Source organism: Astatotilapia calliptera, chromosome 23 (assembly GCF_900246225.1).
Source record: "Astatotilapia calliptera chromosome 23, fAstCal1.2, whole genome shotgun sequence".
Taxonomy (NCBI): domain Eukaryota; kingdom Metazoa; phylum Chordata; class Actinopteri; order Cichliformes; family Cichlidae; genus Astatotilapia; species Astatotilapia calliptera.
In genome coordinates this window covers 10880773-11102394 of record NC_039323.1, presented here as the reverse complement: position 1 = coordinate 11102394, position 221622 = coordinate 10880773, and the positions used below count along the sequence as shown (strand labels likewise).

Below are 221622 nucleotides of genomic sequence, written 5' to 3'. Positions count from 1 at the left end.
ATTATGATCATTATTAATGTCAGACACTTTATGCAGGTGTGCTTCAGGGGGTGTTTTTCAACCCACGACATGGGCAATGATGAAAACGCTAAACTCAAAGCTTCATAACTCGAAGCTATCCAGTTGGTGATACCGCCACTTTTTAAACATCAATGGAAAGAACAAATGTGATGCTTTGATTTTCAATAACGGCACAAAGAGTGTTGTGCTCTGGTCTAATAATGAGAAAACCAACAGAAATGCTTAGCTGTCTATTACTACTGCCCGTCACCCCTCCCAGGGTAAGAGCCGCTCAAGTTGGATCTCCAGAGATAGCCGTCTGGTGTTATAGAAATACGGTGTAAGTATGTTTTTAGAATAACTCTAGCAATCTCCTTCAGTGGATTATGTTTCGGAGTTAAATCTACCCCTCCATCTGAACCCGTTTAGCCCGATTAGCCCCTTCAGCACCATCATTTCCTCCTTTGCACGCTGGTCGTGAAGTTGCAGAGGAACAGAGGCACACCACGCACGTCGGCCTCTTGTGCACGCAGTAAAAATGAGACTTAATTTACTTAATGAACCTGAACTTGTGTGGAGGTTGGAGGTGTGGATTTGACTTTCCTTCAGTTTATCTTCCATTATAAATTCAATTCCAATTTAATTTCATATCAACTTTCATGCACACATGAAGCTCACAGTAGTTGAAGTAGTTAAAAATAGACGACAGGAAACAGAATTTAGTAAATTTGTACAACAGTGAATTTTTAGTTACCTAAAGCATACACTACATGGTCCAGTGTGCTGGGTCGCCTACACGTCACACCTACAGGGGCTGATCATCCGTGAAGCTCCTGGTGTACGGTTTCCATGATGATGGTAATCCCGCTGGAGGTTTGGAGCTCAGCTGATCTTCTCAGCACTCAGTGAAAGGGTTAGGGATAAGGGAGACTCTGGCATGCCAGAAGCACAATGCACAACCAGCTGGGCATAGTGTAAATATGCACTGCACGTGAAACTGCAGGTAACGGTCAATATTTAAGGTAGAATAAGGGACGAAACAATTTTTTTCATCATGCGTGATGTCCCAACTAAAACGGGACAGTTGGCAACCCTACTGTAACTCCTTGTGGTCTCCCAGTTTGTGGCTGAGTTGCTATGGTTGCTAAACACTTGCACTTTGCAATAATAGGGCAGTCGTGGAAATAAGGTGGAAATAAGAAAACCTATTGCAGCACCACTCTCTTTAGAACAATGAAGCATATTCTCACAAATGTTTCTAAGGGACATCTGAGAACACCTGAAAATTTAAAGGTGTGGTCCAGAACTTTTATCGATATCTCCACGTGCAGATATCGCAGAAGCTGATCCTCTAATGCTGATGTTCTTGTCTTGTGATAAAATTCACTGCAAACTGTAAAGTTTACAGCTCTACTTCACTGTAACTCTAGATAAAAGTCATATGTGCCCTGAGTGTTCCTGATCTATGACTGAGTTATTGCATATTTTCAGTTTTTTTGTGATAGAAGCAACTAAACTTAAACTTCACCCTTACCCTATGTGTCTGCATGATAGCATTTGTGCTTTTTGTTTATTTGCACCAGGCTACCTCTGAACATCTTTAGATTAAAGTCGTGAACAGTGTTGGTCAAGTTACTTGAAAAAAGTAATCAGTAACAAAAATGCAATCCCATTACTTTACTGATTGCTTATTTTCAAAAGTAATTAATTACTTAGTTACTTTTTAAAAACACGATTTACAACCTGAAGAGGTGATAAAGCGATAGATCTTTCAGCCCAATTCTACTTTTTCTGCATAACCCATCATACAAAATGTAATCAAATGGAAAAGTCTCTTTTTAAAACTTGTTTTATTAGTTTTAACCTTTTAACTTTATGCATCAAGCAAAAATTAAATTATATGCAACATTCTCTGACTGGAAGAAATTTGTTTAACATTTAAACCTATTTTCTGCACATTCCAGCACATAAAATAAAATATTTTTTTGTGCTTACACTCAGTCTTTCAAATAGATGCAAGTAAAACACAGCAGAAAATAAATAAAATCAAAGACTAGCGGTCCTGTTGCTCTATTTTCACCTGTAATGCAGGAGTGGGGTAGGCGGAGGTTTACCCTGGTGCAGGTGTGCCACAGCCGTCAGTGGAAGAATCCACGAGTTTCTCTGTGAATTTCCCATTACGTGGTAGCGCACTCGGTGCTTGCTCAGAAGTTTAGGGTTTTTTTCGCTGTAAAAAGAAGTTTTCTTCCCACACACAACGGACGCTAATGTTTTTGTCACTTTTTATGGAATCAAACTCAAAGTAAGGTCAGTACTTCCACGCTTTAAACGCTGCACGCTCATACTCTCTCCCGCACTCGATATATTATCCATTGTTGATCTGCACACGGCTGTTGTCACGAACGTCGCAGTCGCTTATGTCACTGTCATGAGACATTCTCGCAAAAAAAATCACGGTTTTAGTAACGCAGTAACGCAGCGTTCCTACGGGAAAGTAACAGTAATCTAATTACCGTTTTTGCAATAAACGGTAATTATTTGTTTATTAGTTTATTTACTTTACTCGTTACTTGAAAAAAGTAATCGGATTACAGTACTGCCCGTCTCTGGTCGTGAACATAGTGTGACATTTTTAACTCATTCTGTGTTTGTGACTTTGATCACAGTGAAATAAACTTTGCTATAATGCACTTTCTGACACAAAGACAGAGAAAGTACCAGGCTCAGTGCAGTAAACACTGCTTGCACTGGTATGTTGTGAGTCGTGCTTCGTATTTGTGTGCGTCCCATGGCATCTTTCCATTATTTCTGCACAGTCATGTTCAGGTTACTTTATTGTTACATACACCACACACAAATGTTTCCAGAGATTCAACCATGTTTCAGGACAATAAATCAGAAGGAGGAGACTAAAAGGGAGCGAGTCATCGGGTAATAAAACCTCTGTGCACAAGTGTTTGCAAAAAGGCAACAATCTGCTAGCTAACAAAGCAGCCAGAAGGAGGCTTTTGCATCAGCGCCCTCTTTGTGAGCACTTTGACCCGGTGACAGCCAGCAACCATTCACCAACATCCATTTTCAGGGTTGCTGGCTGATTCTAGGTCTGCATGAGTGAGGGCTTATAGACATGCTATGCACAATAAATAAGATAAAATAAGGCCCCTGTGGATTTGTCAGTGAGGAAATGTTGCCACCTAGCTTGTTTTCTATGATCTGTTATGGAAATGAACTCTGTGAGCGTCACCAGGGTCTTTCAGGCACAGAGTGCGCGTTGGCCGAGGGTCAGGTAGCACAACAGCGGTCAGCACATTATTACCTGTCCTGTTAAACCTTGTCATCACATGAGTCAGACCCTGATGTTGTTGAAGGTCATCTGAACATGTCATTAAAAAAGACTCTTTTTCACCAACTATCGATCTACGCTGAATTAACAAGAGGCCGAACCTTGAAACTGCTTGAACTGTGTTTACAGCATCCATCACTGGTTCGCACTGTCACAGAGAGGCAGAGCGCCGGGCATATTTTCTTCTTACTGATTGTATTTCTACTTGTATTTTCCTCATAATCTTCCGAGTTCTTAACTCATGCACCTCTTTATTCACAGTTCTGACAAATTTGACTCCGAATGAGAAGCATTGTTGCCGTCTTGTCAGAGCAGATGTTACAAACAGCTCTGAGGTTTGCGTCACTGAATCTGGTTTCTCAGCAGCAAAAGATCTTTTGTCGTTCAGATAATTAAAGAATAAATAATGAAGGGTTTGTGTTTGGTTCGAGAAGCTGTGAGTTAATCAAGGGCGTTCTTGGTTATCACAAGGGAGACTTCAGCAGCGGCGTCCTGTGCCAAGTCACACTCGCTGCTCTGCACGGAGAGCAATCATCTTGCAGTCGGATCAAAGCTTCTACTGTATTTCACGTCTCGCACAAGGCCGCCGTCTCATGGCGAAATCTTTGGCTGGTTTCTTGTTAGCGAAAGCGGGATGGATTATTATTACTCTTTCCAAATCTGCCACCTCAGTGACCCAAGGGTAACCCCCTTCTTTCTCTGGGACTTACATATCTGACTCCAATTACAAAGCAGCTGTAGGGAGGTAGCATGTTATTCCGTATCACTGAGTGTGATCAGCTCAGTATAACAGCTCCTGTGATTAGCTGCTAGATCCTTTAAGTAAGTCACATTTGTGGCGTTTGTTACCCAAGCGTAAAGGAAGGATGTACTTTTGATCTTTTATATCCTGTAACATGCTCACCTATCATGCTGGCTCACTGCACAAGGTGATCTGTGCATTATACCATAAACAGGAAAAAGTTTTCCCGTTTTCACAGGATGGAAAGTAAATAAATGAATGAAATTAGTGGGCTGAGCGTTTAATTTAAATTTGTAAAACTGTAATTTGAAATTATATCAACATAAAAGTAGCATGTCGTGTGTTTTACCTTAAATAAAACCAAGTGTACAACTAACAAAGATACAAACTGTTTGTGCCTCGTGTCGCGCCATATTAAATAGAGAGGAACGTACTTTTCCTTTTATTTTCTGTCTCTATTTTTGTTTTGGTTGGGCTTATCCTCATTCAGATAAACAGTGTAGTTGCACAGCCTTGAACACGAGCTATTTCTAACCACAGTGGTCTTCTCTTCCTTGAAATGAGTGTTAAATTCTCGTTTCCCCGCTCCAGTCTGCAGAGTGCACTCTTTCCATTCATGTTATGCAACAGCTTCGCGAGTAAGGGTCCGCAATAGATGTGCAGGCATCTAGTACCCCTGTTAGGTCTCGGCTCTGCCCTGACGTCGGCCTCCACAGGAAGGAAAAACACAATAAGCTGCGATCCAGACCAACAGAGGAATTCCCCCAGTCCCTGCCTTAGTGAGGCCAAATTATAATTAATCACAGGTTGAATAATTCAGCGCCAAAACGAATGGAAGCCTTTTTCAGCCCATTTCTCGGCACCTGCCTCCAGTGTTGTTCCCAGAGCCTGTGTGAGTGTGTGCATGTGTGTGTATAGGTCATGTTTGTATATATGTTTGTGTGGCGACGGTGAAGTGGGGTGGGGGTTCTGGAGAGCCAGTAGAAAGAGAAGAATGCAACCTCAAAACAGCCAAACACAAGACAGCCGTGAACCCTCCGCCCTGCAGTCCATATGAGTCAGCCCTGACTCGGAGTGGCCCCTTGATCTGCTTCTTCTCTTCTCCTTCACTCGAGGTCCATCTTTCCTCCCCTTTTCAGCTTGACTTACAGAAGAAAAACTGCCCCTTCAGACTGTCACTTTTTATGTCACTGTGCATGCAGCTGGGGTTGGAGTGAACACGGGACCACTCTCATGTGGAAAAATTATCACTGATTATCATACCTTCCATGTAAGTGTGAAGCTAAACAGCATCAGTCACTACATCACCGAGCCATTGTTAATATAAAACACACTGCCTATTCAACTCTTGGCTGTCAGTGCATCACTGGATTGAAACCAGCGTCTCCAAATCCCGCCTTCATAAACAAACGGGCTGTGTTTTGTTGCTAGGTTTGAATAATGCACGGTGTAAGCTATTATATACTATTTAACTGGAAAAACTACACGTTTCAGCAAAGACCACAGAAAATAACGAGCTTGCAGGAAAATGCAACAGTGAGAAAATAAAAATCCATCTGCACTGCCTTGGTACACATCTACTGCCACTGAAAGATTTTTGAAACTGTAAGCCTTTGCTTATATAACTTCAAACCGGCTGTTATCCTAACTCTGAACCTGTCTGTCTGTTATTATGTCAGTCTGTCTGCTGTTATGTCTGCATGCCTACCTACCTGCTGTTATATCTAGCTGCCTGCCTTCCTGTCTATTTGTCTGTTTTGATTTACGTCACTCCTCTTGGTCACCAAGTTCTTCTGTGCCATTCCCAAATGGTCGGCACCCTCCCCACCCCGCTTCATCCGTCTGACACCCAGCGGCTACTGTGGGCCTCTGCTGTGGCGAAGAAAAGCTGCGTGCACTTCAGCGCTGCCATAATTAGAGACAAAGACAGAAAGAAGAACGACAGACGTCTCTCATTGCTGCTGTGCACCGCTGTTGCAGGCACACGTGAAAGAAATCAAAATCAGCTCCATCGCAAATCTTTGCCATGCAACCTTATAAAACCGTTTAAAGTCATTGCAAACTTTAAAAACACAGTTTATCATATTGCATTTGACAACACAAAAAGCCGTACATGCTAAAACACATCTGTGGTGCATTGTAGCTCTTTTGCCTTTTAATCTGAACATGCCACTGCTTTCAGATTTATCGCGATCTAATGCCACTTTATTTATTATTGGAACCCCAAAACACAGGACAGGTGAAGCGTTCACGGGCGTTTAAATAGAAAACACTGCCATGTTTAAAACAGCACAGGTGCCTTCACTGGTTGGTGTTTTTTACGCCACTTACGATGAGGAAATATGATCCGGGGGGATCGTATGAATAACAGATCCATGTGTTGAAGCCTTATCATAGGACTTCATAAAACACACCAGGTAACAGTACCAGAAGTAATTTAATACCTCTTGACTGGAGTAGCTGCAATGTGGCTCAGGAGGTAGAGTCAGTCCATCAACTGTCCATCAATCAGAGGGTTTATAGTTCAATATCGAACTCCTGCTGTCCTTATGTGGAGTGCGGCGAGCTGCTCAAGCCTAAATTGCTCAATTAGATCGAGAAAATGCGCAGAACGAACTGTGGAAACGCAGGTTTTAGTGCTGTGTGTTCCTTTGTGCTGAAGATAAGTGATGTGATGAACCAAAGCTTGTTAAGCCACAGTTTCCCCCACCTGTCTTCACCTGCTGGAGTTTACTTCCTAAAAGAAACCAACTTGAAACCAGTAAATATCTAAAACAGGTGTAATACAGGTTTGGGGGACTCCGAGTTATTTATTTATTTGCATATTTGAGTGACATCTGTTGGAGAGGTTAGTTGCAGTGAGGTGTGAGTGTGGGTTATATAGTATTCACGTCTCTGGGGACGATCGTTTCTGGGAATCTGCACTTTTGTCTGACTGGAACATCCATTGTGTCCCCCTGATAGGTGGTAGCAGCAATTATTTCATAAGGACAAATTGCTGACTTTTGTTTTCAAGCCTGTTAGTTATTTTTGTGCGTCTGTGTGGTTAGAAGATTTTAGCTCCAGCACACCCTGAAGAACTGGGTGTTTTTCCTCACCAACACAGCGAGTTTGCAGGTGCGGAAGAATGCACTGCTGGGGGGATATTGTGTATATTGTGTTGTTCAGACTGTCTTGCTTTGCTTTTTGAATGGGTTTTTTTTGGTATTTCCTTCTATTCCTAGTTATTGTTGATGTGCTGATCTGAGTTTAAGGCCTAGCTCCAATGCTTTCACTCAGTTTCAAAGAGCAGATATGGTTGATTTGGCAGCAGAGTTGGGCTGGTCAAAAACTGGAAAAGGGTCAGAAAGGGCTGAATTAAGAAGCACTGCTGAAGAACTAACTATGACTGCCAAACCTCTGGCGGTAGTCCAGGCTCCACTGACTACATCACTTTCACAGTGATTTGGTGGAACTTTATCATTCGATCAGAATCTGCAACTGGAGAAAGAAAAGGCAAAAACTAAGAAGAAGGGATTAGTCTGAATTCAAGCATTACAGGGAGACATGAGGTAGTGATGGAAAGGGAGAGCAAAAGTGGAACAAAAGCTGGGGCTGATAAAGACAAGCAAAAGATGCGTATCCTGGCTGGAACTGTAAGGGTAAACTTGCATCTTCTGTTTAAATTTGATACGAAAGAACACAATAGAAAAACGTGTTGTGTTTGAACATGTAGTTGCCATAAAACCTCTGTAGTTGCCATAAATGCTCTTCCATGTCTGTTTGCCTCATCTGAAAAAAGATGTAACAGTATAATGTCAAAGTTGCAGTAGCTTTCAACTAAATTGTAATTTCAACCAACAGATAATACCAGCTCCACTGTACCCCATTTCAGAGGCTATTTGAAGATCTGATGTGGTTTGTGTGGGCTGCTGCCAAAGAGTACAGCTGGAATTGACTTCTTGTTGACTGTGATGTGTAAAAAGCATTCACCCGTTTAAGACCAGTGATGGGAATAACGGCGTTACATGTAACGGCGTTACTAACGTTACTAGCGTTACTAAACTTTGTCAAGATGACAAAGCAACAAGGTGATATATATACCAGTTTTTAAATTGTGTTGATAGGCTACGTAAAACCAGAGTCATGATAAACAATATATACGTGTTTTTTCCTCAATAGTTTCATTCATGTTTACTGTCTAAGGACAGCGCTAGCAAGCACTCTCTGCTCATTGTTTAGTTTAGTTTTTTTTATTTTTTGACCATGAGCAGAATCAGAATCAGAATCAATAAAGTATTCTGATTCTGCTCATGGTCAAAAAATAAAAAAACAAAACAAAAAAATCCCGCCCTTTTGTGTTGGTGGAAAAATGCACCATGTCAACCAAGCAAAAATGACATGGCAACATGATGTTTGGTTGTTTAGGAAGAGGGGGATGTTTTAGGAGTAACAGCAAGAGAGAGAGAGAGAGAGAGAGAAAGAAAGAGCGAGTTTTGAGATGTGAGCAATTTGTGACTTTTAGCGTGTTTTTAGTGTGTAGTTAATGTGTTGTCTTGTGTAGTTAGTGTGTAGTGTTGTGGATAGTTTTGTATTGTGTTTCAGAACAATGAGGCGACTGCTGTCTCCAGGTAAAAAAACAGGAGGAGTGATACACCTGCTGTCAGACCTGCAGGTATCAGGCTGTGATGTTCTCCTTTATAGTGGACAGAAATATTTGGAGTGGCATCGTATTGAATGCAGAACAGCTGATTGTTATCTAAATAGTTTAAAGTGGTTATAAAAAAAGGTTAAAAGGTAAATGGATGCAAATAACTTTGTTGTTCGCAAAACTTGTGCATCTAATTTAAAATTTTACAATTTACATTTGCATTTAAAGTTATGAAATATGATTCATTAAACACGTTTGTGGTTATTACAGTAAAAAATATAACTTTTTCTACTCGGATTTTATGTTTTTTGTCTGATTTTAGATCAGTTGTGTTAATACAATATGTCAAAATGAAAACATAACTGTAAATTCAGACACGTGAGGTTGTGCTGAAAAGAATGATACCAAACAAGGCAAAGTAAATCGTTTTTAAAGGTGAAATGTAGAGGAAACATCAAAAGTAGTTAAAAATGGGCAATTATACCCTGGACCCCAGAGGGTTAAAACTTTTTTTTAAAAGTAAGGCAAAAGTTATTTTTCAAGTAATTAATTACTTGTAGAATCTTGTAACTCAGTTACTAACTCAGTTAATTTTTGGAGGAAGTAACTAGTAACTATAATTAATTACTTTTTCAAAGTAACTTGCCTAACACTGTTTAAGACTGAAGGCTTTTACTTGTTTCATGTCCTTTGGTGTCTAAAAAGTTGTGCAAACAGACCAGGAGAGTCATTTCATTTTGCATGTGTGCAAAAGATGTAAAATGAGCCATCATGTGCATGCGAACCTGAAGGAACACAGAAATCTATCGTGCACTTCTTCTGAAGTGGACTTTCTTGGGACTGTGAAGCGGGCCCGCCTTATGGAGATGCTTCAAAACAGCAGAGGTTCCAATCATATCAAACTTTTCTTTGGACACACAGTAGGGAGTCCACTAGCTCTGTGCTTAGTGGTAAGTTGAAAAATAGCGAGCCTGATTCCAAGCTAGATCTATAGATCTAGCTTGGAAGCACCTTTCCACTTAATCACCTTTCCACTTATCACTTAATCAAACAAAATCTGCCTTGGCTATTGTTAAAGAAACAGTGGCATATTTTGTATGCCAGGATATTAATCTCTACACATATTACACATATTAATTCCTATGCAGATGATGCTGTGTTATATTTAACTGTGAACCCAGGAGGCACAAATTAGTTACTTAATGTATAGAGTTAAAGATATAAACGCCTGGATCAAATGTCATTTTCTACTTAAAAATTTGGTCAAAAGTGAGATTTGTGCATGTTGCTGTAAAAAAATGAAAAAAATAAACTAGTTGGCTAACCAGACAATGACTCTGAAATGCATTATCATGGGCTTTAGTAAAAACGTAATTTTAATTCCCTCCTACTGTATTTGAATTATAATTAAATGAATATGCAGGACTGTTTTGTTTCACTTATGCACTATTTCTGACTATCTCACTGTCTCAGAGTGATGCTGAAAAACTGGTTCGTTATTTCTTCAAGGGCGCACTTGCTGCAATTCGTGATTTTTAGTCTCCGCTAAAAGCTCCTTGAAAAGCCTTTAGTTAAAACATTTCAAAGAGGGTATTAACGGGGACTAGGAAGAGACCATAATTCTCCTTCTCCTTGTTAGCTAGTTAAGTTCTCAGAATAATCAGACCCTGTCAAAAGACCACATTATCCCAATAGAGTACTGAGCTCTCTCAGACTGCTGGCTTGCTTTTGGTTCCTAGAGCTCCCCATCCCTGGTCTCTTCTTGTTCAAAAGAAGTTCTTACTTCCCACTGTTGCCAAGTGCTTGCTTATAAGGAATTGTCAATTGTTGAGGGTTTCTCTATAATACAGTAGGATCTTTACCCACTTTAAATTTATTGGATGAGCTAGTATGGTGGTTTTTGTTGCAATAGCTCTACTGTGGTTGTGTCTTTCACCAACATTTTTAGAAAAGAATGTCCTTCCTGCTTCTTTTTCAGTACGTTCAGTCATGGCCAGCTAAATTACTCCGTGTCTGAAAAGGAGATAATGCACTAACTTAGGCTCTAATGTTTTTTGAATTTCACATTGGCCCATCATTGCAGTGATTGTGTACATATTAATTTTCTATCCAGGGTGCAGATTGATATCCATTTATGCACAGGTTGAGTTTACTATCATCACGTGGCCTATTATTTTTAATAGTTTTCATCAAGTTTTTCTTTTCTGTTTTTAACCAGATGATGTCTCATTTGTTGGTTGATAAATGCTGACAAAGTGTTTGGAATGACATGAAGATAAAACAGCTTAATTGACCCACTCCTGGATCCTGAGTGCACAGACCTTATCGATCTTATTGGTCAAGGAGACAAACTAAATAAAGTGCTTAAGCGACTTCAATCACCCACAGGGAACACTGGTGCAATGCAGAATAAACAGCACTGATAAGGGCAAAGAAAGTTTGTAGTTAAATTCCTGCTGTTGCAGGACCAGTGAGTGTCTATTTAAAAATAAACAGCTGACAGCAGGAATTGAATTGAATGCTTGAATTGGACTCTCTGTGACGGCTATGGCAACATAATGAAACAGCAGTATATGTGCAGGAGGACCGAATTCTGATCTAGCATACGTATCTTCCTTTGGAGAGCTAAGACCAGTCTGTTTATGGGCTAAAACTATTTTCTTTTACCTTTTTCTATTTAGTTTTTTTCTGTATTGTTCAAGGCGTTCCCAATGGCTTTCCCAACATCATTTTTCAAAGTAAATTCCTTTTTTCTTTAGTTTAAAACATGTCATTTAACAGGTAAGGCTGCACGTCAGCCTTTTTATATAATCGCATGATTCTAATTCACATTTTTCTAGCACTACATCATTTTAATTTATAGACTTTGCTTTATTTGGTGCCTATAGAGAGAACTGAAAATGTATTATTATGATTGAAGGTTTGAAGTTGCTCCACTCACACAGGCCACGAGACCAGCTGACATACGCCTGGAAACCACCATTGTGAGGAAACATGGTAATATTCCCTGCCTATTAGATGCAGTAGTTCATTAGGTCAAACTGATTGCAAAGAAGTGTGAAAACCTCCTTGTGTTTGCTTGGGCCTCTAGCAGATTGCTGTGGTTGCATGCACTTTGTGTAGGTTAGTTAGTAAGTGCTTGCAGATAAGATGCCATCTTCCATGCAAAGTTTGGGTAACCATTGAAATCTGCTTGTGATCAAAGCAATCATAATGACGTTTTTAGTGTTGCAACCTGTTTGCAAGAGACAACAACTTCCAGCAACCACTCACCAACTGGTGGTAGTGTACGCATTTTTCCCAGTGATCGGAGGTTGCCGGGGGTCGGTGACTGATCTCTCCCAATGCATTTGTTAATGTTAAAGCCCTTTTTAAGTACATGATTAAATACTCAGCAATGCATGGAGATGCAGGATGAGAGGACCAAAGACCTGCGAGAGAAAACTATGGAAAGAAGAAAGTAAAACAACAAAATAATGTTACAGAGGTAACGGGTATAAAACTCTTAATCGTGCTGGAAAATTTGCAACTCATCAACCAAAATTAATCAAACCTTACCTAGTTAATACCTTTTCTTAAGCTCATATGTGAGCTTAACGAGGGTAGGGCAATTAAATACACAATTAAACACAGTGCATTGAAATAAAACAAAAAGAAAATATAAATTGGGAACAAGCTACGTACAAGTTCCTGTTTTAGGGTAGCACATTCTGATGGATGCATCACGGGCAACTCGGAGTATCTTGCCCAAAGATCCTGTGGCATGTGGAATGGAGGAACCAGGGATCAATCCACTGACGGTCCAACTGGAAGATGACGCGCTCCATCACCTGACCCTGGCCACCTTCTGAAATGACACAGAAGGTGAACATGAAGAAAAGAGGTCACTGCTGTTAGGCTTGTTGCTTCCACTGTGTTTCGCTCTGTGGTTTTCTCGACATGCTGTATTGTACTTCAGAATGACACAGAACATATGTACTGTTACAACATATTTACAGATGGCCCTACAAGAACATAAATGAATAAACATATCCCACAATAAATGAGGCTATGGGAACACATCCCACCATTTTCATTTTTTAAAGGTAGACTGGACTTATCCAAAACTGACAAACAAACCCAGGCACAGTCTTTACCAAGACATGAAAGGCTGTGGCACCTATGACGGGTGAGATCCCACTGCGACACCTTGTCCAACCACAAGTGCTTTGACATCACTGTGAGTAGTTACAGGAATGAAAATGATGAAATAAAGATGAAAAAAAAAGTATGGATGGCTGGTTTGACTATGATGGAGTAAAAACATTGCAACAACCTGCAAAGACAAGGGCAGCCATGAATGCTTGGACTTGCTGCTGCTGTGAGCAGCGTGCAACACGCAATGCCTCGTGCTCGTTTTAAGGGTCACATGACTTTTTTGCTCTGGTTGGGTCAGGCCCAACCTACGCTGAGAGTGGTGCGAGACTACAAGCCTCTGGCAAGGCGAAAAAATTCCCACCACACTATATCTGAATTGAGGCCCTGAATTTGTAATCATATCTGGATCCAGACTAGAATTTCTTTAGAACATAAAAAAATCTCTTAAGGTTTATCTATGAAAATATGCTATGCAATGTCAAATTTGGCCCTTTCTTACAAAGTTAAGGAGAACTTCCGGGTCCAGATCAACATCGGGAGTGATGTCAAATGTTAATTGCTTACAAAATGAGCCATATCCAAGCTCTGTTCAAATTTCCATGCAAATCACCTTTTTGAGTAATCCTGCAAGCAGACAAGAAACAAACAGATAACCATGACTCATTTCATAACCTTCCTTACAGAGATAAAAAGTAGTGACAAGAAAAAAAAAGACAAAGCTGAAACTAACTTTGCTACCACATAGCCAGCCATCATTAAAGGGCGGCTTAAGTTATTGATTTGCTCTGTTTTTCTCTCACACACTGAAAAACTGAGCTGATGATTTATGATACTTCTTTTTGTTTCTGAAGAAAAACACAGCTCTTGTCTGAAAGTGTGTTTAGTTCTCTCGAGTTCAACTTTTCTGTTGGTTGCTTTTCTGTTTTTGTCCACGGCAGTGCCATGGTCTCGTCGCTGTGAACCGAGGTGCTGTTTTAAATCATAAGAAAGAAGGGTTTCTGAATTTGAAGACCATACATTCCCTGTTTGGGTTATTAAACAAAAACTCAGAATCAGGAAAGAAAGCTGGGGTAATCTTATCCATGGCAGACACAAGCAGCTGAATTGGGTTTCCTTCGAAGGGTGGCTTTGTTCTCTCCCAGAGACAGGGTGAGGAGCTTGGACATTTAGGGGGGCTCACAGTTCAGCTGCTGTTCCTCCACATTGAAAGGAGGCAGTTGAGGTGTTTTGGGCATGTTGTACCAGGAGGAGGCCCTGAGGCAGACCCACAACTCAACAAAAAAACAACATACCTCAGCTGGCTTGAGAACAACTGGTTATAAACGCGATGAGCAGGAAAGAGTAGCCCGGCTGTGGGAAGTCTGGGCTTGTCTGCTGGATGGATGGATGGATGGTATTAAACCGAGGTAAATTAAGAGCGAGCAGCGGTTAAAAACAGATGGATACAAACCTATCTTTGTGTTTGAAAGGACCTACATGTCTGAAATAAAATAATGATAATAAATAAACACTACAACAGAAAATTAAGCTGAATGCAATGTGTTTTGAGTCTCAGACATGCCTCCAAATGGATACACCTACACAGATTTGACAGTTTATCAGATCAGTCTAATACATTCTTACATGCAGGTAACATTTTTCACAATGTTTAAGGATATATTTAAAAATATACAATATGATCCAATTAGATGATGCGTTCAGAGTACTTATAATTCTTATTTTCTACCTGTGCCTTTAAGAAGGAGAAGAGAAGGGAGGGTGAGAGAGAAGCAGGGGGAGAGTGACAGAACGAGAGAGAGGAGGTGGTGGTAATGCTCTCATATGTTTTCTTTCTGTGGGAAGTGGTACAGCCCCTCCACAGTACGAACATGCACATGCATGAACACACACCTATGTTCACCCCAACCACGTACACACACACACACACACACACACAGACACCAGAGAGAGGGAAGAGAGAGGGAAGAGAAAGTCGTGGTGATGAGCTTATTCCACAACTGAGACAGAAAGAAAGACTTGAATGGTAGCTGATGAACCACAGGTGCTACCACAGAGAAAGTAATGGCATTGCTCCCACCGGAGGAAGTCGCGATGTCCCCGCTACGTCCCGTCTGATACAATACAGGAAAACATGGCTGCAGCGTAACCACCAGTACATCCCCATTACTGCTGGGTGATAACTGAGGAAGCATTGCTCTGGATTTTTCCAGTGTGGCTTCCTGCTTCGTTTTAGATGGAAACCACTGACAACCAGGCCCAACCCGACAAAGCCACACTGAAACGTGTGGTCACATCCTGCATCTGCTCGCTCCCTTTCCATTATCCATTATCCAGCGTGCTCCACGCTGCCATCCTCCACCTCCCCTCCACCACACCATATAGGCTCTGAATTCTTCAGATGGAGAGTCAAATTACCATGACAGTGCTGAGGAGGATGGCAGGCCGCAGTCGGATGGGAGCAAGTGAGAAGTGAGAGTGGCAGCTAGCTGTTTCTGTAACAGGCTTTGTGGTACCCTGATCCCCTAAGCTGAACCTGGAGGGCCGCGGAAAACTGCAGTCACACTCTGATAAGGATGAGCGCAGCGGCGATGGTGAAACACGCGCCGCCTGTGACTGGCGAGGAGGCAGGCAAATTGCATCATCAGCGTGAAGGCAGCCACCACGCCAAAAACACGCCTGAGTGGAACTTGAAAAAAAGAGGCTGTGCCAAGTCCCTCTTCTTCCTCCTCCTCTAACAGAGCGCCCAGCTCCATCCCTGCCCTCCCACCCCGCCTGGCTCTGTCACATCTTTTAATTCTGTCTCAGAACATGCACATGAGCACACTTGCCAGCGTGCATGCCCACACTAGCGCGTGCATTTTCTGCATCGGTTTGTTTCTGCTGCATGTCTCCCACGTGCCCTCCGATACCACTGCCAGCCAGCACAGAGCACTGTGACCTCCCCCTGCCCTCAAGCTTTGTGTGTGTGTTCACGCACACATGTGTGTTTATGCATGCGTGCAGAAGTGGGGGATGGGGTTTAAGCAGACGGGTAATGGGGGTTGTAACACCAGGGAGTCAGGCATTGACGCTCATCTGCTCCTATGTGCCCTACAAGAGAAAACTGGTGCTGTTATGAACATCAGTGGCTCCCGTAGCTTCACAACACGAGCTTCCAAAGGTGAAAATACATAAGAAAATGACACCTTCCAACTTTTGCTGCCATTAAACATTAAGCTCTGTTCTTTTCATCGCATTTTCCAGATCTTTTTAGTCTGAGCAACAGAAATCATTTACAGTCCCATGGAAGTAGCACTGTACATAACGAAAGTGGAATGACTGGTATTTAAGACAAAAACGCCGTGACTGGTTTATGGAGACAATGGAGTGAGACGAATGTGTTGTCAGCTGCTTGTACATTTGTCTATCTCGACTTAACTGAGTGAGATGTAAAGGCAGGGTCAACGAGGGGACAGTAGCTGACAGGATCGCTGGAGGTGGGTGTTATGCGAAGGGTGTGGAGGGTGTAGGAGTGGGCAGGGAGACTGGATTGGGATCCTGTCAGTTTATAAAGGAAGGGCGGGGGTGGTGCTGGGCTTGGTGATATGAATAATACCACACAGAAAGTAAACAGCCATTCTTAACTCCTACACCAGCTGACTGGCAGATAGAGAGGGTGGGGGGGCAGACAGGGACAAACACAGAGAAGAGGATCTGGAGACACTTCTATATGAAGTATTCCTAATTTTTAAGCTCCCAAAATAGCCTCGGTGGGATGATGAATTTAGAGCTGCCTGCAGTGTCAGGAGAGGAGGATGGAGGTATTGTTTAGTTCTTCCCCCCCCCATCTCAGTTTAAACGTCTCGATAGACGGACCCATGGGAGGCTGTCTTTCGAGTGAACCCTGCTCCTGCTTTAAACTTCATTGCAAAGATCTTGAAGAAAGAAATAAAAGAAGGTAGGGGACGGCGCGCGGAGGCTTTTGTTTCAGTTTGTAGAGTAAAATCAAAAGTGAGCTAACACTATGGGACGCCAGGGGAACGCCACCGCAGGCTCTATATTGTGATGGAGGCCTTTTTGGGGGGTACATAAGAAGAGTGTGTGTACATGTGTATATTTATACAAGTGTGTTTGAGGGATGTAAAATCATCCCCTCTGCCTCTTTTGATCTCAACTTTACATTCACTTAAAGTGGCTCAAACCTAAAACGGGTGTTAAGAAGTGGGTGGGGGTGGGTGGGAGCAGCATTTACTGGGGCTGTTTTGCTGCGTTTTTCCCTGTGTGTGCGTGCTTTAGTACACGTGTGTGTGCGTGAGACATGGAAACGGGGTGTAAGTCTTGCAGAAAATAGGTTGATGTGACCTACATATCCACGTGGCTTCTAATTAGCATACACCCAGTCTTAAAACATGGGAACACACACACACACACACACACATGCACACACAAAGGCCAGTTACAGTGACGTGTTACAGAGACAGCCAAGAAGAGGGCTATTTACATTATTTGCACTGTGTTCTTTGTTTGCTATTTAACCGTCTCAACACCAGAGCAGATGGCACTCTCCTCACACACACACACACCTGCACGTGCACTCCCCCCCCACACACACACACACACACACAAACAAATCTGTAAACATTCACGTTGCTAAAAAAATGACATTTTAATGATTGCATGACAAGCAATTTTATGATGATGCTCAAACTCTGCTGAATGCACTATGTAGAGCTGGGCGATATGAGATTTTTTCATATCACGATATGTTTTTTTCATTTCAGGCGATAACGATATCTATCACGATATAAGCCAAATAACTATATTTGTAAGATTTAAATGTGCCGTTGCTCACAAGTAAAATGTGAAATAATCAGCAGCTTGTTTTTATTTAAATATTCATTTCCCATAATAAGTTCAACAGGGTAGATGTACTTAAGGAACATGAAACTTTTTCAGATAAATAAAGGCAAATATTGCAAACTACACAAAAGGCAGCCGCTAAAGCGTTTAAGTTTCAAAATAGAACAAACGAAACAGACTAAATTGTCAATTCCACTTAGAAATAAAGTATTAATTCTAAAAATAAATCTTAGTTTGTTTTACAGAAGAACAGACAAAACTGACTAACTTTTGTCAATATCAAATAAACTGAGAACTAAAAGGAAATTCTCAATCTCTCCTTGTTGTATAGCTTAGCTTTTCAAACAGTTTTAACAGTTACTTTAGTCTGACAAAAGCCGAATGACGAATTAGCGCTTCCAGTCAGAGACTGAGGCTACGTCCACACGTACACGGGTATTTTTGAAAACGGAGATTTTCCGTTTTCGTTTTAAAAAATAATCCCGTCCACACATAAAGGCAGAAATGAAGGAAAACGCTGCTATGAACATGCCAAAGCAGCAGGTGGCGCTAGATTCCTAACCGTGCAGAAATGTTGGCCAATCAGAAGTCTAGAAGCCTCGGTGGGAAAAAGTAAACAAAGCTGCGGCATAGAAGCAGAACCGAGTCGTATGTGTGGACGGACAGTAACTGTGTGTATATGTAAGCATTTAAACACTGCAGAGAGTAGAATTAACAGTATTGTAGAAATTCATTTCACCGAAACAATAACGTGGCGCACAGTGTGACGCATGCAGCAGTTTATTGTATTTCCAGACTTGCTTTCGGCACAATTTACAGTGCACGCTACTCTGTTTTTTGTCAGACTTGAAATAGCCGAAATACCGTCACACTACGGAACTTCTATGGCTCTTCCGTTCGACAATCTCTCCGGCATTGGAACCATCATCGGTTTTCTCTTCGGTCACGCTCGGTTGATTTTTTTAGTCGGCACACTCATTTCCTCCATTATGCGCTGGCTCCATTACCCGCTGGCTGCTTCCCAAACAAACACACGTGCGGCTTGTCACTTGTGCTGTACGTAACAAGTCACGCGACGTGACGCTGCGGCTGTGATTGGTTCGGCTCTGCGCTACTGAATTTGGATCAGCTGACTTTTTTTTTTTTTTTTTTAAGAGGACAAGAGCGGCGAGGTCTATCGCGATAGCTTAATTTCTCTATCGAGTAAAAGTTATATCGCGATACATATCGTTATCGTTCTATCGCCCAGCTCTAGCACTATGGATCAATGTACAACAGCAGTTTAAGCTAGGTAATTAGAGTTCTCATTAAATCCTAAACTCTAACAGGTAGTCTCTTTGTGACGATGGCATGAAAAAGGCAGATGACTAAAGACCGTCTAAGTGTTGGCATCATATCGTTTGTCTACCAGAGAGCACTCTGTAACTATCCTGCTCCCAACACAACCATGTGAGCAGAGCGTATATAAGTTAATAGATAACTACACATGACAAATGTGACCAAGTATCAGTATCCGTCTTATATATCAGGCTGAGGCTTTTTCCTGTTGTTTACACCTGCATGCTTCATAAGGCGAAAATAGAGTTTATACTACTCTAACAGTCTGAGCTCTCTGAGCAGCTCTGTCATCTCTGTGAGGATATTCAGGAATAGCTCTCCAGGCTTCTTGAAGGATATTCAAAGCTCTTCTTTGTTCTGTTCTCTGTCAGAATGATCCCACACTGCTTCAGTAATGCTGAGGTCCGAGCTCTGGGGAGGCCCATCCATGACTGATGGTGTTGCCCTGGGTGTTTTTATGTCTGGTATGATTCCTAATTCCATCAATATTTCCAATATTTAATCAGCTTCCTCAATAATAATAATGAACATATTTCTGATATAATACATACACCACATCATAAAATTTCATTTACTTTTATAGTTATTGCCCCAGACCTCTGCACAATAGCTTATGTAAGGTGCAACCAGTGAACAGTAGAGAATATGAAGTTGTCCAGTCTAATACCTGCTTTGCCTTGTTTAGGATTGCAGTGCGTCTTGATGCTTTTTACTTTGAAGGTGAACCTTCTCCATTTCCGGTTTGCGTCACACTTTTTCAAGTTCTGAAGCAACCAGAGCAATCACTAGGAGATTTTTAAAAGCTTCTTTGCATCCAGTCACACCCAGCAAGTGCCAGCACCATCCAGTAACCACTGCCAAACCAGTTGAGGGATCCACATTTTTTTCCTCCGGCTGGTAGTTTTATCACGTCCAGTACAGATTGTAACAGATTGTTAGTTACTTTTAGCCAAGTCGAGGGTTTTTTGTTTGTTTTAACAGAAAAGCTTTTTTTTTTTTTTTTTATTTGAATTTTTGTTCAATTTTATATTTGTCTTTAAACCCACCAAACATTAACCACAGAAGTGGCAGGTCCGAAAACTGTTTGTGACATAATTTGTAGCTCTTTGAAAGGCACCAACAAACTGTGTCCTGTCAACAGCGACATCAAATCAGAACGAATCGCTTTGAACGACGATGACAAAACAACAGCTTAGCCCTTTCATTGCTGAGGACTCGTAAATATGGAGCAATCCTGTGGCCAGCTGGATCCATGTGGAGTGCAACATGACAAACAGTGCAGTAAACACAATCACCACCATAACACTACTGTATGGTAAAGGATTAATGTAGAACAACACAGAACGTCGAAGGGTAAACAATTAAGTGGATATTTATAGGGACCGAGGGGGAAAGGTGGATTCAATTCACTATGGTAGGTGAGTCACCATTTTACCAACAATGACAGGGGCCTTTTGTCAGGATTTATTCATAAAGCCTTTTAACACACAGTTTAAACACATCAGGAGACATTCAGAAATCTCCGAGCTTGTTTCTCTGCTCAACTGTTTCCGACCCCTGAGCGGGAGGAGCTCTTTCCTCATTCTCTCTCCTCTGCTGTTTGTCTGCTTTTTCTTTCCTCTCCCTCCTCCTGTCATCCTGCACTTCATCTCCTCCTCCCTCCCCCCTCTCTCTCTTTGCAGAACAGCCATCCCCAGGACAACTATTAATCAGAGCCAGAAATGATAGATGTTTTGCTCACCAGCAATACCATCTATTTTGCCTAAGTACAAACAGTATATGTGCTGTGCATATTTATTTCAGGAGAGAAACAGTGGCTCAAAAACAACACACATATTTGCAGATTTACAAACGCTCACACACAGACACACATTATTCTTGTATTCTGTAAACAGGCTCTGCCACAGTGACGCAGAATCCAGACTTAAATATAACAGATTCAGCTCTCTGTATTTCAGGCTCTGCTTGAGTGTCTTGGCATTACTCTGTGTCATGGCACCTTGCAGCTTCTCCTGCGCACTGATGATTAAGCAGCACAATGAACACAGTGGTCACTGCCGCCATAAGACCTCTTAAAAAGACTCAAACTAAAGGCGCTGGTGAGTCAGAGCGCTATAATGCTAGTTTATAAATAGTGTGCTCCCCGAGACCTGAATATATTGATATGAATCATTGGCTGTCTGAAGCAGCATTGAAATTAACTGATTTGGTCTTTTTGTTCCACAGTGAGCTCAAAAAAATGAAGCGAGCTCTCAGAAATGGCGGTGCAACCGTTGCCTTGCCTCGCTCGCTTGTGCTCATAAGTCATTTATGCTTCTTTAGTTCCTTCCAACAACAGTCAGCATCTTCAGCACTGCTGAAAAAGCTGCGGCAAAATTACATTTCTGAGATTTTTAGCAGCCTGGGTTGAAGCTAAGCTTGGAAAAATAGCGAGGTCCGCTTTTTGAGTGGCAGCCAAATAAAAGTCCTGTAAGTACACCTTGAAGATGAGGTAAAAGAGATGTACAGCTGTGAAAAAACACATGTGAGAATGGCGTTTTCATCTGAAAACGCTCCGCGTCCACACAAGCGTTTTCAGTCGTTTTCACAGAGTTGTGTGTCCACACTGAAACAGCCGAAAACGCTTACGTTCCAGTACTGCGCATGCGTGAAATGCAAGAAGATTCGGCCTGCCTCATTTCTGCCTGCTGCTTATTTACTTTCGCTTTGAAACGTCGGCAAAATGTCGAGGAAAAGCACCGCGTTTTTTAAAAGGACCAACAATGAGGGGAGTTGTTGTTGCGAGTAACACAAAAGTACAAAGTTGCAAAAGCGAGTGAAAATTAAAGAATTTGAAGAAAAGCTATCTGGAGCATGTACAGACTGATATTAATCTTTAATAGGGCTGTCAAAATTGAGAACAAACAAACAAACAACATAGCTGCTGTATAATCCCCTCCGCTATCTTAGTTTAATTGGTCACATGACTGCATCATATGACTAACATGCATCATCTTTTTCGAAAGTCTCCGTTTTCACTGTCCACACTGCGATGCAAAAACACCGTCTTCAAATGTATTCGTTTTCGAGAGCGTTTTCGAAATGTTGCGTTTTCCTTCGGGGAAAATGCCGTCTAAGTGTGGATGGGAGGCCAAAACGGAGAGAAAACGATTGAGTTTTCAAACGAACACACACTAGTGTGGATGTAGCCTAAGACGCACGTGCCCACTGCCAGTAAAACTGAGGTTCACGTGTTTGGTCCTGACAGTTTCTCTAAGGATGTCAGTCAGTACATCTGCCCCTCACCAGCAACATCAAATCATCTCCTAAAACCCTTTTAAATAATTATTATTATTGACTTTTTTTTCATTAATTTTCCTAAATCATGGTCTGTTTGTCTCTATCTGCTTTACTTTGTTGTGTAAGTTAGTTTAAGCTCATATGCTAGGTATTTGTTTTGTAAAGCATGCTAGCATTTAGCTAGATGTCAGCGGGTTATGTTGATATGGGGGACAAGTGTTCACCAGCTAGCTTTTCCTGATTCATAAAATGTTCGTTTTGAAGTTTCAAGTTTAGCATTTCTGCTGTCTGCATGGAGAGTAATCAAGTAACACTGTTGAATGATCAGCAGGGTGCTAACTATGAAGTGTGATGTTAAATGGAAAACGAAACTCTTTAGGTTGTCTTTTGGTACAAGTTTCTTGTGCGTTTCTGATGCTTTGACGGATAATCTCGACTTAAAATGCTGCATACGGCTAATGTTTGATTTTAATGTTGTCGTGAATAAGGTTCATATAAGGAAAACATTTTCCTCTGCATGTAAAGACTTCACTCTACACTGAGCTCTCAGCACAAGCGTATAGGAGATTGGTTTGTTTCGTGCCACATAGCGATCGTGTCATTGTTCTATAGTAACTGAATCGTATGAGGTGGGATGCTGGAAAGGTTAGAACAGTCAGTGTGTACGTGTGTGTCAGTTTGGCATGACTAATGAGGATTTAGTTGGAACAAAGAGGCATATCAGAGCCACAGTGCTGGCTAGGACAGAGATGCAGTCATAGCTACGAGATACGTTTACCAGCGATTGGCCAAGGCAACATGGTACACCACTGAAAAATGCTTCCTCCCTGGCTGCCGGCCTCACTGGCTGGATGACTAGATGCTTGCTTGGGAATTAACTGAATAGGCTGTTCCGTGTACAGTGAATATGACACATGCTGTAAGTGTTGAGCTGTGCCAGTTTAGTGTTGGGTTGGGCGGTTGGCTGAGTACAGGAATAGCAGGAAAAAGAAGCAGGAATACGGTTTAAGGTGAGTAATGAGAAATGGTTCACAGAGTTGGGTGATCACTGTTTTACAATACAAACTTTAAAAGGCCTGGTGAAAGACACTGGTCATGCAGTTTACAGTGCAGAATTCAGCTGGGAAACCTGGAATTCATAGTGATGTTAATTCAACATGTGCAACCCTCCTAAATGCTGTTGCAGACAAAGGGAATTCCCAGTGGCTTCCCCCAGCAGCATAATCTTCCCACCACACTGCAAAAAGGGTTCAGGAATGCCTCCAGCAAGACAAACAAAGAGCCTTCCAAGATCAAAAGGGTGTTTTCGCACTTACAGTTCGTTTAATCAGTTGACAAGTTTGAATACTTGCAGCTTTTTTCTACGGTTTCCAGTAAACCAAAAGCTTCACTGCAAACATGAGAGCTTGTCCACTTCTTGGTCAGATACAGGAAGGTGCCCCCTGGACTAGTGGATAATATGGAGAATTTTACATTTGTTTTACAGCTAGTTATCACTGTTTGTATCTACAGTTGTCTATCAGGCTATGGGAAGATGTATGGCTCAAATTTGCATCATATGCCTGGTAGATCAGTCGGATCATGGTTGGATCGCATTGTCACCATAAATGAGACCACCTCCTCCAAATGGTCTGGCTGCTTTTGTTGTGGGGTGCACCTGAGTGTGGTTATTGTGTTCACATCAGCACAAACAAAGTGCACCAAGGGGGAAACGGTTTAATTTCGACCTGACTAAACAATACAGGTGTGAAAACACTCCGAGTTCAGCTGAATAGCCACAGAATGTGCTGCAACAAAGCCCAGTCCAACAAAAAAAGCACCAGAACATCTTCTCCATCCATGTCCTGATGGATCAAAACTATCTCAGAGGAACGAGGGGACCCACGCAATACAGCATCGAGCGGGTGGTGTTATGGCAGGTAAGGTATATTCAGCGCAGTCCAAGCTCAGCTGAGCTACTGTACATGCATCAAGTGACCCGAAAAAAGAATAATGTTGACAATTTATGTGTGCAAAACACTGCGCACATAAGTCTGTGAAGGTTCTCAGTCATCCAGGTCATAGAGGTCGTAGAACAAAACCCGATAGAGATGGTTTGAAAGAGGATACGTATTTAAAATGCAAAATATGAGTAACTATATTCCGTTACAGTTACCGTTTAAAAGGGTGGTATTCAGAATACAGTTACTTTGTTGAAATAAATGGATTACACAGCGGTCTTTTCCTGTTTCATATGTTAGGCTATGCCCTCTGTATTTTTGGTAATTCCACGCCAGTGGAAACCCAAACAAAACACGCATTAAGAAGCTCAAATGCCTGTGTCTCAGTCTCGAGGCCCATGTCACCTCTACTTGCGGCCCGCATAATGACATGAAGAAATTTTTTTTTCAAATATTCAAAAAATTATTTAATATGAAGGCAATAGGCAGAGTGTTACAGACACAGCCCTAACGAATGTATGTAGTCCGTGTTGCAGGGAGAATGGACTGCCATACCCGTTATGTGTCTGTGAGCGAGAGGGAGGGCGAAAAAGGAAAGTCGGAAAGTACGAGCTGTCACCAACCAGAAACGGGAGATGGAAGCATGTAAATATTCGGAGCAACGGACCTATACGCGCAGAATAGTTTTCCACACGAGATCGCTGCAAAAAGTGCAGCCTTACCTAATGTCCACCCTACTGTTACTCTGTTACTACTTTTATATTAAGATTTAAAAATTTAGTTGGTATTGGTATAGCGAATAACCTTCAGTAATAGTAATAAATTACACAGCAATAGTACATTCATGTAGTTGCAAAAAGCATGATAATACATTAAGTAATCCAAAGTATTCCGTTACGTTACTCTAATTGAGTAACACTCCCACAGAGCTTAAAATCTGGGATTCTCCACCAGCTGCTCTTAGAACTGAAGAAGCTTCTCGGATAAAACGTCTTCAAGAAACCTAAAGATGTCCAGACGCTTTTCTTACCGAGCTCCTTAGATAACACTGTTACATATACTACACGAGTGTGGTGAAAATCCTGGGTTTACATACTCATTTAATGCATATACCACATGCATCATTATCAGTGGTAATGAAATAATAAACAGTCCGAAGAGATGCAGAAAGCCGTAAGAGACAGCAGCACAAGCAGGAGATGTCTTTATATTTTAAAAAGGAAGTAAAGTCCTGCATAAGATCTAATATTAAATCTCATCGAATCACACATTTAATGGCTGGTCAATAACTCGATATTTCACAGTGTTATGCTTCCTTATCCCTTCTAGGATTGACAGTTATGTTTAATTTAAAGGCAAAATCAGTCCGGCTTCTTCTCCTTTAATGACCTGCTCACCCACGAACTAATTTACATGACTTAAAATCATGCTTCTCGAAATCAGTCATGCACTATAGACCCCAATTCTAAACCGGACCTCTTGGCAAGGCTTGAAGTTAGCCAACAGTATGGAAAGTATCAATAATGAGGACACAAACCTCAACTAAACTCTGGAGCCCTGCTCAGTATGCCAGGATTTGTCCAAGTAGATAAATCAGAAATAATTGCCCAGTTCCCCTACATGTCTTGGCCACACTGAAGGGAGATGAGGGGGCCATAACACAATACAATCAGACATCAGTCATTTCCCAGGCTTCACGGGTCAGCGGCTGAAACAATGGGGAACATAGGGTAATTGTTTACCATGTTTCTTCGGACAAAGACGGTGTCTTTCAGTTTCTTTTTCTCAAAATCAAAAGTTTGGTTTGAAGCAAGGCGCCTCGCCCTACTTTTTTTTTGGGCTAATCCTTAATCACCTATCAGCAACCTCATAGATGTGTGATAATGACATATACAAAACTTTCGAAGCCACTGGGCTCTCCCTCCTCATCAATAATGCGATGTCAGTCGATGGTTGCAAACAAGGCACAGTGAGCCTGTTAGCACTCTACAGCTGTTTAAGCTGTCAAATATTTCAACATGTCATAAAAGTTACAGCAAAGTCTCTCAGAAAGCAAACCAAAATAAACTAGTTTAAGTGACAGTTGCATAAAAGAGGAAAATAGATTGGATTACCTATGAGCGAAGATTTTTTGTTAATTAAAGACTGGATAAAATTAGATTAGCCATGCTAAAACCTACCCTTTCATCTTCGCTCTTTGAATGTCATGCGGCACTGTTAGGTCGACAATGGCTGGCCGAGGGGAATCACAGAGGGAGAAATGGTGTATAGAAGGCTGAAATGGAGTGAATCACCTTTACAGGGTCCTGCCTCAGTGCTCCTGGGTGATTGAACAGATCAGCTGGGTTCAGCGGCAGAGTGAAAGAGATGGAAAGCGAGAGGAAGACTGGAAGAGAGAGATTTATCCGTATATAGGAAGGTGATCCTCCTACTGAATGTTGCCAAAGTAGTAAATCATAGTGTGAACACCTGCAGGGTAAAAGGTTAGGTTTGCACGCACAGCCAAGGTGACAGTAAAACCTCCACCAGCCTGCCATTACCTCTTTCAGCACAGCAAGGTCAAGGGTTAATTCCTTTTTGGCGTATAAACAAAAAGCACACGTTTAAAACAATCTTAAACACGTCCAACATTTTTATAACATGTCATTTGTTACTTTGTTGCTTTCCTTGATGATCTGTGTAAGTACAAAGCTGGAAGCCTTGGTAAAGAGATGGTGAATTTGAAACAGAATTTTGGTAATGGTTGACCTTTCTCCATTCAAAGGGTTGCTTCTGAGGCATCTAGTTGTGAAAACACAACATCTTTTTTTTCTCTTTATTCTTCATTACAGATCTATTCAGGTGGCTCATTGTTGGAGCGATTAGCACTGCGGCATCAAAGCGAGGAGGTCCTGGGCTTAAATCTGCTGTCTGGGCCTTTTCTGTATGGAGTTTTGCATGTTATCCCTGGTATTTCTTTAGGAACTCCAGCTTCCTCCTAAAGGCGATTCTGAATCAACCGTGGGTGTGAATGGTTCTCTGTCTCTCTGTCTTAGCCATGTGACACACCGGTGACCTGACTATGCTCCACTATACTCCCTATAACGGCTGGGATACGCTCTAGCCTCCCCATTACCCCAAACTGTGTAAGTGGAAGAAGCTGCATGGATAGACTTAAATCTATTTGGATTTTGCCTAAATTTTCCCTTTAACTGGAAAAGACAATCAGGATTTTTACCCAGAAGTTCATGTGAAAAAGCTTCTGCGAGGGGAAGAAGAGTATCTTTTCTGGCAACCAGAGCAGAAGAGTTGGGTGTTTAGCATGAAAGGCACTGCTGAACGTGACTCAACAATGGCTGCGTTCAGGTCTAATACCTCGTGTTTAGATATATCTAGATTCTGTCTGGATCCATCTCAAACGTGTCTCCAGAGATCAATTCTGATCAAGCTTTGCTTTTCTGCTCATTTGTGATTTTATCTGCAGGGACTCTGCTGCAAAGCATCATCAGTGAACGTGGTTGCATTGACTGCCTGTCTGTATCAAAGGAAGATCAGCTGTTTTACACCTTTGTTATGCGTGCTGGACCACAAATTTGAACATTTGACAATACAGAGAAAGTATCGTGTGCATGAAAACCCCTGACTTACCAGGATTAATGACAAAAGCGATTTGCCGGGGCTCGACACATTATTACAGAAGAGCGTATGAGTCATCACGAACAGAAGCAATCAAACAGGTTTGAAACAATCCCAGTTTAACTCTGCACAAAGATCGATGTTGGTGGTGAAAAGTGGAGGTAAAATTTAATAAACTGTTGAATAAACCAACATTTTCATTCACCTTATGATTGTGTGTGTTCCTGTGGTTAGCTGGGTTGTTAATCGACTGCATCCTTGCTCTTTATGTCCACCTGTTGTGGAAAGTGACCGAACTTTAAGAACGTCACACAGATCATCTTCCTGCGACATGATCTTAAATCACTTTTCACTGACACAGGATAACATTTTGGCACTAAAACAGATGCTTTATTAGCATTCAAATAGCAAACCATTTTAATAATTTCTTATGAAATTCATACAGTTCCATAGATCATGCAGATTTCTACATCTGCCATTTGAATAAAAAAATATTACCCCCACACTTCTGATATGGGATTATATGAACAGTAAATAAATAGACCGCTAAGATTTTTCTGGCAATCCCATTACTTAACTTTCATAATCTTGCCAAAGTATTCAATTATTTCATGGCACTGTTCTTTAGGCTACATCACTCACAAGAAAAAATTCAACTACTTCAAGTCAGTAAGTTTCAGAATAAATGCATTGTTTATACTTTTGGAATATTTAGGAGAATGTGCACATAATAAATTAATTATGGCTTTCAGTCAGACGGGAATGAGCTGGACCCGTAAATACAGTACAGAAACTCATAACTACACATGTGCAAGCTGAGAAACCTTCCTTTTATTCCCTTCACTTGAACCCCTTTGACAATAAATCACGTTACCATGACGATTCTTTTAATTCTTATGAAAATATTACTCAGCGCGCTGTACGACCGGGTAAACCGGGTAAACTCCCACTTTGCCCTATTCATGCATGCTCGCGGCTCAGTGGGTACTGCTGCAAACATGCAATTAACACTCGTGACTAACGTTTTAGTGAAGGCCCGTCGAGTTTTTTAGGAACAGTAAATCATTCTCATTAGATGTAAAGTGGAAATCAGTTCTATTTGCTTCACCTGGGATGGTTTACAAGTCCAACCTGTTCTTTGTACAGCTCCACAATGTCTGCGACTGTATGTGAGTCGTGTGTGTGTGTGTGTGTGTGTGTGTGTGTGTGTGTGTGTGTGTGTGTGTGTGTGTGTGTGTGTGTGTGTGTTGATTCTGCAACAACTCATCAAAACCCCAAAAGGTTGATTCTGTTAATCTGGACGTAACGTTTTCAGCATTTACAATCTATCCCTGGGGTTTAAATCGTCATCCCGACGATTGAGGCTCACTGCCAGGGTCTAAACAGGGCAGACGTTTTAGGCACAGCTACCTGGGAGTTTACGGCCCCTATTGCTCTACTTCCTGCTGCCTGGGGTAGATGATGCCGATTTGAGTGCATCCCAGCATTAGCACTGAAAACGCTACATCCAGATGAACAGAATCAACCTTTTGGGATTTACTTACCTGGATGACTTAGCATGCATCAAGATAACGCATAAAAACTGCAGCAGATATCACTGCAGATGCTTTCTTCAAAAACAGATGAGTTAATTTATACTTCTGTCATACCTTTCCTTCATATATGGTAAATAAATACCTACCACAGAGGGACAAAGCCTCCATCACTTTGCCTACTGGTTTGTTAGGTTAGAGAATTCTCTAAGCAGGAAGAACAAGACAGATTTTGATTTTGATTTTTTTCTGAAACTCACAGCGCCTCTGACCTCATACACTGCATTGCTTGATGTACTGCCCAATCACACACCCATAGCGTCACTGTTATTGGTACGCCTGGATGAAGCTGAGAGGAACATTAATGTCAAAATGACTCAGATGTCATCATTTTAATAGATTTATGGTGATATTATGTCTGAAAAAGGCTTCCACCGAGCTCCTAGTGGTATACATCTAATTCTTAACAAAGAAGATTTCTGAAAATTACCAGAATTTCTTTCCCCACAGTGATCCTCAAAATTTTGTTTTCTGTAAAAACCAAAAAAACACAAAAAAACTAGTAATTTAAAAAAAAAAAAGAGTTCACCATTGCCCTTCCATTTATGTTGATAAGAGACTGAGATGATGTTTGCTTTTGTCAGTTAAAAATGTTGGTTTCTTACAGCTGTCATTACTGAGGATGGAGGAGCAGACACAGATTTATACCATTGTTCAAGAAATGTTTTCAGATTGTTACACGCGTTGAAGCAGCTGAGATGAACTATTGCTCCCTCTGGCAACTCGTTAGTGCTAAGCTAATTACTGGTGCTTTGGTGAGGAAAGGTAGGGGTGTTACGATTTGAGGGGTGGGGCCATGCTAATGGAGGATTACACAGAGGTTGTTATACTGTTTCCTTTTGATGTGATTACCGAGCTGAAGGCTACATGTTGGCTGGTTTTTAATGATGGTCCTTCTGGTGTCACTGGAAACAACAGCAACCATAAAAGTCACCTAGAGAGGGAAGGGAAAGGAAAGGAAAGGACACTGGGAGGCTAAGTTAATTAAGCCCTGTTATGCACCTTGGCTGCTCTCGGCTATCACCTTTCTCTGTGAGACACAAAAGGCATTAAAGCAATGTTTCTGTGAAAATACTGCTGTAAGACAACATTTCACATTCTACCTGTTCAGAGTTTGTGTAAAACGCTGATGTGTTCCCCACCAAGGAAGTGTGAAAATCAAATGAATAGAAAGGTATACATGTTGTGAGAAATATTCATATCACTGGGAGTTGTCTTAGTGGCTCGGTTCTCATTGATATGCATACCAGCTTATAATGTCAGCTCTGGTGATTTTCAGAACAGGATGAGTCACACCTAGCTGGCTTCACCCTCTATTACTCGTCTTTCTCAGAGCTCGCTTGTGAGAACTTCATACTGAGTTAATCTACATCTGGAAGACAAACTATTTACCTACAGAAAATTGATGCACCGCTAATTCCAATTCTGCCACATTTCACTTTAAACCCACGTTTGTCCAGACATAAACTTTGTGAATAAAATAATAAGAGATCATTAATGGTTTTTTATGGTAACAGTGGATCTGTGAAAGGTTTCACTAGCAGTAGTGATAAACCTGCAGAACATGATGATGGTCTGACTCTGAAGTCCTCCTCAGCTGCAGTCACGTAGGTCTAGAGACTGGCCAGCGAACACTCGCCAATGACTTGTGAGGGATAAACGAAGCATTAAAATGTTCGCCTTCAAACTAGAAGTTGCACCTATCCGAAGGTGCAGTTTCTGCTGTCCTTGTCTGGTCTTTCTGCCCTCACCCCCAACAGATCTCTCAGCTGGTTGCACCTCCCTGAGCCTAGTTCTACCAGAGATTTCTTCCTGTTAAAAAGGAGTTTTTCCTTTCCACTGTCACCAAGTGCTTGCTTACAGGGAGTCCTCAGATTCTTGGTTTCTTTACCTGATTTGGTGCTATATGACTAAAACTGAAATGAAGTCAGGATCTTCCATGGAAACTACAGGTGACCACAGCAATCAGCTAGCAAAAAAAAAAGGCAACGGCAAGGAGGTTTTTGGTGCACCCCCCTCTTTGTGATAGCCAACAACCTCCAGTAAATGCTTACCAACCAGCTGGGGAGTGAACACTTTTCCCTAGCAACCAGAGGTTTTTGGTGTATGCTTCTTTCTGGCCAATTACACACGTCGACTGCCAGCTGTAGCACAGGTACTTATCCGTCCATCCATCTATAGAGTTTACACTCCCATACCTTATAAAAGCATCATATCGTTTTAATTTAAATCAATTAATTAAATTTCAATCAAATAATCACAAACTTTCGCTTTTTGGTGATGTCATCATGTTGCCTAGCAACCACCTAACAATGACTAAAATCACAGTGCAAACAATAGCGTAGCACGAGCATGCACCAGCATGTTAAATAAGAATAATTTTATGTATTTTATTGAATTATTTTTGCTTGATTTGTTTATTTAAACATCCGCGTTTCAAACCTGCATGTAGACTAATGGAGTGAACAAGGTCATATTTAAAGAGCAGATTTCTACTCATTTCCAGCAGGAGCTTATATTATCTGCTTTTTTTGTAGCAGGCTCAAAGAATTTATAGTTTCCAGCTGGGTATTTGTCTGTGGTTTGTTTCCAAATAAAGAAATGAATGAATTTATTCAATTTATGTTTGGTGTATAGACATGTGGTTCAAGCCCAAATGAAAATGTTTTGCATGAAATCCGGATGCGTGAGGTCAGATTAACGGCACAGAGCATTATTTGGCAGGACAGCGGTCGGGTAACACTCCTCCTCTTCCGGGCTTCCTGCAATCGGTGCTTGATCCAAACTGACTCATCAACATGACAGACATCACTTGTCGATATTTGTATTACAGATGTTGCTGGAAGCTTTGTATGTATACCAACGCTCTTTCTCTCAGTGTCTCTGTGTCGTGTGCATCAGTGACAGACTCGTCCAGGGACTAAATTTGCCCTCTTTGTTTTGTTTTGGGGGCTTTAATTTTGCTGCTGTTGGAAAATTATCCATAATTGCAGCCTGCAAATGCTTATCCCCCTCTTTCTCCTCTCCAACTACTCTCTTGTGTACACTAGCTGTACACACACACACACACACACACACACACACACACACACACACAGTCTGCTACCCTCAGTAGATAAAATGGTTTCTGCTGAAGGATAGATCCACATTTTCTCACTGTCACACTTGGACACATTGCCACATTGAGACACACATACACATATTTGCATGTAGACTCACACACGCTCATGCTCTCTCTCACACACACACTAACACATCCACCCTGAGGTTGATAATGAGGCTGGGGAAACATGATTTATGTTTCATAGTGCAATCTAATTGATTTGATTAATCACATTCTTTCTTAGCTAATTAAATTACCACAACAGATTACAGAATATTTGGCCACAAACGTGCCCAGTGGCCATGCTGTTTGTTTTCAGTTGAGTTACATTACGTGTTTCTGAAAAGCTGTGATCAATGAATTTTATGGTCTATAAATCATTCAAGATCCATTCCTAAAGCAAGAGTTTCTGTGTTACCAAACATACATATAAAAGTTGTGCAACACGTTTTTCCCAGCAGGAAGATATATGCCAGTGTAGTCACACTGTTGAAATTGTGAAATTTCACATATGTTCGTAATAATTCATCATACACACTGCATACATGCTTCTCTATATGCTCAGCAGCCACTTCATCAGTTACCCCTTGTTAGTAACGGCTTTTGCCTTCAGAACTGCCTCAGTTCTTCATGGCCCAGATTCAACAAGGTGCTGGAAACAAACTCAGGTCTGTACTGACATTCAGCGTTTCCTGCTGGAAGCAGCCATCACGAAAGGATGGCTGTCAGCAACAACACTCGGGTAGGCTGTGGTGGTTAAATGATGCTCATTTGGTACGAAGGGCAGTCTGATTTTACCTGTTATCCTTTTAGCCCAGGTTTAGATAAGTTGACTCTTCAGTCTGGTGTACCGAGGCTATATGGTTTTATTCCTGTGGTTCTATCTCTCATTCGCTCACAGGGAAACTGGGTGGGTGTTATCAGTACAGTCGAGCTGGTTCACTGAGCGCCTGGTATTACAAAATGTTTGATTGGACTTGTTTTTACATTTCTTGGAAAATAAACAAAGAGAATCTCATTAATTTGAGTTGGATTGCTCTGGGATGAACTGTTGTTTTAGACTCTGGAAGGACTGAAAGAAAATAACGAGAAAAGAAATTTCTTCATAAATGTTTTCAAAAATCTAATCACAAATCATGTTTAGAGCTTATTAAAGGATCGACTTATCTTAAAACCAAATGTCAGAGCCTAATTTTACAACTATGTTTTTCCAGGAGTAATGCAGTGTTTGAGTTGGGCTGAGAGGGATCACAAGAATACAAAATAAAGGTAACCATTAAAAGAATACTTAAGTATTAAGTAAGTAGACTGGCAGAAAGTCGAGGGACTTATGAGAAACAGATGAAATTGAAAAGGCAGCGAGTGCTTCATCAAACGTGTACGCTGGATGGTCAAACTTATTCAGAACCTCCTCCCCCGACACTTTCCAACATCAACTGTTTCTGTAACTTTCCAGAGCCAGTAATCCGCCGTCCACACCCACATAAAGATTTTTTTCCTCCATTATTAGGTTTTCATTAGTGTATGATTGTTTGAAAGTATGACTAATTTTTGTCTTTGTTACCTTAGAAAGAGGCCTTTGTATCTTCAGAAGGAGTGGATCTCTTCCATCATGGTGTGCTGTCCTGTTTCTACAGTAGCCTGGAACAGCCAAACCAAACAGTGGCTCTAGCATGGGACTTTTTAACAGCCACCATAGGTTTTTCTAAGCATTTCAAAGCAAAGGCTGATAAGGCAAATACGAAAGAGGCAAAAATGTACACATCATTCTTAGCACCATGCTCAGGGGTTAAAGCAGGCCAGAGGGTGCAGATGTAAATAAGTTGTTTTCATGGTACTTAAGCATCTAGCTAGTGCTACAGAAGGTAATTTCAAATGCAAAATTTCTAACAGCTCATCAAACATCAGCAAACTGTTTGTGTGCATTTTATCATAATCTGTCTGCTAGCTACTGCCTTATTTACCAGAATGAAGCTAACTTCACTATGAGATGCGAAAGTTGTAAAACAGAGAGACGAGGGAGGAAGGAGAGGTTATTTTCAAAGGAATAGATATACCGGAAATTTAAAGCTTAATCTTTTTAACACGTTGAATCTATATGTTCTTTTTTCATATTATGAAACATCCTGCAAAAAAAATACAAAATAAAAATAAATTCAAGTACAGCAACTTTGTGTTAATGATAAGTTGGATAAAGAAGTCTTGGTTTGCTGCAGACTTAGTTTGCAGTACTGCTCTGAGGTTTGCAGCGGTTCGGTGGTGCAGAGCAGCTGTGGTGTTCATGGTCAGTGATCGGCTACATCAGGGTAGCAAACTAAATGTAATCTAAACCAAATCACAAGTAAGGTGATCACGCTGATTACATTTACTTACTGAATTCCACCTTTAATCTCCTAGGACCTGGCGTCCACATATGTGGACATCACAGTTTGGGTTATTTATTCTAAAATAATCAATTTTGCTCTACAAGGGACTGATATCCACTTACAAGGACATTATACTGCTGCTCTTCTATCGAAATTTTAAACGAATATCCTCATATGTGGCTCTCATTTTTCTTAGAAACAAAAATCAGGTAAAAAATAAATAAATCTGGTAATTCTTTGTTTTTACATTCATTGGGTCCGAATATGCCCAAATATCAAAGAGAAATTAAAAATGCATGCCTTGGAAGAGTTCGAGTCTTAGGAGGTTAAACCAGCTTTATGCTGTCTACAAGTGGACAATCTGCCACGATGGCTCATGTAACATCTGATAACTTGTTGAATTCACACGATGAAGTCCACAAAGAGCAGCAGCACAGGTCAGCTGATCACAACTTATACACAAAATCACAACAGGAATTATCGTAACTTTTCTATTGTAATGTAACTGCAACCGATCTCATAGTTTCCCCTGCTACCAAACTCAACTTTAACCTCTGACTTTATTCATTTGATCTCTTTAGCTGTGGAGGAAAACTCACCCGACGACAGTGCAGGCAACAGCAAACAGAGTTTAGCTTTTTAATTCCTTTGTCTTTTCTCTGTTTGTGTTCTACATAACAGAAGCTCAAGCTGAGTACACACATTAGAGTTAAAAATTGGAAGTTGAAATGAAGTTTGCATTCCCTTGTATTAATATTATATTAATACATTATATAAGTGAGCTTTATGAGCTGATTGAAACGTCTTCCAAAGCACCACTTTTTACTTTTTAAACATTGCAGAGCCTCTACTTTTTTCACTTTAACTTGAGTAATTAAGTCAAATTAGTTCTTCTACCAGAGTATTTTTGAAACAAATGTCTGTAGTTCTACCTAAGTGATGAATGACTGGAGGTGACTGGTGACTAGAACCTAACCCAGATGGAGCATTCCCAGTGGTAAGTGCACGCTACAGTAGGTGTGAAGGTTCGGATAGCGGCGCGACCTTCTTCTCTCAGGTGTGACAGTCAGGTTTTCACACCAAACTGCCAAATATGGCCAGACAAATAACGCGCAGTGTAGTTCTTTAACAGAATAATCTGGCCTTAACATATTTTAAGACCAGATTGTCCGATTTCCTACTTTATAACTTTCATTAGACCCATCTTGCAATGTCATTTTTCAAACTTCATTTGAAACATAGTTTTCTGCCAGGAATACGTAACATCTAAACTGAAGCTGAGACATTATCAGGGTTATTTTATCAGAAGACATTATAATGGTTTTTCACAGGCTGTGCAGTACTTCTCATTACGAGTTTATAGATCTTCATATGTAAAACTGATGGAGGGCCTGTTAAGGTTCTTTTGTAGTATTGATTAAAAACTAGTCTTTGTCAGAAAAATACATTTCTAAAGAACGTGAAAGCTGCATCTCTGCGAGCTGTGAAAAAACACAGACAGACATCTGTTAGATTTGTGAGTAGTTTTAGAAACGGAACAAATTAAAATCAAAGTTTAAAACAACAAAGAACATAAAACACCCAAAAACTATGAACGTGTTTGATTTACAGGAAAAATAACTCTTCGGGTGCATTTCATTTCAGATCTATAGATTTGCTGCACGTGCTGTAATAAAACATGTTTCTGTCGTGTTGAGACATCAGGTTGCTGAGAGCTGGTTACTAAGATGGCTGCAGAGAAAAAGAAAAAGAAACTCTGTGTGAGCAGGAGGACAAAAAAATAAAAAGAAAAGACCGAGAAAAGGAGAAAAAAAGCAAAAGGAAAATACAAGGAGTGAGGGACTTGTGAAGTTTAGAGGTACAGCGGGACCTTATAAAGTGGGCCAAAGAGTGTGAAGATAGAGCACATAAAAAGCGAGCCGGGGATAGGGAAGATTGGAAAAGAGAGCAAAGCCAAATAGAAGACAGATTGGTCTGCAGAAAGTGGAGAGCTGAGAGATGAGAAGGAGAGGCTGCAGGAAGGAAAGAGCGAGCAATGAGAAGGACGGGAAAGAGAAAAGAGGAAGAGCGGCAGAAAGGGAAAGAAAAACATATAAGAGGGAGAGTAAGAGGTCATGAAGTGGTTATGAAACCAACTCTGACCTAATCTGGCGTGTTTATGACTCGATGTTTTCCTTTTTTCCGCGCTCTGAGACGCAAGCTGGAATTAGACTGGGCGGTGGCTTAGGATGAGCTCAAAGAAAGGCGAGAGACAGAAAGATGGGAGCCTTTTGTACTGTGGTTTTTACTTTGTTAGTGTGAGTGTGGCACTGGGTGCAAGTGTGAAGGTCAGGGTGAATCACAAACACTTTCATTCAGATGCACACAGCAGCACCTGAGGCTGACTCACCTGAACACCTGAGCATCTAGCAATCATTAACCAGTAAAGTCAGTACAAACAATATAAAGATGTGAAGGTCATTTTCCATTGTGTGAGCACGCGCTGTCGATGTTCAGCCATAGTTAGTCACTCTCTGACTTTATTACAGAGTAACTTGTCACATGTTGTGATTATTGTACATATTGTTTATTATTATAAGTGAAAATAGGATCACAACTTCTAAAACTATTAATAAAATGTCTGTGATAACTTAATTTCTTTGAATTTTAACTTCAATGTGTTAACTTAACCCTGCTGCCAACACTCAGCTGTCTTAATAAAAATTGTAAATATAATACTATAGACTCCACGCGTCAAACAAGGTACAAACTGGTGAGATGTTTCCACACTTTTGAGCAGTTTTAGTTAAAGAGCCCCTCTTCTCACTATCAGGGGTCAGTAGTGTGCAACACGAATGATCCGTCAGCTTTTACAGAGTTAAAAAGGAAGAGAATCTGTTTGTTTGAGCACTTACACCCAAATTTGCTGATCTCACCACAGTTCATCAGTCTTGGAGGACAGAAAGCCGTTACATCTCTGGAAAATCACCCTGGCTTCCAGTCACAGTTGGCCAAGAAGCAGGTGATGGACCAGCTTCAAAAAGTGTTTCTAGATAACATCACAGACTACAGGCCACACAGCCTCTCCTGTTAGTAATTAGGTTGTAGAACAAGACTGGAGTAAACTGGAAAGCATGCTACTGAAACTCTGTAAATATGATAATGCCATGATTGCAAAGTCATCATAGCGGCATGTTATGTGGGTTATTATAATAGTGTCATATTTTGGAGAGGCACCAAATGTTCTCTGTTCATGTGTCATCACAACCCCTCATCACGTTGTGATTATATCAGCTGAGGGATCATGCCAAGCCGGTGTAATATAAACCCTGCGTTGTGCCTCATTTGAGAGCGGCAGTTCATTACTGAACTTGATAGTAGGCGTGTGTGCGCGTGCGCGCGTGTTTGTGTGTCCGTGTAACAAAAACAGAGAGACGGTTTTGTCTGCATGTCCATCACACGTGCGGCATGACAGACTCCGACACAAATTCACATGTGCGTCGGCATGGATGCGTGTTACTGCAAGCGCGCGAAGCAGTTTCTGGGAAATAGTTGAGAGGCTCACCGAGTCCGCTTACTGTCTGAGAAAAGGCATAAACAATGGTGTTTTAATGCCTTCCTCCAGCCTCCTCTGGCTGCATGTGACTGTGAAACACCAGTACTCACAGGCTTGCGTGTCTTTTTTGCTTCCCGTTTAACAAAAATACAACAGACAGCATTTCATCTGAGACAGCAGATTGCCCATGAAGCCTGCACCCCGATGGAAAATTCAGATTTGCATTAAATTTGTCACCGTTTTTTGAGATTGAATATTATCCTTCGCACAATTAAAGTCTGGCCAAGCTATCGTCGGCACAGTTTAAAAATTAAAATGTTTATCATGCTTATATGATGAAAAACCACTTTAAAAAGCCTGGTTTAAATCTATGTATATCATGCTGTTTACTGCAGGGAAAAGGCCATCTAACTACCATCAGGTTTTCTGTCTTCTCCCTTACAGGGCCTCTTCAACCCCCACCCCTTGTTCTTACACACAAACACCAAATCTCTCCCTCCCTGCACACACACACACACACACACACACACACACACACACACAAACACACAGATGTGAGCACAAAGAGCGAGATGCACACAGTCTGGAAGTTTAGGTGCACACACTCTCACACAACTACACACAGGAACACACAGAAATGCTTACTCTTACACCCCCTCACACACACACACACGCACACACATTCCTACCCGCTCTGCTGAGACGGTATGTGAACAAACCACAGGCAGGGAGAGGTAGAGAAGGCCAGGGCTCCACTTTTACTGATTACTGCAGGAGAGAAGAGGAGCGAGGAGGCTTCTGCCAGTTCTTCGCACAACGACCTGCGCGCGCACGTGCACGCACGTGCACGAGAACTACACGAGGAATAATAAATCTCTCTGTGGCCGGATACACTGCTTCATGTACAAATGCACACAATAAAAAAATGTATGCCAGTAAGATGTTTGCTCAAAATGATAAAATCAGCAGGACTCCCCATACATCCTGCAGAGACAACATGCACACACACAGACACACACACCTGTGCCCTGTGTGACATGTATATTAATCCTTTTACAGCTCCAGACATTTAAACGGGCTCCTCTTTCTCCGCTCTCTAAAACTCCTGTGTATTTATGAAGCTCACACACACTCCAGGTGTGATGCTAACAGCTTTCATACACTGTCACACATTGCACCTGTAAATGCAGGATAGCCCTTTTTCCATAATTCACATTTCTGTTTGTTAAAAGTGGCCCTTTTGTTTCATTGATCGCTGCCGTATGTTTAGCTTGCTAATTCCTTGAACACTTGTGAGGTGCGATCATCTCCATAAACATCCAGAGCCGTGTCTGACTTAAATATTCCCATCCTCACCTTCAAGGTCATCTTCACAGGCATCTCCAGACAGCATCCCTATTTCAGAATCTCTACCTCAAATATAGTCTGATCACTCTAAGATTTTACCAGACTTTATGTTGAAGAGCAAATTTCAGCTTCTTTTCCAAACAGTTTTCATCAGTTTTTCAGCTTAGGAGTCCACAGTTTCCACTCCTGAACGCATAGGAGGGCGTAAATTTTTCCTTACGTCAACATTTGTGCTTTCGGAGGTGACTAAGGAGGAACTTAAAGGGGAGACGATCTGAATAGTTATGTGTGCTGCTGTGCATCCTTATGACAACAAGGAACACTCTTTGCTCACCACTTTGAACATTTGCCAGATTTGACTCACTGCAAATTCATCCACAAAGAAGCAAATCTCACTGGTACATATGTAATGTGACGGCCAGAGATGGGCAGTAACGCGTTACTGTAATCCGATTACTTTTTTCAAGTAACGAGTAAAGTAAGGGATTACTATTGCAAAAACGGTAATTAGATTACCGTTACTTTCCCGTAGGAACACTGCGTTACTAAAACCGTGATTTTTTGCGAGAATGTTTCATGACGGTGAGGTAAGCGAGTGCGCCGTTAGTGACAACAGTTGTGTGCAGATCAACAGTGGATCATATATCCATTGTGGGAGAGAGTATGAGCGTGCAGCATTTAAAGCATGGAAGTACTGACCTTACTTTGAGTTTGATTCCATAAAAAGTGACAAAAACATTAGTGTCCATCATGCGTGGGAAGAAAACTTCTTTTTACAGCGAAAAAAACCCCTAAACTTCCGAGCAAGCACCGAGTGCGCTATGACGTAATGGGAAACTCACAGAGAAACTCGCGGATTCTTCAACTGACCGCGGCACACCTGCACCAGGGTAAACCTCCGCCTACCCCAGTCCTGCTTTACAGGTGAAAATAGAGCAACAGGACTGCTGAGTCTTTGACTTTATTTATTTTCTCCTGTGTTTTACTTGCATCTATTTGAAAGAGTGAGTGTAAACACAAAAAATATTTTATTTTATGTGCTGGAATGTGCAGAAAATAGGTTTAAATGTTAAACTAATTTATTCAAGTCAGAGAATGTTGCATATAATTACATTTTTGCTTGATGCATAAAGTTAAAAGATTAAAACTGATAAAACAAGTTTAAAAAAAAGAGACTTTTCCATTTGATTACATTTTGTATGATGGATTATGTAGAAAAAGTAGAATTGGGCTGAAAGATCTATCGCTTTATCACCTCTTCAGGTTGTAAATCGTGTTTTTAAAAAGTAACTAAGTAACTAAGTAATTAATTACTTTTGAAAATAAGTAATCAGTAAAGTAACGGGATTACTTTTTGCGGGAAGTAATCAGTAATTAGTTACTGATTACTTTTTTCAAGTAACTTGACCAACACTGGTGACGGCTGTCCTGACACGGATTCCCAACGATAGCTGCCCCTGTAAAAATCACTTCGTCAAGTAATCTAAAATATGTGAGTGCGTCACTACCTCCCAGTTAAACCGCAAAATGTATGAAATCACGATAATGCTTCCTCAAAGCAAGAGAGATGTGTGATGTGTACTTATGCGTGGATCGTCATGGGTCAAAATTTTGTAATTTTTTGCCAAATTTGAACTTAAAGTTTTTAACTTAATGAATACATTTGTTTGGTCAATTTCAAGTTATTTTTCCACCAACAGTTAGTCCTAACTAGGGGTAGGTTTTGATTATCGATTTTCCGATTAAAATCTATTCTAGCTTGAATATAATAACATCAATTCATTAAAATCCTGAATCGATTTTCAAAAATACATTTATTTTTCTCGAAAGGCCAGAATCTCAGGGTAAACCTCCAGAAATTTCGACAAACTCCAAACAGCTAAAACAGTAAGCAGGTACACAGATTCTGCACAAAGACGTGAACACAAAGCGCGGACCCCCTGACACACCAGAATCAGTGAGATGTCGGCTTTCTCACCCGACAGCACGTACACGGACACGCCGTCTGGGCTGAAAGCCGACGGCTCACAGATTCTGATGCGTGGGGGGTCCGCGCTTTGTGTTTACGTCTTTTCTTGCACTGGATTCTGAAGCTGCAGAGTTTGTCTCTCTCCAACCAAAATTGATTGAAACAGCAGCAAAAGAAGATGCAAACCATGCTTCACATTTCGCTTCACATAAACATCGTAATGAATTCCCTCTTACTTTCCACCACCTCTTACTTTCCACCACGATAAAATCACACTTCATGCACAGCTCTCTCTCCGTGTACTTCAAGAACAGTTTCCCGTCTAAAAATCTCTGTTTTCTGCATTATTCGCTTGCTTATTACCCACCAGTTGTTTGGTGCTGTTGGCCGCTGTCTTTTTTTAAATTTAACTGACTTCCGACAAGAAAGCCTAATTTCTGCTGTTCAATACTGAAGAAATTTAAACTTTATAAAATTATGCGAAATTGCAACCTGCTTAGTTGTGTCTCTAATTAAACCTCTTTAACTTTGCTCTGCTTCACTTCAGCAGCATCAGGTAATGTTTATATGTTGATTCATGGTTTTCTTCAGTTTTTGTTCTACTGCAGTATATTTTTAAGGCGGTTATCTGCTATAAAAAGCCAGGCCAGGAAAATCTCCTTCGTGTTGTTCTGTCTTTTATCCCCAGTTACTTTGACACAAAGGCACCTGCTGGGATGCTTACACCTTTGATAAAGTCTCACAAGTGTCAGCTTTCTTTTTAAAGCTATAAAAATATGGACATGTACTGATAAATGATCAGAATTATAATATTTCTGACTGTCTGAGGCAACATTTTCCTGATTCAAATTGAATGTAATCGTGGATCGAATTGAATCGGGACCTTGTGAATTGGAATAGAATCGATTCTAGAAACCAGCCCTAGTCCTAACCCTAAGCCTACTTCCAGGTCAGTACATCAGAATCTTTGAGATAGTAAGCTGACTTACAGACAGGAACAAAAACATTCAGTGACAGAAATAAACATGGCTGTGCAAACTGTAGATCGTGTGGCTGTTTATTGTCACTAGGGGGCAGTGTCACAAACAAGCCTATGGGCTGCTCTTGCTTGTGCTGTCAGTGCTTGTTGGTTCTTCGGGGAGCCGCAGAAAAGACTGAATAAGCATGCATGCATAGGTAAACCTTCACCCTGCAAATACCAACTCGATCATACAGAAACGCTTTACCATGACTCCTGCATTGAGACTAAGGATGAGATGATACTCGCTTGTGGATGTAAACATCATTAGTCAATGCCTTTGTAGTTTAGTGCCTGGGCAAATTCATTCAAGTGTAGCAAAGACAAAATTTAGAAAGCCAAGCAGACCTTTGCATCGCTCTCTCCTTTACATCGCTGTGGAATACGTGTACTGATATAAAAGCAGACCTGCGAGGCGGTCTGTTGAGCTAAATACTGAACACTGCATCAGTTTAAACGTGTTGCTAAATAATTATCACTGTGAACAAAGTACAGCAGAGGTTTATAAGCTTTGCAGACATTAAGTGATTAACCAAGGTTAAATGGAAAAATCGAAAATTTGACCTAGCAGTTTCGTTAGATCAAAAGTCAGTATGACCAATAATTATTTGGATTATAGGCATCATGTACATCTCTACTATAATTTAATGCAATGCTTTGGAAAACATCATATTGGCCTTATGATAGCAGAAGGATTTCTCTCCTGAAGGACCAAAAATGTCTCTAGATTGACCAATTTCCATTAAACATTTGTAGAGATATTAGTTTTGACCAAAGTGATGCACTGGACTGTCTACATTACAAACCCTACACTGGGCATTTACCCTCCATTATTGGGGATAACCCTAACCCAGCACTTTGGCAAACAGTTGAGTAGAGTTGGACTGTTCACCAGTGATGATTTAAGTATAATTTAAGCCTGCAAATGTGTCTGCGTACACATTTGTGTTCAGACAATGAGCAAAGAGGGATTTTCACCCAATGCATCAAAATCCCAACTGCAACTGACATCTGCCCAGTGCTGATTGGTTGACAACTGGTCCAGAATAAGGACGAGAGCGACGGTGGACAGACAGTGGATGCAGTGGACATTTCTCGTGGTTTTTAACCGTGAAGATTCACTTCAGATCTTTGTATGTTAGAGTTTTGCTCTTCTTCGCCGTTGCCTTATGGACCACATCCTTTATACACTGCCTCCATCGACCCCAAACACTCTTGCAAGTAGACGGCAGATAGTAGACTCCGAACACATTACTTCTGCTTGACCATAAATTCTTCTTCATATGGGACAGGGTGGATTTTATACTTGATGGATTATGTGTGAAGACTAGTGGTTTGCATATATGGGTCATGCCAAAACTTTGGATCGTTACATCTGCCAAAGTGTACATACATGCCTCTATTTGTGAGGACGTATATAAGAAAATGCATTATTCAGGCCTAAAAGCAAGCCTCGACCCTCTAACACGTTCCAAAAAACATTCTGTCTCATATTAATGATATGAAATCTGGTCCTCTGACAGACTTGAGCACAAACCCACCCACATGTTGTATGCAGAACTGTTGCTGGCTATCGAGTTCTTTCATGTAAAATCGACAGTATGATATCCTCTCAAGAATCCACATGCACCAATAAATTCTGCTGCAGACAGGACTCCCTTCATCCGGCAGCCAAACACGGAGCTCCTTCCTCGGAGCTTTATGTCTTCCTGGCTTTTCTATGCTCGATTTCCTTTGTAACTGTATGTGCTGTGCATGTGCCAAAATCAAAGCCAGATTCTTCTTCCTACAGGGAGATGTCTGTCCTTCTGCTGTTCTATCTTTCTTCCGAAACTGTCATTTATAAAAAAAATTTAAAAAAAAAATCTAATTGAAAGTTAAAAACTCTTGAAACACAAGCTACGACTTCAGCTTTAGCAGTCATGAATACAAATTGGGGTTTGCAAAGATCGAAGATTGTTGGGGAGTTTCATTTTTGTGCCTCGGGAGAAGACCGATAGAGGAAAATTGCTAAATTAAAGACTTAAATGTCCAGCATCATCTGCAGCCCCGTGAGCTCTGTGTGTGAGTTAGGCAGGAGCCTGGCATCATTCAGGGTAATGCGGCTGAAAAACTAGCTATGCTCATTGCTTTCATATCACTCATGCATGCCACCATTTGCATGTATATTGCAGACACAGAAATGCATATGGCTGAGAGGTTTCTAAACTCCCAAACCCCTCTCTCGTTCATCTTTCTCTCTTTCGCTCAGCTCCACACCACCTCGCTCCAGCCATCTCAAAATCTTTGCAAAATCTCTGCGTCGTCATTTCATCTGATATCTTTTTCCTTTTGTCTGAAATATATTAACATACTGGTCTCTCCTCCTCCTCCTTTTTCCTTCTTGCTTGCTTAATTTCTCTTTCTTTTGCTCCTCTAATGCAGCTTTTATCGTGAGTCCTGTTCTTTTTTTATTAGCAGTCCAAGAAGCGTGACATTTACGTGAACTGCTCTCGGAGGTTCTTTTCCCCATTGTCTATCAGTGGAGCCGCAAAGTCCCGAGTACCGTGGCTCCACACAGGGTCAGCTCTTGCCCTCTGTCACCATTCATAATTCTCATATCAGCCAGCAATGAAACTTCATATCTTCATATCTTCAAATCAACGATCCCTGCCTTTTAATAATACGGGAAATTGCTGGTCTAGGTAGCTGCTTGCAATGAATATTCTGGATCTCCATCAGTCAGATTCATTAAATCAGAAGACATAAAGTCGGAAAATATCTTGTTAAATGTTGTTTTATGAAAATATTAAATTTGTCATTTAGGAGTGACAGTGACGTTCATTTTTTTTGCCAGGTGTGCTTAGCCTGCAGCAAAAGCGCCATCATATTGTCTCTAGATGTCTCGCTCGCTTTCGAACGTGTTCAACAAAGTGATGAAGAGCGCACTGGAGCCTCTAATGACCGCAGAACATTTTCCCTCCCACTGCTCAGTCCTCCCCTGAGAGCAACCTGGAAACTGAACCTGTATGTATGCACAGATCCAGCGTCTGACTGATCTGTTTAAAGACACACCAGCCACACTGATTACTGTCTCCATAGCCAGCCATAAATAATGAGATTTAGCTCAATTAGGATCCTCTTGAGGTGTAAAACAAGTGGAGAGGCTGCAGTTAGTCTCCAATAATCCACACAGCTCCTGCTCAGCCTTCTAGTGGATTACAACCCCAGGGTCACTGTTTATCCTTTACGTAAACTGGCTGCCGTGTGCAGCGCTCAGGCTGCAGAGCAGACACCTCCTACCCCGATAGCATCTGATCTCTCAACTACTTGACGAACAACAGGACACCGGCAGCAGTACCATCATTGCCGATGCTCCATCCGTCTTCCAGCTCTTACTCTGGATCGCTATCTCCACTGCTCAGACACGGGGACTAGAAGGGCAATTCAATCTCCGTCGTATCTGCTGAGAAATGGAAATGCTGCTGCCCCTGCCTTATACAGTGGGTGGTAGGCCACAAACCGTGTGCATGCAACACCACAAGGAGAAGACCTTTAAAATCCTTGGTTACTGAGAATAAGTCCATCGCATACAATTATGTATGTCCAGTGAAGCAAATGTAGTCTCTCGGGAGCTATTGTCATCTGAAAGTGTGGATCAGGTATTCAGAATTGATGGAAGTGATACTGAGCCCGATTTGCAGAGACGTAAACAAGTTCAACCTCAACTGGAATTCAGCTGAATGCCATCCCAAATATGGCGAGAAATGCCCCTGGCCTTGAGCTGCTGAGAGGTTTTAAATGTATATACTGTAATTGTGAACACTCACTTGGGAGAATAGATAGGTTACACTAAAAGTCTGCCCTGCCTTTTTTTTTTCGAATCAGCGTCCATGAAGCTGAAAATCAATCGTCATGAACAAATCAAGGTGATATTAAAATACCTAAGTGGTATGGCTATGCTCATGCTTTGGCACCAACTTGAAGAAAAGATGAGTAAATTTCAAAAGTCAGCTAAGTACACTTGGATAAGAAGCTCTTTGTGCAGGACGGTAATGCAATCAGATGACAAATGAGAATGCCAAAAGCATGACCAAACTGCAGAGACAGTAGCCGACACGCTTCTTGGCCTGCGGATCCAAATCGCATCCCATCCAGATCGGTGTGCGTCTCACTCTTTTGGCAGTGATTGACAGTTACAAGCTTTTGCAGGTGAAAAGGCCTGCAAACCTCACTCTGACATTTGAGAACGCACAAACCAATATTACAGAAAGTGTAGTTTTGATGGAGGGAGAAAGGAATGTCTCCCAGGGAGGTGTGGTCCGTCTGTCTATATGTCTGTTGGTCTTCTGGGCTCCCATTTTACGGTGTGTTGGTGAGGCCGACACAGATACGGTTTCACCCCGCTTGGCAGAGCCAGGCCCTGCTGCTGACAGCAGGTTTTATTTGATGTGGACGTCCCGTGTTGGGTTTCAGCGCTGGCTTCAACATATGATCTCAATTATGACCAGAGGAGGAACGCATGCTGGTGGATGACTGGTGACTCTGGGCAGACAGGAGAAGGGAGGGGGTGGAAGAAGAGATGGAGGAAGGCCAACAGATGGAAAGTCTGTGGAGGGAGGGAGAAGTGTAGATAGAGAGACAAATGGATCAGGTGGATGACGAGAGAAGATGAAATGGATCAGTTGATAAAAGAAATGGATTAAAAAAAGAAGATCTCATATAATATCTCTTTGAAAGCGTTCAGACTTCTTTATATTTATCTTTAGGCAATTAAACTCGGGTAACACTGTATGAAAGACTATTCTACAAGCCTTGGTCCGGATACACAAAGTGAGAACTTGTGTCCATGATTTTGGAGTTTTATATTTAACAGAAAGCAGTTTACATCTGGTCACATGGACATGTCAAATGGTCAGATTACGATCTGTTCATTTATTACATAAAGACCGTATAATTAGTGTCCTTAGTGTTATTGTTGTTTTGTATGAATACTGTGTAAAAGTGTTAAGTCACCCCTAATTTCTTTACATTTTGCTAGGAAAATGGAAAATAAGTGTAAAGATTTATGAATACGTGTGCAAACATATATGGGAAATAAGGTAAAAACAAAGTTTATACAATTCTACCAAGTTTGAAAGTCGATGTTTCGTGTGTCCACCTTCATCCTTCCATCTGAGCTCTGAGCAGCTCTCTGTCATCTCTGTGAGGATATTCAGGAATAGCTCTCCAGGCTTTTTAAAGGACAGTGAAATCTTCATCTTTAGATGTTTCTGTCTTTTGTTTTGTTCTCTGTCAGGATGTTCCCACACTGCTTCAGTAATGCTGAGGTCCGGGCTCTGGGGAGGCAGATCCATGACTGATGGTGTTCCATTGTGTTTTCCTATGCAGGTATAATTTTACTCCACTGGCAGTATGTTTGGGATCATTGTCATACTGAAAAATGAAGCTGCTGCCAATCAGATGGTCTTCAGGTGGTACTCCATGGTGGATAAAATCTGATGGGGGATTTCTGTGTTCATAAATCCATTAGTTTTAATAAGATCTCCAACACCACTGACTGAAATGCAGTCCAAACCATGACAGCACCTCCACCGTGTCTTACAGATGACTCTAGACTCTCACTGCTGTAACTCTCTCATGACCTCGTACATACTGATGATGTTATGAACAAAACTTTCCATAAGCGTGGCTTCTTGACAGCCACCCCTCAACTAAAGTCATTTCTGATCAGGCTTTAGTGAACAGTAGATGGATCAGCTGGAAGTCCAGATCAGGACCTCTTTCGGGTCTTTGCTGGATTTTTCCCATTTCTTATGAATAGGATTTTCAGATTCTGCTGTAGATAGTTTTGTACGTCTTCTTCTGTCCTCATCTTGCCCAATTTCATCCCTGTTTTGAAGGACACAATGCACACCATCCTGAGATACGCAAAGTTTTCAGATAATAGCTCTTTGAGAATAACAGTTTTATGTCTGTCAAACTGTTATTGTTGGCAAGGTTGGGACTGAAAATGAGTGAAAAGCAGCCAGTATCCAAAGAAAGATTTTTAAAGAGTTTCAAAGACCACTTCAAAAATTCACAAGGAAGTCAGGCTCCTTTATATGCCACCCTACATATAAAGAAATGATGTACTGATGGACAGTGAAGGAAATGTAATCACAAATTTCAAAGTAATACACACCAGGAGGAGTTTATTCTGATGAAAATTTAGTTTTCTGTACAATTAATCACATTCGGCCTCTCTTTACAAACAAAATAGTTCCTAAATGACGTTTCAGCATGGCAGACTTGATGGCAGCATTAAGAATTAGCTCCTCTGTACTGATAACGAGCTACACGTAATATACTTTCTTCCATACCAAAATGACACGAATCTATGGGCTAATCTGATACAGCATGTGGTTCATGAAACTTAATTATGTTGGCACAATACTTGGGATGTTACTTAACCAAGTGCCTCTCAGCACAGCTCTTTAAAACCTGGAATATGTTCAACTAATAGAATCAAGGTGTTAGATGGCATTTGTTTTAAAGGGAGAAGAATTAATTACACGGTAACTCTTACATCGTACCTGCTCTGAAAGGTCAAAACGATAAGTGACTTAAAGGTGGCAAACAGGCATTATGTTCAGCAAATGTTTTAATGCTGCGTAAAGATATATATAAAAAGGCAGAGTGGAGCAAAAACAACTTCACGAGTCTATATTCAGGTAAACTACAAAGACCATAATTATTATAATGCATCTCTCCCATACATTACATTATTGTCAAACTCTAAGTGGAGTGATAATTGAGGCAAATGGAGCTCGTTAAGACGGTATTATCATCAGTGACACTGGCAATCAGTTTTGACAATTAGGAATCAAAACTAATCAGGATTGCATTCAACATGATCTAATTTGACCTTCGGGAGCCTAAAATTTCATTCAAACGCCAAACATTAATTTCATGTCATTATTTACATCACATCATTCCCTCTACCTCAAACCAGCAGTTATTATAAAGCCGAGCCCCACAGAACTGCCCCGCAAATGTAATTCTTCAGTAAGTTGCTTATGATACGGGCCCCCATCCATCCCCTGTGTTGATAATAAGTTGGTGTAACTCTAGCACCAATGTGTTAAATAATTTCATGGAGGAGGGGAGGGGTCGTATTTATTGGATTCAACTGTTTTGGGGTGGGGGCTCTCTCTCTACATTAAATTGAGCCTGCACACCATTCTATAATTCCTCCTTATCGGCCAGAGGCTTTAGTTATTTACTTTAAAATGATCTAATTTCTTATTCCAGCGGAGGGGGGACAGGCCGCTGACTTGAACAGCTGCTTCATGACCCAAAAAACTGTCAGTCTTTCCCTGGAATAAATTGTGGACGATTCCATCTGGCAGCGCGGGGGTGGCGCGCGCGTAGAGACTCGTCCAGCTCACTCTTTAAAAAGCTGTTTTTGTGCTTTTTGCGAAAAAACAAATGTCACGGACACGTGTCAAAATACGCGTTGTGATATTTTAAGGATCACGCAAGGTTTTAACCCGGCCAGGGGCTAACGTTCTTCGCGGCTTCCCCCCCTCCCCTGCCGCTGAGAGCAGAGTGCGGGCAGGCTCATAGTAGAATCAATTCACAGAGAGGGCAGCTTGAAACCGCCTCTCATGCCTGCGCGCTTAGTTTGGAGAGAGTGGCGTGTCGGGCAGCTTGGAGTTTAATAGTCCGGGTAGCATCCGTGCTGTATGTACATGTCTGTCTCCCCATGTGTACGTGCACGGCTGCTTCGGCTGTGAACGACCGGGGGGTGGGGGGTGCTCGGAATTCAGATCTGACGCGCTGTTAAAGCTCTGATTGAATCTTTGTTTTAGGCGCAGGCGAGCTTTGTGACAGATGTGGTGAAATAAAGTTAGTCCGCGTGGATGTGTGTGTGTATGTATGTATGCGTGTGGGGGGGATTTTTCACCCCCTCCACAAAAACACAAAAGTTTCCAGCATGTCGGAGCTTATCTGACACACAATCACATCCACCCTGACACTTGTCACACACAGTTGGTGTGACTCAGACGGCTGCAGAGCTGACAGGTTTCATCACACACACACACACACACACACACACACACACACACACACACACACACACACACACACACACACACACACACACCATAGCTCCATTCAAGACTTTAATTTTAAAATGCGTCCACCCCCAAGTAGTCAGAATATTGCGTGGCTGGGGAAAACGTGGACCCTTTTGCGTGGGTGCCAAATAAACCCACCTGCAAAGGCGTAAGTTTCAGCTGTGTCATGTATAATATTAATATTTTAAAAAGCCTATTTGCACCCATTTGCCTATTAATACCATTACTCGCGCTATTAGCGCAGCTTTATTTAACTTCTCATCTCCAGGTCACTTCCGTGCGAGCGCGTGAACACATTACATGTTCATCATTTTCTCTGAGTGTAATATTTGAGATAAATTATTCACAAATATACACGACAATGGAGCATCCAATCAATCCCCCTGATGAACTCTCCTTCTCCTTCCCTTAACTGTCTCTGGCTGTCGCTCCTCTCTCATTATTCTGTTCATTTTCACAGTCTCTCACACACACGCGGCTCTGTGTAGACCCCGTGTTTGTGTGTGTTTGTGTGTGTGTGTGTGTGTGTGTGTGGTGGCTTGTTTAATGCACTGCAGGTTGGTTCCTGCAGCAGGTCTGGCCAGATAAGAGCAGCACACAGCTTTCTGCTGGGAGGGAGAGCGAGAGAGGAACATTACCTCTTCACTCACATAAACCATTAAATTGTAATAATGGGGCCACCAGCGCTCAAACCTGGTTCCATAGCGCCCCCTAAGGGCGCTTAGCTGAGGGACACCTGACTGTCGGGGTCTCAGATGCGCCCCAAGGCTGAATGACACGCTGATGACAATGACTTGGTGATCAGAGAGGAAACAGAGAATAATTTGGAGCTTTGGATTCACAGTTGCTGTTCTCTTTGTTGTGCTGTGGGGCAAAGCGGAAGACTTGCACACACACAAATAACAAATTACATTTACATTAAGCCTTTTTTTTTCATTGACCGACTCCACCAGAAGCATCTGTGAGAGCAAAGAGGCAGCTCTGAAGCTGCGCTCAGATCATCGTATAGAGAGAGCAGATTCAGTTTCCTTGACCTCAGCCTTGATGTATGAAATTCAAATTCAAATTCAAATTCAATGACATCCATGTGCTTTGAGCCAAATACCTCCTGGTCCCTGATGCTGCAGGGAAGCAGCGCCGAGACCCTCAGTTACTAAATGGTCGTCCACACGCTGTGTTCAAAGTACAGACAGAGCTCTCGTCAGGTCATAAATGTCAGCTCGTGCGACGTGTGTTGTCCGAGCCCGAGGCAGCAAGGACCATAAGGTCTCAGTTTATCTTTCCCTGCGTCCACACGGAAGGCCTGATTGTGGCGTGCAGAGCGAGAGTGAGACAGCAGTGCCCATTTGCATTAAATGAGTCAGCGCGTCTGTGTGAAAAGAACAATCCGTTACTTTATTTTTCGTCAACAGACAGAAAAATAAATAAAAATGTATTTTTAACCAGACCTGATAGTCTCACTCACAGAAAACCTCTCTCCCCCACTCTCTCCAGTTTGTTATCAGTGAGATCCCACCGCTGCCAAATCATTCAGTGCACACAGAGCGAAGGCCAGCTCGGTCAAGTTCCTGGAGTGGTGCTACAGCAGGCAATTTTTCTCTCTTTACCTAAAGTGTCTGAATGTATGGCCGACAGATCTGAGCTTTAATCCGTCTCCTGGATGGCTGAGTGTGAAGTTAAAGACACAGATTTGCACCTTGCACCTTGAGGAGTTGAGCTCATATGACAAAACAAAAGAAAACTCCCAGAATATTCCATCCTCACCTTCCCGGCCCCTGCCTTTGTCTTCATCTTAACTCACTCTGATTCCCTTCACTTACGGGCCTGTTTTACCTGTCGTCACTTGTTGGCACACACAAGCACGGCAGTGTTAATAGAGAGCGCTGCCTTCACAGACACACCATGCATGGTGACCAGTGACAGCAGCACCACCACCCACTTCAAACTGTATCCTGCCAAAACATCACTGGGTGGTGTAATATCACACCCTCGTGTAGAGAAGCTTCTTCCCTTTGATTATGTGTCACAGCTGAGGCATGTTTTGATATTTCCTTCCGTCTGTCTGTCTTTCACACAGCCATCCAGCATGTTATGCTAATTGGACACATGCACTGGAAGCTCTGTTGTGTTGCCCTTGTTTTGTGGTGTTTGATTATGAATTCAATGTATCTCGTCTGTTTTTGATGCTGTGACAGAGACACATAAGAAAATGTCCTCTTCTCTTCTCTTCTCTTCTCTTCTCTTCTCTTCTCTTCTCTTCTGACTGAGCTGAAGAACTTCATTGCATGTGTTTGTCTCCTGCAGGTGAATGCAGGTAGATGCATCCTTTCTTCTCTCAGCACTTTGTCCCAGTAGCTTTATTTTGAAATACTCGGTTACCCCTGGGAGTCCTCTCGTAATGGCACAGTTATATAGAGTTGTCTTCACATACAGGAGTATTCTCTAAGGAAGAGTGTCTGATGTGAAAAGAACTAAATACAACCTCTTTTCTCTGTAGCATTAAGAATCTTAAAAATAATCCCACTCACGTTTAGATGAATGAGCTTGAGCAGGATTCAGGATTTTAAAAATAGCAGAAAGTCCTATAATCACCCTCCCACCAAACCTCTGCTGCCACCAAGTGGACTGAAATAGTTATTACACAATGAAGAGAGCCTGTCAGTGGAAATTCTATCTATCTATCTATCTATCTATCTATCTATCTATCTATCTATCTATCTATCTATCTATCTATCTATCTATCTATCTATCTATCTATCTATCTATCTATCTATCTACAATAGGATGCTTTACAATGACAATAATTAATAAAGTAGTCCAACTTTGTATTCTTTAACAGCAAATAAGGAAATGACTGATTATAAAAACTATGAATGAACAGTGTCTGGTGGCTTAAAATTGCAACATATTTTCATAAAGTGTTGCAGATGATTAATAAAAAGGTTAATGGTGTAAACATCGTTTCGAAGGCTATTATAGAGCTGAAATGAATGTTTATTTAAGAGAAGTTGTGTGAGTGAGTATGAGCCAGGTGGGGTGTCCTGGTTCATTGTTGTCACTTTTATTAGCAGAATAACATTACGACCGGTGACGGGTAAAGTGGATAACATGGATTATCTCTTCATCTGTGAGTGGGCGGGGCACATCAGGGAGCAAGTGAACATTTTGTCTTCAGAGCTGATGTTCGAAGCAGGGAAAATAGGCGAGTGTGAGGATTTGAGTGCGTTTGACAGTATGGTGTCTTGTGGGGTGTTCTCGGTCTGCAGCGGTCAGTGTCTATTAAAAGGTCCAAGGAAAGAACAGCGGCGACCCAGAGACAGGGTCATGGGCGGCCAAGGCTCACTGGAGCGAAGGCCGGCCCGGGTGGTCCTACCTGGTAGATGAGCTGCTATCGCTCAAACGTTCATGGAAACGGTGCTCCCCGATGGCTGTGGTCTCTTTTGGCAGGATAATGCACTGAAAGCAAAAATGGTTCCGGATTGATTGAGGAGCACAAAATCGACTTTGAGGTGTTGACATCCTTCACATTCAGTCCAGTCGAGCATCTGTGGGATGTGCTGGACAAACAAGTTGGATCCACGGAGGCTTCACCTCACAGCTGACACCACAGCACCACAGCTGGAGACTAGTGGAGGCAGCAATATTAGGCAGGTGGAAATAATGACTGCTGTATGGTGAGTGTGGTTTTTACACACTGGGGCTGAGAATGGGCTCACTGATCAGTAAAAATATATATTATAAAACAACTCTAACATAAAAATAAATAATACACGAAAAGTTAAAAGTCATAATTTAATTAACATAGTTGTTATCGACTCTTATGATATTATACACTATTAAAAATATATACATTTCAAAAATAATTATTTGATATTAAACAAACTAATGACAAAATAGCAAAATGATTAGTCAATTAATTTTCCTGTTTGTTGGAAACTGAAAACAAATTATTTACTAGATTAATTTAGCTTATAAGCTAAATAAGCTTTAAGCATTTTAAAGCTTATTTAAAAATGTTATTAGTGTGACTGAATAATGAATTCAGGTGGGCTGCCTGTCTTGGCCGTATAAAAGTGAATAACAACATTTCAGCCTGATGACCTTTTCGCCCGCACCATGGGACCCGCTCTGTTCAGGCTGGGGGACATGTTCAGCAGCGACACATGTGAGTGACGTTCATGTGCTCATTTACTGTGTTTGGGTGCTTCTGAAATAATCTGTGTAGTGTGTCCGGCTGTGGCTCGGAAGTTAGAGGAGGTTGGACGGTTGGTGGTTCGATCCCCGGCTCCTCCAGTCTGCACGTTGAAGCCCTAATGGTCCCCAGAGCACCCACTGGACTGCGTGTGCGGCGTCACGGTTAGAAAGTGCTTAAAGGCTTAGAATAAAGCACTGTATGAATGTGATTTCAGTGTAGCGTTATATAAGTACCGGACCATTTGCCATTAATCTTCTGCTCTCCATGCTACCGTTAAGCCTGATATTATTTCTGTCTTTACGAGCTTCACACACACGCTGACACAAGCACGCACGAGTGCGCGCTTTGTCTGAGGTTTTCTATAGGAATGAAAAAAATCACGCTTACCATGAAAACACTTTATTTCATCATGTTGTATCGTTTCATTGAAAATTAACAGACCAGTAAAAAGGAAACAATACAGTTTGAAATCCATCTTCACGTTCCTTGCGGCATACCTCCGGCACAGATATCGATCGGATGGCTTTTTAAAAAATTATTATTAAGAGTCCTTCCTGTATATCATGAGGATATTGTCATTCGTTATTACGCATTCTATTCAAGGTTTACAGTAATATGAACACAAAAAAAATCACAAGTCTACAGTAGAGTTGTGCCGTAGTGGCGAGCGGTTAAGATAAACTATCAAAGAATCACTTGCATGCACGCTTTTTTGTCTACATAGCCTGGATTAAAAGAGAGCGCTACAGGACATCTAAAGCACTGAGAGGAAAACAGAAAATCTTTTCTAAGACTGCGACTGTGCTCAATAACAAAGGTCTGTGTTAAAAGCTTTGCATTACACACTGTTACAGAGGGAATCCATCAGTATGTGCTCCTAGGACATACAAAATAGTCAGCTATTAGAAAGCACATATAACAGCTATGAAGTCTTGAAGTGATAGAAGAGCAATAACAGAATAATTATCATCATAATAATAACAATAGCATTATTAATAATATAGCAACAGGTGTGATCTGTCTTTGTGTGTGTGTCTCTCTCTAGCTGATGTTACAGTAGTTTACATACAGACTAATTACATTTGCATGATGACTGAACTGTACATGGTACTGCAAAAACACTAACGGGTAACTCACTTTGATGACTCGGAATATAACGAGGAGAAAATAAATTAAGGTCGATTTTTGCTCATTTTTAAAGACGGCGTCCGGTTTAAGATTTAATTCGAGCTGTGTGAAAAGACAAAGATCCAGAAAACACACGGGACTGAGGCGACGAGAGACGCCGACGTGCTGTTTTTGTACCTCTGAACCCGGCGAGGGTCACTCACCTGAGAACCGTTTCACGCTGCCGAGACGCGAATCTCAATTTCGAGGCCATTTCTGCACAGATCACGGTGCTGACTGAGTAAACGGATCATAAACTGCGAGGGATTACTCTCAGAGTGTTTCGCTCACCTTTCATTCATCTTCCTTTCCTCTCAGAGCTGTTTCTCCCTCTTTGCTGTGAGCAAGCCACTAATTAATCCAAACTCTCTGAGAACGAGGGAAATTGAATCTAAGATGAAGCTCCGCGTTTGTCTTCTTGTCCACACTTGACGAATGACACGAGCGCTCTCGGCTGCGGTCTGTCCTCTCTGCTTGTCTCGCGCGTGGCTCGGAGACGAGACTCATCAATAAGCAATGAGCGGGCTAACCATTAGGGAACGACCTCGCTTGACGAAACCTGGATTGTACAAAGTAATGAAATGCATGACAGGTGGAGCTGACACAGAAAAAAACCCAACTGACTGACACGAGCTAGATGTTTGTGTGAGATCACTTTAAAAGATGGAGGGTGCCATGCTCTTAAGAATATGTTTCTTTAAAATTCTGCTGATGGAGTAAGCATCGTAATGTGTTTCTTTCACCCCACCCCTCTTCTCTGACGAGCCTCAGAGTTTAGTCACCCGCTGAAGCGAGACAGCCGCTCTCCATCCTAAACGCACGTTTTGTTCAAGTCGACCTTCACCGGCAGCGGCCCGGCTTCCTGGCTCTCCTCCGATTGCTTTACGGTGACGGCGATGACGGGACTCAGGTGGTACGGGTTGACCTTGTGGGCGTTTTCCAGAAACTCTTTATCTCCGTTGATACTCAGCTAAAAAGATACAAAGAATTTATTTTTTTTTTTTTTAAAGGCACATAATACCATATGGCGTGGATAAACTGACAGTTCTAGGAAAGCGTTTGTGTACTGCTGTGATTTAAAAGCTCCTTTTTCTAAAGGGAAGAGAAGGCACACGTCTGAGGTTTGACAGTAGCCGACAGCTTCAGCGATGGAAAGAGGAGATTTCTACCTGTATCCTGTTTTGCTTTGTTTTTCATGGATTTTTACCGCAGGCGTTTTGAGGATCCAGGACAAAAATGTGAGACCTGACAAACACACATCTGTGTATTCCCAGTTTATCAGAGTCAAATATATAAAAAATTCTTCAAAGTCTAAGTTGGTAATGCTGCGATTATCTAATGTTTGAAACATTCCCTTTTCTTTAAAGCTTTCTGAGAAGACTGAAGAACTCGTCACGATGTACGTCCTCCAGTGCATTCACAGCATGTTTGCATACACAGCAGCTTTTATTTACTCATAATTACAACTTGTGTAAACTATCAACAGATAAATAAATCAAATAAAACTTGTATGTGTGGCTGAGATATGTTCAGTAACAAAGCAAAGTGAGACACCGGAGTGCACAAAACATGCTTGTGATGATCCAGCCTGGTAGCATGTTTTAAGGCTGTGACAGGCTGCAGATGAAGTGCGCCTCACTAACGACTAATGGATTGGATGAGCAGAAAGGGAAGACCGGGAGAAGACATGCTAGCTGCTGTGGATGGGAAATGCTGATAAGAATCAGATATCAAAGCAATGTTTATGCCGCCTTCCTGGAATGAAATCCAGACTCAGACAGAAGTGGGCTGTTGTTTGGTTTGTGTTACTTTAAAGGTGTCCTTAAGGAGCTCCGAGATTAGAAAACACAGGTGCACTGCCCACCCAGGCAGAGCAGAATTCAAGATTTAATGTTGATTCATTTCTTTTCCAAATGTGTACCTGTGTCTTGATGTGCTGCTCCGGTGCGGTAACGAGGCTGGCACAGCTGAGCCACAGCATGACCATGATAGACAGGAAGAGACAAGCAGCTAAAATCCACCGTGGAAGGCCAGAACGTCTGCAGAAGGAAGCGGGGGAGCAGGGGAGGGCGTTAGAATGAGGTGGGCCAGAAAGACCGAGAAGATCGCCAAATTATACATAAATGCGCTGCAGATGTTGCATAGACTTAAATAGCATCTTGTTAATGCAATTAAAGTTCAAAGTCAAAGAATCAGAGAGGTATTTTTCTGCATGTTGAAACTCGTTTAGTGAAAGAATCACTTTATTTGATTCTCTGTGGTTATAAATGGCGTTTTATGAGTTTTGCAAACAGGATGAACTTCATCTGTTCAGCTGTCTTTGTCAGTTAGGACGTCAGTGTAAGGTCGGGGAGTTAAATGTGTCCACTGCCAAACACTGCGCGATACTGCAGCTCTGTTAGCTGTGCTAGATTAGCTTCATCAAACAGGTTTCAAGTGTCTTTAGGTTCATTTTCATGCAGGCTCCAAGGAACGCTTGTGTAAAAGCAATTTAAATTTATGATAAACGCCCTGCTTAAATCATTTAATTGGTGATTTTCCACAGTGTCACCTGGACATGCAGCCGAGGAAGTCGTGCTCAGATGCGAGGTCCTCCGGGTGCTGGACGGCGTGTTTCCCTTTCGCTGCAGCTTTGGGAGTTCCCTTCTCCCCGTGTCCCCTCGCACCTGACACACAGTTAAAAAAGTGGACATCAGTTCTAGCTGAAACAACAAATGGTGGGATATTGCAGAAGCATGGATGTGCGGAGCATTTTGGTCTAACCGTGGGGCCTCTGGGTGTGAGAGTGGACCTGAGGCCAGGGTTTGTCTGCCACGCTGGATCGAGGAGCCTGCAGCTTGGGCAGAGAGTACTCCATCTCTGGCTGGCTCTGAGGAGAGGAAAACAGCATCAGAGGAGCTCCTAAGCGATGAGAAAAGTCAGAGCAAACACATAGAAACCCCACAGAAGGCATCCAGGTGATCCTACGTCACCTTAAGGTCACGATTATAGTGAAAACCTTTAACATTCAGTTAATCTTTGCGGAAATTCTGACTTTGGACACAAAACACCTGCTTCTCTTTTCTCTCCTTCATACAAAGATTTGAGATTCTTACCCACAGACAGCCCTGGAGCTGGAAGGATGATTCAAACTTGTATTCAAGGACATTTCAGCCCTTTAAGAGCCGTCTGTGAGGGTACAGTCTACAAACGCTCCCCGTGAGTTTCTCAGTATAACGACAGAGTCTTTCCGGACTCTGAATCTTTCTCCTCTGTTCAGTAAAAGTTCATTTATTCGTACTTCAGCATTTAACGTCGTGTGAAACCAACGCCGTCATTAGAATTCGTTTTTTCAAGCATGCTCAGTTTCCTTTTCTCTCAGACACTGAAATAAGTTCACTAAAGCTCCTTTTAGTGGGACACCATCTCTGAAAAACATCTTTTTAAACCCACATAGAGCCTGCTGTTGCCATTTGCACTGTTGTGTGTTTCATTACGTGCGCGATGTTTTCGGTTCCCCTGGAGAACTCATTAAAAGAGGATTTTGCCTCCCTACTGCTGACCCTCCCTCCACTCTAAACAGCAGCTGTAGTCAGTTGTAACGATACTATTGCTGGCCTCAGCAACAGCACACTCTCACAGGCCTACTAACAGCACAACACATCCCCGTGGAGTGTCTTCTTCCCCATTATTCATCCATTCGGACACTCGACGGGATCTGAAACCTCTTGCTGTGTCGGACACTATAATCGAGGATCACTTTCACTTTATTCTTTACTTTGTTTTGGAAATGAGTGATCTGCTAACTTAGTGAGTGATTTCAGTCACATGACCAGAGCAGCAAAGGACTGCTGACGCGCTGCAAGTCACTCTGGAAACTGAGTTTATTCTCACTCATTTTCAGTGGCGGTCCTAGCCTGTTTGGTGCCCCGGGCAAACACTCCCTCTTCCGCGCATGTTCTCGCTTCGCTTGTGGGGGTGTCCTCCACGACGTGTTTGTCAGATAAACTGGTCGTAGCTGTGGATCTGAGAGCGTGTGTGGATGTTTATCGTCCCCTGTCCAGGGTGTACCTCAGATTTCGAGCCTTCCTGTTCTGTGGCCAAGAGTATTTCACCGTGCCTATGCAGGAAACATGCACTAACATATGCATACGGGGGGGACTATTGTGCTACCCTTTTGAAGGAAAAAAACATGTACACCTCCCCCATTCCATCTCACAGTCCTGATCAATCAACATCAAGAAGGGATCCAAGTTAAACTGTGATTGTCATCCACACCCTTGCTCCCTGCAGCAGCTCTGCATCCAGCACACGTGTCGCTTGTGTCCGTGTTTATGTCAGTATTTATTCACCGCACACAGAGTTCAATTTGTTTGTTAACAAAAACCACGGCTCAGCTGGAAGAGGCGCTTAATCGATCCATTTTGTTTCAAACGCTCTTCTCCCGCCACCTCATCGAGGGCTGAACTGTCAAAACAACAAGGTGGTGTTGAGAAGGGATAAAGAGGTCTGCTTTGCAAGTCTTTCTTTAAAATTACAAGTTTGTTTTTCCCTTCAGTAGGAATAACTAAGAATCGTATACTGTCTGGTTCCTGTGAGCCGCCTGCTTGTTTTTATGATGCTTGCTCATATTATTATCCTCGCAGCATGGTGTCAGGCAAAGCTCTCTGTATACAGTCAGCCTGTAATGGACAGCCATGTCATTTTTATTTCAGGCAACAGCGGTTTATTCCCCCCTCCTCTCTGCTGTCCCGATCCTTAGCCCGACTTTTTCTGTTGTTTCAACACTCGGGGAGTCAATCTGTCGAGTTGGTGGCGGTTCGCCAGCTGCCCACTAAACACAGGCCTGATAGTTTTCTCACTGCCTCTCGGAGCCTGCTGGTTTCCCCCTGCTGCTCCAGTCTGCGTGTCGCTGCCATAAAGAGCAAACATCCATCACCGAGTCCAAAAGAAATGTCGGTAATTTCATATTCTGCGCTTGCTCCATCGCCATATATGAGGTTGAGAATTACAGCCCAGCGTGCACACACATTTTTATACCTAATAATGAATTTCAGCATAACAGACAGCTCTGTGTTACACAGAAGCCTTTGTGTATGCGTTAGAGTGCATAAATACTATCATTTCCCACAGAAGCCTTTAATTATGTAGCTTTAACTGCCATTGAAGTCACTTATACAAACGGGAAAACACTTGGGAGAGATGGTTTTTGATTTTGGAGGATCTGTCTGGGCAGTCGGTGGTTAAACAGACCCAATCTTATTTTAGCTTTAATGTAGAGGTGGTTTACTGTGTTGGCTTTAACAAAAAAAGATACACTAACATCTGAATTTACTCTTTTCAAAAACAGAAAACGCGACAAATGCTGAATCTTTTTTCCACTCTGCATCTAAAGACGCATGGCGATGGATAATGGAGAGGTTTTTTCCAAGTCAGCCAAGGTCACCAGACACACATGACCTCAGCTGTCAATGGAGAAAAGTCTGCATCAGCACCACAGCGGAAGAAGCACTTTCACTTTTTCACTGTTCTTCGGCGTAGTCTGTTCTGTTTAATCTTGCAGTGAGTTTCCATCGTGAGGTGAGCTCAACAGCTGGTCATCAAATATGCATGGCAGCGAGGGGAAGTGACATCATTTAAAAGGAAATTTATAAACAATTAAAGTGCAGTGAGGGGGAAAAAAAAACCCACCCAGCTCTCTGAATTCAGCCACCTTTCCTCCACCCCGCTGTGTGCCCTTGTTCACTCAACCTTCACAGATGCACTGACTCTAAAATGAGCTGTGGCCCAGGCTGTACACAGTGTATACCAGAGGATACATTTCACAGTTCTAACGGGAAGGAAGCAGAGATGAGCTCATCCAGTAATCTATAAGGGCTCGCTGGCTTGCCTTAACCTCCAATTAAAAACATATGAGGCGTAAAATCGCAGTAAGTAGTCATTTTATATTTTTCCAACACCGGTAGGCAACAGACCCTGCATGAACGAATATATCCTGAATATACTGTGCAGATACTGTGTACATGCAAATTAAAATATTCTGTCTTTCCAGTCACGTGGTGGGAAATTTGTAGAACAGACTGAAGATCTGACCGAAGCAAAAAAAAGGATTCCATCTTTTTGGTGGTTTGTCTTAATTTTGAATGCGGGGTAAGAAAAGCGGCGTAAATGCTCACACTGCTGTTTTTATTTACAGGTGACACATTCAGGGCATAACTGAAAAGTAAAACAAACGTTCCTAACAGCCAGCCAGTGATGACGCGTGTGGCTGCCGTGGGATCAATGACCTCAGTGAACATTTTCCTGCATTGCTACTGCAGTCAGATCCAACCCGCAGTTATCTCCTTACATCATTCTTTTATATACAGCTTATGGAAGGGGTGTCCAACATTAGGTCCGGGGGCCTGAATCGACCCAGCGAAGACATCAATCTGGCCTAATTGGTTGGCTTTGTGAATTTATGTGAAGGACATAAATTTTGGTGTTTTCACAAGTTTACAGCTTCTCCTGCTGATGAAGAGCTCCCCCTGTGGCCACTCACAATGCACCGAGGTAATTAAATTACATATTAAACACATTTACGTCTTTACAGTTTAAGCCCTAAGAGTCGTCAGCATTTCTGATTAAATTGCTTCTCTGTCTTACATTAAGGTATCTCACTGTGGAGTTAAACTTGTTTACACTGACAGAAATTGGAGTTTCACTGGTTCGGCTAACATATCAAAGCTATATGTGGCCCACAGTGTAAAATGAGTTTGACATCCCTGCTCTATGGTGTTCCCTGTCTCCCAGTGCCAGCTGGTCCTACCTGGAAAACCACAACCTTGCCGTCGTCAGCCTGCAGGTAGAAGGTCCAGGTGGAGGAAATGAAACTCTGGGCGGAGCTGACAATGTCATTGCACCAGCTGGACACGGCCTCCATCACAGAGGGCGGCTTTGGGCGGAGAGTCATGGCCTTCAGCTGCAGGAGAAAGAGCAGGATGGCAGTGAGGGTGGTCTCCTGTGTACACACTTGTGCCAAGTTTAAACCGACACCTATAAGTTGTGTGTGTCTGGGTGCACCCTTTGAGCGCAAAGTGCTCTTTCTCACCTTCCTTCTCTTGATCTCGGGTTCGGAAGGCTGGCTGGCACAGCCGGTGCTGCAGGCCTCCTGCTCCAGCAGCTTAATATATGCCTCTTGGCATGCTGTAGAGAGAGAGAGAGAGGGCGCAGTAGTGAAGTATGACAGAATATATAAAAAAGGAAAAGAGCAAAAGCAGGTTGACAGCGCAGATGAAGGAGCGAGAAAAGAAAGAATGAGCACAAAAGGGAAGTCAGCAGAGAAGAAATAAAACAGGTGAGGGCAGAAAGAACGGACACAACCGAGACGACTTGCTCCACAATGCTGTTACTGAAGCAGGAGGAACCGGGGTATCTGCTGTCTGGACAGCAAATCACATCATTGATTTTCAATACCGCAGTTCAAACAGGGAGAACAGCCTGAAACCCCCCACCCTGACAAAAACGAGCCTGCCAGCTTTCAGAAAACACCGCAGTGTTTACCAGAGCTTTGATGTTGCTCTCCAGATTTTATTTTCAAATCCAGTCCTGTCTTTTCCAACGACTACAAAAACACCAAATTCGAGATAAAAGAGCCATTGTGCTTCGTATGGATTTTGACCCTCGTGACCTCTCTTCAGGATTTTCTTTCTTTTTTCAATCTGATTTACAATTAACATTGAAGAAAATAGATAGATAGATAGATAGATAGATAGATAGATAGATAGATAGATAGATAGATAGATAGATAGATAGATAGATAGATAGATAGATAGATAGATAGATAGATAGTCAAGCTAACAGCCCAATGGACAGCTTGACACACTGACTCACCTCCCTGACACTCCTCCCTGCTGGTATTAAAGCCAGCATTGCCATTGACAAACTGGCAGATGGAGTAGAGGCGACAGCCACGGTGACAGGCGTTCATTATGGAGTCCTAGCAGTCAAACAGACAGAAGGGGGGGTTCAAAATTAGAGATGTCTCCTATAGTCTTGGATAAACTCCAGATAACCTTGTTAGGAGCTGTGACATAGATGGGTCATGGCATTCGTAATGACACGGTGCAGCTGTAATATTATGGCCTGACATAAACAGTTTATAAGACGCGTTTAGATGCTGCCAGAGAAAGCTGATGGTAATAAGCGAGCTCCATGAAAATTTTGCAGGATACTGATGTGGTGAGAGGAGGATGCACATTGCTGCATCCTCCTCTCACCACACTCTTGATGCAAATAAAGAAACAGCGTCCTCTGGTGGCCTCGCTGGGAATAGACGAGACAAAAAAGGTTTTTGGCCAGTTTATTACAGCCTTGAGCTTTTCATCATCTTTACTGCGTTTCCGCGCTGATTCGGAGGGAGGGGAAAGGCTGTTTATCCCAAAGCGCGAAGGTGAATGCGTACACAGCGTGTCTGGAGTCGCTGTTCTGTGTGATGGACGCAGAGCTTTGGATCGCAGATTTCAAACCGGGTGTTTGCAGCTCTACCCTTTGCCGCCCTGCAGGGTGTCTGAACCACACCTGAAGGCAGCAGAGGAGGAGAAGGGGGGGAGGGGGGAGACAAACACCCGAGATATAAAATCTGTAATCCACGGAAACTCACAAACCTCACGGTCTCAGCCTGCCGCCCTCCGTCTGGCCTTGTCTGCGTAAACCTGTCTACAAACAGCGGATCCGAGTGGGTCACTGACGCAGTTCACGTCTCGACTGGCCTTTAAGATGCACACAGAAATCAGCTGCATCCATTTTCGGCCTAAGTGCGCCGAAGCGTCCCTGAGGCCCTCGCGCGGACCTAAACACGTTCACTGCGGGTTATCGTGAGCTCTGGCTCCCCCGTTAGTCTGCGCTGCGCGCCGCAGCGGGATGGAGCCTGCCGGGGACAACTTACTTTAGCGGGGCTTTTGTTTCTGATGGTGAGCGCGCACTGCTTCTTGCAGTAATTGATGTCGCCCAGCTGGTCGTCAAACAGATCGGAGGACGCTGCAGCAAGTCCAGCGAGGAGCACGGAGAGCAGGGCCGAGAGCGCGCACATCCTGCCGCCGAGCCGAAGCATGCCAGATCCCGGAGAGAGCCGCGGAGAGTCGCTTTGTGGCGCCACTGCTGCTGCGGATGCTGCTGCTGCCTCAGCCCGGGTCCCGTCTGCCGCTCCGCTGATCTGCCTCTGCCCGTGGCGTCACGCGCATCATCATCATCACGCACGCGCCGTCAAACAGCCTACTCGATCCGCAGAGCAGCCTTTGCTGCAGTGCATAAACGAGCAGCGGAGAGGAAGACCTGACCCACACCTGAGACCTCACAGAGACACAACACGCAACTCACGGTCACGCCTGTTAGAAGAACGGTTTACTGCTGGGTTACCTGAAAAAGGGGGATCATGAAAAAGTTTAACCGATGCTAGTTATAGAAGTATATGTATAGAGTATATGTAGCATAACATAACACAACATAACATAAAATAATATAACATAATGTAACGTATTATAACATAATATAATGTAACATAGTATAATATAATACAATATAATATAACATATAACTGAGAGTATTTGTGAGCATTTGTACCTGAGAGTATCCATATGTTTCTGACAGTATTTGTGAGTATCTGACAGCATCTGTAAGTTTCTAAGAGTATCCGTGAGTATTTGTGAGTATGTGTGAGTATCTGACAGCATCTTTAAGTGTCTTTAAGTTTCTGAGAGTATCCGTGAGTATTTGTGAGTAACTGACAGTATCTGAGAGTGTCTGGGCTAACTGTGTGTAAGCTCTTAATGAAACAGAGTGTTTTGGCTCCTCCTCTGTCTCTGACTGTCCATTACTCGTTTCTGCTTTGGGTGGATATCTGTGGGCGAGTGTCATTTTTTATTCTTAATATTTCTAATCACTCTCTGGACCCTCTGATGCTGATGCTGTGATCTTGAGGACATCGACCTGAGCAGCGCTCCATTTTCTGTGTAAAAACTTAAGCAGAGCCTCACCTGCAGATGAGCTTTCACAGTTTTTCCTCTTGTGTTTGGAAGAACACGTGATGCACTTTTTATTCTGCATTGTTCTTCCCGTCATCTCATTAGTGCCAATTCTGTGTGAATGCAGGGGCGATGTTTTAAATCCATTTTTACATCGGTAAAAATATCTTTGGTGCAGATGTTTTAAAATGTGTTTTGTGAAATAACATCTGGATTAGGCGAGTTTACAACTGTATGCCTCCCACTCTTCAGGATCAGATTCACTCAGAGGTGAGAGCATTACATCCATGTGGTGAAAGACTGCAGCCCAAATATTATTAAAAACACAAAATACAGTATTACCTGTTCTCCTGCATTAGAGCTAATAAACTGTAATAACTTAAAATAAGTTGTTTTACAGGTGTAAAAACAAAACAAACAACACAGCTTTTGCATTCAGTGGGGTTGTGTTAAAAAAATATGCTGTGAGAGAACAGGGAGCTCGATACTTGGACTGATGACTGGTTTCGTTTCTTTACATAAGAATATTTCTTTTTTAAAATCATTTAGTATCACATGACTTTAACTTCCATCACTAACTGGTGAGGATAAAGCCTCGCCTAACACTGACAGGAAATGACATATTGTAATAGGCGTGGTGATGTCAGGAAAGGTGAGATTTTCAAACCTGACAGTTGTCACCGCCTCACCTGAAGCATCTCTCTGCATAGGAACGATGGCAGCAGGGAAAGTGTGCAAGTGTGTGTGTGTCTGTGGGGGGCGGGGCGTGAGGGTTGCAGTCAGAGGAGGGATCCTCTCTCACGGAGTGCAGCTGCGCAGTTCTTCCTCCAGCTTCAGCTCCTGGAGCTGCGAGCGGACAGCAGCAGAGAGAAGCATGATTCCCATCGTGTTGGTGATCCTCCTGGTTCCACGCGTGTTGTTCTCCACGACACGTGAGTAACACCGAACTTTCGGTAACTTCAGGTAAAGCTACGTCACCTCGATCCTGTCTAAAGGAGAGTGCAGAGCAGCGCTCGAAGCAAGAGAACAAGTTCATGTTCAACTGCGTGAACAAGTTTGTTCCTCACCTGTAAAAATTCTTATTCTTAATCATAGCGATTATAAGGATTAAACTAACTCAGAACTATCTGCAAAATAACGTTATTTAAAATGTATTAATGCAGTAAATGTGTCTGTCTGATACCTGACAGTCAGTGAGGTAATAAGAAGAAGATCATAGAGGAAATCTTACCTATGACTTTGTACTTGCTTTATGGCAAAACTGATGCCAGATAACTGTATACAGCACTGTGCAAAAGTCTTGAGCCACTCCTAATTTCCCTTTAAAACATTTTTATATTTTGCCTCCAAGAAGCCAGACATTCCTCGAGTGCTCTTGAGCAACAGTTCTCCAGCTTTCTGAAGGTCTTTGAAAGTGTTTCTTTGGAGATTGGCTGCCTTTTCGCTCATGTTCGGTCCTGTCGTCAGACCTGACCATTTTCAGAGGAATGGGTTTTGTTTGTTTGTTAACACTGACCACTGAATCATGCGAGCATGAAAAGGCATCTAACCCAAGGGATGAACTATGGGATGTTGTGCCTGCATATAACAGAAAACTGAGGTGTGCAGTTAGAACAGTATTCATTTTTCATATTATCACAGATATATTGTTTACTGCGCTCATAATTAGCACTGTGTTTAATTCCCTCTCACCGAGGGCCGAAGATGAGAACTGCTGTGCTGTTCCTCAAACATTTTCTCTTTACATTACAGATTAAAACACTGAAGTGAAACATATGTTAGAAAGCTTATCCGCCGCCCACCTGCAGCATGGCTCATAAAACTCTACATATTAACTCAAATATCTGTGAATAAGGAGCCCGGTGGTGCCATTCAAACACAGAGAGGAGGGCTTCTCATGGGCATCAATCACAGGGGCAAACCTCACGCCTCAGACGGTCGCGGTATGGAAAAGCATTCAAGGGTTTCACCAGTAAACCGGGGTGACCTCTCTGACTGATCCTAGCGGGGCTCCATAAATCCGCTTCATTACTGGGTCATAAATATGTGCCGAGAGGCTGCTGCTTCCCACACACACACACACACACACACACACACACACACACACACACACACACACACACACACACACACACACACACACGTCGGTTGTTCATATCTTGTGGGGACATCTCATTGACATATGCATACCCTAACCCTAACCATGGAAAATGAATGCCTAGCCCTAACCATAACCCTTACCCTAATCCTAACGTAGCCCAATTGTAACCCAGTCACCAAAACCACATTTTGAGTCTCAAAATGCCTTCAAACTCGTGGGGACCGGGATTTTGCTCCGCACAAGTATAGTAAACTTCCCATTTTTGGTCCCCACAAAGATATGAATACACACTCGCGCACACACACGTTTTCCCACGGCTGGCCAAAAAATTTTTGCCTCTAATGATTTCTTGTTATAAGTGCTGTGGTTTCACCTCGGGCTCTGCTGTCGGTTTGAGAAACACTCAGACAAACAGCCGCCGAGCGCTGTGTTGGGGATGCTGCTGAAGAAAGCGCAGTTAATTATGGTTAAACGATGACTGGGGGGAAAGCTACAAACCTCAAATCTAAATGTAGTCCTGTTAGGAAAGAGAACATTAGCAAGTTTACAGGATTTTTCACCTCCGAGGAACGTTTTGGTTAAATTATTCCACATTCATGTGTAGACGGGGGAAGAGAGAGGGACTGTTCTAAAAACCGTCAATAGATGATGTATTATATTATTTTATTGGTCAGGCCTGGATGTGAGGATCTTCTGGTTTTGTAGATAATCTTAAACAACTTTAGATTCTGGGTATTTATTCTGTCACATTCAGTAATTAGAGAATAGAATAGAATAGAATAGAATACTTTTATTCGTCAATTTCTTCAAATGTACTTGCCATACAAAGGAATTGAAATTACGTTTCACACTGTCCCATGCGTAGACATTGACAACAATAAGGTGCAGATGCACAATACAATAGAGCATAATACTAATTAGACTTTGAGAACTTGATTATGACAGGACTTGATTATCACATGAAGCCTTCATACTGGTTTTGGCTTAAGAGGTTGTTTTGTGTCCATGTGTCTCCAACACCCAGATGTGGCGGTGATCTCCCCCCAGGATCCCTTTCTGCTGATTGGCTCCAGTCTAACGGCCACGTGCACGCTGAGCCCTGAGCTCGGCGTGCACGCCAGCACTTTATACTGGACGCTGAACGGAGCGCGCGTGTCCAGCAGCGCCTACAGTGTGGTGTCCCCCAGCGTCCTCAGCGTCACCCTTCACGGCCTCAGTGGATCCCAGCAGCGGTCCGGAGACAACCTGGTGTGCCACGGAGCGGACGGACGCGTCCTGGCTGGATCCTGCCTTTACGTGGGCAGTAAGTGGAGGGTGAACACTGACTCTGCAGATGACATTATAAATGAGCACACTTCATAATTACATGATCAGCTTTATTAGCTCAGTATTAATTTTGCAGAACTGCAATCACTGCAGAATAAACTCACTAACAGGCGACATGAACCAGGAGATGTAACTCCTGTGTCGTCCTGTAGGGGGCAAAATTCAAAGAATTCAGCTGTTATTATACGGTCTGCCTAATCAGAAATCTTCATTTGTGCAAGTTATAATAAGAATCATATTAATCATAGTTATTTTTATTAAAGTGATACTACAGGTTAATATAATTCTCATTGTTGCATTAATGTGCTGATGAAGGCAGAAATTATTATACTCATACACATACACAATATTTACATTATGAAAGTATAGTCATATATTTTCCATAATAGATGATTTTATGGGAACGAAGCCTATTTAATACTGAGAGGGAAGATTAGGAGATGGTCCAAAAACAAAGCAAAGGGTTTCAGGTTGTAATAAACCTTCACTCTGACATGAAACTTGCTTATGTTTGTGGAAAAGTTTCAGTTAAGGTTAGGAAGGGAGGTGTCAGTACTCGAGTAAAGTCTGACGTTCGATGTGGTGAATCTGTAACTTTCTCAGAGATTTCTGATCTGAACGTTTTAAGATTAGTTGAGTTGATTTCAAAGTTAAATGATTTCCAGCTGAACTTTTTCTGGACAAAATTCTTTTTTTTAAGAAACCTCGATTAAAACCACATGAAGCATCAGGTGGCTCACACTCACTGTGTGTGTGATTAACGCTCTCTTACTCTTTGTTCCTTCTTGATTATAATCTTTATATCTGTCTGTGCTTTTTTTCATGCAGTATCTTTAAGGCGACATTAGTGTTTGTTTTTATTTTATTTATTGTAATAGGTTGACACCAGTCTTCTTCTTCTTCTGTTTTCTGCTCCGTTTTGTCTCCAGTGCCTCCCGAGAAGCCCGTCAATCTAACTTGTTGGTCCCGAAACACGAAGGACTTGAGCTGCCGCTGGAGCCTGGGTGGTCAGGGCGAGACTCACGTCCCGACCAAATACACCCTCAAGTACAAACTGAGGTGAGTGCCTCCAGACCTGCTGTCACAGCTTACAGGTGATTATCTCATCCCGCCGCCCTCAGCTAGACTGGAGAGTTCACTCCGAGGATGCAAACACCTAAAAACACCGTCTGCCTCTGTGGCGGCAAACACCAGATTCAGTCTCTGTTCTTGCGTCCAGATGGCACGGCAAAGAGAAGGAGTGTGAAAATTACAGCACGGGAAACGAGCGTTACTCCTGCTACATCCCCCGCAACATCGCCCTCTTCACTCCGTACGAGATCTGGGTGGAAGCAACCAATCAGCTGGGCTCTGCTACCTCTGACATCACCACCCTGGACATCCTCGATGTAGGTGAGTGAGAGACGTCTATCTAAAGTTAACAGAGGGTTTCAGCTCAGCTTTACGCTTCCCCCTCTCCTTTTACGTTTGTCTGCAGAGCTCCAGCGTGTGGCTCTAAGACAAAACTGTCATGTTGTAAAAGTTAACCTTAGCAGATGCCCCTCACGTGACGGCTTCACATGTTCCTGGAATTGAAATTGTGGCGTTATGATTAGTGTAGCCCTCATCTGCTTGCACAGGCCTCCGGTAAACTGTCGCATTTCATAAAGCAGCCTTTGTGTTTTGGAACTCGGCATCCTCTCTCTGTGAATCCTCATTGGACGCTGAGGAACAGAAAGCGTGGAGGCTGTGAGTGGGCTGGAGGCGAAGGAGGAGCGCCGCCGTGTGTGATGCGTTGCGCTGCCAGAATACCAGAAACAATGAGTTCTGCCGGCTCCGTTTCCCTCTTCATCTTGAGCCGAACAAAGAGACACGTCAGCCGACACACAGTGAGCGATGTCTTAAGCGGAAGGTTACAAATGGGAAGCATTTTTAACGAGTGTTCCCTCTCGTGCTGCCATCCTCTTTGCCTTCATCTTCCTCCCCTTCAAAGCACTCGAGCCACTTTGTTTTATTTCTGACTGACTGAGGGAACGACGTGCTCTGGCAGGAACTACAGACTGACCTAAACTGAAGCGCACACACTAAATGAACAGCACCAGGTTTTTAATTTAGCATTTTAATAGCATTTAACTATTAAAATGATAAATTAGGAAACCTCTGAACGTGGTATCACTTTGAAATTGTCCTAATCACACACATTTTTGTAATCAGCTGGTCCAAAAAAATCATACCAGGGTACACATTAATGAGTCATTCGCACTACAGTAAAAACAAAACAAAATATGGAAACCTACCTGTGATTAGTAAAAATCTCAGGTTGCAGCAACCAGTTGCAGGTTGTCTTCTTTCTGACAGACGTGTGCAGGTTTGCAGATAAGTGCTGTGTAGCTTCTAACTGGAGACAGATGCCAGCACGTCACAGTGAATGAATAATGAGCACGACCCTTTGAAGTAGGGAGTCCACTCAACTGGTCACCAGCTGGTTGTGTTCTGGTTATTTTCCTGTTTGAAAGCAAAGCTGCAAAAGATCACTGTCCTGCAGAAACCACATTTATAATGTGGAGGAATTTCTGAATTTCTCGGATCTCAGATGGGAATTTCTGTCTGTAGACGGCAGCAAATTTAGGCGATTATTTTTGGTATGATTTTCTCTGATTAAATTGAAAGCGGCATCTATACGCCGTCAGTTAAAAAAATTATTACCTATTAGTAATCTCCGTCTCTTCCACAGTGTGGGTTTTGTCCAGTATTTTTCCCCTCAACCCAATCAGTCTCTCGATGGTCGCCCCTCCCTGAGCCTGGTTCTGCTGGAGGTTTCTTCCTGCTAAAAGGGAGTTTTTCCTTCCCACTGTCTCCAAGTCTTTCCTCACAGGGGTTCATCTGATTGTCTTGAGGCGACTGATGTGATTTGGAAATAAAAATGAATCTGAGTTGCTCCATGTTAACACAGTTTTTCATGTAAATGCCACTTTGAGCAGACTATATCTTGCACGCCATCACAGTCATTTTATTTAAGCTGTGGTCGTAAGCTGTTGTTTTCTCCAGTGCAAGAATGGCTTCTTTCATTTGGGGTTATTACTACAGAAAAAATAAAGGCAAATGATATTGAAACCTGCTGTTTCTGACAATCAGCCAATCGGAAGAAGGCTGGCTGGAATGGCGAGGTACGTCTCAGAGAGAGGATGACGTGAGGTGCTGCACCAGGTCCTGGTATCAGATAAATTACGATTAGTATGAACACAAGCTTGCTGTAATGGAGTTCAAAGATATAAATATAAAGTTGGACAATATTTGGTCCCCATTAAATATTTATTTGCACTGCTTTTCCTTCCACATGACAGCTATATATTTAGTTCATCTGTACCGTGGAAATTCCCTGTGAAGCTTCAGCTCTTGCTTTGATCGTGTGGTAAAGCAGACCAAGGATGAGGCCAAATATAGTAAATACTCTAAAGCTGCACGTAAGAGTGTTAATGATTTAAGAAGCAGCCTCCGAGTAGTTTCATTCATTTCATCTCTTACTGGTCATCCCTGCCTTGTTGGACTTTACACCTGCTGCATGCAAACCCTTTAATAGATGTCCCTTGTGTGTGCAGTGACCACAGACCCTCCCGCCAACGTGCAGGTCAATCGTGTCGGCGAGCTCGAGGACCAGCTGACGGTCCGCTGGGCCATCCCCCCCGAGCTCAAGGACATCCTGTTTCAGGCCAAATATCAGATACGCTACCGACTGGAGGACAGCGCTGACTGGAAGGTGGTCCGCACACAAACCCGCAGACTCGCCTACACGCACTTTCTCTGTAGCTACTGTGGAAACGTGTGAGCAATGATGAACATGAAGCTTCTTGCTTCGCTGTAAAACAAATCTTCTCCTTGCTGTCGTTAGCGATTTATAGCTTCTAAGTGTTGAAGCTTGGTTTTGATCCAAAAGTGCACAAAATGTTCATCCTTTAACTCTCTTTGATGTTTTCTAACCAAAGCTCCTTACTGTTTCTCTGCTTTGTATGTTTCTCTGTTGAATGAGAAGATTAAACAAACACCGTAATATTTATTGAATACGAAGTCACCAGTATCCAGAGGAGATTCAGGATGAAAGCAGAGCAAACAAAAGTTTCAGACGCTAAAAATAATGTGGGGAGGCGTTCAGAGCTAAGACCGTGAAATTAAAAATGATTAATTAACTTTATATAAGAGGCAGTCAGGAGAAAATAGCAGAGCCAAAATCACATCGTTATCTCCTGTTGAAGGAGTGTGCAGCGTGCTTCTTGGTACAGCTGCAGTTTTCAGGTACAGTTGGCGAATTTGTCTCAGGTCTTCTGTGGATTTGAGATCGGGGCTCGTAGCATGTGCTGCAGGACTGATCATGTATGACTCTAGCCGTAAGTTTAAGCTCACTGTCACGTTGCAGAATGGATCTGAGCACTTTCAGGTCAGAAGTCCTCGTTTTCATTCAGATCAAAGCAGGTGAAATGGATTCACGGTGGATTACTGTCCCTGACAGTGACACTGATATCCGGCGATGAGGCATTTATGGCCTTTCTGCTTTTCCTCCACCAGCTGTCAAAACTGTCTCCTTACAAACTCTGTTTCTTTCTGACCTCTCCATCAGTTGGTGGACGATGTCGGCAATCTGACATCGTGCCGCCTCGCAGGCCTCCAGCCTGGGACCGTCTATTTTGTCCAGGTGAGGTGCAACCCAGTGGGCATCTTTGGCTCGAGGAAGGCCGGCATTTGGAGCGACTGGAGCCATCCGACCGCCGCCTCCACGCCCAGCAGTGGTAGGAACTTGAAATACAGTAGACGCCGTCTCCAAGTAAAAGCTATCAGCCTGGATGTAGCAAACATTTGTCACTAAAGTACTTCATGTCCCTGACTGTCTCTTTGCTTAAATGGCCTTTAAATGCTTCCCAAGCGTCTGTGATGCCCACATATCTTGACCGTTCTTTCCGTTCTCTCCAATAATCAACCTTTCATTGCCAATTAAAAGCCAAAAAAAGAACAATGTGTCCTCCTTCCCGATCCAACATCCTGAACAAGGAGATTCAAACCGCATGTGGCCTAAAAGGAACCAAACATCAATAGGCTACGTACCTTGATAGGGATCTCCAGACGGAGGATTAGAGGGAACTGCGGAGAGCCGCGGGGACGTTTGATATATTTTTGTCGTCGGCTTCAAACATTGATCAAGTTAAAAAGTGGCATGTCTGTCAGCGGCGCACACAGGGCCTATAAAGCCTGAGTGGAAGCAGGTTTGGGAGCTGGAGGGGCAGATAATGAGTTACATAGGTTATGTGGTCAGGGGGAGGAAGTCGTTATCGGGCTCTGTTGTTTGCAATAAAGAATTGATGGTGGCAGACGACAGGAGCCCAGAAACTGAGTGTCGCTTCCACAAACACACGGCGTCACAATGAAACTAAAGTTCTGTTTGGATTTTCGGTTTTGCAGTGTTGAGCTACGATAGAGTAACTTTGTTTGTTTTTATCACGCAATCAGACAGATTAGGTACAAAAAGATGGAAAGCGTATTTTAATGTCTTTGATTGAGGAGAAAAAAATAGGAATCGAAGCTTTTGTCTGCAGCAACGACTGTTTTGAACGAGTTTTCCCGCCTGTGAGAATCAACCCTTCCGAAGGCAGCGTCTCAATTCAACCCTGCTCCGTTTGATTGTCTAATGAAGACCTGAAAAGAACTCTAAACTTATACGAATCATTCCAAATATTCACAGAGCAGTCGGGTCAGGAACATGCTTCGTTTTCTTTAATGCATAACTTCTTCTGATATTTAAAAAGTCACACCTGTGCTCACACTTCACCTGCGCATCTTCTCACTTCCTTTGTCTCCCCCCGCCCCGTCTCCTCCCAGAGCAGCTGCAGAGCGGCTCGTGCGACCCTAAGAGCGGCGAGCAGAACTCCACGCTGCGGCGGGAACTCAAGCAGTTCTTCGGCTGGGTCCGCAAGCACGCCTACGGCTGCGGCGGCATGTCGATGAAACTGTACGATCAGTGGAGGGTGTGGCTGCAGAAATCGCAGAAAACGCGCAAGCAGGTAGGTAAGCGCGGCTGTGTCCGCGGCCCCAGCTGAATTTCTGACCCTGCCTTTGCTTCATCATATGGTCGGCATCTTTGCAAACACAAAGGGGAAGGATTTCTCTTGAACTTGCTCTGTGAAGTTTCAGTCTGTACTTTATGATCGGGTAAAATGTGCGGTTTAGACTTTACAGGCCCAGAGGTGGAAGCATGAAAGTAGACACGCTCTCAGTCGAGCACTCTGATTTTATTACATATTTAATGAGTGGACTTCTCATCTTCATCTGATGGCCACAACAAAGAGAAATAAACACGTAAATGTAATTAACAGCCTTCGGTAATGTGTTCCTTTTGTGTTTTGTTTTCTCTTGGCGCGAGCGTTCCCCTTTCACAGAAATAACTCGGCCCAAATGGCACGCAAAGCCTCCAGATCTGCTGTGTTTGTGAGTCTCTGTGAGGAGTTCACGTCCTCTGACGCTCAGTCCTTGAACTTGAAGAAACCTTTGGTCTGCCTGACTCGATTAGCTCAGAGGTGCCTGGATTTTTTTTGTGTTCTTTATAGGGGACAAGCTGTCGTCTGAATAATGTCTTTGTCCGCAAAGTGTGACAGCTTCCCATTGATTACCTCGAGAGAAAGGCAGCGAGAGGCAACACGGTGAATAAGAACGAGGAGAAAAGCGGCAGTCACACGGAGAAATGTGACGATTAGTGGAGGTGGCTTTTTTTTTCCTAGCTGAATTATCCCAGTAAGAACCATCTGCTTTTGTCTTTTCAGATTCTGCAAGAAGATAATTCATAGCACAGAAACTCGGCGTGACTGTGGCATTTAATTCAAGACGCACATCGAGAAAGCTTGACAGATGACTGGTCCACAGGGTCCCCGCAGTGTTGAGAGGTCCAACTCCCGTCCAAGGGACGCTGCAGAGGCTGTGCGCTCACACACTCTTGATTTTAAAAGGCCCGAGTGGGAGATAACCGAGACAAAGCAGCCTTTCATTCAGTCTGTCTGCTAGATCTGTTAGCAATAACAAAAAATATTAACGCCTTCAAAAACTGCAAATTTATACTCGAAAAAAGTTCAAACTGCTTCGTGTTTAACAGAATGTAAGATAAACACGTCTCTGGAAGTGAAAGTTTGCGGCATGTCACCAGATCAGCTCAAATGTCGTTTAGCTTATTGCACATTTAAGTGAATATTTTATCTATTTTTACTGTGTGTGATGTAAAGTGTACAAACACCAGCTGGTTATTAGTTAAGAGCAAAACTTGTCTTGTAAAGCATCTTTATTTAAAAATACAATCCAAACAAAGAGAGCGTCTCCAAACCGATCACACCTTCTGAATATTTTATATACACATTTCATTACAGCGCCAGCAGAGTTCTTTCTTTGAGCCCTGAAGTAACACAAACGCATGCCTGCAGACAAACACTCACGCAGGATGGATGTTAAAGGCCCTCCGGGAGGAATAAGACTGCAGCGGCGAGCTGGGTGGAGCCGGGTGGAGGGGGAGGGGATCGATAAGTGCAGCTCATAGTGTCCGAGACAGAGGCTACCTCCTGGGAGCGAGCTGTCAGTCGCACTCCTCTGAGTCATACTTGAAGTCCTGCATGATCTCACTCAGAGCCTCTTTGTTCTGGATGATCCTGGGCAACGAAGCAACACACACACACACACACTTTTATTTGTGCTGGTTTGATATGGAACAGTTACAAAGATTATCGGATCAATTAGAAGAAGAACTGAGCCTCTCAGCAGCGAGCTGATGGGAAGCGAGCACAGTAAACTGAGGGGCTGTAATGGCAGCTCTTACTTATGCTTGATCTCCTGAATCTGTTCTTGACAGCTCTGGTCCTCCGGCTGATCCTGGGCCTGCTGCTTGGCCAGCTGCAGCTTAGCCGTCTGTTGAGAGGGCACATCAGATAAGATTTATGCAAACCACTCATCAGCAGAGGATGGAGGAAAGGCGGATGATTAACCCGGAGATAATGGGAGCTTTATAACATTACTGGAAGAAAGGGAGCTGAATTATAGAGGAATGTAAACCTTTATACAAAAGAACAAAGCAACATCTCTGAACACCAGATGTACCGAAGTCTGTGAAAATGTGGGAAGCACTGAGGTGGTCAAATTTGTCCAACACTCTGTAATACTGCCCGTAATTAAAAGGAACTTCAATGTTTCACATTTGAAATGACAGTAAAATTATATTTATCTACAAATACCTGCAAGTGATTTTAAGTATGGTGTCATTCAAAATTAAGTTAGCCTTTTCTCCTTCGTTATAGGTCACATCATGGTATTTATTTTGCTGTAAGCTGGTAAGGAAGCACAGTTCTTATGATTTATAGTGGTATAACAAAACGATCATTTAATAACCAAACATCCAGCCTAGACGTCAACATTTTTAATAATAATAAAGATTTAAAAAAGGTCAAGAGGTTCGTTACAGTAGTTCAAACTGGTGGAGGTGAAGCTTCCAGCTACAGCAGGCTGCATCTGCACAGCTGTCAATCAAAACGGCCACTCCCCTAACTTAAATCACCATGGTAACATTATTATGGAGGGGGTTTTGTGCTGGGCATTTTACCTCGGGATGAAGGGCTTGCTTGTGCAGTAATCATGTTTCCATTCTGCTTTAAAGAAAGGTTTTTGGTTTCTGTAGCTAATTTTCCCCTTCACACTAAAAAAGAAAAAAATCACCACATATATCTTTAAACAGTGTGTTGATTTAAAGTGATACTAAAGCTTACAGGCTGGTCACTTTGAATGACCGGTGGAGGCTGACGGATGGCAGCTCACTGCTGGATTTCATCCCAGCAAACTAGACTTGTGTTTGTGGTGCTGTGCCTTTTTTGAAGCAATTTAACTCCTAGCAGATGATTCTGTTTACTTTTAATACAATTTTAATACAAAGTAAGTCGAAAAGGTGTGTCCAGTTTTGACGGTGATGGAAATATGAGTCCACAGGCCGACTGCTGGCACCACCGTGTGGTGACCATCTCCGCATCTTCACAGCAAGTCTTGAGAAACACCAGTGACCCGATCATTCCTCCTTTTCAAATCAACTCTTAGCATCGAGAGTGTATGTGTGTGAGAGGTGGACAGGGGAAAAAAATGATGATAAATCAACCTCAAAAGATCCAGGTCTCAAATATGAAATCTCAAACATATCCCTCCAGAAGCTTTTCTCACAGCTTTACTCCATCGGTGATGTAAACTGGAGGATTTATAACAAACTGCTGCTCTACAAATGATTTCTGACACTCAACAATGATGGTGGGGAAATCTGCTTTCAGCTGAAGAACGATTAAGAAATGATTTTCGTTTAAAGCAAAAACTCTGCCTCCTTGTGGTGAATCAGTAGAATTGCATCCAGTTTTGGAAAAAGTTCTGAAACATTATCTGTCAGGTACGGTTTAACACCACATTATTAAACAACACAAATTCCTCTTTGACAACTGTTCAACTTTTCTGGTCAGTCATTTATAATCTTCTTTAATCTATATATTTATAGTTTTGCTTTCTAGCACAAACCGTTTTAGATGTTCTGAACGAGTGCGAACAACGTGTGTGTCTTTGTGTTCAGAGCAGGTACTATAAGGCATGCTGTCGGCGGCTCGCTAAAGTAGGATACATATTTATGTTTAACAAATGGTCAGAAGTGAGTGGAACGTGCTGCTTTCTGACAAAGAGAATAACACAGCCTTGTTGCCTTTACTGTGATCATGTTTACTGGCATCCATAGTTTCTTGCCAAAGGCCCGTTAAGGAAATCTCTCATCACCACACAGACGTATATTATATTTTAGATTCCCCTCGACTTTGCCTCGGTCTAAAAAGTGACCCATGCAGAAAGTGCTTACATACCAGTTCAAGTTTCTCCTTCTCTTTGTTCTGCAATTTCTCAATGTGCTCGGAGAGGTCTGGTCTGTCAAACTCGTCGTGCAGCCTGCCCTTGATCTCCAGCACTTCCTTAGAGATGCCGCAGAACGCCTGCGTTATCTCATGGACCAGCTGCCTGTAGTGGTCAAAGTCATAATGGGGCCCTGTCCTCAAGTAGGCTTCGTGTCCCCTGGAAAACATTCAGCAGCCATCACAAAAACAACAGGAAGGGGGGGCAATTAGTCATTTAATACAGATTCCTCTTGTTTGTGTACATGATGTAATCACTAGAGACAGGACTGTGTGTGTTTAACAGCATTATCACGAGATTCAAACGTACTCTTCAAAGAGCCGGTAGGTTTCGACCCGCTCGGACTGAAGATGATAAAATCTCTGGATCAGGGCTTTAAAGTCTGAAGGCACCTGGAGAAACGAGACAGGTCACCAAAATGAAAATATATTAAAACATCAGGTCGCAGGACACTCACTGGATGTATTTTTACTCACACTGAACTCAGACTGGATTACAAATCTGAAGCTACACTTTCTCATTGCAACATATCAGGTGACCCAGAATCCTTCCGTAGTTATGCAGCAATAGGTGTAGCCTGCTGGGGGATTCCCATGATGCACTGAGTGTTTCTTCTTCACTTACTGTGTATTTATACACGTCTTTGCATTGACTCATTATTTATTATTAATGTCTGGCTCTCTTCTATAACTTGTCTTCTGTCCTGTCCGGTCATGGCAGATGGCCACCCCTTCCTGAGCCTGGTTCTGCCGGAGGTTTCTTCCTGTTAAAAGGGGTTCTCTCCTTCCCACTGTCACCAAGTGCTTGCTCATAGGGGTAACATTCGTGTAACTAACATATTAAATCGTGACCACTCAACATGGTATAAATACCAAATAACAAAAGTTTAGTTTTTCTCACAAACACCGATGGAAAGCTTGAATTTTAACTAATATCTTGGCTGTTTTAAATACTCATTAATATGTAACGTGAAAAAAAAGATCAAGATTACTGACCCAGTTTAGAATGAAGTCATGTTGCTGTTTTTTTCTGTTAATGGTTTCTACAGGAGCGAACTAAACAGAAAAAGTCCTGCTTCACTGACTCAGCAGCGTGAATGCTTCAGCATCACTAGCTGGAGGTTCCCAAATTACCATTAGCTTGGTTAGCTTAGCACATGCGTTAGCTTTAAAGTTGGGCTTTTGCGAAGTTAAACTGTGAAATAAGAAACTCACCATGGCTGTAACACACCCGGGATGACTCTCCGCTTTTTATAATGGCACCATGTTTACACTTTATAAGCCCAACACGCCGCTTTCCTCCTGTATGTGAATCAGCAACCTGACCCGGAAATGAAGAACATGCGGTTGTAAATGGCTGCTTTCCAAAATAAAAGCACTTGAACTCGTCGGTTGCACAAAAAAGAGACTTTCTTTCTTTCTTTTTATTGAACCCCTCCTCACATAAAAGTGAAAACGCACATAAACAAAGCAGGAGGTCAATTACACACCAGAAAGAAAACAAACAACTAATTACACATGTCCAAACGCAGATACAATTTCTTCACAAAATTTAGTAAGTTCGCACTGTACTGTACAGTACTGGAATTATAGAACTTCGCCATCTTATAAACATTCGGTGTCAACCTGATATATACAGTAAAAAAGTAATTGCCCCTTTCTAAATTAACTGTAATTAACTACGTTTTTGGAAAGCGAAGTTTAATTACACTGTCACACCGAGGCCTGATTATTGTCAGACCTGTTGAATCAAGAAATCGCTAAATAGAAGCTGTCTAACAACGTGAAGCAGGCTAAAAGATCTAAACAAACAGCTGAGAAACAAAGTCACTGACGCCTATCAGTCTGGAAAGGATTACAGAGACATTTCTGAGGCTCTGGGACTCCAATGAACCACAGTGAGATCCATTATTCACACATGGAGAAACTGCAGACAGTGCTGAACCTTCCCAGGAGTGGCCAGCCCACCAAAATTCACCCAGGAGGTCACAGAAGAACCAAAACAACATCTGAAGACCTGCAGGCCTCGTCTGGCTCTGTTAAGGTCAGAGGTCATGACTCAACAATAAGAAAGACACTGGGCAAAAATGGCCTCCAATACCAGTTAAATGTTTGATGTCAGTTACTACTGACACAGCACTGCATATAAATAAGAATCTGCATCTTGTTTAAGCTGTTTTCAGAAGCCATCATCCTGCATTCAGCCATCTTTATCAACTTAAATCGACCCACTTCTCCATCTACAGCACAATTTGCAGCATTTTATATTCACAAGTAGCTTCTTTATCTCCAATAAATGAGATATATTTTTGTGGCACCACATCTGATATTATTATGACTAGTTGTTTATTAATAAATGGAAATGTCCCATGTATGTTTTATTATTATAAACAAAAAAATCTGTAATGTTAAAAGACGTAAAGCAAAAGGAACAACGTATTCTGTGTGTGTATAGATATATATACTTATATGTAAAGTAGTAGTGTAATTTCTGGGTAGCTGTAAGGTGAGCAAGGCCAGTAAAACACTTTATCTGAAACCTCCGCCTGCCGAGGTGGAGGTAGGGGAAGGCCGCAGACCCCGGAGCACCGTGAGGTGATGTCGTTTTGCCGAAACTGTGGCAGTTTTATTTTGAAAAGCCTGATGTTCTCAAACCAATTAAACGACCCTTCCTGTTAAAGGTGCCGTTCTTCGGCACAAATCCCCCGGGAAGGTGCTTTGCCAGGGCGGAGTCACTCCTAAAAAATTGAGCAGAGTGGCACGTGCGTCGACTCCGTGTTTGTGGGGTTTGGTATTTTTGGGGGGAGAGGTCGCAGAGCTGCTCCCGTGCGGTCTCCCTCCGCCGCTCATTGGTCGGCTGAGCATCTTCAGCACCGCGCAGGCTGAACAGCGACGCACAGCCACGCAGCCTTCTTCAGCGGAGGACGACGCGGTGCACGCGGCGCGGTTACTATGACACCGTTTCTCTTATTTTTCTTATTTTGATCCTTCGGCGCTCTTTCGCTCTGCACTGCGAGGATTTGATGCCCGGGGTCTAGAGGCTTTGATCGGGAATTGCCCTCCGGGTGGTGGCTGGGAGGAGGCTGGTTACCCCACCGCTGATGCTCGGACTCCCGGCTTGTTCCACCGGGCTTCCCTCCGGTCGAGTGGCCAGGCATGACGGACCCTAACGACCTCGCTCAGGTTACCGGCAGCAGCACCAGCAGCATCAGCAGCAGCATCTCATGCACGGTTCAGCACCGCCAAACACCGCCGCCCGATCCTCGGGTCCCCCTGCCGGTGTCCCAGCGTCCGCCGGTCCCCCGACGCCTGTTGTGACATGACAGCTCGGGGCAGAAAGGCGAGGATCAAAGGTTACGGGCAGGGACTGCAGCAGGAGCGCGGATGGATCGCATCCTCCGGGAGAAACTGACCGCTGGGGTTTAGAGGAGAGGATGCAATCATCCCTGCATCTAAAATTCACGTGACACTCGATTTATCTGCTCCCTTGTTTCTGCTTCAGATCCTCCGGAGGTCAGCGCGCAGGGTCAGCCCCAGAGCAGCGGGCAGATGTGCTCGCACATCAGCAGGGCGGGTGTCTGCGTTACCGGGTACCCTCCCGGGCCTGCAGCGTGGTAGCACCCACCTTTGCCTTATAATCTCATCGGATGCACAGCCTCGCGGTGTCGGTGGAGTCCCGGCCAGCTGTGCCTGTCAGGCTCACTTAGCCGCCGCTGACCGCCACCTCCACCCGCACAGCCATGGGTTGCATCCAGAGCATCGCCTGTAACAAGTCACGCATCAAACGAGAGAGCATCGTGGTGTGCGACCTGTCCGCCACCATAGACCACTGCCCCACGGTCATCGAGGAGAGCTCGCCCATAGTGCTTCGGTACAAGACGCCCTATTTCAAAGCGTCTGCGCGGATTGTGATGCCTCCAGTCCCGCGCAACGAGACCTGGGTGGTGGGCTGGATCCAGGCGTGCACCCATATGGAATTTTACAACACCTACGGAGACGTCGGCATGTGAGTTCACACCTCTGTCACCTGAGTCCCAGTTACACGCGCGTGACAGGATTTCAGATGCAGGAAAACGGGAGCGCGTGCGTGACGGCGCGCTTCCGTGCACTCTAATAACTATAACGCGTTCGTGCCCGAGCTGCACGCGCTCGGGGAGCATTTGTGCACGCAGCAGGTTAACGGAGCTCGTCAGCCTCCTTCATTCAAACGCCCACCGACAGATTCTGTTCCTGTGACTCTGGCACCTAAATAGAAAAGCTGCTATTAGAGGAGCTAAACAACAGTTGCTGCTCTCACACTCAAATTGTGCCCACGGAGACATGTCCTCCCCCACACCCACACCTCACACACACACAAACGCGTTATGTCTGGAGGGCATATGCGAGGGGGTGTTTAATCCTACTGGGTGCAGGGGTGTGGGTGGTGCATGCACGGGTGAGAGGATGGGGTTTAGGTTGTCATCGGATTGGTCACATGGCATGGTAAATAGATGGTAGGGGGCCTCCAGATGACAAAGCTGTTGATTACAACAAAGGGATGATGATGATAATCCACTGGCACACTGAACCATCATAGCTTTTCTTTCTTTCTTTCTTTTTTTAGACAATTTGGCCCAACAAAGAGAAACTTCCTGTAATAAAATAGATTTTAAAAAGCAAAACGGCTTAATGAAATACAGTATCACATAACTAAAAGCTTGGTAGAAATATAAAAAAATATATATAAAATAATCCGCAGCCAATCAAAAAACAAGCAAAGCAAAAACAACAAATATCTCCAAATACACTCAAAAAAAGCAAATTGGGTGGTTGTTACATTTACAAAAGTCTAACTTGTAATTTGAACAAAATAATTTCATGTCCCTATGGTGAACATAATTAAATTATGTAGGATCTGCATGAAATTCAACAACTTAATTTGTTCTTGTTCAGATGACCTGATCAAATCTAATAAGAGTGGTTAGTTGCCTGGACTCACGAAATTCACAAGATGACACGAGATTTCAAACCACAGGAAAATCGCTGGAGTTATAAGAGGCAAACAACCATACACACACCACGTGTATGTTATTGCTATTTATTGTGGTTTAAGCTGTCAAGTCTTGATTGGTGGTGTGGTGGTTAGCGCCGTTGTCTCACAGCAAGAAGGTCCTGGGTTCGAATCCAGCTAAACTGGAAAAAAAAAGAGCCTGTTGGAATTCCTTAAGTGAACAGTGGTTGCACACAATTACTTTGGCAGAAACAACTGAGTTAAATCAACACAATGTATTCATATTCAATAAGCCTGTGCAGTTTGTGTTGATAAAATGTGAGTGAAACTTGTTTAAATGAACTAAGTTGAGCTCTTGGAATATTTTAATCCTTCGCAGTTTTGTCACTTTATTCCAACACTATTCAATAACTTTTACCCCAATACTACTTGGTCACTTAAATAATAAAATTTGTCTTCATATTTCATAATGTTCAACAAAGTCTAGAGTCTGGTTAACATAAAAATTGAATGAATTTACAACCACTACCATCCTCCTATCTTTATCCAGGCTGCAGGGGGGGCTGGGGCATAACCCAGAAGTGATACGGTAAGAGGCAGGGTACACCCTGGATAGCTCACCAGTCTGTCACATACAGACAAACAACTATTTTCTCTCAAATTCACACTTTACGGTAATTTGGAATCACCAATTAACCTAACTCTAATAACCGCATGACTTTTAACTGTGGGAGGAAGCCAGAGTACTCAGATGGAACTCACTGTAAACTAGCCAGGTTGTGGATTTGAACCAGTGAACCCATGCTCTTACTGTGAGGCAACAGCACTAACTGTCATGGTCCTGAGTCTGAGGACTCAGTGTTTTGTGTTTCCTTATGCTTTTGTTCATTCCGAGTGTGTATTCTGTTGTGATTTTGCCATTTGTTAGGTTTCTGTTCTTTGCCTGCCTGCTCCCACTTCTCTGTGTTCCCTCTGTCTGTCCATGGTGTTATTGTGTCTGCTCATGAGTCTGCCTGTCATGTTCAGTGTCCTGTCTGATTCTCTGTGTCTGTTAGTTTCCTGTTTTATTCTGAAAGTTCATGTCTCATGTCAGTGTGTTCAGTTTTACCTCTCCCCTGTCTCGTTAGCCTTATTGCTCCCAGCTGTGTCTCCCTCCTGTGGCCCATTCCCTGATTACTCCCCGTGTATTTAAGCCCTGTGTTTTCCTGTGCTCGCTGTCGCGTCGTCTGTTTAACGTCGTGTCCGTCTGCATCATTCTGTGTAACCTGGTGTTTAGTCTGCGTCTCTCCGCCATCTTTCATTGTGTATTTTGTTCCTCCCCCTGTGCGTGTTTGGTTTAAGTTGAGTTCTTTAGTTTTCCCCAGTTTAGGTTGGTTTACTCCCTGCTCTGCTCCTCCTGTTTTTGTCCCCTTATCACCTCTGCAAATAAATATTCACTCGCACCCCAGTCAGTGCCTGCATCTTGGATCCTTTACTCAATTCACCACACGACTGCTGTGCAGCCGTGACACTAACCACCACGCCACCAAGATGTCAACCGAGGCTTAACAAAAGTAGGAAAAGCTATGATTTCAAGGCTTGATGCAGAATTTTCCATACGTTTTTGTCCTTGACAGCTTAAACCGCAATAAATAGTGATAGCATACATGTGGTATGTGTAGTTGTCTGCCTTTTAAAACTCCAGTGATTTTCCTGCAGTTTGAAATCTTGTGTGATCTTGTGCATTTCTTGAGTCCAGGCAACTAACCATTCTTACTAGATTGTATCAAATTACATGTTACAATTTTGTAAATGTAACAACCACCCAATTTCATTTTTTCAGTGTAGTATGCAGTGAATTCTCTGTGGGGACTCTATTTCCTCCCACAGTTAAGTCATGCAGTTATTGGGGTTACGTTAATTGGTTAAAAGAATTCTCTCCATGTTAGCCCTGCAATAGACTGGTGAAGAGGATGGATGGAAGTTGTTATAAATCTGTTAACCAGACTCTAAACTTTGTTGTACATTATGTAATATGAAGATAACGTGTAGTTTTTAAAGTAACCAAATAGTATTGGGATAAAAAGTTATTGAATAGTGTTGGAATAAAGTTTCAAGAGCTGAAATTACTTCATCTAAACATGTTTTAATCACATTTTATAAACACAAACTACACAGGTGTATTGAATATGAATAACTTGTGTTGATTTAACTTGTTGTTGTTGTTTAAGTTGCTGCCAAAGCAAAACATCTATGTTCAACCAGTGTCCTCACTGTTGAATTAAGTAAATCCAACATTTTCTTTTTTCAGTGTAGGAAAAACAGTCGCCACAGCACCACAACTGGATCTAGTCATGCTGGTATCATTAGCAAACTAACAGACACGTTACACGTGTTCCTGGAGTCCATTAAGGGGCAGCTAACAGGGATCAAATGCGCTTTTTGGGGACTACTTTCATCGGTGGATTTGGTGCCATGTTTATACACGTCATACACAGCAACAGTGGCTTAACTTGTGTTTTTAATAAGTTTGAACGTCAGTTAAAATCTATGAAACATCTTTTGAATGAATGTTGGAGTTACCCAGAGATCTCTTGGTTCTCTGTCTTCCTCCAGGTCCAGCTGGGAGCTGCCTCAGCTCCGTGAAGGCCTGGTCCGGGCCATCAGCGACTCAGATGGCGTGAGCTACCCTTGGTACGGAAACACGACAGAGACAGTCACCATAGTCGGCCCCACGTCCAAGCCGTCCCGCTTCATCGTCAGCATGAATGACAATTTTTACCCCAGCGTTACCTGGGCTGTGCCGGTCAGCGAATCTAACACGCCTTTACTGACGAACATCAAAAGAGACCAGAGTTTCACCACCTGGCTGGTGGCGCTCAACACCACATCCAGGGAAAAGATCCTGCTCCACACCATCAAGTGGAGGATGAGGGTTGACATCGCAGTGGACCCGTCCCTGCCTCTGGGTTCCAGGGCCAGGCTGGTGGGCCGGGTGCACCAGGACCAGCCGCGGGTGCTGACTCGAATGGAGCCCATCCCTCTTAACGCCATGGGGAGGCCCAACGCCAACGATGCCCAGGTTCTGATGTGGAGGCCGAGGAGAGGCCCTCCGGTTGTTGTCATACCGCCCAAGTAGAACACCACGTGCATCTGATTGGCCGTTTCTGGACATCATATCATATCAGGCCAATTCTGCTAACAGGATAATCAGATGAGACGCAAAAGCAGACAAAAATGATATTTATAAGCAGGCTGAGAATTGCATTACGTGCTGATGACCTCATCAGAGTTGCAGTGCTTTGAATCTTGAGGGGACAACCGCCTTAATTCCCCACCGCTGCCTTTGATGATTAGAAAGTTTGTTAGTCCCTGCTTCTGGTGCCGTTGGGCCGCCGGGTGTGCAGGCATGCACTCCGGCCCTGCACAACAGAGGGAAGACTCGTCTGAAGCTTGAACATCTGCGCTGGGATGTAACTGATACCTGTGCTGTAGCTACTCAGGCCCTGGAAGAAGTGATGGAGCTTAAATACAATTGACAAAGGTTTTCGCGGCCTTAAAGACAGCATACTCGTGGCCTGCTCTGTTCTGTACGCTTAAGTGCTGTGTAAGAGTTTAAGCGAGGAAAGTTGTTAGAGTTTGCGTTGCGTTCACGTCCAGCGAGGACGCCGTCGCTGTGGGGTTCCTTCTTCATCGTGGACGCAGACAAGTAGAATCTCACCGGGATGACGTGAGCGTGCAAACGCGTGTATCTGTTTGTGCTTGTGTGCTTTCTATAATGGAGCCCGGGGTCGGGCCCAGGCGTGCTGCTGTGTCACACCGGACTGCCTCACACACTCTCACACACACACACACACACAAGGCCTCGTTTGTAAAGCCGAAACATTGTAGGGTCATTTCTTTTCTTTGTGTTTCAAAGATTGTCACATGCAAACACAGAGCTACCTTGTTTTTGACATATCAGAGGAAAAGCAGAAATAACACTTTGGTTTCAGTCACATACACACAGACATGACTGAAGCCCTGCAGCAGGACTATTTCCCCCTCCTGCAATCGCACGTGGCCAGTTCATCCGAGCTGCAGAGCTTCTCCCTCCCTGCCTTTTGAAAAGCCAGAGATGCCTGTGTTGATGACAGCCTGCTACAGTCAAACATGGTTTTATCATTTGAGGAACGTACTGATGCCAAGTTCCACTCATGTAAGACTGAGATCACACCAAAACATAGTTTCTTCTGAGTTAACCCTGGCAGCGTGCAGCCCTGCAGTTAGAAGGTGATCTGCTGAAGCGCAGCAACGTTTCAGCTGTCGTCAACGTACTTGCTCATCCAGATTTGGGATATCAAACTAACGCCTGTTAAATCTCACTCATCTGAGGGTTACAGGGTTTTTTCTTTGTCTTCAAACAGCATTTTTTACATCTAGAAAAAATGTATGACTGTTCATCTTCAGGGTGACGAAAAAAGTTTCGTCCATTCAAAAATTGTCCATTCAGCAGTTAGCAAAATATCCAAACACGTGACGGTGTGAGAGGAAGTGTTTGCTTCGCAGCGTCTCTGGTGGTCTGTCGTGATGTGTGTGTCAGAAGGTTCGCGGCTGAAAATGAAAGCCAGTATGTTCTGTTTTCCTACGAGCTCACAGCTTCAGCGTAGTTCACTGTTAGGCTGTTGTGTTTTGGCTCGTAGCCTTCATCGTGGTCGTAAAACATCACACACTTGGCTGAGATTGTGCGTTTTGTATTTCTTTCTATTTCACATCTGCATCATTTAATCTGTAATATGTTTTATGATGACCCCGATGAATGCTGCGAGCCACAAATGCGCTTGTCTAGCCTTACAGTTACTCTGTATACTGTCGGTGCTGCAGGAGGTTTGATCTCTTCAGGCTTTTTCCTCTCCTCCGTGCACCTTAGAAGGAGGTGAAACAGTGCCCCAAACCAGAAACCTCTACGCTGCTTCTGATGATTTTCCAGGCGGTGCATTTGCTGTAGATCTGCTCATCCGGCCTCAGTGGGACTGAAAAAAAAGGCTTCTGCTGAACTGGTCCAGATGAGACAGAGATGAAGAGAGATGGATGATGTAACCACATTATCTTGCTGATGCTGCTCATTACTCTTGGTGCGAACCGAACAAGCCTTCACATACACACACACACACACCTCATATAGAACAACAACAGAGCCAGGATCACCAGGAAGGACTGTTCTGCCGGCTTACTGCAAAACTTAACACACACTAACCGCACAGCGATGTGGACAAAGAGATAGTTTAACACCCTGATTATTGTAGCTATGACGCAGGGGCAGTTTGTGAGGCCAAGCCGACAATCACGAGCAGCACTTCCGATGGGACAACTTAGAAGGTGATCGTTATTGGACTGAAACTTTGCGCAGAGAACTGATGCTTTTATAGTGGGGAACTTTCCCCCCCACATGCCCCGATTAAAATAACGTGTTAATTAAAAATACATTTTTACTTCACCGTGAGGGTCACACAGTCTGCCGTCAAAGTGCATCCGGGCCTCAAGTGTCTTTTACAGTTAACAGCCGTGCCTGTGGGCTCGGAGCAGAGTGCTGCACGGCCCTTCGTGTGAATCTGACTTGTTATTCCTACTTGTCCTGCCGGTCGACGTTAGATTGTCTGAAAGCGACAGGCTGACGGTGTTTTACAGTGTTTTAATGTGGAGGACGTACAGTCCTTTCTCTCAGACTGTCTGGCTTTTGCATGCAGTGTTTTTAAACTCATTAAAACAAATGCCAAAAATAAAGTGTGAACTTAGTCCTCTTTGTCGCTCCACAGCCCAGGTACAGTGTAACATTTTTACATGGGTATAAGAGGCTGCAATGTCCCCATGGTACATTCACAGACTGTAGGTAAAAGATGGACGAGCTGGCTCTGTAGCTGCGTTCTCTGTAACCACCAGCAGGAGGCGACTTTAGTGATTATAAGATACTTGTATAAAAATCTACTGGGAAAACAACCTTTCAGCTCTTTTCCAGATGGGTTTATAACTTCTGATCATAGTTTCACATCTTATTGAACACAAATTGATTTTTATTTGGTCAATTATCAGTCAGGATCTTAAAGCATTTATCTTTTTAACTGCGTTAGAAAAAAGCTGCTCTAGTTTCTAAAAAGCAATAACTCCTACCGAGCAATCAGTGGTCACTGTCAACCTCTCTGACTTTTTATTAGTGCTGTTCACATGTGTAGAGCACATCTTTGCTAGACAAAGAAAAATTGAATGCTTCATAAGGGAATCACTTCCAGCCCGACTAAGATTTGGGAACATGAAGCTTAGGGTCAATTTTCAATAGCAAGTAGGGCTGCCACAAACGATTATTTTGATAGTCACCGATTATTTGTGCGATTAGTCGACTAATCAGATCATGCATCCATCGGACGCTCTAGTGAGCCTTCACCTCCCGGTCATCTATTGAGCTGGTGGGTAGCAGACGTCTCTGAAAATGTCAGAGCACTTTTGCAAATATGTGATGTCTTGATAAATTGAGCAGATATTTGAAGTTTACACAGCTACATCCTCGCCGGAAAATATCTTAAAAGTTTATTTTGTGACCAGGAAAGACTAATATTAAAATTAAGTCGCTGCCGTCATTGTTAGAAACTGGAATTGGCTGGATAGAATTCTGGGATAGGTTTAGGGATGGGTACCAGTATCCGGTGCCATTATGGCACCAGTTCTGACATAAACTGTAGTAACCAGACCGAAAAGCAGCGCACATTTCGGTGCTTTTTTCCCTGAGATGTCATACACTTTGGATTCTAGCCAATCATTTTACCTTACCAAGGATAGTAGGCGGGCCCAGATACGTACGTTCTTTTAGAGCAGAGCTACAGATTAAAAATACCCAAGGTGAAGCGGTCAAAAGTCTGGCTGTACTTCACAGCAAAAGATGCAAACTCAGCAGCCAGCAACAAGTGCTTTAAGGTGATACTGTGCAAACGAGGTAACACCTCGAATCTGATGAAACACCTGGTGACGCATAGCGTTTTTTTTAAAAGCCGTATTTGATAGCTTGCTGCGAGACCTCACACCGAGCACATCTACTGCGGGTGTGGTGCCTGTTATCGGACCGGAGTTAGCAACATCCCCCAAGAACCCGAAGAGGAGAGTCCTGGCCCCTAGCCCTGCCAGTGTAGCAGAAATGATGACGGATGATGATGGCAGCAGCAGCCGTTCTTCTCTGCGTGAGTAGCTTAATGTTGTTCGTGTGTAATTTGTTGAGTAGGCTCACCACGTTATTACATTAATGCATGTAAGGTGAACTAGCAAACACCGTCGTAGTTACATGCGGCTGTCTTCTTGTTTGATGGCAGATACTCCCTTCACCCTGGCCAAAAAGGCTAAAATGACCAAAGAAAAAGTGGAAAACAGCTAAACATGAGAGGTTTTTGGACAAAGTTTGTGTTTTTTCCATTGTTTAAGCACTGCTTCCAGCCAAGAGTGATACCATAAATCCCCTATAGCTGCAGAAAAGGCTAACATTGTTATCTTTTTACAAAAAAAACAGCTGAACATGAGAGGTTTTTGGACAAAGATTGTGTTCTCCATTCTTTAAGCACTGGTTCGAGCACTGTTTAAGCACCGGCACCGTTTCAAAAGTACCAGTTTGGCACCGGTTTCAGATAAAACCTAAATGATACCCATCCCTAGATAGGTCGACCCATCCTTTACAGTTTTTTCTGATTGCTTAAGCACATTTTTTGTAACTATTGGCTAATTTTGCAAAACTCTTCACACAAATAAGAAAACCTGTCACCCAATAATCAAAACATTGTAGTTCTCTTGCAAAAGCAAACACAGCTAGATTAACTCTTCACACCTTCGTAAAAATGGTGTTTCCGTATCAAACAGTACACACAAGCCATCATCTACTAAGCACACAATGCGCCAACTGCACACCGATGGTATGAATACAAAACACATCTGGCTTTTGCTTTCTCTGTGCACAAGGTAGGCTATGTCAGTTTGAGCTCATACTTCTGTCATAGATCCATAAGCATAGAGGGATCCAAACTTCAAGTACTGGTGTTTATTCAAACACATCAAAACAAACACAAGTGTTCATTTCCAAGTATAGGATTATTTGCAATCGCCATAATGACTATATGGGTTACTTTGTCTGCAGTGAACATGCTTCCTCTGCCCCCAGCATCTGGTCATCTAGCAATTCTGTAAAGTAACAATTTCAGTATTTTTACATCAATGGTATTGGTGTGTTTCTCATTGGCATATGGCAGTGCTACAAATCTTTGTGCGAAGTGACTGTACTAAGCGATTCTCATTTCAAGATGTCCTTATGGTACTTGCTACAGTGTAGCGGCTCGAGTTAGGCTGGACCCGTTGGCCAGCTACCCTCAGGGTCATTCCACGGTTGATTACATGTTCCACTATTGTAGCTCTGATGTCATCAGCAATTCTATTTCTTACTCTTCCTACCCTTCCTCTCCCCCCTCCTCGTCTTCCTCGCCCCCCTCCTCGTCTTCCTCTTGCTCCTCCTTGTCGTCCTCTTCATCCTACTTCTTCACCTCCATGTCCTCTTCCTCGGCCTCCTCTACTTCTCACTCTTTCTGCTCCCTCCATTGTACTCCGCACACACAGCTTACCTGTATTATAGTGCTTAGGCTGATTGCAAAGTGAACTAATTATCTAAAAAAGTTTTGACATGTGAAAGTGTGCCAGACAGTTGGCAAATTAGTGTTAATGATAGCCATACATGTGTATACTTTTGCTAGGAGTGTGTTGGAAATTTGGTAATTGAGTGTTGTGCAGTGAATTGTGCCTACAGTTTTGCAAAGTGTGTGTTACAAAATTGCAAACTGAGTGCAAAGCAGTTTTTGTGCTTTTAGTTTTGCAAACTCAGTGAGTGGTTTTGCTATAAGTCAGAATAGTTTTAGAGATTGTGCTACAGAAATCACAGTTAGGGTTTAAGCATTCAGAAAAAACTGTAAATCTGGGGAAAAGGGAGGACGCATTTGTCATCGTCGTCGAATTTGGACAGCCTTCATTGCGTCGCTGTGATGTAATTGGCCTACAAATGCAGTCTCCAAAGGATGCGGCCCCTGAATTTGGACACGGCTACCATACCTGAGACTGCTTCTTCTTTGCCGTTTAACCGCAGCTGGCATCCTTGTAGATGCATTGGTGCCATCTTCTGTTTCAGTCACTCTTAAATCCTACTACTTATTCCTGCGTCTTTCAGGATCTTACAAAAGCTTCAAATATTGCGTTGACTATTAAATTAGTCATCGACAATTTTGAGAGTCGATGTAATCGTAACTAGTCGACTAATCGTGGCAGCCCTAATAGCGCGTCATCCAAACTACGCAGCAGATTCATGACGAACCTCGTGGTTGTTATTAACAAATGGATCACCTCAGAGGTACTTTCGACTGCAGTTTGGCGCACTTTTGGGCATCTTTTATTGTTAGGAAATAGATTGACTCACCGAGTGAGTTGTGAAAATGTGATGCGAAAATGCATTTATGTGAATTGCTCCAAAAAATTAAAAAATTGTGGAAAAAAAATGAGGATAAAATACTTTGTTTTTTAACCCTCAGCGATGTCACAGGAACCAAATAATTTGGACATCCATGCAGCCAATGACATCAGATTTGAAAGCAGGTATCCATCTTTTATATACAGTCTATGTGTTGGGGTAGAAAATGTAAATGCCGTGTGTTGTGGTAAAGTAAGAATGATCAAAGAGGAGACACACAATGACACATGCACATAAGTCAAAGGAAGCATGTTTTTTTTTATAAAAGATTCACATATTGGTAATTAAAATAATAAAGTTCTTAATTATACCCGCTTTATCCCAAAAAAAAAAGTAGTTTCAGAAAAAATAAAATAAAATAAATCATCAAATCAAACGTTACTTTCTCTGTAAATGATGTAACCAGCTTCAGTTTCATTGGACCACATTCTGATTATTCCGCCACAAAAAAATCACCAAATGACACTGTTACACAGGCAGAGGACACGCTAACCGTCAACAGTGGTTCTGAAAACTAAGCTAAGCCTAATGAATAAGTTAAACCGCCAATTAATTTATAGATTTAAATGTCAACAGTGCTAATACTTACACCAAACATTAACATGATTTCCAATATTCAGTGTAACGTCTCCGCTTGGTGTTGTAGTTTCAGAGCTGAAGCTCATTCTGACTCTGAGCTTAAACAGGACAGGAGTACCTGTTAGAGCGTTAAACACCCCGAGGTGAAGGCGGCAGCCACTGGGCTACGTGGCAAATGTGGCTTGGAAGAATAGTTAGAAAGGCCCACCCTCTGGTTCTTTGCTCCTTTGTTACACTGGGTGACTGATGTGGCCGTTACACTAACAGGCAGTCAAACTAGTTCCTGGTGAAGACAATCAGTCGGTCCAGTTTCCCTTCACCGGGCGTGGCAGCTGGATTATGTGCGCTGTTGTAATCACAGAAGAAAAGTAAAACGCCCTCCTGGTTTCGTCTCTCCTTGCTTCTCCTTCTCAGCTGAGGCACTTTTGGTGTGAGACTTGTCACAGCGTTGTTATAAAATTAAAAAAAAACAAAACAAACCTTCCTCTGATCCAAACCTGCTTACATCCTCCGTTATGTTTTCACACTATATGTGAAAACATAAAGGCAGTCCAGTCCTCCTTTCCCTTCGTGTCTTCACGACCTCCCGCAGCTGCTGTAGTTTCAGCCGTGTGTCCTACGCCCTGCTGGGATTGGGGGAAGGCTTGCCTTCGTAGCCGTACAGGAAAGTGGCCGCGATGACTAAAACGGCCCCGAGGAAGAAAACACTGCAGGCAAGAGCAGAACACTCATTGAGCTGAAAGAAAGAAAAGCGAAAAGGAAAAAACAGAGAAAAAAATAGCGACTGCTTTCTTTACCTGGTTGGGTCAAAGTCCTGCAGCAAGAAGTACGATATCAGCGTTGACAGGATGATGGAGAGTGACGTAGCGAAGCCCTTGAGGATGTTGTCTGCGTACTTGATGACCGCTGCTATGACCAGACCACCCAGGGCCTGAAGAGAAAACAAACACGGAGACACAGATGGACAGAGGCATGACCTGTAGGGCCAACGGGGAGTCCGAGCCCCAGCTTTAAACAGTCTGTTAGCCCAGAAGTTCGACAATATACGCGACAGCACAGCGAGTGAAAGTTACCTGCAGTGCTACAACAGTCCAGGTGACCGTGTTGTATCCCTGAAACATTCCAGACTCCCTCACTCGCTCCCCATCATAGGCCATCATCCCGAGGAGCCCGAACACCAGGCCGAACATCCCTGAAACGCAGGGACGGAGCACTTCAGAGCGACATTCCCAACACTGCTGTTTTCTATTATTTAAGTAATATATCAAGAATATTTCCACTAAAATCAGGCCTAAATTAATGATTAAATTCTCGTTTTTGATCGTCTTTCTTGTTCCTGCTGCTGAGGCTCTGAGGTTTAACACAGGTGAAGATGCTGTAAGCTCAGTGGGAATCGCAGGAGACTCAGCACATACTCACACGTTCCAGGATAAAAATAAACTAGACAGGAACATTCATCTAACAGAAACATATCGGAGGGTAAAAAGCCCAGCTGGCTCCCCGAGCAAAGACCCGAGGAACCGCTGCACACATGGGAGCTTCCTGGTCCATTTATCACTTTTAAGCAACAGCATCTCAGATCATTGTTCTTCTGGCCTCCACTTTATTTTTCATACTTTTTACTGCGCTGGACTGCGTTTCAAGAACATATACAGGCTGTATATATCAGTTCACAACTGATTTGCCTGGTGATAGATACCAACCCAGCTGGATGTTGCGGACCCACACGCTCTGTTTGCTCTCTTTCAAGATCTTCTCAAAGTAGACACCAGCGAAGCCGCTGGAGAAGCACGCCACCAGCACTGCGGCGAGGCCGACGAACTGGGAGCCAGCAGACGGGGCCTCCTTCTCGGAGGCAGAGTCAGAGGGCCACTGCAAGCACAAACCGGAGAGCTTTAAATTTTAACAGGTGAAAAAAAACTCTTTCGAGCTTTCTTCTCCCCACATGTACGATTAGGAAGTTAAATCGTAACCCAACAAACATTTCAAGGAATGATTATCCACCTCAAAATGTGGCGAAACAGTCCAAAGTGTGCTTTGTGTGTTTCGAGTTCCTGTAGCACAGCAGCTTTTAGGTTTTAGTTTTTAAAAGACTGACAGGCCAGCGTCAGAGATGCTCAGAGGCCAATTTGACAGAACCAGACCAAATCTCACCCCCAGCTCTCTGGCTCTAAACGTGACTGCAGAGAGAAACGTCCGTCTTGGAAGCAGAAACAAGCTTCTTTATTGGTTCAATACTGAAGTACACTTTATCCAGGTTCACCCGTTTAAAGGTCACAGTTACTTTGACTAGCAGGTGGGTCCTGGCTCATGACTTACACCTCTCATCCACATTCAGTCACCCAAGCTTCCAAACAGGAGCCAATGCGTAACACCGCTATGGCCTCCTCCATCATTTAGATACAGTCTATGATAACTGCGTGGAGCAGACTTCTCTTCTCTTGCACATCTCCTGCTGAATAAAAGTACATGCTGCAAAAATAATAAGTGCTACACAATCCAGTGTGTCACAGGGTTCGACGTGATGATGTCCAGAGAAAACAAACAAACCTGGGCTGTGTATTTTACATCCAATGAAACATCCAGCGGATACAACGTGCGCCTTCCAGAGAAACTCGTATGTACTTAGTAAACTGGAACTTTGTGTAATGATTATCATTCACAGTGAAGTCTCACTGAATCCCTCATGCCGGGTACCTAATATTCAGACACGGCATCGTCACAGCTTTGCTGCGTTGTGAAAAAGCTGCAGAGCGAGACTTCTTGTGTGATGTGCTGCAGTAAGCAGGAAAACACAGGCATTAATGCACAAAAAAGATGATGCTGAGCTTTGAATGTGCAAAGGAAGAAATCTCACACTTTCATCTTTGGATAAATAAAGATTCAGGACAAAGTGAAGCTATTGTTTGGTATATTCCTCCAACATCAGCACCATCAGCTCCGCAACAAACCTCGCTGGGTGAAAAGTAACAGCACCAGCTTGGAAACGAGCAGCGAAACAGAAGCGGGGTTTCTCTGCAGACTCTGTTTTCTGTGTGTTTGTAGGGTCTGAGATGGAAACAGAACAGTTGCTCTTTAGCATCATATCTGATGTGAGTGCGAGCCTTCGTGGAGTGCCGCTGATAAGCCACGGTCACTCCTGCACGTACCTTGGACAAACAGATCCGTTCACGGCTAAATATTTCTCAGAATAAGTGTAAAGCCAACTGATTGCCATTTTCTTTGTTTAGCCAAGGAGGAGGAGGTGATATGAAAACAGTCATTCCTCCTCTGACACATCATTCATCAGCAGCCAACATTTACTCAGTCTTCTAGTACAAGCCTCATTATTTATTTGGCCTTTAAATATCAGAACAAATAAAACAAAAAACAAAAAAACAGCACACTCAGTGAGTAAATGCTCAGCAGACAAAGGGGACTAAAGTGTCAGCTGCGTGCACACACTGCTTTTTTCCAGTCTCTCTCTGAGCTGAGTGAACATAAGTAAAGTAGCTTACTGTGATTTGAATACACAAATCCATTTTACTTCCTGAATGTCTTTTTGTCAGCCTCAAAACATCTCTGAGCTCGCCTCCTTCAGCCTTAGAGGTGCATTTTCATTCCTGTGTTTTATGTCTGACTATCTCTACACATTTAGCTTTTTTAAGACAGCAAATAAAAGCTGATTGTCTCAAGAAATGGTGAAACAGTGATTCGAGATGCACGGCACCTGCACGAGGGCCACGCCAGCCATGAGAATCAGCAGCGAGAGCCACTGGTACACGCCCAGCCTGCGGCCCAGCATGGACACCGAGAACAGGGCCGTGGTCAGGATCTTCAGCTGGTACGTCACCTGATGGAGACAAAGGAACAAGCGATCAATCCTCCGGTCGTCACGGCGGTCATGAGGCCCGCAGATTAACCTGCCGTGCTGCTTACCTGGTAGGTGGCTGCGTCCAGGTTGGAGAGGGCGACATACAGCAGGTTGTTCTGCAGTGTGTAGATCCCTGAGGGGATCGCCAGCTTCAGTGTTTCTACGGGTTTGTGAATGATTTCCTGACGGAGGACGCTGTTGAGAGCGCGCATGCTGTAACCTGCAGCATGGAAAGAAGACACAAACCACACATATAGATTACAAATTCTAACCAAGCTTGGAGCTTTAGAGTGAAATCAAAGTACGCAAAGATGACTGAGCGCTTCAGTGCCTCTTGAGGATTCCCCGTCACAGTTTTTAATATTAAGAAAGTAAAAAGAGAAGTGGTCTCTCTGGCCCAAGCTGTGGCCCGTCGCAAGAAACACACCGCCTGACGAGCTCCTGTTAGTCCAGGCTCAGAAATCCAGCTTTACAGCCAGAATCAGGAACTTGGATTTTAAATAAAACAACCAAGACATAATTGCAGTGCCGACTTTTAGCTTTAAAGTCACAGTCATCACCAAATCCTGCGTCTCCTTCCTTGAGATGTTCCGTGAGCCCGGCACGGCAGCTATCTTTACTTTCTTCTGCCTCCAGTTTAGTGTTTAATAGCTGAAAAGCTTGAAGTGGCATCAGCTGACTGCCCTGGCGGTTAAGACCATCACATTTCTTTGCTGTGAGAACCTCTCGGGCTGCTTTTGCAGCATACTCAGGCTCTTAAGACAGTTTTGTTTTGCAGCATTTGGCTGAATCTGAATTCATCCTGCTGCTTCTATCAGCAGTCACATCATCAATAAGTGTGAGTGGGCTGGTTCCGGTGACTAAGACCCGGACGTACGCGCCCAGGTCATAATGCTGCTTCCACTGCGGTTGACAGACAATGTGCTATTTGTTCAGATCCTGAGTCGTTTTTCTCCTCCTCCATATTTTTCTCTTCCCGTCATTCAAGTTCAAGTTAATGAACGTCTGTTTCCTGAGCACATGTTAATAATTAATGTTAATGATAATAATTCAATAACAGAACCGGTTAAGTGGCTCAGACTTTTACTGGTCACTGAAAAAAAAAAATATCACAAAAACAACAATGATATACTTTGAGGGAACACGCCTCACCTGGCAATGAAACGGTTTCAGGCAGTCGTCCAATTACTTCTGAGTAGGGCTGCCAGGATTAGTCGACTAGTCACGATTACGTCGACTATCAAAATCGTCGACGACTAATTTAATAGTCGACGAGTCATTTGAAGCTTTGTAAGATCCCAAAAGACGCAGGAATAAATAGTAGGATTTAAGAGTGTAATAACGGACTGAAACAGAAGATGGCAGCACTACATGTACAAGGATGCCAGCTGCCGTTAAACCTCGAAGAAGAAGAAGAAGAAGCCGTGTCCCAGAATTCATAGCGCGGCCCAGCTCAGTTTCCAACAATGGCGGTAGCTAGTTAGTTTTAATACTACTCTTATTATTCTTTTAACGTTTAACGTGTTTTCAGGCGAGAATGTAGCTGTGTAAACTTCAAATATCTGTTCAGGTTATCAAGACGCCACATATTTTCAAAAGCGCTCCGACGTTTTCGGAGACGTCTGTTACCCACCAGCTCGATAGCGAGCTGGGGGCAAGGCTAACTAGAGCTGGTGAGAACACCGGACTCTGGGCAAATCATTTTCAAACCCACCGCTGTCTTTCGCTACTCAGGTTAAACATGATATACAAGTCACTTAGATAACTTAATGTTATTATTTGGCTTTTTTCAGTATTTTATTTGTTCCTGAGTAAATTGGCTGAGTTTATTGAACTCCAGGGAAACAATCTGCATATTTCATTAAAATTTAATTACCATCTTGTCTTTATTTTTAGTTAGCACATACCTTAAACACTTCAAGCTATAAGCTAGTGATAGTTATATACGAGCAGATGCATGCTGGTGCAATAAACTGTCTGGTTTTTTTTTACGTACAATGGATGCATGATCTGATTAGTTGACTAATCACAAAAATAATCGGTGACTAGTCGACTATCAAAATAATCGTTTGTGGCAGCCCTACTTCTGAGCCTCTGAAAACAGACTGTGTCTAAAAACATCTGTATTTGCTGATCAGTGAATGAAGTACTTTTCAGTTTTTAGAAAAAAAGACTGCTATTAGCCAAAAACGAATTCTGAGCCTCACTGATCCAGAAAACCCACCAACTGTAGTTTCAGCACGTCAGGAACAGTCCACCAAACCTGACTGCAAATCCTCAGGCTGCACGCACACTGACACATTTCCAATTTAAAGCAGGACTCTCAGTCTCAGTCGTGTTAAAAAGACTCTGTCTGAAATAAGAGGCCTGTAAACGAGTATCACGTGACCATCTGTGCACACGAGATGTTTGAAACTCTGCAAAGAGACAAAGATCAACAGCACGTGTGAGGCAGTCACGACAGAAAACCCAGACACAAAGCAAATACGGCACCGGAGCGAAGCAAGGCACAGGGAAACGAAGACCCACGGGTGGAAGATAAAATAACAAGACACGACAGCCCAGCTAGAGGGTTGTTTTTTGTTTTGTTTTTTTGGACTAATGATATCCAATCAGGAAGCTCACATGGACGTGCGAATCCCTGTTTTCTGTAGTTTTAGTGAAAGTTCTCAGAATTCATCCTGATTACCTCAGAAACAGAACCTCTCAGGTAATCGGGAAAAAATGACCTCTGATGAAGAAAACATCAGTAAACTCTGAACAGGTGAAGTTATTAACAAACACAGAACTGAAGCTGAAATAAGATAAAAATCACTTTAGTCACAAGCATTCACAGTGCTGGTCCTGGATCACTGGATCAGTTTGAACTGCCTTCCTGCTGCAGGAGCTGCTCAGCCACAAGCATATTTAACATTGAAATCATCTTTCATGTTCTGGGATTAAACAACAAGCCCAGCATGATTTGTGCTTTACAGATCAAAGAAGCCAGACCTCAGACGGCACCGTGATGGTTCCTGCTCACATCCAGCTGGACTTGTTTGAGCATTTATAACACTTCACTGTGGCCTAAAGTTTATCACACATGACAGGACCGGTGCCGGGAGCTGTGTACACGGACTCACTGTGCTCCTTGAAGACCAGCAGGACGCAGGTGAGGATCTTCATGACCTCGGCCACCACCACCGCTGATGAGGCCAGGTACCGCGGGCCCTCGGCCTGCAGGGTACGGGAGTAACGCATGGTGAGCACCAGGGAGGTGGTCTGGAACACCAGCACACCCAGTGAGAGGTACTTGAGCCGGGGAGAAGCCATGGCCACGTTTCGGCGAGCAGCTGGAGACTGAAGATGAGCAGAGGAGAACAGAGCCGGGGGGTGCAAGAACAGGAGCAGGTGTTTTACTCCGAGGCGGTGGGAAATGCCGACGGTTGGTCTCACCTTTCGGTCCGCTCACCAGTAACTTTGCAGACGCTCAGTTCGGTCTTGCGCTGTCCGCTCTCTGCGGCTCCTCACACGGACAGATGGACACGGTGCTGGCGGATCACCACAGCTGTCAAAACAGCAGCTCAGGTCCTGGCGTCCATTGACCCGCACCGGATATCAACCGCCCGTTAACTTTTCAGCACGCTCGCACCGACCAATGCATCACGACCCGCCATCCCGCTTAAAACGTCCACCAGAGGAAAGAGTAAATTGCACGGGGAACAAAACTCCAGCCAGGTGAAGATAAGATCCCGGACGACTTCCGCGTTAGCAACTCTTCTTCGTGTTCTCGTCGTTTTCGGGTTCGTGTGAGACTCTGCCTCCTGCTGGGCTGACACGGAACAGCACCTCGGCAGGATAAACGGGAGAAAACTCCAAACAGAAAATATCTGACTCTATTATTATTATTATTATTATTATGCATTTAAACGATTTGCATTTTCAGTAAAGGTTTTAAACTTCTGAAGTTAATGAGATGGAACATTTTTCTCAATGCCTGACCATTTATAGTGCATTTCAGGGTCGCGGAGGTGGGCTGGAGCCTATCCCAGCTGCCATAGGGTGAGAGGCCAGGTACATCCTGGACAGGCTACCAATGAAATAAACTACAGTATATACATAGAAACACACTGAGGCATGTAATAGAATTTAATCTGTCTCCTTGGAAGGATTCTTACATTAGTAGGAAGCAAAAAGACTCCTGACAGTAATGTATCTCCTGGACGAGATTTGGTGCGTGTCTGTGTGTTTAAGTGTGGTAGGGTATGAGTTAGTGTGTGTGTCTGTAAGCCATAAAGGAACATGCAGAAAGCGAGTGCATTTCACATAACCTCCCGACTGCACGTCTGGACTGACATGCAGTTGGTCTGAGGAAGCCAGAGAACCCACACAGACATGCAAATGCCACACGGAGAGACAGACGTATAACACAGAGGAAAAGAAATACACACTTAATATCTTACAAGTTTTACTGTGACCTACAGACGTCCACAGACCTCTGCAGGCTCTCTAAATCTGTCTTTACACCAGTGATTATGTCACCACCACTGAGATCTTCTTATTTAAAAGCCTATTCTTGGTTTGCATTCAGCAGAGAAATGTTGGAAGTTACAAAGTCCCAGGATTCACTCATCTGTCCCAAAGGTTCGCACTGAATTCAGGTTTGCAGCGCCTTCCTCGAATAATCTGCAGTCAACTAAAACTTCAGGAATGTAAGGTGATTATAGATGACTTGGATGCAGTAACTTCAGGCCGTGTTAATATTTCTTTTGTTTAAGGTATTCATCCTTTATTGACAGTGCAGCTTACACATTTTGATTGTTTCTGTGTTTTATTTTCATATCTTGTACTTGTTGCATGGATTTGTGCATAAAGTCTTTTTGTTCTTCCTGGTTATATAAAATTCAAAATGCTGTATTTTGTGTTTATTATCTGATGTTTGGGGCCCTGTTTATGAGCATTTCACAAATGCCTCATTTACATGCAATCGTGTTTTCAATCGATCTGTGTAACTGTAAAAAGCAAAAGTATTATAACTTAATTATCTGTAGGCATTGCATGTCCACTTCCCTGCCTTTGACCTGCAGAGCAGTACCCAGAGACACTGCTGTAGTTTCAAATGCAGATTTAAAGGACAGAAATGACTCAGTTTGGCTTCTTTGGTGTATTTATGTAGTGATGCAACAGTACATAAATACATGTGAATTATATGAAAATACTCTATCCAAATCCCAGGCACTGTTCAAACCTTTGTGCTTTATTGGCAGTACAACGTCTGCACTGTGCGTCTGAGGAGGGATTAAAGAGCATCCATGTGTGCATAAAGAAAAGCACTGTATACACGTGGCTTTAAGTGCTCAGTAGGAGCAGAAATGTGTTATATGAATAGCATCCATTTACCGCTTACCAAGAGGATTCATGCAGATGAAGCCTGAATCAATTAGGACAAAACAATAAAGCCTCTGACTCAAGTTTAACCTTCAGAAATGGCAGATTTACCAGGCAGAGCGAAAAACACGATGCTACATCTACCAGGTCTAACATGGAGGCCCTAAAAAAAAAATCCACCTGCAAATGACACACCTGTAAAAACCTGCCGAGACACGAAGATGCTCCAGGACAAGACAGCACGTGCACTCGTGTGTGGAGATCTTGGCTTTATTTCAGTAAAGCATTCGTTCGATCATTTGTTTTGTTTTTTTAATCCAACAGATTTGATCAGTTTTAGTTCTACAACACACAAACACGGTAACAACTACTTCATATTGCAGGTATATTACGGGCTATTTGGTTAACAGAGAAGAGTACAGTAAACTTAAAAAAAACATTTTATATACAGAATATAGACATGACCTCATAACCTTGCATATGCACTGGAGCTGCTGTGATTCATACAAAAAAAAGTTATCTGATGCCTGAGCGCCCCTACATTCGTACAAACGTGGATTTGGGGAGTTTTCAGGCTGGGTCTACAAATACAACTCTGCAGAAAGGTGCAGCTTTTGTGTGTCTGACTTTTCAAACAAGAACAACAAATGACAAGTTTGGACACAGGTTTCATATTTTTGGCTGAATAAAACAAAATTTGGTATGTGAGATTTTTCTGAACGCTGAACGATTGTCCTTTTTTGTTTTAAACACAGCAGCCACATAAAAGCTCAACATCGACCTTAAGAAAGAAGACAAGTGACTTTCTCCTTCTACGCACGATTTACGACCGTTAGAGGTGCGGAGACGCAATGATTGTAGCTATGGTTATATAACTTTGGAAGAGACGCTATTTATAACAGAGGCACTTTAAAGACGTGGCGATTTGCCTCGGCGAGATTCAGAATTATACAGGAAGTGTGCACCGTATTCATATAAAAACAAAACAAAAGACATGCTAAGCTCAGATATAACGAGCAGAAGATGCTCGGAGTGTCTGTACATTTTCATATACAACATACTGAATCTGGTGACAAACTAATGTACGCTTTTCAGTATTAATTACTCAAATACAGCTGTACCACCTGCAGAGAGACAACCGCACACTCTCATTACACCACCCGAGGACTGCAGCGATAGCGTGCAGGTGGAGCTCCATTTTCTGACCTTTTGAAGTGTGCAGGCAGATATTTGATGTTTAGCAGATGTTACTTTCATCAAACCTCTGAAATACTTTGAAAACTTTCACATGACAAGCGCAGACCCATGCAGCACTGCCCAGCAGGCCTCGCCGTGCGTTTGCTACATGCACTTGTTGTTTTTTCTGATCGTACAGCAGCCTCTCAGTGCCGCTCCCCTTTAACCCAGCGAAAGCACGAATGCAACAAACGTGGTTTTCCTTTGAGAGTAAAAATATCCACTGAATATGACCCATCGTATTAAAGTGAATGGTTTCAATGAGGTGTTAGTACTGGCAGGTTTATTACACTGAACAGAGACGGACGATCTCAATGCAGGAAGTGCCCAGTCTTTTCTCGCCGGTCTTTTTTTAATCCCGCACCAGCTGGTCAGAAGCTCCTCGATGATCAGTTTATGTGTTTGGTGCCAAAACATGAAAAGTCTTGATCCAGCCAGCAGAGAGCAAAGGCTGCCTCACTGGACTTAGAAGAACTCGATCAGAGAAAAACTCCAAAAGACTTTTACTCAAAAATGTTTAAGAAACTATACACAGTCTTCTGAAGTACAAAGAGAAGATAACATAAGAGGTGATTGATTATTATAGAAGAATAAGGGATTAAAGACAGACGTGAGAACGTACTGATTGTGTTACTATGAGTACACAGAAGCCCCAAAGTCAGTCGGTTTCTGCTTTCTTCCTCTTCCGCCTACGCAAACACCTGCATGTTTCCGAGCTGAGGCTGCTGAGACGCTTGCGGCATCTGCTGCGACTGCGGCTGCAGCTGCACCTGCTCTGGAATGTGTGTGTGGTGTGATGACGGCAGTGTGTGGTGGGAGTTCCCCAGAGGGGTGGGGCTGGTGGTGACGTCGGACCAGTCCGAGTTGGAGTGCGGGGAAGAGGAGGACCAGGGGTCGGGGGATTCCGGCGAGGGGGTGAGATACGGGTGCTCGCTGGGCGGGTGGGCAGAGTGGCTGGGCGTGGTGCCCTCCGAGCCCGCTGTGGTGTAGCTGTGCTGCGATGGAGGCGTTGGGTATTTATCCACCGGGCTCTGCATGGTCGGGTATGAGGGCAGAGCCCGAGACTGGCCCTCGATCCCTGCGTGGCCTCCGTGGCCGACAGTGTGTGGGTGCTGCAGGGTGTGAGGGAGCCCGTGAGCCATGGCCATCTGATCAGAGATCTGGTATATCATCCCCGGGGTGCAGTGGAGGTGCCCCGGAGCCTGCTGGGAGTGACTCTGAGTCTGGTTCTGACCCTGGGACTGCGTGACTTGCACCTGCCCCTGCTGAGGCTGCTTCAGCATGGTCTGGCCTGCTCCGGGAGTCATCATCTGGAAGGTGACGATGGGTGGCAGCTGCTCCCTGGTCACGGTGACGTTCATGGGGGTCAGCCCGACGCTGCAACCCTGGCCGTGGTGCTGGGCCATGCCGGGGTGGGATCCCGGAATCTGATGAGGAACCAGGCTGAACATGGGGCTGTATCCGTGTTTGTTCATGCTCACCCAGGTCTGCTGCTGTCCCAACATGTGGCTGACAGGGGGCAGCATCTGTCTGGAGGTGGGGCTGCTCAGCAGGGGCGGGGAGTTTGCCGTGGTGGAGACGGCAGTGGAAACGTCGCCTGCGTAGGAGTGAGGAGACTCCAAGGAGTCGACGGGCGACATGGTGACGGAGCTCTCTGGAAGGCCTCCTGCTGCCTTCACGCCATTGGTGCTTCCTGCTGCCGTGCCTCCTCCATTTCCTGCTCCCACCCCAGCACTTACAGCTGCCCCATCTCCTCCTGCAGGCTTCTTCCTTCTCTTAGCCTTCATGTCTTTCATTTCTTTGGGCCCTCCACCAACACCTCCTACTTTTGTGCCCCCGCCCCTCCTGCTCTTCTTCCCCTGTGGTCCAGGGCGCATGCCAATGTAGCCTGCTCCATTTGCTCCACACATAACAGATGAGTTTCCTCCTCCACCCATGTGATTAGGCCCATTGTGGGGACTGTGAACCAGATTGTACTGATCCAGGAGACGGACGATGTCGTGGTGCATGCGTTCTTGAGCCGTATCGCGGGGAAGCCGATCCAGATGATCAGTGATGTCGCGGTTGGAGTAGTGGTCGAGGAGAACCTGTGCCGCCTCGAAGCTGCCTTCCCGGGCTGCAAGAAACAACGGGGTCTCCTCCTGAAAGAAGCAAAGGGAGCGGTAAGCACAGCGTAAGGAGCTCCTATTTTAATACGAACAAACAGGAAAAGCAGGACCAGATCCACAGTTTGTTTACACGGTCAGTTTAACCCATACAGGGTGTGTCCCACAGCCGACACAACAAACACAGAGCAGCTTTTGAAATCTTTGACAGATATTAGGGAGAAAATATGTTTCTGCAAATAAAGTCTGATATTTTTTCTTTACAGCTCTATTTCATAACTGTCCTTGTGTTTGTTGTGATTTATAATCAGCACATGAAAACAAAACATCTCACCTTATTGTCTTGCATGTCACGATTGGCTCCGTTCTTTAAAAGCACAAGTGTGGCCTCCACATTATTGACTGCAGCTGCCCAGTGCAGAGCAGATTTACCTAAAATGATGGGAAGATGAGAGAAGAACCAGAGCCGCATTAGCTAGAAAACTATTATTACTGCTAAAATTACAGCTAATAATGTAAACGCAGCAAGTCCCTGTGTTGGGATATGCTTGTCCTGCTAACATACTACATTAGAACTCACATCCTTTAATGAATTTATTCACACATTAAATACGAAAAGCTTCAGACAAAAAAGAGGATTAGTTTTCTGACCGTGGTCGTCCACAGCGTTGATGTCAGCGTGGCAGTGGATCAGCTCTTCCACCATGCCCTCCACAGCCAGCCTGGCCGCCAGGATCAGTGGAGTTGTGCCATCATTCATTCTGGCGTCCAGCTCCGTTGCACGGTTACGGATTAGAATCTGAAAGGGTGCAAAGACACAGTGAACAAAACGCGACTGGCCGTCACACTGATCTGCACCAGATCGCAGAGGCGTCTCACCTGAAAGACTCCCTGAGCGTCAGCCGCCACAGCAGCGTGCAGCGGTGTCCTCCCCATGTTGTCGTGGGCATTTGGATCTGCTCCGGCGTCCAGCAGCCTCTTAGCGGCGTCGGCCCTGGCGTAGCGGGCAGCCAGGTGAAGAGCGGTTTCTCCGGTACGATCGGTCTGAGCAATCAAAGACGCGCCCTGAGAGATCAGGTCCGAGATGACGCTCGGTCCCGGTTCATCTCCGCTCTCTTCCTCCTCTTCTCCATGCAGGCTGCAGTCCGGGGCGGCACTGCGCAGCGATGCCAGCATCAGCGGCGTGAAGCCGTCTGAAAGAGTGAAGATTCATTAGCGAGACAGATTTTTGAAAAATTATCAAATCTAAAGGTTTTTGTCCCCCTACCGGGTCCCTTCACATTAACGTCCAGACAATCAGTGTCCAGGTCGGCCTGAGGAGGAGTGAGGCTGATGTCAGCAGCTTTGCGATGCTGCAGGGTCCACTCTCTTCGATCTACACCTCCGTCCAGAGCGATGGGCAGCAAGGGCTTGTCTTCAGTCTATAAAAAGCAACAGATCTCAGAGTGAAACTCACAATGACCAAAGCCTTTCCGTATGCGCCAAACGTCTTTATTGTTCACTTACTCTCGGTTTCTTGGATGGAGCCTCGTCTTCCAGCCATCTCTGACTCTGACTTCCATCAATCATGCTTCCATCAGTCTTAAAATTCCTGATATAGAAACAAAAGCAGCTTTGAAGACAATGACTCTCATCCTGCTTGTATCTGTGTCATACTCTATGGTCCCCTGAAAGCTCATTGCGGTCATTTCAACAACAACCTTCTTGCATTACAGCATATATTTCACCTGAGCACACTCAACCTCTCCACCTTGTTTTACGCACACGGTGTTCATTTGTACGTGAACTCACTTCATATCAAAATCATCCTGTCCAACAGGCTCTCTCCTCTTGTCATTTGTAGCAGCCATGAAGCCGTCAGGCAGCCACAGGACGCCGTGTTTGTGTTTCCTTTTGGCTGCTAGCATCCCGAGCACCAGGATGAGCAGAATAACAACCACTGCCACTCCAATCAGAAACATCAGTGGTGGAGGTGGAGGTGGAGGTGGGGAAGAAATGCCTGAATGGTACAAAGACAAGTGTAAATACAGAGGTTTTAGTTTGAAAATGGATATAAAGCACTTATATTCCATTCATTTCTGAATGACAGATTTACTTACTGTCAACAGACACTAGAGGGTAAGGGAGGTCAGCCTTGATGTGGGCTGCTGCAATGAAGGAAGCGACTTCTTCTGTGCTTGAAAAACAGTGAGAGGGGCTCTGGGAACATTTGCGGTTATCTATTTCCAGGTGCACCTCGGAGCTGTGCAATTAAAAGTGAAATTCAGTCGCCGGTAAGCAAGAAATTTGTGATTCATTTGGCAAAGAAATGCACAGACAAGAAATTACGCGTCTGTCGTATCCTTACCCAATAACCTCCTTGTGCAGCTCCCGCTTGCTTCTCTGGGCATGTTGTCCCAGTCCCTTTGGTGCTCCGAAGTACGGCAGAACCATTGGTTCGTTGTTTTCGTTCAGCTTCACCTGAACGTTGGTGTGCAGCAGAGCTCCTAGGTAGCGCAAGAAGCCCCTCAGGTCTCCCAGCAGCTCCTTAGGCTGCAGGCGGACCACGAGAACCAGTGTGCCGCCCGCAAAATTGGCAGGAATGTCAGAACAGTCCAGGCCGTCCCAACTGCAAGCCTCCGTATTGCAGCTCGGGTCGCAGATTTTATTACCATAGTGGTCCGCGCAGTACCGGTCGTACCTTACATAGAAATCACAATCAAGAACAAGAGGTAAGGATTTGATTTTAAACACATGTTTACAGAAGAGTCAAGGGGAGAGTCACATACTTGCAGGAGGAGTTTGAGGTTATTTGGCACTCAAAGCTGTCAAAGAGGCAGCCGGGGTTGTCACACTCCTTATCGCAGCGCCCGTTCTTAAAGAGATCCCAGCAGGGAACAGAGGCCTTGCAGTTTGTCCACGGCTCCCTCTGAAGCGAGCAGTCCCCTCCGTCCCACCGACATTCATGGTTGTTACACAGATCGTCACAAACGTTGTCTCCTGCTTGCCTTTCACAGTCTTCGTACGGACAACTCCGGGGCGTCGGCGTAATCTGTCTGTTCTCGCAGTATCGTCCGGAAAAGTAGAGCGGGCAGTGGCAGCTCAACTGGAACGGGTATGCCTGGTCTTTCACGCAGGTTCCTCCATTTTGGCAGGGCAACGGACATCTCACCTCGCAGTGTGGCCCGCTGAAGCCCGACCTGCACTGACAATACAGATGGCCGGACGCTATCTTCACACACTGCCCGCCATTCTGGCATCCTTGTTTTGCACAGTCCTGCATTTCCCCACAGTCCAACCCGGTATAGCCCTATAAAACACAACATGCTGTTTAGGTGTGATAGTAAGGCAGTAGATATTACTTTATCAGGCAAACTTTTACAACAAGCATTTAGTTTCTCCTACAAGACTGTTGCTACTCTACTGTACCTGAGCCATGGTGTGGCCCTCTGAAGCAAGCATGAGAACAGACAGGGAGCAAGAGGTTAGTGCAGAGAAAAAGCACGCACTGACGTTCAGGCAGAAGAACGACAAACAGCCAACCTGCTGTTATGCTACACGCCACAGATGTGACAGTTGCCGTGGCCGTAGCTACACGGCAGCATAATCAAAGACAATCATTAACATTTATATGTTTTTATAGGCTTTTTTTTCTTTTTTTAGACAAACTAGCTTATGAAATGTGACAGTGTCATCCCTCACCCTGCTCATCCAAGTACAGCAATACTTATATATGTGTAGAATAACTGATCTGTAGCCTGTGGTTACATTTCTGGAAAAACAGGCTGTATTATGTTCCTGCTGGTGTGTGAAATGAAGAGCATGTAGAGTGAAACATGAAGTTGAGTCATCTTTACAAACACAGCATCTCACCACTATCATGAGTAATTCATCCCATTATTCATTTTCTACACTGGATCAGTTTCAGAAGCTGAATGGAGGTAACCCCCTTTGCCTTTTACTGTTCCCTGCTGCTTTCTGCATAATCAAAGAAATATCTGGATTTCTTTATTAAAAACAAAGAAGGCTCGTCTTTCTCTAGCCTTATGGCTGCCTGCCATTTTCCATTTGCTGTTATCACCAGCACTTACAGGACAAACTCATGGAGGAGTGTTTAAGGAATAAGAATGAAACCAGTAGTTATTAAAAGCTGATGAGCACAACGGGCAAATAACAAGAGCTGCAAAGGCCGTATGAGGGATAAAGAGGAGATCGCTTACATTAGAAAACAGCCAGCTTTAAAGAGAACTTACACGAGGACAAGAACAGCTGTAGCCGTGCACCGAGCTCATGTTCATAGAGCAGACGCCTCCGTTGCGGCACGGACTGGACAGACAGAGATCCACCATGGATTCACAATGACGACCTGAGGAAACAAACACATTTCGTCCCCTTTTTAAAAAAAACAGCAAAAATTACTTGTGGTGCTGTTGTGTTGTTTTCAGAGGTTAATGTGAAAATACCCGTGTAACCAAGGCGACAGCGGCACTGGTAGTTATCGACCAACTGGATGCAGTCAAGGCTGCCGTGACTGTGGCAGGGTCGAGTCTTGCATTCGTTCAGATCCCCCTCGCAGTGGTCACCAGTGAACCCCGCCGGGCAGTTGCACTTGTAACCGCCCACACCGTCTTCACATTGTCCTCCATTCTTACAGAGAGGCTCCAGAGAGCCAGGCTTGGGGGCACAGTCATCCACGTTAAATTCACACTGGAGTCCTACGACATACAGAACAGACAGCATTTAATTTGCACTCAGTTTTATTTTTAGATCCAACAAAAGAAACTTTTTTTGAAAAGTACAACATCCAATCAACATTTCCTTTCCCACGTCAAGAACAACTAAAGAAGCAGGAAAGGTTATCCTCAAACATTAGCATCACTTTCTGTCCATACTTTAAGTTTAAAGCTTCCTCAGCTGTTAAACTAATCTCCTATTATGTGCACGTACCGTGTGTTCCAGGTGGGCAAGCGCACTTAAAGTGATTGATGAGGTTGATGCATGTTCCTCCGTTTAGACAGGGCTTTGAGTGGCATTCGTCCACATCATACTCGCAGTTCACCCCCTGGTAGCCTGGTTTACACTGGGACAATGAAACAAAACACAGAGGTTAGCTCAGTTGTTTGCATATAGAACCTAAACATAAAACCTGCCAACACATGCACACATATCAAGCTGAGAGTGCACTTACTATGCATTCATACGTTCCCTGATAGTCCTTGCATGTAGCACCGTTGCGACAAGGGTTTGACTGACACTCGTCGACCATGTCTTCACAGTAGCTGCCTGTGTATCCTGGCTGGCAGTGGCACTTGTGGGCATTTCCCACATTCTCACACCGGCCAGCATTCTTGCATACATTCTCCAACTGCAGACCTGCAGCCAAACACATATGATGAGTTTACCGTGTACAGAGGCAGCCTACTACAGTGATTAAACTGTAAGCAGGAAGGTAACAAAATCCTCGGGCTACATTTAGTATTTTAAATTTTCCTTGCAATAATATAAACAGTAGGTCATTATCACTCTTGATATCTCTGCCAAAAAAATACTTCCTCACCTTTCCTGGCGGCAAAATCCTGGCACGACTGGTTGGGCACATCACAGTAACGTCCATACCATCCAGGCTGACAGTGGCAGGTCCAGGAAGTTGCTGTCTGTGAGCAGGAGCCACCATTATGGCAGCGCACCTGGCTGCACAGGTTCACATAGTTCTGCATACAAAAAGAAGGTTTTGAAAACATTTCATAAAAACAAACCAGCACAACTCACAGCCCCTTCGATGACATCGACTGTTTAAAACAAGACAGCAAATATGAGAGATCTGAGTGCACGAGGCCGCCTGTCGTGGCTCTACAGAAAGCAATGAAGCAGCCTCCAAGTAGATGCACCAATGGTATCAATTTGAAGCTCATAAGTAGCTTCGTTCTCAAGTTATCACATTCACAAACTTGGTGTCAACGCTGCACCCCAGCGGGGTAATGACAACACCCCATTAGCCTTTTAAAATGTGTCAACTCTCCTTGTACCTACAAAGGAATTACAGAATTATGCAGACCCACACTGCACACTTACCTGGCAGTTCTGTCCACTGTATGCCATGGGACAGGTGCAGCGGTAGGTACCCAGACCGTCAGTGCAAGTGCCTCCGTTCTTGCAGGGCTGAGAGTCGCACTCGTTCTTCTCATACTCGCAGAATTCACCGTAAAAACCCGGATGACAACGGCAGGTAAATTTACCGATGTCATCAATGCAAGACCCGTTATTGAGGCACGAGCTGGACGGAGGAAGAAAAAGAAAACAGGGCTTTAGGCGGGGAAAGTCTTTAAAATCTACTGATGCAGAAATATGTATGTATTCGTACTCAGGTCGCACATATTGGGAGACAGCATCTCTCGTGTCGACAGGGCGCTTACCTTTCAGTACACTCGGGGATGTTGTTTTCACACAGTATGCCGTTAAAGCCGGGTCGGCACTTGCATACAAAGCTGTTGACGTAATCCTCGCAGGAGGCGCCGTTTCTGCAGGGATGGCTGGCACACTCGTTAATCTCAACGTCACAGCGCTTTCCCTCAAAACCTGGGCGACAGTCACAGACGAAACTCCCGACTTCGTCCCTACAAGAGCCTCCATTCAGACACGGGTCTGCAGAACACAGACGAGAGGAGGAACAGGCTCACTAAACCAGTTACTGAATAAACAAGCACACATCTGAGCACGGCTCAAACTGTATGAGCACCTTTGGCTTTTATGAGCTATTATTAAATAACCGCTGATGGTTATTTATTTTAAACGTCATTAAATTAAATAAAAGACTGGTGGAAGTTACGATGATATTGGATCCAAAGACAATAAAGTGACCAAATTAAACTCACTCGGTGAGCAGTCGTCAATGTTTATCTGGCAGTTGTGTCCACTGTAGCCAGACAGACAGTTACACATGTAGCTCCCCAGGCTGTTTATGCACCAACCGCTGTTTCTGCAAGGGTTGTTCTTGCACTCGTTTACATCATCATTGCAAAGCGCACCTACGCAAGTGTGGACAAAAACACAAAAAGCAAAAACAATTGGAATGTAGTTCTAATATTACGGCTGACAGCCATCATCAAGCACACACACAAATGCATGCCGACGAACACATACCTTCCCAACCGCTAGGACATCGACAGGTGAAAGAGGTGTAATCTGGAGTTGGATGGCACACACCTCCCCTTTTACATGGATGGGAGGCACAGGGAACTTGTTCCACCTCACAGTGTTTACCTATTTTCACAGAGATTTGTAATAATCAAAACATGCATATGGAAATATTCTCCAAAGTGATATCTAGACAGCAGCTTAAAATTGTGACATTACAAGCGAGTAAATGTGCCATCACTGACCTGTGAACGGCAGACTACATTGACAGGTGTAGCCGTTGTCTAGATCTAAACAGACGCCTTGGTTCAGACACGGGCCAGATGCACATTCATCAATGTTCTTCTCACAGTTAATACCTGATCAAAGAGGAGTCAACAATAACGTGTCAGACTTGATGTTTCGCTGATATCGGCAAAGTTTCTCAACAGAAACAGAGTCTGCTGAAACTGGAAATTTCTCTGAGCACAGGCATTTGACACAGGCACGAAAATGAACCTCTGCACTGTGCATCAATTCAGAAAAGACTGGAGGAGATTTTTAAAATACTTCTTATATAAAACGAAAGATCGCGGTGGCGTTTACCTCCAAAGCCAAGTTTGCACTGACAGGTGTAGCCGTTGTGTCGATCCACACAGGAGCCACCATTCAGACATGGGTTTGACTGACACTCATTCTTCTCCAGCTCACAGTGCTGTCCTTCCCAGCCAGCCTGACACTCACAGCGGTACCTTCACACAAAGTAAAGATGTCACAGTAACAGCATTAGCTCCTGCATATATATATGTGAAGAGATGTTACATTTAAAAATGCTGACAAGCTGGAAAAAACAATGCCTGCATATCTATCTGAAGTAAGTGCAAATTATCAGTAGTGAGAAAATTAATTGGATGAAATTCCCACGATAATAAAAATGACTGTATCTTATCCCAATAATGTAAAACACAAAACACCAGTATAGACATAACTTACCCGTGTTGCTGTTCGACACAGTGACCGTGCTGACAAGGCTGATGAGCACAATGGTCTTTACCAGAGAGGCACAGAGGGCCGTGGGTGCCGGGTGGGCAAAGGCAGTGGAACCCGTTGATTTTGTCTTGGCAGGTTCCCCCGCTCAAACATGGATTTGACATGCACTCATTAATGTTGTCTTCACAGTTTAATCCTGTTAGAGAACAAGTTAAAGGTAATTAGTAGCATCAAAAGGGCACGTGATGATTTCAGGCCACTTTATTCTGCCTCAGCTTTGAGGCCTTTTATACATGTTCATGAGGCAAAAACGTACCTGAATATCCCGGGGTGCAAACACATTTGTACTTGTTGATGCCATCCTGGCACTTTCCATGAACGCAGGGGTTGCTGGCACAATCGTCCTCATTGATCTCACAGTTCACACCTGAGCAGAAAGTACACAAAGACAAATTCATGTCGTGTAACAACAGTCGGGTTTAAGAGTTTATCCTTTCACTAGAATATATAAAAGTGGCACAATAAAATAATCTGATGATTAATGCGAGTAAGGAGTTGCATTAGAGGAAAAGTCGATGAGCAGCTGTTATAAAATCTACGATCTTTGAACCAGCTGGCTGTTGTGACTTAGCCTGAGACCAGTTTTGGGACGTCCGGCACACCCAGAAGACTTCATGTTCTGTGGGGCAGCCTTTGATCACAAGTATATATGGATTTTAAAAAGCTAAACTGCTATCAGGTAAGTTTGTTTATCGTCCTTTTACTTGTGGTCTCTATATGCCCCTCACACTGTCTCTTCCGTGAAGCTCTTCTTCACCACAGTCACCGACTGCTTGCACGTAGAGGACAGACAAATTTTAAAACTAACTTGGACAATGCAATCATTTTGCTCTTCACAGATACTGTACTGGTCAGTACCAAAAACCTTGTTCCTTCCATTCAAATGCAGATAGACAGAATGTCAGTTACCACCAGAGGGGGTAAGAGACCAAAGAAAAAAAGGAATTTAGCAATATGTGAGAAAATATGACCACATATATATATATATATATATAAAAATAAAACTAGACCACAGGAGTGCTTTAAAGTGTGACATCAGTGATTAGCATTAGAGCAATGATGATTAAATGTGAACAGAGCGAAGGACAACAAAATAACATAAACACTTTGAGAAGAGGGGAAGTGACAGAATGAAGCCTGAATGCAAGACTTCAGTACCAAGCCTTGGGGTGGTAAAAACACAATGAAGATCTTACTAATCCAGAAAGCAACGTTGGTTTAACCGCCTGACCGAGACTTGTGACTGCTACACTGAAGAGTACTGTAGACTTCAAACTACACGAGAGGCTCTAGATGTGAGGGACCGGGATCTTTTCATTCAATTTAAACAAGTCACCAGAAGACTCAATTACACGACGTTGGACTTAAACAGCATTTGTGAAATTGATTATTTAGAAATGCTCAGAAGCACAGTTAGAGCTCATTTATACTTCTAAAAATGCTGTATGAGGAATGAGAACTTAAACTGTTCAGTGTGAACGGCTACTGCTGCAACTACAACTGCCATTAAGAGACTAACAACTATTTTAACCGTTCTAATGATTACATTCCTTTGTACTTTGGTGACCACACTATCGTGTTTCAGAATGACTTTTCATCACACTTCATTTTCTCTCAAGCTTTTCTCAATGAATAACGTCACAGTGTTTGTTCCACATATCACATGACACAATTTCTATCACATTGCACCATTAAATGAGATTCTGGAGAATCTTTGCAGCACACTCAGTACTGACCTGTGGTTCCAGGTAGACAGCGACAACTGTAGGTGTTAACGAGGTCAATGCATCGTCCTTGGTTCTGACAAGGGTTGCTGTGGCACTCGTTGAGCTGGATATTACAGATGGAGCCGGTGTATCCAGGATTGCACTTACAGGTGTAGGTGGCAATACCATCCTGACACACACCGTAGTGGCATGGATCTGGCTCGCAGTCATTGATGTTCTCCTCACACAGCAGACCGGTGAAGCCTGGGTAGAGGGGAATTTCTTACTCTCTCAACTGACTTTAAGCAACTACTTTCTGGGTCAAAAACATGTTGCAATTTCCGTTTACCTTCAGCACATTCACAATCGTATCCGTTAGGTCGGTCGATGCATTTGGCTCCATTTAAACAGGGCGTGCTGGAACACTCGTCTATGTCTATTTGACACATGTCCCCACTGAAGCCTAGAAACATAACAAACAAAATTAATATATTGATAAGATTCATTATAGATTTAGTTTTTAAAAACAGGTTCAGTCGGCAGAAATGAGTCAGGGGAATGCACTAACACAGCTGAAGGTGTACCAACCTGCTGGGCACTCGCAGATAAAGCCGCTGACCTGATCGAGACATTTGCCTCTGTTCAGGCAGGGCGAGCTCATACACTCATCCACCTCGAGCTGACAATGATTCCCCTCATATCCTGCACAAGTACACAGAAACAACTATACAATTTCGCAACAACAAAAACACTGAAGGTCATGGGTCAAGGACACAGAGCAAACTTTAAGTGGATGACACTGCTGTTATTTACTTTAAGTTTTGTGGTTAAATGCAAAATGACCCGTTTCTGACTATAAAACAGAATTTTCACGTGTGTCAATTTTCACATTTTGCTGTGTTAAAATATAACATTATTTTAAAAAAATTACAAGAAATTTACCAGGCATGCAAATGCAGGTGTACTCTCCGATACGATCCAGACAAGTGCCGTCATTCTCGCAAGGGTTTGACGCGCACTCGTTTATGTCTTGTTCACAGCGTGGGCCCGCGTAGCCTCGAACACAGTTACAGGTGAAGGAACCATCAGTGTTCACACACTGCCCACCGTGCTCACAGGGGTTGGTGCCTGCTGGTAAACAGCAGAGGTATATAAATAACAGCAGAGAACAGAGGCTGACAGAGATTAAAGCTTATTTGCTGAGAAGACTCACCTATGCTGCACTCATCTCTGTCGTTGTTGCAGGTGGGCCCAATATATCCAGGTGGACAGTTACAGTTGAACATACCAGTAATGGGATTGGTGTCACACTGAGAGCCCTCTCTGCAGGGATTACTGATGCAGGCATCATCAAGATGGCAGAGCAGACCTGAGGGGAACATTACATCAAATCGAATGAGTGAAAAAAATAAAAGACTTTAATGCAAACTATGGTGAGACAAAATGTCCCTGGAGAGTCTCCTGCACATGGTTATATACTCGTTTCAGAGAAAAACAAAGTCAATGCAAATTTGCTACTTGGGGGAGGCTTACCTTGCTCTAACGCCAAAACCGTGCTGACTAATCAGCAGGGTGAAAATGCAAAAACATATTCTATGGTATAATTAGACTGTTTTACAGAGTAACAGCTCAGTTTCATTTCCGTGTGAAATATTCTTTAACAACAACAGAGGCATCATGTGCTTAGAAAAACATCAGTTAAGGTTAGACGTGTTCCACAGAAAGCAGCATTTCTCTGAAGTACCAAAGAAAGGGTCAAGGACATCTATAGTTTCAGTACGAACTCATGGCACCATTATTTACACTAGAGTTAACGTTGTACAGGGTTTCGTATGAACGCCCACCTGTCTTTCCGTGAGGACACACGCAGATGAAGGATGCAACACGGTCTATGCATGTGGAGCCTTGGCTGCATGCAGCTGTTGCACAGTCATCAATGTTTTCAGAGCAGTCAGGTCCACTCCAACCATTGACGCATACACAGACGTAGCCGCCAGGCAGGTTGCTGCAGGTACCTCCGTTCTGACAGGTGTTTGGCTGCAGCCGGCACTCATCCACGTCCTCTGTGCAGTGCTGACCTGTGAGGGGGGGATTTAAAACGAACAGGTTAATCCTTTGCCTGCCACGTTACAACATGCTGAGCTTCTGACAGAGAACCAAAATACATAATTTTTCCTCATAGAGGGACTCAAATGTTGTAATTTTGAATCATTAAAGCACCATCGTTGCTACAAAACTCAGACAAGCCCTAGAAAGCTGCTGCCTGCATATTCACTTTGTAAACACAAGTGCTGTGGATGCCACGCAAAGGTGTTAGGAGAGTTAGCAGTCCTCAGAAGTGTGTAGAAAACAATCAAACATAGCCAAAATGTCAAAGAAATGTTTTTAAACAGTTCAAACAATCTGCTATGGATGGAGAGGTGACGTTCCAGACTTCAGGTCATCTTCAGCCACAGATAAGAGTGGCACATGTGGAAAATGTTAGTCACACATAAATAACTGCACATGAAAGTGCCTTACCAGTCCACTCTGGAGGACACTGACAGTTGTAGGTATTGACCCCATCCATACAGGTTCCTCCATTGGCACACTGGTGATTGGGGCAGTCGTCGATGTTGTTCTCACAGTTAGTGCCATTGAAACCTGACGTACATGAAATAAATACATTTGATTATTAGTGGTTTTAATGAAGTGTTGATTTGGGAAGACAGTGAAGCATAATGCTCTAGTATGCCGTCCTCTAACAACGTCTGGTGCTATATAAACATCACGTGTGTGTATTTGTTGTATGTATCCGCTAACTGTAGCACTCTGACAGTGCTGCGTGTCAGATATGACAGAGCCAACAACATCAGACTATTTGCACCCAAAACACCATAGTGTAACAATTCAGAAACACTAACCTACTTTCATTTATACATAAATAACAGCTGTGGTAGCACATTTTTTTTTAATGATTTTATTTCATGCTTCTTCTTTTTTTAAATTTCGGAAACTGAAATCCTACCGGGAAGGCAGTGGCATGAGTAGGTCATGTCCAAGTTAAGCTGACAGGTGCCTCCGTTCAGGCACGGTGAAGGCGAGCAGGGGTAGTACGAGCTTTCACAATGTCGACCCGTATACCCAGGAGTGCATAAACACCTGCATCAAAGGCAGAGCAGGTAACATCTTAACATCATTTTCACAAATTTAAGCAGAAATTAGAGCGACATCATTTTGATCAGCGTTTCCTGTTGACGGTGAGCATTTTTGAATTTGGTATCAAAAACTAGGCTCTTACTTGTAGGAGCCGTGGGTGTTGACACACCGGCCTGCGTTCTGGCACAGGGAAGGCGTGTCTTCACATTCATCTGTGTCATTGAGGCAGCTAGGACCTTTGTAACCAGGAGGACAGGAACACGTGTATTTGCCGCTGGAGAGAGCGCTGCACTTTCCATCGTTGGCACATGGACTAGAGAGACAGCTGTCCTTGTACTCACAGCGTGCTCCTGAAAGACGCAAAAGTGCACAAAGAGCGGAGATTTAGTGGTCACTGATCAAGAAACGCAGCCTAAAAATCAGAAGAAAAGCAGCGTGCAAACTTTCCACGTTCTATGTTTAGTAACTAAGGTTCAGAATTTTATTGATATCGTTTGATTTCTTGAATATAAAAATAAATCACTGATAGATGATTTGGGGGTGTCGGGACTAACTTGTGTTGACATGTATTTTGGTTTGTACTTCTGGAGTAAAAAGAAAAAAGGAATTGAGAGTTAGATCTAATCATATATTTCACAGCAAAGTGTGACAGGTGGAATGTATAATGAAAAAATAATAACACATCTGTATTTGTGTGAGCAAAGATATAATGAATATAATTAAGGAAGCGTTGAAGTGGAAATGTGTAATAAATCTGTTGTTTTTCTTGAAACGAAGCATGATGTTGGATGTTCATGAATGCAGCATGGATGAACAACTAACATTTAGCTCTTTGGATCTCACTTCCTATTCAGCACAGCGGAGCTATGAAACTCATGACTCTCAGAGGGTGGTGATGTGATTAGAGATTATTAATATCTTTCAGAGACCCAAAAGTTATAACTGGTTATAACAGTCATACGGGCTGTTTAAAAATGCATCAGGTTCTTGAAAGAGCAGAGACGATCAAACGGGAGCTTACCTGCCCATCCTACTGGGCACTCACACTTGTACTCGTCAAGCGACAGCAGCGTACAGTGACCTTGGTTCTCACAGGGGTTGTGTGGGTAACACGTGGAGTTCTGGGTAGTTTGGCAGTGCGGTCCAGTAAAACCAAGAGGGCAGGAACAGGTGGCACTACCCGGTACAGGCACACCAAGTGACATGGTCACAGTGCAATTCCCGCCATTCTGGCAGAAGCCGGGTTGACAGGGATCCCTGTGCTGGCAGTACTCCCCCAGAAAGCCGGGAGCACACCTGGACACACATCAAAACACAAATCAGTGATGGAAGAGGTTAAACGCTCAAAACTAAAAGCTTATCGGCCTTCAATACAGACAATACAACAAACAGATGAGCTTAACAAGAAGACAAATAAGCATGTGAACCTGACAGCGCAAACAAACAAAACAAAAGGGCGAGTTTCACTCAGGTGGATGTAATCCACCACATCAGACGACTACTACTGAGAGTACTGATAGAGCGCTGAGGGTAACAGCTGTATAGGAGTCATGTAGCATGCATGCGCGCGCGCGCACACACACACACACACACACACACACACATCAAAGAAACAAATAAACCAGCACAAGTAAACACTACTGTCTAATACACTGTCTTTCCATTTCTGTATAATGATCTACATAACAGCATGCGGGAAACCACATCCCTTAGTAGCAAAATGTGTGGCTGTACATAAAGAGAAAATAGCTTTTTAGATGCTTCAGACTTTTAAAACTTAGTATGCACCGTGCATGTTTAATGCCTTTAACCCAGGAGACATGTAAAGCCATTTTGAATGGGGTTTTTTTTGTGTCTTGACAGACTAACTCTAAGATAACTTAAGGAAGTGCTCTAGCCCCAGAGCTGTTTCCCCATAAACTCCACTCAGAAAAAAGGCAGAAGCTGGGTTTGGTCAAAGGGTTAAAGTGGGGTCATTCATGACAAAGGAGAAGTTCAGAAGCAGAAGGATGTGAGGTGGAGTTATCTGGAAGTTGTTGACTGCAGCATGGCAGAAACTGAAAACAACAAGTGGAAAGTGCTAGCAATTACCTGGACAAAGGGCTAAACGATACATAACAGACAAACAGGCAACAGTATGGGCAAGAATGCTTGACTTATTTAAATTACCACCACATTTGGTCTGCAAAATGTGTGTGTGTGTTTTTTCCTCTCTTCTTCACCACCCCTTTCTTTCGATTTCATGTTTTCTCCTTTTTTCAGTAAAGTGATTCAGCTGCATGCCGAGCAGCGAGGAGAAAAAATTACAGTGTTACGCAATAAGTCAGCTAGGCATGTTATCAAAGACAATGTTCCCTTCGTCACTTTCTATTCCTCTGTTTTTTTCAGTCCCACCCACTTTCACTTAGCACTTCTCCATGTGTGACGGTACTTGATCATAAGTGTTATTCTGTTGCTGAGAAGAAAAAAAAAGTCAGACAGTTTCCTGTGTATGCTATTTTTCATGTCATCTTCTTGCGTGTGACAGACACACCACCTGGGGACTGAGGGGAACAGAGCAACCCGCTGCCTCTTACTGAGGCCTCTAATCCTGCCTCCCCAGAGGGGCTCAGGTAACACAAAAAGGACAGCAGAGATACACCACCGAGTATCCAACACCACACATGCAGAAACGTGTTACTAGTTTTTTTCTTTTAAAAAGAGAAAGACTTAAACATCCTCGACAATTTCAACTTAAAGGATGATATATAAATGGAAGAACTACAGATTTGTGTTGTGACCAACATAAAGATCGGATGACACTGTAGAGGGGAATTACTTGCACTTTAGTATCACAGTCTGACTTATTTATTGCTGGCTGCTCCACCCCAAGGCAGCTTGAAGATATTAGGTTGTGAGAGCATGGGAATGGGAAAACAGGAGAGTCATGAATCATGCCACATAAAGTCTCACAGATCAATCGCATCTGCGAAACTTCTGGCTGGTATAACATGTGAATCATCCAAAGATGACAAACAACATCTGAGAAAACGTTCCCACTCAAACACTAAACGGTTCACAAATGCAGTGCACAATAAGTTCGCTGTGTACACAGATTTTAAAAATATACACTAAATTGAACATATCAAGCAAAACGCTCATATATTTTTTTAACTGAACTAATCCCAAACTACACATTATATAAACACCTGAACTGTCCACCAGAATTATTAAAAACACATCAATGAGCCACATAGTGCTAATAATCACCCTGTACCTTCATTACAAAAATACCTGTGCACTCATGAGCCCAAAACATAAAACATTCACTCGATTTGAGACAAACTTTCAGTGGATTTGCTGAACAACAGCGTCAGAATAAAGCTGTGAGTATCATATGGTTATTACCGAAAGAGAGAGATGAACAAATTCCCCTTTTGTCTTTTGTTTGCACACACTCTGTTTTTTTATGTTTTATTAATTGGGCAGATGAGATAATAGATTAGCGTAGTAGTAGACAAATTAGGCATGGCCACCCTGTCCGTCTCTGCTGCAGTATCAGTGTGTTTGTACCGCGACCCCTACACGCTCCAAAACACATGCCTTCAAACAACACACACAAAAACACACAAACAAAGAGACGTCCCTCCCCGCGGCCTGCTCGCGATATCACAACAAGGCGGCCGTCCTGGGAATTAGGACTGCTCTTTCTTCTCCCAGACAACCTCTCCGCCCACCTCTCCCAAAGTAATGACACGGCCGTCTGCCCTCGGACATACATCACGTTAGCGGGCTGTCACACAAAGAAAAGCGTGTCCAGATTAATGCCAGGTTTATGTTTCACTCTGAACTTTTTACACATCTTTACTGTTAAAACTTGGGGGTGATACGAGGTCCAGGGAAATCCAACACTTCTCCTTTAATGTAATCGTAGCCCAGTTTGAGCTTTATTTAAACAACTTTGTTAACCACGGGTTTGTTTTATACACTGATGGTGGAAACAGCTTATTTTAAAATGATGTGAATTTGCCAATAAAAATTGTACCACCGTCTTTGGTGACATGTCATCACTACATATGTGTCAAATATGAATATTTTCACTAAGTATGCAGATTAACATGCCAATCATGACTACTTCATGACTTGTCATCATGGAGCTAATCAAAATGGTTTTAGATGGTTGAAAAAGCCAACTGATTGAACCACACAGGTTACCAAAGAGAACCACACACACAACCAGCGATTAAACAGTATTTCCTGTTTTTCTGCTTTTCTTTCATTTATCCAGAATCACACAGCTTCTATATTGAGATACCAAAGTTATAGAGTGCTATGTAATTCCCAGCCCTGCCAGGTTTAAAGCTCTGGCCAAAGGCTGGTCTACAACTTCCACTCCAAACTCAAACATGGTTGTGTGTAGATTGCGTACAGGCTTAAATATGACATAATGCACCACACATTTCAGCATCATGGAGGTTTCAAATGGCTCTTAGTTCAGTACACAAGCAATATTTGTTTGAAAATTTTTTAACCCCCACACAAGTGATTTGCCTTTTTTGTGAAAATTCCTAAACAGGGATGACGCATGGTGAGTTCTATTAAATTCAACTGGTGCTATCTAACCAGTGTTGATAGAACCAAATGCTATAGCGTCAGGAAATGTTACCCTGTCCTTCAGGTTTCACTGCCACAGAGTGCTCATTATTAGCCCCTGGCTGTTTCACTTGAGCCTGAGGCAAACAGACAAGGCTGTGCATGATTCCCATTATTGACAGGGAGTGGTGCCTCGCTGAGAAAAAGATAATAACGCACTGACAAACGGGTCTGTCCCTAAAAACACAGACCGCAGTGTGAGCCTTTGACAAATTTCCATATGCACAACAGAACATAGTTAGGGATTAGGACACCTTTACTAACACGGCGAGCTCTGCTTTCATGAACAACACAGCAGCAGCTCATTAATGGATTCTTTGTTTTGCTCCACGAGGCCTCCGTCCCTCCTGTTTTCTCCAGCTTTCCCCCTACTCCTCCGAGTTTCCTGCAGCCCTTCTTTCCCTGTCTTTCTCACTCCTCCAGATCTCATTCTAACCCACTCTCGAGGTGTCAGGTTTCCACAGCTGGTTCACATTAGCACCCCCATCCTGTGCTCGCTCTCGCTCCCTCCACTCCTCTTCTTCGTATTCTTCCTCCTCCTCCTCCTCTACCTCACGCTGACCTCCGTAGCCGTGAGGACTTCAGTGAGCAATGAAGGCTGGACTGTTTCTCACAAACTCACGTAATATCCCCCACCTCCTTCGCTCCTAATCCCTATGTCCTGAAATCGCCCAGGCTCTAATTCTATTTTCTTTTGTGGTAATTCCCCTTCTCCTACCTCTCCACCTTCAAGTATACAACCCCACCACCCCCTCTTCTTCCAGACACTATTATAGTCCCAGCTACACTTAATAACTCCATCATGGTCCCCCCCCCCCCCCCCCCCCCGCGGCCATCGCAGAGAAGCTGTGTGAGAGAGAAAAATGGAGCACATAAACCAGCTCACATTTCAATCCCTGGATCACTCCCTGCTTTGGCAGAGTATAGGTGGCCTATTCACTGCACTTTATTCGTGTGTGTGCACGAATGGATGTCACAAGTAAAGTACAGAACATGTTACTGATCTCGCTGCTGCTTCTGTGCAAAAATACCTCAGCTCACAAAAGAAGCAGCGCTGCAAGATTGCTGAGGGATTAAAAAAAAGACAAGCTAGCTATGCAGACGCTTACAGAGGGTGTTTGTGGCACACAGATCAGACATTCAGACTAGAGCTGCAACTTTATCACAGTTTTGAAGGGAGGTGAATCCAAATGCTGAAACTACAGTCCAAGCTTCCCAGTGTATCTGATAACATTATCACAGTTTTCCTGTATCAACATGCATCACAATACAGTAAAAACTGAACTGATGAACTCTGCTGGTGATTAGAGCACAGCAAACGGTTTTTATTTAAACTTTATTCACGACCTTGACGAAGGTTACAAGCCGAAACACATCGGTTAAACATTAGAGTTGTTCTATACGCTGCAAGCGCTGCTGGAGCTCTGTGTACCTTGGAAGTAGGTGAAGTTGTGCTGGAAGCCTCTACAGCTCTTCTACAGACACAGCCAGGAGTATAATGAGTAGTATACTGAGTGAGCTTCCAGCACATATGCTGGAGGGGCCATTTGCCCTCTAACTGAATGATAATGAGTCTTGTTAGGACTTCGTTTCCACTGGCACTCTGCAAATGCAGTGTGTGGACAGGTCTTTCCAGCAGAAACCTCTGCACATAGCAGAGAGCCTGTTGTTGAAGGGGAAATTAAAATGCGCTTAAAGATAGATATTAAGGTTGAAATATGAGGGGAGTAGAAACCATGAATAGCTCCAAAATTGTCTTTGCCACACGGGCGGGGGGGGGGAGGGGGTGAGGCAGATGTAAAAGTTAAAAAGAGGAAGCAGGATTAAACGAAGAGGCTGCACCGAGGTGGAAGTAAAAGACACAAAGGTAATGAGAGAGCTAGAAGGAGAAGGAGGCCATGCAGACGGACCAAAAAACATCGACGAGGACTGAGCAAAGGAGTGCGGTGCAGGGTGGAGTCATGTGGTAAAAATCGCAGGCTGTGTTTAGAAACATGTCCAAAAAGGCTCATCTGAGCAGCCGCGGTACACAGAACAGGAGTCCCTCTGTCTCAGAGTGCTCCATTTACCGATCTCTCTATGTTGTTCTGTCATTATCCTGATTCTGCGGTCGTTTAAAGTGTATTCTCCGCCAATAGCTCTGCCGGCCTGAAAAAGGTCCATATTTAGATCTACACTGCACACAGTCCGTTTAGAAATGAGCAGGGGAAAAGTAACTTCAGGTTAAAGCTGAGGGAATGAGTCTGTGCAACCCTACTTAACACAAATTATTTCATTTTATTGTTATTTAATAATAAATAAAAATCAAACATTTACTCAAATAAATGAAACCTCACCTAAAAAAAAAACCCATAAAAAAACCCCCAAACTGGTTAAAAATATTTTATCACAATCCTGGTGATTTTCCTTTGGGGTAAAGCCAAACCTCTTTTTGGGGGGGACTTTTTGTACACAGGAAAAACCCAGGACATTTTCCAGATGAAGTCATCCCTTAATTGCTTCTCTAACAAAAGCACAGTATTTGTGATTTCTTAATTTCAGAAATCTGCTTCAAACTTCCCACTGGGACACAGGCCGGGAATAAAAAAAGTCAGAGGATTTCACTAACGTCTGTCAGTGATTGATGACCGCTGAACTAAAAGCAAAGTCAGATTGAATTTCGCCAGATGATAACGGCTGCTTTTCTTTGCTGACTGCTGTTTGTTTCCGCAATAACAAGTGAGGAAAGTCACGCCGGCTAGATCCTTTTCAACACATTGCGCGTATGGACAACGTGTAACCTTATGACAAAACTGAGGTAGTTTTGACCTCACGGTATTGCACGAATGCGCGACAGAGGGCCACTTGTCACCCTACTGTATGTGGGTTTATGGTCTGGTTGCTACATTCCCCGCTGCTTTGTAAGTCTTCCTTTTTCTGAGTGAGAGGTTTGAACCTCCTTACGGTTTGCAAGCAGCAGCAGTTTATATTTTACACTGATCACACTGACTGCACACTTTCTTGATTTGATTTCGGCGTCCCAAATCATGGGACTATCAGCTTTTTAAAGCCCACATCATAATCTGATTATCTACTCCCCCCACTTGCTCACACACCAGACGAAATAAAGGAAAATGTGATGACAGTGGTTCATACTCTGTGATAAGTTAAAACAATGCTTTGTTGAAGCCGTGAAGCACGTCTTGTGACATTTTTGGGCCTCTAAGCACACACTCAAGGGCTGCACTGAGCTTCATCTTGACTATCAAATATTAAATCTAAACTTCAGACCTTTCCATGGGTGCCAGCATGTGAACTTGCCCGGGGCTTAAGGTGCCCTAGACTTTTCTGAGACACACAGACAGAGTACGTGTACAAGCACACACACACACAAAGAAACTCTTATCACTATGGCTCCAGTCTCAACCACATCTACAGTGCTGTTAGCTCGGCTGTGGGAAGGAGATAAGTCCTGGGAGAGCGAGAGTGGGAAATCACTGCTGTGGGTTCCAATCTCCAGCTTGAGGGTTTGTTGATTTTAGTTTGGATCATATGCCTAACGCAGTTAAAATCTGTGTGCGCCTGATCGAGGAGCGTGGTTTGGAGGAGTGTAAGGGTGAATCAGAAAGGACTGAGTGGTTTTAAAACATTACTTATTTCCCACATTTTCTCTTTGTCTCTATTACCCAAAAAAAAGTTCATGTGAGGTAGCAAACATTAATAAAGCTCTCCAAGCCCACAGACACAAATGGGAGATGATGCAGGAATTACTAAATAAAGCCAGTGGGTGAAGAGCTCAACAATAACAATTCTGGAAAATAGTCTAAAAAAATATTCAGCACTGATGCCATGGAAAGATTAAGAGGCCAAATGCCATCTAGTAAATCCCTGAGGTAGTGGTAGGGACTTGGGATAAATGAGTGACAGTTTGATGAAGGAGGCATAGCAAGAGGGAAATTACACTCCCCTCTTCACTCTTCCCTTCCCCCCCTCTCATCATTAGTAAGAAGTTGTGCTCCGAGGTACTACTCCTCAAATTACCTGAAAAGAGACATCCTCTTTTGTTTAGGCCCTCTCGCTTCCTCCGTCTGCCCCGCGGGCTAATTCTACCTGTCAGATCAAAAAGGTAGCAGGTCTACACAACACACTAACGCTCCCTTCACCTTTAAGAAAAGGTTTGAAATGTAAAGGGGGAAGAACAAAAAACAGAGAAAAAAAAAGACTAAAAAGGAGGGAGAGTTCATCAGTTTGCAGCATGACCCAGCGGAAGACACGGATTATGTTGCGGATGTAAAATACCATAATAATGATGATCTGTGTCGTCTTGATCTTGCTTGAACCTCTCAGGTAATAACTCCACTGAGGCCCACAAACATGACCAAGGTTTCTGTTCTGTTACCAAATATACTTTCAGGTAACATCCATTTACAAATGCCTATCCGGGCACACTGGCATGCACGAATCTGCACAGAGAATTACTCATGGCTTTCACACCCAAGCTGATGGCTTGTAGTGTCACCGGTTAGACAGCTTCTGTGCTTTTTTGCACCCTGCCCTACATGCCAGCCAACGGGCCTCTCCCATCCACTTTGACTTACTCTCACAGCCATGTGCACGTTCAAGACTCATGATCCAAAGAGAGAAGGGGTAAAAAAAATAAAAATTTAATCCTAAGACTTTTCAGATGTTGCGTTCAGCAACTACCATTATTTTAAACTGTATTTCCTATAGTACAGCAAAAATAAAACTGTAGTTTTCTTTCTTTCTTTTATTTTTTCTCCACTTTTTTTTCTTCTTTAAAGCAAAAAATATTGGACAGAAGGAATTTCCATGACTGCAGCATTTCTATACTTTCCAGAATTAAGAGGATGTGCAGGATCTCAGCAGAAATGAAGCAAGCTGAAAAAGTACTGCACGTGCAGAGAGGAAGTGTGGAGGTTCAAGTATTACCGTTTCACTCCATGCACATTCACTCTTTCAAATAAGGTGAATGAAGTTAGTGTTGGGGAGTAATGGAATACCGGCATTACGTATTTAAAATACAAAATATGAGTAACTGTATTCCGTTACAGTTACCGTTTAAATAGGTGATATTCAGAATATAGTTACTTTATTGAAATGAATGGATTACACGATGGTCTTTTTCTGTTTCATATGTTAGGCTATGCACTCTGTATTTTCGGTAATTCCACGCTGGTGGAAACCCAAACAAAACACACATCAAGGGGCCCATGTCACTCCTACTTGTGGCCCGCAAAATGATGTGAAGAAATATTTTTTAAAATTATCATTCAAAAACGTATTTAATATGAAGGCAATAGGCAGAGTGTTACAGGCAAAGCCCTAAAGAATGTAGCCTCATGGGCAGTGTAGCCCGTGCTGCAGGGAGAATGGACTGCCATACCAGTTATATATGGCAAGGAAGGGAGAAAAAGGTGAGTGGAAAAGTACGAGTTGTCACTGACCAGAAACGCGAGATGGAAGCATGTAAATATAATAATAACCACTGAAGCCAAAAAGAGAGCCTGACGAGCCTAGTTGTAAGTAAGCTATTAAGACTCGACTGTACACTGTGTTTGTGTTTTCCGCCGAAACAATAAGTTCCGTTGGAGCAGCCTTTCAACGCCTTCCTCTGTCTCTCGCTAGCAAAGTCGACCCAGACAACAAAGTAAAGCTAGTTTTCGGCTACGAGCCCGACACGAACCCGGCGTATTAGCCAGAGGTCCCTTTACTACGGTTTGGAGCCGCGGACCTGTTTTATATACGCGCGGAATAGTTTTCTATATGGGATCGCGTCAAAAAGTGCAACTTTACCTAATATCCACCTTACTGTTACTCATTTTACATCAAGATTTTAAAATCTAGTTGGTATTGGTATGGTGAGTAACCTTCAATAATAGTAATAAATCACAGAGAGCAATAGTACATTCATGTAGTTGTAAAAAGCATATTAATATATTCAGTAATCCAAAGTATTCAGAATACATTACTCTCACTGAGTAACGTAACGGAATACGTTACATTTTGGGGAATGTATTCTGTCATCTGTAGTGGAATACATTTTAAAAGTAACCTTCCCAACACGGAATGAAGTTTATAGTTTCTCTCCTTCTGCAGTAAAAAACGATTAATCATGAGACCCTTTCAGAAACAGTTGAGAGCTTCGTTTGCCCAGTTTAACCAGAAGGGTTTTTCAAAGTTTCGTGTTATACCAAAGTACGTCTAGAAGCCAGTCTCCCGTAACAACCTCTTGACATGTATTCAGAGAAGTATTTTTAAGCCATAGTGTATGGGAAATAAATAAATAAATAACATGATGAAAACCACTAAGGACTTGCACATAATGTGTGCACAACGTTATAATCATGATGTAGGAAATGTAGAGTTGGTTTGCAATATGGATACAGTGAGGGAAATAAAACTATAACACTTAATTACCTACATCTTTACTACAACAATGAACAGATATGGCTGCTCCTACAATATTGAAACTCTTTTGAACCTCTACTGTATTCATGCAAAGACAGGACTGAGTCATTTGTATCAGGATTCTGCTTATAATTGGCTCTTTGGGAGCAAGTGCAGGCCAAATGTCCTCTTTGCCTTTAAGGAACTCACACACAGATTTCTATTCAGGATTGTTTGAGTGTTTCTCTCTTGTAATGTCTCTATATGTACTACCGCAGCAGTAATAAAGTTATGACAATTAAAGACAGGTTCACAGCTACCCTTTATGTCTCTTCTGTAGAAACTAACCAGATAAGAAATTTTACAATATCACAGCTAACACAGAGCATGAACTTAAAAGAACAGCTGAAAGGAAATGATCGGGTTTTTCATGAGCCACACACTCACACATCCATCCATTACTGGTCCATGTTGCTTGTGAAACTACAGGAAATGCATATTCCAAAAATGTTTTCATGCAGTGAAGAAACCAAAACAAATATTTCAAGTCCTTCAGCAGCACCCAGCATGAGTCTGTCACATTAATTATCTGTTGACCTCGGTCATGATCCATGTGACATAATTAAGCAGGTCCAAGCTAAATAGCCAGAGTGACTGTTTACTTACAACCAGCTGCCTTTAATACACTGAGGAGACTAATAGGGACATAATTAGATTTTTTGCACAATGAGCCTTTTGACTGACAATACAACACAATTGCGACCAGAAAGCCTGGACAGAGGAAAGTGTGTGCCTTTATGTGCACATAAGTGTGCGTGTTGTTAATGTTTGGCTTCAGACAGCAGAAAAACTGTCTGACTACCTAATCAGTAGGCCTGTTCTCTGTCAGCTGACTTTCTAAACTGAGAGACTTCTCTCTTTGTCTCTACAGGGCAATGTTCCTCTCTACAGTTTAATCTTATTGTCAGGATCACTCAAATCAGAGGAAAGAATACCAACTCTGTGGTCAGGAAAGGAGAAACTTAGCTGAGGAGGAATGGTGAATAAAGTTGTAGAAGTTGTAGAAGAAACGTAAAAATGCTAATATTATAACCTGCAACCACAGTTAAATAGCAGTAAAGTAATAAACAGTATCATAAAAATAAAACCTAAAAGGATGTGGTCAAGCCTTAAAAGGCTGCAAATGATTTAAGATACACATGCCAATGAAAGGCAGCAGAAAGGACAAATTAAATGAAGCCGTATTACCCTCTGTGCATATTAACGACAGTTCTGAAGTTGGTTGGTTTTGTTTTCTAAGCCTAGTTTGTAAAAATCCACTGATCACCACTATCTAGATGTTCTTCCTCCATCTGAGAAATAAACTAAAAACAGCCTGTCTTTAGATGTTAGATAATATTTCGATGTAGCAATATCTCCTCACATCCCCTCTGCATGCGTCTCTTTTCTCATTAACACAAAGCACTAACAAACTAGTGTACACAGAGATTGGCACCTGTGCAATAATTTGTATCTGTCCGTGAAGCAGACAGGAAAAAAAGGTCAAACACATTAAGGAATGTTGCTTTTGTTGTCATCTCTTCTTGCACAAGTAGCAGTGTTTAAATTCCACAAACTCTGGGAACAGACGCACAGCAGGATTCTCATCACATTTAATGAAATATGATCAGCTTCAAGAACCAGCGATGGTGCATGTGTGTTTGGAATTTGGCTTGGGAGTGGCAATGCAATTAAAAAGACTACACAGTCTTAATTACAAACTACCCTATGCTGTCAGAAAGTGGAAGGCTTAGCTCAAGCGGCCCACTGGACTCCTTTACGTTGTGGGCCTTTCTCTGGTCTGATTACACCACGGCTACGAGGAGACTCATTCACAGGTCGTTTCAAGCTTCAGTTTAATTTTTTTGTCCTCGTTATTCTCCTGTAATAAAAATGTTACCAACCTTGACATCCCACTCAAATAAAAAAAAAACAAAAAAACAAAAAGGTGCGCAGTAAAATGTGTTGGCAGAGCCTGGAGCGATCAATTCTACAGAAACACAAGAGAGAGTAACAAAACCCCTGAAATGTCCCAGAAATAAAATCTTGGAGGTGGAAATGTGTGTGTTGGTATTGTTCCCAGTACTTTGTCAGACAGAGCGGTCTTTTATTCCCCCAGTCGTGTCTGAGCAAAACCTCATGGTCCCATGAATAGGCTGGGGTTGATCTAAAACCCACTTTTTTCCTGCCTTTGCTTTCACATCCAACAGTCCCCCCTTATGAGGCATGTCTACTGCTGTGCTCACGCTTTTTGTTGAATGTTGTTAAAGTGTGTGTAGCATGACTTAAACTAAAGGTGTAGCTATGTTTGGTTGCAGGCCCGGCCAGTAGATCTTACCTGCAGTACTCAGTGCCATTGCTGAATTTCAGGCATGTAGCGTTGTTTACACAAGGTGCCTTATCATCCACACACTGCAGGGCTGCAAGAGACAAGAGCAGAGTTTTAAGACCAGAAAGGCACTTCATATCCACAACACTTTCTAAATAAATGCCAATGCTAAGCCAGACCATCCACTTATAAACCAATCTGTGTTGTCATCTATCATGCATGTGCAACATCTTCATATTATAAGAGTAAAGAGCATCAAACAGTTTTCTCAGTGAAATGCGAACTTTTGTATAGGCTGAAAATAAATGTTCTAAAATCTTGCCAGGTAAAGGAGAAACATGTCTAATCCTCAGTTTCCCCCAAACCCCAGTCATATCCCCAGATATGGTACTGGTACTCTAGGTCAGTGGTCCCCAACCCCTGGGCCATGGATCGGTACCGGTCCGTGAGTCGTTTTGTTCCGGGCCGCGAGAGTTGAGGCCCGGGTGCGAAATTTATGGTTTTCACATTTTTTATCGTTAACTCTGTTTCCCCTCAGTCTTTTCCTGTGTTGTAGTTGTGTGTCTTTTTTGAAAGAAATATTCACACGTTACCATAGCATCCAGAGAGCATTAAGGGGCAGAAAGGAGGATGTTACTCTCAATGTTGTTGGCGCATTTCAGGAGGACGTGGTGAATAAGGGTACACAATTTCACAGTGAATTCGCAATTATTATTATATTTACAAAATACCACAGTTTTTGTCTTGGTCGTATCATTTTATTTTGTTGTATTTATCTGCGACACCTTAAAGGCCGGTCCGTGAAAATATTGCCTGACATTAAACCGGGGCACAAAAAAAGGTTGGGGACCGCCGCTCCAGGCAGCATATGCACTCATAACTCTCCTCTGAGTCATTGATGAGAGAGTCAGAAATACTTTGTATGTGAGGGGATGGGGGAGACCGAGGAATAACCGGTTTGCAAAACAATGTGACTGTGGTTTTTTTGGACCATGGGAGGCAATTCTTCCAATTAAATGAAGCAAGGATCAACATAGAGGTTCCATTCAAAGAATTCAAATTGAGTAATTTCACAGTGAAAACATTAAAGTGTTATCCTGCTTATGTTATCATTTTGTTTGAGAAGGCTGGCACGGCTGCTGCTGTGAAATCACTTTTGTACCTTGGCCTAACATTAAACCTTTATACAAACATAATGTAACTGTAACATTAGCATACTACTCAGTAAGCATCCTAACATTTCAGTTTTTATCTTGACAACACAATATAATGTTACCGTTCTAAATAAATGACCTACCACCATGGCAGCGTTTTGGGTTTTTTTTGTTGTTTTTTTGGTTTGTTTATTTTTTTAATGACTTAATGTCTCTCTCTTTTTTTGAGGAAGGAATCACTCAAAAACATGACTGGGCGTTGGCAGGACTCACTGAGGTCGTCCCAGCGCCACCTCTTACCATAACCACCCACGTCTAATGGTTGAGGCAAACCCACTCCGTCGACGAATGTCCACTCCCCTTCTATGGGGGTATTTTTAAGGAGCTGACCCAGATGTACTCTAAAAGTGTCAAGAGTTTTCCATTAATACCATAACTATCACAACTTTGAGAAAAAACAAGTTAACAATTAGCTGTACTGCTATAACTCTGTCAAATGTGTTGGTACAATGATTGGATTGCTGTACATAATTTCATCCATGACTTCCTGTTTATGACTGTGTCTAAATACAGAAATAAATAAATGACGTGACAGCAAAAAATATTTTCGTACACATCAAAGAAGTAGCATTGTTAAATGACTCAAATGTTCCTCAAAGGTGGGGAGCCCCAGCTTCGCTCGCACTCTTTGAAATTCAAAAGTGAGTATTTAAAACTCGTTCAGGTTTCTCCCCATTAAATGGTAACACCACCACAGATGCACACTCTCCCCTGTGAGGGAAACCCTCCAAGCAGAACTGCAATTTTTTTCCTTCCTGCCCTGCTACAGAGACATAAGGCGGGGGGCTTGCAACTCATCTCTCCAGCTATGCGGAGGCAGTCTGAAATCAGGCAGTGGTCACAGGCACACAAAAATGAGCGTTGATGAAGACAACAAAGACCATCTCTCTTCACACTAGTGAGACACTCATAACCAGACACATCAGCCATTGTGCAGCCTTCGAGCCGCCAAAGACACATGGCTGAGGAGGTCTTCATGCACACCACGGCAGCCCATCATGCCAGACAGAAGTGTGGTGTTCTCTGCCTTTATTTGCAAATGTGATATGCTAGCTAAATCAAGGAGGTCATTGTTTAGCATCTGTAATTAATTAAGCAGAACTGTCATAAATTATTAGAAGCACTTGTATAAATGTTTCTTAGCACTTTGCTTCATTTATAGTCTCACATGTTTGGTGGTTATACGATGCATCCCCACTCTGCAGAACAGAGCTCTTTTTACAAAACTGAGGGTAGGTCAGCTGATTTAGAAGAAACGCCAACAATGTCTTCACAAAACAGTCATTGCATTACAGGAAGTGCGCTCAGCAGTGGTGTTATTTCCTGAGTCTAGATTAATCACAGTGTCACTCAAGTTAAAAAGCCACGAGGGCAATAATGACAGCTAATCCTGTTTACTATGATTATTTTATTGATAAATTTGCACACAGCTTATTTGAAAAGTGTTGTGCATTCACTGTCTGGTCCAGGAGACTTATGCTTCAGAGTGAGGCTGATGGACATAGCACATTAGACACGGGGATATCGTACATAAACCACAGTGAAATTTATAATCCCAGCAGGCATGCACACACACATGCTACCCACGATATGCACACTTGCACAGGCATCCACTGCACTTCAGTATGAGTTGATATCAGACTGCTGTTGCTGTATGACAGACCACAGACTATATCGTGCTATTTTGGGACCACTTCTGTTGACACACAGCGTCTGCGCTTGCCCTGGTTAAAAATCATGCATACATATTAACACAATGAAAATAATCCACACTTATGTGGTTAAGACATGTTAAGTCATGTTTTATCTGCTTTTATAGAAATGATTACAAAGATTTCCACTTTGCTAACACCGGATACTAGTCCTCTAGCAGATAGCTTTACTGTGTTTTGCTGGTTAGTTCTTTAGTTGAGTGAATAGAGGATGATGAGCTGAGAAGACAGGTGTATGAAGGCAGATGGAATGAAAGAATGGAAGTATGAGAGCAAAGACCGGAAAACTGTGCTCTCATCCCCCGACTGGTTTGACGAGCTTCCCATACAAGCTGTCGTAATGCCAGATGCAATGATCTTACCAGATTTGGGACAGCCTGCCTCTTATTACGCCATTTTAAAAAGCGCGCACACACACACACACACACACAGCTGAATTACCCACTACACAGGTTACCAATTCCCGGACGGGAAGGTTGGAAAACAGTTTAGCAATCTGTTTTTCCAAAATAAAAACAATTGGTTCACACACATTCATATGACTGATGAGTGTATTGTAATCCAGACTGGTAACATTGTATCCCTTCCACCTAGTCGTTCTCACACTTTACTATCAATGATCCATGGACAGGAACATTTCCCAGGAATGAGAGCCTTGATAAGACTCGATCGACAAAGTCAACAGTGAAACTACCACCAGATGTGGTGAGCTGTGAAGGAACACACAAGTTACCTGACTGAATGCTCGTGATTATTTGGATCCTTGGAACAAAAGCCCTTGTTCATTTTCTCACTTGCTGCTACCTTATCTTCAAACTGTGTGATTTTGTGTGTGTGTGTGTGTGTGTGTGTGTGTGTGTGTGTGTGTGTGTGTGTGTGTGTGTGTGTGTGTGTGTGAGTGTTTAAAGAAGACGGCAAAGCATGAGTGAGTACAAAAGCAGATTTATAGACTGTGCAGTGTGATAAGACTGAAACAGAGCTGTGAGTGATCCCTGGTGATGGAAGCTGACTCTGTACAGGTGCCTTTGCGAAGATTATTCTTCAGACTGTCCTCATGCTTTTAGCATGTTAACATCATTGCACACTCAAAACTGTAGGAGGCTGCACAGAAATAAGTTGCACAGAGAACATTTAGTTTTTGGTGTTAGCCATTTCAAACATTTCAGCTTAAAGAACAAAGCTGATTTCTCAACAGCAGTGCCAGCTGTCTCAAAAAAGGGTAACGTGCACTCTGGATGTTGTTACTGTGAACTGAAACTTATTCAATTGAATTCTTTGAACAGACCTGGATTCTGGTCTGGTTTAGCTTTGCTAAATCTAAGTAATTCTTCCACTGGTTCAAAAAACACGATAACATAATTTACCTGTTGCCTTTTGCAAATCAATTATCATCTCTTGGTATTTTGTGCACACTCTAGTTGAGCACATGCAGTGCTGCAGCAAAAAAATTTGCATGTTGATCCAGGCATCCGGTTTTCATCAGTAACAGTCAAAAAAGAGGCTAATAAATACACACGGACTACTACAAATTCACTTAACCTGGGAAAAACAGCTACTTGTGCCCTTTCACGGGGTAGATAAAAGCCAGGTTTGTGGATTTTAGAGGCTTTTATCAACCATGAAAGGAGCTCATCCATAATTGAACCAGCTGTGATTATAGTGGTAAACAGGATGTAAAAAACCCCATTTCACAATTACCTGATGTCATGATGTAATATAACTCTGTCAGCTATCAGGTTTTTTTAAAGTTGGCCCTGTACCAGTAAATCTGTGTGCTGCTATGTTCTAAAATAAGAAAACTCTTGCCTTTAAAACTGCACTTTTAGAGTTTTCAATGTACTTAGGGTGCTGAGAAAAGGCAAGCTCATCATTGCTGACACAGTCGTCTTTTAGTATTATTGTCACCTTCAGATGACACTAATTAGTCTGTTAGAAGCCTTTTTCAGGCACTGGCAGCATTCTGTCACGGTGACACCAGTCACGATGGTGAAGAGTCAGACATAAACACAACAGTGGCCAAGGGAGCAGTGATACAATCGGCGCTTATTACAGTGGCAGCAATCACCAGCATTGGTGACTCTGGCTTGACTCTGGTGGAAGTGTCACAAACTTTTTGAACATGAGAATGCCACTACGAGCTGTGGTCACACAATGTGTAACACAGCCTCCAAGAGAGAAATCTCACTTCTGGATTTGGAAATAGTGAAAATGCTTGAAACACAGAACAATGTCTCAAATATATTAGAAAAGTAGAAATGTAAGATAATAATATATTAATATACAGATATTAATGCCATCAGGACATTCTCCAAAACAACTGCTTTTGGATATTTTTTTTTAAGTGAGCTGAGCAACTCCCACAGCAGACAGTCGCAGTCGAAATCAAAATGCCCGTCTATTACTGTGACAGCATGTAGTTCAGGGGTGAAAGTGACACTCGCACTGGTGTGATGTGCGGTTGATACACTCTCCCCATATCACACCACACACTATGTGGCAACCTAACAGAGGAGCTTTGTAGACACACTGCTGCTGATAAGGAAAAGACAGAAAAGTAAGACGGACTGTACAAGCAGGACACTGAGCAATCACAATCAACCTTTATGCTCTGCACAGCTTATACCACACGTCTAAAACATGTTAAACAAGACATTTCTCAGTGGTTATGTCCAGCAGGCTGTCGAGTTCAGAATGCACTTGTGGAAATTCTCAAACCGATGTGTTCTTTTAAGCTTCCTATATTTTCATGTGAAAGCCCTAAAAGCTAAAAATGTTGAGACTTAAATGTAATAAAAATCTATGTAAAGAAAAGCCTGAAACCACAGTCCAAGTGGAGTCTGGCTAGTGGTGCTCACTTTATAAGTCACCATAAAAGGTCCCTAAAGAGCTCGTACGAGAAGAAGGAAGAAAAAGAAGACGAATAGGTAGTGAGACAGAGGGAGGGAGACGAGACGAGACGGAGTTTGAGCTAATAGCTGTGGATTGATATGGGGAAGTAATTATGAAACTGCAGACAAAGACACCACACGAACGAGTGTCCCAGAGTACGGGCAAATACCCATACAGCCGAGGGCAGGAAGTTGTTCGCGCTGAGTGAGGAAGTAACCCCATTTCCTGGAATTGCTGTACAAGCCTCCATATCCAGCAGGCCAAGCAGTTGTCATGGTAACGTGCAATAAAATACCCTTAGCTCAGCATGTGCGGTGGGAGACAAAGCACAAACTAAACACTGTTACCCTTAGGGAAGCTTTACTGGCCCACACAAACAGTGGCGATAGCGAGCACACAGACCAAGCACGGCCTTCAAGGCTCAAGTCTTCCAGGTCCCCTTTAGACTGAGGGTGGTGTCATACAGGAAGACACAGTAACATGCTTAACTGGGATGTCTGGAGCTGATCTTTAGTATTTTATCAGGAGAGATTAGACGCAAGGCTATCTGTAATAAACTACTGAGGACTACATTGTGGTCAGAGTTGCATTGTTTAATGCAACTCTGACCACACCAGCTGTCCCAAAACTTTCACTGCAGTCTGTTAAATCACTGAAAAGATTTCATGAACCCATTCATTAGAAACGCATGGGTGAACCACCGACTAGCACAAAGTATTTAAAGTAGTCATTTGCTTTAATTGATGAAAATTAGGTTAAGATGGAGGACAAAAATCCTGACTGAGGTCAAGATATAGGGGGAAAAAATGATTCAGTAATTATCCCACTGACCAACCAACTGCCTCGCTGCTTTTTACTGCCTGGAAAAGTTGGACGAGCCTCAACTGAGCATACGGAGCAGGGCCGAGGTGTTTTTGTACAGCTGGACAGCAGGATACAGTGCTGGATCGCTTTCTCAGCGTGTGTGTGTGTGTTTTGAAGGGAAAAGAGAAAGAAAGAAACAAGGAGAGTAATCCAGACAAGACAAATTTAGGGACTTTCCCTCGATCGTTCAGAATCTAATGGAAAACAATCTGACCTTGCTTCCCTACTTCTACCACTGTGTGCAAACTTAAAATATACATTTACTATATGATAAGTTATTTTAAAGCTCATCTTTAAATGAAAAAATTTGCATTTTGTTTAATTAGGTATTTTTCTAAAAATACGCTGCTTACTATGTGATTCCAGCAACCGGTTGAGAGAGTGCATAGTGAGCAGACTGATTTCTGAAGGTTTGAAAGCAAATGTTTCCCATACTTAAATCGCTCATCTGTTTGAGACATCCTTCGTTACTTTTGGTTTCCTGATGTACCAGATGTTTTCAATATGTGATGGGTCTGGACTACAGAGTAAAGCTCCTGGAAAACTCGAAGGATGTGATTTGGCACCGTCTCGCTGAAACACGCAAAGCTTTTCCTGAAAATAGATGCAGGCTGTGCGGTGAACCTGTACATCAATCAGCATTAATGGTGCCTTCACTAACGCACAAGTTACCCGTGCCATGTGTAGTAATGTGGTAAAGATGCTGGCTCTGTTTAATAAGTTATGAGCAGTTCTGCTGGTGCTGTTCCTTATGTCAGTTTTTTTTTTTTAAACTGTAGTGCATGTTTAGCTCAGACCGTGACCTAAACACTCCATTGGTGTTCAATAACTCGAGGTGAATTTTGGTTAACGCCGTCTCCCATTTCAGAAGTAAAACTGTTTTGTTTTTTTCATGTAATTAGTGCATAGGTGTAAAGATAACAGTTACCTGCGGTTGATGACTCGCTACAGCACTGCTAGACTATCAATCGTGCTGGTGGAGAATTCACAAACTGAACACTGGAAGCAATCACAGTAACAAGTTTCTGATTAACTGAATATTAAACACAGGACTGAAACTAATACTGTGGCCCGTTACGGCAAAGCATTTCTTTCTGAGCTTTTCCGTGTAGTTTCCGTCTGCCTCCGGTCTGATGTGCACCACTTGGTTCATTACTCCATGCGCCCTGCCTGCCTGTCTCCAGGATTACGGGGCCACATTGGCCAAGGAATGCAGGCCGCAATAATTCCCTGTTAATTTGCTAACCTGCTCAACAGTGCAGACACAATGCTTTGTAATCCCCTCGACTTTCAGAGCCACAAACTCTGCCTGCTATAGTAATGGTGCATGTGGTTCACGTAGGGCGTGCACAAAGCTTCATTCTGGTTTTTGCCTGAAGTGTATTTAATGTGCGTGGATCAAAGTCACTCAGACAAAACTGGTTTAGTAGGAATTGGTGGTTTGAGCAGTGCGCAGAACAATGGTGTCAAGCCCATTACTAGGACTTTCATCTTGACTGCTAACCAACTTCAAGACCATAACCACACCAAGTCTATAGATTTACATCTATTCTTTGGAAAGATAACTAGAGAGAGAGGCCACATTCACTGCATTCGTGCATGTAAATGCAAAACCAAATATATGCGGAAGACAGTGCCCTCAGAAGTTCCCACCGACATGTGTGTGGTTATCCAATTTTTTTTTACTACTACATTAAACAAATAACGTGGCGGCAAAACACACGAGGAAGAGCTGTGTAGCTACATGACTAACTTAACTGTATGCAATCTGAAATATGACCACAATAAAGCGATAGCAAATTTAGCTTACTGAGACTGTGTGAGAAAGTTGGATTGTGTCACCGACAGGATGCTTCAATTCACTTTATTAGTAACACGACTACAGTGAGTAGGTAGGGCAGGAGATTAGCAAATAATGAAAAGCTGTGGGCTGGTCAATAAACATCTTTGTCTTCCCTGCACTGGGCACAGGCTGCTGCAGATAAATCATATTTCACACCAGGCGGCAGCTTGGGTCAGATGCAAGTAAACCGCGGGTGGTACAATCGCTGCTCTTTGTCAGCGTGTATGTACAATACAATACAAACGCACACGCAAATAGATACGCACACGCATAGTAGCAGTCTGCCGTTTGCACTGGGCAAGCATTTGCAACCATCCACATGCCCGCAGCACAGGGGCAACACTGTGTCGTGTGCCACAACAACGGCACCTACGCTTCCTCGAGAATGAGAACTCTCTGGCCCCGACCGAGAATAAGGTCAAACCTTTGCGCCTTTCCCCAGACTGAGCTGTGATTCGTGCTCTCCCGCTTCTCATTAAAAGCTCTCAACCCACAAACGTTTGGCAGGCTTTCATTGTGAATTAACTAACCTGAAACCACCTTCGTGCTATCGAGACGATCAAAATCTTTTAACGTGTCATCCTGTCACATGAATAGCTGACTTACACGCATCAAAGGATGCGGCAAAGACAGCATCCAGACATTATGCAGCTTCATTACCAGCAAGAAACGAGATAAAAAACTAGGACGATTGACTGTGGTGCAAACAGCGTGTGAGAGAGAGGGAGGGAGAAACAGAGAGGGAGGGAGGAATGTCAAACACCAACAACATTCCTGTGCTTCTCCTTGCACTGCCTGCAGCACTTTTACATTGTCTGTCTTCCTTTTGTGTAACTTCACTGTTCACAAGTCACCTATAATCCATAAAAAACCGTGAGAGAGAAGAGCAGTGTTGGAGCTCTGGGCTGAAAGGTTAGAAAAACATGTGGGACAGAAATCAATTCCCCCGCCTTTGTACTCTCTTTATGTAAAGGATGTAAAAAGAGTACAAAGGCCAGCAGGTTATTTTGTATTTTCATGGCTCTCGGAGCCACCACTGAAACTAACTAAGCAAAGAAAGAAAAAGAAAAAAGAACACACACATCACAGTAAAAGCCCAGAAACAATCTCCAGTAATCACAAAACTTCATTCATTAAAAAAAGAAACACCAAAGGTCAAGGATCAGGGTCATCTATAGATGCAAAACATAACCACAGAAGAGCTCAGAATGAAGGTAAACCCATCTAACCCCAGCCACATCCCTGTGATGTTCACCAATGAGCTGCATCTTATCTTAACCAGACGATGCAGCTGTGTTTACATACACAAATCATTGTCAACAAACCTTATTTCAGTTATATTTAAAGCATTACTGTTTTCTAAAACAACAGTAAAATACATTTAAATATAACCTGAAAAAAACTGGGCGATGCCAATACTGTTATGTTGTTGTTACCTGGGTATCACTTTGACCAAACCAGCAGGTAATAAGTTCGGTAACTGCGTTTCAACCAAAATGGCATCACTGTCTGTTTTTGTGGTAGACCTCCAGCCAGAGTCATTTTGCTGCTTTAAGCCAAATAAAGAGAGACTTTAACTGCTTTTAAAGATAAGCGAGTGGCCAAAAAACAAGACGAATTTACTGGTTAGGAAAAACTGAATAAAAGACAGGTGTAGGGGATGCTGATATTACCATTTATACTGAAAAATGTACATCGATGTATTTTGCACGTACATTCCTGGGAACTTCATTAACATTTTCAGTTCTTACACACAACCGCACTGTACACTCACATGACATTTAACCCCCAAATGCTGAAAAGCGTATTACCGTCAGTGTGTGCTGACACAACTCTGTTAATTGAGCAGTCTAAACAAGATAAAGTGTCCATTTTGAATTCTTTCTCCAGCGCTCGGTGCTCAACATCTGGGCAGCGGTGCGACACAGCCGTGCGTTAGGCCGTAGTACCCGCATTAACTAAACCATAACGCCCTGAATTAGGCACAGGGGAAGAAGTTGGTCCACATGGAGGTGTGAAGCCGTTCTCTTTATTTTAAATCTAACGAATACAAAGTCAGCGACCATGAGCACAGGAGAGTCCACTCAAAGTAAAAGGTACCCAGCGTGTGTCTCAGAAGGCCACGAAGGAGCCCAGAAAACCCCCACCAAGTCACCTCAAACTTCGATTAAAACCTCTTCCATAGCTTACCTCCGATCTAAAGCTAGCCAAAGGAAAACTTTATTTTTGTTTGTTTATTTTTTTAAAGAGTTAACAGGTTAAAACTGACCTCACCTAACTAGCTAGTGTAAAGAGATGCTAAGTGTGTCCGCAGATGCAGAGGCAACGAAACGTGATGGCAAGCGGCCGGTGACTAAAACACACCACGGTTTCGCCACAGCGCCAAACTTACCTAAAGAGACCTGGATGAAGCAGAAGACAAAGGCCAGCGACTTCCCCGGGGAGAACACGGGTATCTGCTCCATTTTCTCTGTAAAATCCACATAAGGTCGCCAGCCCGAAGCTGAGCTGTCTCCCCGGAGGTTCGTCGCTTCTCAGAAAGTTTGGCAGGAGATGGCTCAGGCGGGAAAAAGCAGACTTTCCAGATCAGCCGCGGACTCTGAACATGTCACGTTTTTTCCCCTGTACGTGTTTAACGACCTGTCTCATTAAAACCGTTTAAAACTCACATAAAGTTAAAGTTCTGTTGTCGCACACGGCAGCGACTCGCTCCTCCACCTCTCTGCGCTTACTCGAGGCACGACCGCAGAAGAAGCGCACCACGTATCCTTCCGCCGGACGCCGCGAGGGTCTATCGCGGAGCTTTAAAAAGACACTAAAATACGTTGAAAACACGGGGCTTAAATCCAAATTTAGCTTCCTTATACCACAGGGAGAAAAACAGTGTCGCTTGATATTTGTTTTATCTCGGGAACGAGACGGGAGGAGGGTTTAGATGTTTTTCGCTCTCAGCGTCGCCGCGGCGGAGGAATTTTTTTTCTCATTTTTCTACTTCTCTCGAAGTCTGCTATGACTCAAAATTAACCCGTTCAATGATTTCTTCTCTTTTCTTTCTCCTCCCCGGGTGCTGCACGTTTTTTCCAGGTACGTCTGTGAACGCCCACACTTAAGCAGCGCTCTTCGTTACCGTTGCGGTTCTGCCCGGGCTTAGCACCTCCGCGCTTTTCAGGTGTTTTTGGGGAACAGAAATGTCGACTTAAAAGGTAAAACATCGAAGACTGAATGTGGATCAACAGTGGCTTCTAGTGAGCTCCAAAAACACTTTTTGTTGCACGCCACCCTCCCTCATTTTAATAATGTGTGTCATAACATTTGAGGTGACTTTTAAAAAGAAATATACGAGCTTGTTTAAAATGATTTTAATTTTACAGCTCATTTAAAATCAATATCATTGGACAGAAAGAGCTGCATAAGAAGCTACAAGTTTTACAGGTACACAGATAGCCAGGCGCCTACATGTTTACCTACCACAAGGAAAACATTTGAAAGCCAATAAATGCTTTGGGGATTTCAAACTGTTGCTTTGTTTTTCTTGGAAGCTTCATCACTCCTCCGTGCTCAGACAGGCCCATCACACTTGCTTTATAACCTGTTAGTGATCACAGAAATCCCAGACTCATTATCCCCTATCAGGAGGAATGATCCAGGTGTAAATCACAGGCTCATCACAATAACAAAGCAGTGTCTCATCCCAATGATTTGTTTGTCTTTACACCCCATTAGAGAAATATTGCCAAGCCTCCTGCTGCCACCAGCGGCCCTTTGTCCTCTATTCAACTCTGCTGAAAGGCCTGGAACCAGAGGAGAGCAAATTGATCTCCTCAGGGGTCCGTACTGACAATGCCTTTGTTGCTGCGGCCAATGTCAAGCTCTTGCTCTCCATGCGTGGTTGGCTGTCAGGTGTTGGCACGACAACACGCCGTTTGGTCAGAAGCTGTTTTTATTGACAAACCCCGTCTCACGTTTGCTGGTTCTTCTGCATTCACATTTCTTTCATTATGTCACTAAAGGCCATTAGTGAAATCCAGAATTTCTTATAAATATCATATGTCACATTAAAGCTAGCAGTGATATAAATCACATGAAAGGTTCACTTTGTCTGCAGCTCTGTTGTCCTAATGACGTCACCCCAGATGTGGGCTTCTGTAATTTAGGAAGGATGGAGTGAGAAAGGGTGGGGCTGTGCCTCATAAGCAGAAAACACTGATTGGTTCCTCCTTGCCATTACTCTGAGAAAAGAATGCGTTAACACACAAGTTTGGCATGATTTCAGAGAAAGCAGTAAAAAGCGAAAGAAAGCTTAGCCACCCTGATGTTTTAAACCACATTTTCTGAAACTAATCAGCAGCTCCAGCCTCAGGTCGCTTGTTTATCAAGAGTTTACCAGGCAACAAAAGACTGTAGTTACTTCGCCAGCGCTTCAGCTTTCATGCAGCACATTTCGGACCAACTTTGTGAGTATTAGTCTTTTGAATTTTAACTACCCTTGGCCTGGCTCAGAGCCACGAGGCCCTGCCACATTGGTGAGAGACACTTTCATCAGTGTTTGGGCTCTTCACGCCGATTTGAAACTCATCCGTCAAGGGTGACTCCAGCTGTCGGCTTGTAAAGCTGTGCTGCAAACAGGGGACAGATAGTCATGACTGATTATTCCAGGGACAGCCTGTGCGTGATCTTGTCCACTCCCCTTAACCATAAACATGCCATCTTTCCCGAGCGTGACAGCCATGTGAAACCAAATCGGTGCCTGTTATTCAAGAAGAGTGTTACACTGCCTTTATGTTTGATGGTGGCAGATAGTATGAAGTGTGTATATGATGCCTTTCTATAATTAGTAGAGGCAGGCATCGATACGCTTTTCATTACTCGGCTGTGGCAGCTGATTTGCTTGCATCAACAGTTGTGCATAGCTGAAGTGGTTCCTGCATGTCAGTTCTGGATGCTTCTATATGCTTCATACTTACTGTGTAATTACATTATTGAGAACAGCACTCTTAAACCTCAGTGCAGTCTGTAAGCTCCGCTGAGAGTGTTGACAAGCTGGCATTTTGTGCAGGCTTTGATGAGATGAGCCTGAACGTAGGTATGACGCTCTCGTGACCTCTGTGCCTTTGTTAAGACACATGCACATTTGCACAGGAAGCATCATTTATCTAATGTCATCTTCACAGTATAAGCAGATCTAGTGGACAAGAAGCTGAGGGGGTATATTTAAGGTTGATTATCACCTGACTGACCCACTTTGACTGCCATAAAAGAGACAGCCTGCAGACAGCTTTATGTGTGTGACATGCGTGCCTCCAGACGATAAAAGACCTGTGGATATATTGTCTTAAAGGTTACAATGAAATCGTCAGCCATGAGAGCGATCCTTCAGATTTCAGATCTCCTTGATGGAGATTGGCCACTCGTCGGGTCAACAAGATAAGACTCCACATGGTATCTTATTTACAGAGAGATATAAATCTGTTAGAAGGGTTTCAAAATATTTAAACATTGTAAATAATTTTACTGTGTGAACTTGAGGTTATATGATCGAAATGTCAACAAAGAGGCAGATAATGCCCACGTAAGTCGAAAAGGGTCTCAGATCAGCATGGAATCAGTGTAATCATTTACTTGGTGAGACATGGGATTGCCTAGAGAAAGTAAACATACCAGTGGAAGTTGTTTTTGTTTTTTTACTGGCTTCATTTTGTTGTAAAATTTTAAGATGGGGACATCCTGACAAGCTCAACATACTAAGTGTAATTTCACAAACACTCGTAATCACTCAAAACCGATTTATTCTGACTAAACCACTCATCAAGATAAAGCTGAGGCTTCATATTTTTTCTCATTGAGCTGATGAATCAGTTAGTGAGCACACGCAGCTTAGCTGTTAGCAGTCTTCAGCTTTGGTTTCGAAGAACAAGTTATACTAGTGCAGCGTTTGGCAGTGGCTGACCTGCTATTCTGTGATCAGCTCTGTGTGAGAAACTAAGATAGTATGTATGATCAAATGTGTGCGTCACAGCGTTCCACGGCGGTCAAAGGTGGAGAGTCAGAGAGTGCGAAGTCACGATGTGGCCGAGCGTGATGTGGGCAGAAACTTCAGTTTCCGACGAGAGGAAGAGGGTTTGCTGGCAGAGAGGTGAGGAAACAGGTGATGAAGGAAAGGTGTGAGGAGGAAGGATGCATGCACGCGTATGAGAACACATCTTGTAAGTTGACCTGGGGCTCTGGCAGGATCAGGTGGACGGGAATGTGCTGTTGCGTGTGGATGGGATCCTCCCGTGAGCGTCCTAGCGTGCCCACCGTCACCCCACACTAGCAGGCTATTTATATTGCACTGTGGGAAAATAACAGCCCCAGCAGTGTCATCTGGGCCCTGCAAGGTTTATATTGCCTGCCCAGAAGTACACGTATATAGCACCATTCTTCCCAACTCCCCGAGTCACAAAGAGCGGAGACAAACTGGCATATTAGCTCTATATGTAAGCATTATTGAGTTGATTTAACTCAACTCACGAAGGACAGTTTTTCTGTTTCTTTAATGCAGCGAAACAAGTTCACAAAGACGAGGGTTTGCAATGCATTTGAGAAATACTAGTAGGACACATATTTAGAGCACTTTGATAGGATTTTAAATACATCCCCGGACACACCGCACATGCACATGAATTCTCACTTGTGGAAAGCAAACAGCCCTCAGTCTTCTAAAACGGGGCTTCTGGGATGAATATAGTTTTACTGTCAGCTGCAGACAGTAAGAGTTAAACAAAAGCAGGCAATCACGGAGCAACTGCAAGGATCTAACATCTTAGCCACAAAGAAGCACAGATTGGAATAATATTTGAAACGTTAGTATTTGTGTAGGTTGGTGTTAATTTTGACACCACCTACAGTTTGCACTTCAGAAAGGCGACGGATGGAAGTACAACTGAAACGAATGTAATCTGCTGTGGAAAAAATATAAAAATGCTGTGTGACACTGCATTAAGCTCACGCTGAAGCACTGGGATTGAACCAAAATAATGATATCACCATATCACTTTTATGTAACATAACTGTGAAATCTTTATAAATGTAAAAGTATTTTAAACGTCAGAAACAAACCAAAAATAAAAGTTAAAGTTTGGACCTCTGCAACCAAGACTCTGTAACAACTGCACCCGTTATGCTGCTGATGATATGTTGATCTGAGAGAGGTCTCAGGGAGGGCAAACTGAGTCCGAGCAACTCCCACCCAAGGTCGCCTAATGCATTAACACGTAGCACACAGGGACACGCAGACACACACAGTAATGTCAGAAGGAACACATAGACACACAGGCACCTAAATCTCAAACCTCATCCGTCATGTCCCGGTCATCCAGGCCCAGGGGTGCGTGTGAGTCAAACTAATCTAACATCCAACTAATGGGCTGAAGTAACCAACTCATACTCTGCGACAGCATATGTTCACAAGAAACATGGGTTTTGTTTGTAGGGCATTTTCTCCACTCTGAGTGTACAAAATATGCACAGACCATATTATTTTTGAGTTGAAGTGGCATGCTGAAAGTTATAGTGAGTGCAAAACTGAGTGTGTGTGGAATATCTTCCAGTGTTCTGTGCATCATAAAGTCACAAGCCACTAAAAAGCAGGCTTTCTCACAGTCACAGCTCAGGACTGCATGCATGCGACAATAATATCCGAGAGATGAATGAGAGTCAAGAAGGGACTGAGATACCTGTGTACCTCACAGCACATCATCATAAATCATTTTTAATCGCTACAATAATTAATTGACATTAAATTTAACATGGCTGAGCTTCCTCTTTTTTAACCCCCCACTCCCGTCTTTGTTTAAGCCGCATTTTTATAAACCTAAAAGGCAGTTTTAACACTCAGGATAAATATTTTATGCTCTCAAAAGAGAATTTACGACTCATTTACAGGTTTGCTCTTTTTCTAAATGGACGTGGAGTATTATCGTTGGGAAGATGTGAGAGCTCGTCATTGGTCTACAATAAGGTGGTAAAGCATACACGGAGTGGAGAGTGGGCCCAGCAGGTCCACGCTGACCCCCTGTGAGAAGTTCCCGGTTCCCAGGACCCGGTGTGTACGTTTGTAGGGCAATAACTCATCAGGCCCCTTTACTTCCTCTTTCGGCCCTCTGCGTTTTATGACCCGCTCCTCTGCTGTACAGCTGCTCTCTCTGCAGCTTCCCTCTGGTCTGATTGGTTAAGACGGGAGTGTGAGGCAAGAGGATGATGGGGAAGAGACTGGGATGAGGTGGGAAGTTTGATGGAATATGTTTTATATTATGGCCTTTAGAGGTGACTAGCAGGCACGTTATGAGAGTGAATTCTGCTTTCACTTCATTACAAACTATTACTATTTGATTGACTGGAGAAATCAGATTTCCCAGTTCTTTTTAATTGTGAAGGACGAGCCTTTCTGTGTACTCTGAATGTACTGACTATATCTGAACAAATGTTCAACAGATCTCAGAGAAATTCTGTGCATGTATTTATAATAAATAATGAAGGCTGTAGCGTCACAGTAACATTTCATAATATAGCCTGTGACTAAGTGCTGAGAGGTGGGACACACCGTGACAGGTCATCAGCCTGGCGTTGGGCTAAAACAGAGACACAGACGACCGTTCACACTCACTATGGGGAATTTAGAATCACCAGTTGATCTAACCCCACTGATTGATTCTGGAATCTTCCCATCCTCCTGTTAGTGATCCTCCATCTATATGGAAGATAACAACCTTCTGAACAAATTAGTAGGTGGAGAAGGCCCCTACTGGCCCATATCTATGGGGCTGATTTCTGCCAACAAATGCCCGTTGTATGGACGGATAACATCTGAAGTGGGATCACTGAATGTGTTTGGATTGTGGAAGGAAGCTGCACAAACTTCTTCAAGCTCGGGACTCCCTCGCTGTGAGGCAGGAGTGCTAAGCACTGCGCTACCATGTGTAATTACAATGTAAATACGGTACTTAAAAGTAGGCAGGCTAGAATAAGGGAGTAGCAAGTCAGGTTTTTACAAGAAATAATTATACTGGAAGTAAATGTAGGCAGTGGAATGTAATTTAAAGTAACATGTAAATAATGCTACATGGTGCAGAACCAGTTTTAAGATAAAATGAATGCATTTTGTGTTAAACCTTTGGTCAAAACAACCAACCAAGTAGATGGAAAACAGGAAGGAAACAATGATCATGAAATGACTATATACCTGTGCAAGAACTGGGTCACTGAAAGCAGAATGATGTCTGGATCCAGATTAGTTTTTGATGTTTCTTCAATAACATCAAGAAAACGTATCCTGTTTTTTCCCCCTATTTTCATAGGATATGTATTTCTGATGACATGACATAAAAATGTCAGAGTTTTTCCCCCTATTTTGCAATTTGTAAAGGAACCAAAAAACAAAAACAAAACAAAACAAAACAAAACAAAACAAACAAAAAAAAAAGATCCAAATCAATTGAGAAGTTATTCACTCAAAGCTGGGCTCAGCATCACTGCTAGTTATAGTTTTGTGTTACTCTGCTAATAACCAGCCAAACTAAACACAAAATATTTCCTTGGCAGAGATAGCGATCAGGTGTTTGCATCAGGTAAAATGATTAGGTTACTCTGTTAGAAACATGACTGAAACTTTGGCTGTCTCATTTTTCATACGCTACAATCTCTTTCATTCTGCACAACCCTTGAACAAACTAACTAAAGTTAAAGGTCACATTTCTTTAATGCCCTGTTTCTTTAAGATCACTAAAGTCTCGGGAGAAATCGAGAGTGGGTGGACGGTGTCTTAGTTCTATTTGTGTCTTTGACAGGAAATTTAATCAAGATAGGGCAATATGAGTCGACAAGAGAGCACAGAACTGATAAAAAAAAAGTCAGATCAGTTGAAAGAACTGATCTTTCAGCATGTCTCAGTTGTGTGTGTGTGTGCGTGTGTGTGGTAAAGTCAGACTATGTGTGTTCTGTACATGTGCCATTTTCCTGACCTCTGATCACACAAAGTATTTTAATCCAATCAGCTTCGTTTTCACATGACTGTCACACACTCACTGCTGCTATGGTAACCTGGAGAGGAAGGAGAGAAAGATAGAGCAATGGAGTGAAAGAAGAGAAGCTATTCTCTCTCTAAAAACTGTGAAAGGGACGCACCTGCAGAATAACACACACACCGTGTTTCGTAGCTCACCTGTCTGATGCTCGCCTTTAGGTGCATTTAAATAATAATTTATTAATTTTTTAAAAAAAGTCTTAATTCTGAAGAAAAAGAGTGAACGCAGAGGAAGCGAGAACGCATTTATGTTAACGTGGTGACAGAGTATCGGTGGCCAGCAAGACATTTCAGTTAGTGTAAGTGTGTGATGGGAATCCAGATGCAGTGCAAAAACCACGGCTGCACCGCTGCTCTGGCTTCTGGTGTGTTTTCGTGATTGTTTTTTTTTTTTTTTTTTTTTTGCAAGTTTGGCACATCTCAACTTTTAGATAAACTTTAATGTTCGATTATGCATTAAACACTGAATGTAGCTTGGGATTTCTGGCAGAGAAGATATGGTGAGAATCACGAATAAACAGGACACGATGAAAACTGACAGGGCTGCAAAACCAACAGTCAGAGCAGCGTAGAGAAGCACTGAGACAAAAGGGCTGTGATCGTTAATAAAGAAAAAGGGAAGAGATACAAAACAAGCATCTTCAAGCAGTTTTAGTGGAACATGATTGCTAACAAAGATAAGTTAATGGCAACTGAGGCCAAACTCACAAATACCCACTTCCCTTGAGAGGTGAAAAGGTTAGTCTGTGCCCTGTGGTTTGTGTTTGGCACGCTACTCTGCTGCTTCTCTTTTTTCTCTTTCTGACATTTCCTGTTTTACCTCAAGCTCAAGATTCTGACTAATGCTCTGCTTACGCTGCTATACGTTGTTGCATTTTCAGGTCCCTGCAAGCATAGCTGTCGAGTTTTTTTCTTTTTCTTTCTTTTTTTCCACCCCAAAGGCGTAACCTGTATTTTCCCCTCAGTTTTGACAGTAACCCATGATTTAGAGCTCGACTAACAGGGGGACACCAGTCGCTGAAGTTTATTTCAGGACTGAACTCGGAACTGCATCAGCGAGCACAGCGCTCCACCTGCTGGCCATGGGTGGTATCGCCAGTCTTTGCTGGTGGTTGCAAACAGCTAAAAACTTTTGTAGGTGTGGAAATTTAAGGTTCTCCAATTGATAAAGAAAGAGAACGTTTGTCACATGCTTCATATACAGCAATGTCCAGTATCTAACCTTCAAAGTCACTTGATCGCCTTTCTTTCCCATTCTGATGCTCATTTTGAACTTCAGCAGGTCACCTTGAACACATCTACATGCCTAAATTCAGAGTTGCTGCCATGTGATTGGCTGATCAGACAGGTGTGCCTTATAAAGTGGCAGTCATGAGTACACAAACCACATGATCAAATCTCACGCCACTGTTGACTCCATGCATGCTGCTTTACCATGATGACGACGAGCTCAGCTCAGTGTTCTGACAGACCGAGCGCCTGAGTGTAAAAGACTTTATTCATAGAGAGAAGACAGAACAGGAAAAGAGGCGGGTTCCTTTCCAGCTGAGAGCGAACAGCGGCGACTCTCAGCTTTAAATGAAGTCTACAAATTTTACAAAACAAAAGGAGCCTGCTGAACTTCAAATGTCTCTGAACGCCTGCTTGCAGTCATGGTGGCGTCACGCGGCTGAGGGTTACCAGACTGTACAACAATTATTGGGATTAAATGTAATATTCCTCATCACCTGAAGTTACTCAGTATTTGAGATAGAGATTAATATATACCATATAATATTCAGAATCAAGACGCGCACACATGGAGCTTTCATTTATTGGAAATATTACAATTTTAAAGCCACTCTTAAAAAAAAAGGCAGTTCTAAGGGCTAAAGCTGAATATAATAAAGGCCACTTTTACATGACATGAAGACTTCCTCATCATTGGACCTACTCCTTATTTAACCATGCAAACATTAATAATAAGCTTTTAAATATTAACCTTCAGTGATCCACCGAGCACAGTTTGTATTTTACTCAATAATTATTGTACAGTCACTGATTGGCTCACCATCATCCCACACGTCTTGGCTAATTAAATCAGGTCAAACAGCGTCTGCAGGCTTCCACACAGTATTTAAAAAAAACAAACAAAAAAAACAGCTGACTTGGATATCTTTTCCTATTACAGTGCCGGGGTGATTTAACATCCTAAAAATATTAATGCTATGTCTTTGAAATCTCTTAGACTAATGGATATGCTGTGCATCACTGCCATGATTATTTTATTAAAGGAAGCGCAGGAAAAAATGAAATTAGGTGGACAATCAGCCGCTCCTGTTACAGCACAACACAGCTTTGAAAACTCACAAAACTTTTCATTTTTTTTTGCACGCACACACACACACACACACACACACACACACACTCCCACATTCGCACATCATCTGAAATCCCCGGCTACTACGAGAGCATTGTTGTGTAATTGTTATTAATAAAACTATGTACTATGACATCATTTATATTCAGAGCACACATCCATGGACAGGCGAGGACAAAATGGGCGGTGGCATGTTTGTAAAGTCTTATTAAGAGCAGGAATCCTGTGTTTTTAGTCGAAGTTGACAGCTTTTCTTAGTGTCTGCAGACTCTAAGCAGCCCATTTTCCCACTTCGGCACCTCCTCCTCCTTCTTCTTCTTCCCTTTCCTCTCTTAGAGCCACCAGAAGCGTACGTAGACAATGAGCATGATGAAAAAGACACCTCCAGCTGCCAGCTTGGCATAGGTGGAGCGGGTATTCAGATACTTGGCGTCGCTTCTGTACTTTTTCGACAGGCTGGACAAGTTGCTGGCCTTGGAGTCGAGTGCTGTGAGGAGGAGAAAGCAGAGGGAGAAAAAAGTAAAGGGGGGTTGGGAAGGAGCAGGATAAGCACAAGCGCGCAGAGAAAACTCCCATCACGGCTCCGTTTGACCCGAACACAGATGACAGACACTCACCGGAAAGCGCCTCTCCTCTCTGCAGCACCTCCTCAATGTTCGCCACCATGATCCTCTGTACGTCCTGCAGTTCTGTGTTGATGCTGCCCAGATTCCTCCTCGCTCGGCTGTCGATGTACGACTTCTTGGTTTTTTGAATGTAGGTGTCTGAAGAGAGAGACAGCCCACAGTTATTTCAAGCTCTGTGTGTTCAGTTACTTCACAGCCCTGCCTGTGACAAACACGCTGACTGCCAGGATCCACTTTCCCCGGAGGACTAAAGTGGATTTTTATTGAATTTCATAGAAAACACATTTCCCAGCTTTGAATGAGAGCAGAGAGACTGCTGATGCTGACCTATTAAACAGATCTAGTCGCACAAGAGCCGATCCTTTTCTTCCCTTTTAGTCCTCTGATAAATTCCTGTTATCAGTATTTTTCATTTAAATTTAAGTGATTCAGAAATGTTTCACACACAGACTCCTTATTAAAAACCCAGAGTTTTGTAAACACTTTTTTTGCTGCTCATATTTTGGATACTTTGTGGCGACCGACTTGTTTTTAGAGCCACAAACACATCAAGCGGCTCTTAAGAGGAGTCGCAGTTTCTGGCACCTCAGTGTATTCAGCCTGGAGGTTTCTGTGTGGTTTCACAATGATTTACACCCTGAGTTCATCTGCAGGGAGGAAATAAAAAAATCAGCCCCTAGCACCACAACTTCACTGAACATATAAAATATTAATAGTCACCAGCAGCAGAAGCACATAAGCATGTGTCAGCATCTTAGAAATAATCAGAGAACTCTCTGTTAGTCTGAAACTGCTTGGATGATTGGTTTTCAGGTTTCTGCTGCCTGCTCTGCTCAGTATGCAGCGTTGCATACTTACATGTAACCATCACAGCTAAGTGCCAAAACCCCCTAACCTAAACCTCGTTCTAAGTTTAGCCCTAAAACCAAGTCTCAATCCTCAAACCTGCCTCTGAAGGGGTACAGACGAAGGTGAGACTTTAAGTTCCACATAATCCGATCACTTTGATGGCTCTCACAAAGATAGCTGGACATGTTTTTATCGGATTTTTCTTATTTGTTGTTTGTGGCTTTATGACGAGCAGTCATAAGAGCACAGATCGAGTGTTTCCTGCACAGGTTTAACATGTAGTAGTAGTATAAACCCGGTTTATACTACTACTACATGTCTTTTCTTACCAAACTCAATGAAGGAGTAAGGCCGGGATACTGTGGGGACCTTCTTTCCGTGCTGCTCATGAAACTCTGCCTGGAGGTCTTCTAGGTAAGCAAAGGCTAGCTTCTTGGGAAAGCTGGCTTCACAAAGCACCAGGTAGCACACTCCCTTCTCTATACAATAGCTGAAAAAAAGCAACATAAAAATGTACTTTGAGTGGAGCATGAGGAAATGCACTGAAAACATCTATCCGTGTGTGCTTAATTCCTCGCAAACCACGAAGAGACGATTATTTTGAGACAGTTTGGATTCTCACTCACTGAAACGCCATCGAACCGGCCTCTAAAGTGCAGCGTGTGGGGCTCTGCTCATTGAGTTTCCTGAAGAGCTGCTTAGCTTGACTCTGATACTGCTGAAGGTCCCGGCCCAGCTAAAGAGATGAAAAGCATAAGTGGTTTAAAAAAACTAAAAAAAAAACAAGTACTGATATCGAGCACAGAGAACACAGAAATTAATCAAAATCTGACTCGTATGCAGCAGAATTAGAAGCAAATGTGATTATTTTACCACCAAAAGAAATGAAGGCAACGTAGATTTGAGCACGTTATGTATCTGAGGGTTTTACAGACATACTCAGACAGCGGCGGGACGTTAAACGATGACACTAATTTACAGATAGATAATGTGGTTGTTTGAGAAACACATGTGATGCTGAGGCACAGAGCGGAGACGCAACAAACCTTTTCACTTCCCTTCATGAAAGCAAACAAGAGAAGGAGGAAAAGATGTTAGAGTCAAGGCGAGCACAAGCATAAAGGTTTTAAAAGCAACAACTCATGTTACAAATGGCATCCATTTGAACATTTCAAGAAGTCCACCAACGTCATCAGGCATATTTCATCTACAGGTAATAATAAAATGTGGGGAGTGGATTCTACTTCACTGGAGTCACTTAGTGTTAACCAGTGTAATAATGAATGATAGGTATAAAGTGAGTCAGTCACTTACTAACTGACAAATAACCACGTCAGTTTCCAGCCTCCCCACCACCCTGAGCTAGATGGGCATATTAGCAAATAGATGAATGGATGGATGCTCGATCTTTCAGCCATACATCAGTACCAGCCTGGTGACGGTCTTATATTGTAAGACCCTACAATAATAGAGAGAAACCCCAGTAATCAGATGACCCACTATGACCAAGCGCTCGGCGACAGTGGGAAGGAAAAACTCCCTTTTAACAGGAAGAAATCTCCCACTGAACCGAGCTCAGGGAGGGAGACAGGACAGAAACACGCTGTGGAAGAGAGCCAGAGATTAATAATAATAACTAAAGATTAAATGCAGAGGGGTGTATAAAAACATAGTGAGTGAACTAAGAAGCACCAAGTGCATCATGGGAATCCCCCAGCAGCCTACACCTATTGTAACTAAGTGAGGATTCAGGGTCACCTGTTCCAGCCCTAACTATATGCTTTATCTTGAATCCAGGAGAGGGGCCTGAAAGCTGAAAGGCCTGCCTCCCATTCTACTTTTAAATACTCTAGAAACCAAACGTAACCCCCCAATGCGAGATCGAAGTGCACTAATGGGGTGATATGGTGCTGAGAGGTCAAAGTTTCATATCTCAGTCCTGAACTTATGCGATGCTGTAATGACGTGAAATAAAAAGCTGTGGCAGAAGCGGTCTGATGACTCAGTCGCTTCAGGCAGGTAAATAACGAGGTGGACAGGTGGACAGGCCTACAGCAGGACAGGCCTACAGCAGGACACCTATCAGCAAATCAAACGGCTCAATTAACTTTCACACGCCAAACCAGAAAGTCATGGTGGGGGTGGTGCCGGTGCCCCCTCAAACGACCCACATCTGGATGAAAACAAGCGCTCTAAAGGCGGACGTGACAGCTGGCAGCGGGTTAACGTTGGCTAGCGTGTCACTATAACATTAGTGCAGGATACAAGCATTCACTAATAATCCTCACCTGCTCGTCCTCCTGCATGGAGGCGGCCAGCGGCAGGCCGTCAGCCAGCCGAGCGATCATCGTCAGCAGCACCATCTCTGCGAAAAGCTCCGCTGCTCAGCACACACTGCAGGCTCCTCGAAGCTCCGTTTGACAGGCTGAAAACTGACAACACCGCAGCACTGACGCTGAGCTGGCCGGAAACGCTATAGCTTTGTGTCACAGCTAAATCCCGCCGCGGAACCAGGCGGACAGACACAAAGGTTCCGCGTCGCCGTCCCTGATACGAAACTTATTAATTTCAGGTATTTGTTAGAATATAATTACGACAATCTTATATGCGTTACATTAGATTTTGTTAAGTTCAAATTAAAATTTGCTGCTTTATCTTGTTTTTCTTCTTTTGGCTGCTTCCGCCACAGCGTGTGGTCTGCTTTCATCTCCTCCGTCACTACATCCATGAACCTCCTCGGAGGTCTTCCTTGTTTCCTCCTACCTGGCATGTAGCTCGCCATCACCAGTGTGTGAATGTGTGTGTGAATGGGTGGATGACTGGATATTTAAAGCGCTTTGGGGTCCTTAGGGACTAGTAAAGCGCTATATAAATACAGGCCATTTACCATTTACCATTCACTCCTCCTCCCCTGCACATCCCCAACCCATCTCTAACTCATCTTCCATCACTATGTCTGCTCCCTGCACCCTCACCTATCTCCTTCACATTTACACACGCGTATTCTGTCTTACTTCAACCAGTGTTCATTCCTCTTCTCACCAGGGTATACTTCCACCTCTCCAGTCTCACCTCCACCTGCCCCCTACTCTCACTGCAGATCTCAATGTTGTCTGGAAACATCATAGTCCACACAGATTTCTGCCTCATAAAGAATGACATTTCATGAATAACAGTGGTGAGGTGTATGGTAGGAGTGACAGATGGGGTTAAGGTGGGGGTAGGATTATATATGGGATCTGCTTTGAGCTTCTTCTTGTATGCAGTGGCGATGAACAGGCTGACAGATGAGGTCAGGAGGAATCTCTGTGGACTCTGATGTTTGCAGATGACACTGTGATCTGTAGTGAGAGTAAGGAGCAGTTGGAGGAGAGCCGGGAGAGGTGGAGGTTTGCCATAGAGAGAGGAAGAAGAACCGAGAAGTAAGACAGAATACATGTGCGCGAAAGAGAGGGATGGTGGAAAAATGGGTATGCAAGGAACCGAGGTAATGAAGGTGGATGAGTTTAAATACTGTACAAGACAGGCGAAGCAGAGAGTGCAGGCAGGGTGGAGATGAGTGTCGGGGGTGATTTGTGACAGAAGGAGAGCAGCAAGAATGAAAGGGAAGGTTTCCGAGATGGTAGTGAGAACTGCTGTAATGTTTGGTTTGGTTTTAAATATCGTAGCTGTTGGTGGATGTCAGCTTGGCAGTTCTGTTCTTGTAAAAAATGAACATTTGTATTATAAAGCACTAATGCTCTTATAATGAGTATTAATCCAAGCAGTTTCCATGTGCCTTGGCTCGATACAAATGATTATTGGACAGAATGATGTCACATTTGCTCCGCTTGTATTTTACAACATTGACTCGGTGGACCTGACCTGTAGGTGCAGGTTTAGATAGCAAACAGCAAAAGCGACTTTTTATCATTATGAGTTAATTGCAAATGATATTATTATAATTTTAAATAAACTTTAAAGAGATAAGAATGACCACATTGCAGCATCACTCATTACACAGTATTCATTAGATAGATTGTTTTCGTCTGCAGTACATCCGTTCAAAGTATTTTTAGGACTGAATTTAAGTAATATTTCAAAACCAGCAGCAGTGACCGCAAGAGTTTATTTACATGTATCACTCACCAGTTTCATGACTTTAGTGCTCTCACTTGTGATGAGAGGGAGTCATGCTGCATGTACACAGGAAGTCTGTCACAGCCCTGAAATAACAGAGAAGCACAGAGTGACCACAGTTTTTTCCACAGAACAGTTTTTCATCTCTCCTCTTGTTTTATGGAGGTAAAACATCTCTGATAAGGTCATATATGAATCAGATAAAATACCACAAGTGTCTAGTATTACAGTTTAAACATGTTTGTCCTCTCTCCATTATTTTACATTCAGTTCTGTCTCTCATCTCTTTTCCCCTCACTTCCCAACCAGCTGCAGCAGATGGCTGCCCCTCCCTGGGTCCGCTGGGGTTCTTTCTGTCCCCCTCTGCCAAGTGCTTGCTCATAGAGGGTCCTCTGATGGCTGGGGTACTCTCTCAGAAATCTTAGGTGATTTTACATTATGGTTTAAAATGCTTTGAGTGAACAGTTATTATCAGCTGAACTGAATTTTCCATTTGAAGCAGGAAACAAGTTTACCAGTCCAGCCAGTATTCGCTACACACTTACTAATAAGTTCCCTGTCATGACAAGTAATCCAGAGACCACAATGAAAAGACAATGCTTAAAAGAAAGTGATGGCAAAAGGCCTCAAAACCATTTTAAACAGCATAAAACTCAAACTCTAGCCAGATGTGGTTAAATGACAAAAATTAGTCATGTTACTGATCCCGCACCACAGTTTCTCCTGTGACTAATCCAGTATTATATTCAGTCTTCTCTCAGCTGCTCCCTGTATGGGTCGCCAGATCAAATCACCTGCCTCCATCTCACCCTATCCCAGCATCCTCCCCGGTCACATCAATACTCTGCATGTCCTCCTGCAGCTGCATCTGCATCGTCATCATCTCCCTCTCAGCCTTGCCTCTCTGACTTTGAGCTGTCCCTCTGTCTCCAAACCAAACAGCAGGTCTTGCTGTCTGTTGCTTTGGATAGCTCAGGCTCACGTAATTCGATCTCATTCTTTATCATCCACATGTTCAATTTGGCCACAATGTTATGGATGCCCTTCCTAACACAATCCTCCCCCCTTTATATGGGCCTGGGACTAACGCTAGGAGTGTCTCGGTGGCGTGTGGCCCCCTTGTGGCTGGGTTTGGTTATTGTATACAATACTATTTACAATTTTGACCAAATACAAATTGACAGTTAATATTTAAGGCGTAAGCAATATTTTCCTGAAAGATCGGCTTTGAATGCAGTTTAAAACTTTAGTTTACATCAGCAGTTTAAAGGAGCAGAAGGCAAATCTGAGGGTTGGTGTGTAAGTTAAGAGAGGAAACTTTGTCAAAACTGTAAGCAGTCCAGATAGCTGAGATCTATAATGAGCCAAAGTCTAAAATGTTTCCAGTCAAATGTAGTCACTGATTTAGTCTCTAACGGTGTGTTTTAGCTGAATGGGCTTTACGTCACTTCACATCTCTCACAACACAGCTTAAGAGAGACAAGTCAAAGGAGCTTGCAAAGAAAAGCGTCTGGACTTCTTTAAGTTAATTGAAGACGTTTCACGGTGAAACGTCTTCAAGTAACTTAAAGAAGTCCAGACGCTTTTCTTTGCAAGCTCCTTTGACTACGATGACCTGGATGACTGAGAACCTTCACAGACTTAAGAGAGACAAACACTGGATAAACACATACGTACTGTGTCACAATGACCTCATGAAGTCCTCCTTGTCTGATCTAGTTTTTCTTAGCACGCACACATTCCTCCCAAAGGACTAAAGAATGTGCTGACTGTGAAACACAAAAACCAGTCAGCGCACTTGTGCCTGATATTCTTAATGATTTGAAAGTACACAAATGAACATGCATAAGCATGCTGAGGATGAAAAAAATGCAAAATATTCCAAAATATCCTGGTTAATTCAGCAGCTGAATCCACCGGCAATGTATTTCAGTCATTTGAAACAAAACTTTTAAAGTTAAACTAAGCGAAGAAAAAATTATTTTGTGTGTGTGTACTGGATTAAAAATAAAAACTAGACAGTTGGTCTGAGAATTGCAAGGTCTGCAGCGTCCGCTCCTGGCATTAAACCATCTGAACTGCCTTCACAGAAGTTCTCACACTTGATAATCATATTGCAGTGCATTTGATCAGCAGCACCAGGCCGATACCCTCTCGGGTCCTATGGACGTGGTGACCGTGTACTCAGTTTTCCACAGTTAGTCTCTACTAAGACTAAAAGAAACATGATCAGTGCTAATCAGCAAAGAGATAAACTCCTTTATTAGTAATAAATGCCTGACTGTTATAGTTACAGTACATTTCCCTTTTAAGACAGAAAGTAAACAATAATCAAAAATAATCAAGGCCTCATTCTTCTCATGTGTTCAATGCTCCCTTTCATCATTAGGATCTTTATAGTGTCCGACACCTTTTCATTCAACAGGTCATATTACTTAACTTCCGTCTTCATTATCCTGTCTCTCACGGATACAGCTCGTCATAACTGTCATTTTCAATTTTGTATTCAATTGAAGTCCATTTTGAACCTCACAATAAGTCGAGAAGTGAAGCAATGATGCCCACTTTTTAACTTTTGTACTATAAAGAGATCATTTCCAGTTGTTATTAAAATGTCATTCCATGCGTCTTAAATAGGAGCACTGACATGAGTCAAATCAGCTTCAGTTATTGTTTCAAACAGTAAGACCAGGATAACACTGCTGATTTGTGACGGTCTCCATTCTCACAAATGTAAAAACGGTGCTACATTTTCTACAGCATCATTTTTTCCATATTACATTAAAAGAGCAAACCTTTGAAGTCAGTGGAGAATGCCCAGAAAAATACATACGCTCGCTACAAACACATCATGTGGCTGTCAAAAAACAAAAAAGATTTTTTACTTCTGCCCTGTTTCGCCTGCTTACACCTCGAACATTAAAGGTTTGGTAATGTGAAACATCTGGTTACAGAGCAGCTGAAAAACACTCCTACATGAGGGGAATAACTGATTTTTTTATGTTAGTGTGTTACAATGTGATGTTCTGCTGGTAAACCGCAGGTCCTAGTACACAAATATACTCCTAAAAAATGGCTAAAGATACATAAACAAAAAAAGCTTTCCAGGTGCCTGGAGCTTCTGATCGAGAATGTGGAGGATGTGTCAGAGCTGTTCCAATCCAACGAGGCTCGTCTCTGCAGCCCACTGCTGGCCAAGATCCAACAGCTCAGAGGGCTCCTGTTCACGCCTCACTGTGTTTTTCTGGCATAGGTTTAGCCCACTCAATATTCAGTCTATAATGTTGTAGTTAAACAGTGTATGACTGGAGTATTTTATTTTGAATTAAATTTTTATTTTACTCAGTACATGGCAAAAGTTTGGAGCCACCCCTTGTTTCTTCATATTTTGCTATGAAATTTTGAAACGGGTACAGCGATTGTTTCAAACATACATGGAAAAACAGCATATAAGGCAAAAACTGAGTTTGTATGTTTAGCACCTTTATCCTTTAGCATAGTCTGAACTCTGAGCAGCTCTCTGTCATCTCTGTGAGGATCTTCAGGAATCGTTCTCCAGGCTTCTTGGATGTTTCTACCTCTGAGCTTTGATTGAGAGCAATTGATTGTGGTGACACTCCTATAGTGCTTAAAATCTGGGACTCACCACCAATTGCTCTTAGAACTGAAGAAGCTTCTCGGATGAGAGGTGAACCGTCTTCAAGGAAACTTAAAGAAGTTCAGACGCTTTTCTTTCCAAGCTTCTTAGACTACGATGACCTGGATGACTGAGAACCTTCACAGACATGACGAAGCACCATCTCGCTGGTGTACCTCTGTACTTATTGACAAAATAATGAACTAAACTGTCAAATTTGGATTCTTCACTCGATCAGACCTGTTTACACTGATTTTCAGTCCAGTTTCATACCTCCGCCATACCCTTGTTTCCCTTCATTAAGCACGGCTTCCTGACAGTCGCCCTTCCACTGAGACTAATAAGGCAGAGATCAGCTGGAGATCCAGATCATCTCTCAGGTTCTGTGTCAGGTCTTTGCTGGAGTATTTCATGTTTTTTTTAAGGACATGACTTTCAGATACTGTTCATCTGCAGCAGGTGAGACTTCTTCTGTCCACTTTGCTCAGATTAGTCGACTATCAAAATCGTTGATGACTAATTTAATAGTCAACGCGTCGTTTGAAGCTTTGTAGGATCCCAAAAGACGCAGGAATAAGTAGTAGGATTTAAGTGTAATAACCGACCAAAACAGAAAATGCCAGCACTGCATGTATAAGGATGCCAGCTGCTGTTAAACCCGAAGAAGAAAAAACTGTGTCCCAGAATTCATAGCGCGGCCTATCGCGGCCTTGCTCAGTTTCCAACATTGGTGGCAGCTAGTTAGTTTTAATACTACTCTTATTATTCTTTCTGGGTCACAAAATAAACGTTTAACATATTTTCAGTATTTTATTTGTTCCTGAGTAAATCGGTTTGGCTGAGATTAAAATTATAGTTTTAAGATAGCTGAATAAACCTCAAGCAGACAACTGATTATCAGAAGTGTGAGATGCTCGAGAGTATACTCCGGTGTCCTGTTATATTTTAGATAGCAAGGAGCAAGGAGTTTATTAAACTCCACTGAAACAATCTGCAAATTTCATTTAAATTCAATAAATTATCATCTTGTCTTTATTTTTTAGTTAGCACATACCTCAAACACTTAAAGCTGTAAGCTAATGATAGTTACATAAGAGCAGATGCATGCTGGTGCAATAAGCTGTACTTGTACGTCCAGTGGATGCATGATCTGATTAGTCGACTAATCGCAAAAATAATCGGTGACTAGTCGACTATCAAAATAATCATCTGTGGCAGCCCTAGATTCAGCTGAACAAATTATGTGCCTAAAGATCCAACTTAACATTTATTCTCTGTTGACACATCGCTGGTTCATTCCCTGAGTTAGGAACCTTTTCACACTTGAATCATTCACATTCCTCTGGAAATGCTCAGGTGCAAGGACTGGATCACAAGTGAGTGAATAAGCAGCTTTCTGAAAGCCTCGAGAACTTAAAGATTACAAGAAAGTCTGGCTCCTTGGAAGGAAAATATAAAGGAATGAAGGGTGGCTCAAGACTTTTGCACAGTCCTGTATAATGCCATGTTCGCAGTTAACTAATACGAGGACACTTAACACAGTTGGGTAAAGACCTAACAATATGGAGAAACTCTTTGGAGAGAGTCTGTGTAATCTATTATTGGAATGAGGGATGTTCAAGCATGTTCAAGTTATTCAGGAAAGATACTGTCATATTTCTGTTTGATGGCCAGAGCACGAGCAGCTGGACATGTCATCACCGGGAGACGAGGGGGTCCCAGATCCAAGCCCGACAGCTCGTTCATCAACTGTTTATTTACTCCCACATCAAAACCTGTCAGCAACAACAGCACATTATAAAATGCAGGGGAAAAAAAGACACCATTAGAGGATTACTATGTCAGTGCAAAGCTATCACTTACCAAGTTTGATGGCAAAACTCACAAGCTCCTGAATCTTGAACTGCTCGTAAAAATCAGATTAAAGATGTACAGATGTGAGCAAAGTGGTACAAATGATCAAGGACACACAGCAGCGGTAGAGAGATCAGCAGTACCTGTATCGTCCTGGCTTGGACGAGGTCGCCGGTCTCGAACGCCGATATGAGCTTGTTGACGTGACATCCTACGTAATTATATGTGCTGCGTGCAGAGAAATAAAACTACTGAGCATAGAGAAGGAATAAAGACAGAGCATCGTGCAAATGAAAAGTCACACACACACATACACACCTGCCAACTGCTCCATGGACTCCCATTACCAAAGCTCCTAGAAGTTGCTATTTTTTTAAACGAATTACATTTTTTAGGATAGTTCCATGGCTAAGGTTAAAGTGACAACATGCTACAAAAAGAGGAAAGACTGACCTCGTCTATGCCATAGAGGACTGACCAGTGAGGCGGAATGTAACTGATACACTGGCCCAAGTCCATCAGGTCACTCCCAGAGAACTTGACGCCTCTAAAGGAAGGGATGACCTTCTCAATACCTTCTATTAGTTCTCTCACGTTCACTGAAGAAATAAAACAAACAGGAAAAAAAAAAAAACCCAAAAAAACCCCCACATTATAAAAGACATATAAAAATTTAAATGGTTAGAAATGTCCAAATCTCAGACTGCCTCACCGTTGACACCAGTGACTGATGGGACATGATAATAATAGAAGGGCAGAGTTGGAGCAGTTGAAGCCACTTCCTGGAGAAAGGTCCTCAAAACATCTGAAGCGGGGTGACAAGAAAAGAGATGCATGTTGTCATGTATGAAATGTGTTATTAATGCTGCAATATGCATGTCTAAAAACATCACACACCTGCACTGCTGGGCTTGAAGAAGGACGGAGCAATGACTGCTATACCATCGGCCTCAATCTGTGCTGCATGGTGAGCCTGGAAGAAGGACAATGAAAGATGGGAAATGAATGGATTATCAATTATCTAAAAAAGAAAAGAAACTCCATTAGATATTAATAACAAGGCAAATTATTACCTATGACATTTGGATATTCTGAATAGATTTATAATCCCCACAATAAACGCCATTGCCTGATAACATCTGACTGGTCACGTGATGTGTGACATCATGTGCTCTGGAGACTTTACACCAGGCCTCACAGTCTGCTCTCTCCTCTCCTCCTCACTGGCTGTTTTTTCCTCTTTGACACACTCGCTCAGACTTACTGTGCACTCAGGCCTTGCATGCACGCTCATGTGCTGACAGACACACACGCACAGAAGTTTGATTTGTTGACTTCTTTGTCAGCCTCTTTTAAGCAGGGTTGTGACACAATGAACGGACCTCTAACCCGCACCAAACAACTAGCTGTTCTTTAACTGACATGTGACTGTCACACAGGACGTCATGTGCCAGATTATTCGCTGACTGGGACCAGATATTTCCTGGACTCGGCCCCCTGCAACACAGTGACTGCCTCACATTTCAATAGCTTTACCATTTAAACTGAACACATTTAATATAAAGTAATATAGAAACAGTGTTTTATTTTTACTGCAGGCACATGTGGTGCCTGAACACACCGCTAATATTAAATCTGACTTATCTGATGGCCATGTTGTGTATACCTCAGGTTAAGGCAAGGCTAAGCCTGCAATACTGCCTGACTAGGTCAATGTGGCGGAAACTCCACTTTAACCCTGTGTTACTAAATTTAAACATATTTTCACACAGGAGCTCGACAGAAAATGGAATCATGACATAACTCACCAGTTCTTGGGTGTCTTTAAGACTCAGGCAGCCAACATGAACAATCACCTGATCCATCCTGTGGAGAGGAGAACATTTCCTCAATATCTATTTTTTAACTGTATACTTATCACTTTAAAGCCCATGGTGACTCTAGGGAATAGCTACAATGTGCATGTGCTTGTTCGATTGTTTCTTTGCGTAATTTTGGGGGGGTTTTTGAGTAAAAATCCAATTGCCTGCGATGACTCACTTGCCCTTTGCTTTTCGACACCACTCCTCAGCCAGGAGCTTCCTCTCTTCCACACTGAGAGACATGCTCTCACCCGTGGTGCCATTCACTGCAAGCAAAGAAACGTCTGTCCAAGATCCACATCACTGAAACTTAAATCTCAAGATTCTCAGTCTTAAAAACCAAACAAGATCAAAAAGCATGTCAATAAATAGACATAAAAGGATGGCGTAGCCTATAATAGTCTAGCACAGCCCACTTGCCACCGCTTCAGCAAAGGATAGAAAAACTGTAAGAAATGAAGGAAACCGCCACGGCGAACCAGTCATCGTGGAACTTGTGCCACAGACTGCTGACTGTGCGATAATTCACAGCACAAAACTATTTCAAGTCTAGAAAGCAGTGGTGCAGACAATGATGGGGAAATTAAATAGAGCTGGAAGAGCATAAAAACACAATGAGGTACAAAGATCAGCACAAACATCCTCTGCTGACTAAGCACTCACAGAAAGTAGTGTGGAAATGAGACGTTAACACAGGAGAAGCTCAGGCTGAGCTATAGTGATTCAAAGGGCTTTTGGTGAAGTGGAAAATGAAGCGGTAAGCATTTCAGAGTCACGCCTGGCTCACGGGGAGAGCTGTGCAGAGGAAAGGGCAGGACCTTGACATTGTCTAAACTTTTCTCCATGTATGTGCCACCAAAAGAGCCGCAGATAACAGTCAGCACTCGAGACGTGGGAATCTACTTCAGCTTGTGCAGAAATTTCAAGGATGAGTGTCTGAACTGAAGAAGAATGCTTAAACTGCAAATAACAAGCGTAAAGACCAATGTGCCCTTTTTCCAGGAATATTATTACACGGGGAAGCAATGGTCTTCATTAACAGCTCACAGCAGCATTAAAAAGGCACCCTGTGGAGGTTGGTTTCCTCGAGGAACAATGGTGCAATAACGGCCTCACGGCACCTGGTTTTTAGTGTTTTGTGGACTGGACACAGCAGGAAAACTGCAGAATAATCCCACCAATCAGATTACACAAAGGGATATTCAAAGGTTGAGACTGAGTGGGGTTTCTTTGCATGTTTCACTCTTTTCTCTGGGCTATTTTGCCTCCAGCCACACGTCACTGCAAGTTCAACAAAAACATTGCATTCATAATCCAGAGTTGATTTTTGCGGTAACTCTTTGTTTTCTCTGTTTATCTGTGGAAATTTCACACCAAAGGTATGCATTAGCTGGGACTAATTTTGAATACGCCGCCCCAGCAGCTGCAGGAGACCAGTGTGTTGCATTCTTGCATGGATATGATAGGTGTGATATACAATATTTCATAAAGGCAATAATTTGAGTAAAAATTGATGGAAAGTTTCTAAAGAGCTGGATATTATACTCAGAAGGAATCATCAGTTAAATGTTTACATGGGATTTTTATTAGAAGTCAATAATGTTTTATTGAGTTGTGCAATTCAGCTAACTTGCTATGGTTTTATCCAACTCTGACTACATATAAAAACATACTTTAGATTATTTTTACACCAGGGAATGTGATTAACAAAGGAGCAACATATCTACCACAGTAAAACAACAGTATGTATACAAATCAGCGGATGAATCATGCAATATTAGAGTTGATTCAGGTGGGGATACAGAAAAAAAACACAAATATAAAAAGAAAGAATCCACAGGTAAACTTACCAAACACGTTATTTACACCTTGCTTCTCTTTCAAGTAGTCAATATAAGGTCCAATCACTGATAGGTTGATTTCACTGTTTTGGGAGAATGTGAAAAATATAGACCTACACATGTGGCAAATAACAATACCTGACAACAGGTGTGTAAGATGCCCGTCCCTGCGCCTCCCCAGTTTCAATACATCTCACACACTTTTACTGAACAGACACACAGGAGGAAAGAGGCTTCAGATCCCCTTACCCTTGACTGGTGATCGGAGTGAATGTGGCTGCAACAAGTCCGGTGAGCTTTTTGTCGGCGGCAGGAGCCATGATAGACATGTTCTGGCATAGAAAGGCATACTGGAGTGAAACAAAAGAAACACCGCAAAACAAACAGGCGAGACACAGCCTTTGACATCAGCACACTCACAAACTTTATAATACACCACAGAGCGCTGGGGCACGGTGTGTAAACAGAAGAATGGCTGTAAACTGATATACTATGAAAAGGAAATTATGGAGCATCAAAAGCAGTTCCAAAGACGATCTCCAGCTTACCTGCACGGTCTTTCCTTCTGGGAGGCGCTGGCATAGGTTTTAGTTTTAAGGGAAGTGGATCTCTGGTTATAACTTGTTTTTTTGGACAGGGATTTGCTGAAATGCTCGTCACGTGAACATCAAACAACTAAACGTCAATGGACATCGCAAAGATTCATGGGAAATGTAGTTAGTTGGGGGGGGATTGGATAACAAGTAAATATGAACTTTATCCGCTTTTATATTAAAATATTTCAAATTAAATACCTTCCTCACCTTCACGCACACACATATCGGACAGCAACTCTGTTGCTTGTGAAGCTCGCACACAAGAATTTCCAGAGGTGTGGACTCGAGTCACATGACTTGGACTCGAGTCAGACTCGAGTCATTAATTTTATGACTTTAGACTTGACTTGAAAAAATGTTGTAAGACTTGTGACTTGACTTGGACTTTTACACCAATGACTTGGGACTTGAATTGGACTTGAACCGGTTTACTTGAAAAGACTTGATATTTTACCCCAAATATAAAATTTAACATGCATATTATATAGAGATTGAAAATGTGACGTCATTCACGGGTAGAACCGCAAAGGATTCTGGGAACTCGTGGCAAGCGGTACTAGGCTTTCAATTAAAATCAGTTATACAGCGATAAAAAGTAACACAAAAATGTCAAGAAGCTGTTGTATTATTAACTGCAATAGCCGGTCGCATGACAGCCACGGGAAGCCGACGGGTAAAGAGATCGGTTGTTATCGGATTACGTCGTTGAAGAGAAATTGTTCGAGCCATGTTTCCGAAGTAACAAAGACGCGACGGATGGCCTGGATTGCAGCCATTCAAAGACAAAATATAACGTCCCAGAACACTCCAGCTCACAGGTTAGTCTGCTCCAAGCATTTACACAAAGGTCAGTCTGCTGTTGTAGTTAATGCGTCATTTTTCTTAACATAATTGGTGATATAGGTTACAAGCAAGTCTGGCGCTGAACAGAAATTGTCGCGCTATGCTCCTTTGTTTATTGTGCATAAATAGTGAATTGTCCTGACACAATATTGCGTTTCGCTTCTGTTATTATGGCACATTGACAAAAACATATACTTTTATTCACAGGATAAAACAGGTTTGTATCACTAATTGCCCAGTACGATTACAGCATACAATATTATTGTCACTGCTACATTTCTGTGATGCTACCAGAAATTATTTCCACTACTAATTAATTACCGTTGAGCTCAAAGGTCCTATTAATAAACGGTTAACGAATGTGTATTTATGACGACGATTTGTGAGACTGGTAAACTTATGATACGTACGATGGTCTTTCGTTCTACACGGTGCATTTCAAGGTCCTGCACCCATCCGTCGGTAAACTGTACCTGGGCTTGTTGCAGTGACCTGAAGTTACTAAACTTCATGAGTGTATGCACTCACTCCAAGAACCGTATGATTATAAATATGCATATAAATATGCTAAGATGAGATAGCTGACTTCATCTAACTAGCAAATGTTGTCCAGGCTACGTTGGTGATACAGTTTTTTTTAATATGTATGATATTTTTGTCATGCGATTTTAAAGCGGGTCCTACAACCGCATCCAAGAATAACATGCAGCTTATCTCAGAACCGTCGGTGAAAATTATTCTTGGAGCTAGGTTTAATTGAGCTTCATTTTAAAGAGGTGCAATTTCACAATTTGTGTATATTTTCTAAGTTCACTATTTTGTCATGTGTTGAGAAAAACACAGATTTTAAAATTACATGGTCTAATATTTACATTTAGCATAACTGCAACATGCTTTTTTTTTTTTTTTTTTTTAAAGACTCGAAAGGACTTGAAATTCAAAGTTTCAGACTTGTGACTTGACTCGGACTTTTACACCAGTGACTTGAGACTCGACTCTGACTTGCCTGACATTACTTGAGACTTGACTTGAGACTTGAGGATAAAGACTTGAGACTTACTTGAGACTTGCAAATCAATGACTTGGTCCCACCTCTGAGAATTTCACTCACATGTGCTGTACCAATGTACCTGCACATGTGATGTGACAATAAAAGTGATTTGATTTGATTTGATTTGACCATTTTTTAAATGTATTGATAGGACTGAATTTACTCAGCATTCATGGTGCATTCAATTTCCATCAGGATATTTCTCAATTGTAGCGCTACCAGCGCGTACAGAAAAGTAGTAAAAAGTTAGAATAGATTTTGTATGTGGCCATACAGTTACGGGACAGTCACATAAGTAAAATATCTAGTTTTACAGGCGGGGAGCAATAACGCTGTGCCATACGAGCAAAAGTTACTAATAGTAAACAAAGAAAACATAATAAAAGCAGGAATTCACATAAAATGACAGATATTTGGCTGAATTTGTTTCGTCTACTCTGCGGTATTGATAATTATTAGAATATTGTTGTGTTTTTTGCCTTAGATTAAACGCCGTGATTGCAAATTTAATCGCTGTGATTGTACTTTTTCTGAGCTTCCATGAACGACACAGAAGTGCAAATTTATTTTGTGTTCCTCATTTTTGACTGTCAGGTAGCTCTCCCGCCTCGTTGTGTAACCGTCATGTTACCGGGGGTGTAATGTGTGTAACTCCCATACAAACATCATCAGTATGCTATGTGTTTTCTGCCAGGCTGGTTACTGACTCGGAGTTACATTAAATCCCAACCGATAGCTCTTTAACTGCATCTCTGAGCCTGACCGAAAGTGCTGCAGGACAAATAAAACCTACGACCACACCGCCTACTCTTCCAGGAAGCGGATGTTGTTGACGTTTTCATCGTAACAGCATCCGGTTTTTTGACGGCAGCTAGCTTGGGGAAACACAGCCGTACAGCGAAATTATCAACTTAATCGCAAAAAACACGGAGAAGATACCCAGGAAAGGCCCGCTGTTCAGCGATGGAGAGGTGTTTTTTCGACCCATCTCGTATTCCCGGGTCGCCCGTTGTCACCTGCCCGGCTAGTTAGCGCCGCTCAGCTAATTAGAGACCGACAAGTGCTCGGCTTCTTCTGAGTAGCAGACGATAGAGAGCTGTCAAGAGGAGGAAATCATTAACTCTCCTGTAGTAAGCTTTTCATCTAACAGGCCGGGCGATAGCCGGAGGTGTTGCCTTAACTCTTTAATTTGTTCCAGGCTGTTTGAGGACATGAGTTATAAACACAGATAAGGCATGAACTGTTAACTCGGAACAGTCTGGTTTGGCTCACATTGAGTTATAAAGATCACCGGGAACCGTTATAACGTAAAAAAAGAGAAGCTTTCCCAACATTTCCCACTGGTGTGTTAGGCGAAAACATCTGGAAAACAGCGGTTTGGTTTCCAGCTGGATTGGTTTGGCACGGCGGGGTTTCGTCTTAATGGGGTTTTAAATGTAACGTCAGGGTTTTCCATGACAACGTGTCACACATCCTGTGTAGAATCAGCCCAGGGAAAGTAAACAGGTGTGACACGTACAGGGACCCGTTCCCAAGAGGTGGCGCACATTTCCACTACAACCAGTCGCTGGCACATACTGTCAGCTAGGCTTAAATATCTGGTTACTTGAACTCATTCCTGCTTAGATATTTACCTGTAGTTTCAGCTGTGGACGCACATTTTACCTAGTCACTCCTTGGGGTCTACACCGATAGAGTCGAAGTAGCCAAAACTAACTCTTCGTGCTGTTTTTGAGCATTGCTCATTAGACATTACCTCACAAGGAAAACTAAAAAAAAAAGAATGATTGGGATGGCATAAGTTAGTTTGTCAGGGTGGTCTCAAAGATTAGATAGTGTACTTTTAGGTTTGTATGCATTTAGCTGTAATCTTCCCAGCACACCGCAATGCCACTAGTACTGTTATTATTGATGCTGTTTGGAGCATTATGTAGCCCTGGACAGGCCATGTCCCGGGAGGAGAAGCAGAGATTGAAGTAAGTTGAAGAAAAAACACTCATGCTTTTTCCTCATCTGAGCAGATGTTATACCTGCTGACTTCTGTCCGTTCTGCTTTTGTTTAAGGAACCAAGTGGTTGAGATGTTTGATCATGCATATCAGAACTATATGGTGAGTAAACAGAAGAGCTGAGTGAGGTTCATTATTTATTTGTTCAAATCTGCGAACACACAGTCCGGTCAACAGCATCAGCACTTTGTCTAAAGTGTGTTTGTGTGTTTCCCAGGACCATGCGTACCCAGCTGATGAGCTGATGCCTCTAACGTGCAGAGGACGAGTCCGTGGGCTCGAGCCCAGTCGTGGAGACATAGATGATGCACTTGGCAAGTGAGTAGCAGGCTGCCTTTGTTATGACCACAGCAGTCCGAGGCGATTTACTTACCTTACTGCTTTGGAACTCGTCAGGAAGTTTTGTCTGTTTGTGTCACTCTTGATAAACTGCTACGATTTCCCCCTGAAAGGTTTTCGCTGACCCTCATCGATACTCTGGACACTTTGGTGGTGAGTAGGCTTTGTTTGCATCTGATGTTTATTTGTTTAATGAAAAATAGTAAATGAATAAGGATCACAGGCTGTGTAGAACAGATGATTCCATATGCTGTTTTGCTTAACAATTAGATCGGAGCACTGTGTCTAGAGTCCTTAATACTAAATATAAATTCCCAGTTAGGTATTTCTTGGATTATTTTTCTTTCCAGTGCATTTCATTTGATATTTAAACTATGTGTAATTGAGCCCAGTTTCACAGTCATCCGTTTCTGGCTTGCAGCTTTTAAATAAGACGACAGAGTTTGAAGACGCAGTGAGACGAGTCCTGTCAGACGTGCGGCTGGACAATGACATCGTCGTGTCCGTCTTTGAGACCAACATTCGAGTCCTCGGGTGAGATTGGATTAAATTGTCTTCAGATAGTTAAGGTCAACAAATACAAGCCCGTGCACTGTCCCACATTTAAAATGATAGGATTGCGTTGTACTAAATTCGCTGTATGTGGATGTTGTGTGTGCGTGCGTCTGATCAGAGGTCTGCTGGGAGGACACTCCATGGCCGTGATGTTGAAAGAAGGAGGTCAGCACATGCAGTGGTACCAGGATGAGCTCCTACACATGGCCAAAGACCTGGGGCTTCGACTGCTGCCCGCATTCAACACCAGCAGCGGCCTGCCTTATCCCAGGGTGAGACAGAAACACTTGGGCGGAATTACAGACTGTATGTAAGCTGATGTAGGCTTGACCCCTGCAGGTCGTAGAAGTGCAGGTATGCAGGGTCTCCCTAATTGAGGCAGTGTCCTGCTTCCTGCCTCTGGGCAGTTACATTTTTGTTTAACTTACATGCTGCATATATCCTGTTGAACTGTGGTTGATCTGGTTAGATTGGCTGTTTTTCTGCCTGGCAACAGATTGGGGGGGGTATGGCAGCAGGGTATGGATCCTTTGATGAAGTCCTCAGGACAACGCCATGAGTACCTTGTACTGACTGAATTCCTTCTTGCAAGAATAAAGCCAAAAGCCAACTCTAGCATTGTTACTTCTTTTATTAAATGCACTAAATGTCCACAGGAGGTTTCCAAATGTAGTTTAAAAAAAAAAAAAAGGGGTGTTATTGATGTTCTGCGGCTTGGAGGATAGCAGCAGCTCGCTCCTTGTTCAGTAAGAAGAGTGCAGGTCATATGTGACGCAGTCATAGAGGCGATCCACGTTTGTGCGATGGAAAAAATAGAAGACTTGCAGAATCTTTAGTAAAGATGTTTTGTTTTATGTGTATTACAAAATAAATGTTTGAGTTTATTCACATACAGCAAACAGTTACCTGCGTTTGCTCGGGGCATTCTTTCACTTCACGGCTTCATGTTTCCATTTTCTGCTTCGCTGCTCCGCTCGCAGCTGTCACCGCTCCCCGATGCAGACGTTCTCTCGGCCGACTTGTTTTCATGCAAATCCTCTCGCAAGATCAAACGCGTCTCTCAAAGCAGAGTTTTAATGTTTTTCTTTTCCTTTCCGATTGACAGGTGAACCTGAAACATGGCGTCAGGGGGCCCGAGACGAGGACGGGCACAGAAACGGACACCTGCACAGCGTGCGCAGGAACCATCATCCTGGAGTTTGCCGCTTTAAGCCGTTTCACTGGGGACCCTGTGTTTGAGGTAACACGCGGCCGGTCGTATGATCACGTGGTGCAGCGGGGACATTAGCACTCAGCAAAGCATCACGAGCAACACATTTCAGCAGTAATTTAAAATCGGCTCATCTTTTTCCATTATCCGTTTTCTTCTGCTGATCTAGTTCAGATTGAGCTGTTAGTCTTTTTAACATTTGCAGTCACTTACACACCACATGTCTCTGTTTTAGTTGTATCGCCTCACCGTTTCTGCACCTTGAGGCACTTGATGGCTGTCTGAGAGCTCTTATTGTGTCTCAAGCAGCCACACCCAACATGCAGTTTAAGTTTCATTTGAGATCAGTTTGCAGATCCTTGCCTTTATGAAACCACCCTGTTATGTAATGATATGTAAATATTAAAATGCCACGTAGTGTCTCATATTTACAGGTGAGATGTCGTTCTGTTTTTTTCTTGTTTAACATGTACTTTTTTTACAGTGCTCGTATCTTAATGATGATACACCGTAACCACCTGTGTTTTACCCCCCGCCTGGGGCTGCACATATTTATAGTAACTGAGTAAACTCAGCTCAGTCACCTCTTTTTGAGAACAAAAACATCTTCCCAGTTCCCTTTTTGCTGTTACACAAGTGCACGCAGACTTGAAAATTGCTGTTTGTCATCATTTCTGTTCATTTCTGCGCTGATGTTAATCAGGAAGCACCTGATGGTGTTTCTGTTTCATTAGTTTGCCGTGCAGATTTTTGACCTCGCATAAAGTCAAGTCATTTTAATGGCAAGTCTTGTTTCCTTTAACTATTCCAGTAAGCACAACGCCATGTTGTCATTCAGCTAAATATGCCTTTATTTATCCTCCGCACGTGTCATTTTCCTTTTTTAAAAAGCCGCTCGTGGAAATATAATAAAACGAGTCACATCAGGAAATATTTGCTCTGTGTTTAGTTTTTTTTTTTTTTAAATCAGCGTTATTCTGATTACAGGTATTTTTCTTTGGCTTTCTCTGTGCTCCACACTGTTTCAGTTCCTGGCAGCAGTAAACTGCTGAATAAGCACAGAGTCAGTTTCTGTAATCCTTCAAAGAGTGCAGAGCTGCTGCAGATAGATTTTTCCTGGTCAATCGATAAAGCACCCTTCCCTTATCACAGGCCCATGCCCGGAGAGCTCTGGACTTTCTTTGGGAGAAGAGGCAGAGAAACAGCAATCTGGTGGGAACCACCATCAACATCCACTCTGGAGAGTGGGTCCGAAGAGGTGAGAGAGCAGGTACAGGGAGGACTTGTGACTGAGGAAGAGAGAGAAAGACTGGGGCAGTGTTTGTTATTAAAGGAAGGAAATAAGAAAAGTGATTTGAAGTACGGTAGGATCTTGTGGGTGAACTAGAACTCTTGTGTGTCCTCTGACTCCTCTCGTCTTATAAAGTGATGATTTTGTGTGTTCCAGACAGCGGAGTCGGAGCGGGAATTGATTCGTATTATGAATACCTGCTAAAGGCCTACGTCCTCTTGGGAGACGACCTGTTTCTGGAACGGTTCAATATTGTAAGCGCGCGCACACACACACACACACACACACTTTGGTGGAGTAATCTGATGCTTCACTGTGTGAATAATAGCATTTGTCACAATGGCATCTCCCTTATGAAGCAGCGTTACAGATTTAAGATTGCTCGCTTGAGCCGAGTCCTTGATCACAAAGGTCGCTGTTCGTGTGACGCTCCTAGAACATTTTGTTACCCAAGAAGAATAGTTTGAACTTTTTTATACATGACAGATTTCTGTATTTATCTTTTCTCTTCTCACTGACGGGACTGGAAACATGCACACACCTGCCAAGTCACACCAAAACTGGTCACAGTTTACAGTTAATAAGTAATAAAACAAAATGCAGTCTGTTCTGTTTATCTTAACGGTTGTATCTTCTTTGCGTGTCCCATTTAGCACTACGCATCTATCATGAAGTACATTAGCCAGCCTCCTCTGCTGCTGGACGTCCACATCCACAAACCTCTGCTTCCTGCTCGCACCTGGATGGACTCTCTGCTGGCCTTCTTCCCAGGGCTGCAGGTCAGATTAGATCACGTGAACTCGAACCATTTGCTGGTCGTTTAGCATTTCAGTAACACGACTAACATTTCTTATGTCCCAGGTGCTGAAGGGAGATATCCGGCCTGCCATCGAGACTCATGAGATGTTGTACCAAGTTACCAAAAAACACAACTTCCTGCCAGAGGTAGTCTGTCACTGTTGGCTTCATCTTCTCAGTGAAATTTAACCACTCGGTCAGATAACTTCACGTGACTTGTGCTGCCAACTAAAACAGTTTGAAACGAACAAGCTTGCATTTATTGCTACACTGCTGCATTTTCCCTTCATCTGTCTGTCCTATTTACGCTGCTTAGCACGAGTGCGCTGACCCCTTTGTCCTGCTCCGGTTGTCCTCAGGCCTTCACTACTGATTTCAGGGTACACTGGGCCCAACATCCCTTGAGGCCTGAATTTGCAGAGAGCACCTATTTCCTTTACAAGGTAATTTATCAAGTAGTGTGACATAATGCAGGCATTCTCATTTCACAGTGCCGGATTAATATCATGCAGTAGTTTATGCTAAGCCTGCTTTTTCTACTATGTTTCTGACACATCTCAAGGTGCATGAGAATGTATCTAGTTTGTCAGAAATGTTGTAATAATTAAGCACCCTTCAACATACAGATCACTGATATGTGTTTCTAGATATGCAGTCTCATTAAAAATCCCTGATGTGCTCTCCTTGTGTTGTGATCACACTCCTGCCCTCTCGTTTTTCCAGGCCACAGGAGACCCTTACTACCTGGAGGCAGGTCGCACCATTATGGACAACCTCAATCGCTTTGCTCGTGTTCCCTGCGGCTTTGCAGCAATGAAGGATGTACGGACAGGCAGCCACGAGGATCGGTGGGAACGATAGACTCCTTATTTGAATGATGATTGTGAAATCAGGCACTGTGTTTAGATATGCTTACACCACATTAGATTTGCATACAGGAGATAATGCATGGGCAAAACAAAATGTTATCACATTCGATGGTGTGCCATCATTTAATCTTTGGATGGGGATTGTGGCAAAAGCATTTTATAAACTACACTGGGAGAAGATAGAAATCTGGTGAAGGTGTCTCCGATTGCTGAATCAAACATGTGCATCCATGTCGCTGTGCAGTAAGGAAACTTCTTTGCAGTTCCCAGAAATTAAAGAATTTATTTGGTCTTTTTTCCCCAGAATGGACTCGTTCTTCCTCGCTGAGATGTTTAAGTATCTGTTCCTGCTGTTTGCTGAACTGGACGACATACCGTTTGACGTGGAGGACTACGTCTTCACGACTGAGGCACACCTGCTGCCCCTGTCTCTCTCCATGGCCCCTCACTCCTCGCCTGCTCCCTCAAATCGAACGGTGACGAAAACGATTCCACTGTAACGAAACTTTTAGAAAGTGATGAAAGCATGGACACCTTTTGATTTAAACGTCTGGTTCCTGATGTTTCAGTCAGATGAGGAGCTGGACGACTCAAACTTTGACTGGACTTGTCCCAATACGCACCTCCTGTTTCCTGACCCTGCCTTCCCTCGCATCCTGAGAGAGCCGATCCGTAGTGCCGTTGATAAGAGCTGCCCGCGCCCTGCCCCTTACAGGTATGCACGCTAAACAGGTTAAACCGGGCTGCCAGTAATGATCTGTTTTCTATAGTCGCTCACCTCTTCTGTCTTTCATTTTCTCTGCTTCTTCCCATGCCTCCTGTCAGGGAACCTGGTATGGGCCGTCCTCCCCTCAGGGCTCAGGACTTCATGGCAAACAACCCTGAACATCTGGAGCTGCTGAGGAGGATGGGAGTCAGTCTCATCCACCTAAAGGATGGCAGGGTTCAGCTGGTCCAGCATGCTACACAGGTCAACACCACACAGCCCAGATGAACAAACACAGTATCCATAGCTGAGATAAGTGGGTTTACTGCTGCTTCTCAGCTGTTTCACTCTGAGCATTAGAATCAGAATAACCAGGTTTAAGAAGCTCTTTACGAACCGCTCTGACCACACAGTCAGTCTCTGGAAGCAATGGGGGAAAAATATCTTTTAAAATCTGAAAATATTTCTTTATAATTTATAAGTAATAAATGCAGAAGAGCATGTGCGCATACAAGATATCCGACATTTTGGGCCAGATGACTTTCACAGGTCTTTTCATCCTTTAAACGCTCTCTCCCGCTCTGTCGCCCGCAGGCGGTGAGCGCAGTGGCAGCGGAGGACGGCGTGCGGTTCATGCAGGAGATGATGGAGCTGTCCAGTCAGCAGCAGAAAGAGCAGCTGCCTCCGAGAGCCATTCAAATCGTCTCTCATCCATTCTTTGGCAGGGTGGTGCTGACCGCCGGCCCGGCACAGTTTGGCACGGATCTGTCCAAAAGTTCCACAGGGGTGAGTGGGCTCGCCAAGCTTCGGGGTTACAAGTGGTCACTAAAGGGTCCTTCTGTTGTTTTTGTTTTTTGTAAGCGAGGCGCTCACGTTTCCTCTTCAGGATCACAGATGGAGAGACGAGTGCTTGCTCGCAGAGCTCTGAGATACGTGCTGTTAGTGTCGGTCTTTGTTCTTTCTGTAACTTCGCCTCTTTTCCGCCTCGTCTGTGCAGGTGCGGGGCTTTGTCACTGTAGCCGAGCCCTACAGCGGCTGCAGTGAGATCGTTAACGCCGAGTACATCCAGGGTCACATCGCTCTGCTCCAGAGGGGTCAGTGCATGTTTGCAGAGAAGGCCCGGCACATCCAGAAGGCTGGCGCCATTGGAGGCATAGTCGTTGGTGAGCGCGAGCAGCAGATGACTGCTCAGTGACTAGATTAGCGCTCGACAACCTAATTATCTCAAAGACAGCCAGCCCAGTAATTTCTGCTCACAGCATCGTGATTAAACAGCAAAGCAACACTTTTCTGACCAGATTCACGAACAATAAGTTCTTTTTATGTTTCATATAGAAAAACGAGCAGCTGTTTTAAAAAACAAAAAAACCCATATCATTGCAGACGATAACGAGGGCAGCAGCAGCGACACAGCTCCACTCTTTCAGATGGCGGGGGATGGCCGCAGCACCGATGACATCACCTTGCCTCTCCTCTTCCTGTTCCACAAGGAAGGCAACATCCTGCTGGAGGCGCTGAAGGAGTACAGAGAGGTGGAGGTGCTGCTGAGCGACAAAGCCAGAGACAGAGGTGTGACACTCTCCCTAATGGTTCCTCTTTGTTCCTCTCCACTCGGTTCGTGAGACTCATCACGTCAGTGTGCTTATTTATGCCTCCGCTGACTGAGCCTTAACGTGGCTTCATAAAATAAAGATGGGCTGCAGGGATTCGGGCATTATTTGAAGTCTCAGAGCTTGTGGCTTATTCCAAAACCACCCACTTGTTGTGGTTATAATGGGAAATGGGGGAGGTTTGCATCCTTATCGCTCTTTCCCTCCTTTTCTCTGTGCTGTGTAACGGTGCCTTTCTCTCTTCTCTGTCCTGCTTTCTTCTCTTTCTTGCATACTCTGTCCTTTTTGATGGGCAGCGGCCATATTCAAAGGTAAACCTCTTCCTGGAAGCCTGATCGAGGGCAGTAAGTATGCGCTTTTTTTTTTTTTTTTCCTCTCTCTTCTTTAATCTCTGTTTTTCCTCTTTGTAGTAATGCTTGACGGTCTTCATCCTGTGCAGTCTGGCTCGTTGCCTCAGGTTTCTGTTTCTGACTTTCACAGAGAAGCTTGGTGCAATCACAGAAATGTGTCATTTGCTATTTCCTCCCTCGAAGAGTTTAAGTCATAGCAGCCTTTTCTGTCTTTGGTCATCATAGGTTTCACAGGAAGGCAGGACAGTGACAGGGTTTGACCACACTTATCTGCTTTTACTTTGATATAAACAGCTGTAAAAACAAATCTTTTTAACGAATCCTGAACAGTTTAAAGAGAGGCCGTTATTATGAGAATGACTTCCAGTTGTACATCTGCACCGTAGGAGCGGTTGGGTCTGAGCATCTGCTGTGCACTCTGCAGACCCTGGATCTCAGATCCTTTGATTAACGGCGAATCTGTGCCACCACAGAGCCACTGTGACATCATAATGACCAGATCGCCTGCACCCATCTGCATCTGAATCATGCAAGCCTCTGGGTTAGCGGCAGTCCTAAACGGGCGCACTCGTTCCTTAACTCGCTCACAATCTGCAGCTGAAAAAGCGGCTGCATTTTTAGAAGAGGTAACAGACTGAAAACGCTTTATCGCTGACCAGATCTGTGTCAAATTCACACTGCATCCGTCTGCCAGGTTCATTTTCGCAGCCGACTCTCAGTTTAGTTGTGGAGCTATGTGAGGAAGGTTTTATCTTCTGGGAAACATGACTCACATTCAGCATCATGCTGTTTTAGTTGTCAGCCTCTTGATGAAAACGGTTCTATTTTTGACTGAGAATGGTTACCAGGAGGCATCTATAGATTGCAGAGGAGGGAGGGGAGGAGTGTTTGTGTGTAAAGCTGTTTCGTCTCACGCCCCTGCTTCCTTTTCAGGTGCAGATGTGCAAGAAAGGGAGGAGGACTGCTTGACTGAGGCAACGACTCCCACCTCACACGAACCTATAGGCCAGTCGCAGATGAGCACGGTGGAGCTAGATGAGAGTGCTCCGGAGGAAGTCAGTCCAGTGGATGAAGATACTAGTCCTGCAGAGGAAGTTAGTGCACCAAAAGAGGAAGTCAAACCTGCAGAGGCGGAGCCGGCTGTGGCTCAGCCTCAAGAGGACAGAGACTCGGAGAAGGAGGAGAAGCCAGAGGAAGACACGGACTCAAGCAGCCAGTCGGTTGACGAACTGCTGGCTGATTGGCGAGAAGACTTGGAGGCCTTCAAGCAGATGGAAAAGGATGAGCTCTGACAGACGTTAGGTGCGTTCTGCCCTGTGACTGGTCTGATCCCGCTACGGGGAGCGACCGCGAGGTGTCACGTGTCACCGGCCTCAGTCTTATGAATCAAATGGAAGCTGGGGATGATGCATTCTCTTGCCCTCGGCAAATGGTATCGCGAGCCAAGGCGACCCACGTACTGTCTCTGGGCCATAAGGGAGTTGTTTTTAGGTTCTTACACTTTCTGTTTTATTTGTCTGAGCAGATTCTATCTGATGGATTATGACCATGACATGGACCACACTGTTTCTAACTTTGTCTCACTTTCCACTTCACATTACTTCACTGTTGTTCTCTCTATGCATTTCTGACCACTTTAACTCAGTGGCTTTCTCACAAATTAACCCACTGACCAATCAGTTTTATTTAAACGTGTTCATAGGTTTACTTGTTTGGTGGTCTCGGGCCTTATTGTATGTACACGTTGACCACAGTTGATGAGGATTGGTGATGGATAAGCTGCGGGATCACCAGGCTTGATATTGCTGAAGGCTTTACTAAGTTGCGTGTCGGTGTAAATATGTATGTTGACTGAAATTACTACAGGGCTGTTTGCTCAGGTTCTGGTTCACACCACAACAGCCTCTGGACCATGTAGGGTGAAGCAGACACACCCTCAGCAGCACGACGGGATGGATAACGGCGCCACAGGGGGGCACTGTGGGATCTGCAGTAATAAGCCAATAAGTTGACAGGGTGAGAATAAATAAAAACGAATGAGAGGAACTTGCTGTCTGAACACAGAGTGCTTGATTTAATAAAAAAAAAAAAAAAGTCAAACAGAAGGTTTAACAATGTCGCTTTCCTGTTTTACTGCACCGGACTGTTCTCATGTGATTAAAATGTTCCATTATTTTTATCTTGTTTGAGAGGAAATGATGAACACATGCTGGCTTTTGTGGAACAAAGAGGCAGGAGATGTGAAAATCACTTCTGTTCCGACAGAGGTTTCTGTGCAGTGGGCGGACACCCCCATCAAATCACTCGAGTCAATGTGACAGACGTGTAATTGGGAAATTGTCAGTATGCGCCATGGTATTACTGTCAGAGTGATTCAAACCCTGCTGCAAGAGTGCTCATCATATTTAGCAGAAATATGTATTTAAATCTGTTTTTGTCACTTGAGTAGAAGTACAAGTATCTGCTGAACCGATCCCATGTTTACACTCGCTGGCGGTTATTTTAATCCGGTGCCAAGAAATGAAAACACAGTAAAAGTACACGACAGAGGTAGGTGAGTACTCGGTACATTTCCAGCACTTTTGTTTATGTGCACATTTACGTGCGTGTCTCATGAATGCGAGCGGCTCTCCTGCTGTTCAGCGCCTTCCGAGCGTTTTTACGCAGCGGTGATGTGCAGCTCGGGCCCGGCGCTGATTGGTGGCTCGGTGGGGCACTCCTCAGCAAGATGGCTGCATTGCTGCGCGCAATAGTGGCATCCTGGTGAAATGACGCAAGCCACAGTTTACGTTCAGCCCTCGCGGCTCCGAGCCTGAGCTCTCCAGTCTCCATAGCGCAGATCCCGCCCGACACAGCCGGAAGACCGCCCGACTCTCCTCCTCCACCGGACCGAGTGGAACCGGTTCATTTGAGTAAGTAGCAGCGGGGATTGCCTGTTGATGTGTCCCAGAGGTGCGGTTTGTCCTGCTGTTCGTGGACTCTTTTGTTGTTGTTTCCCGAGTGTCCGTGATTACCGGGCGCTCTCCTTCCTGCACACTGTCGATGGTTTCTCGCTGGCGGGGCTGGCCGTGGGGCTAACGACGCTTTGTTTCTCTGTTTCTCTCGCTCGTTTTTAACTATCATTGTTGTTACTGGTGGTAAAATCCACGAGGAGCCCACACGGAGCTGTGTTCCTGTCTCGCGTTTGGACTGTGTGAATGCGCTCGCTCGCTCGCCTTGGACAGCGTTGGCTCGGCGCATTTCAAATTTTCCACACATCCTGGCGGCTGTGCCAGGCTGTCCCGCTGCTGGGAGCCCGTGTGTGTGTGTGCGTGCGGGGGGAAACACTCCTCACAGGGAAGAGCAGCTTTGGTCGAAGCTACAGGCCGTTAACCTTTGTGGAAATGAAACTATGAGCACACGCACACAGCACTGACTCCCCCTGTGGGGAACAAAGCTCCCAGTGTCTCCCTGTAGCACAGCTGGACACAGCTGTTAAGCGGCTCGAGCTCCAGGACAGAGCAGAGCTCTGTGGCCGGCCATGGGCTCACACCTCTGCTGCTGCTGCTAAACCTGTGGTACAACTTCTGAGCTGCCTTCTGTCCACAGCAGCCTTTTGGCCTGCGGGGGAACGACCTGCTGATCGTCTTTGTTCCTCATGACTGCCTCAGAGGAAGACAGAAGCTGCTGGATTGTATGAACAAAGTCACAGCAGCCAGGATTACATCTGATACACAGACCATTTGCAGCTCATTAGCTCAAAGTTACCGAGTCTGTTTCAGATGGATCCTTCCTTCCTTCCTCAGACACTATGAAGCACACCGGATCGCCAAAGGCACTTCAGAAGTTTCCAAACCGCCTTACTGGCTGCTGCCTTTAAATGTGCCATATGGTCATTAGCTACTGTAGACTACAGCGTGCCATCAGCAGCAGATCATTACACCCTTTGGTGGCTGTGCAGCTCTGGTGTAGCCAGACAGTTAAAGGGGACAGCATCCATCACCTGCAGCTCCCATCAGGGCCAGACCAGCAATCCTGTGGGTGGATGTTGTGGTGCCCCTCCTGACTTTAGCCTTGTTTTATCTCCATCTATTTGCCTCTCTCCTCCACACTCCCTCCCTCACTTGTTTATCTGTTACTGTGTGTGTGCTTGTTTCTCACATATGCCTTTCTGTTTCCGGTGGCTGAAATATAAACGTCTCACTCCTCCACACTCCTTCTCTTCCTCTCTATTCTGAGTCCTCCTGCTTCTTCCTTGTCCACCTGTGGCCTCCTCACCTTCAACTGATTAAAAGCGATCCAGGTGAACACACAGGCGCTCATAGGGTCATCCCGCAACACCTGTCGTGTCATCTTGTGGGGAAGTGGAGGGTTTCCATGGTTACCGCAGGATGTCTTCTCTGTCTGTGGGTGTGGGAGGGAGTTCCCGTGACTGTCTCTTCCATCCAGTTTGTGTTCGCTTTGCGGGCATTGTGTTCTGTGGGAGGTGCAGCTGAGTGCTGTCAGCTGTGATAAGGTAGTCTGTATTGCAGTGTGGAAAGCACAAGGTCAGCACAACTCAATCCTCCAGGTTCACTGTACCTGTCAGTTTGACTGAGGGCGTCGCAGGCTGATTAGGTTTTCTACCCGGCCGAATAAACATAGTGCAAGAAGCAAATGTTGCAATACTAAGCCCAAAAAATCCGCACTTTGTCATTAGCCGCCGCTGTGCTCCTTCTGCTCCGTGCATTCCTGTTTATTTTGCATTCGGTGTGCAGATCGGTGGACGAGGGCTGTTTCTGCCACCGGTCTGTGTGTGAGTAGGGATTGGCTGAGTGGCCTGCACACATGCTTTCTGTCACACGACGAAGGGTCCTGTCTCTGTGTCCCTGCCTGCGTTTACAGTTCAGTTCGTGTTCAGAGTCCAGCTGGGATGGAGACATGGGGACAAACTACAGTATTGATTTTGCTTTCCGTTTCTTTTTCTTTTTATTCGCCTGTTTTCCAATCTCTACTCTAGTTAAAGGGTCGCTGACGGGGTCTCAGCTGTGGAGCTGTTAATGCACAAGTAGGTGGTGGTGAAAAATTATATAAAAGGTCAGTGTTTTGGAGGAGGGGGGTTCCTGTTGGCGGTATACCAGTTCCATCTTCCCATACTATGACACCCTTGTGTGGCTGTTAATGCTCAGTTAGAGCACTCAGCTCTGTTATTAAGCATGTATGAACTGAGCCATGGTTGTTGGAGCCCAGCTTCCAGTACCACCAGCAGACATCAGGGCCAAGATTTCAGCGTCTGTCTTCCAGGCTTCACAAGATGGTAGCTGATGGTTATCTGATGGATTAGACTGTTTACCTGCGAGTTTACCTGTGCTCCGTAGCATTTGGACTACAAGCCGAACCCAGAAAGCTTTGTGTACTAAAAATATGGTCTCTCACCTACAAATTCTGCATATTGATGTTTGGAGTCTGTGCATAAAGATGAGAGTGCAGGTTGGTTTTACCTTTCAGCAAAACCCTAGTTCCTGTTTAGTCTAAGCATCTTGTGCACAAACATATCTGGAACTTGCTTGGTTGTTCAAATATAACAAATTCATCACAAGCAGAACTACGTGTGGCAAAACACTTATCCTTCACATGCATGTCGTCGGCATCACCGTATTGTAAATCATAATAATGTCTTTCTGGGTGTCTTTAGGGTAAACTGCTGGAAGGTTTTATAGCGTGTGTGTAGGATAATGGACCGACCAAAAGCACTGGTTTGCATCTGAAAGAATAACATTGCAGATGCGATACCAGCCATGTTGAGATTTTAAACACGGGCTCGTTTGCAGCCACCTGAAGAGACGAAACATTCAGTGTGTTTTTATTCCCACACAAACAGTCGTCTGAAGGGTCTTGGCCAGTCGTCCTGCCAATTATGCAAAGATTCGTATGCGTAATTTCTTATGACTATTAATGCGGGCACGGTTTTAATTGTGTGCCTCGTGGGTTGGTTTGTTGGCAGTTCAGATGGATCTGGGTAAGAAAACATAAACACGTCTGACCTCGTGTGCCTGCTGTGTTGGAGGAGGCCGACACCATCAGCTGCGCAGCTGTCTGTCAGCAAACGTGATCAACAAGAAAATCGGTGATGTAAAAACATAAACCACCTGAATGCTCGGAAAGCTCCCGGCCCAGACGGCGTGTCTCCTGCCACCCTCAGACACTGTGCAAACGAGCTGGCCCCAGTGTTTTCTGGCATTTTCAACTCCTCACTGCAGGCATGTCATGTGCCTGCCTGCTTCAAGTCCTCCACCATAATCCCTGTCCCCAAGAAACCTAGGATCACTGGACTAAATGACTACAGACCCGTGGCTCTGACATCTGTGGTCATGAAGTCTTTTGAGCGCCTAGTTCTCTCCCATCTCAGGACCCTCACGGGCCCCCCTCCTGGACCCCCTGCAGTTTGCATATAGAGCCAACAGGTCTGTAGACGACGCCATCAACATGGCCCTACACTTCATCCTGCAGCATCTGGACTCCCCAGGAACCTACGCCAGGATCCTGTTTGTGGACTTCAGCTCTGCCTTCAACACCATCCTTCCAGACCATCTCCGAGACAAGCTTTCCCAGATGAATGTGCCTGATCCCATCTGCCGGTGGATCACTGACTTCCTGACGGACAGGAAGCAGCATGTGAGGCTGGGAAAGAATGTCTCGGACTCCCGGACCATCAGCACCAGCTCCCCTCAGGGCTGTGTTCTTTCTCCTCTGCTCTTCTCCCTGTACACCAACTGCTGCACCTCCACCCACCAGTCTGTCAAGCTAATCAAGTTTGCAGATGACACCACCGTTATTGGACTCATCTCGGACGGGGACGAGTCTGCCTACAGGAGGGAGGTTGAACGTCTGGTGTCCTGGTGCAGCCACAACAACCTGGTGCTGAATGCCCAGAAGACAGTGGAGATTATTGTGGACTTCAGGAAGCACACAGCCCCACTCCCCCCCATCATCCTGACTGACACCCCCATCACCTCTGTGGACTCATTCCGCTTCCTGGGTACCACTATCACCCAGGACCTGAAGTGGGAGCCCACCATCACCTCCGTCATCAAGAAAGCCCAGCAGAGGATGTACTTCCTGAGGCAGCTGAAGAAATTCAACCTGCCAACACGGACGATGATGCAGTTCTACACTGCAATCATCGAGTCCATCCTCACCTCCTCCATCACCGTGTGGTACGCTGGAGCCACTATCAGGGACAAACAGAGACTGCAGCGTGTTGTGCGCTCTGCTGAGAAGGTGATTGGCTGCAGACTCCCATCTCTGCAGGACCTGTACACCTCCAGGACACTGGGGCGTGCAGCTCGGATCTCAGCTGACCCTTCTCACCCTGGACACAGTCTGTTTGACCTGCTCCCCTCAGGCAGGAGGCTCCGGTCCATTCGCACCAGAACCTCTCGCCATAAGAACAGTTTCTTCCCCTCTGCTGTTGGACACATGAACAATAACCATATGACCGTTCCCACCACTAACACATGACCCTACGCTGTGTCACTGCATCATTCCATGTTTGGCACTGATCACCACCTGCACTCATGTATATATCTTTCTACGTAGCACTCTTAATTCTTATTCTCATGTGTATATATCTCATGTATAGCTCATGCACATATCTTTCTACGTAGCACTTTTAATTCTTATCCCTACTTTTATTTTTTCATGTCTATTTAAGTGCTATTTATGACACTATGTTTGCACTGAAGCACCGCAGCAATTTCCTAATGTTGTAAACCTGCTCAACATTTGGCAATAAACCCCTTTCTGATTCTGATTCTGATTCTAGAGCTCTACCCTTAATTAGCAGCAGTACTTTTACTTTGGAGAACCTGCACCCAGGATGGAAAATAATATTCAGCTATAGAGAAGTGCAAAAATTCACAAGTACAGCTTTTAAATACTGCATTTAAAAGGTTTACTTCATTACTTCCAAACCCCTCACGCTCCCTGGATGCTGTTAATTATATCGCCGTCATGTCGCCCAAGAATTTTCCCCCATTACTTTTCCATCTTTCTCCTGTTTCCGCTGTTTTGCTTTGAAATCTTGTCAGTCAGCCACCTTAGGCTCTGACCTGCTTTCGCCTCAGTCCCACAGAAATGACTACCTGCCTTTTGCTCTTTCAGGGAACTGAGTGCTACTAACGCCAGCCATTTGCAGGCCTCAGAGGAGACATTTTATCCTCTAGTCTAGCCTGCATTAGTTGAAATCATTCGTTTCTCTATGGCTTGATTATTTTTACCTGTACCGAGATACGGCTTAATGCAGCTCACGTTTCAATTAGAGTGCTTAACTGCTCTTTCTTTGCTCTCTCTCTGAGTGACAGCACTGAAAGGAAATGGTGAGAGCCGTGCAAACTTCTGTGGGCCTGTAGTAACAACACTGGCCTCTTCCCAAAAATACATAAAAGCTTGTCTACAGCTTACTCCAGCTTCTTCACCAGCACATGCCTCAGTTCTGCACAATATGCCTCTCATTGTCAGTCACAAGGCCGGGCTTAAGTTTCACTCAGCAGAACAGGGTCCCCTCTGTTTCCACGTCCACTCCTCCACCCATGGCTGCTTGTCATCCTCATTACTACAGTGAGAGGAAGAGGAAAGAGCCACTCAACGGCAGACGGTGAAAAAGAGAGAAGAGAGGCACACAAGCAGCAGCAGAACACTCATGATGGACCTTTACTGTCCACCGGCCTGTGTGTGTGTACGTGCGTGTGTGTTGGCATGACTTCCCAGGCTTGTCAGGCTGATGGAGTGCCTAAAGTGGGACAGGAGGAGAGGTGCAGCATTTGCTGCCTGGCTAGAGTAAATATTATGGCGCACTGGCCCACGAGTTGCCGGCACTGTGCTCTGTCACATAGAGATGCAAAGACACGCTCAACACGCCGCAGCTCGCGATTCGCCGTACGAGTCATTTGCAGTGACTCCAGGTGGAGCGTTTTGATTTTTGAGCCGAGTGTTTATTAGGTCAGCTGGTGCAGTGTGTTTGCGTTCTCACTATGAGTTATGCAACATGACTAGTACATACGAGATGATTTGTCAATCAGATTTTCTCACTTAGTCATAGATTTTATCACATAAGCTGAACTGAGGGGGTTGAGTATAAGATAAATAAGGATTTTTAAAGTGTTAATTATGCAGAGCAATATTTTTTCCCTCAGGGAGCTTTACTGTTTGCTTATTTTAGCTGTACATACTTTTTTCTGGAGTTGTCCTCTATCATCACATACAGAAGGATGAATAATTCAGAGAAAATTGTGAACTTGTGACCCCTACAGTGAGGGATCCAGTGGCTCTGATATGCTGTGAGGACTCTTTCCTGGCATGGATCGAGGCCCAGTTGTCCCGTGGTGTTCTCAAATTTTTGATGACAGAGTGCCAAGTTAGGGAGCCAGCATATGACCGAGTGCCGCAGAGAAAACATCCAAACCTCAAACACTTGCAGGTGTTTATTCCATATTCAGAGGATAGACTTGTGGTGGTTTATAGCTTCATGTGTTGCCATATTTCTTTGCACCGGCTGTATTTGGGGTGTTATGGGGTCTCTTGAGGACAGAGCAGAGCTGTGAGCGAATGAATGTCGCGTATTGTTATCTTGTCATGCTGCTGCGCTCCATGAAATTGCAGGGGAAGCCTATGATGAAGCACTTTTTTGATCTAAAAGATTATGCCTCAATCTACAGTGCACCAGGGGTCATTGGATTGTTTGAGTATGAAAATGATGTGAATCATGTTGCTGGCTTTACTCAACCAAGGGAAACAGTTACTGGCTCCATCTCACTGGAGTAAAAATAGGATGGCAACTTCCTTGTGACTAGGAAAAATTGGTGGGTGGTGACTACATTGAATTGCTTAAAGTCCAAGGAGTTACTCCAACCAACTGGTTACCGTTCAGCTGGTTGTATTCTGGCTATAATCATGTATAAAAGCAAGGCTGTCACCATCCTGCAGCACCTACGTCACTATTGGAGGACAAATTTCTAAATTTCTGTCTCAGCTCACGGAAGTTAGGCTGGAGGCTGGATTCTGGATCTAAGTAGTTACTGTGAATTTGTGTGCATTTAGACGGAAACAGATTTGATCTGTTTATCACAGTTAAATGCTGCGTCATTGCAGACTACATATAATTGTAAACTTGACTCCATTCAGCCCCAAACAGATATCAGACTGACTCTATCTCATCCCTGTTTTATCAACGTCTTGATGCTCCAAGGTTGTTTTCAAGACGTTAACTGACACTGAGTGGTTGCAGATCTGGCGTCCACCTTTGAAACTGCAGTATCAGAGGCAGCGACGGTGACGCAGGTCACACAGGGCGCGCAGTCGCAGCTCCGGTTTGGATAAAGGGGGAGAGAGGCTAGTTGGCTGATGATATCAGTAGATGTTCCACCTGAGAAGGCACCATTAATGCTGAATGTTATACACATGCTGCATTCCAGATGAGCTTTTGTGTTTTCATGGAAGTCCTTAATTATGTCAGCCAAGACTGCATGTATTACATCATGACCGCTCTGAAAGTCCAGCTGCCCACGCTCGCTGCACGTCACCGAGGGAGATGTGCTCCTTGCAGTAAACTCAAAAAGAGCCTAATGATATGTTGTGTTTTGTACTATTTTCAATTAAATATAGGCTTTGAGCCGTTTCAAACCACTGAATTCTCTCTTCTTCTTCTTTTTTTTTGTTTTAGATTTAAAGCGCATCCAAACCTTTTTTGTGTTTTTGACATGCAGTTTCTAAAGCGTAGCTCAGCACTCAGCTGTGAAGATGATGAAGCAAAGATAGAAACTGTCGCTGTGTCGTCACAGGTGAGGCTGCCCTGAAGTCACTCTCCCTGAGGCTTAAATGGCTGCTGAGCGAGCACTTCCCCATCACAGCCGGGAGCTTTACGGTGGGAACTGATAAACGTACACGTCCAGTTCACGCACAGAAATAAACCCGTTAAACAAAAACTCTCTGCTATGCTTCAACCAGTTTTCCGCCTTTGTTTGGCCCGTTTTTCAGGCTCTGTGGTTGCTTGTGCTCCCTCTGGCACAATCTTGCATTTGAGAAACCCTTGCACTGCACACTACTCGGTCTGTGTGCACGACCTGTGTTTGTGCAAGCATTCACATCTTCCTCACAGCGCTTTCTGAGTTCCTCCTTTAACAAACTGACTTGTAAAGGAGGCTTGTTCACAGACCTGAGGGCAGGTCACGTCCCACACCAACATATGCAGGCATGGGCAGGCCTCTGTGTTTGCCAAATAATTTTCAGGGTCTGGTTATTTGCCATGTGTTAAATATACAACTTGGTCTGCATTTAAGAAGAGCTCTTTGTATCGCCTGGCTCAGGATTATTGTTTCAAACTGCTTACAATTGGTTACGAGGTGAAACAGCAACAGGAGGCTCTGCGCCAAATCTGGGGTAAGATCGGCTTGAATGACGCAAGAGCTGCTAGCTGACATCACAACTTCTTTATCTTTAAACTGGGTTGCCCCTCTGTTTTGGCCCATATGCTCATAATGAATCTTGAGCATCTGGATCCAGAGGCGGTCGTGTGCCAGTTGGTGTTAAGAACCTTTTATCCTTTTCACACACTGGATGTTTATCGGGCCATGTTGGCTCACAAGCTTGTGAGCCAACATGGCCCGTGTGTGTATACACTGAGTTGCCAGGCTTGTCCCATTGACACACTTGAGCATCTACAGAGCAGCTCAGTCCTGCTGTCCTGTGGGTTAAATCAACACTGGAAAAAACAGAGCTCACACACTGCAGAACTCCCAGTTTTTACTTATTTATTTGTAACACGTCTTCAATAGGTAAAAATTGGCTGAGCACATTTTTTTTCCGTCTCAACAGCTGGCCCACACTGTGGTGTGGATTTTTTTTCCCGTATTTAAATCAAAGCTGAGCAACGCCCCACTGTGGTTTTGCACGTGGCACAGAATAGCGCATTGGGCAGAGCTCAGTACTAACTCGGGCTGATTCCTGCTGGAGTTGCCAGTCCTAAAAGTGTATGCACTGATCTCACTGTACAGTGGAACACGTGCAAACGTACAATGCCAGCGCGGCTCGTGCAGCAGCACAGTGGACGAGCCTTTGGTGGCTTTTTGTCGAAGCGTTTTATTGTAGTTTGTAAATTAAACTGTGCAGTTCCCTCAAAAAGCCATTTACCTGCACTTTGCTCTACATAAAGAGGTAAAAATTGACTTAATTAAAAAAAAAAAAAAACGTCAACCAAAAAACAATTTTCACATTTGCATTGTTAATACTGATGTGTTACAGTGGCGATTTAAGACATATTTTGAGCAAAATGCACGTGTTTAGAGGTGGAGGTTTAAAACTGGAGAATCAATTCAGATTGGTATCTCCATATTTTGTGTGCAGATTATGAATTCTTTAAAGTATTATTATTATTATTATTATTATTATTATTATTATTATTATTATTATTATGAAGTTTGATTAAATGTGAAATTCTGTCCATGTAGGCAACAACAAATGTGTGATTTTTGATGACTTATCACAGCTAATTGGTGAATCATCAGCAAACAATGGAAATGACCCAGTTCAATGGCAGACTGTTGGTAGACTATTGGAAGTCTGTTGGCAGACTTGTAGCAGACTTCTGGCAGACTGTTGGCAGACTGTTGGCAGACTGTTGGCAGTCTGTTGGCAGTCTGTTGGAAGACTTTTAGTAGATTGTTTGCAGACTGATTCTGTCTTAGCAATATCTCAGTAGGTTTGGCAGCAAAAAATAACCGAAGTGAGATAACTACACCATAATAGATAAAACAAATACTGATAAAGTTGAACTTGAAGGACATAATATATATTGTTGGGTGTCTGGTGTTCAAACCTCTACATGTGTTTCTGATTGTGCAGCTCTGAAAATATATTATCTATGATGAAACCAACACTCAACCCTTCATGTAAGCATTCCTCGTTAAAACCTGCCAAAGATTTTTGTGATGCTTGTGAGAAGACCAAGTGTTAAAATGAGCAGAAGTCTGATTTTGAAAGGATGTGACTTCTTGAATTATGCGCCACTGAAGAATGTCTGAGCCTTTGGCCTTGGTGTTATTTATTTATAGGTGTGTTTGGCTGTGTAATAGTCTGCCGTTCTGGCTGTAGCTTATATGCATAACCCGAGTAATAGCAGCTTGGCCTAAGGATCCACAGCCTAGCATTATCCCTGCACACAACAATAGCTCTGGGAGTGCTAGGTCTATTTTAAGCCTGCTCCTACTCACAATTTGATGTTTCAATACACACAAATCAAAGCCTTCAAACAGATGCTGCCCACACACTAGAGACCCTTTGAAACTTCACGTCTATCACGGCTGCTCACATTTCTCAGCGTACGTCCTCCGGTGGTTTTCGGAAAGGGAGTTTCTGTGCTTTGTTCATCTAATATTCACTTCAGTTGTACGCTAATAGTGAAGAGAGACTTGACTGCTCGCTCTTGGTGTCCTCTCTCCCGTTACCTTTGTTGGCATGTTCTTTTTCTATCTTTTTTTTCTCCATCTCTGGCGTTTGATTCTCCACTTCACTGTGATGTAACTCTGACAGATAACATGGGCTCCTCCGGCAGCGTTTCCAGGTGCATGCCTCGTGCTTCTTCCCTCATTTATGTGCCAATGTCAAGAGACAGATAATGCGGGATGCGATTATTGCTGTGTCTTTACGACAGCGTGCCTCAGACTGCTGCATTAAGATCTCCCAGCTGTGTGTGAGGTGATGGTGGCTTTATGAGCACATGTGAGGCATAATTGAGTTGTTCCAGAGTGGTAGTTGTAGTAAGAGGTATCCCAGGCTGCCTGGGACGGGCTGATAAGCTGCTCTCTAGACCAGAACTCCTACTCAAGCCACAGGTGACCCTACACACTCATCCCGAGCTTGCATGTGTGTGTCTAAGTGTCTGGATTCTTGCCCGCAAGGTATTACTCCCTCTTGCCTGTAGGCCCTTAGAGAAATTCATGTGTAAGCTCTGCTCAGGCTCCAGAGATTAATGTCTTTTCTCCTGCAGAGCTGAGAAAGGGATTCATATATGAGTTCTCTCATCTTGCACTGAATATTCACACACCTCAGAGTCTCAAAGGAGCAACGAAAGATAATTAATTTCAGGATGCTTCTTTTTTTTGCTATGTATGGTTTGTTCCTGAGAATTGTTGCAGTCTCCTCGACACTCCTCTGCTGCCTCACCGAGTGACAACCTGCCAAGTGACAGTGAATGAAGCAGCCTGTGATAAAGGGAACAGCAGCAGCTTAGTTTGCTGATAATACTGGCCAGTAAATTCTGGGCTACATAGTACCTGCACACGCAGGTACTCGAGCGCTGTGCACCTGGTGCTTTGTGTCATATCCAGTGAGATGGAAGCTGGTGGGCCGCAACCTAAAGACGGCCTCCTGTCAACTTCAAACGCTCTGAAGGAGCAGCGAGGGCCAGGCGGCGTTCTTTTGAAGCTGTGCACTCGTCCTCCTCTCTGGACCCTTTCTGTCCCACCTATTGTAGACCTTTTCCTTCCACCTTGTCCCCCTTCAGCTCAACCCACCCTCCCTCTCTTTGTCTTTTTCTCTCTATTTTCAGTGTCTTCAAAAAGCCTCTTCCTCACCCTGCCTCTTATTATTTATGTACCGGCGGCACAGATTTAATCAGGTGTGTGTGTGTGTGTGTGTGTGTGTGTGTGTGTGTGCGTTGAAGTAATTACAGAGACTTAACGGCCGAGTCAGACTGGTTTACAGGTTACAGGTTTGCTGAAAGTGAAAATATTACTGTAATGCATAAAATCAGTCTGTTGGTGTCTTTGTCTGTAAACTCCTCCGAGACCATCTGCACTCAAACTTGAACTACAGGTGCTTTACTACTTATCTGATGGTTCTCATCTATATCAGGCATTAAAAATGCATCAAGTTGCCTAGCAACAGATGAAAACTATTCGTTTTTAGCATTTATGAACTTTCAACACCTCATAAAAAAAATGTGTTTCAGGGGAGTGACATCAAACTCATATCCACAAAAGTTTCATTATGCATGGCTAGCAACCGCCTAGCAACAGGCCAAAATTACACTTTTTAGCATATATGCAATGTCTGTCTATCTAGAAATAAAATATTCATTTCAAATTTTAAGTATATCAGTTTACCAACAGCATGAACAGGCCAAACAGTATAATAGCACAGAGCCGTATTCGTATCGCCGATGTTCCAGGTAGATCAGATCACCAATCTGATATTTGGATTGGATATCCGGACTGGAAAAGGTCGATGCTGATGCGGTGAACGTGGCTCTCTGTTGCTCTGCGTTTGCTGTGTCACAGTCAGTAGCAGAGCAGCATTTGCTCATGTAGAGAGACTTTATCGTTCATTTTATGCATCGCAGTCCTGTTTACACTTTTGTTGTTGATCCTGATGATGTTAACAGTCCATATAAGAATAATCGCAGTGTCTTCCTCAGAGTAGGAACACCTCGCTCATTTAACACAGCTATTGGATTTTTACTCTGTGTCAACAGATCAGTGCATCCTTATATCATGGTGCCCGATATGCAAAACAATTTTTTTTTGTTTGTTTATTTTTAATGGATGGTAACACAAATTGGTGTAATCTAGGGAAGGGTTTATCTCTTCAGCAATGTTGGCTTCATGTAGCAGAGAAGCATCACTACTGAGCAGATAGTGGTGCAATAATCACATTAACTTGCTATGTAGTTCCCATAAAATCCCATCACTTCTCCTTTTCTGTGTAACTTCATAAATACAGCTAGTCAGACATTTACATTCATGAACTTTGGACAGACAGTTGAACAAATCAGGGAGGGGTCATCTGAAGTTGCCTTTTTCTCCTACATTTCAGATAACTCATGATATACATGCACTGTCACTACTGGAAACGCTTGGTGTAATTTTAGGTGAGGTTTCTAATGAGCTATTTATATATAGTAATATGTACCTATTCTTTTTATGTTGAATTTTTTGCAGGATATTAGAAGAAGGGGTAGTTTCAGCAGCTTTGGCAGATTTTGATGCCAGATGTTTGGACTCGTGACCCCCTGAGGTTGGTTTGTGTCTCCTCCCCTGTCCTTGAACTTGGTATTTTTCGTTTGCAGCCACTTATACTGGGGATTATATTAATATTATCTTCTCACTAATAAAAATCAGCATTGCTATCTGGCACAAAATCTATGCGGGCTGTGCTGTAATTAGTTTTTAGTTTAACTCTGCAATTAATGACTGTGATAAGTGCAGAGTCATTAACTCTGTATTAATGAATCCAAAGACTAAATAACACCTGAACTGTGTCACTGATCAGCCCACCTGCAGCTCCTGTGATACTGGTAGAGTTCAGCTAATTATTTTTGGTTGTTTAGACCAACAGCTTCACTCTCTTAGCTCACCCGTTAATTTAGTTTTCACAGACACAGTGTATTTTACACTGGCAGTTTCACGGCCCACTGCAGACAGACGGCAAACATCTATCGGAGGAACATAGTTTGGCATTTAGCAAAAGAGGGAACTGGACATTTAACAGCTGGAGACAAACAGAACTTTGAGGGTGGTGAATATTCACCAAGCAGCCAAAGGTACGGATGCTGATGTTGCTGCTTGCGCAGGCAACCAAGAGGTTTTCTATAAACATCACTTAGTAATGTTTTCAGATCAAAAGTCCAAATATTCAGGTGTGACTAGCTCTGTAAGTTTTCACATTTAAATACATTTGTGTTCAGTTTCACAAAACACATTTATTTATTTATGCATTTCTTTTAGTTTTTTTAGGTGTTTTGTATAACAAGAATAAAAAGCATAAAGCATATATCAGATGGGTTATGCTCTTTATTTACCCTGCACTGCACCCCTGCTGCTGCTGCTCCATGTATTTAATGGCAGTGGCTATTTTTAGCTCTGAAAGAAACTCTTATGAGGAAGTAATAACCTGCAGCATGCGCTATAAATGTGCATTTCTCTTTCTACTGAGCCTCTTAACGCCAGGTGTGAATTCACACTTCTGTGAAGTGTGCTTTGGTTTCCTGATTCAGAGGCATGGAAAGGATGGGAAAATGAAGACAAGTCATCTCTGAGGGTTGTGCTGCATGGAAAAAAAACAACATAAACGACATTTTGCACCGATCGGGAGTCGCCATAAAAGCTCAAACCGTCGATCATGTTTGACAGAGCGCCGTAAAAACAACAGCGCTGTTCGTTTTATTGTGTCTGTCGTGAATACGAAGTCTTGTTTTCTCTCTCTGTGCAGGTGAGAGTGCGATGAGGAGAAGTTTCAGAGTGTGAGGCCATGGGCTGCACCTCGGCCAAGCAGGTGTCGGCCGTGCCCAGCGATGAGGAGGGACGCGGCAAGGCCTACAGCAACGGCGACGTCTTCACCGGTCAGTTCGCGAACGGATGTCAATAAAATCTTCACTGCTCCATTTCACTCAGTTGATTGCTCAGCGTGGACCCATTACCCCGCCTGCCCACACAATATACATCCTCATTGTTACAGCTCACGGTACTTCGGCGGAGTGTAAAGTTCTCCAATTCAGACAATAACTGTCAACACCTCCGCTTTTATTGGAGATGTCTGTGTTGACAGTTCGTGTAAGAGAGGAAGTAACCAGTTAGTGAGATGACGGCGTTGAGTCGTGTCCTTGGATGGGACCTGGCGTGTTCGTTCCATCTCCATATTGCTATTCTTGCGTTTTTATTAGAGTAGAACAACAGAGAAACGTCTTCTCGCTGACATCAAATGCTAAAAATGTAAAAAGTGAAGGTTTCTGAAACTGTAAATGGTAAACTGCTGTCACAAAGCAGACAAAGGCTATTTGATGGGCATCATGAGTCCATACTGCTTTGGTAACCAGCCAGAAAGGTTTGAAAACAGCTGGATTAGCTCAAAAGAACAACAGTTTTAACAATGCTCACTTTCTACAAATGTGTCTCCCAAACACGACCTAATTTTGTAGATTTGATTAATAAAAAATGCAGAGAGATTCATTAGTAATGAATATACTACAGTCCTTAGTTGCTCCCTTTGCTTTAGCAGCGTGTAGCCGGCTGTTGTGTAATGAGGGGCAGGAATAAAAGCTGGAGCCGGAGAGAGATGATGGGTGGCGGAGGGATTAACAGCGATTAAGAATTAGGAGCAACACTCTGGTATAGCTGCAGGCGGGTGAATGGATGTGGCAGATGATGATCCACAGGAGGTCCCCTCTCTCTGTCTATCTGTCATCCCCCTCTCCCTCTGATCTTTCTAACTCCTCTCCAGCCTCTCACCTCCTCCCTGTAACCCCTCTCTAACTCTGCTCCTGCCCTGTTTCGTGCTCCTCTCTGTTCTCTTTTGCCCTCTCGTCTCCCGCTTTGTCTTCTGAGCAGCGCCAGAACACGGCAAGGAGACATGAAGGAGAGCAATGAGATGAACATTTTTTTCCTTGAGAGAGGAAGAGAGTGACGTATTTTGGCGCTGCAGGCCTTTTTTTTTCTTTCTTCAATCTATTCTCAACTTCTGTGTCTTCCCGTCCCCCCTTTCAAGGCCTCGCTCTTCTCTTCCTTTTTCTCTCTGTCACACTATTTTGGGTCTCTGCACCCCCTTCTCCTCCCTCCTCCTTCTCTTCCTGCCTTCATCTCCCAGTGTTTCTCCCAGCTCTTTTCCTCTCTTCTTTGGCACAACATTAGGTCAGAACCTTGTGTCCTTTCACATCCCCTCCTTCCTCCCTCTTAGTCCCATCCTATCCCCTAGTCTCACTGTCAGTTGGTTAAAGGGAAATCTGGAATGGCAGTGCATGGGTTGGACTACTATTTGAGTGTGTGTGGGGATATCTTTGTGGGGACCAAAAATTGGACAATTACAATACTTGTGGGGGCCAACAGCCCTTATGGGGACCACACATTTTAAGGCATTTTTGAGGCTCAAAATGTGGTTTTAGCGTCAGGGTTACATTTGGGTTATAGTTATATTTAGGGTAAGGGCTAGGGTTAGGCATTCATTTTTGATGGTTAGGTTAAGGGTAAGGGGCCAGGGAAAGCATTATGTCAATTAGATGTCCCCACAAGATATGAATATCCGAGGTGTGTGTGTGTGTGTGTGTGTGTGTGTGTGTGAAGGTAGAGATGGAAGTGACCTGGATTGTGCGGATTAGAGTTATCCCAGGCCTCAAAACCCCAAAAGCATCTCCCTTCTTAATGCCCCCCTTCCTTATCTTCACCCGCTTCGCGTGCACATCTTTCTGCTGTCGCTGTCGTCACATACTGTGCAGTCATTCTTTCCCACTCGACTTGCCGCCCTTTACAACCGCTGCCAAACTGGCTCGCAGCATCCGGTTTACTTCTCATGACTTAGGCGGAAAACACTGGTCGGCTCTGGTCAGTCTACGCACACAAGTGTAACCCCAGCGGGCTGCGCGTCGGTGTGTTTGTATTCACGTATGCGCTGATGTTTTCATATCAGTGTGCTCAGTTAGACAGTAAGCCCTATTCATGCTCATGCAGATCTGCCTCCAACAGATTGTCTGGCAATCAGTCTGTCCTTGTGCCCTCTGTGTGCGTGAGTGTGTATTTGTATGTCCCAGATATTCAGACTCCGGCCGCTAACCCTAACCAACCCCCCAAATGCCCTGCCCTCCCCTCCCCAACCCTCTCTCAGTCGCTCTCACACAATAACCGGAAAAGGCTCAGCTCCATTACACAAACGCTGAGGGGACGACGAGGGAAAATAGCAACACTCTCCACAACATCGTGCTGCTGATGTCTGTAATAATTACAGTCAGAGGAGATTAGAGTGGAGATAGCAAGTATATCTGATTGTATATGTGGCAGCTCAACATTTATAGAAAACAAGGCGGTGTGCAGTTTCAGTGTTTATCTCAGTTTTTGTGCTGAAAGGTTCGACTGTCTCACTGAATGAACACGTTACTGTCCTTCTGTGCCACAAGCAGACAACGCTACAATCACTTCCTGGGAGTAAAACGGGATTGCTCAGAAATTATTGTTCAAAGAAACTCGGGGCTTTCTTTATCGGACTGCCGAATGAGAATCAGACCTTGGAAATATTATCGCAGATGAAAAAAACAAAACAGACCAGTTGCTTTCTTGAATTAACCGATTGTGCCGTCGGTTCCCTGTTAAACTCGAGGAACACAAAACACAGCTGACAGCCCAAAGTCACAAAGGACATCGTTTCTGTGTACGTTGCGTGCCGAGTGAAAACGACTCCTCTCTGGGGCAGCGCACAGACCTGAAGGTCACCGGTTCAATCCCTGGGATGGAAAGATAGACTTGGAACCAGAGGTGAGAGCAGCATTAGAAATGAATCCATCAGAGGGGCAGCTCAGAGTCAGAGAGGCAGAAATGGGTTGCACATGTGCAGCAGAGGCAGAGAGGATGATGAAGAAGATTCATGGATGTAGTGAAGGAGGACATGCAGAGGGTCGGTGTGACAGAGGTGGATGCTGGGATGGGGGCAGATGGTCTGCTGTGACGACCACTTATGGAAAAGAAGGAGGAGAAGAAGGTTTTCAGTATTATGAAGGCAGTTCACTTCTTGCTGGTATACATCGCAATGTTAACTTCTGCTGCAGACACAACCTGCTGCAGAGCAGGCTGCGACCTGGAAAGATGCCTCAGACCTCAGTGTGCTGAGAGTAAGAGGAAGTTTTTAAAGTATTGTCTTTCCCTGACGCACATTAGTAGAAAAATAGATTTCTACTAATTTTATCCTCCCTATCAGCTCTAATATCTGAAAACAAGGCACCTATGTTTGTACTTGTTGACCTTTATATCACATTTGCATGTGCGCTAGGCTGACATTTGAATTGTGCTTTTATACTTGTTCTGTACCTGCTCTCACACTCTCGGGGCTGCAGCTGAGAGATTTTAAAAACCGACACTGTCTTCCGCATATCTGAACACGGATTTCATCTGTCAGATTTTCCCGAGTCTCAGTGAACTCAGTGATGTAATACTAATCAGTTCAATTACACTCCTTCCTTTAAACTTTACAAATGCACCAGCTCTTTGTAGTGATGATCATCCGTACAGAGCTTTTAAACACTGCTCATCTGTCAGTTTTTTCAACTGGTCTGCTGACAATAGGCCTGTCTGTGGTTCTAGTGAATCATACAACACCGCCTCCGTCATGTGAACGTGATCATTGAGAAACCAGAGGTTAACTTGGGTTGATAATGACCTTTGTGTGACCCCTGACAGCAGATGTTGGGTTAAATGGACCTTGATTTTAAAGGTATGTTGCGTTTTTAATAGAGGGCTCATCAGCAGCTCAGTGGTTAAGTGGGACTGTGTTCAGAGGGGAGGCAAAAAAAACCTGATTCATTCAGTGATCTTCAGAAGCCACAAGCTCCACAGCTGATTACAGAAGTTGAACTAAAGAGGAAGCTAACTCAGAGTCATGCACAGACAGCTCAAATACAGTCCAGCCCTGTGCTGACCTGTTGTTCCTTTCCTCATTTTCTACTGTTAAAATGGTGGATGGTCATACCGACCTTGGTACCAACCACCTGCGGCTGAAATCTTCTGTGAAAGGCAGCCAATCAGAAAGCAGGTTGGTTTAAAGTATGTCCTGAGGTCCAGTATAAGATAAATAAAGATTGTTTTAAGCAGAAAATCACAGGAAGCTACTCTGGAGTCCAACAACAAAATTTGTGGAGCTGGAAATGAGCATTTAAGTGTCTGTGTATGCATATCTGCTCCCATGCACTTCATCATCACGATCATCACTTTATTTCCAAAGCACTTAAAAACAACATAAGTGCTGTAGAAAAAAATGAGAGATCAAGTGTAAAACATTGAATCAGCTACAAGTTCATTCATAAATGCCAGATTTGAAATAGTACTACGCTAAAATCTGAGTTATGTGCTCTTGTTTGCTTTTCTGGCACAATTTCACCTACGTCCCAGGTGCATGGAGAAGTTATTAGGTTACCAGACCAACGCGTTTCGGCTTCATCATGACCCCGATGAAGGCCACAAGCCGACAGGGTCGTGAAAATCGTGCAGCAGCGTTTTTGTAACGGGTGTAGACGTGAGAGGGAGGCAGAGTAACAATAATCCAGACGAGAGGTGATGCCTTTAGGTGGGATCTAGACAGGATGGGCTTGATTTTTGACAGCTGCCTCAACTGAAAGCACTTAAAAACAGGGAGGACTCGACTTGCATGTGGCGGTTAAGTTTTAGGCTGGGGTCCATTTTCACACCTAAATTAGTGATGCTGGATTTTTCATGTATGGCCAAGGAGGAAAAGTCAAAGGTAGGGATACAGCTGGAGCTACTGGATTTAAAAAGCATGACCCCAATCTTTTTTTTCCTTTAAAATTAAGGGTATTCGGTGCCATCCATCCCCTGATGTCACTGGGATAATCAAGGAGAGGCTCTAATGCACACAAGAAGTGTTTAAGCTCTTTATGCATACAGGAGGTCTCATCCGTATGTAAGAGTTCTCTGAAAGTCGTGTTTATGCAGTAAAGTTTACTTATTGAATCCATCAGCTCAGCTCGCAGATGAGCAGAGAGCCTGCGCTAATCTTCTCCGCTTGTAACTTTCTCGTTACGACAGATCAGACGAGAGCCTTCATCAAACAAAAGCATGATCTGTCTCAGTGTTGGATATTTCTGAGAAGCTGTCCCAACACTGCAAATTCCACTTAATGTTTTTATTTCTTTTTACGTGAAGTTTGACTGTTTTCACACAGATGAGACTTTCCTCAGGTTCCTTTCATCTTGGAAGAGTTTTAGTGACAGTGAGAGACAAGCTGTAACTGACTTTCATTTGTGAGCAGCTGTGTCAGTCTCTGGAAACACATATCGGCACCCGGCGTGTCTCCTGCATCTCTTACTTACTTTACTGATTAATCATGAGTCAATAACTTTTATTAGTTGTGTTATCAGTTTGCTATTTCGGTGATAATGTGTGGGAGTATTACTCAGAGATGAGATATCAGAGTATCTTTTTGGCATTTTAATAAACACGTAAGGGCTCTGAGTCAGTCGTGACCTCTCAGTCTAATCTAATACGGACATCTAATTAGCCAATCACATGGCAGGAACTCAGGGCACTGAGGCGTGTAGACATTTTCAAGATGTCCTGAAGTTCAGACTAATTGCCAGGGTGGGGAAGGAAGGTGATTTTAAGTGACTGTAAATGTAGTTGTTGGTGTGAGTGCTTCAGATACTGTTGCTCTGCTGGGATTTTCCGACGTGGCCGTCTCCGCCGTCACAGAGATGATATGATTCGACTGGTTTGGCTGCTTTGAGCTGAAGGAAGGCAACAATAACTCAAATAACCACTCATTACAAACTAGGTGTGCAGAAGAACATCTCTGAATCCGTAGCATGTTGAAGCTTGAAGCACATGGGCTGCAACGGCTCCTGTGAGCTACATACAGGAAAGTGAAGCTGCAGTCTGCACCAGCTCACCCAGCTAACATTCACACATTCACACTTCAGTTGTTGCATGCAGACTGGAGTCAAACCACCAACTTTCCGATTAGTAGGCAACCTGCTCTACCACCTGAGCTAAAGCCACCCCAGGCTTTCTGACGCTGATGCTTTGAGTAGAAAAGCTCTATGTAAGAGCCAGTCCACACCGTACCCATCTTCCGATAGCTCAGATAGTCTCAAACTGGTTTGTTCGTGATGATGAATCTGATCCAATAGAGCAACTTTAGGATGCGGTAAACGTCATGGATGCAGCAGCTGTCAGGGATGTTTCCAGCAGTGTGCTGAATCTGTGCCATAAAGTATAAAGATGGTTCTGAAGCATTAGCAAGGTGTTGCCTAATGTGTTCCCACAGCCAGTGCTTTAGTTCAGTTGTAGTTAACTGTATAACCTTCCTCCGATAGTTCAGTGACTCCAGCTGAAATGTTAAACGGGCCTTGCAGTAATAAACTGTTTGAGATCGTTCTCTTCCTGCTTTTCATCATTTTATCCCTGCCGGCAAGATTTCTGTTCAAAATATCATAAACAATTATTTTTCTCTCTTCTCCTTTCAAAGCTGATAGTCATTTCATTGGAGCGATGGTTGGTGTGTGTGCGCCTGTTTAGAGATGAGGGTTCGCGTTCAGGTGTGAGTGTCACGGCCAGACCGATGATGGCTTGTAGCCAGGCTGGCTGAGAGGGAGGACACACAGCAGGAAGGACAGAGTGACATAGCCACAGGACAGGCCAGCGAGAGCTATGAGAGCAGACACACACACACACACACACGCTTAAATAAGGCGATTTAAATGACTCATACCCAAACAAACACTGCACTCGCATGAAATGACAAACGTGCTGATTCAAAGACGTTTCCATTTCTATCTGCAATGAAACATGCTTGTGCACACACACACATGTGAACACACGCGCACACACACTCTGACTGCTGGTATCTTAGGGTCAGCGCGGAGCGCCGCTCTGTAATCAGAGATGTGAACGACGTCCACATCACAAAATCGCGGCTTCTCAAAATAGTTCTTCCCTTTCATCTCTCCCCTCTCCGACGGGCTCCCTCCCTCTCACCCAAAGCGAGCCCAGCATCGATGTGACGAAACACCCATGTCATCTCTTGTGACACAGCGTGCCACGCGCACGCACGCACGCACGCACGCACGCTTCACATACAACTCGCGCAGCGTGACCACTTTCTTTGCTCCTATCTAAATCGAAGCAAAGTCTGTGATGTGATGACTCTTGATTGGTGCAAGCTGGGTCACTTTGATCTGTCTACCGTTTATCGTCGCGTTCAGCTGCCATCCTGTGACAGAAGCAGAACATTCAAACACTTTAACCTCTCAGGCTGCAGCTCACCCAAATTATAATGCCACATGCTCCTCAATGCTTGCTTTAAAATTCCAGTTTAGGCTGATTTAGTGTAAATCCAGCAGCTGCTGCTAATTTTACCCCCTCTGTTCGTTTGTCTCTGCCCTAAAAAAACAGATTATATAGCTTGAAATTGATGCTGTTTCCCCTCTGCCATCAGGAGAGCAGAGGAAATAGCTCTTAGTACTGTTTCCTACAGTAGCACCGTATGCACTTGTGTTTACAGAGCAGACCTGAGCTCGGTGAGCCTGTGCTGTGTTACAGCGCCGTATGTGTGTGTTTGTCGGCATGTTCAGACAGGAGCTGCTTTGCTCCGACTCGTTTACATTCCTGAGACAAACAGCAGAAAAGGAGCTGGCATTTGTTTCTCTCGTCTCTTTCTCTTCATCTCTGCCAGCGTTCTCTCTTTCTCTCGCTAATTATTTCGGCTCTAAAGACACACGTGCGCGATGTAAAAACACAGGTGATCGTGGGCTTAAGCACACATCAGGTGAGGAGTTGGGCGAACCCTTCAGCCGGGTACGCGGGGGCACAGACGGACGTCACGCCGACAGACACGCTGCAGAGAGAGCGTGGGGGCAAAATACAAAGTGTGTAAGAGATAAAGCCACTGGTACTTATCGCCTTCTCAGCTGCTTTATCAGTTACGAGGTAGTCAGCAGAGCTTGTGTTGTTGCTCAAGGTTAGGCGGGGCTCGGGGTTACGCAAATGTGCCGTACATATCATTTCACGTTACGGTCACTCTTAATAAGAGCTTGTCTAAAGGTCCTAAAACCATTCCAATGCGTCCCACATCACTGATCATTAATAATCATCAATAAACATGATAAACACATGGCTGGCAGTAGGCCTCATCATACTGGAACTGTACAGTGTGTTCACTTTGGTCTTTAAAGGCTCATTAATGTCATCTAAAATACAACAAGAAGCAGCCAGAGAGCACAAACATCCGCCCAGGCAGCTCGCTCTCTGGGCACTGTGTACTTTTAAGGGAATAGTAGAGTATCTTCCATATATTCATGTGCATATAGTACACATGTAGCATTCACTCCATCGGTTACACATTTAGTAATTGTACATTTATTGAAACGGTTCTAATCTGTTACTGTTATGTGTCTAAAAAAAGTCATAATAAAGTAACACGATCCCTGTGTGACATTCCCTGTAAGCATGTTGTCAGTGCAACATTTAAATAACTCAGGTCCTGACCTTCAGATCAGTCTGTTCACCATAAAGGAGGGTCAGAGGTCAAATCTGACATTTGAAATCTTACTTTTTATATTTTGACCATACAGGGAGTGCAGAATTATTAGGCAAATGAGTATTTTGTCCACATCATCCTCTTCATGCATGTTGTCTTACTCCAAGCTGTATAGGCTCGAAAGCCTACTACCAATTAAGCATATTAGGTGATGTGCATCTCTGTAATGAGAAGGGGTGTGGTCTAATGACATCAACACCCTATATCAGGTGTGCATAATTATTAGGCAACGTCCTTTCCTTTGGCAAAATGGGTCAAAAGAAGGACTTGACAGGCTCAGAAAAGTCAAAAATAGTGAGATATCTTGCAGAGGGATGCAGCAGTCTCAAAATTGCAAAGCTTCTGAAGCGTGATCATCGAACAATCAAGCGTTTCATTCAAAATAGTCAACAGGGTCGCAAGAAGCGTGTGGAAAAACCAAGGCGCCAAATAACTGCCCATGAACTGAGAAAAGTCAAGCGTGCAGCTGCCAAGATGCCACTTGCCACCAGTTTGGCCATATTTCAGAGCTGCAACATCACTGGAGTGCCCAAAAGCACAAGGTGTGCAATACTCAGAAACATGGCCAAGGTAAGAAAGGCTGAAAGACGACCACCACTGAACAAGACACACAAGCTGAAACGTCAAGACTGGGCCAAGAAATATCTCGAGACTGGTTTTTCTAAGGTTTTATGGACTGATGAAATGAGAGTGAGTCTTGATGGGCCAGATGGATGGGTCCGTGGCTGGATTGGTAAAGGGCACAGAGAGCTCTAGTCCGACTCAGACGCCAGCAAGGTGGAGGTGGAGTACTGGTTTGGGCTGGTATCATCAAAGATGAGCTTGTGGGGCCTTTTCGGGTTGAGGATGGAGTCAAGCTCAACTCCCAGTCCTACTACCAGTTTCTGGAAGACACCTTCAAGCAGTGGTACAGGAAGTAGTCTGCATCCTTCAAGAAAAACACGATTTTCATGCAGGACAATGCTCCATCACACGCGTCCAAGTACTCCACAGCGTGGCTGGCAAGAAAGGGTATAAAAGAAGAAAAACTAATGACATGGCCACCTTGTTCACCTGATCTGAACCCCATTGAGAACCTGTGGTCCATCATCAAATGTGAGATTTACAAGGAGGGAAAACAGTACACCTCTCTGAACAGTGTCTGGGAGGCTGTGGTTGCTGCTGCACGCAATGTTGATGGTGAACAGATCAAAACACTGACAGAATCCATGGATGGCAGGCTTTTGAGTGTCCTTGCAAAGAAAGGTGGCTATATTGGTCGCTGATTTGTTTTTGTTTTGTTTTTGAATGTCAGAAATGTATATTTGTGAATGTGGAGATGTTATATTGGTGTCACTGGTAAAAATAAATAATTGAAATGGGTATATATTTGTTTTTTGTTAAGTTGCCTAATAATTATGCACAGTAATAGTCACCTGCACACACAGATATCCCCCTAAAATAGCTAAAAGTAAAAACAAACTAAAAACTACTTCCAAAAACATTCAGCTTTGATATTAATGAGTTTTTTGGATTCATTGACAACATGGTTGTTGTTCAATAATAAAGTTATTCCTCAAAAATACAACTTTCCTAATAATTCTGCACTCCCTGTATGCACACGTTCTAAGGCTTTTTGTCAGTTTTCATGACAAAATCATGAAGTTGACCTTGAAGGCCTCAATGGACACGAGCCAGGTTGTAAACACGACCCCGCTCTACGCCCCCCACAAAGTTTGATCACATGGCATTCAAAACTCTTCAAGCGATCGCGTTCGTGGACACAGTGAAAACCAGAAACAGAACCACCCGAGTGGAAGTCATAAAGGACTGTGATATTTGTTTATGGACTTAATGATAAGATCCGTAATGAGTATCGGCTGTCGATCGTTAGTTTGCACAGTTTGCACTTGTGTGGGTTGACTGTGTGCATCGCGATATCTTGGCTGTTCTTGGGCTAATCATCGGGGCTCGGACGGTATCGGGAAAATAACTTTGGATGATTTATTGCCCTGAGTCTGAGCTGTGGGCTTGATTGAGGCCGGACGTTCTGGGCGCGGTGGTTGAACCGTGCAGATGGTTGCGCCGTTTGGTGATGGCCAACGCTCTTGCTGCCTCTGAGTTTGTCTTAACTGTCTTAACCGTCTAAGCTGTCCATGAAGCCCAGAAGCTGTTTAACTGATCTTAAATCCCCTGCAGCTTACTCCTCCTTATCGCCTCTTTTTTCTTCCCCCCCCTTTTCGTCTCCTCTCATTTCACATACCCACTACTCACTTATTCTCCCTCGGTGTCTGCCCGTCGTTGCTTTCTCTCTCATCAGATGAATTGCTGTAGCTAAAATGGAAACTTGTGTCCTCCTGCTTATCCCTCAGCTGTCATCTCCACTTTTCAGTACACCCCATCAGGTCATAGTTATCAGATTACCTTGAACCAATTATAACAACAATCAATGGAATAGTCGTTGGCCATGTTGCTGTTGCAGCGAGGTTACAGTAAGGCTGACGAGCCGTTCTTAAACTATTTCTGAAAGGAATTTGGTCCCTGTTTCTTCTGATAAATGCAACTTATTGTTCTTTCCTCCCTCCTTTAATCATCCCTCATTCTCTCTCTTTCCAGACGAATACAAGAAGGGAGTGGAGGAGGTGAAGTACATGAGAGGGGATGAAAACCGAGTGAATGCACGCAACCAGGAGAACCTGGTGAGACACACAAACACGCACACACCATCCGCTGACAGCCTGTCATCGGCTCACAGACTCGCAGACCTTTTCCTGACAGTCCATCAGATGAGGCGAACAGACTGCTGTTTGTGTCCAGAGGCGGCTCCATCAGCCTGACCAGCCTGCACGCACACACACATTGTCTTAGTGCAAAAAACACACACAAAACTTGCCTCGCATGCAGGTAGAAACAACATGAGGCGTGTGTGGAATGTGTGGGCTGATCGCTCGGTTGGTTTCACTCCCTCCTGCAAAACTTTTAGGTCTTCAGTGGTGCAAAGACGTACTATATCGTGACTGGGAAAGTCATTCTGCTTCAGAAATTTGCAGAACAGCTTCCCTGTTACATAATAATGTTTGGATGCATTATTCCTCAAAAGGTGAAACTTGCAAAAACAGGTTTTTATCCTCTCCAGATCACTAACTGACTGAAAAGAATGAGCGTCATGTAAATTAGGTCTGCCTTCATATTCAGGTTCACGTTATTTTATTTTACCTGTAGGTAGTTTTGGTCTGCAGTCATGAGTCATACTGTCTCACATGCGCATTTTCAGTACAGACACACACAACAGATAAGGACTGTATTCAATGCAGTTTTATTTATATAGCGCCAAATGAGTTGTTGTAAGACACAAGCTGCGTTTTTACATAGCCCGGTCCGTCTGCCGTTTGCGGTCTGACCAGCATCCGTGTAGCTGCTTGCTCTCACAAAGTAATCCTCACTCAGAGACTCAGAGGTGGAAAATGCATGATGCGGAAACACAGCAGGAAACGCATGCATGGTGATCAACCTTCATCAGAGCCGATAATCAGTTTTATTAGGCATACGTACATTATGCCTCTTTCCCGTGTCCCACGCCCGTCACGCAGTGCCGTCTGGGTGAGGATTGTAATTTGATAATCCAGGTTTGATGTGACATTTGCTTCCAGTGATGTAGCTGTTTGTTTTAAACGTATCTATCAGCTGATAATGAAAACTAATGGTGTGCATGTGCGTGCGTTTTCAGGAGAAGAGTAATGTCCAGCACAAGGGCAAACAGCAGAAAGAGGTTCCTGCACCAAACATCAAATCCAAGTAAGTCATGAGTAGCGGGTTTAATCTCGTAAACATGCAGTGGGAATAAATAATAACATCTATTCTTTATGGGCAACTTCGGTAATTTGAATGACAAATGTCAAAGGTACAGTTTGCTCACATTACGTAATATATTTTCTTTTTGTTTTGTGACAGAGGAAGCCACAGTTTCTCTTTCTGTTTCCACGCTGATTTCGTCTGTTTTCAACGTTCAAAATGAACTGTTGAGCCGGAGGTTCTTAAACTGTGGCGGGGGCCCCCTCTCAGAGCCATGCAGCCAGTAGAAAGGGGACCTAGAAAAATGTGAAATAATCTTGCGAATGAAAAATAAGCCGAAGTTATCAGGCTGAACGTTATTTCACTCGAATTCAAGCCGGAGCCTTTTTATTCTGACGAGTTCTAATGAAAACAAACAGAAATTATTACTGAAGCGCGTCTGAATCTGGCTGAACTGATGCGTTCATAAGCGGCTGCTTCCATTAAGTTGTCACCTCAGTATGTTAATGTTATGACGTGAAGCGAGCGATATTTTGTGTCTGGCTTTTGTAATCCTGCCTCGTGGCCGGCCCCCGCTGCGTGCATGTTGATGAGCCTCTGCGTGCGTACATCACGGCTGCTGCCGGCTGCAGTCTTTAGTCTTTTGCTGCATTAATTCTTTATTAAATGATCTTTTAAAATCCTCCAAACAGAACTGTTTCTCACACTGCGGTGAGGGATGTGTGTGCGTGTCTGTGCTGTATGTGTGTGTGGGGGGGTTGTAATGGAAAATTCTCATGATGTATTTGTTGCCTCCCCCCTCCTCCTCATCTCCATCCTCCAACTTCCTCTCCCCCCCTCTCTAACTTTTCCATTTGTGTCTGTGTCTCTCAGCATTCACACGTCAGAAAGCCAGCAGGAATTTTTCAGGATGCTGGATGAGAAGATTGAGAAGGTGAGGAGGCCGGAAGTGGGGTTTGTTGGGGAGGGTTGCAGTGAAGGAGGGGCAGGGCATTTAAAATAACAGCTGGATCCTAAACCATTAAACATCTCCCTCACTGAGGGGGAGGAACAGGTGATCGCCACGGTGATGAGCGCTCGCTGCTCTTAGTCTGCCTCTTGAATTACGCTGCAAGCTCATAAACAGTCAGAAGCACCCAAAGTGAAATGAGTAATCCTCGATTCAGCTTCGCTATGACGGATTAAAATTTTCACCTCGGCCTTGAAACGTGGATGAGGAAATGTAGCTACAGCGTGAAGATAGTAAAATGTTGGTGTATTCGATATATTTCAAACATCTGGAGTTGATTCCAGGAGTTGCGAATAAAAGTTGCATCCTGGGACCTGTTTTGGTTGCAGCTGAAATCGGAGAGTACGTCCATGTAGGTTTTTGGTCACCGTGGTCTTTTTCAAAGGCGTTCCTTCTCATCCATCAGACCCCAAGGAGCCTCTTGGATGAGAGGTGGAACATTTTTTTAAATAACGTAAAGAAGTGCAGTCATCTTCGCTTTTAAACTGTTATGAAACTTGGAGAAGTTTGAATGTTCCCTGCAAATTATGAGTGACCAAATCACGGGGAGGTGCAACTGCCAGCAACCGCTCTGCAACCGGTCTCTAGGCCTGTGTGACGGGGACCTAAAATCAGACTGGATGTTGCCTCCAAACAGTCACAGCTATTATGGTCTGTGACTGCAGTGTGTGTAGTTAAAGCCGTGTTCCAGCCATGCCACAGATTTAATGCGATTCTATAAATCAGCTCTGTGACTTGTTTGACGTCAACAGAGAGCTACACAAATGAGAATGACGGCGAATGCTGGAGGAAAAAAACAGATTTCCAGATGAATGATAGTGATACTTGCTGCAGAGTCTGATGGATAGGGTTACATGATGGATTTTTACTAGGCTGCTGTTTTCTTGTATAAATGCAATCGGGTCATAATATGTTAATGTGGCCCAAAAATAAAGCCCGTTAACAGAGCTTTAATTACTGTCTGGTGTTTTAATCAAAACATTATGAGTGCAATCTGCAAATCTGAAAAAAGAAAACATATCTGTCACATTAACGTTGAAGTAAAAGTCTTTTAATTTGAAAAGCATCATTACTATAAAGTAATACAGAGTGGAAATATTACAGTACTGCACTCGGCGTCCTTCTGAGGCATCCTGTGATTTCAGAGCTTTTTTGAGGAGAGTTGGAGAAGCTCTGCAGAGGAAAGGAGAGCAGCTAGTTTAGCCCACCTTTAAGCACTTTATCGGGTGCCTGCAGACTGATGGTGGTCTGTGTAAATGAGGTGGTGTAACAGGTGTCGGCTCTTCTCATAGTCATGCTTTTGTTTGCAGGGACGAGACTACTGTTCGGAGGAGGAGGAGGAGGAAGATGGGACATAGCACAGAGGCCCCCAGGAGTCACCCCCACAGAGAGCCTCACCGTGTGTGTGTGTGTGTGTGTGTGTGTGTGTGTGTGTGTGTGTGTGTGTGTGTGTGTGTGCCTGAGAGAGCGCTAAATCAGTGTTTGACCAATGGGGTGTTGACAGGACACTTTATGTTGGTATGATTTTGTGAGTTGTTGAACATGTGGCAAAGATAATACTTTAAATACAAGCGAAAGAGTGGGGGATGCTTGAGACAGAGAGAGAGAATGGCATAAAGAAAACTTTCTTCAGAGACTATACACAGCCCTCCTTACTTAGCGCCTCACCCCTTCAGGCCCCGGGTGGACAGATGGAGGTGGCGAGGGATGAAGTGACAGGCAGATGAAAGGAGGGAGGGATGGAGGATGACGCAGTGACGGATGTGCACACATCGCGTGAACTCGCCTCTGACGGGTTGGGCACGGCCGTTTCCTCGAGCTGGATAAAGGCGGCTTCGCAGGCCTCCATCTGTCCTCCTGTCTGTCTGTCTGTCTGTCTGTCTATATTTAACCTCTGCAATTGGACAAAAGAACTTCCCAAATACGGAGGCCCAGGAAGGAGGAACATGTTGGTGGGTGTCTCGAGATGCACGAGTGGAGAAGAAAGAGCGCAGGGAAGGAGATATCTAACACTACCAGGATCCACACTGAACTCTTTGGCCTGCCTGGCTACAGTCAGGCTGGCCTGGGCCGCGGCAGCCTGAGAGAACGGGTGAGGGAGGAAGAGGGAAGGCGGAGAAAGGGGGGAATATTTTGGGGATATTTTAATAAGAGAGAATATGGAGCGAGCTGGTGATTTGAAACTCAACTCCTCCTGCCTTGAAGTCAAGGACCCTGTTTTTGTTTTTTGTTTTTGTTTTTTATTCTGTTCCAGCCAATCATTCACTCAAGCCCTTCCCTTCCATGATGTTCTTTTCTTCAGTTTGTTTTACTCTTGGCTTCCATCGTAGTGTATCCTCATCAAAGCCATTATCGCCCTCACCGCCACAGCAATCAGAGTGAAGCTGCATAATTCACCGCATCTGTGTCTCAACCCAATCCGTCCTCCACCTTTTACCAGAACCTGGCAGAGCCGTGCTCACGTGCACGTGCAGTCTATTCTTGTACATATGGTAGCACACACGCATTCCAGCACACGTTCGGCGTATCGATATGAGTCACTCAAACACATTAATGTGTTCTCCTCATTTCACCAGCAGACTGTCATGTGCATCAGTCAGAGGTGTTCCATGTAGCTCCACATTTCTGCTTTGGCTGAGTGTTCACACACACGCGCGCACACACACACACACACACACACACACACACACACTGGCACTGAAGCAGCAAACTGGGCTGAGCGTAAGGGGAGGATGCATGGTTGCCGTGGAGACACAGACCTAATCACTTTTTTTTCTTTTTCTTTGATTTGTTTTGTTTTGTTGCTGTTGTCATCTTTACTGGATACTTACTGTTGTATTATTTTAAATACTTTTTTCTATTAAAAATAGAAAGCGCAGAAGCTCTGATCCTGTGTGTACCATGTTAATGTGCGCGTGCGCGCCCCCGCTACTCGGAGCAGAGTAATGGAGCGCCATGATGCCGGCAGTGCACTGAGGAGGGAGAAGTCAGTCTATTTTTCTGTGGTCATGCTGCCTGAAGCCATGCAGTCAGAGCACATTCATTCATAACTGCAGCGCTGTGCTCTGCCACCTGCTGGCACAGACTCAGTACTGCAGTCTGCTCTGCAGGCGTTCTAATAAATACATATAAACATATTTTGGCCATGATCAACAACTTCGTGGGCACTCACATTTTTTTTTCTAGGTCAAAATAAATCAGTTAGATGTCAGCAATTCTCCAATGAGTATTCAAATCACGGCTCTTGAAATTATTTATCTATATAAATGTGAGCCCTCCGGGTGCATGAGCTAATTCAGCCCAACTGTCAAGCGGAGGTCAGCGTGACATCTCTCAAGCACAAAGATTATTCAAAGAGCTTCAGGAGGCAACGAAATCCTGCTTAAAACAACACGATCTACAAGCTTAATTGTAAAACATGCAGGGGGACACGACCTCGTCTCACAAATCATATAAATATAAAATATATTTAAATCATATGCTCGTATATCCCCTCAGACTTGATGTAGGAGTGTGCTGCAGCAGGCACACAGCTGAATGAATATCATTCATGCTGGTAAAGATGAACAGGGGTCTGTTGAGGCTGTGGTGTTGGCCTTTACTTCGCTGAAATTTTACCTGGAATCCTTTTTGATAAAAATTGTTGGGTGGAGTGGGTGTCAGTTTTTAAGCTCTCTGAAGGATGGTTTGATGGGGAAAATGTGATATCAGCACTAAAGCGATGGAGAAGTAGTGGGTGGAGGTGGAGAGGCAGCCTACGTGGAGGTGAGCACAGCTAAACAGGTGAGTGTCAGCTGTTTCTGTGCTGAAAATAACAGTGACGATACACAAATGCAGCTGTTGGTGGGTTACTCTATGCTGTTGCTCACCTTGGCTTGTAATCACCTGATTCTAAGACCCGGTTAGGGAAACTTCTGCCAGAGATAGCGGGCCTGCTTTCTTCTTCACATGCCTGTAAACCCCAGAGTGCTCCTGAGCTCGGCCTAATGTGCACACTTGGGACTGCGCGTATGATGCCTTGAGTGGGTAACAGTGGTAGAGCCGATCTCCTGGTTATGAAGGGAACATTTGGTGGCCCCGCTGTGTCTTTAATAGCTGTCTCTCTGTAACACACACGAACTCCTTCTTTACCTTGCATGACTCACTTGCAGGGGCGCATGAGGTTACAATCAGCAGCCGCTGAGCACATCGGCAGCGTGAAAGGCTCCCTGTGGGACGGCGCTCGCGGCAAGGCTCTCCCACACAGAGAAATAAAAGTGTTGGAGGCAGACACGGAGAGGGGGAGAGCGGGAGCGAGAAATTAAAATGAGGGAGTCGGGGAGGTGAGAGTGTAGGAGGGAGAGAGTGAGGAGGAGACGGATGTTGCCCGTTAACCTCAGACAGGAATATGGGCAAGAAAATGTTCTTTCCACCCTGACGTAAGTACCAATAAAGAGCCCACTCCTCCCTGCTTCCAGTGCGTGTGCGTGTGTGTGTGTGTGTGTGTGTGTGTGTGAACAGCCCAAAGTGTGAAAGTCTTTTTAAGGTACAACATGTTCTTGGCTTTCTGAGTGATTTAAATCCAGATTCTTAAAAAATATTTGAGCTAAATTCACTTTCATGAATTAAAAGTGGAACGACACTGCAGTGACTTTAAACTCCCCCAAAAAGCCTTAAAACTTTAGCACCTCCTGAGAAACACCAATAACTGAGATTTAAACCCACTAATTAATCTGAGAGTGACTCCAGGTCTGCTTGTGTTGAGTTTTCTTGGTTGGATGATTTATGTTTTAATCCAGATTACAGATGTAGACTTAAAAATTCCACAAGTTGTAAAACAAATGTTCAGATTTGGTCATCCTGGGATTATTAGCATCAAAGGAAAATAAACTGACAGGCAGAAATAAGATACTCTGATATTTGGATCGCCTGAAGGTGTCTGAGGAAGGCTAGATAGCTTTTAGAAGATCTATATCGATTAATTTTTAATAGGACAGAGAGCAGAGTGTAAAAAAGAATCAATTTAAATCATACGTTTTAAGACTGCCGCACTCCAACGGGCCTTAAATTTGAGATACTGTTATAGGACAGAATAATTTTTATGTATTATAAAAATTTAACCTGGCTTAACTTCAGTTTTAACCACGTGTGTAGACAGTACTGCATTTTGGATAGAAAATAATCACCTCACACATGCAGGTGAACATGTCTACGCCTGCGTATGACAGCCACATGAACGTATAAATATTCCTTGCATGTGGGAGCATGGTGCATGTTTGTGTGTGTGTGTGTACATGCAGACGTTGCCCACGTAGACAGTATGAGTCAGCTGTGAGAGGCAAACGGATGGCTTCCTGCCTGGATGCCTAGCAGGCCTCTGCTCAGTGTCTTAACTCTCTCCAGCACGTCCTGGCTGCCTAATACCCACTGTGGAGTAATCCTCTCTGTGAGCTCTAAACATACCTAAACACAATGTCAACCCCTGAACCTCCTCGTTCTCATTTTGTTTGGAGAAGCATACAGTTTCCATCCATCTACAGCGCGACTTAATGATATGTCCGTGTCTTTTAACCAGGCGTATGTAAAACCTCTAAGGATCCATGCTATGGATTACCCTGGAGAAGATGCAGCTCTCACGAGGGGGAGACCAAGGCTTACGAAAGGTGGAATTAGATGCATTTGCATTCACGCTGCACACCCACAAGAACTGACCTACTTAAATCTCAGGAAGCTAATTGTTGAGCGCATACACGCCCATGAGCAATTATGCAACCGCTTGGATGCGTCTACTTCATGTCAACATCACGATCTGATGATGGCTCAAGTGTGATGAAAAAGCACATTTTTTGCAAATTCCATGCATCACCGAAGTGACCAGCGGTGCAGGAAGGAGTGAAATGGATAGCCACACAGCCTGATTGGCTTCTGGTTCTGCACTTGTATTGTATTTTGCTGCAGTCTGCCAAATTCCCATCAGCTGAGTAAGCAGCCAGCGCTGGAGGAAAGACTTCAGCCTTGAGTCTAGTGGTCCTGAGGAGGCTGTGTTTCAGGAATAGGAGCTGTTTTTAGTTGACAAGTGTGGGAAAAATTTGACCATTGGAAGTGGGGATGAGTGGTTTAGTCTCCATCTGAAGTCCTTCAAGATAAGACTGTATATGTGTGAGAAAGAGAAATCTAATTCAGCAAGGATAAACCGGCAGCACCATCTGCTGGTTTGGGATTTCCCCATGATGCTGACACATGCCCGTGCACACCCTGAAAAGGGCTCTCTGCATGATCAGGCACTATCTATTAGAGGTGTACATCACCCAGACAGCCTGGGTGGACGCCCACCTATGTACGAGTCCACACATATAAATCAGCTCGCTGGCATTGCAACTAGAGTGGATTGCAACCTCTCCTCTCCTGAAATCACTTGCTTACAGTGAGCCATAGCAAAACAGCTTTAAAAGACTGCTGTGTGCAGCTGTCGTTATATGTGCGGGGTTGGTAATGTTTCACACGACTATGCCTTTACTCTTGTATTTTCCATTTGAATCTACAGCAAAATAAAAGTAAGCATAACCTTTGCTTTGTTGTCAAAGGAAGCGCAATCCTTTCTTCAGCTGGTTTTATGAGCGTCCTGGTAGAGAAAATAGCAGTACATATTTATCCTCCAGCTTTCTCTGACACGGTTTTCTAGTTTTTCAGTTAGGAAGGATTTACCCTTCTATTTCAAGCCAGAGCAGAGAAAGCACGGTTATTTAAGCAACCACAGTTTAACAAACCCAGAACCTTGGCAGCTTTTAAAACACATTTCTTCCAAACATGAGGGGAAAAAAAGAGACAGTTCAGCTCTATCTGTCATCCACAGATCAGTTACAGCAAAGACAAATGGCTTCACGTCAAGTACGCAACCAAAATTACAAAGCAGATGTTTTGCTGTGACAGAAGAGCGAATTCAAGCCAGCGGTGCCTAAAACTGACGCTGGTCCAGCAGGGCGAGGTTGTTCTCCGAGAGCTGCAGAGAAAGTGCAGAGTACAGTGACTAACACGGGTTTATGAGCATTTTCTTCTTTTTTAGGCTGAAACCTGAAGACTCCCGGTCCAGATTGGCCAGAGTTTGGACCTAAATGTTGATGCTGTTTATGTGGCCCTGAGAAAGCTGCCATCATCCTCATCTCTGACCTTTTTTAAAACAGCTGTGTGTAGCAATAAAAAGGACAGGTCCAAAATCTGTAAGGGTGGGGTGTCAGGACTGTAATTCGGAATCGCTCTTCATGTCTTTGGGAAAGCACTAGAGGGAGCTGAGGCATCGCGCAGACAGAGAGCATCCAGCAGCAGACAACATGGCAGAATACTCTCATTACCAGGTGGCAGAGATCCTAGCTTACATAAACACAACTGTGTCAAGACAGGGACAGCAGTAAGCCGGCTTTGTCTGTCTGTCTGTGTCTGTCTGCTATAATTAAAACAGGTTACCCGAGGGTTACTGTAATCATATAAGAGCAGAAGATATAATATCATAATAGGATGTAGAGATGGCTGTAGAGAGGCTGACTTTTGGAGTGCAAGGCGAAGCATTTTAGACACACTAAGCGAGTGGACTGTGACTTTCTGCCTCTGTATCTGAAATGTTCTCATATGAGTTTGACACATTTTCCTCATGTGATTGGATAGTTAGACACTTTGTTTTTATTCAAGGAAAAAAGGCCTCCAGTGTGGCTTTAAACACTTTTAAATGTCATCACAGACTTCAGTTTTAGACCTGCCATTTAACTTGTGTCTCCTCTTTGATTGGAGGAAACGGAATCTTTGTCTGATGATAATGTGTTTTACATTATTTTCCATTGTATGTATTGTTGTTTTTGGTTGGTTTGTCTTCTATATCTGTACAAAGGTTTTGCAGGGTAACATGTGGAGATAAATATTCTTGTGTAGAAGTTCTTTGAAAAACCTTCAGGTTTTAAAATGAAAAAGAAAAGACACCCAAGTTTTCAGTTAAGAATGTCAGTCCACAAAGAAACGTTTATGGGAAATAGACTGCTTCTTATATAGCGCTTTTCTACTCTTCTGAGCACTCAAAGCACTTTACACAACTTGTGCATTCACCCATTCACACAAGCACATTTTCTAAGCGCTTTCTAACTAACATTCACACACACATTCATACTTTGATGGATGCATCGGAGAGCAATTTGGGGTTAGTTTCTTGTCCAAGGATATTTGGCATGCAGACTAGGGGAAGCCGGGAATCGAATCACCAACCTTCCGATCAACAGATGACCTGCTCTACCACCAGAGCTACAGAGCTACATCCCTTCACTTATCAGAATAAATTTAAATTTAAGGATGTCTACAAATATAAAGAATGATTGATCCTTTTCAGGGCCACAGGTGGGGCTGGAGCCTATCACAGCTGTTTTAGGGCAAGAGGCAGGGTACACCCTGTTTGTCACAAGGCTAACACATAGACACAGACAACCATTTGCACTCATATTCACACCTATAGGTAATTTAGATTTCCCATTTAACGTATCCACACTAACTGGATTTCTTTGGGAGGGCACTTGGAGAAAACCCATGCAAACACAGGGAGAACATGCAAACTCTGCACAGAAAGACCCCGGCCTGATGCAAGAACCTTCTTGCTATGAGGCAACGTTGCTAACCACCCTCATTCTTTATGTTTTTTCGTCTGAACAGCCAGACTTTCTTGTTTTTTTAAAACAGTTCTCCAGCTTTCTGAAGCTCTTTTCTTGAAACATTGACTGCTTTTGACTCTGCTTTCAGTCCTGGTACTTGTACCTGACCATTTTTGTTAAATGTAATGAATCATTCAAGCATAAAAATGGCACTTAACTCAAGGGATGAATCAATTTAATGTCTAGAGATAAACAGCAACTGTGGAAATAATCATTTTTAAATCGTATCTTCAGTGTTTGCACCAGTGAGATGATTCATTAACAAATGTGAGAAAAACTTACAAGTCGAGGACAAAACAGAAGTGTGAGGCCTGAAAATATCTACAGCAGTGTGAGAATATCTGAAAGTCATGTCCTCAGGAAACAGAGAAAATCCAGGAAAGACCTGAGAGATGATCTGAACCTTCAGCTCATCCATTTACTGCTAATTGAAACCTGGAAACCTGGAGAGCAGTCCCTTCTTTCGAATGTTGGAACACTGAGCTACTACTCAAGAACTGGACTGAAAGTTGGTGGAAACAGGCCTGACAGACAGATGAATCCACATTTAAAAATTTTAGTTCAAACCATCATCAGTGCGAATGGAGAAAGTCAGGAGGGAGGTACA

At 43.5% G+C, this 221622-nt stretch overlaps 10 protein-coding genes across 18 annotated transcripts; 4 read left to right on the top strand and 6 right to left on the bottom strand.

Moving 5' to 3' along the window:
• Window positions 1–55473: 55473 nt before the first annotated feature.
• tmem59l (transmembrane protein 59-like) lies at window positions 55474–65637 on the bottom strand. The gene is made up of 8 exons (XM_026159476.1): window positions 65163–65637; window positions 64109–64214; window positions 63327–63421; window positions 63045–63197; window positions 59021–59126; window positions 58809–58923; window positions 58179–58296; window positions 55474–57227 (listed from the first exon to the last, which is right to left on the bottom strand). The coding sequence occupies exons 1-8, from the start codon at window positions 65325–65327 to the stop codon at window positions 57069–57071; spliced, it is 1017 nt and encodes a 338-aa protein (XP_026015261.1). The 5' UTR covers window positions 65328–65637; the 3' UTR covers window positions 55474–57068.
• Window positions 65638–67064: 1427 nt separating this feature from the next.
• Window positions 67065–77000, top strand: crlf1b (cytokine receptor-like factor 1b). The gene is made up of 8 exons (XM_026158986.1): window positions 67065–67169; window positions 69363–69641; window positions 70594–70723; window positions 70884–71056; window positions 73243–73400; window positions 74256–74424; window positions 75509–75690; window positions 76447–77000. The coding sequence occupies exons 1-8, from the start codon at window positions 67112–67114 to the stop codon at window positions 76468–76470; spliced, it is 1173 nt and encodes a 390-aa protein (XP_026014771.1). The 5' UTR covers window positions 67065–67111; the 3' UTR covers window positions 76471–77000.
• On the bottom strand, window positions 76938–80920 carry rex1bd (required for excision 1-B domain containing). Its single transcript, XM_026158988.1, has 5 exons — window positions 80800–80920; window positions 79895–79977; window positions 79540–79744; window positions 77484–77572; window positions 76938–77316 (listed from the first exon to the last, which is right to left on the bottom strand). Exons 1-5 carry the CDS (start codon window positions 80800–80802, stop codon window positions 77244–77246), a joined length of 453 nt encoding a protein of 150 aa, XP_026014773.1. The 5' UTR covers window positions 80803–80920; the 3' UTR covers window positions 76938–77243.
• A 107-nt stretch (window positions 80921–81027) lies between these two features.
• fam78bb (family with sequence similarity 78 member Bb) lies at window positions 81028–89533 on the top strand. Of its 2 annotated transcripts, none has more exons than XM_026158987.1 (2): window positions 81028–83590; window positions 87170–89533. In XM_026158987.1, the coding sequence occupies exons 1-2, from the start codon at window positions 83325–83327 to the stop codon at window positions 87690–87692; spliced, it is 789 nt and encodes a 262-aa protein (XP_026014772.1). In that variant the 5' UTR covers window positions 81028–83324; the 3' UTR covers window positions 87693–89533. The 2 variants fall into 2 exon arrangements, 1 of the variants encoding a protein (XP_026014772.1); XR_003271201.1 differs by lacking the exon at window positions 81028–83590 and adding an exon at window positions 85788–86127 and having other exon boundaries at window positions 87170–87233.
• Window positions 89534–94361: 4828 nt separating this feature from the next.
• slc35a3a (solute carrier family 35 member A3a) lies at window positions 94362–104055 on the bottom strand. Of its 2 annotated transcripts, none has more exons than XM_026160041.1 (8): window positions 101938–104055; window positions 101625–101841; window positions 98568–98722; window positions 98359–98481; window positions 96353–96521; window positions 95723–95841; window positions 95447–95580; window positions 94362–95356 (listed from the first exon to the last, which is right to left on the bottom strand). In XM_026160041.1, the coding sequence occupies exons 2-8, from the start codon at window positions 101812–101814 to the stop codon at window positions 95266–95268; spliced, it is 981 nt and encodes a 326-aa protein (XP_026015826.1). In that variant the 5' UTR covers window positions 101815–101841; window positions 101938–104055; the 3' UTR covers window positions 94362–95265. The 2 variants fall into 2 exon arrangements, with proteins under 2 accessions (XP_026015826.1, XP_026015827.1); XM_026160042.1 differs by having other exon boundaries at window positions 101954–104055.
• A 70-nt stretch (window positions 104056–104125) lies between these two features.
• notch2 (notch receptor 2) lies at window positions 104126–145275 on the bottom strand. 2 transcript variants are annotated; one of them, XM_026160039.1, is made up of 35 exons: window positions 144498–145275; window positions 133593–133674; window positions 121218–121492; window positions 120339–120546; window positions 120066–120199; window positions 119579–119701; window positions 118903–119136; window positions 118272–118427; window positions 118001–118189; window positions 117647–117760; window positions 117408–117521; window positions 117089–117322; window positions 115609–115719; window positions 115296–115488; window positions 114909–115054; window positions 114569–114682; window positions 114330–114449; window positions 114062–114214; window positions 113603–113831; window positions 113262–113463; window positions 112747–112900; window positions 112378–112562; window positions 112137–112269; window positions 111653–111904; window positions 111443–111555; window positions 109979–110499; window positions 109558–109890; window positions 109310–109452; window positions 109002–109209; window positions 108717–108801; window positions 108478–108631; window positions 108090–108403; window positions 107862–108009; window positions 107545–107642; window positions 104126–107246 (listed from the first exon to the last, which is right to left on the bottom strand). In XM_026160039.1, the coding sequence occupies exons 1-35, from the start codon at window positions 144568–144570 to the stop codon at window positions 105795–105797; spliced, it is 7497 nt and encodes a 2498-aa protein (XP_026015824.1). In that variant the 5' UTR covers window positions 144571–145275; the 3' UTR covers window positions 104126–105794. The 2 variants fall into 2 exon arrangements, with proteins under 2 accessions (XP_026015824.1, XP_026015825.1); XM_026160040.1 differs by having other exon boundaries at window positions 118001–118186.
• An 8370-nt stretch (window positions 145276–153645) lies between these two features.
• Window positions 153646–158502, bottom strand: sec22bb (SEC22 homolog B, vesicle trafficking protein b). Of its 2 annotated transcripts, XM_026159864.1 has the most exons (6): window positions 158288–158502; window positions 157046–157057; window positions 156626–156735; window positions 156329–156489; window positions 155142–155288; window positions 153646–155011 (listed from the first exon to the last, which is right to left on the bottom strand). In XM_026159864.1, the coding sequence occupies exons 1-6, from the start codon at window positions 158360–158362 to the stop codon at window positions 154857–154859; spliced, it is 660 nt and encodes a 219-aa protein (XP_026015649.1). In that variant the 5' UTR covers window positions 158363–158502; the 3' UTR covers window positions 153646–154856. The 2 variants fall into 2 exon arrangements, with proteins under 2 accessions (XP_026015649.1, XP_026015650.1); XM_026159865.1 differs by lacking the exon at window positions 157046–157057.
• Window positions 158503–164912: 6410 nt separating this feature from the next.
• Window positions 164913–169999, bottom strand: npl (N-acetylneuraminate pyruvate lyase (dihydrodipicolinate synthase)). Of its 3 annotated transcripts, none has more exons than XM_026159838.1 (12): window positions 169861–169999; window positions 169562–169662; window positions 169322–169395; window positions 167650–167737; window positions 167418–167475; window positions 166507–166582; window positions 166322–166414; window positions 166063–166208; window positions 165928–165974; window positions 165753–165837; window positions 165619–165658; window positions 164913–165530 (listed from the first exon to the last, which is right to left on the bottom strand). In XM_026159838.1, the coding sequence occupies exons 2-12, from the start codon at window positions 169639–169641 to the stop codon at window positions 165388–165390; spliced, it is 930 nt and encodes a 309-aa protein (XP_026015623.1). In that variant the 5' UTR covers window positions 169642–169662; window positions 169861–169999; the 3' UTR covers window positions 164913–165387. The 3 variants fall into 3 exon arrangements, with proteins under 3 accessions (XP_026015623.1, XP_026015621.1, XP_026015622.1); XM_026159836.1 differs by having other exon boundaries at window positions 169562–169644; window positions 169861–169997; XM_026159837.1 differs by lacking the exon at window positions 169861–169999 and having other exon boundaries at window positions 169562–169854.
• Window positions 170000–172415: 2416 nt separating this feature from the next.
• On the top strand, window positions 172416–183632 carry edem3 (ER degradation enhancer, mannosidase alpha-like 3). Of its 2 annotated transcripts, XM_026157778.1 has the most exons (21): window positions 172416–173778; window positions 173867–173912; window positions 174028–174128; window positions 174263–174302; window positions 174571–174683; window positions 174823–174976; window positions 175810–175944; window positions 177067–177172; window positions 177362–177459; window positions 177859–177984; window positions 178067–178150; window positions 178363–178446; window positions 178727–178851; window positions 179177–179348; window positions 179442–179587; window positions 179698–179842; window positions 180173–180364; window positions 180576–180741; window positions 180962–181147; window positions 181485–181532; window positions 182472–183632. In XM_026157778.1, exons 1-21 carry the CDS (start codon window positions 173690–173692, stop codon window positions 182828–182830), a joined length of 2715 nt encoding a protein of 904 aa, XP_026013563.1. In that variant the 5' UTR covers window positions 172416–173689; the 3' UTR covers window positions 182831–183632. The 2 variants fall into 2 exon arrangements, with proteins under 2 accessions (XP_026013563.1, XP_026013564.1); XM_026157779.1 differs by lacking the exon at window positions 181485–181532 and having other exon boundaries at window positions 172422–173778.
• A 520-nt stretch (window positions 183633–184152) lies between these two features.
• Window positions 184153–215240, top strand: LOC113015673 (uncharacterized protein C1orf21 homolog). Of its 2 annotated transcripts, XM_026157781.1 has the most exons (7): window positions 184153–184450; window positions 197489–197564; window positions 198759–198888; window positions 210168–210250; window positions 211279–211346; window positions 212217–212277; window positions 213663–215240. In XM_026157781.1, the coding sequence occupies exons 3-7, from the start codon at window positions 198798–198800 to the stop codon at window positions 213708–213710; spliced, it is 351 nt and encodes a 116-aa protein (XP_026013566.1). In that variant the 5' UTR covers window positions 184153–184450; window positions 197489–197564; window positions 198759–198797; the 3' UTR covers window positions 213711–215240. The 2 variants fall into 2 exon arrangements, with proteins under 2 accessions (XP_026013566.1, XP_026013565.1); XM_026157780.1 differs by lacking the exon at window positions 197489–197564 and having other exon boundaries at window positions 184156–184450.
• Window positions 215241–221622: the final 6382 nt, after the last annotated feature.

What these genes read in the sequence shown, in the direction of transcription:
- LOC113015673 (XM_026157781.1), top strand. Translation starts at nt 198,798, where the DNA reads ATGGGCTGCACCTCGGCCAAGCAGGTGTCGGCCGTGCCCAGCGATGAG. An exon ending in CAACGGCGACGTCTTCACCG is followed by an intron (nt 198,889 to 210,167) that starts GTCAGTTCGCGA and finishes CTCTCTTTCCAG; the next exon opens with ACGAATACAAGAAGGGAGTG. An exon ending in GCACCAAACATCAAATCCAA is followed by an intron (nt 211,347 to 212,216) that starts GTAAGTCATGAG and finishes TGTGTCTCTCAG; the next exon opens with CATTCACACGTCAGAAAGCC.
- rex1bd (XM_026158988.1), bottom strand. An exon ending in ACCTACCGGCTCTTTGAAGA is followed by an intron (nt 79,745 to 79,894) that starts GTACGTTTGAAT and finishes AATGTTTTCCAG; the next exon opens with GGGACACGAAGCCTACTTGA. An exon ending in AGAAGGAGAAACTTGAACTG is followed by an intron (nt 77,573 to 79,539) that starts GTATGTAAGCAC and finishes CCCTCTCAACAG; the next exon opens with ACGGCTAAGCTGCAGCTGGC.
- fam78bb (XM_026158987.1), top strand. Translation starts at nt 83,325, where the DNA reads ATGGGTTGCATCCAGAGCATCGCCTGTAACAAGTCACGCATCAAACGA. An exon ending in ACCTACGGAGACGTCGGCAT is followed by an intron (nt 83,591 to 87,169) that starts GTGAGTTCACAC and finishes GTCTTCCTCCAG; the next exon opens with GTCCAGCTGGGAGCTGCCTC.
- sec22bb (XM_026159864.1), bottom strand. Translation starts at nt 158,362, where the DNA reads ATGGTGCTGCTGACGATGATCGCTCGGCTGGCTGACGGCCTGCCGCTG. An exon ending in GCCGGTTCGATGGCGTTTCA is followed by an intron (nt 156,490 to 156,625) that starts GTGAGTGAGAAT and finishes GCTTTTTTTCAG; the next exon opens with CTATTGTATAGAGAAGGGAG. An exon ending in GAGAGGAGAGGCGCTTTCCG is followed by an intron (nt 155,012 to 155,141) that starts GTGAGTGTCTGT and finishes TCCTCCTCACAG; the next exon opens with CACTCGACTCCAAGGCCAGC.
- tmem59l (XM_026159476.1), bottom strand. Translation starts at nt 65,327, where the DNA reads ATGCTTCGGCTCGGCGGCAGGATGTGCGCGCTCTCGGCCCTGCTCTCC. An exon ending in TCACACCCAGAGGCCCCACG is followed by an intron (nt 58,924 to 59,020) that starts GTTAGACCAAAA and finishes ACTGTGTGTCAG; the next exon opens with GTGCGAGGGGACACGGGGAG. An exon ending in AGCAGCACATCAAGACACAG is followed by an intron (nt 57,228 to 58,178) that starts GTACACATTTGG and finishes GTATCTTTTTAG; the next exon opens with CTGAGTATCAACGGAGATAA.
- edem3 (XM_026157778.1), top strand. Translation starts at nt 173,690, where the DNA reads ATGCCACTAGTACTGTTATTATTGATGCTGTTTGGAGCATTATGTAGC. An exon ending in ATAGATGATGCACTTGGCAA is followed by an intron (nt 174,129 to 174,262) that starts GTGAGTAGCAGG and finishes TCCCCCTGAAAG; the next exon opens with GTTTTCGCTGACCCTCATCG. An exon ending in CGACAAAGCCAGAGACAGAG is followed by an intron (nt 181,148 to 181,484) that starts GTGTGACACTCT and finishes TTTGATGGGCAG; the next exon opens with CGGCCATATTCAAAGGTAAA.
- crlf1b (XM_026158986.1), top strand. Translation starts at nt 67,112, where the DNA reads ATGATTCCCATCGTGTTGGTGATCCTCCTGGTTCCACGCGTGTTGTTC. An exon ending in AGGACAGCGCTGACTGGAAG is followed by an intron (nt 73,401 to 74,255) that starts GTGGTCCGCACA and finishes CCTCTCCATCAG; the next exon opens with TTGGTGGACGATGTCGGCAA. An exon ending in CGCCTCCACGCCCAGCAGTG is followed by an intron (nt 74,425 to 75,508) that starts GTAGGAACTTGA and finishes GTCTCCTCCCAG; the next exon opens with AGCAGCTGCAGAGCGGCTCG.
- npl (XM_026159838.1), bottom strand. Translation starts at nt 169,641, where the DNA reads ATGTCTATCATGGCTCCTGCCGCCGACAAAAAGCTCACCGGACTTGTT. An exon ending in AGGTGTAAATAACGTGTTTG is followed by an intron (nt 167,738 to 169,321) that starts GTAAGTTTACCT and finishes CTTTGCTTGCAG; the next exon opens with TGAATGGCACCACGGGTGAG. An exon ending in TGTCGAAAAGCAAAGGGCAA is followed by an intron (nt 167,476 to 167,649) that starts GTGAGTCATCGC and finishes TCCTCTCCACAG; the next exon opens with GATGGATCAGGTGATTGTTC.
- notch2 (XM_026160039.1), bottom strand. Translation starts at nt 144,570, where the DNA reads ATGGAGCAGATACCCGTGTTCTCCCCGGGGAAGTCGCTGGCCTTTGTC. An exon ending in CAGAGATGAGTGCAGCATAG is followed by an intron (nt 118,190 to 118,271) that starts GTGAGTCTTCTC and finishes GCTGTTTACCAG; the next exon opens with CAGGCACCAACCCCTGTGAG. An exon ending in ACAGCTGTTCTTGTCCTCGT is followed by an intron (nt 110,500 to 111,442) that starts GTAAGTTCTCTT and finishes TGTGTTTTATAG; the next exon opens with GGCTATACCGGGTTGGACTG.
- slc35a3a (XM_026160041.1), bottom strand. Translation starts at nt 101,814, where the DNA reads ATGGCTTCTCCCCGGCTCAAGTACCTCTCACTGGGTGTGCTGGTGTTC. An exon ending in GGTCCGCAACATCCAGCTGG is followed by an intron (nt 95,842 to 96,352) that starts GTTGGTATCTAT and finishes CCTGCGTTTCAG; the next exon opens with GGATGTTCGGCCTGGTGTTC. An exon ending in GGACTGTTGTAGCACTGCAG is followed by an intron (nt 95,581 to 95,722) that starts GTAACTTTCACT and finishes TTTTCTCTTCAG; the next exon opens with GCCCTGGGTGGTCTGGTCAT.